The 208,618-nt window shown below is 49.7% G+C and overlaps 1 protein-coding gene across 1 annotated transcript; it reads left to right on the plus strand.

The window, feature by feature from the left end:
- The first annotated feature begins 24,045 nt into the window (after positions 1-24,045).
- PLB1 (phospholipase B1) lies at positions 24,046-136,999 on the plus strand. Its single transcript, XM_053667136.1, has 58 exons — positions 24,046-24,123; positions 39,754-39,815; positions 41,427-41,490; positions 43,858-43,916; positions 47,371-47,411; positions 47,945-47,988; positions 50,858-50,948; positions 51,287-51,338; positions 53,175-53,261; positions 57,348-57,410; positions 58,142-58,221; positions 59,082-59,157; positions 59,983-60,087; positions 61,122-61,178; positions 65,529-65,600; positions 66,411-66,485; positions 68,231-68,294; positions 75,491-75,549; positions 77,335-77,408; positions 78,336-78,379; positions 80,276-80,384; positions 83,073-83,127; positions 83,424-83,504; positions 86,331-86,396; positions 86,719-86,819; positions 88,851-88,932; positions 91,410-91,514; positions 91,638-91,733; positions 91,976-92,047; positions 93,187-93,225; positions 93,720-93,780; positions 94,819-94,877; positions 95,821-95,894; positions 99,083-99,126; positions 99,678-99,786; positions 100,873-100,924; positions 101,317-101,397; positions 101,939-102,004; positions 102,651-102,751; positions 103,701-103,782; positions 104,438-104,542; positions 105,604-105,699; positions 106,243-106,314; positions 112,297-112,362; positions 115,488-115,548; positions 116,082-116,140; positions 117,761-117,828; positions 118,080-118,123; positions 118,343-118,442; positions 122,101-122,152; positions 123,119-123,199; positions 124,661-124,723; positions 125,255-125,349; positions 126,692-126,773; positions 127,776-127,880; positions 128,354-128,449; positions 134,227-134,301; positions 135,778-136,999. Exons 1-58 carry the CDS (start codon positions 24,063-24,065, stop codon positions 135,967-135,969), a joined length of 4,377 nt encoding a protein of 1,458 aa, XP_053523111.1. The 5' UTR covers positions 24,046-24,062; the 3' UTR covers positions 135,970-136,999.
- The last annotated feature ends 71,619 nt before the right edge of the window (positions 137,000-208,618 follow it).

A 208,618-nucleotide genomic window follows, 5' to 3' on the forward strand; every position in this document is an offset into this window, starting at 1 on the left:
CCACAGGTTAAATAATTCAGGAATCTGAAGGGAGGGGGTATGGGCCCCACAGCTAATTTGAGGCACCTAGACAGTGTTGAGCAAAAGGCACCAAGGGGCTGGGCTGGAAGGATCTAGGGAACAGATCTGGTCGGGGGCAGACTCTAGAGGCGCAAAGGATGCAAAGCCTCGGGCTTAATCCTGGGGTGCGGGGAAAAGTGTGGTCAGTGTGGAGGCATCCAGATGGGGGCTGTCACGATGGAGAGGCGTGTCTGCAGGCAGCAGGACACTCAGGGGAATGACCTCGTTCGAGAAGATAGACAGCGTCTTTCTGAGGCAAGGCTGGGGTCTGCCTGCCCCTCCTGCGCAGCCTCTGCCACCCAGGAGTGGGGCCATCAGAGGGCTGGCCCTGGACACGGCTGGTACCTTGTTCCCGTCAGAACTGGGTTTGGTTGCTCGGAGTCCGACCAGGCAAAATTAGTCCGAAACGGGATTTGGCCCACAGAACAGGGGTGTGCCCACTGTGTTCCTAACCTTGCAGCTTTAGCTTTCAAACTTTTTTCACCAAGTTTACATCATAACTCAGTGCACACACATTTTACATGTATATACACACATATATGTATACACACGCATATGTATACACACCTCAGTGTGTTCATACCTCAGTGAAGCAAAACTTTAATGAACGTTTGTACTAATTACCTGTGATGCACTCTGATATTTTTTACTGTTTTTTTTAAACACTAGTTACAACCCACCAAATGATGTCAGAACTCACTCATGGGTTCTAGCCAGTAGTTTAGAAAACACCACTGTAACCATACAAGCCAGTCAGCTCTGGTTTGTCCATTTCTCACAAGGTGGCAAACCACATAAGAGTCCCAAGAAATCTCATACCGCATTGGTTATGTGGGCCTATCTTTCTGTTCCCATAGCTTTGCATATAGGAGCTTCAGAGCACATTTCTGTAAACGCACTCTTTGCTCCCTTTGACCTGACCTCATGCTCACCTCCCTGCACACTGAGAACCACAGGGCTGAGCTCACCCCTTCACTCCTCGTTTCTCTGATCTGCTGTGCCCAGAGCTCCGGCTTCCCCACTCCGTCCTTGTGGGAAGTCCCTGAGGTTAAAATATTTCAATCAAAGAATGTCAGGGATGAAAGAGACCTTCAGACACATTTAATAGAACCACCCTTTTGATGCATCACAGTCTCCAGTCTCTGCTTGCATGCCTCCAGAGACAGGGAGCTCACTGTTAATTGAGGCAGCCTCTTTCATCTTTGGACGATAATTAACCCAAAACTTGTCTTCCTAGGGCTTCCATTTCTTAGTTTTCATTTCAAAATCAGTGAGTCCATATGAATTCTTGGACACGTACCCAGCACCTGGTAAGCACTAGATAAGACCTTTCAGTAGTGTCGGTGGTAGTGCTTGTGTTGGTGCAATTAACAGTAGTAACTGTTTTCATCCTTTTCGCACATGGTGGCCCTTCGTATGTGTGAAGGAGGGCATCGCATTGCCTGGGTCTTCTCTTTTCTCCACGAAACACCCCCAGTTCCGTCAGTCCTTCCCAGCGCAGCGTGGCGTCCAGACCCTCCCTGCTCACCCAGCTCCCTGTCCTGGTGCAGGCGAGTCTGCGACAGATGCGTGCTTCTCCGGAAAGGCAAGCCTGCAGAATGGGACCCTGGACTCCTCCTTGTGCAGGGCACCAGGGCAGCAGAGACTCTCCCACCCCAACCCTAGTGACCTGAACACTGCCCAAGGTTATTGGTAACTGACATCAGAGCAGGGAGAGGCCTGCAAGCCCAAATGAAAGAGGACTGGGGGGAGGGGGGAATTAACAGGCTGGCGTCCTGGAAGGAATGGAGTCTGCAGGCGTGTTGTAGCCCACCCAGGAGGGGCTAAAAACCCAATGGCCACACCAGCTGTCTCACATTCCAATAACTACAGGGAGACCGGACCACGGGGCCGTGGGGGGCTGGCCGCACGCGCTCCACAGAAGGGAGGGAGCCTTCGCTCTGCTCAAGCCGGTTATTACTGCGCAGGCATGTGGGCCCTCATGTTTTGACATCATCCACATTTTCAAAAGGAGGAGCCAGGAATATGAAGTTTTAATTATGGAATGATCCCATTTTGAAATGTTAGCTAATTCAAAACTTTTTGAAAATGCGGTGTGAAGCCACAGTGTCCACAGGCTAAAGAAACCAAACCACCGTGACCCTCAGTTCTCTTGAGCCTCTGTTCTGGGGGTGGGGGGCTGGGGCGGGTGGAGCCTGGTGACAGGCCCACCCACCTTCTCACTCCAGTCTCTCCTTCCGAAGTCACTGCCGCTACCAGGGCCGAATCCAGGAGAATGCCTGTGTTCTCTGAGCAGCCAGGGGCTCGTCCGAGTCTCTCGAGCTCTCTGGGCTGGAGGTAGACAGCGATGGGCCCTGAGGTGCTGTGAGGAAGAAGGCTTTGGCTGGAATCCAGTCTCGCCCTGCCCCCTCAGGGGACACTAGTAAAGTGTCTGCCTGCTTGTTGGAGGAGAGAAAAACCAGCTTCCTTTGGCCTCTGGCTGCCTCCCTGTCTTTGGACTCCCCCAGTGCCAGTTCGCTAGTGTCTTAGCAAAGCAGTGAACCTGAAAACACTTTGCCTGTTTTTGGATATAAAACCTGCAGTGTTCATGCTAATCATAAGATTTTAGACTCACTCCAGATCCACCGTGATTCTAAAAGCCTAGAATCATAGACTTTTGGAGCAAGAAAGGGGCCTTTCAAACAGCTAGTCATTTGACTCAGGTAAACTGAGGCAGAGAGTAAGTGGCCTGAAGTCTTGCCACTGGGTCTCTGGCCCCTCTGTTACAGAAACCCTCCCAGTGCCTTGGAAAAACCAACCATAGCCGCCCCTCACCCCTCCCCATCCGCTCACATTCTTCACAGTGGGCCTGATCGACTCATCTCAGAGAGGTGTTTTATGCAAAATAGGCTATGTGCACAAAATATTAATAAGAATTTAAACATTTTAGTTTAAAATATTAATAAATTATTAGGAAAGCCCCCATAAAATGATATGAATGCCCAAAAGTTTGAAGAGTTCTTCACAAATTGCATACGTTGAAACTGGCAGGCTGGGCGACCTGTGAGCGTGTGTGCTCTTTCCCCCGAAGGGCGGAGCCTCAGCTGGTGAACGGAAACCGCTGCATTGCTCCCTCACGACTGGTTCTCACGTACGTGAGCTGTGCAACTTGCAGGTTTCCAAAACGCACAAGCAGCAAACGGCCTGGCCCTCCCCTGAACAGGTTTGGCTGTTCTCCCGACTGGGTGAAGCCTGCTCTGGCCTCCTGGGTTCTTGGTGCCAAGGGCTGGCTGCCTTCCCAGCAGCCACCGCTCCTTTCTCCTGTGTGAATGGAACCCCAGTTTTGTCCAGATATTTATCGACGACATGCCCGAGGAAGGCGGTGTCTGCCCCAGGAGGTGAGTCATCCCTGGTCTCATCACGGTGAACCCACCTCCTTTGCCAGCGATTGGTTTGAGAGCGGTGGTGGCCTGACCCAGTTCTGCCTAGCAGATGAGTCCACTGGAGACCTCTGGGAGAGATTTCCTCTGCCAAAAATGGAAAGATACCCATGAAAGTTGCATTTCCTTCTGTCTTTGTGTATCATTGTGTAAAAGTAGGGTGCTTGGGGACGTGGCAGCCATTTTGCAACCATGAAGAACAAGAGAGTCGTGGAGAACATCTACAGTACAAGGGGGACCCCCTCCCCCCCAAACCCCCAAAATTTATAAAAATTGTGTATTTATTCTTACATGTCTAAACTTCAGTCACCTTCAAAGCCCTCTCCATTTAATCCAATGCATCTGTCAAGGCTTTTTTCCGCTGCTCCAAACAGGTTTTGAACTCCTCGATTTTGATGCCTTTTAGTGCTTCTGCCATTTTTTGTTTCACCTCTTCCACATCAGCAAAACATTTCCCTTTGAGGACGTTTTTCATCTGGGGAAACAAAGATGTTGCCCGGGGTGAGATCAGGTGAATAGGGAGGGTGGGGCACAGGGGTTGTGCTGTTTTTAGTCAAAAACTGCAGAATGCTTGGCGTGGCGTGGGCAGGTGTGCTCATATTGGTCCCCCCTCGTGGGTCAGGCTGAGCCCTGTGTTTCGTGGTGACAATAAAGGGAAAAAGGGGACAAAGACATAGGCACAGAAAGGTGGAACACGCAGAGCTGGACCTCCGGGCAGGTCAGGACCAGGCCAGGATGGCGTCGGCCCCCGCCCCCCACTCAGCCCCCGAGCTCTTTCTCCTCCACTAGGGACGTGCACTTGGAGTGGGAGCAGAGGGCACCCAGATGTGTGGGGATGTGAGGGACCCAGAGTGTCCTGTGCACACTGAGGGGAGTGTGTAGGGCACACCCACCTGTGTCGTGGGCCACAGCAAGTGTGCCCCGGAGAAGACATGAGCAGTTCACTGTGCCCCGCAGATACGTGTGGAGTTGTGTGATAATGCGGGACGTCCCTTGGAAATTAAGCCATTCAGCAATCCACTCAATTTTTACTAAATAACAAAATGCTGACTTTGGGCCACACCTGCGTTGCTTCTAGGAAGAGCAATCATGCTCAGAAGTAATTAGGAGCCACCACAGGACAAATCAAATACCAGGTAAAGGGACCAGGTACCCAGGGCTTGGGGGTTCCGAGAAGGACATGGCCCCTGGGACTCAGGTGGTCAGGAAGGGCTTTGTGGAGGTGAAGGGCAAAAAGAGGGCATCAGGTGGTGGAGGTTTGGGGCCTGGAAGATAGAACAGAGCCTCTCAGATATGAAAAGGAGTCTTTACCTTGCTGCTTTCTTGCACCAATGGGAAGACTTAATGTCTAAGTCTTAATCTACCTTCTAATGCATGGTTTTGTTCATGTCAACACATTTTTATTGAGCAGCTACTATGCGGTCACATGTATGGGCAACTGGGGCTATAGAGAGGCAGATCCCTCAAGGAGCCCTGTGTCTGTGTTGAGACAGGCCTGTGATCAGCCAAAGACCAGGGACTAGTACTGTTACAGGAGGAGACCCAGGGTGCCACCAGGCTCGGTCAGAGGAGGGATGTCACAGAAGGTGGGGGAAACGGCAAGGCGGTTTTTCCGGGGCCAGATTAAAATCTATCTTGGGGTTCTAGAGATCCATCAGGCTGGGGGAGGCTGCTGGCCTGCTGATTAACTCACCGCCATTCAACTCTCTAGTAAAGTTCAGGCCCCTGGGAGGAAGTCACCCTTGTCTCTCTGTGTGGCTGACCCCCCAGGATTAGTCCAAGTGGTTCTGGTCTCTCACCCCAGAGGAAGGGGCTGAGTAAGAAGAGCCTTGGCTCCGCCACCCCAAACAGATTCTTTGCTTTGCTGTGTCATCTGTAGGAAGACACTTACTGTCCCGGGGTGAGGAAAGGTGTGACAGGACAGCGTCCTCCTTGCAGATTCCTTTGTAGGCAGAGTTTGAATATTGCTGGGAGGAGGTGTGCAGCTGTTTGGTGGCCCTGAGCTACTTCCGGAGTGTCCACTGCTCACTGGGGACTATCAACACTGACATCTCTGGTGGGTGGAAGTGGCTCCACCTGAGCTCAGCTGGTGGGAAAGGACACTGGGGGGTTGGGAAGGAAGCTCCCTGAGCGTGGCATTCAGTCTGCACAGGACAAAGAGATAAGGCCCTGCTGAGTGGCCAGACTGGGGAGGCAGGGTCCATCAGGGCACAGCTGCCTCTCTGGCCATTGTTGGGGGTCAGCCCGGCCTGTTCCTGCCCAACATCATTGTGCTGGAGGGACGGGAGGAGCCGGCACGGGGCCAGAGGGGTCTGAGGCGCTGTGCTGAGGTGGAGACTGGGCGGCGAGCTGGTCTGGGCATCGGAGAGCAGGCGCTGGGCTCTGTAGACTTTGGAGCATCTCCAGCCACAGGGGAGTGTTTGTTCTCCCTGAGATGGGTCATTACAGGTCTGCCAACACTTTCTATTTCCATTCAACAAACACCTTTCGTGTAACACCCAGAGGGGCAGGCAAGGAGATGCTGCTTTAGGGGAGTTCGCTGCCTGTAATGGACGGCCAGCTGGGGAGCTGACAGAGACCAGAAGTGCCCTAGAGCTTCAGAGAGGGCGAGGCCACAGCTGGTGGGACGGGACCCGAGACAGGCTCCAGGAGTGAGTGTCCCCGAGTCCCTGCCAGGGTCCCGGTGCCATGCCGAGTACTTCACACACCTGACTTCAGTGAACCCTCACCTCTCTAAGGTGTGGATCATCCTTTTCTTTTACAGACAGGGCAACAGCTTCAGAGGACACGGTGTGACTTGCCCGAGGGTACACAGCCACCAAGTGGCCAAGCAGAGGTTAAGGTCAGATGTCTCTGACTCCAAAGGGTGTACCCATGCCTTTTGTTTGGCCAGTGCAGGAGCCAGGTGGGGTTTGAGATGAATCTGGGGAGGAACTTGTCAGATGAAGGCGGGAGGAAGGCACCGCAGGCCGAAGGCACGGCCTGGGCCAAGATGGAGAGGCAGCGTGGAACCAGAAATGTGTGCTTCGCTCAGGGAATCTCAGGGTGAGGCCAGGAGGAAAGCATTTGGCGCGCCAGGAAAGGCCATGAGGGCCTGGTGCCCCTCACGGAGGCCTCAGGACTTGCCTGTGGGGGGAATGATGAAGAGATGACGGAGAGAAGGCGTGATGACAGCAGAGGGCAGAGCCGGCCGGAGGTGGGGGAAGAAGGGCGGGCTGGGGGTGTGGGCTGGACGCAGGAGGAGAAGGGGCGGAGCCGCCTCCCTCGTGTGGGCAGTGGAGCTTCTTAGAAAAGAGCCACCCAGAGATGCTTGTCCCGGGCTGAAGGAGCAGCAGGCTGCCCTCAGGGAGGAGCCCAGCAGCACCACCACCCCTGGGTGGAGAGCGAGGGGGAGAAAGGAGCTCGTGCATGGTCAAGGTGAGAAACGACCCTCCGTCGATTTGGTTGGGGGGACGAAGGAGGGGCAGTGCTGGTGAGAACCGCCACACCCTCGACACACAGATATTTCCCGCAGACCCAGCTTGGCTGTGCGGTGAATCGGCGTCACTAAGGGCTGAAGAGACTCCTGAGGGAACGGGCTTCTACGGGATGATGTCTGCGTTTGCTTGTCCCATGTGGCACAGGCCCAGTGTCCCCACAGGCCACCGGACCTGGGACACTGGCTGTGCACAGGGCCCGGGTTGGAGCCCCGGCCAGTCTGAGCCAGCCAGGCCCACAGCCGGCCAGACTCACCGGGCCAGCCCCTTCCCTGTGAGCCCTCGGCTGACCCCTGCGCCTCTGTTCTGACTCCTCCAATCAGCACATGCCACTTATTTTAAGAGCTGGTTCAAGGGCTGCCTCCCCCAGGCAGATTTCCTCAGGGCATCACCCCCCGCCCCCCCTGGGGCAGCTCTGTGTGTGCTGATGTGGTCTTTCCTGTACTTTGTCTCTAGATTTTATTTTTCATGCATGTTCATCTTATCTCCCCAAGGAGATGATAAGGCCTTTGAGGGCAGAGATGGTATCTTGTATCAGCTCCGACTGCCACATAATACCTCAAATTGGGTCACAGAGGCCCCGCACCACCAGAGCGTTGAAGGAGGGGGAGTTCCCTTCCACCCGCAGTGGGAGTGTGACCCCAGGACCTGCTCCGAGGAAGCGGAGAGATGCAGGCAGGGAGGAGGGCCCCGGAGGCGCTGAGCAGGCCTCCTCCGTGAGGATTCTCTGAAATGATACTCAGCTGGGAGGGACCTTGGTGAAGATCCCACCCTCTTAGTCCACTGAGGGGCAAAGAGAAGTCCCAGGTGGGGCGCAGGTGCCCAGGTGCACAGCTGAGCAGAGGCTCTGAGGGACGCCCCTAAGATGAGCGCTGACCCCCCTGGTTGAGACCCAGTGTCCAGGCCTCCCTCTGATCCGTAACTTCTTGGCAGCGTCCCCAGTTTGAAAAGGCTCTTCTTTTCTCTGTGACACAAACCCGCCGCTGTTGGCTTGTTCTCTACCCGTCCTCCTTCCGCGCTCCCTGGGCAGACTCGCCCAGCACGGCTGGGGTGGCTGCCACACCTGCTGTCCCATGGCTCGGGCACAGGATGCTCTTTTGCATGTCTGATCCTTCTGTCCTTGGCATCTCTCAAGCTCCTGTCCTAAATGCACCTCATGCTCAAAATCTCCAAACCTGAATGTGTGGCTTTCCTCCACATTCTTCCCAAGAGACCTCAACCCTGCCCCGTGGTCCCAACTCAGCCCAGGAACCGCGGCCCCAGGCCAGACCCCAAGGCTCCATCTTGTCTTCCCTCTTACACATAATCCACCCGTTTTACTCCCTAAATATCGGGTTGGCCAAAAGGCTTGTTTGGTGTTTTCCATACGATGGCTTTGGTAGCGCTTAGTTGTCTTTAACTTCATTCAAAACAATCTTGTTAGATTGAATTGTGACAGCTGTCATATCACCATGCATTGAAAATTTTTCAAAATTGGTGAATTTTTGTGCAGCCTTTTAAATATTAAAGATGGAAGAAGATACACAATATTTTGGTGCATTATGCTTTATCATTTCAAGAAATGTAAAAACTGAAACACAGAAAAAGATTGGTGCAGTGTATGGAAAAGGTGCTGTGACTGATCGAATGTGTCAAAGGTGGTTTGCAAAGTTTCTTGGTACTATGAACATTTTGGCCAAATAACTCTTTGCTGTGGGGCTGTCTTACACATTGGAAGATGGTTTACAGCACCTCTGGCGTCTACCCACTGGAAGCCAATAGCGGGAGATCCTGACATACTTAAAACATCCAAATCAAAAAGGTTATTGGTGAAAATAAAAAATGCGTCTTTTATTTTACAGAAAAATACCCAGATTTTGGCCAACCCGACATCTCTGCTCCCCCTCCTCTCCGTCTCCGCCGCCTCCCGACCGCCCCCCCAGCTTCCTTCCTGTCTCCCCACCGACCACTCCCTGCCACCCAGCTCCCGGGCATCTCTTTTAAGTGTGAAGCAGATCCTGTCACTTCCCCTCTTAAAACTCTTTATTGGCTTCTTGCTTCTCTTAGAATAAAGGCCCAGGCATTAGCAAGGTCCAGGAGACTTCGAACGCCCCTGCCTCCCTGTGCTGCCTCAGCCTCCCTCCCCTCTGCACACCAGCCTCGACGGCCTTTCCCTTTGTGGCATTCCCCAAGACCCTGCCATTGAAAGAAGCCTGGGACAGGGCCCCCAGCCACGCGTTTCCATATTGTCATTTTACATTCACTTGTGGAACTAACCAATTCATGTTTCTCTCTCTACTTGCCTAGAATATAAGTTCCACGAGGCCAGGGGCGTCCATGGCACATAAAAGTAGCTCAGGAAGTGTGCGCCCACACACAGGCCTCTCTCAGGGGTGACGCTGCTGGGGATTGGTCACCAAGCTCTGCGGCAACACGTGTTGTCCCCATACTGGGTCAGGTGTACGCACTTAGGCCTAGCCTTGGAGGCAGTGGGCAGGGGCCAAGAGGGCCTGGGGGTGATGGTCACAGGGAAAGAAGAAAGACAATGACCAAGGGACATGACCTTGAATTGGGGGAAGAACTGTTTTTGTTTTCTGGCAATAGGAGAATGGAGGGAGAGTTCACCTTAAGCCTTTATCGCAAGGTGGGTGGCCCTTATGTTCTCAGTCATTGTCACACACTGGAGACTCTGCCACATCTGCTGTCAAGACCCCTCCTTACTGGCAATTACAGGGAGCCTTGGAGCCTTCAGCAGGTGGGGTTTTACCTGCAAAAGATGTGAGGGGCTGAGGCTGAGAAGACTCCCCCTTTGGGCTGTGCTCGGATTGGCCGGGCCAGGGGTCTCTCTGAGCCCCCACGGGGGAAGCAGAGTGTTACTAGCTGCTGTTATTCCAGGAGCTGGCTGAGCTCCTAGGTGTGGCCCTTACTTACAACACTCAAGGGCTGGTACCTGGAAGATTTGGGGTACTTGTGAAGAACTTTTTGTGACATGTGAATTTTGAAATCTTCAAATGGGGCAGAAAAAATGTGCAAATCAGAGAAACCGAGCCGCAGTGTGAAATGAAAAGCAAAAAAGAAAGCCCAGGCTTGACAGCTGGTGGGGGCTCCGTGCCTGTGTGTGGAGGTGCAGCCAGGCTCCTGACCCAGGGAAGCAGGTCCGAACCCAGGTGGCCGCTTCACGGAGCGCTGGACACAGGGCATGGGCAGAACCACCTGTGCTCTCTCTGATCACCTGCACACCTTTCTTTGGGCCCACTCTTTCCTGCAGGGAAACCCTAGGCAGCTCCCATACTCCCCTGGTCCCTCTCATGTAATGAAATATCCGGCCCCATGGGATATCAAAGCCCCACGCCATTGGAAAGGTCTGCACTCAGTTAGGCTTGGGGAGGCTGCGGGGGCAGAGGAAAGTAACCCATTCTCTTCCTTCTCTCTCCACGTGCTTTTCCTGTTCTAGGAAAGCTAGGCTGCCTTGGGTGGAGGGGTGGGTGAGAAAGGGGAGGGAGGGAAGGGGAGGACCTGCGTGGCTTCACAGCTGTGTGTGGCCCTGTGCCCTCCGGTAAATAGACCAAAAAGCTAGATTCTCAGGAGGGAGAGTCTGGTCATACAGGGGCCTTCGAGGCTGTTTTATGTGGGTTCACTCACACAGACCGTGACTCTCGGGCCCCCGCGGGCTCCCCCGGGCTCCCCCGGTGCTCCCCTGGTCCTTCAGGGCCCTCTTCTGTGGCGTGGGGGTGGTCTGTCTGTCCCCATCCCTGCGCCACCAAATCCTGTGTGGTGTTGCGACTTAATATAAGAAATATACATCTGGTCTTTGTCCTGGTCCCAGGCACAGGGCTCTTAAAACCCGTTAAGTGATGGGAATGGTAAAGGTTCCTCTTGTTATGTTAATGGGACAATTTCTGGAAAGTCCCTAAGTGTCCAAAGGCTGCACCTAAGGTTGCCAGCCAGGAGGTCAGAGAGGTGGCACTTTCAGGCCTAGACCCACTCCTGTCCCATTGCCACCACGTCTGGGGAGCGGAAGGGGCTGGAGACGGAGCTAACCTTGCACCCGCTGGCCAGTGGTTTAGTCAGTCAGGCCTGTGTGGCGAAACCTGACTCCCGAAGGCCAGGCTCCAGGGAGCTCCCCACACACCTGGCCCTGAGCCTCTCTTCCCTCTGGCTGTCCCTGAGTTGGGCAGTCTTACAACAAACTGGTGAAGAGTAAGCGAGCTGTTTTCTGAGTTCTGGGGCCACCAGTATGAAGTCATGAGAGCCTCTGATTTCCAGCGGGCCGGTCAGAAGCACAGTGACAACCTGGACTTGCGACTGGTGCCTGAAGTGTGTGCGCTGTTGGGGTCGGGGGTGGGCTGGTCTTGTGGGACTCAGCTCCCAGCCTTTGGGGTCTGACTGTCTCCAGGCAGACCGCAGGGCAGCGGCTGGTGTCGCAGACTCGCTTCAAACCCCCACCTCTGGGGTCGGAAGCACTGGGTGACGGCAGCATGAGGGTAAGGGAGCCACGCAGGGAAAGTGAGGGTTTCCAGCACCCAGGAAGCTCAGGCCCTTCCAAGGCGCCCTGTGTTTTCCAGCTGCTCCTTCTCTTGACAAGGAGGCTTTTCAGGGGTCAGATGCCACCTCTTATGCTCCTCAAACTCCGGGGACACCTGTCAGATTCTGTGAGACCTCCTACCCTGGCAGGAGGGTGGGGGTGATACGCAGCCCACAGGTAACGAACGTCCCTTTGGAGAAAACCTGGTCGTGAGCCTCCCCAGTCTCCTGTGGAGCTGGAGGTGGGGCACGGGCTGGCGGGGGCACAGCAGATTTCTCAGACTCTGACTCAAACAGCAGAGGGGTGCTAGCACCCCGAATTCGGGTGTGGCATACTTGGCACCTACGGAATTGTTCTTGGCCTCTCGGGTTTCTGCCTAAATGCCACGAAGGAAGAGCCTCTTGTGTCCTCCTGTTCTGTGAACATCGGGAAAGGCAAGGATGTGTTACACAGCTGGGGCCGGAGAGTGAGGCCAGTCCAGGCGGCAGAGCCAGAGCGGGAGGCACTGGTAGAGGCTGGGAGGGGGAGAGACAGGGCCGGAGTGGTGGATGTGAACTTGACATAGGCACAGCAAGGGGCAGGTCCAGAGTCTCACGTTTCATTTGGCTGGTTCTTGCCTCAACCCTGGGGGAGGGTAATATTCCCATTTTAGACATGAGATGGGAAAATGGAAGCTTCCATAAGCAAGTGAATCAGGGCGGGAAGCAGAATCGGGTGCCAATCTAAATCCATCAGTATAGCACCTAGAAGGTGCTAGTTGTTTGCTCCCTTAGAAATAATGTCTAGTTGGGTCAGCAGTGTTAACATACACCCTCCACATGGAAAGATGGACAAAACTGAAGGATAAAGCTAACACCACCAAGCCGTAACTAATGGTGATTTCTTCTATGTCCCCACTCCCACACGTGCTCACACGTGCTCACACGTACACACGCATGTAGCTTTCCATAGGATAAAGGTAGTGTTATACCGGTTGATTTCCTGTTTGTTTCCTTATTCTTTTTTTATAGAAAAGATCTCTCATCACACGCACCTTTGGACTTTGTTTCTTCACTCAACATTATCCCCTGACAAGGGGGTGGTGTTGGTAGGTGCGATCTTGGTAGATGCGATCCACCCCATTCTTCTTTATTGCTCTGTAACGTGGCATTCTACCACACCTTGCTTGGCCGCTTCTCCGCCGATGGGTAATTAAAGAGTTTCTAATAGTTCAAATGACAGAGGCATAGTTTAAAAGAACTTCAGTGTTGCAGGAATCTGTGTTGGCAAGTCTCAAGACTCAGCAGGGACCAGGGAGGCTCCCTGGCTCACGAGGAGGGTCACAGGTTGGGGTGGGGAAAGCCTTGCGACAGCAGTAAGGGGCCGGGTTTGAGGCCACTTCCCTTCGCGGGGCTCCTGTGTCCCCTCCTCTGAAACAAAAGTGCTGGGACTCTGGTGGTTCTCAAGCCTGGTTACTCAACTAATTCGCCTGAGGACCTCTAAAAAAAAATGAACAGTAACAGCAACAATGCCAGGGCCTGTCTCCTACAGACTCCGATTCTATTGGTCCAGGACAGGGCTCTCTAACTCTGAGGTGCCCACAAAACCCCTGGCAACCTCCTTAAACTGTACTTCCTGATTCAGTCGGTCTGGGCCGAGCCTGGGATTCCACCTTTCCAGCAGGCTCCTAGGTGGCATCAATGCTGCTGTTTCTAGACTGTGTTTTGGGCAGAAGACTAGAGTCCCTGAGCTAACTTTCCATTCTCATGTCCTTTTTAACCACCTTATTTCTATACTGACCTTCAGCCAACCAGTGTTGGGCTGGGGTTGGTGGGTGGAGTGTGCCTGAGAACTCAAGTGTAAAACAGAGTGGTTCCAGGGACCAGGCAGGGCGGCTGGGGAGGCGGGGCTCATGCTCTGCCATGGGCGTGTCCGGCCCAGAAGACAGCAGGCAGAGGGCTGGCAAGGCTTGTGAGGCTCAGCTGGGTGCTGACGAGTCAGCCATGATGCAGGAAACAGTGGACCCAGGGACCTCCAAGAGGAGGTCACAGGTGCCAATCACGCTGTCTGAGCCAAGCTGCAAGGAATCCAGGGCAGTTCCGGGGAGGAGGCCTGCCTCTAGGAACTGCATCAGATACCAGAAGGGGGTTCCCCCGACCAGACATGGTAGCATTAGCACCGTCTCCCCACCTCCCACAGTCTCCCTTCTGTTTACAGTATTTATAGGCGTCTTCATCAATAATAAGGGCTTGGTGATGATGAACTCCTTTAACTTTACCTTATCTGAGAAGCACTTTATCTGCCCGTCCATTCTAAATGAAAGCTTTGCTGAATAGAGTAATCTTGGATGTAGGTCCTTGCCTTTCATGACTTGGAAAACTTCTTTCCAGCCCCTTCTTGCCTATAAGGTCTCTTTTGAAAAATCAGCTGACAGTCTGATGGGCACTCCTTTGCAGGTAACTGTCTCCTTTTCTCTTGCTGCATTTAAGATTCTCTCTGTCTTTAATCTTGGGTAACTTAATGATGATGTGCCTTGGTGTGTTCCCCCTTGGGTCCAACTTCTTTGGGACTCTCTGAGCTTCCTGGACTTCCCGGAAGTCTATTTCCTTTGCCAGATTGGGGAAGTTCTCCTTCATTTTTTTTTCAAGTAAGTTTTTAATTTCTTGCTCTTTCTTTTCTCCTTCTGGCACCCCTATGATTCAGATGTTGGAATGTTTAAAGATGTCCTAGAGGTTTCTAAGCCTCTCCTCATTTTTCTGAATTCTTATTTCTTCATTCTGTTCTGGTTGAATGTTTCTTTCTTCCTTCTGGTCCACATCACTGATTTGAGTCCTGGTTTCCTTCCCATTACTGTTGGTTCCCTGTACATTTTCCTTTATTTCACTTAACATAACCTTCATTTTTTTTTCTCTAATTTGTGACCATACTCAACCATTTCTGTGAGCACCCTGATTACCAGTGTTTTGAACTGTGCATCTGATATGTTGGCTATTTCTTTGTCCCTTAGTTGTATTTTTACTGGAGCTTTGATCTGTTCTTTCATTTGGGCCATGATTTTTTTTGTCTCCTTGGGCCTGTTACATAGTAAGGAGCAGAGCCTCAGGTGTTCACCAGGGCGGGGCAACCTGCGTTGCTGCCTTGTGATGCTGTGTGTGGGGGCGGGGTCTGAGAAGGAAGAAGGCCACTTGCTCTGCTCTCTGCCAGATTTCAGTCACTTGCCCTGCTATCCATAAGCAAATTGGGCTCTTCTGGTGCTGATTCCCAGGTGGGTGGGTTTGTGTACATTCTAGGACACTGTGGATCTACAACAAACTCTCCTGTGAGGCTGGGGGTTCCTCCTGCTGCTGTCTCAACCCCCACAGGCGATTTCAGTCAGAGGCTTTATTTCCCTCCTGGAACCCTGGGTTTCAAGGTCTCTCTGGATCCCCAGGTGTTCCTCCCGGTTTATCTGCATGCAGTTGTGGGATCACCCGCTCCACTAGCCGCCGCCTTGCTGGGAGTCCTCTCCACCAGGCTTCCTGTGTCTGCCCCTCCTACTGGTCTGGATCAATGTTTCTTCTTTAACTCTTTGGTCGTCGGACTTCCATACAGTTTGATTTTCTGCCAGTTTTGGTTGTTTTTTATTTTTAAATTGTTGTTGTTCTTCTTTTGGTTGTGTGAGGAGGCACAGTATGTCTACCTATATCTCCATCTTGATCAGAAGTCCCTGTGTGCAAGTTTAACATGGACATGTTTTCAGCTCTTTTGGGAAAATACCAAGGAGTGATTGGGGGATTGTACAGAGGAAGTATGTTTAGTTTCATGAAAAGCTTCCACGCTATTTTCCAAAACAGCTGCACATTTGCATTCCTGCCAGCAGTGAGTGAGAGTCCCCATTGCTCCTCATCCTCACTGGTACTTGGTGGTGTCGGTGTTTTGGAGTTTAGCCATTTTAATAGGTGAGTAGTGGTACCTTGTTGTTTTACTTTGTGGTTCCCTGGTAACACATGATGTGGAGCACCTTTCTGTAGGCTTATTTGCCACCCGTGTGTCATCTTGGGTGAGATGTCTGTTCAGGTCTCTTGCCCATTTTAAAAATCAGGTTGTGTGTTTTCTTCTGGTTGAGTTTTAAGAGTTCTTTGTATATTTTGAATAAAAGTTCTATATCAGATATCACTTCTGCAAATATTTTCTCCTTGTCTGTGGCTTGCCTTCTCATTCTCTTGATTCCAATAGTTTTGCAGGGAAGGTCCCAGAATTTACTTCTAGTAAATTTTTTATCTATTTTCTGGGTTCTCTTGAAGGCTGCCATTCTGCATGTATGCTGGAATCCCCGAAATCTGGCCCTGGGCTCGTCTTTTCTGCTGTTTTCACTGATAAGTTAGGATGATCCTATTGACATGTGGATTAGTTGGCAGACACCTGGAAGGCCTGGATTGCAGGCCCCTGGGAAAGTCTGAATTTTCTGGTAAAGACTCGAGAGTCTTGTCAGTTCGGAGCAATCTTAGAAACAGCCCTTATTTCTGCTGAGATCGGGGTTTACACTCTGTGGTTTGAGGCACACGTGATTCTCAGAAGAGGCATGTTTGTGAAGGAAACCGATGTTTTGGAGTGTAGTGGCCTTGTTAAGAAAAGGCAAGGGACCCAGGCAAGGGGAAGGATGAGGAAGGGGTGGAGGGATTGGGGTCTGATCCACGCACGAGGGGACGAGAAGGTACGGTGAGGAGGGGGTGCCGGAGGGTGGCCATTGAACAAGGGAGGTGGTTTTATCCCAGGTCATTTTCACACTTTAATCATGAAGTCTTCTGTTTAGACTTGACTAAAATATTCTTGGTAGCACTGGCATTTCAGAGTTGGAAGCATCAGGGTACCAATAAAAAGATGCTGCTTGTTGGGCCTGAGGAATTTTATTCTGTTTTGTTCTAAGGCACCTCTCAAACGAGCAGTTCTAGGTAAGTGTCCCCAGAGTGTCCTCCGAAGGTCCAGGTCATCTGTGGTGGAGTTCTGCCCTTAGAGAAGTCTGGGAGACACAGTGGCACTGGGGTCCCTGGAAAGGGCAGTGTTTCCCAGGAGGGGATGCAGGTTAGATGACGCTGATGCCCGAGTCCAGTCAGTTGACAGTGTGGTTGGTAGGAGGTGGTTGTACAACATCGTGTCTCCGGCTCTGACCTTGTGGTCAGTGACTTCTGAGCACAGACCCAGTGATCTGAGTGTCTGGCAGGCAGAATATATCAGAGGGAGGGAATATCTTCTCTCTGAGTCAAAACCAAGCTCTCAGGACAAATAGCCAGGATGGGGGGGAGGGCATCCCACCCGGTTATGTTAGTGATTCACAGCAGTTTGTCTTCAGAGGCTGCTGGTCTGGAGAGAACTGCCGGCTCTCCGGTTGGTCGACTCAAACAGTCAGCTTAGAGGGCCAGCAGCTTCATCCTACTCTGTGACCCTCCCTCTCATGATGAAGCAACACATAAGGACACCAGACAAAACAAAGAGAAAGGCAAAAGGCAACCGCCAGGGATGCAGCCCTAAAGGGGAACACTAACTGAACAAAGATACCCAGGATTTGGCAAGTGAATGAAGCAGCCAAGGAACTCAGTGCAAAGAGGGCGGAGCTGGGATCACTCGCAGAATCACTTGTCCACATGGGTGATGCTTCCCGGGCTGTGAGGCTCAAGGGGCCGTGGTGGGCTTCACACCCAGATAAGAGCAGAGCCAAGGTCCACAGTGACGAGCAGGTCAGGCTGCATCTGAGTCACAGCACCAAAGTCACAGTCAAAAATCAAACAAAACCAGACACAAAATTAGCCCAGGCTGTTTGCTTTTAAACAGGGAGCCACAATAGTTACTGTCATTTCAGCAGGGGTCAAAGGTATCTCAAAAAAAGAGTAAATTTTATAGGGGAAAAAAAGAAAATACTGACAGCCTACGATCGGCACGCATTCCGTTAGCGGGATTTTCGGAAACGGGAGACTTGAACTGACCTCCAAGCACATCAGTGGCAGTCCTCAGTTGGTTCACTACCCATAATTTACAAGATGGGGAAATTTTCAGGCTTCCCTGGGTGTTTTAGGAGGATTATTTTAAGAGATTTACTAACTGGGGGGGAAGTATGAGGCGATATCCAGGCTGGGCAGGGGCCGAGCCGGCTCCCCCTTTCTTGGTCCAAGGAGTGCAGTTCTTGGGACACAGGTAAGAGAGTTACAAAGGTGAACGAAGCATGGGCCACACCCTTTGTGGCCAAGAAGACAGCTCCAACTGAACAATTTTTTTTGTACCTGACAAGGTGAAGTGAGTGATGTAATGAAGCCACAGAGAGGGCAGGAGGGGTTAGCCTGCTGGCAGGGAGGACTCGGTCCTGTTCACCAGGGGCCCCGGCAGAGTGACCGGGGCGAAGCTGGGTATTTTCACCCATAGTGCCATTGCTGGAAACCTGCTGATGTCAGGCCCTATGCTAAGTGCTGGGGACACAGCCGTGAGCCCCTCGGTCCTCGCCCATGGTGGGACAGACAGGACAGACTTTGAACAAGCTGTTACAAGTACGTGCTAAATACCAGGAGAGAAGCCTGGAAGGCCAGGGGAGCATGGGACAGGACCTCCCCTTGGCCGGGCCAGAGAAAGCATCTCATAACTGTGAAATATTTCAGCTACGCCCGGGAGGAGAGTTAGTGAAGCTGAGATAAGAAGGGGCTTGGTGTGGCCAGAGAGTTCCAGGCAGAGGGAATACCATGTGTTGAGGCTCTGAGGTGGCAAAACAGAGGATGTGTTCGAGGAAGTGAAAGGAGCCCCGTGAGCCTGGGGTCAGAGGAAAAGGGGAGCATAGGGCTTGAGGCTGGAGGGACAGAGGGCACGCCAAACCTTCTAAACCAGGCTAAAATGCCTGGGCTCTGTCCACAGGCGGTGGGGAGCTGTCGGAGGGGTTTTTGTAAGGGTAAGTGTGCCATTGGGTTTCCACCTTGAAAAGGTTGCTCGGGCTGCCATGTGAGAAAGAAAAATGGATCGGAACAAGCAGGAGGAGACACAGTTCAGCCCTCCGGGGAAGCCCAGGTCGCAGCCGGGGCCCAGGTTGGGGCGGTGGAGAAGGAGAATGTCGAGCGGTATCATGAGGTGATTTAGGGTGTAGAATTCACGGGTGGTTCGTGCTCTGTTTAGGCTGAGGAGAGGGAGTTTTTGGGGTTGCTCCTGGGTCCATAACCATGGTTGCCATTTCCTTTAGGGGCGAGGATGAGTGGGGGGAGAGCCTCCCTTCAGTCCTTCACCCTTTGAGCGAGAGGTGCCCATGAGCATTGATGTAGAGATGTGGAGTCAGTGAATGCGTTTTGGGGGTGTCACAGCTTAAGGGTAGCACTGGCTGGAAACAGGAATACAGGAACTGTGGACACACAGATTTTAAGTGAAGCCGTGGAGGGCACCTTGAGGGACGGAGGGAAAGGAGGATCCAGGCCAGTGACCCGAGGAGGCCTGGCAGCAGATGTGAGCTGGCAAAGGAGGCTGAGAAGGAACAGCTGGGGAGAAGGAGCCAGGGAACCGGAAGAGGGAAGTCAGGGACGGAGCGTTCCAGGAGGAGGGGGAGAGGTCGCCTCCCGAGGGCCGCTGAGATGTCAGGTAAGGCGAGGTCTGAGGACCTTACGTCCAAATTGTTGCTCTTAGAGCATTTTCAGTTGAACAATGGGAGCAGAAGCCACACTGAGCAGGGGACAGATGGGAAAGGTCGCCCTCAGGATGGGTGAGGGTTGGGGCAGCCGGCCTGTGGGGGTTGGTACAGGAATCCAGATAGGAGATGATAAAACTCAAGAGCTGGGAGCCCCACTCTGGTTAGGAAAACATGATCTCAGCATCTGCAGAGGAGCAACTGGGAACTGGCCCGCGGTTACTCCCAGACATGAAGAAGGAGGTGAAAGGTAAGGCGAGGGAGCCATCTGGGACCCCAAAGAGTCCATGCCAAGGGCACGTGCCAGGGTGGCTGCTTTCTGGAGTGCTGGAAATGAAGGCAAGCGTCCCTGCTGCTCCTGGTCACACAAGCCCTTGGGGGGTGGGGGCTCTGAGGGTCCATTAAGGGACAAACTAAAGTGAACAGAAGTAAAGGAAGTATCATGTCTTGGGTTAAGAGAACCGGCCTTTGGAGCTGAAAACCCAGCATTAAAAATCCGCCTTCACCACCTGCTCTCTGTGTGACGTGGGGCAAGTTTCTGAACATTTCTGTGGATTATAAGATCGAGTCTGTCTTCAGAAATGTTGTGGTATGAATGAATGTGTGTGGATCCGAGTGGAGAAAGTACGGAATCTGCAAACCCCTGTTCCTGGGGTTTTCTCTGATGGTGCCAGGCCCCCAGTTATGGACAAGACCCTTCCTGAATCATGTGGAAAAATGGAGCAACGGGCTGGGCCGCCCCAGCCAGCAGTGCCCAGAGGAAGAGGCACACGGGCGCTCCCTGGGAGGCAGAGCTGAGGTGACAGTGCTCCTCAGTGCTGTGCCCCATCTGGCCTGGCTGTCCTGATGGCTGGAGGTCAGATCGGATCTGCCCTCTTGACCCAGCCCAGCCCAGCCCAGCCCAGCCGGCCCGTCTGCATCAGGGCCTTGGGACAGACAGCCCTCTCCCTCTCCCCACCCACGCTCCCAGCCCTCACCTTAGAGTGGGGCCATCAGAGTTAAATTGTAGGCCTGACCAGGAAGCTGGCAAAGCAAACACATCCGTGCATCATTATCGTTGCTAAAGCTAATACCATGTGCCGTGTGTGGGGGGAGAGGGGCAAACAGCCCAGCTGAGGACGCCATGCCACAGCTGTCCCCTGCCCCACAGCCAGAGGCCCTGGGCCCCATCCTAGAGCAGTAGCAAGGATGCAACGATGTCTCCAGCTGGTGGGAGGGAGGCTCCCTTCCTTCCCTGGACCCCTCATCCAGGAGAAGACTTCCTCCAGGGCAGGGGGTCTGCTCTGAACGCAGGCCAGGGAGGCACGCAGGGGTAGCATGCAATGACTGGGCTGCAGAGGCCAGCCACCTCCCAGCAGGGTCTGAAGCACATGAGACTCCCTGGGAGATTTGGTCATTACCTTGGCTTTGAAGAGCAGATCAGAGCTCTCACAGACAGGATGCGAAGAAAACTGAGAAGGGAAAGACTAGCCACAGCGTAGACCTTCCCTCGGGGTTTGCCTGGTGGGCAGAATGCCCTCATAGCTCATCTCTCCCCAGAGCACTCCATGCACCTGTCACATGGGATCTCAGGTCTGGAAGATCCAGGCAAGAGTTCCTCCCATGTGCCAGTGCCCACTGGCCACGCTGGCCGGCCAGTCTCCACAGGACCCCCCTTCCCAGGATGGAGATAAGGGCCTTTCGCTTTACCCTGGCGTCTGCTAATGCAGGGTCTGTGCCTCAGCAGCAGAGATGGGCCCTGGGCAGCCCTGCCTTCTCATCAGCACCTGCCAGGGAACTTGACGAAGGACCAGTGCCCAGGTCCCATCCAGAACTGGTTAATTCAGAATGTTGGAGGGTGAAGGCCAGACACAGGTATTTGTCTTCAAAGCCTATTGGAATCAGGAGATTCCGATATGCAGTCAGCACTGAGGACCGCTCCCTGGGCGGCCAATGGTGTTACTCTTGTTACTCTTTTCTTGGGGAAGAGCCATGAGCTGTGAGCCTTAGTGTTGCTTCTCCAAGGTTTTTTTCCCACCAGTTTTCTCTTTTTCCTTAGTTTTCTATCCTAACACATGATTTGTATTTCTTTTGTCTTGCTCTTCTGTTCTGTTGCACTGATCTTTTTTACAGTGGTCTTGGTCTCTTCCCTTTCGTGCGGTTATTGCTTTGCATCCACCCTTTCGTGACTGCCCGCTGCGACAGGCAGAGCGCTAGGTGCTGGGGGCCCAGCGAGAACCAGAAGGCCGGGTCTCGTGAAGTGTGTGTCTATGGCAGTTTGTCCTGTTCTTTCTTTTCTTTTTTCTGTGACATTTGAAAAAAATTTTATAGACATACATCAGTGGTGCCTTCTTCATTTTGTCTCTTTTCATCCCTTAATCAAACTCTTATCTTAGCACACTGATTGTAAACAAAGCCTCTGCTAAGGGAAGCTAAGTCAGCTCAGTTACATGCATTGCATGATGTTGTATGTGTCTGTGTGTGCACACACCTGTGTGGTGTTGTGTTGTGCGTACACAGGAGCATGGGCTTTTGGGGAGCATTTGAGTCTGGAGATTCCCAATCCACGCCTCCTCTTACTTCTGTGACTGGGAAGGGTCTTGGAGAACACAGGGTTGTCTCTTTGCCCCTGGACAATGCCCAAACCATGAAAGAAGATTACTGAAGGCCTTACATGTGCAGGAGACCGAGCTAGATGCTCTCTGGTGGGAGAGGGTCCTGGAGTGCCAAGGCGGCAGGAAGAGAAAGGTCCAGCCTCGCCCTTGGGAAGCCCCCCAGCGCAGGCAGGAGTGAGCCATATAAGGGGCCATGGTGAGGGCCAGTGGGGACTTCAGAAGAACCCAGGCTTGGGGCACAGAGTTCTCGGGGCTTTGCCGGCATCGGTGCATGCTGCTCTGATGGCACTGTGGCTCCATCACTCCATCATTCCATCACTCCATCACTCCCACAGCTCTTGTGGGTACCCTTCCTCTCCCAGCTGTGCATCTTCCCTAAAGTAGGCTCTGATGGGCACATGTCCTGGGTGATGGGCTACCGGCACGTTGGCCGAGGTCACCAGGGGGCCCAGATTAGGTTTCTCCTGTTGAAAGAAGAGGACAGTTTCACCTACTCTCTGCTCACAGCCCTTACACACTTCTATTTGCACTCTCCTCCCCGGGCCCAGAGCTCACTGCAGGCATTGCTTCTAGCTCCTGGCACAAGGGAGTTTGGTGCAGCTGCATGTTTTTACCAGAGGGAAACACAGACCTGTCTCCCATTTCTCAGAGTCTAGGGCTTTCTTTGCGGATCTGTTCTACCACTCTCTGCGGTGGCGGTTTTCAAAGTCTTGGCTTTTTTTTTTTTACTGTGATTTATATTAAGAAACACAGGTTGCATCAGCACACGTAGCTGAAACAGAAGTTTCCTCAAACATTACTTACCCTTACCGAATGCAGTGCCCTGGACTCTTTCACATTCTATTATATTCTTTTAAAGCAGGGCTTATCGTTCATCAAATGAAATCCATGGGGGTAATAGTGGCTCATAGATAACCCCCAGTTTGAAAATTGTCCACTCTAATCCACGTGCTTGGTCTAGCGCCTCCTTGTGGATTTCTGGACAACAGCAAGCCCTCAGACTGCCATGCCTAAAGGATTTGAATTCATGGACCTATGCTTTTCCCAGCAGAAACGTTTGCTGATTGTCGCTAAAAATGAACATGGAGCATCTTCCCTTCTCTAGGACATGTCTTTTTAGGATGTTTTAGTAGCAGACATCAAAGAACAAAAATTTACCGATAAGCGATGGAGCCTGTCTCTGGCTTTTGACCAGTGCTTGCCCCCTTATTTTCACAACTGCTGAGAGATCACATAATAAATAGGTGCCAATTAAACTAACGCCTGCAGGCAGCCCACAGCTGTGTCTGACAGCGAGCTGCCCAAGGACGTCCTCCCCCAGGGCCTCGCAGGCGATGAGGGTTTCCTGACGCACTGAGAGAACACAAAGGTTTCCTATATCTAAGAGCACATTTACAAATGTCTCCGGAGGTCAACAGTGTTTTTAAGTCATTTTTCTAAGCGTAAAAGAGGTTCAGTTGGTGTGTGTGTGCCAGCCAGGGAGGCCTGGGGAACATGCAGAGAAGCCGTTAAGAGACGAAGCAGATGCATGGCTTGTAGAGCGGGGCCATTTCTGCCCATTTCCCATCATGCCTCCCACCCCACTGGCCAAAGCCAGAGTGGGGACCTGCGAATGCTCATCCCATCCAAGTGCTGGAAAGTGCTGAGTGTGCCCAGCAAGTTCCACGACTCACCTCTGGGTGGTCTCTTGATTGAACACACAGACAACCAATATGCGGTATGCAGGTCAGGCCAACAACGCTCCTGGCCACCCCATGCTTTGGTGGGGGAGCGCAGGGGCGGCAACAGAAACAAACCTCTGCACCACGGAGACCAGGGTCCCCAGTTGTGCTGCTGAGGCACAGGGGGGGCCCATTTCACAGGGGGACTACGAGATTTCACACTTGGAAGTGGCTGCACGCTGTACAGCTGTTACAAAGTCGCCTCGCTCATGTCATGGCTTTATATCCAGAACTTAGAGCTGAGAAATTGTACAGAGCTTATAGCTGAGAACTTGACACACCCAAATTCTCACAGCTTTGGAAGAACTGAGATTCTAGTCCAGCACTCAGGGGTCTCCAGCCCCACGTGCCTCCAAGCAGGCCAGTCCTCAACAGTGGCAATTTCTGGGTCCCCTCCAACCTGGGAGGCCACACAAAGGATGCTGTGTAGGCCTGCTCTTTTGGTGCTTGAGTCTAGAACCTGCTGCCCATCTTTGACCCAACCACCTTGAGAAACCTTCTGCCTAAATGTTAATATTTATCATTTACAGTTGGCCACTGCCCCCTTTCAAAGGTGAACACAGTAAAATTTATGACAGGCACACTATCAGACTACAGAAGAGCATAAAAGGAGGAAGAGTGACAGGTCGTCCATCTGTAGAACCTGTTCATCCGAGGCCAGCGACACCTGCAGGATTTGAGCATGAAGCTGCAGCTGCACATTTTCCTCCTGGGGCTGCTGCCACTGCTCCTGGGGCAACAAGGTGAGTCTGCCAGGGCCCGCTTTGCTGGCGGCCCCTGCTGCTGGGCCATGGAGCTCGGGACAGGAACATGCATGCCCTCTGCGTGAGCACAAAATGCACGGTTCAGGCCTACGCAGGCTCCAGTGCTGCGGCCGAGTGCCCGAGGCTGTGGGGCCGGAGTGGGTCTTGGGATGAGTGAGGAGGCACAGGCAGCAGCTCCGTAGTGGGGAGCAAACGCTGCCAGTGTAGAGAGTCACCGGGATCTGGACTCCGGTTCTCCGTGCCGTGTGGCCTGGGCAAATGCTCCCTCTGTGGGCCTGTATTTTTTCCTCTCATTCTTAACATGGAAATACCCCTGCTAAAGAAAAGCACATTTGGGTTATTCTATTTATGCCTTGTTTTTGCTAAAAGGACAGAGGAAGGCAGATTTCAGGGTGATAAATTCTAAGGGATTGGCCGCCTTCTTTAGTGCTCTGGAACTTGATGTTACAGAGTGGGCCCCAGGAAGGGCTTGTGCTTGTCCCCACACTGAGGATCCTCCCTCTGTTTAGAAAGGCAGACTCTTTTACACTGAGCAGGGCCTTGAAGATACTGTAGCCTCTCCTGCAGCGAGGCCTGGGCCCAGAGGGAAAGGAGGGGGTTCGCAGCTGAAGCCTGGGCCCAGCCGGGTCCCAGTGCCGGTTCTGCGGCTCACCCTGGACAGATTAGCCACCCTCCGAGTCTGGGGTGTGTGACGGGAGGGGTGTGAGGTCGGGGGATGATGGCGCTGGCCACACCACTTACGGCACGGTGACTGCATTCTCCTAAGTGCTAATGAGGCTGAGGTGCTTTTTAAAAAAATGTTTGTTGACCACTTTAATTCGTTTTTCATGAAGTATCTGTTGAAGTGGTTTCCCATTTTTCTGTAGGTTGGTTCTCTTTTCATCAGCAGACAGCATATATTCTGATGCGTGTCTTTCCACTCTCTCTAAAGAGACATTAGATGAGCCAATTCCTTAATTTGGGGGAAAAACGTAGACCATCCAAATGGGAACAAATGGAGGCTATTTCCTCAGGGTTTGCTCGAGCAAGTGGGTCAACCACTATCATGCGTGTTGGGCAGAGTCGCTGAGGCAGGTGGGGGAGTGGGCGAGCCTGAGAGTGAAAAGGGGGAGGCTTCAGGTGTGCTGTGCTTGGAGGTGGTTGCCCTGGGGAAGCCGCAGGCTCCGTAACCAGAAGCGAGGTCTTCTTAAGTGATTTGCTGGGGGAACATGCCTGGCTTTCTGTGGCTGGTCCTGAGCCGGAAGCAGGGACAAGTATAGGGAAGCTTCAGGCACAGACTGAATCCTGAGCGTCTGGGCTGACTGCTGCAGCCGTGGTGGCTGGGCTTCCGGGGCAGCCAGCTGCAGGTGCGGGGGTGGCCAGAGTCTGTTCGTACGTTGTCTCTCGATTTCTAAAGATTTTCCATCTTTTCCCTAACGGCCTGTGCGCTTTGCATGTTATCCGAGAACCCCACTTCTCCCTTGCAGTCAGGAAGATATTATCCTGTATTTCCTCCTAAAAGTTTTACAAACTTGATTTTCCTTTTCAGGGTCTTTAAAACATCTGGGATTGACTTTTGTGATGCGCATGTTTGGTTCTTCTTTTTTTTAAAATTTTATATATTTATCTTTAGAAGAGAAGGGAAGGGAAGGAAAGGAGAGAGGAAGAGAAATATCAATGTATGGTTGCTTCTCGTGTGTCCCCTGCTGGGAACTGGCTCCTGCTGGAAACTAGCCTGCAACCCAGGCATGTGCCCTGACGGGGAATCAAGCCGCGATCTTTTGGTTCACAGGCCTGCGCTCAATCCACTGAGCTACACCAGCCAGGGCTTAGTTCTTTAATGCCTCTCAAAGTTTGATTGTTTTGTTTGTTGAGGTCTTGCGTATGTTTCATTATTCTCACGTATATGACTTTGTTGTATGGTGAATGGCTTTTCAACTTTTTATTTTGAAAATGTTACCGATATCTAGAAATAAAATTGACTTTACTATGTTGATTTCGAACCCAATTAAGTCCTCATAAATGTCACTGAGGTACATGTGTACTCTTTTGGGTCGCCTGTGTGCACAGTCCTGCCAGTGACAAGAGTTTGCTGCTCTCTGTGTGTGCGATCTGCGTGCACTTCCTGCTGCTGCCTCACAGTGCCGGCTGGCGCCTCTGGGACTGCCCCTCCCGAACATGGCTGTGGAGGTGTTCTTACCTCATTGCCAAGTTCAAGGAAAAGTGTTTAATGTGTGGTCAGAAAGTATGGTGTTTGCTACTGGCATTTCTCTGGATACTCTTTACAGAACTAAGAAAATTTGATTTTATTCCCAATTTTCTAAGAGGTTTTTTTTTTAAAGTCATAAGTGGATGTTGAATTTTATCTAATATTTTCTGCACTTATTGAGATGATTGTATGATTTTTCTCCTTTAATCTGCTAGTGTGGTGAAATAAATTAGTTGATTTGTTATTTTATATTTTTCAGTCATCGCTGGTTAGATTAACCAAAGATCACAGATGGCACTTACTTGTCCTGCCTCTTTAGTCTCTGGAACGATTCTTTAGAACACTGCTTCGCCTCTTTGTTTGTTTGTTTGTTTGTTTGTTTTCTACCTCAGCCATGCAGCCAGCCATTTCTTCAGTTGATAGGGGATGTTACTTAGAAACCAAGAGCTGGGTGCTAGGGGCTGCTGGGTGTCACTGTGTCTAAGCCCTCTCAGGGGACAGAGAGGAGAAATACCGTTTTCATTTCAAAAAATGTTTTCACACAGTCATCTCTAATTTCAGGTAGAAATAGTCTTTTGTCTCCTTCCGCCATTCCAGATCTGTATTGTCTTCCCACAGTGCAAACCGGCGTCATAAAATATCAGCAAATTTATCTACGTGCCAAACCCTACGACACGTGTACCATAATACCAGTCATCGCAGCAACAACATCATCAACAATGCGGTTCAAAATCTCGTTGCTGTTCTTTGTCTTTGGAGGACATCGCTCAGGGCGCATAATCCAAAGACTTTGTTCAAAATCAGTGGGTTCATTTTCTCTCCTGTTTTCTTTTTGTGGTTATGTTCTCTGACAGATCGTTAAGTTCATCGGTTTGTATTCAGTTACAAGGCTTCTCCTGCTCTTGTTGATTGTACTTTATTTTTGCAGATGTGACAGGTTAACATGGTTAAAAAATCGAAGCTCCGAGAAAAGGCATAGCTCTCCGAGCCATCCCAGCCCTTCCCGGGCCCGCCCACCTCTGTTGGTGCCTGATTTCAGTGTGTTCACATTCTTTCAGTGTTTCTTTTTACAAACATATATTCTTATTTTTTCCCTTTGCATAAAGGGAACCTACTATATACTTTTTGCATCTCGATTTCCCCACTGAACGCTACACCTGAAATGTTCGTTTGACTCCCTTACCTTGGACGCCACGTCTCTCAGGTTCCTGTCCAACTTGAGCATCTCTGTCCTTCCGTGCTGCCTTCCAACAAACCTGTGACGGCACGTGTTCTAGTTTGTTCTTTCAGTCATGTCCAATTTGCTGCTAAACCTGATGAGTTCAAGAGCACTGAAGATTTTGAAAATTGACTTGATTTTTTCAAATTTAATTTACATTTATTTACCAAATTTGTAAATGTTGCCTTTTAAAAAAAATCTTCAACTGAGGATATGCTTAGAAAGGGGAAGGGAGGGGGAGAGAGAGAAACACTGATGTGAGAGAGAAACATCGATTCGGCTGCCTCCTCGTTCGCACGCTGACTGGGGACCGAACCTGCAACCAGGTGTGTGCCCCACCTGGGAATCCAACCAGGGAGCCCCTGGTTCACAGGAGGACCCTCCAACCAACCGAGACACCCTGGCCACAGCCAAATGTTGCTTTTTAAAATGATTTGGGGTTCCTCTAAATATCTTCCAGTTTATCTTTTTTCAAACACAGTTTTATAATTTTTGTCTGATAATTTCAGTATTCAAAGTCTTTGATCTGGTTCTGCTCAATTTTTTATGCTAATTTTTGCTCCCTGATATCTTGTTTCTTTCTGTGCTTGGTTATTTTTATTATTGTGAGCTGCTCAGACCCCTTACAAATTATTTGTGAGATTCTTTGAGGCCCAGGATAAAAAAGTCTCTCTTCATAGACTGTATACATGTCATTGTGTGAGCACCGGAGACATTACCATTTGAGAATCACTTCAAATGAAGCTCATGGTGCGAGGTTCTCCAGAACAGCCAACCTCCATGTTAAACACTGTACATATATAACAGCTTCCCTTTAAGAGGGATGCTGTACTACTATCCTCATTTACAGATGAGAAAACTGAGTCTCAGAAATTAAATAACTTGTCCAAGGTCATCCAGCTAATAAATACAGGAGTCAGAATTCAGTCCTAAGTCTGAGTCCAGAGCCGGGACCTCTGGCCACCACCCTGCATTTCAATCCAGCCCAAGGGAGGGACAAGTCACCACAGGGCTTTACTTTAAGCTTGAACATGGACACACAACACATAGGAAAACAGATTTCAGCTCCGAAAGTTTATAAACTTTATAGAGTTTATAAAACTACAACTACAATCACGATCTCGAAACTGCCACTGGCAAAAGCAAGTTGGCGAGAAATTGCCATGTTTAAGAAAGTACAGTTTCACCTGAATTTCGTGTTCCTGGAATGGGTCAGAGGTCCTCCAGCGGGCAGCCGTGCCTCCCTCGGTAAGGCCCCTGTGCTGGGTGAACTCGCTGTGAGAGGAAAGGAGGCCCTCTTTTGTTATCAGAACAAGTGAAGCTGCTCAACGTTCCTTTCACAAGGGCTCAGAGTCCTTCCCAGAGGTCGCCTGCCCAGCCTTCTAGAAATACTGGCCTTTCAAATAAGAGTAGAAAGCAACCTTGGAGAACTTCTGGTGGCCCACACCCTTCCAGTCACTGATAAGAGAGGGGAGGGGACTTGCTTGAGTCATATCCATAGTTGGTGGCTCCCCACCCCCACTGCAGCCTACACACTTGCCTCCCGAGTCCTGCTGTGGCTGTGAGCCCAGGGATGGGATTTTCTCTGAAAGCTCAGAGTCCTGCCTTCCTGGGATGTCACCTGTACCTTGTAGATTTTTAGGCCTTCACTGTCAATCAAGTTCATCAAGTTGCATTTTCACTGCTGTCAGTCACTGTCTGAGCGCCCTTCTCAGACCTGGAGGGAGGCTGAGCCTGGCTGGTGGGTGATAAACCAAGGGTAAGGAACCCTCTGGGGAGACAGAACTGATCTGCATAAAATCGCTGGTGCAGAATTAAGTACCAAAACAGGGGCAAGGAGCCGTGATGAAAGCAATAGGATTCAGAGAACTGAGGTGCCTGTGGGCTGGGGAAGTTTCGTGGGGGAGGTAAAACTTGATTGAGTGCTGAAGGCTGAGTGGGACTCACATAAACACACACAGGGCAGGACGTGCCTGTGTGGGCAGCTGCACAGCCAACGGCAAAGTGAGGGCTTGGCGTGGTGGGCCGTGGGCATGAGGCACAGGGTGCGGGGTTGGTGCTGGGGAGCTGATGTGTTAGATAAAGTGGAGTTTTGAAATCCCATGACAAGGAGAACAATAGAGGTGATCACAGTGTCTTTTGGCTCTAAGAGACTGCTGAAACAATTTTATCCAAATCTTTTCCTATACATTTACAAAAACTGAACCCTACAGAGGTTAAGTGACTGGCCCAAGGCCATGCAGCTAGCTAGAATTTGAATTTGCTGGAGTGGGAGTGGGGGCTGTTAAAGGTTCTTCAGCGGGGAAGTAGCCTAGCACAAGTGGGCAAGGGTGGTCAGCTAGCTTCAGACATGAAGGGACACAAGTCAAAAGAGTGGACACCCCAGGGAACCAGTGTGCCTGGCTCCCAGAAAGAGGCCAGCAGGGCGTGTGCTGGGCTGGGAAGGACTTGTAGTTTTCTTCCACTTTAGGCAACCATTTCCTCTTGCATTCTCACATCTCCGGGAGAAATAGTGCTTCCTTCTCAGTAGAATGTTCCAGTGGTTTCTGGGAGCAGATCTTCCAGGTGGGGTCACCACATGGCCCCCACACAGTCCCCTGGGAGTCCCTTCTGTTTGGAGCCCACTAATCACCATCACACTCTCCAGCTTTGAGGGTCCCTGGTCCCCTTTAAAGTTCTGGGGGGCGGGTAGCTGGGGAAAAGCTGGGAGCAATCCCAGACAGAGTCAGGGCTTCAGCCTGTCACAAATGAGGACCCACTGGTCCACTGTCACTGGGGGACCCTCTTCTTGAGGTTGTCCCTCCTGTCTCTGGGTCTGCCTCAACTGCCCTCATGAGGATGTTGAGGACCATACAATCTCAAAGCAAAGCATGCCTTGCCTGAGGTCATGAAGTCATTCAGCAGCAAAACTCAAGTCAACTTCGAGTGTGTTCTCTCCTGTCAGGATGCTCCCCAGAGTTGCCTTCTCTGTCCGGGGGTGCGGGGTGTGGAAGCTGGGTCTCAGGTGCACACATGAGAGTGCACTGGTCTCTGGCTGGGAAGGAACCTGTAACAGGTGGTGGCGTCTCCCTGTGGTGGTCAGCCCAGGACGCTGAGCGGTTAGAGTGGTGGCCTGGGAGTTTCCACATTGTCTCCCATGTTTCTGATCATCTTGTCTGACTAGAGGCTGTGTCTGCTGAAAGGCTGTGACAGTGGCAATTGCATTTCATTCTTTGGCTTTCTGATGACAAATCTAGATGGACTGATAGGTAAGGGAGGCTGAGAACATCAGTCTGGTAGACATGGTGACAGAATAAATTTCCATACACTGGGAACTCGGGTTACAGAATGGTATACATACTAATAAGCCTTTTCATAACCTTCTTTTAAAACGCCCTTGCTCCCAAGGAAAGCATACCAGAGAAGGTTAAGGAGACTCGAGCTCCACACATGGCCCTTTTCCTAACTTACTGAACAGTCTTTGGTGAATCCGCTAACCTCTCCGAGTCGTAGTTTCCAGTGGTATTAACGAGATGACCTCAAAGACCCACCCACGCTGGCCATTCCAGAGTTCTAAGACAAACATTCAGAGGTCAGACTGGCTACCCAAGAAAGGTCCTCTAGCCCTCAGCGTCACCTTCCACTGACCATGGCGTGTGACCCCCCCAGCTAACATCCCGTGTCCCTCAGAGCACAGGGAATTCTAGTGTGGGAGCAGCAGCCAGGTGTGGCTGGCTCACTGCTCTGGCTCAGCATTCACAGGCAGACTTGTGCCAAGTTGGCTCACGGGTTGCCAGCAGCACCCACAGGCCCTAGTGTGAATGGGTGAGAGCGGAAGCCCAGCAGCTTGGAGTCCAAAACAGTCCAAAACGGAGACAAACATGAGCTGACCCGGAGCCTCCCCTTCCCAGACCACGGGCTGGCTCACCGCTCTGCGGATGCAGTGAGTGGGTGCGAGGCCTGCCCCTGCCCTTGGTCTGTGTCAGCTGGTGGGAGTCACCTACGTCTCTGAGCTTGTGAAAAAAGGCCACCAGGACCATAAATACTGCCTCTCACGGCTCTTTGTGGTTGCTGTTAGGACACTACACACCTTTCAAAGAGCCCACAGATGTAACGTACATGGAAGCATGGCGTTGATTCCCGTGTGTCGGCTGGGACAGTCCTCCCCACTGCCCAGGGCACGCACCTTCCCTTCACCTGGGAGATGACTCGGCCCTCGCAGTGTGTGTGGTCTGCTGCTGCTCACAGCGCTCCTGCCTCTTCTCTGGCCCTCACAGCCACCCCATGAGGGAGGCAGGGAAGCCAGTCTTCTCCCTGTTTTACAGGTGAGAAAGTCAAAGGTCAGACAGACTAGATCATGGTCACAAAGTGGCTGTGTTTCCTCAAGGCAGGGGTGGCTGGGGTGGGCCATTGTGCTCCTGGCTCAGTTTGAGTAGAAAAATATAAAGGTAATCTATAACTGACAAGGGCTCAAGCTATTTTAATTCTGTTCAAAGTCACCTTACCTGTCCCCTAGCCACCTGTTGGGCTAACACACTTTAGGTTTCTTTGAAGACCGGGGCCGTCAAACTCACAAGTCCCCGAACAGCACTCAAAGGGCTTTGAGCAGCTTGGTTCCTGGCACCCGCAGGCCAGTCAAATCTGCGTGGCTGAGCTATGAAAACGGCTGTTCCAGAGGCTCCCTCCCTAAGGGAGCGTCTGTGTGGTACCCATGTCCAGTGTGGACGGCTTGTCTTAGCCCAGCCTGCTTCTCAGAGTGCGCACAGGTATCTCTCTCTCTCACTCCCATCTGGGTGTGCTTTTCCCTTGCTGACCTTCTGGAGGTGGGGTTTTCTCAGGGAGCCCTAAGTCTTCCACGGATTGTGAGCTTGAGGCTAAAAGAACTGCTTGAAGGGGGGAAATCCCCTTGGGAGTCCATGATCAGGGTTTGAGCACGTCACAAGTGCTTGGGTGACTTTTTCCACAATGCCTTAGGCTGCGGCAGGAGCAGGTAAGAGATTTTCTTTCCCTTTACGTGGTGGAAAGCAAAAAATTGGAGTGTCACTCAGGGACTCAGTGGGAACAGGACCGAGGGGTCCCAAGTTTCCATGTGGGTCTTCAGGTCTGGACTTTTAACATTTATTGGGTTGGCCAAACAGTCTGTTTAGTTTTTTCCATAAAATAAAAGACACATTTTTCATTTTCACTGCTAACTTTATTGATTTGGATATTTTGAGCATGACAGCTGTCTCCCATGTGCTATAATGCTGATTGTTCTCAACGTCTCAAATTGGTTGCTATCAGCTTCCACTGGTCGACTCATGGTGGAGCATCGTCCTGAGAGAAATCTTCAACATGAAACTTTGCAAACCACTTTTGACAGGTTTGATCAGTCACACCACCTTCCCTATACTGCACAAATCTTTTTCTGCATTTCAGTTGTGTTTCTACCTTTCTTGAAATAATGAAGCATAATATGCTGAAAATGTTGTGTAGTTTCTTCCATCTTCAGTATTAAAATGGCTACATATAAATTCACCAATTTTGATGTTTTCTTTTAATGCACGCTGATATGACAGCTGTCACTATACAATCTAACAGGATTGTTTCGAATGACGTTAAAGACAACTAAGTGCTACTACAGCCATCTTATGGAAAAAACCCAAACGGACTTTTTGGCCCACCCAGTAGATTCCAGGCAGAACCCCTGTGTGCCACCCCAGGGCAGTCGGTTATCATGGATAATTCAGATCTTCAACTTGGAAATATGAACTCCATAGCTGTAAGAGGAAACCCCAGAATATGGAGCCTGGAAGGGCCTGAAAACTGGTCTATGCTAACCATCCTCACCGTCTCTCTGACACCGGAATTATCACAGTTATAACTGCCAATCACTGCGCCTTTACCGCGTGTCGGACAGCTGTGCTTTGTATTCACATGCATCGAGTCTGTCCAGCGGCTCCCCGAGGCTGGTGCGGTCAGCCTCGTCTTAGAGGTCAGGAAACAGAAGCACAGAGAGATTGACTAGACCACGGATGTCCAAGCTGGTAACCTCTGCTGGGGTGTGCCTGCCATGAGGTGGGGTCAGGCTGCCCTGACTCCACCCTCTGCTTGGACCCGCACCCTGGTGGCCTGTTCTCGTTCAGGTAGCTCTGACTATTCTAAGACACAATCTGTGTCTACTAGTCTGGTCCTGGTTTGGGGGGCATCACAAAGAACCATCAGGCCAGGCCCCTTGGCATCTGGCCCTTTAGATGCTGAAGGAAATTCTTACATACCTCCCCTCAGTGTCTCTTGACTGGTTTTCCCAAGTGTGTTTAAATGTGATATCTGACTATTTAACACTTTCAGTGTGCCCTACCTGCTCTATGATTTTATTTCTCCTTTCTTTCATTATTATTATTTTTGGCTTCAGTTCCACCACCCTGCCCAACATTAGCTTGAAGAGTATACATATTTTTTTTTGTTTTGGCTTTTAAAATTACAACATGCAGATGTTGCATATACTTGAAACCTCACCGTTTATAATTTTTATTATTTATATTGGTGTTGGCAAGCTTTTTCTATAAAGGGCCAAATGGTAAATATTTTAGGTTTTGTGGATCATATATGGTCTCCATTACATGTTCTTTTTTTCCCTAAAACATTTTAAATACATAAAAGCCACTTTTATCTAGAGAGCCGTACAAAAATAGGGTGTGAGCAGAGTTGACCTGCAGGCAACAATTTTCTGGCTTCTCTCTTTACAGTCATTTTTATTTTGGATTTACCTACATATTTATTCTTTCTGTACTTCATTCCTTCTTACATGACCATGCTTCCCTCTGGAACTGTTTTCCTCTTACTTAGCATTTTGAATGTGTCATTCCACTGTCTACTGGCCCCCATTGTTCCTGATGATGGGTCAGTTGTAATGCTGGTCTTGTGTATGTGAAAAGTTGTTTGTCTTCTATTTTCAAGACTTTTTTCTTGGCTTTAGAACTACACCTGGACACATTAGTTTTTATAGTTGATGTGTCTTGGTAAAATCCTCTTTGTGATTTTTTTCTATCTGAGGTGTTTTTTTTTTTTTTTTTTCCCCAGTTTCTTCTATCTGGCTCAGTATTTTTCATCTAATGTGAGAAGGTTTCAGTCATTATCTCCTCAAATATTTTCTGCTTCCTTCTCTCTCTGATTCTTCCAAAACTTGTTACCTGTATGTTTGTATGCTCGACAGCATGCACAGATCTCTGAGGCTCTGTTTATTTTTCTTAAGTCTTTTTTCCTCTGTATCTTTCAGAAATGTACTTTCTCTTGATCTATCTTTAAGTTTATGGATTCTTTTTTTCTGCCATCTTATGTCAGTTGCTGAGCCTGTCTAGGAAATCTTTCAGTTGCTGTACTTCTCAACTCTGGAATTTGTTATATTTATCATAAATATATTATAACTATACAAATGAATAGAAGATACATATCTCTTCTCTTTATTGAGTCTTAATCTATTTGTTTTTCTATAGTTCTCTGAACATAGTTTATTTAATTCTTTGAAAATTAATATATAACTATATAAATACAAAGTTTCAATACATAAAAATATATACTACTACATGATTCTTTGGAAAAAATATATATCAGCTGCTTTGAAGACTTAGCCTGTGAAATCCAGCATCCAAGCCCACTCAGAACCAGTTTCCTTTCGTTGCTCTTTTCCTGGACACAAGACCAACTTTCCAGGTTTGGGGCATGTCTAGTGACTTTTGGTTGATAGCCAAACATAGTTGATAAAACTGAGCAATTCTTGATTGTGCTTTATTTTTCTGAGAGTCAGTGGTTTATTTCTTAGTCACTTGCCTAGACTTAAAATGTGAAACCTATTTCCCTCACTATGTGCAGCCACTGGTGTCTGCTCAGTTTTTTATTTCTTTTGTTTCTTTCACCCAGAAGCCTAGGGGGCCATGCCCGAGTCTGCAGGTTTAGTGATCAGCCAGTGACTCGGAGAGAGGTCACGCTCAAAGGCTCTGTTTACTGGTCTGTGAGGAGGCTGGAAAAGAAACGCAAAGTTGCAGCCAACCCTCTAGTGTCTCCTTGCTTTAATTTTGCAGGTTTCCCCATTGTGCACACAGATTTCTAGTCAGCCCAAACTGTGTGAAGAGCATATCTCAGCCCTTCTCATTGCTGGGGTTTCCCCTTTAAATCACCTGATGGGCTCACCTCTATCCCAAACAGGGAACAGAACATCAGGCTAGCAAAGCTGCAGATACCACCCATTTATTTCTATATTAGTTCACCACCTTTTACTGTCCATTGTTTGTTTTGTTTTCTGTTTTTTCCCCTTATTTTCTATGCATTTTATGTTGCCTTCTGGTAATTATTTTTTAAATTAAATGACAGGCATCAATTATGAATAAATAGAAAGATAATATCATGTTTGGGGTGGTGCTGTCTTCTCCCATAAAGGCTTTACTTTTGCTTTCGGCCGGCAGGTAGAGGCAGATCACCTTAACCTAAGCTGGACTCAGACTCAAACCTGTGATAAATATACACGATGGAATAAAAAAGAGTGTGATGCAAAAGAATGAAAGCTTACCTCTTGTAACAGTATGGAAGGACCTAGAGGGTATTGTGCTCAGTGAAATAAGCCAGATGAAGACAAATACCATATGATTTCACTTACATGTGGAATCCAGAGAACAAAATTAACAAAATAGAAACAGACTCATAGATGCAGAGAACAGACTGACAGCTGACGGAGGGGTGGAGGGGTGGAGGGGGGAGCCTGGGTGAAAGAGGTGAAGGGATTAAGAAGTACAAATTGATAGTTACATGGAGATGTAAATTACAGCCCAGGGAATATATACACGATCAGTGATGTCGTAGTAACTATGTATGGGGCCAGGTGGGCACTTGCAATATCAGGGGGACCACTCAATAAAGGACACAATTTTGTAATTACTATGCTTACACCTGAAACTAATACAAATGTAAACTGTAATGGAAAACTTGAAAAAAACAAACCTAAAACAAAAAAGCCAGGCTTCAGTCTTTCTGGAGGCTGGTCTGTTTCAAGTTTATCCCTGCTCCAAGGGTCTAGCTCTTGGAAGTCCCAACTGGAATCCCTGGTCACTTTCCACAGACCCTCCTCCTTGATGGGCACTGAACGCCCGTGCCTTCCCCACCTCTGCGGCCCTGCTGTGGCCCTGCTCAGCACACTAGCCTCCCACCTTCTGGTCCTGTTGCCTGTGATGCAGCAAATGCTTTAGGAGTAAAAACAGCCTCAAGTGTTGGGCTTACTCTATGTCTCTTTGACTTTGGGCCCCTCAAATGCTCGCAGCACTTTCAACTCTCAACAGATAATCTTTCTGAAACTCTCTCTCTCCCCTCCTAACCCCCAACCTCTCCCCCTCTTACTCTCTGCCCTTCTCTGCCTCAATGTGGAAATGTCTAATGATAGAATGTCTACAGAGGAAAAAAAATAAGGTCCAGAATAGTCCAGAGCAATTACAGGAAAAATCATAGGAATCCATCGACTCTTCAGAAATAACCTCTTTGAGCCCCTTTAAGACTTTTTAGAACGAGGGTCAGCACATAGGATCTCTCAGAGAAATCCTGCCCCTCTAGAAAGAAGTGTTTAGCTTTCACTGCTATAAAATTATACCGATAGTGACATTTATCTCCCTGGATTGTTTTGATGGTAAAACAACAGCACCTCGTACCAAAACTAACATAGTTCAATAACTGGTTTGTGCAGGCACTGGGCTAGATAGTCTGCTCACATTATTGAATTTTTATAAAGTTCTGAGTATGTTCACGGTCATAAAAAATCTTTTTAAAAAAAGTTTTTATTTTTATCCTCACCTGAGGACATGCTTATTGACTTTAGAGAGAGGAGAAGGGAGAATGAGAGAGAGAGGGAGAGAAACATCAACATGAGGGAGAAACATCGATGCCTTGCCTCTTGCTTGCGCCCTGACTGGGGACCGAACGTGCAGTCTAGGCATGCGCTCTAGCCAGGCATCAAATGTGTGACCTTTTGGTTTATGGGCTGATGCTCCAACCAACTGAGCCACACCAGCCAGGGCTCAAAATCTTTTTCCCTTTCCTTTTTTTTTTTCCCTTTCTTTTAAAGAAAACTACTGTTTACATCAGGGGATCAATGACTTTCTCTGAGGAGCCTTTTTTTTTTTAACTTAGACTTGGGGTCTGGAAGACTGGAGGTGGTGAGTGGGTCATTTCTGAAAGGCCAGGAAGAGCTGGCTTCTGGTATCTGTGTCCCTCTGCCTGTGAAGGTCCCGGCTAGCCCAGCGAAGGGGCGTGGCAGCAGCAACCAGCCTGGTAATGTGGAGGTAGATCCCAGGTTTCCACCTAGGATCCTGGGCTAAGGCAACTGCTCATCAGAGAGCCACCCCCCATCCCAGCTTGATGCCCACTCTTCTGTGGCCGTCCAGGTCAGGCACTGGGGGGCAAGCCATGGCCCTTGGGCTAGAGCCAGCCTTCTGCTTGTTTTCGTAGGACTTGTGAGCGGAGAATGGCTTTTTCATGTTTTGATTCGTCTTTCCCACGTGGATATCTAGTAGTCCCAGCACCATTTGCTGAACAGACCATCTCTTCTCCATTGGATTGCCTTTGTTCTTCCGTCAAAGATCCGTTTGCTCTCTTCATGTGGGTTTCCTGGGCTCTGCGTTCGGGCCCATGGAGCTCTTCGTCTGTTCCTGTGCCAGTACCACGCCGTCTCGATTACTGCGGCTTTAGAACAAGTCTTGAAGTTTTGTGGTGTGAGCTCTCCGGCTTTGTTCTTCTCCTTCAATTTCTGGTTGGCTTTGAAACTTCAAAATCAGTTTGGTGATATTCACAAAGTCTTTTACTTTTTTAAGTAGTTGGGGGAGAAAAGTGTATTTCATGACACATGGAAATTTTATAAAATTCAAACTTTAGTCTCTGTAAATAAAGTTAATTTGTTTGCACAGCGTCTGAGGCTCCTTTTACGTGACAACATCAGAGCTGAGTAATCGTGAGAGAGACCAGATGGTCTGCAGAACCTAAACTACTGACTGCTTGACCCTTTGCAGACAAGTTTGCTGAACCCTGGTCTGGATGCTGGACTCTGACTTACTTTCTTGGTTGTGAGCACGGCCCACGAAGCCGGACTGCCCATGTTCAAATCCTTTCACCACCATCTGCTGTCACCTTTAAAATGCTGCTCAACCTTGCTGGGCCCTTATCAGTCAAGTGGGGACAACAGTAGCTCCTAGAGTTGTTAGCATTCAGTGACTTATCTTGTATAGGTGCTTGGAACAGTGCCTGGCACATAGAAGCTGCATGTAAGAGTTGGCTACCATGTCGATTTTTGTCCTGGCTTAAAAATATTAGCAAAATAGTCTCACATCTCTGCCCTGCTAATTTGTCTACCTCACTACTCCCAGAGTGATGAGCATCTTAAGATACGCCTTTGTACTCGTCCCTGCAGAGACCCGTCACGGCTCACCACTGCTCATGGAGTAGCCCTGGCATCTGCAGCCCTACTGTCTCTCTGTGAAACCCCACATACCCCGCCTTGCTGTCCCCTACCCCCAGTCACATGCCCTGTCCTCCAGCCTTTGGCAGTGCCCTGTGCTTGTCCACACCTTCCCATCACATGGCTCTTTCTGTCCAGGAGCTTTATTCTGGGAGTTTCGGAAGGGTTGCTGAAATCTGAGAGCAGGTGACAGCCACTGTTGCTGTTGTGGGCTTTAACGTAGAAATGAGTGTCTGATTGACCTCTCAGGGGGCATGGAATGGAAATATATTCTTGTTTCTCATCAAATTCTGGAAAAAGTCTTTTCAGGGTCAAAAAAGTAAAGCTGCAGAAGAAGACTGGGGTGGAAAGAAATTAAGCTCCCCCCCAAGACAGGCCCGCCCCTTTTGCATTGCTCCAGCCGGCAAGGTCGGCTACTTGTCCAGCATTACCTGTCTCAGGAGGTCTGCCTTTTGCTAAGGAACCAAGAAAGGCATCCACGGTGATGTGCATGCGTGTGGTGCGGGGTCATTGCTGACCCTCCGCAGGTAACACGTTCACTTTCAGCCTGGCAAGTCGACTGCACGGAAGTGCAGCGTTCCAAACAATGAAGGTGATAGTTGGAGAAGTGGAATCTAGATTTTCCCTAACTCGAAGGAGGTTAACAAGCTGGGCACGTAGCTATGGTGGGAGGAAGAGCAGGAAATGTACAAACCTGGATAGGAGTCAACTCCAGCTAAATAACCTGAACTATATATTTTTGCTTTATTTTAGAGAGCATCCAGGCCCATACCTCTCCTGGAGAGAATACACTGGAAGAGCAGCTGTGTCCAGAGGTGAGGGCTGTTTCCCCTTTGGAGGGCTGGCAGGGTCTCTTCCAGTGGGTAAATCCAAGTCTCAATGCAAGCTGGCAGGCTCCTTCCTTGAGGGAATGGGCTGGATGAACTGCTGCTCCCAGGGGCAGTCTGCCTGCCTAGCAAGACAGAGACAGCACAGGGTCTCTCTTGGGGTCTGGGGGCCCATCATTGCTGAATACTGAGGGGGTGGTTCCCAGAAGTGTGTAGAAAGAGCTATAAATGGGCTTGTTATCTTTGTGAACCTTGAAGCAGCTGCCCTGAGTTATCTGAAGGCAGCTGGGTAATGTCTTCCCAGAACATCCCAAGATAAGAGTGGAGAGTAAATGCTTTTATCTCTTCCTGCAATCAGTAACTGAAGAGGATTAACCTGTGATAGTGAGGTGTGGTCCAGGGACTCGGTTACTGCCTGTTTTCCCCAGTTGGAGAACAGTGAGTCCTCAATGTCATCTACAGGTTCTGGTAACCAGGGGGACCAACTTGTAATGAAACCACTTTTACCACAGGCTGGTTGGCATAAACAAGAGCTGAGCTGCTATGGCATCTCATCACCCTTACAAGTTGAACCAGATGACTTTAGTTAAGGACCTGCTGTATTTCCTCTTCCACTTTCAATTCTGGGGAGAAAACATCCCAACACCCTTCCCAAAGCCTGTCACGTGATTCACAGAAGCAGAGGCTGCTCTGGACCCCTGCGAGCACCTGAGGCGCCCGAGTGGCCCGGCGGTCCCGAGCACTGGTCCCCCAGCCCCTCCTCTGCTCTCCACAGCCCTCTGGGCTTGGCACAGGCCAGTCCGGGGGAGACACGGGTCTCTCGTTTCAAGTTCACCTGGTTTCTGGCAGCACACGAACATAATGCCTCAAATACCCACTTTTGCATAAATAATCAAAGGAGAGAAAAGAAGTAATACAAATCAATATAGCAGAGATGAATTTTTAAATATTTAATTATTTTTAGAGAGAAGAGAAGGGAGGGAGAAAAGGAGAGAAAACATTGATGCACGAGAGAAACATTGGTCGGTTGCCTCTTGCACATCTCCCAACTGGGGACCACACCTGCACCCCAGGTGTGTGTCCTGACCAGGAATCACACTAGCAACCACTCGGTTTGCGGGACGACACCCAACCCACTGAGCCACACCAGTCAGGGCATATAGATGAATTTTTGTAATCTTTTAGTCTACGGACTCTGGGTCTCTTCTTAAAGATTTTTTACTGTGGTAAAATGTACATAATATAAAATTTACCATTTTAATCATTTTTGAACGTATAATTCAGTGGCATTAAGTTTAGTACATTCACGTTGCGTGACCATCATTACTGTCCACCTCCAGGACTTTGCCATCATCCCAAGAGCTAATTTGTACTGTCCCTCCTTCTCCATCCCACCTGTTAAAATCATTGTCCGCAGACATGGGCCCTCTTGTCCTGGGTGAGCAGGGATCAGTGAGACCATGACTGTGGACAGTTGTTGCGTCTGGGTTTTGAGTCTCGATAGATCAACTACATGGTCATTTCCACACTGAGCTTTCCGGACCTGCAGCAGCTCCACACAGGGCAGCTCATGTTCCTGGTGTTCGGTTGTGTTTGCAGAACCAGAATTTTCAGTTCCTGTGCGACCTGAAGAAGTCAGGCTCCGACGCGCCTTCTAAGTCGGGTAGGTGACCCTGAGCCATGGCGTTGGTGTGGCCAGCAGAGGTCCTACTTCTCTTGTACCTTTTGGCCATTCAATTCCTCCCTCTTTTCCATCCTTAGTCCCTCAGCCCTTCTACTTTTCCCCTCGTTTGTTTCTATGGAGGGACGCAGACCAATGCACACCAGTCAGAGATAGAGCCAGCAAGGCCCGTGGTGCCTGGCCGGTGCGGGCAGCCTCTGGGAGTGCCCGCCTACAGGGGGCAGGCAGTGTCCTGGGAGCGGCGGGTTGGGGGCCAGTGCCTCATGTGCCTTCCCCAGTCCTGTGATGTAGCTACAATGGCTGCTGTTGCTGTTTTCCCCCTATAATGAGCTAGGCTTGTCTAACACCTGGATGCTCTGCATGTTGCTCTTAAACTGGTCATCTTCTCTGGCCTTAGGCTACTAAGAGGCCACATCATACACTGTTTACTGGCTTTACTTATGTTTGCATTGCACTGACTTTGCAGGGTCTGCGGTTAAACATGTCATTCTTTGCACTGTTTCATGAGGAAAGTAGGCAGAAGAAGACATCTGTGCACGTCTTAGGAAATGGCTTCTTTGGGAGCCCCTAACTTGACCAGGGAGCAAGTCAGAGGTTTCTGGGGAGACTGAATTCTAAAAGTGCTGGCCACCCAGGGGGGTCAAGGAGGCCTCCTGGGGGACCCTGTGCAGGCTGCTGGCATCCGATGTTTACGCGTGTTCACAGCGCTGAGTGTTGTTCTCTGGCAGCCTTCAAGCCAGTAGGACCCTTTGTGTACCCAGGTGGCTTGCATTTCAATGTTGCCCTCTTACTATTGGGGGTCCAGAAACACAGAGCCATGGAACAGATGAATGGGGAAAATGAGGGCCATGAGTGACCTTCCTGGGGACACGTTTGGGAGACCTTGACCTCAGTTCACAGTTGCCACGTCCTCTTCCAACCACGCTGTCTGACAAGGTCCAGGCATGGAGGATTAGAGTTCAAAGAATTCGTCTCCCCGGAAGAGAATGTGGCATCCAAAATGGGTTAACAATTGGCTGTTTTGTTTTAATTATTTTACTCTTGCTACTGAGTATGGACATTGTACTGTACTTACTTATTCCTGTGAAAATCACCAAATAGGAGGGAACAGTTTAGGGGAAAACATTAGTATTCCCCACGAAACTGCCTGAAAGGATGGACAAATCCCCACAGATTCCCCTCTCCCTTATACAGGGGAGTACGACAGCCAGGGTGATATAATTATTAACCATAAGGGAAAAACATGTCAAGTTGTATAAATTACCCTGGTTTGAGCAACTTAAGGTGATCAGGACTGCCATAGTGTACCAGAAATAAGAAAAACAAGTTACATGTTTGTTTGGGTGATCAAAAAGTAGTGGAATAGTTAGACATTTATATTTCAGGTTCGTTGATTCACATAATTCCAGTGAAGTTGTACAAAGTAATTTCTTGATCAGAGAACAAAGTTCCCTCTAATGAAATAGTCCCTGAATGTTTACAAGTTGTTGAAGTAACAGCCCCTCCTTTACCTTTAATAAGAATATATATCAATTGGACAGGCAAAGAAATTAAAAAAGGGCTGGTTAACTATTACAAGCTAAACACATAGAAACAGTTACTAGAGAGTCAGTTTATAGTACACAGAGAAACATTTTAGACAGAAAAGAATAAATAGCTAAGTTAGGCATCACAAAGGCCTTATAATAAATTTCCTAACCTCTGCTCAGTCTAGCGTACCTTTTGCCCCTTGCCAAATTCTAGACCTTTAATAAACAATAAGATATTCAAACTCTGTACATAGAGTTATTTCAAATTGTCTGATTAATGTTTCTCCTAGTCAAAACAATTTTTGTATAATATAATTGAAACTATGGAAATTCTTGTACTTTTCCTTGTTACCGAAACTATGGAAATTCTTGTACTTTTCCTGGTTACCTTTGTATTGACTTTTTCTGCTTAACAGATCATGCTATACACCTGCAAATGTTAATCACTACCAAAAATGAAAATATAAAAACCTGCTTGTACTTGCAATAACCGGAACAGAGCTTCACTGTCCTTTGAGGCGTGTTGTCATCTGTTACCCAGCGCCGACGCCTACCCTCACCTGTGGGACCCCTTGACCCGCTGTGGCCGGACCGCGGCACACAGTATGGTCTCCAGAGAGGAGTGAGCCTCTTCTGAGCAGATTCCTAGGCCCCCAGTGACCACCTGGTCTTCAGTTCCCCGTTCCCGTGGCCAAAAGACTCAGTCTTTGCCTCTGTCCCCTGACTGGGGGCCATGGGGCTGCACCTCCTGTTTGGTGTCCTTGCCCTCATTGTGGGTAATACAGACCTGACCTTCTTACCTGGGTTCTTGTCTTTGCAGTCCACTCCCTGAGACCTTCTGATATCAAATTCATGGCAGGCATTGGCGATGTGGAAACTGTGAGTATTTGAAGAAGGTGGAGGTGGAAGACAGGGTTTGGGATTGGTGACCCTCTGAATGAGCTCCTGGTCAGCAGGCAGGATGTTTTGTTTGGGGAGAGGAGCTTATTCTCTGAGTTGGAGAAATCCTATAATCTAGGGGGTTCTGAGTTTTGTTTTGTTTTGTTTTTCTTTGATCAAATCAATGCCTCCCTTTATGTTCAGGTTAGAAAACTTTTGGAGTGTCTCATTAATAAATTAAACCCACTGATTGATCAATTAAGTCAAAGATCACACAGAATTTTGAAAGTAATCTCTTAAACTTTCTATTTATAAGATAAAGAAAAAAACTGCTTGGTAAAGTTTTGAAAATACATGTATCCTTGCTAAAACATTTTAAGTGATATATTTCTCATGTCAGAAAGAGAAAGAAAAGTGATTAACAAAAAGAAAGATGGGGAGAGAGGAATGAGCACAAAGAGAGGCGTCTACAGACAAGAGGGCTGGACGGCAGAGTGCAGGCCAGTGTAACTGCCCGCCCTGGCTTTCCACAGTCCCCCCCTGCCCTGGGCTGAGTAAAAGCCACAGCCCTGCTGCCCACGGGGCCCCCCATTCCCAGAGCCCCCAAGCTGGACAGACCCCTTACCAGGTACCCTTTGCTCTGTCCCAGAGCCCTGCTGTATACCCCACACCCAAACCAAGACATTCCTCTTCTTCCAGTGTCATCTCCTCCCCAATGTCTCTCCCTGGTCCTGCTGCAGACGGTACTCCCTGTGACCTCAGCCCCTTCCTTCCCTTGGACCACCTTGCTGCAGGCCCCAGCACAGTGGCAGCTGTATGCAAAGTATGAGACTTCACCTGAGAAACCCCAGTGAAGCTGGCAGGCAGAACTCCCTAACCTTGTTTTCTCCTGGAGGTGCTGGCGGTGTTGAGGCTGCACGTGTGACTGTGTGTGTGTGTGCATACGCCTCAGGGTGAGGGTGGAGGTTTACTGCTGGGAGGGACGTGAAAGGCCAGAAAGGAGTAAGCGAGAAAAGAGGCTTCATGTCACGGACAGCACATTGACCTTGCCGAGCCGTGTGTCCCTGCACGCTGATGGCTACATTCCTGGGCCCAGACTGAGTGCCGCCCCAGGGGACTCGTATTCTTCCACTTCGGGCAGGAAGTTCACTGCAGGAAAACCTCCACCCAAGTCAGGCTTCCAGTTACGTTCAGCCCATCAGTGACTCCCACTCTTTGGCCCCAGCTCTGAAAGAGCTCCTAATTCATGAATTATTCAGACCTCCCAGCTCTGGCCTGTCAGTCATCCTTTCTCCTCCCGTGAGCCTGAGGCCCTGGGCGCCGAAATACAGCTTCAGCCCAGGACTGTTTCCTGGCCCCAGAATCATTACCGTGACACTGACAGGCACCTCAGCCTTCAGGACAAAGCCTGAGAGCCCAGCTCCCCTGAGGCCACCCCCTTCTGCCTGCCTGGTGTGTGTGTGTGGGGGGGGGCGACTCACCAGCTGTTGTGAGCCTAGCCCGGGACACATAAAAAGCCAGGCTTGGGAAAAATAAGACTGTGAATTTCAAGTGGAAAAAGCCCACAATTCAGGTGCTTTTGCTTTGAGTTCCTGGGGCCTCTGTAACCGAGGACAGACACTGGGCTGTCTGGCAGTGTCTGGCAGACACTGGTCACCTCTGACAGTGACCAGCACTTGCTTGTTGCATTGCTCCGCGCTCCCTTTTCCCCAGAGAACTAAAATATCAGATCCGTAAACGTTTGGGAAAAATGGTTTTCCAACTAACACTTGTGATTCGTGCTTAATATAAGCAAAAATCAACCACAGCTCACGAATATAGTATAAAATATTGAAGGCCCCGTTCACTGCTGCTACTCCTCTGCCTCAGTGCACGTGCGGGCACACACACACACACACACACACATTTGGGGAGGGAAGGGAGGCTGTGCTGTGTGTGTGTGTGTGTGACCTCAGAATGGTCACCCTGCAATATGCTGTCTGCAACTGTTTGGGGATTGACTGGGTGTTGGAGACATTTCCCCGTGCCAGGGACGTTCCTATCCACTCTCTCCAGCACCCTGAGGTCGGGGCCTGTGTCTGACTTCCCTTTGCACCCCCAGTGCCAGACCTGCCACTAGGCAGGCGTTCAGCCAGAGGAGGGTGGGGAGGAAGTGCTGGCTGCGGGCACGGTGGAGACCCAGGCGTGTGCTGGGTCTGCCCGCCTTACCTTTCTCCCCAGCTCTTCCACCCCCTCTGAGCCTTGTTCCTCTTGCTCTCCCCTCCCCTCCCCCTCCTCGCCTACCCTGTGCCCCACCCCCCACCATCGAGCTTGTCCTGAGCAAGAGCTCTGCTGGGGGTCAGACCCCTTGGGTCAGGTACAGCTGTCCCTGTGGCCTCAGCCCTGGGGCAGGGGTGGGGGCCGCTTCCCTCAGGACTCCACCTGCTGGCATCTTGGTCTGTGGTCCCTGGCTGGCCCTGTGGTGTGACTTGTATTTAACTGGTTGCCCTTCCCTGGAAACACTGCCTTTCACACTCCTCCTCACTGAGGGTGAGGGACTCCAGAGGAATTACATGGTCGGCCTGGCCTGCTGAGGGGCCCTCAGGCGTGGCCCAGTTTTATAGACTGGCTGTCATTTGTGCTGGGTAGGTGTGATGACAGTAGTAAAGGGAGCAGCGGCAGGCCGGTGTGGGCAGGTTGGGCACAGCTGTCACCACCGGACCCGGAGACACTGTCTTCTAGGAATTAACATCTCAGAAGATAATAACACTGACAAGAGCTCCTGTGCACTGAGCACTTTCTATGTCCAGGCAGGATTCCAAGTGTCCCTGGGACCTTGTGAAAGACCCTCTCCCCAGGGGGTGGGGGAGTCACCACAACCTCACCTCCAGCCCTATGACCTGGGCACATCTCTAATAGTGAGGGTCCTGTGCTGCCCAGCACTTTACCAAGAGGAAAATCAGAAACTTATTTCATTTAGTCAAACAGTATTTATTGCACCAATATTTACTGAGTACTTATGATGTGTCAGGTACTGTTCTAGGTCCAAGAAACATAGTCCGGAGCAAACCAGGCAGACTCCTGCCCTGGTGCTGCTACCCAGGCAATGAACCAAGTAAACTGTAGACAATGGACAGTCACCCACAATCTCTTTTGTTTCTAGTTAGAATATTCACACCGTTTTACCACGCATTTAAATCTACGCTCTCCAGCACCTGCTTTCTGTTCGAGGGAAATCCACCCCCCTCCCATTTCTCTGGGTTCTGACCTCTCCCCCCCCCCCCACCTTTGCTGCAGAGGAAGCCGGATTCTCTTCCCTCCCTGCAAAACGAGCATGGGCAACTGGACCTCTCTCCGCCGACCCATGGGCCCCCTGGGAATCAGCGAGAGGGCCTGACAGGCAGCCGGGGTCTCGGGGGGACAGACAGGCTCTGCCCCCTCCCCTGGCTGGATTAACGCCCCCCATCTCTTCCAGAGACCAGACCCGGGGACAGCCGATGCAGAGAAGCCGCCAAGGTAACTATGCTGGAATCACAGAGCAACAGAGCTGAGCAGAGCCCCTGAGGATCTGCTCTGCTTGCTTCGCTGATGGGGAAACCCCAGGCCCGGGGAGAAAAGGCCTTGCTCCAGGCTCCCTCAGGAACAGGTGTCCCTTAGGAGCAGGGACAGAACCCAGTCTCCTGCCTCCCGTGCTGTTGAATAACCCCAGGCTTCTCTGGGTAGACAGGAGGAAAAGCAGGAAACACGCGTGTGGGACTCTCACTTCCCACCAGCAGCCAGGCGCCCTGCTCTGCTCAGGGGGCAGCATGCGGGGTGGACCAGGGCCGGTCTCCTTCTCCGCCAGGGGCCGAAGCCCCTTCCAGCTCTGGGCCAGAGGGAGCTGTGCACCCCATCCGTTCATCTGGGCAGCTCCATGGCCATCTGAGCGGTGTCTCCAGTAAGGGTCACTGAAGAGGTGGAGCCAGGCTGAGCTGAAGCTTGTCAGGGAACAGGGTGGTGGGCGGGTGGCAAACACAGCCTGACCCGTGCCTGTTTGCTTCTAGCTGCAGGACTCAAACTGGGCCGCAGCAGGCGTGCATGGGAGTGGTGACAGGTGAGTTCCGGGCACTGTGGCCAGACTGCAGATGATCCCCATCTCTCCTGACATCGTCACCTGGTGCTAAATGAAGAGAATGGATCCCATGGGCCACTTAGTCACAGAGTCTAAAGAGAAAAGGGAAGGAGAGACAGGGAACCCGGTGTGAAAGGTCAACGTACCCTGAAAGGAGGGCATGGGAGCTGTGTCTGAGGGTCCCCAAGCGGAGAGGGGCCAGGAGGCTTTGGTAGGTTAGAGGACATGGGAGGGGTGTCAGGGGATGGCCAGGACAGGGTCCTAAGGCTCCTTCTCCCCCATGACCCCAGGGCTGGACAAGTAGTGCTTCACCTGGGGAACTGCCCCCCATTCCCTACTCCCCACCCCCGCCAGGAGCAGACCTTATTCATTTTATAATAATTCCCTCACTTACAACTATATCGATTGGATTCAGAAGAATGAAGGAATATGAAAGCCAACTGTATCCCACTATCTGGAGATCATCATTGTAACATTTTGGCCTTTTTACATAAGAATGTACTTATAATAGGCCACCTGTAACCAGTTTTTTCCCTTTTAACGTCAGAGCCCCCTGTGACTGTATTAGGTCGTCTTGAAGCCTCCAGCCCCTTAACGCCAGCTGAATTAGCCTAGCGGGATGTGAGAGCCAGCTGTGTGGTGCTCACGGTGAGGAAAGCACTCTCTCCGTTGGAGCGGGAAGGCTCAGACACAATGCGTGTGCCCTGCGGAGCGGACACTCCTGTGACAGCAGTGGCAGTGAGGGAGCTGGTGCCCTGCCGGCTCAGCCAGGGAGCTTCACCGGGGCCTGGGAATCGCGAGGCTCCCTGCAGAGGACAGGGGTGCATGAGACCCCAGGCTGCCTGCAGCCCTCCCCTTCTGGCAGGGGGGCTTGGGGCCTGGTGATCAGCCCCCCAGGATCCGATTGACAGGCGGGGGGATGTTGGTGGCCAAAGTGGTAGGACAGTCCCCTTGGATAGGATCGAAGTGTTCTGAAAGAGGAGAATCCCCCTGACCCCCCAACACTGACTGGATGGTTGTCACAGCTCTGCCTGGGTTTGGCCCTGTTTTCCCTTAAATGAAGGGAAAACAGAAATGAAATGGTGTACTTGTGGCGTCTGGGAGGACAGGATGCAGTTAAGACCCAGAAACCACAAATGCAGATGCTTTGCCTGATTTTGCAATTTGCCTCCTCTTTTTGTCCCTTACCCACCTGGTAACAAGTCCTGACTGCCCGTCTTTAAGCAAAGTGACCAGGAGTCCCATCTGTCCCGAGATGCTGCTGAAGGCAGGGCAGTGAGAGCAGAACTGGCACCTGGATGTCCTCAGAGGCAGGACTTGCCTGTAGCTGCCAGTGAATCCAGCCCACCTAACACAGGGGAAGCGGGTAGGACTGGAGCACAGGGCCCGGAAGCTCCGCTTGTGACTCGGCCGGCAGAGGAGCACCTGGTCTTCCCGGGGAGAGGCTCCAGGGACAGCCAGGCCCACGCAGGTGCGAGGGCCAGCCCGAGCTCGGCCCGCCTGTCCTTCAGCCCCAGGACCGCAGAGCTCTCCAAATCCGGCGTGCCCTTGCCCACCGCAGCCAGTGGGCAGATGGGATACTGAGTCGGGTGGGGAGGGACTTTCTCGGTGCAAGGCAGGATCCCTGTGAAGCAGGTGGTCCGGCCCCTCAGCCGAGAGCCAGAGAGAGGCAGACAGCACGGAGCAGGTGCACAGCAGGCGTGGAGCAGGGTGACAGGCAGGTTTGTGAGAAGAGAGCCGCAGTCCTGTTTGACCAGAGAAGCCACGTGGTACAGATGCCGTCAGTTAGAAAGCAGTTCTCTCAAAGACTTAGCACCGGGTAGGTCATTCACCCTCACAGACAATCCTGACGCCAGGGAGGAAAAGGTCCCTCCCGCACACTCACACTCACACTCACACTCACTCTCACAGTCATTCACACATTGTCTCACACTCACACACACACACACACACATACACACTTGGACACATGCACACACACTGTCCTGCAGTCTTCCACTGGCCTCAGAGCTTTCCACGTTCCCACCACGTGTGAGAGTGGGCTCCTTCCCGGGCTGGCCAGGGCTTATACAAGGAAGCTCATCGGTTCCGGCTGAGGATGAGGAAGACTGAGCCACACATACCTTTGGTGGCAGCCCGAGCTGACGATGCCGAGTGGCTGGCCTCCTGACACCCAGCCCAGCTCTCCTGCCCCCATGCCCTCCTGCCTGCTGCCCACAGTGTCAGCTCCTTCGAGGGGGCCTGTAGCGCCGCCTCCTGGATTCCGCTCCCCCAAAGCCCCCCCGGCACCCCGGGATGGGGCAGAAAGCGGGGACAACTGAGGGTGGGGCGGAGACACTTCCCTCCCGTGACACTTTCCCCCTCTGCCCTCTCCTCTCTTGGGAGCGAGGCACAACTTCACTGCTCCTGGCAGCACTATTTTTAGCGGTCCTCTGGCTGTCAGCTCTGGGACATGTTCCCTGTCGCTCCCCAGAGCTTTCCCAGCCTGCTGTCACTCTCAGGAGGAGAGGGGCTGGGAGGCAGCCTGCCTAGGCCCCTGTCTCAGCACAGTTTCCCTGCGGTTGGCCTGGAGACCGCGGGCAGGCTGTGTATCTTCTCCCAGCCTGTTCCCCTTCACAAATATAAGGTGCTCAGCACTGAACCTGGCCTAGCCCTTGAGAGATGGTCATTTTCAGCTCTGTTTACTTCCAGATGCCTGCTGTGAGGCTGACCTCACAGCTTAAGGCAGGTGTGAAGGGCAGGGTTTTGGAATAGGGGCAGCTAGTCTGGGCACTTTACCCCAGAGGGGTCGGTCTTTACAGGTGACCCCCAACCGTCAGGGCCACAACCCTCACACCAGCTCCCCCTTTAGTCCTTTCAGACATCATCAGACACTTCAATACATCTGTTCTGAGGCCTGTGTGCCCCCTGGGGGAGAGAGAGGTGCCCCACAGTGGTGCTGAGTAAGTCCCTTCGCTGCTTCTGTCCACGGCTATCCACTCCCATTGGTCTCGGCATCTGGGCGGGAGGATGGGGCTGGGGGCTGGACTAGTCAAAGAGGCTTAAAAATAGAGGTCTCTATTAAGCCAAGGCCAAAATGCCTCTCCTATGCTGACCTAAGTCTCTCTGATGGGCCTACTTCTAAAAATCAGGTCAAGGTGTGCCCTCCAGAAGCCAGGGCTGGTACAGTGCAGCTTTGAACTCAGAGACTGGCTCCTGGGCTGGGGCAGGGGTCAAGCTTCCAGCCCTGGGCAAAGTTGAATTTAACTGATCTTGTCTCTGCCCACCTCCTTCTGTGCAGAGACTTGTGGACTCAGGCAAAAGAACTGGTGAAGAGCATGCAAGAGAACCAGGTAGGAATCCGCCCAGCTCGGTGGCTGGGGCTTCCCATGCCTGCTGAGAGGCAGTCAGACCACAAGCACCAGGCCACCGTGGCCCCTCGGCCATTGTGCCCTGAACTCAGCCACCAGCATGGCCTGGGCACTCCAAACCTGCCCTTCCAGAGACCGTTGGAACACAGGCCATTTCTTAGGTGCACAGTGGTATTCTGTGTGGTAGCAGAGGGCCTGCGTGACTTCCCACTTAGGAAGGCGGGTAAGAACTTGGGTCCAGACAGAGAGCAGTTTAAATGGGAACCCTGAATTCTTCACCTGTTCGCTGTATAAAGTTGGTTAAGGCACTTAGCCTCTCTGAGCCTCAGTTTTCCCATTTGTGAAGTGGGCATAATGAGAGGCTGTAGCACAGGACTTAGGAAGTATTAAATGAGGTGGTGGATGTGCCTAGCACAGAGGCAATGCTCAATGAAGGCCTGTAGCTGTCATTGTCGTAGAAGTGGCGGTGGTGGTTATTAATTACCATGTTCATTTCAGTTCTCAGGCGGGGGCCTCTGTGACATACACGCCGGGGCCCTGGTACCCAGGTAGCTCTAACCAAGCGCTAAGCCTGGACCACTGGAACCAAGGGCAGTACTGTCCCCGTCAGCCATGAGCTCATTAAAGAGCTCAGGCGTTAAAGCCAGGTCGTTGCTGGTTATGCAGGGACAGGGACAAATGCAGGGGATATGCCATAGAGAGTTGGTTTCCTGCCCTGACCAGTGTAGCTCAGTGGGTTGGGCATCATCCAGCAAAGTGAAAAGTCGCTGCTTCGATTTGCATTCGGGGCACATGCCTGGGTTGCAAGGTTCGATCCCTGATTGGGGCATGTATGAGAGACAACCAATCAGTGTTTCTCTCTTTCTCTTTTTCCCTCCCTTCTCCTCTCCCTAAAAATAAATTTTAAAAAGTTTTAAAAAAAGGAATTGGTTTCCCCCAACAAGAGAATGCCAGAATTTCTGGAGTAATCACAACATTCTGGAACATACCTGGGGGTCTTGAATCCAACCCTGTGGTTTTATAGATGAGGGTACAGGTCCTGGGAATTCATGTGACCTGTGCAAGTTCGCGCAGTAGGTCAGAGCTAAAGCCAGTGTTTGGTTTGCAGCCTCGCTCTCAACTGCATCACGGTGCCTTTAAAACATCAAAATAAATGTTTATTTTTTTGTTTGTTTCCACAAGTGATGCGTGTTTATTACAGAAAAATAAGAAAACACTGGTAAACAAAAGGAATCTTACCCAGATAATTGCTGTTGACAACTCAGGGTATAACCCCTTCCATATTTTTTCCAAGCACATTTGTTCTAAACACATGTGTGTATTTTATAAAACAGGGCTGTTACTAGATGTAGATACTTTTTATAACCTGCTTTTCTAAACATGATATTTTTCCATGACAATATTACATTTTCCAACACCATTTTAATAGCTACAGTGTTTCATCTAATGAGTGTTTCACAGTTTCCACAGCAATTCCCTACTTCAGACATTTATGTTGTTTCCAGTTTTTTAATGTTAGAAACAAGGCTTCATTGATGTAGCTACACCTTTGGAGTATCCTTATTTCCTTAAAATACATTTTGAGAAATGGAATTGTTGGATCAAAGGGTATGCCCTTAAAATTTTTTAAAGTAGACTTTGCCAAATTGCCTCTGAGAGCAGTTATACACTTTGAGTTTCCCACCATATACTTAAAAAAATCCATAAATATGATTTTATGCATGTGGGTATATAAAACTGAAAAATAGTGAGAAGAGCGTTCTCTCGGAATCAGGTCTTACCACTATCTCTTTTTGACGCCGTTGCCTTTTTTCCCAGCAACTTGACTTCCAAAATGACTGGAAACTCATCAATGTGTTCTTCACTAACACAAACCAGTGTCACCTGTGTCTCTTCACCCAACAGGTAAGCCACAGGCTGGGCGCAGAGGGACAGCAGATGCCGTGGCGGGTACAGAGCCAATGAACTAAACCCGCTTGATCTAGACCTGGGCGGGGCCTCATGGCTTCTCCTGCAGAGTTTGGATGGATGGATGAATGGACGGATAGGAACCGTCTTTCCTATCAGATAAAGGGAACTGGGCTGCAGAGAAGCTCAGCCAATGATCACTCTACACTTGAGAAGGATCGGCCTCCTAGGGAAAACTCGTTGTGCCTCTTTCAACTCTGATTTCATTTGAGTGCTGAATTGAGGGAATGAAGCAGGACATGCAGTCTTGCCGTCACCTCTTGAACTGTAGTTCACCATGGACTCTGGTTGTGATGGGAAGCCTTCTGCTCACATATGTGGACCATCCTGCAGGCTCTTTAGTGTTCCTGGATGCAGGAAGTGATACACGTGGCTCCATCTGTTATTTCTGTTGGTGACTATCTAGGACTTAAATGCTTACGGATGATCATCCAGGTTAGGGTCCGTCGAGAGTGGAAGGGTGGGGGAGATACCTAGGCTCTGATGCTGTGAATGGCACACACATTCTTCTTCAAGGGCCTGCAGTGTGATTGACACCAAGCTGTCCTTGCCACTCACGGCAGACCAGGTACCTGCCGCCATCCTCTCAGCCACCTTAGGGCCTCTGCCAGGCCATGGCACAGGCAGAGGTGAAGTTTTTGGGGTGCCGCCTTCCTCTGACGTGTGCCCTTCTCCCAGGACATACACTCTGGCCTTCTCCCAAATGCCCTGTGTTCCCCCTGAGTGGGATTGAGCTCCCTCCACCCAACCCCTTCCTTTAGTGATGCTGGGCCCTGGGAAAATGTGGATGGAAGCCCACCTCACCAGAGCAGCTCGTTAAACAATAGCCCAACACATCTCCTGGGTCTGTGCCGTATAGATCTTGGAGGTTCATTGTTCTATTTCACCCTCTGTTTTCTCCCATGCCAAGTGAGGTTCACAAGCCCTGTTTATTCTATGCCCCTCTTTTTGGAGATAGTGCACACCAAAATTTCTTTATGGGTTTATGTATTCGTGCGAGCACTTAGTCTTTGCTGTACCCCTCTCGTCTACCTACCCACGCCTACGTTGTCTCTTCGTGCGTGAATTCGCTTTCCCTTTTTACAGGCAGGCACATGCTGTTGTATTGATGATGAGTTACATTCCTGCTGGCTTTTGTTTGATTTTTAAATGTTTGAACGCCTTCATGGATGTGGACACTCATTCATGATTTCTACCATATGCTTTTGTGTTCAGCATTGCTCTGAATTCTTGCTTTCTCTCGTGTATTCATGCCCGAAGCATTCTTGGCTACGTGGTGCATTCCTGTGCCTGCATGTACCCACCCAGTTCCTGTTACTAATCTTTAGTTAGATAACCAACGCACAAATGTTTTCTCCTTAAAAAACTAAAATATCACAGTTAAAGCTAAAATGCCACCTCCAATCCTCTCCCTCTTTTTATTTCTAAGCCTCTTACATATCTGTGAATCTTAGTATATAGTATTTTGTGTGTGTGTGCAAGAGAAAGAGCAATTTAACACAAATAATATTATATCATGAGCCATTTTTTCACTAACCAAGGATGTAGTCATGCTGATACACATAGATTGAGTTTATTCCTGTTACTTGCTAAATAGCATTCCACGGTGTAAACTTACTAAGTTGTGTTTCGTCATTTCCCCATTGATGTCCATACAGTTATTTCCAGTTTTGTTCATTTCCCGGAATGTGTGTGTTTTCCTAAATACAGTGATTTTCAGGTTGCAGATAGAAATATATTAGTGGGTCGAAATTAAGTTTAAAGACTGAAATCAAAATGCTAAAAATAGAAAAAGAATAAACTATAAGATGTTACAGTCAATTCCATGTTGTAAGGTGGGTGTTGATTCACGGGTTTTTTTGGCTTTGTTTTCTGTGTAGATGTGTGCATTGGATTGTAATGTGAAATATTTCTTACTCTGTGGGTCATGCTTGAGTAACTCGAAGAAAAGTACCTAGAATAGAGCCTTAAGCAGAATCGCTAGTCATCAGGTACCTGCTCTTTAAGGTGTAATAGAGACTGCCTGGTTACCTTGCAAAGCAGATGCACCCATTCTATTCCTCCAGTGTCCGAGGGTCTCATGCCCGACAACTGTCCCAGCACTTGTTATCAGACTTTCTGTCAATGCGTGACATTCCTCCAATATGTGGACATCTAATCAGGTCGACAGGTGCGGATTTATTCCCACCTCAGGACCTCAGCTGGGAGCCTCTGCTCCATCAATTTAGCTCATTGTGGCAATGCTTATATGCATCTGCTCGTGTTCCCTTTTCACTGCATTTTTTTTCTTTCATCTTGATTTTCCTTTTGCACAAAGACTGCCAAGTCTTTGGAGCCGGAAATAAGTCCCTCCTCCACGTCCGTTTCCCACACAGGACCCCATGGCTCCCAGGTCTGGCTCCCGGCCCGCTCACTGTAGTGAAATGAGTATGCTTGTAGGGTCTGGCCTCTTACCACTGTCCCCTAAAGTCTAGTTTGTTGTGAGTAAGATGAAAACGGCATTCAAAAGAAGAGACAGAATGAAGGAAAAACGCATAGCCAGGGGCACCACAAGAAAGTGATTCATTTATTCGTTGCAAATGCCTTAAGAAGCAGTGGAGGGCACACTGGTATCTTCTGACTGAACAATCCCGCTCTTGGAATTATCCCGAGGAAACGACTTATTGGGGAAAAGTTAAGTTTTGTCTGGGGCACACGTTTGATAGTAGAACATTCTTCTGACTGAAAGCAAAAGATATAAATAAAAATATGCAAATCCATTTGGGAAAATAAGCTTTTCCTGACTTTGGGTTCAAAGAGGAGTTTGTTGCATGTAAGCTTATAGACGAGGGATGTTTTGTAAGAGGGTAATATCTTCCACTAAGGACCAGGGACAGTTGGGGCCCAGGCAACAACCACTCAGTCCCTGGAGGGACTGGGTGGCCCCAGTTCACTCTGTAGCCATGAATACGCCCTGGACTGAGAGGTTTCTAAAGCGGGGTTTGCGGTCTGGACAGCAGCACCCAGAGAGATGACCTGAGTGTGAGCAACGAGGAGCTTTCTAGACGGAGTCCCCAAGGCTCTTCAGAAGGAAAATGGAGACGCTTGAGGCCCTGTTCAGAGAGAGACTCACTGAGACTGAAGAAAATGAGGCAACAGGCTTTACTGCGGGCTACAGCGACAGAGCAGGCTAAACTGGCTTCCAGCGGACAGCCTCCTACCGGAGGGGGGACTCCTGCGGGGCGGGGGTGGGAAGGGGGCTCCGGAGAGGGAGCCAGGGTCCACGCAGCCACAGCCTGAGTGATTGGCAGCTGTCTGCAGAATCAGCGCCTGTGTCCCCCCAGGAAACAGAACAGCTCCGGGCCTCTCTCGCCTTCCTGTCTGAGCCAAGTCCCCTCGGGGGACAGCTGGTTAGCAGGCAGCTGAGGAGTTTGTCTGGTGTAAAAGTTTATTTTTGTTTTGTGTGTTTGTTTCCCACCCCCCTCCCCCGCCCCCAAAAGGTAAGCCAGGGCCTACTTTTGAAGTACTCTATTTGCTCATTTATTTCCATTATCTGCTAGGCACTGGGTGGGAAGGGGTCCTCCCACACCTGGTGGCAGGGACAAGTCTGATGAAAGAGCGCCGTGTGGCAGTTTTAGGCCCATCTGGGTCCTGAAATCCAAGGGTAATCGGGTTCCCCCTTTGGACCTGATTTTCTTCAGACAGAAGTGACTCCATCAGCCTTTGGAATAAGTCCTCTCTCCCGTCCCTCAGTGTGAGCTGTGGAGTTTCCTCGACCTTGAGTTTGCCCTTCCCTGACATGGAATTTCTCATCTGGGGGAGTTTGATTTTAATCTAATGGATGATGGGTTGGGGAAATTGGAATGGACAAAAGCCCCGGGGAGCTCTGGGAAGGCTCTTCTTGTTGGAGGAGAACTGGGGTGTAGTAGGGCCTTTGTCACTAGCCTCTGGGGCGGGGTGGGGGAGGGGGAAGCACAGGCGAGCGCGAGCCCAGGCCCCACGCTCCCGTCTCCACCGACACTCAGCACGTTCCTCCTCTCGCAGCAGAGCAACGTGACAGGGGCCATGGACAAGCTGACCGCAACGCTGGACTACCTGCTGCAGGAGGTAAGGCTCGCAGCTGCCCCAGCCTGGGGGACCTCGCTCTGGGCACTTCCTCGTGGATGCCTTCCCCAGACGGGGAGGACTGCCCTTCAGAGAGCTGGCAGGGAAGGTTCCGGTTCCTCTCAAAGTGCCTCCCAGGGGTGAGAAAGTGGTGTCCTGGCAGGCATCCCACGAGGAAGGTCAAGACTAGGGAAGAGGTCTGGAGGAGCCGGTCTTTTCACCCTTTTCATGAAAACCTGGGTCAGCTGTAGAGCCCTTCTCTCTTGCAAAAGGTGCTTCTGACAGAGGCTTCTGGGCAGGAAGAAGGAGCAGAGCACACTTTGCCCTGGGGACTCACGACCCCACTCTTTGCTGCCCAGACTGGGGCAGTGATGACCTGGAGGGTCCCTGAGAGCTTTCAAGTCTTCCCCTCCTGGACTGACCAGGAGAGCGAGCCCCGCAGCTTCTGGGACTCCTGGGGGGCAGTTTCTGTGTCGGGCCCCTCGTGGCCCCCCCTTCTTGTTGTCACTGTGGTAGGGTGGTACCCTGCCCACCATAAGCAACAGTGAGGGACGCATTTTTGCATAACCAGCATGGAAGGTGGCTTTGGACCACCCCCGACCTAACTCCTCCCCAAGAGCATCTCCTGCTCAACCAGACCCTGCAGGGCCTCTAGCCAGGGAAGGGTCCCAGGGAGGACCCTGGGCAGCCATGGTGACTTTGCAAATGTTCTCCTTCCCCTTGTTTCCTCTTAGGTCCCTAAAGCATTTGTGAACCTGGTGGACCTCTCGGAGGTTGTGGGCGTCTCTCCCTGGCGTCAGGGGACCCAGCTCAGGTAAAAAGGGGAGTGGAGTGGAACCAGCAGTTCTTGAGAGGCTGCTGTGTGCCAGGCACTGGGTGGGGCACTTCGCACACATCAGTCCTGGGAGAGATTTAAAGGAGGGAGGACGAGAGAGATTAAGCCACCATGTGCGCGAGATCACACATCGTTCTGGACTGAGTCGAAGGATGAACTACTCAGTCGGGGTGATGTAAACAGATGGCCTGCTCCCAGCAGAATGACTTGAGAGTTTAAAAAGCAGGTTTGGCAGAATACCCACAAGCCAAGAAGTGATACTTCTAGAAATTGGAAACAAACAAACAAAAAATGTAGCTTATACGTATCTTACCTTCACCGAACTGAATCCCCATGTAGTTCTGAAACTGGTCATAGAATTTAAACTCCTTGAACCCAGATCCTAAGATTTCTGGCTTTGTACCCAGAAAAGAAGACCATGTGGCAACAGCCAGGGCAGGGACAGCTGGAGGTGCGGGCAACGGGAAGGAGAGGACAGAGCGGAGAGGGGAGAGGGTTCTGAAGAGAAAGGACACGCAGAGCAGGCGAGTTGGAGGTGGGCTTCTGGTGAGGAGGCAGCGGGGGACCGGTGTGGCAGGAGGCCGGGTGAGAGGGAGCGCATCTCCACATCCGTTCCGCACCCGATGGAGGGACCTCGGGGCAAGCAGATCACAATGTGCCTTTGCACTCTGTCCTCTTCCACATGGACTGGCTTCCTTTCCCCGCACCCTCTGAGATGTCCTGCTTCTCCCCACTCCCTGAACAACGCCAAGGTGCCCCAGCCCCCTATTTCTCTGTGGGGCGGCCCGCATAGCTCCACTGTAACCACGCTCTCTTTTCTGGCTTCTTTTAACCCGCAGCCCTGCAGCAGAGCCCTGTACATGCTCAGGAGACACCTCGAAGCTGTCCAAGCTTGTGGCACAGTGGGCCTACCAGGTGAGCCCACTCTGGGGGACTGGCAGCTTGCAGGGGCAGGGGGTCCTGGAGGAGAACAGGGGCGATAGGGACAATGAAGTTATAAGTCTGCGACTACAGGACTTCTCCAACGGAGTCGGGAACCAGAGAGCTGCCTTCAGTGCACTCCCCAGCGATGGCTTGATTTTTCGGTGCCTAAAGTGGGGACAGCAATCCTGGCAGGCCGGGGTGGGGGCAGGGGTGGTACTTTAGATAGTGAAGGACTTGGCAGATTTGTTTGGAAATGGTTTTGATCACCATCACTGCTTGTACCGCCGCATCTCTGACTACTGAGCTGATTCTGCCTAAACTGGGCCAAGCCCCAGACGACAGCCCAAGGGCACCTCAGAGGCCCCAGCACTGTGCTTCCTGATTCAGAGACAAGACCCCCAAGAGGGTGAGGTTGGCTCAGTGGGAGCCATCGTCCCTGTCAGCACACAGCTCAAAGCACAGTTCCTGTTGTCACATGTTGACACGATGACTCTTGTTTGAGAAGAAAGTTACATACGAAGCTGTGTGGCACTTCTCTCACTCCAGAGGTGACATGTTTTGTGCTGTTAGTGGCGCATCTGTTGCGGGCACACCCTCGGCCATGGACAGAGCGTGGGTGCCCAGCTGCGTGCCGCGCTGGTGTGTGCTACCTGAGCTCCCCGGGGACACGTGTCAGACCCACCCGGGTGCTGGTTCATGTCAGTGCGTGGTGGGCGGCTGTGACGGAGGGTGACCGGGAGCTCCCAGTCGGAGGACGGGGCAGGCTATGCCTTGCTTGAGCTCCTGGGTGCATCACACCTCTGCTCTCCCCTCCAGGAAAGCTGGGAGCATCTGCTGGCCTCCAGCAAGTACAACGAGCAGGAGTCCTTCGCGGTGGTGTTCCAGCCCTTCTTCTACGAGACAGCCCTGTCTCCACTCTCGGTGAGTGAGGTGACGCAGGAGCCTGGCCCACACCCTCTCCCCCTCCCACCCAGCCGGGACTCCCTGGGCCCACCGAGCGCACTCTCCGGGGGAAGATACTGCGGTATTCTCTGCGGTATTGAAGCGTGCTTCCCGGACGCTTCCGCACGGGGCGGGAGAGCCCCCTGAGGTGGGTTCTTAGAGGCAGAGTGGCCCAGCAGTCAGGAGCATGGGCTTGAGCCAGATGGCTGCTAGCTCTGAGATGGGACAGCTGTGTGACCTTGGGCAAGTTCTTGGAGCTCTCTGTGCCTTGGTTCCTTATCTGTGAAATCAGGGCCATTACTAATAGTCCCTCCCTCTCGGGTGAGGGTCAGATTGCATGAGTGAATGGGCATCAGGGACTTGGGAAGTCCTCAGTGCCTCTTAGCTGTTGTGACTGTTCAGGATAGAATTTTAGCAGGGGCATGTCACCCTCCTTCAGCTATCGGCTCTCTATAGTCTTCCCTTCTGGAAGGGAGGGTTGACTTGCCCCCTCCCCCCAGGTCCCTGGGCCAATGCCCTTTGCCCAGACCACGAACACGGCGGCCGGTCAACACATGCTCTGTGGGGTCTCTGATGCCACTGAGCCTTCAGCATTGTGTGTCTGGGCAAAGGGCATTGCCCAGGTCCCTCCAGGCCCCTGTCTCTGGCATGTTGGAGTCACCATGCCCTCTCCAGGATGTAGGAGATATTTAACAGTGGTTTAGAAGGAGGAGGAGGAAAATTAGTTCCCCTCCCCCTCCACTCTGACCATACATGAGTCACTTCCCCCGTCACTGCTGCTTCTGTTTAGTTCAGTTAGGGAGAACCCTGTGATAATGGGGGGTCCGACCTGCTCCTGCAAGCCCTGACCCCAGACAGTGGTCCTGTATCATTGCTGAGTGGAAAGAGGCTGGGAGAAAAGAGTCTGGATGGATCAGGACCACTTCGTCTCTGCCAGGGACACCCTCAAAGTGCGTGGCAGGTCCGCCCCCTGTTTGGGGGCACGCAGGGGTTCTAATCTGGTTCTCTTTCAGGAGGAGTGGCCACTCCAGGATGCCACCACACTCGCCTTGAATCTCTGGAACAGCATGGTGAGTTGCAGGTGACCCTGGGAGGCTGCAGTGTCAGCCTGGGGACCTGGCCCACAGGAGGGGAGGGGCTGACCACACCCCTCTGCTCCCTGCTCTGATGGAGGGGCTGCGGGGCTCCAGCAGGATCCCTGGACAATGGCACCAGGCATCGTCCCCACATCTGGGGCCAGCCCAGCTCTGACCACCTGGGAGTCTCACCCCCTTGTCTCAGAACTGCAACGCAGCCCCGGTGGTGTACAGGGGTCCCTGGGCTTCAGTCCCGCTCTCCCCAGAGTCAGGGGTGTGGCCTCAGAGTCCACAGGGGAGACTACACTTGGAGGGGGGCCCTGGGAACAGATCACGTGGCAACTCCAGGCCAGCTGTCCCTCATGTCCTACTTGAGCGCCATCATGTGGTTTCAAGGCCCGGTCTGGTCCCTGGGATGAACATGGGCTTTCAAGCGACGAAGACCTGGGTTCAGATGTGAATCCTGGCTCTCACAAATCATGCGAATTTAGGGACCCCACAAAGCCCAGCTGTAACACCTGGCCCGAGCACTGGCAGGTGTGTGGCTCACTCCAGGCCCAGAGTCGGCCCTTCTTCCTGTCACTGTGACAGGTCTGGCCCACACCTCCAAGGCCCCCCAGGGCTTCCTGTGACCAGTCAGTGGATGGAGTGGAATGTTAAAACTTTGAGCTTTTCCAGGGCACCGGACAGACACCTGATCTTACCATTCATTTTTCCCCATCCAAGCCGCCCTGTTTTTAGACAGCCAGTGACAGACACTTGGTCCTCTTCTTCCTTGGCTTAGAAAGTTTTTCCTGCATCTTTTCAAATCAGTGCTCCGCGGAGAACAAGGGGCAGCTGTGTTTCAGCATGGGTTAGCCAGAGGGCAGGACAGGGTGGGGGGCAGGGACTGGCCTCAGGGGGCCCTAGTCAAAGGAATCACACTCTCCTTTAAGGCCCCCAGGTGGGATATTTCCCCCAGGAAACCACTTTGCTGCCGATCAAGGGCAGAAGACAGGCACTCAACCCCTCCAGCCAGGGCTGCCCTCCTCTCACCTTCCTGCCGGGGGGAGAAGGGCTGAGTGTTCCAGCTCAGCCGAACCCATCTCCTTCCCCTCCTCTGTCACCCTCCCCCAGGCAATGGAAGGGAGCCTGCAGTGTGCCCTGTGCTGGGTCTGAGGAAGGTATAAACGCGCCCCAAGTGGCCTTTGCTTTCACTGAGCTTAGGGTAGAGCTGGAAGGATCAGGCGACTCAGAGGAACAAGAGTGAACTTGAACTCAGCCGGCAGCAATTTGCTGGACTGTGCACCCAAATGCAATACGGGCAAGAGGTCAGGACAGCCCCGCAGTGGTGGGATTTGCATTGGCTTTGTAGGGTGTGCCAGACAGGGTCAGGGTGGGCATTCCTAGGTAAGAGACCTCTGTGAGTGAAGAGCCTGGAGGCAAAGAGGCCAAATGCATTGTTATCAGGAGGCAGCAGAAGCTGGTCTGAGAAGGCAGGGCCAGGAGGCCCCGAGAGCAAAGGGAGCCCTTTGAGAGCCGGACAGAAGCCGCAGGGCAAAGAGGGAGACAGGGCCCCGCTGCCCGTCTTTGCCCCTTCATCTTGCTGTTGAGCATCGCCAGTGGTGGTGGCAGCAGTGACAGCTGCCTTCATTGAGCCCAGGTGATGTCCTGTCCGTTCAAACCAGCACTGCAATGTCCTCTAACCCACTTGAGAGTGAGGACGAGGGTGAGCACGTGCGCAGCGGGGGACAGGAGTTCTCAGGCTAAAGAGCTGGGACACAGTAGGTGTCACAGGGGCTCTGAGGAGGCGGAGGCGGCTTTTCTGGACGGGCAGTCCCCCCTTTCTCCCCAGACGTGTCTCCCCACCACCGGGCATTTCCCGGTGAGAGTTCCCTCGGTTTCTGCAGCCAGGGCAGCAAAGAGGGAGGGCCCGTCCCTGGTGTGTCTTTTGGGGTTCTTTTTGTTTGTTTTTTGAGGTGAGTCACATGGCCTTTTCAGGTGTCCATCTTGCCTACTTGCCTAAGGGTGTCATAACCCTCAGTCGGTCTCTGAGGGCCTTGGGAGTGGTTCAGGCTTGGGTTCACCCTGGCTCCTCCCAGGGACCCGGGGAGGCCAGGAGTCTGCCTTCGCCCCTGGAGCCCCTGCTGTGTCGGGCTTCACAGAGAGCACGGAGCTAACAGTCGGCGTGTTCACCCGTGCCCACGCTCACAGACGCACACAGCCCCACCTGAGCGGGCAGTGGAGCGGGACCCGGAGAACCGCCGTGACCACAGGCGCCCAGGTTCTGTGCCCCTCTCCTCCCCCTGGGCCCAGGACTCCGGGGAGCAGAGTGGCTACATAGGGCGACACCAGTGTCTGCTCCCTCCCAGCCCCCACTGCCAAGCCCCAGCACGTGCATAAGCTCTGAGGGCCAGTGACCGGTGACAGGAACCCCACACACCTGGAGTCGTCCCAGCAGAACGCACCCCCAGACTGAAGCTGAGCCCCTGGCACAGAGCTGAGGCGGGTCTTGTGTTGGGGACATAAGTTATTCCTTAGGCCATTTCTGCCTCAGTACTTTCTGATAAGGTTTAGATCCCCCACAGTGGTTTTAAGGAAATCACCTTTGGGGGAGCTCAATTCCCAGGTCCTTCCAGCCATCACTGACCCCCACCTTGCACCAAGCCCTGGGCAAGGGGCTGGAGCCTCAGGGCAAGGTGGGAACTTGCAGCAACCGCTCACAGTCACGTGCAAATTTTCCTTGGAGAGAATGTTTGAGGTCGCCCTGCTCTGCCACACTCCAGGTCACGTCAGGGTGGCCTTGAAGCTGTGCCGAGGGGACATGAGCCACGAAAGATACCAGCGCCGGGTGTGCCTGGTGCAGGCATGCATTCGTGTGCCCGCAGGGGGCGGGAGGAGCAGGGACACAATGGTGGTCACTCTCCCCTTGAGGACGAGGGCCAGAGCGGGTGGAAAGGAAGTGAGTGGAAGCAGGAAGGGTAATGCAGGTGACTGAGAGTGATGTTCAGGACAAGGTTCTTCAGGGCTTGTTGGGAAAACTTCTGAATTTCCCTTCTTTGAGGTCTGTAACAAACAGGCTTGCTATGTCCATTCTACCAGAACCACGAAGATGTGGCTCTTTCCAGATCCTGTTACTGATTACATATTTGAAAGATTGGAGAGAAGGAAGCAGGCCAGATTGACATCTGGCCACCGGCCCAGGCCCACTCGACACTCCCTTTGCCAGCAGGTCTGGCCACTCTGGGTGGCCCTCCCCTCCCATTTCTAGGAGTGTCCACCATCAGAATAAAACTGAAAAGGGGGCCTTAGCTCCTCCTCCAGCCCTTGAGCTAAAGGGTTGCCACTCCTCTAAGGGTAAAGTTCTTTTCCTGCTTCTTGCTTTGTGGGCAAAGATTCTGGGATAAGATGTTGCCCAAGACTCTCGAATTCTCCCGGAGGGTGGCAGAGCCCGCAACGGAGCCACACACAGTACTGCACCCTGGAGCCTCCTGTCTCTCGTGTCCCCTGTCAAGGTCCTTGGGATGACAAGGGACAAAAGTACTGTAGGAGCCTGGATGCCGCAGGGGGAGGTAGCACTGACGGCAGTTGTGAGCCTTTCCGCCTTCTCCTCGATAGTTTCTGATAATTTCTAACCACCCCCTGCACAAAAGTGTTAAACGATCCTCCAGTGGTGGAAGCTCAATGTGCAGAAGAAAACCCGTGACGTCTCAAGGCCGCTGCCTTTTTCTTTTAAGTGTTTACACACATAGAACGGGCGTGTAGAAATAACAGAAGGCACTTTTAAAAACTTGCTTCCACATCTAGTTCTTCACCACCCTTGCTTCCCCTCCCCGCCCCGGTGCTTCCGCCTGTGGCTTCACCGTGAACTTTTTGTCCAGGCTGTTAGATGGGCTTTGGTTATCATTTCAGCGGCTGCCCGGGGCAGAGCTGGTGCCACCGCCAGTCATTCCTGAATCGATAGACACAGGAAGCCGTGCACCCACTGAGAGACGTGTGGTTGCAGTAAGACCCGATGTCCTAGTCCCAGCATGGCCTCCCTGGTGTTCAGTGTTTCCTGTGACATCAGGGGACGTGGGCTAGGAATCCATGATTCCTCGCGCGCCCTGAGCCTCAGCTCGAGCGTGCACCAGATTGCCGGGAAGGGCCTGTTGAAATGCCGACAGCCGGACCGCACCCCACGGTTCCCGACTCAGGTTGGGATGGGAGCTGGGAGTCTGCCTTGCTGATGCATTCCCAGGTGACTCTGGGGCTGCTGGTCCATGGTCAAACTCGGAGAGACATTGGACCATGAGTCTTTCTTGGCAGCACCTGGATTGCTGCCACCCGTGCACAACGTGTTCTAGAGATCACTTTCTTTTATAGATGCAGCCAGCAGGACAGAAAGATGAGCCATTCCACGCAAATGAGAGAAGGCTGATGAAATGTCCCTCTCAGGTAGGCCAGGCCAGGCGAGGGGAGGGCGTCTACCACTGAATTGGGAGAGAAATGGGGTCACCAAGAGGGCTTTGCGGTGAAGTGAGGGCTTATCTGGCTGAGACATGAGCCACCATAGAATCCTGGGTCTGTTTTTCTGGGTCTGGTCCCAGCTTTGCATACTCGGTACACCTAAGCCTTATAAAATTTAACTGTTGTAGCAGAATTGAGCCGTTTTAGTAGCATTATGGCTCCTTCCACACCTATGGAGGCATAGGAGGGACAAGACGGTATCTCACCTAGCACCAACTGTCCCAAATGTGCAGGTGGATTTCTTAAGTAAGTGCCAAATATGTAATAGGGATATAATTAAAGTTGCTGAATAAGCAAATGAGAAAATAACATAAATGAGTAGAATTCCTTTCACCACTTAATGGTAGTCAACGTTTTGGCTTTATCGATGAGTCGTAAGTTTTTTGTTACTAGGCTGTAAGAACTATATCATTCACCCTGTTTCTGCCTTCACTTTGGCTGCCAGGAAGCTTACAATTAAGTTCTTCTTTCATGGAAATATATGTACCTTGCTGCCCACCTCCAGGTAGAGAGCAAGAGATGATGACTGTCGCACCTGGGAAATTTGAAAGCATTAGTGGGCTCCTTCAGGGAACCCCTGAGTGGGACAGAGAAGCGAAGCCAGAGAGTGGCTTTCACCTGAATGACGGTGTGAACTTTCCACACTGGCCAAAGCTTCATTCTGGATGACGAAGCCCGAGGATGAAAGGGCACAGATTTCTGGGTCATGGTTACAACACCTTACTTTTTTCTCTGCAGGAAAACCCCTATCTGTTCACCTACAGAAACAGCAACTACCTGCCCACGCTGACGAATCTCCGTGAGAAGTCAGAGGTACGGAGAGGTTTTCTGTTGTCGGTGCATGCGGGAGTGAACCAGGGGGCCATACACCTTGCTGAGTCCGTGGAAGCTTCCATGTGGTTCTTTATGTCCAGGAACCCCATGGGCAGGCTGGGACGGGTGACAGAGCAGGTGTGTGGCCGTCTGCTCGGTACTTGAAGCAGGTCTTCCCTATGGCTCTGTCTCGAGACCAGCCTGGCAACCGTTCCCCACCGCTTCATGGAGAGTGCTGGGCGCTCGGCTCTGCCTGCTGCCTGTCTACTCTGCTAGAAGGCAGGGTTTTTCGGGCCCTTCCCAAACCTTGGACAAGTCCTTTTAAACTTGGCCGAGGCCTTAATCTGAAGGGAAAGTCAAGAAGAAGCCAAGAAATATGGTGAAACCAGACAGTGTAGAGAACAAAAGTCCCCAGAAATTGGCCCACACCTCAGGGGCCACCTTACACTTACGTCTTGCTTCTTGCTTTTCTCATGACTCTTTCTGAGACTTCCTGCTAAGATTAGACAGGGTGCCTTGCACTGCTCCAAGAGAGACACTCGCAGGTTGGTGTCCTTGTTCTCCAAGGATTGGGGACTGACATGGGTTATGACAAATTTGGCCTAGCGCCATCCGTGCCGCCTTGTTGTATGAAAGAGGGTGAGTGTTACTGCAGGTGGAGGCAGCGCCGGTGACCTGGGCCTGCCACACACAGCCCAGGAAATGCAGTGCGGAACCCACTCTCCTTCACCAGCTGGCCTCACTCTTCCTGATACCACAGCAGTGAGGACACACCGGAGGGGCAGCATGGCACCAGGAGGGGAGAGGACTGGCTCTGGGTTCAAATCCATGCTCTCCCGCTCACTGGCCACTGTGCCTTGTTGATTTTCCATGGGCAGTGCCGAGAGTCACGGTCCTGCCTCACGGAGCTGTTATAAATCATGGTAAATAACAAGCAGGTAGCACCTGCAGCAGTGTCTGGCGTGCTGTGAGTTCTGTTATGAGTGTTGCTATTACTATCGTCTGGTCACAGGGAGCGATACATTCCTGCGGGTACAGCAGTTGATGACCTACCTGCTCTGTGTCGCTGGGACTCAAGGCCAGTGAGGGCGGGCACTCGGAGCAACTACCTGGTCATTATTTGTTGAGTGACTAGATAGCTGGGTGGGTGAGTGGATGAATGGATACCAGGCATGGGAGGTAAAAACGTCAATAAAATACTTGCTTGTCCTCAGGAACTCAGTCTAGTGGAGTCAACCAGCAATTGCTGTGCAGCAGAATAAGTTCTGTAATTCAGGTTCCCATGGGGTGTTCAGGGGGCACAAAGTCAGAGCATCTAACTCTGGGGGAACAGCCAGTACCCCAAACAGACAAACAGCCCTGCTTTCCCTGAGAAGTTGAGCAGAGCAGTGACATAGTGCCATTGTATTGGGAGAGAGAGGCCCCTCTGGGTGGACTAGAAGCTGGGGAGGAAGCCCAGGGGACTGAAGGTGGTGTTGCTGCGAATGCCGCCATATTCTGGGCAGGAAGCACCGGAGGCCTGGGCGGAGGTGGAGGCGGAGGTGGAGGGACCAGAGAAGGGGGCAGGGCTGGGAGCGCTTGGAGACGATGCCGTGGACACCCAAGTGCGAGCGTTGCAGGAGAGGGAGAAATGGTAAAAGACACTCGGGTTGCTATATTACGTGACATTTTCCAAAGTAGAGACCCCACTTCTCACCCAGTTTCACGTTCCATTTCTCCTTATCTCTCTGTGCATCTCATTCCAGGTGAGAGACGGAACGGAAATCAGGTGCCGTGACAAGGATCCCTCCGACACCATTCCCACCTCAGGTACAGGGCTTGAGTCAAGGGATTTTAAAACTCTTTTGAGACCTGAACTCACCAAAGTCAAAGCAACCACAGCATGATGAGGGCTTTCCACACAATCCAAGGTTCACTGAGAGGGATTGCGACGGGCAGGAGAACCAGTTCTGTGTGCACAGGCCTTGTTCTACTGTGCTTCACAAACGTTGCTTTTTTTTTTTTTTTTTTAACAAATCAAAGGCAATACCCTCCTCTAGCAAAAAAGGTTATGAGTCACTTTATTGTGACACTCTGTTGTCATGGTCTGGAACCAAACCTGCTGTATCTGAGGTATGCCTGTACATCTGTAAGTTCATGCCTGTGTTTGGGTATTCTATAACAAATAGGAGATGACATGGTATGCTGCGATATGATACATAAGATAGGATAACGTTACCAGCAAGAATTTATTAAAGCATTAACTGGGTGCCAGGCCATGCTCTGCAAAGAGACAGCTCATGTCATTGTCCCTGCCTTTAAGCCTTGATGAGGTGAATTTGTTCTCAAAAAGCAAGACTGTCTTGAAGCCGGAAGCAAATATAACCAGTCCACACGCCCTGTCAGAGACCTTTGCAGGGCACCCTGAAACCCCATGTGGACAGGAGGGCACGCTGTCTTAGAAATGTGCTGTTTCTACTGTTGCTCAGTGTTTCCAAAGTCCATGGTGTTGGACCCTGAAGAGGAGAGGCATGGAATGTTCTAGGTGGAGACCATGTCAGAAGGGGGCTGCCTGTGGGCTGAGCCTCTTCCTCCAGGCCAGCTGGTCTGGGAGGCATGGCGGTGCGCCTCGCTCACAGGCGGGGTGGGGGCCGGGCACTCGTGCGTGGGGACTCACAGGCAGCCGGGAGCATTTCCGCAGCAGTGAGGTGGGGTCCTGGAGGGAGGCTCGTTCGCTCAGTGATTTGTTCACTTGTGCGTTCATTGACCGGTGCTTGCTGAGTGCCTCCCACGGGCCTTCCAGGATTGAAAATTAGATGCGGCAGTGCCCAGCAGGAATCTTCAGCGATGCAGACCCTTGTCCTCAGATTGCTCCCTTTTGCTGAGGGTTAGCAGAGCACACAAACGCCCTGGCCATTAGCCTGTCCCTCAGCCATGTCTCAGCCCTACACACCCTCATTAAGCCAAATGAGTGGGGAGCTAAAAATCTCCCCCAGACTTTGGTGTATAACTGGCCCTTGTCCTAAACTGCAGATTAAAGGAATATATCATTGAGAGCTTACACACACACACACTTGAACACTTTTAGTCTTCAACTCTCCCCCACACACACATACTTGGCGACACCCACTCCTATTGGTTAGTTTACTAGGAGGATTTTATCAGCACAGATCAATTATTAGCTTCATACACAGGCCCTCCTATAGCAAAAATGCAAAGGTATATGTAATATATGTATGTGTCCATGTATAGAGAAAGAAGAGCAGAGGGAAAATGTCTGTGTTTTAATAGCTGTAGTCTTTGCAGTAAAATAGCACCCAGCCTCTTTTTAATCTTATCTTCCTGGGAGAGTGATCTATAAAGCATTTCGCAACCTGTCTAGATTACGCTCCTGCTGTAGCAATGACGGCCAGCCAGTCCACGAGAGCATATCTCAGCATCTGAAAGCCAAATAAAATATGAACCTCTTCTTCATCCCCTGACCCCGAAGATTGTTGCTTATTGGCACGTGAACATGGAAGTGCCAGAAATCTCACGGCCTTGAGATCTGAGATACTCTGGAGATAAGGAGCTGTTTGAATGTGCAGATGGGTAGATTTAGGCCTGCCCGATCTACCCTGTGTGTACACGGGGCCCGCACCCTCTCTCTCCAGCTGTGCGGCCACACTCACTGAATGGCCTGGGCCTGCATGTCTGAGTCCCACCTGGGAAGTGTCATTTGGACAAGTGGCCACCACTAAGGACAGTAGTGAGAAACACTGTGCATGATCTATGATTGACATTTTAAACATACTTGTGACCGTGGCCGTGGGGGCAGGGAAAAGGACTTAGAACAGGCCACAGCACAGGGTACATTGTTATTTGCTCGTGATAATGATCGCATTTCTGGTGAGGTCGTTGACTCGTCTGGAGATCATGTTTGCAATTCCTGGTGGAGATGCAGACATCAGATATGTACTTAACAGATTATCTTATCTTTATATCCCCAGTGACTCAGCACCTGCTCAGGGCCTATACCTGTTTGCTGAACTAATCTGAATCCTCAAATATTTCTGACTCAGCAAATCAACCATTTTTATGGTCGAAAAGACTTTCAAAGCCACTTAGACCAAAGTGTCTTCTGTCAAACCATTTTTCTTATAAATAACTGTTTTGCCTTCAGAGTTACTTCCAGAAACCTTCGTTAGCCCCCTTTACTAGTGTTTCTCCGAAACCAGTGCACAGACATGTGACTAGCCAACCAAAGTGGTGTTTCCAAACAAGATGCTGCCTTCCTCCACAGGCCAGGGATGCTGGTGGCCAGGCTGCCTCCGAACTCTCCTTCTATTGGAGCTCACAGGTGATAAACCACTGATCCGTGGGGCTTTGGTGAGAGATACAGGGTTGGTAATTTTAACCAATTGGGCATTTGGTAGCCAGTGAATGAATACAAGCCTCTACTTTTCCCCTCCAGTTCACACAGTGCAGTGTGCCAGGCACTTTCTCCCGTGGCCTTTATAACTCCATAAATACTTGTATCATTCTATATCACCCCATGGCCCTATCCCTAACATAACTGGGATAACTTAAAAAAATTGGGGGGGCCTAGCAGCTGACTTAATGCCTTCCCAGTGAGGAAAGGAGCAGCACTTTGCAAGCAAGAGTGGGAATAATCTGAAGCCAGAGGGCACATGGTTCATCGGCTGTCTATTGAAGCTGGTTGTCTTAGTATTCGAACATAGGGATCCCATAAGCTAATTATTATAATTATAATTATACTATCTGCTACTGTAACCGAGAGTGTGAATCAGAACAGTGCATTCATTTAAGCCATTGATTCCTCAGTCCCTGAAATCATTTATTTTGCCCATTTGGCTGAAATGAAGCACTCAGATGCTGATATGAAAATGCACCCAGTTACAGCCCTGCGTGATCCCCGAGGGCTTCACGTCATCATGAGCCAGCAGTGTGACGGGCACTGAACTGTTTCTATAGATACCCGTGCTCATGGGTCTGGCAGCTCGACCTAGCCTGTGACTAGGAAGTACGATGCCCCACAGGACGGAACAGCCTGCCTGTCCCTAGGTGGACCAGCCTGCTAAGCAAGTTCAAACTCACCCCAGGATGTCTGGGTGAATTCAGTGTTTCCCTTCCCTGCAGTTTCCATCCCTTTGGGCTTGGAAAGCCGTCAGGTCTCTCACTTAGCCCGTCATTTACTTCAACACATTTCTTGAGTTCCCACTGTGCAAGGCACATGCGTTTTGTATAAACTCACACCAAGAGCACTCCAAAGGCGGAAACAAGAAAGCCTCGGGCCAGCAGTTCACCACCCTTAAAGACATCTTTTCCTAGGTCCCTAAAACCAGACAGCTTATGGGTTGGGCATCCCTAGCTAGCAATCAAGAGAAAGCTGGGGTTCAGATTATGGACCCAAGTAGTTTAAGTTGCTAGATTACACAAGACAAAACTCCAAAGTGCCAAGTCTTTCTCTTGGGCACCTCTCTTCATGTGCAGAGAGCTGTTTCCCCAGTTCTCTACATTTGTCTCCCCTTTGCGTGGTGTTGCATCATCATTTAGGTGGCCTTCTGATAAGAGGTCCCCTCTGAAGAAATCTTGATGATTTAATGATATGTTTATCAATTTCTTTCAAGGTAGTGCACAGCTTGTACCAGATAATGTTTAGCTAATCAGCACACGCAAATTTAATCTTATCTCTAAATAGTTCTTTCCCCAAGGAGAGCAATTGCTAAAGTGCTCTGCTGTGTTTCCAAGCTGTGACTTTGTCATATAGGGTGATATTAACAAGGCTCAAATCAAGGTCTATAGATGTAAAACTGATGATATGTGCTGGGTGCTATCTTCATAAAATTCCAGATAAGTCAAACTCCTCCTATCTAGTCTTGGCTCATTTGGTTTATTATCTCCTGCAGGAAACCCCTTAGAATGACCAACAGGAGAAACCCCCTCCCCGGCCCCACATCACCCAGTCTCTCTACACATATGCACATATATAGATACATGCATGCCCGTGTGTGTTTTCTGTCTGCTACAAATTTTGGGGACAGGAATAGCTAGTTGCAGCTGCCTCTTGATTAAAACATAATGTGCTTTTGATGCAAATATATCCAATCATTCCACATTTGTCAACCCCAAAGACTTCCACTAACCTTTACACCCTAGAGCGGTCACAGAATTCACTGCAGTATACATCATGGCAACAAGAATATGGTGATTGATTGTCATCACCAGGAGCTAAAATGAACCCTCTAGAGTTGGGGGGAGGTGATCTTGGTAGCCTTTTCCCCCCCTTTTCTTTAACAGAAAGAAAAGTCTTTCTGATAGAAAAGACTCTCTGAAAAGACTTTCTGAAAAGTCTTTCTGAAAGAAAAGACAGTCTGATTTCTTTTAGAAGGGGTCATTTTAAAGTTCTTGGGCTCAGCCTTGTGGATGTGTGCTAATGTGTACAGCTGGCTTTGTGACTAGAAATTGTTCTAACCACGTGTCCTTGGGCCCACTGCAGACCGACTAAATCCCAAGTTCTGAGGGTGGGGACCAGCCACCTGTGACTTAACCAGCTCTCCAGATGATCCTGATGTGTGCTCAAATCTGAGGACCACAGACCTACATATTTTGCATGTGCTCATTCACACCCCTGTATGTGTTAGTTTGCACACTGTGGTAGGAAGGGGCAGGGACTTTCACTTTTCCAATGAGAGCAATTCCTCAGGGGGCAGTGGTTCCCCATCTGCAAACAGCGTGGAAGTCAGGTAGACAAGGTGTCTCCATGGAGGGAAACAAGACACGGTCCGCCCTCCGTGCCAATCCAGCTCCCTCCACAGGCATAATTATACAAGCCCGATTTGGAGGTTGAGGAGTAGAGCGGGCTATAGGGAGTCAAGACATGTCGAAAGCCTCTTGGCCTCTGTGTGTCACTGCGTGTTTATGGAGGGAGTTGGCGAACAAGTGGGGCCGAGAAAGCCTCCTCGCACCCAAGTTTCAGTTTCTCCATCTTCGGCAAAGGCCGACTGAAAGGGTGGGCTTCTTTCCTCTGGGAGTGGGCCGCTCCCTGGTACAAATGATGCGTTCGACTCCTCCCAAGGCCTGGAAACTAGTGCACAGTCCAGTTCAGCATTGCAGCCCTGGAGACAGGGGCACATGAGGCAGAAAGTGGAGCTATGGGGAGACGGGGTGACTGCAGCAGCAAGGCACTGGGAGGGAGGGGGAGGGGTGGGGGAGGGAGACGTGGGCCTGTGATGTGAGGGGCAGAGCCACACACGGCAGAAAGACTCTGAGGTGTGGTCCCCAAAATGCACTCAGGTAGATAAATACAGTGTAGCCGTATACACACACACACACACACACACACACACACATATATATCATACACACACACATACAGGGTGGGCCAAAAGTAGGTTTACAGTGGGGAGTACACAAAACACAGAATTTATTCTTATGTGATTCATTATTGTATTATTCTCCATACCAGCAACCGTAAACCTACTTTTGCCCCACCCTGCATAGCAATATTCATGTTCGCCAGGCACAAGAGACCTGTGGCCCCAACCTACTTTTCAACGTTATTTTTGTTAGTCTCCTTCATTACCCGTCCCTGAAGCTGAACCGTACAACGGTCTGCTCCTCACAGATGTCAGACGCTTTGCTACCCGCATCTGACCTTGACGCTCTCCCTCCCACCACCTGTACCTCAGAGTGTCCTGAGGCTGAGTTCAAACTCCGCCTCTTCCATGAAGCCTGGTCTGACCCACCCCCACCACAGTCCTAGGGGAGACCAGCCCCCAGCCCCAGAACTGCACACCACTTCACACTTCCCAGAGTCTGTATTATAACTTAGGGATGTTTCCCACGGCCTCCTTAGCCCGCGAGGTCCTCGGGGGCATTTGACACTTCCGGTCACCGAGCAGCCCCTGCACCCCGCCACTGCCTGGGGTGGAATGTGTTTGTCCTGTGAGTGGACAGCTGCTCGGCCACACCACAGCGTGTGCGTAACTGGAGAGAGAAAGCACAGAGTCGGGCTGTGGGGAACAGTCCGCGGCTCCTCAAAACGCTAAACGTGGGATTATCAGAGGACCCCCCCCCTTTCACTCCTAGGTGTATCCCCAGATAACGGAACACAGGCATGGGAATAAACACCCACGTTCCGTACATGAACGTTCAGAGCAGAACTATTCAGAACAGCCGAAGGTGGACACCCAAGTGTCCCTCAGTGTCGCAAATCTGTGTGACTAAATGCCACTCGGCCATAAATGGCAGGATGCACTGATGCACGCCAAAGCACAGGCAAATCTTGAAAATACTGCACACGGGGAAGAAGCCAGACACGAAGGGTCATACATTGTACTGACAGGGTCTGTGTGAAATGTCCAGAATAGGTAAATCCATGGCCAGGAGCAGATTGGCGGTTGCCAGGGACTGGGGGACAGGAAGAAATGAGGAGTAGCTGTGTGTGTGGGGGGGCCTGTCTCATCTGAGGGTAGAGGAAATGTCTCCAAACTAACAGAGGTGGCGGCCGCAAATTCAGCACTAAATGCCACAGGGCTGTTGGCTCTAAAACGGTTCGTTTTATGTCTAATGAATTTCACCTGGATTTTGAAAAATAGTGATATGAAGGCGTTTCCCTTTGCACTGTAGAGAAGCTGAGCTAATTTTTGCAGTAGGACGAGACACTGTATCCCAAATACGACCAGATCCTGGGGGAAATCAGGCACTGGCAGTGGGCTGTGTCACGCCCTGAGGAGGACTGCGCGCCCTGCGGCATCAGGGTCACTGAAAGCCCGCAGGCTCCCCTCAGAAAGCTGGTCACCCGCCAGCCCTGAGCCCCGGGCGCAGGCCTCCCGTGGAGGAGACCGGCAGTCAGGCTCCAGGGCCGCTGCTCTGAGCCTTGTGACGAGGACGGGCTCTTACTGTCGTCGTCCTCACTGAGTTGCTGTTAGTGACTCAGATAATGGTCGATCTGGGAGATCGAGCTTCACGTTTTCAGAGGACATAGGTGCCTTGCTCTTCCATTCACTCCTTCTGGTTCTCAGTTCACAGGCTGAAGGCCGCAGACATCAAGGTGATCGGCGCCCTGGGGGACTCTCTCACGGTGAGTCACCCTGACTGTACAAGGAGGGGCAGGGGAGGGGCTCCTCTGGATTCACGCTAGAGCCTGGGGAGAGGGAACTTCGTGCCTGGCTCTTAAGTGTTGCCATCTTGGGCCCTGATCTTCCTTCACTGTCCACCCCCCACCCACCTTGGGGTCTGGCATTCCTTGTGCATCTTACCTTCACTCTAAACTCGTCATTCCTCTTCCAGTGCTGGAATAAATGAGAAGCAGGAAGTGGGGGGTTCCAATGGGAGCCCCATGATGGAAGTGACCCAGTGCAAATCACGCAGCGTAGCTAGATTAGACCTAATCTCCCACCCACATGGGTCTCCCACCCACGGAGCAGTTCCCTCTCAAAATCCTGGTGCTGTGTTTGTCTATGTGGGAAAGTTGAGGGAGAGGCAAACAGATGATGAGACAGGAGCACCTGCGGGTGGGGATGTGAGAAAACGGGTCCTGGGAGCGTTAAAGCTCCTAAAAATGACCCCAGTCCATCTCTGCAGCCTCTCCCTGGTGACACCTCAGACCTACAAAGAACTCTGTCCTACAAAGAGCCATCTGTGAAAAGCCCCATCAGGCCTCAGAGGGCCTGGCTGGGGTGTCCCAGAGGGTCCCAAACAGAAACTTGTGTTGGACAGCAGCTCCTTGCAGGCAAGTCCTGCTGCCAGAAGTAGCCCCCGGGGCCTTCAGCTGAACGTCCCCCAAGACCAGCAGACACCCTTCATGTCTTCGGCCTGTTCGCACTGATGTTATTATCTCACTCAATGTCCTCAACAAAGCCCCCTGAAGTCTGACACTCCTTAAACTTAACCAATAAAGAAGGTGATGCTGAGTGACAAAAAGTCATTGTCCACGGCCACACGGTTTGTAAGTGCTGGGCCAGGACCAGAACTCACGGGTCCTGCCTCCCAGTCCAGAATTCTGTCCCTGTGCTGCAGCTGGTCTCCTCCCGAGCCCTCAGGGACTCTTTACTCCAAAGGCCCCGCTACTCCCAACCCCCAGGGAGGGACAGGCAAGCTGGTTCTTAGCACTGCCTGCCCCAAGCACTGCCTGCCAGGTATGGCCCAATATCCTCACCTCCACGATATCCCCCCAACTCCTCTGCCCCACTTGGCTCTTTGAAGATGCTCTGGGAATAAGAAGTCAGCAAGAATCAGCACAGCTGTTGAGCATTTCCTGGGAAGGCAGCGCATTGAGTGTGGTGAACGTGGCAGGTGGCAGAGGACCTGGGCGCCAGAGCAGGGATCACACCCTGGGGGCTGGCTCTCGTGCCCTTCGGCATGGCCCTGCCCAGAAATAACACGCTTTCAGCCAGGGCTGTGCACCCGCAGGGCTCGCCCAGAGTGTGGATTAAAGACCCCACTCTTTCGTCAGCTGCGGGATAGCTGCGTGGCCTGTCATTTGCTGGCTGCCCTTTACATTGCCCATGTGTGAGACAGAGTGATGCAAAAGGATTGTGCTACGCTTGCCTTTATGAGAGATTTCACAGCTTTTTACAAGTGAAGGAAACTGGGCCCTGAAATGTGCCCTCTGGAGAATGGACCCGGCAGCCTAATCTTCACAGCACTCTCTCTAGACCGGCGTCACCTGAGCTGGGTCTGAGCAGGGTTTCTCAGGCTGAGCCAAACAGTGGCCAGGCCAGGATTCCCAGCAGGAGCTGTCACCCATCTCTGAAAAGGGTGCCATCTGGACTCTGGAGAGCGCCCCGGCGACCCCGGCCAGAACAAGGTGCGGCCCCCCTGGCCGGCGGGCAGGGAAACTCACTGCCTTGTTGCTCTCTCTCAGGCAGGCAATGGGGCCGGGTCCAAGCCTGGGGACATCTTGGACGTCTACACTCAGTATCGAGGTCTGTCCTGGAGGTGAGTGACGGTGTGGCCCCAAAGGAGACCCATGCATGGCAGGGCTGGGAGGACCCCTGGGCATCGTCACAAACCATTCCTGCAGCAGAGGGATGAGCCACCCAGTACTTGTCATGAGAAACTTCTAGGTTTAATATGAGGACGGTATTAATCAGCTTCCCCAAACCACTTCACACCTCTAGGTTCGGGGCTTCCTCAGCCTAGATTCCAGCATCTCTGGCGCCAGCCGAGTGTTGAATCCCTGGCATCTCCCCTCCTGATGCTGCACAGGGTTAAACCCCAAATACTTTGAGAACCTTGAAAATGTTCCCAGACATATTTGGCAGAGAATGAAGGAATATGGAAAATCAAGGGATTCAATAAACTCTGGAATGTTATATGTTTTCATGCCTAGAAACCCATCCAACTTTGATTTCCTTGGAGTTTTAGAAGTGGCTTGGAAGATGGGTTGCTCTCAAAAAAATACCCTTGCAAAATTGGTCTGGCCAAGGGGAAGAGGAAAAGAGCGATGGGGGCCTCCCGTTTCACTGTGTTGTCAGTGATAACAGCAACGCACAGCTGCGGTGGCTGGTGGGCGAGAGGGGGCTCTGACTGCAAGGAAGGCCTCTTTCCCCTTGGAGGCTGGGAAGAAGAGGGCCCGCTGTGCAATTCACCCCTGCCCCAAGGTCACCACTCAAAGTTATAAATCAACAAAGTCAGCCATGACCACTTCTTGTTTGGATGTTTGGGTGTGTGGGGAGAGAGGAGAGGAATTGCTGTATTCTGGTTTGTTTTTCAAGGGTGTTACTGAAATCCTAAGTCGAAGTCAGTCTCCAAGCCCCCAGGGTGTTTCTCAGAAACAGAAACGTCTGTCTTGGTAGTGTCTGAGATATTTCGGAGTCGCTGGCATTTTCAACCTTCCTTTTCTTTTTTGTTCCCACCACCCAGCGTCGGCGGAGATGGGAACCTCAGCACCACCACCACCCTGGCCAGTGAGTCCCCACGCTCTTACTTGGGCTTCAGGGCGGGCTCCCAGTGACCCTGAGCGTTTCTGCATCGCCCCCTGGTGGCAGCCTTGGGCTTAGCAGGGAACCAATGGTAGGAGACAGCCGCATTCGGCAGGGGGCGCTGCTTCCCTGATGTGATCGCACTGCGATAAAAGCCTGGGAGATTTTTTTTTTTTTTTTTTTAATTTTGAAGTTGTATTTAGAGATCTCAGGTCAAATCTTAGTACAAGTCATTATTAAGACGTGATTCAAGAAAGAAGGGAAAGGAAACCCTTCTTTGCTATTTATGCCTGTCATTCTGAGCAGAGCACCTTTCCCTAACTGAGAGGCATTGAGCGAGGTTTGAGCTGCATTAGGCAGCACTGCAGGCAAAGACATTAAATTCCTCTGTGCAGCTTTAGGAAGCGCTGCTGTTGCAGCAGTGAAGATGAAGTTACCTCGCCCGAGTGACTGCTTGGAATGATTTTTTAAAGCTGTCTTATTCACCTTTTTCTTCTCCGTGCACACACGTCACTGTGCTTGTTCTTAACGACACATGCAATAAATGTTAAAAGTGCTTTCTTCCCCCTTACAATCTTATGGCTAATAGTTACACCTGAGAGGAACTCCATCGGTCCCATTCTCAATTATTCTTGTTGTAATTATTCCTTTGTAGTATATCTTTAGAAGCTAGGAGGTTATTGGAGCTTTAACTCACTAAGAATCTGGTGATAGAGACTGCTTAATCTCCACGCAGGCAGAGCTGATTGGACTTCATGCTTATTATCTGTTTTTGCTCTTTGCAAATCCTGTTGAATTTAAGTAGGTACAGTTCTGGGGTGCTAGTACTCCCCGTCTTCTTTGTTTCTAGGTCTACACACAAGAGCTATTAATAAACTCCCCTATTGCTCAGAGATGGTTTGGGTTGATTTTGTAAGTGTGATGGACTGGTTGTGAGCTGGCCCAGCCTGTACAATACCATGGGCTCTCTGATTACCATGCTATTATCATGGATAACATAACTGAAAATCAACGGGCTCATGATCTTTCACCAAAGTCACTTACAAAGGATTGAGACAAAGTCACTCCTCAGGGGGACTCTTCCAACACACGTAGCCCATGTGGAGACTATCCAATGGGGAAAGAATCATATTTTCAGTAAATGGTTCTCGGGCAACTGGATAGCTACATACACAGAGTGGAGCCGGGCCCCTACCTCACACCGTGCACAAAAATTAACTCTAAATGAGACATAGACCTAACTGTGAGAGCTGAAACAAACTCCTAGAAGAAAACAGAGGGGCAAATCTTTGTGACCCTAGGTTAAAGAAAGCCTTCTTAGATAGGATGCAAAAAGCACAAGTGACAAAAGGAAAAATAGATATATTGGACAACATTAAACACTTTGGTGTTTCAAAGGAAAAAGACAACCAAGAGAAAGTAAAAGACAACCCAAACAGAGGGAGAAAATATTTGCAAATTATATATTTGATAAGGAATTTGTATCTAGAAAATATAAAGGTTTCTTATAACTTAGCAATAAAAAGACAACCTGATTAAAAATGGGCAAAGGCAACATTATGAATATATTTAATACCACTGAACTGTACCCTTAAAAATGGTTAAGATGGTAAGTTTTACTATGTGTATTTTACTATAATTTTTTAATGGACAAAGGATTTGAATCCACATTTCTCAAAAAAAAAAAAGATGCACAAGCGGCCAGTAAGCCCCTGGGACGGCACTCAGTGTCAGTAACTGTGACAGTGTTTCTGTGCTGAGCCAACAGCTCCGGGAAGGGCTGTGGGTGGGGCTCTGCTTGGTCCTGAGCATCCACCGGTGTGTAGGGAGTCTGAACATTGCTCTGGGGGATACTAAACACTGTCTTCCCTGTATTTGCAGACATCCTCCGGGAATTCAACCCTTCCCTTAAGGGCTTCTCTGTCGGCACCGGGAAGGAAAGCAGTCCCGGAGCCTTCCTGAACCAGGCTGTGGCGGGAAACGTGGCTGGGTGAGCAGCACAGTCCTTCTGGGGACCTGTGTAAGGGCTTGGTCTGGATTGGGATTTATGGCTGACAGCTGGGGGATGGTCTTGGGTAGGGGCAAAGGGTCAAAGACTGGACTAGAAGGGCCCCCTTGGGGGTATCTCTGCCTGTGGGACACAGAAAGCCGCTAGCCCACCCCCAATGCCACCCCAGGGCCTAGTCACAGCTGACTCGGATGCCAGGTGTATGCTTTGAGCGACCTACATCTTCTTGTCTCTGAATCTCACGTCCATGTGAGACAGTGACCGGAACAGGGCCCACTGTGGGACAGTTTTCATTGTTTTGCCAATCTATTTCTCCTTTCCTCTTCACCTTCCCTTCCTCAGACACGCTTTTTGAGCAGCTTTTTCGGGCTCTAGATCTCGCCTCCTTCCTGGATCATGGAAAGAGAGTGGGTCCCCTGAGTCTGAGTCCTGGCTTCCCTGTCACCCCTTCACCCCCAACCTGGCCTCATGAAGCCTTAGCCTGAGGGAAGGGCTGGCAGTGAACCTTCCCAGGGTGGTCGTGGGACTCAATGCCACATTGAATTGTAGAAGTTCTAGCAAGCTGTAAATAGCTCTTACCTCTCGGGTCAGGATGGTGGTCCCGGCAGCAGGGCAGCAGGGATGCAAGACCCACCCGGGGAACCTGTTAGTGAACAAGCAAACCCCCATGCCATGGTCATGGGCACTGAATGAACAGGGTTGGCTTTCCTGGGTCCTGTTAGCTCCACTTCCCTCCAAGGTCCACTGGGAGCCTTGAGCTCCACTGGGTTTGCTGCCTGGGCAATGAGTGAGCTCTGCTCCCCAACGAGGGACAACGAAGGGAAGATCCTGTTCTGTATCCCATTCTTCCTCCATGATAATCACAAGCTTCACTTTAGCACGTAGTTCCTAGGGATTCCTGCCCTTTGGCTCCTAGATTCCCTAACTCCGTCCTCCCAGTTCTCAACACAGCCCTGTTCTAGGAGCCACCCAGGTAACTCTCAGGTGTTCAGGATAGGAAAGGTGACGAACTGCCCAGAGCAGAGGCCCTGCGAAACCTAATGTGGCTTAGAATGTATTCAGTGGCTCCATTGTCCTTGTGGTGGGGGCAGCGTGCAAGGCTACCACTCTACTGCTTTCCATTTTTGGCTTACCTTAGTACTAGTGTAATTCGCTTCTTTCCAAGCACACGCCAGCTGGTGGTGTGAGAGGAGAGGCAGTTCTAAGCATGACTGGGTCAGGAAGGCGTCCTAGAGGGAAACCTGAGTCATAAAAGCAACCAAAAAAAAGCGTGATTCATATCACCCTGGATCTCTTCCTTGCTTTCCCAGAGCCCTTGAGGCTCTTTCATTCAAGTAACCCATTTGTCCAGCACATCCCGAGCTGTAGGGCAGAGTTAGACACTGTCATTCCCATATCACAGATACTGTAGCACAAAGAGGCAAAGGGGCCTGAACAGATGCTTCAGCCCAACCTCGTGGTCTGCTAGCTTTGTGCCCCGCAGGCTCTGCCCCAGGTGTGATGGTAAGTCCTCAGACAGACACAGCAGTGTGCGGGTCACAAAGTGCCTTTGTGTCCCCTGCCCCTCGTGTTCCCCACAGGGCCTGTGCGGTGCACAAAGCAGAGGGCCAGGTGCCCATGCTTTCTTAATGGCAACGCTGATGATACAGAGAGGTCAGCAAACCACCCCAAAACTCAGGTCCGCAGACAGAGCAGCTTCTCTGATAACCTCAGATGTCCAGATGAGGAAACCGAGGCTCAACAAGCTCACCTGGCTTACCCAGAATTCCCACCCAGGTTAACTGATACCTACTGTACTGTGACTAAGACCAGGCCAGTTGGGCTGACAGTTAAGAGAGGAAGAGGATGATGGCTATTCCTGCCAGCGGCTGTACCAGAGACCTCATTGATGACAATGCTGATGATGGTGGCACAAATAATTCACTGGTTGAGTTATCATGTGGATGCTGACCACGTGCTGTTCTAAGTTCTCTGTGGCACCTTATTTAATCTGCCCAGCAACTCCATGAAGAAGCTGTGCTGACCATCCCCATCTTACACAGGAAAAAACAGAGGGCTGGCCAGGTCGAGTACTTTGCTAAGGTCTCAGAGCTGGTCAGGGGCGGAGCAAGGATTCAGACCCATGCTGTCTGGCATCAGTGAGGGCTCTCGCTCCCCAGGGCTGCTTTGCCCATCTCACTTGCCGCTCCCACTAACCCTCTAAGACTAGGGGTTTTCTCCATGTTCGTAGTCTTTTTGACCTGGGAACTTAAATCATATTCCCACAGTCAGGAAGCGGTAACTCAATGGCAAACTCAAGTATGTCTGACAACTATGTCACCTGGAGGGTGAGGTTCCCTTGAGGCCAAGGTCATGGCATGAGCCATGCAGGACATGGAACACATGCTGCTTTCTGTCTGCCCAGAACGAGCCTGGCGTGGGAGAAAAAGCAAAGCAGGTGATCAAATGTGCCCATCAGGACACAGTCCCCCCAGCAGTCGGACATGCGGAGTGTTCTGTTCTTCCCACCCCCCAGGCCTGACTCCCTCCCCCAGCTCTTGACAGGAGCCTGGCCTTCAGTCCAGCTTTCCTGCCACAGATTTCAGTCCTGTTCTCTCTGCTAAGTCCCCTCCCAGCCCCAGCCTCACAGTCCCTGCTCCTCACGTGACCTCTTCCTGTGTCTGCCCACAGGCATTTACCTCTTCAGGCCAGGAGGCTGATAGATCTGATGAAAAATAGCACTCTGGTAAGTCTGGGCGAGGTGCCACCTGGGACCACCTGTGGTGGGAATTTCCAGGACAGGGACAAGGCAGCAGAAATCCATGAAGACAGAGAGAGGCAGCTTTGGGGGAAGACCAGGCCACCTGGAAGTCCAGAGAGTTCATCTTAAAAAAAACAAAAAACAATAATAACATCCTCTAAACCTGGGCGGGGGGAGAGGGAGGTGTGAGGACCCATTCCTGCCAGTGTTCAGCACTGTGTGTCATCCTTGACATGACCCTGGGGTAAGACATTTACTTGTTCATTTTCTATCTATTTCAGAAGATAAATTTTCAAGAAGACTGGAAGATAATAACCATGTTTATAGGAGGCAATGACCTCTGTGATTTCTGCAAGGACCCGGTAGGTCCCAGGGGACGATTTCCGCCCCAGGTCCCTGAGCAGTTTGTCGGGCTGGGACTTGGGGCTTGTGGTCCGGCCTGGGTCCAGCCTGGGCTTAACCTCGAGACCCAGGTGGCACCCTCCTCCCGGAAGAGCGTCGACAGGCCCAGCAGCAATGCTGATGAGATGAATCCTGATTAGGTTTTCTGTCAAGGGAGCCTGAGCATAGCATTCTAGAAACCAAGATGACATTCCACTGATCTCCAGAAGCCTGGCCTATCTCCAGAGCTCACTGTAGGTCAGCTCCTTTCTCCCATACCCGACTGCCTCCCCAGCTCCGCCTTCGTGCTGTGACTTGTATGGGAAAGTTGAGTTCCTAACACAGGCCCTCTGCTGAGGTCAGAGCCCAGTCCCTCTGGGCTGGTGGGAGACCCCAGGGCCAGGCTGCCGCCCCGAGGGAGCTGGGAGCAGTGCTTCTTCCTGGAATCCCAGGAGCTCCGAGCAGGAAGAAACCGCACCAGCTCTCTCCACCAGCCTCCACCCGCAGCAAAGGTGCTTTCCATAGACTCCAGCTGTGGAACATGGCCAGGGATGGGCAGCTCTTTAATTTGCAAGGTGGCCCAGGCCAGTGAGCTGAGTAGCTGTACATTGTTTTGTGGTGGTTCTTTGTGTTAAGCCTAGACTCCAGCCTCTGCTGGCACGCCTCTTCTACACTCAATTTTTTTAATGTTTTTTTAAAATCGTGCAAGTGACTTTTTTTTAATGTTTTTTTAAAATCGTGCAAGTAATACACACAGGAAACATATCAAAGTGCAGAGAAAAAATATTCTCAGTAACCAAACCACAACATCCAGCAATACCATTGTTAACGCTTTAATAAATGTTTCTAGCATTTTCTGTGAATGTGGAGAAAATACTTTATTATTTTCTAACAATGATATCATTCCAAAAATATTGTTTGGTAATCCACTCTTTTTCAATAGGTACATGTTGGGAAGATATTCCTATATCAGTATTTATTTTTCTATCAAATAATTCTTAAAGGCTATATAGCAGTACATAATGTAGATTGCCCATACTTTACTTCACTGTTCTTAATTATTGGGTACTTAACTTACATTACTCGTAAGTGTGCCTATTATAAATGAACACCAGGATAAACAACCATCTTTATCTACATCCACAATTGTTTCCTGGTACGTACTGTAGGTAGTAAGCTTTACAAGTAGACACATATGTCTACTCCCCCAATGCTATATTTCCAAACATACTGAGGTGCTGAAACACGTGTGTGGCAAGTGTCCGTGTGACCACTGCCTAGATTTTACACGTGTTAATATTGTGCTATATTAACACATATCTGTCCATCCATCTCATTTTTGGAGACTCTGCACATTTTTAATGCTTTGGATATACATGACCAAGTTACTGCCAGTGTGCGTATACCAATTATGCCTCTCTCCCCACCTTCCAACTGGCAATGTGCATTATTTAATAGCTGCTAATCTGATAAATGAGAAAAATTGAATCTTGTTTTCAAATTTTGCATTTTTTTGACTTCCTACATAGGAATGAACTTTTATTTCCCTTGTTTGAATCTCTCCTTTGGGTAAATTCTGTACTATGCCTATTGGCTGTTTGCAGGTATTTATCTTTTTATCGTTGATTAGTAGAAACCCTTCATCATAGGTGCTGCCCACTTATTGTCTTCCATTTAGTTTGGAAGGGATGCAGGGCTTTCTGATAAACAAGACACTTTTTATTTCTAGTATTGTTTGCTGGGTGCGTGTTACAGGCCAGGCACTGCCCTGGGGGCCAAGCAGGCGAGTGAGACACAGGCTCTGCTCTCAAGATGCTCAGCCCATGGCAGGGGGCGGAGCGGGCACAGTCAGTTCACCGTAACCTGGTGAGGAAAGACCATGCCGCGGTTCCGGGTGTGCACACACATGTCTGAAGGCAGAGTTCCTGTGTTGGGAGTTTACACAGAGCAGGGGGCACTTGCCAGCTGGGACCCGAAGTCCAGGACCTTTGTCAGGCAGAAAAGGGACCAGCTGAGTGAAACTTATGAAGTGGCAAGTCTTGCCGTGGCCTGGGAGCCCCTGGCCTGAGGGGTGAGCCTGCTCCCCAGACCCCTCCTTCCCTGGCATCGAAGTCACCAGGGTGTGGGGGTCTCAAGCTGTGAGGGGCCCCCGAGGGAGCCCTGGGGCTGCTGGGTGGGGGAGGCAGGACCATGGGCCCTCCCCACTTCCCTGTAGTTTTGCTTCACTTGCTAGAGCAGGGTTCTTCGTTGGAGTTCATTCAGAAAGGGTTCCACTGTTTCTTAAAAAGTTTAAGAACCACAAGTACCAAAATCAAGAGAAATAACCATTAAAATGTGTTAGTGTGTGGGAGAGGGGTTTCCTGGGGCCCCATCACCCTCCTTAAGTGGTATGGCTGGGCCGTGGGCACTGGAGGTCTAAGCAGAAGGCATTAGAGCACAGGACTAGGGCATGTTCGAGCTGCAGGAGGCCTCAGCGGTCCTCTGCTCCAACACCCCGTCTTGGAGGGGCCCAGAGTGGGATGCGCCTTAGCTAGGGCCCTGCATCCAGTTGATAGGAAGTGGATGTGGAGCTTTTCATGGCTCCATGCAGGAGAAAGGGCATCTCCTCCACAGGAGACGGGGTCACAACCATGATGAGCCTGAGGATTGTGGGGGTGGTGTGGAGGCTGGGGGTCCCAAGGCAAACCTGTGTTTCAGGGTCTCCCATTCTGGCGGAAACACAGGAAAGAGGGGACACACACCTCTGTGGCCCTGGTCTGCACAGAAGTTGGGTGACAAATGGTGTTGGATGTTTCCTCTTCCTGCAGGCCCACTATTCTCCCCAGAACTTCACGGACAACATTCGGAAGGCCCTGGACATCCTGCACGCTGAGGTATGGGGGCTGGTGCTCGTGGCCTCTGAGCAGCCCAACCGTGGTTCTTCTTGGGCCTCAGACCTAACCTGGAGGCGGCTCTGGCTTCTGGCTGAGACCTCCTTGTCAGGTGCCCTTTACCTGGAGACCAGCACGACCGTGCTGTCAGTCCTGCTTCAGCAGCCCGAACACATAGGTGCTGATGGGGGGCGGAGGGGTGGTGGAGGGGGAGGCAGGGATGCAGGAAGTGGACGGGGCCAGACGGAAGGCCATAGACCTGACCCCCAGCAGGAGCAACTGCCCAGCCCCTATCCTGTCAGTGACCGACTTTGACTTTGCTCAGGTTCCCCGGGCGTTTGTGAACCTGGTAAAGGTGTTGGAGATCATCAACCTGAGGGAGCTGTACAATGAGAAGAAAGTCAGCTGCCCAAGGCTGATCCTCAGGTAAGCCTCTCCCTGTTCCCCAAGGGGCCACAGGACCCTTAGCAGAAAGTGACTCTGAGGAGTTAGAAAACCCAAGCAAAGAAGCTGGAGGAGCGTGGAGACCACTTCATTTTTTAAGCTGACGAGGTCTAATGGAGGAGACTTCTGGACCTGGAGGAGACCTCGGCTCCACCTGGAGTACGCACCTGCAGCCCACACACGCTTCTGTTGCCATGGCCGCTCAGGATACCCTTCAGTCCCCCAGGGAGGGAAGAGTCAAGCACGAGGAACGGAGGGGGCCTGGGTGGGCCAGGCTCACTGGTGGCTGCTAGGGCCGACTTTTCAGAGTGTTCGGCTCCTTCCCCACCCCCAGGGACTCCAGTCCAGGACCCAGGGAGCCTCTGTTTGGCATGGTGCCCCAGGCTGGGCATTCACAAATATAGGGCTATGTTTGCTTGATAGAGGAGAGCGTGGTCAAATCAGAACCAGGAGGGTCTAGAGGACAGGGTCTTCCCCCGGGGAACAGAGAGCCCTGGTCTGGGGTGCCCCCCCCCCTCGGGAGGCTTTCTTCATCCTCAGTCTCCACAGCTGAAGGAAGGTGGCTCCCTCTCTAGTATTACTCGTCTCCGCAACCCTCAGGAATAAGACGTCCTTCTAACCAAACAGGAACATTTCACGCAGCATTGCTCCCTGCTGGGCCTCCTCCGGACCATCCGCTGAGGTCATCGTGGCTGTGCCCATCCCCCTCCACCCCCCAGCTCTGTATCACACCCCCGCACACCATCGCCCAGAGCACATCACATGATGATTATTCATGTGCCTCTCCCGGGCCCTGAACCTCGTGTCTGAGTCACTGCTAGCACAACACAGGGGCTCAGTGGCTGTTGGCTGAATGGCTGAATGAATAATTCACAAGGGCCAGATTTGCTCTTTGAAATGAAAAGGTATCTTGGCTGCTCCCTCGAAGATCCATGCCAAACCTCACCTGGGGGCCCAGACTGCACAGGGCCCCTCGGGAGGCCCGCGGGTGCTGAGAGCATGAGGACGGCTGCTGGATGACACGCGCCTATGAACGCAGCTGGTGTCAGGCATCCTATTTTCAGCTGCTGACTCATCCCCTGGCTCCCGCGGTCTCCAGTCTCTGTTTTCGTTCTGCTGCAGAGCAGCTCACCCAAAACTCTCTTGCTGCCCATCACCGCAGGCTTGTTAGATGATCAGAGCTAAAGGCTCAGGGTAGGCATCTGCCAGGGTGGCTCTCAGCTCTGAAGCAGCCGAGTCGCTAACTGTGGGTCAGGCAGGCTCAGGGTCACCTTAGACCACAATTTCTGCAGCACGCTGCCCTCCCTGCCTCTCTGCTGTTCATTTCCTTGGTGGCGCTGAGTCTACCCAGAGCCATCCACAATGTTATTTCCTTATCTCTCAGACCAAACGCCTGGATTTGCAAGCTGGCCGTCCAGATCAGAGCTACAGACTGGACAGAAGCCATTTAACCAGGGATCAAGGGCTCAGGTTCATCCCAGGCAGACTTGAGTTCAAGCTCTGGCTCCTACTCTTAGCATCTGTGTGACCTTGAGAAGATGACCACACTGGGCCTCAGTTTTCTCAACTATAAAGTGGGGATAATGATAATACAAGAATGGCTAAAGGGGATTAAACAGGTTAATACCCATAAACCCCTTGGCACAGCAAGTATTCACCATCTGTTAGCCATTCTCATTATCACCGTTGTCACTACTGTCATTTAGAAGGAGGCCTGCCTGACCTCCACCTTTTGCCTCAGACAGTCCCAGAGTAGCTGAGCTCCATGAAAGGCACCTGCTGTAGACGTCGGGAGGAGTTAACTATTTCATTTTCACAAGCAAATCCAGGTCTGGGAAATTTCCTTCGGCTTCATCGGTACCGTTGACAGGGTAGCCTGACAGGGCCCCCGTTAGCACTGACCCCTGATACCGCCACGTTAGGGGGTTCCGGATCTCCAGGTACTGTTTCTGCATCGTGCACTCAGACGGAGATTTGGGGCGGGGTGGGGCGTCTCTTTTGTTTGGTCTGCAGGAATCTGTGTCCCTGCGTCCTGAGGTCGGAGGAAAACTCAACGGAGCTTGCCGCCCTCATCGAAGTGAATAAGAAGTATCAGGTGAGGCGGGCATGGGCTGCACGGGAACCGCTGGGTGATGTGGTTGGAAAATGAGCACATGCTTATGTTTTTTTCGGTCCTCGACTGGATGTGAGGTTACCTCTGACCAGTTTGCAGATTTCAAGACACCCTGCAAGGTGGCAGGGGCTGTGGTTCCATTTATTTGAATCAAGCTCTAAAGCCAAGTCACTGAACATACTTCACCAAGTCACTGAACATACTTCACCTTAAACTAAACCAAGTGTTTCCCGTTGTCCACGGGGAATGTATGTGAGCCCCACGCCCGGTGGGAAGCCTTTTCCACCCAAGAGAAGCTGGGTGATTCTGAGAGGTGACTTGCATTCCCTCTCCCCTCCCCTCCCAGGGGAAGGGGCGTTACCGGGGAGCAGGAGGAGAAAGAAAGCCGGCAGGCACTCCCTGAACACCCTGTGGGTTGTGCGTTCCAAGCTTTCCCGTCACAGCTTGGACCAGAGCAGCTGACTCCCTTGACTCAATCTTGAGTTTCCCCCCAAATAATTGTCCAGTCACTCAAGAAGACAGTAGTAGCTCCCTGGTCCTTCTGGGATGGACTGCAAAATGCTTCCAGGGTGGATTCATCCTTCAAGTCCATGGACTCCTTAGAACAGAACCACTTCTCGGGGGACTCTTTGGGGGGCAGCCATCTCTGCCAGGGGTATCAGGACCCAGGAGAATGAGCCTCTCTCTCTCATGCTGTGACGCGACTGCCCGGCCCTGTGGACACCTCCCTGGCTGCACTGCCTTCTCTGTGCGCAGCCCCTGTGTCCCCATGGCTGCGCCAGGACAGGGAAAACCTCTGGGGCCATGAGAGCAAACCTGTTCCAGGTGGGCGTCTCAGGTGCACGCAACAAAGGAGGCCTATGCAGTTCTGGCTTATTTAAGCAGGTTTATTATTTAAGCACAATATCTGGAAGAGCTAGAAAGCTAGAGTCAGAGGCCAAGCCACCAGAATCATGGAATTCTAGGGGCCAAGCCATAACAGTCCAAATTAGACCAAAGAACTAGCCCAGGGTGCAGCTGCCACCCTCAGCAGAATGGAGTCTGTGCTGTCCCTCCATCTTCTTTGGGGTAGTTTCCGCCCCCAAGTGGGAGCATTCGCTGGAGACCCTCAGCACATGCCCACACCCTTGTTGTGAGGGGCGTTGAGAAAGCCAGAGCTCGCCTTTCTCACCTGCTGCTGCGAGAGGCAGGCTGCTCTTCATACAGTGCAGTTTCTCAAACACAGGAAGTGGGTTCAGATGCTGGGCAGACAAAAAGAGGAACTATGTACCAAAACTGCCTTCACCGACCTTTCGAGATGGGCCGGTTGGTTCAGCCGGGTCTGATCTGGTTCAGCCTGAGACCCTAACGTAGTGTCCTGGAGAAGCTCACAGCTTAGCCACCTGAACCCATCATGCCCTCTCTCCGAATCCTCTCACTCCCCACTTCCTGCCAAAGCTACGGTTCCCCTCATTCTCCCTGGAGATGATCACCGCTGTTAGTGCCACCCTGTGCCAGGCATTCTAGACACTATTTCTTTCATGTCACCAGAGATGCACAGTACCCCTGTGAGCCGGTATGGCTGGTCCATGGAGTAACCAGTGGCATTGGATTTTGGCAAGAGCTCTTGCCAAACAGAGCTCCAGAGCGGGAAAGCATCTTGTCACACAGCTAGTTTGTGGCATCGCACCTTCTGCTTCACGGCTCTGCCTATGAACAGGAGACTTCCTGGGAGAGCAAAATTGAGGTGTCTCCACTGTAGGGGCTCTGTTTCGGGCTGACTCTGTGCAAAGAAAGTGCTCGGTATCTTCTGAAGTGGCCACACTCATGTTCTCAGGTTTGCAGACCTGACTTCCCTCTCCAGCCAGGGTTTTGGCCCCAAGTGGCATGAACCTGGCAAGCCATGGGATGGCCGTCTGGCACCCGTGGGAGCCAGAACTGGGTTAATCGGTCCTCCTGGAACTGAGGCCAAGTAGAAGCTGTGAGAGTGACAGCTTCATTACTCTCCCAGACAGATCCGAGAGTCTCGGGAGCGTGCAGGCCCAGGAGCCCACGCACTCACACACGCCACAGGGACACACCACAGGGACACGCCACATTAGGCAGCAAAGGTCACTGGTGATTCACCTTTGATTTTCTGAATAAATGTAGGACAGAAAGTAAGTTGCCCCGTCCCGCAAGTTTTAATCAGGAGCTTTAAAGGGGATCAAGCTGGTGGCCTCAGGGTTTTCCTTACGTTCCTTTTTTCACGGCCTAGGTCAAGTGTGCGATGGCAGCAGAGGTTGGGGCCGGGGGGAAACAGGGGGGATGGAGGCTAATTTAAAAGGTCACTAGCTGGCTCCTGATCAGTGGAGACTTGGCTACAGAGTGACTTCACGGCAAGGCCAGACTCCGTCAAATTCTCTGGCCGTGAAGGAGACCGCACAGAGACCAAGCAGACACGGAGAGCACCTGACCCTCGTCCCCTCTGCCTCCCGCAGGAGGCGACTCACCAGCTGGTTGAGAGTGGGCGATATGACACGAGGGAAGATTTTACGGTGGTCGTGCAGCCGTTCTTTGAAAAAGTGGACATGCCGAAGACCTCAGTAAGTGAAGCAATGTGGACAAGTGGGGGTGGGGGGATACGGACAGCGTCCAGCTGTTTCTGAGTGTCACCTGCATGACCGGACGTCTCCTGACTCGGCCTCTCTTGTCTGCCCCGTGACCAGGAGGGGTTGCCCGACAGCTCTTTCTTTGCTCCCGACTGTTTCCACTTCAGCAGAAAGTCCCACGCCCACGCAGCCAGCGGTCTCTGGACCAATATGGTAAGGTGACCTAGGCGGGTGACGAAGGCGGGAAGAATGTTCCTCCCTCTGATAAGAAAAGGACTCCAGAAAGCTTTCGCTGGAGCTCTGAGGCCCCTCGTCCAGGCGGTGGGAGCCCCACACAGCAACGATAACCAACCCATTTCCTTTGTCCTCTGCCCTCCCCCAGCCCGGACCCGTGGCCTGGGCTACCACTCTTGCTGCCTCTTTCTCACTCCCCATCTTCCTGCTTCTTGGTTTAGCTGGAGCCCGTTGGCCAGAAGACAACACGCCATGATTTTGAAAGCGAGATCGATATCGTGTGTCCAAACGAGGTAGAGTGAAAAGCCCATCCCTGCAACGGCTCCACCTAAGCATCTCTTCCAGCCTTTTAAAGTCTTGTTATCACTTCTCAGTCCATTGCCTACCAGGATCTCACCCTCATCCCCAACTCTGTTCACCTGCTCACTCATTCCAGACTCCGGGGAGCCATCCACAGTGTCCCATCCGGGTGGACTGGGATGGATGACAGTCCCTGGTGGCCAGAGGCCATGGGTGCTCCTCTGTTTTTTTTCTGTCACAGAGAGCCCTAGCACAAGTCTGGGCTACACACAGCTCTTTCCAGTCCAAAAGAGGAGCCCAGTGTTACCATCTAGCTCTCACTGGGAAGGCTAGTGGTGGGGACAGCATCAAGGGCAGAAAGGGACAGAGAGACACTCCATGTAGCTGTCTCCATGGCACAATGGGAGGGGCGAGGAGCAGAGAGCCAGAATAATATCTGCTGGGATGGAGGTTTTGGGGGTGTCATTTGGAAGCTGGAGCTGGGAAAGCAGACATTAACCAGGAAGACAAAACCAATCAAAGCCCCCCGTTCACCCACGTGGGGTTGAAAGATTCTTGGATCTCTGCAGCTGCTCCCTCACCTCTGTGAGCCCCTCTGTGTTCCCAGTGGGGTCCCCCTGGCCTGGGCTTGCATGAGGCAGGACCTCAGAGAGCCTGATTTTCTTGCCTGGGCAGGAAGGAACCCAGGCTGCTACAGGGCAGGAGTGGCATGGAGTGGCAAGGGGGGTCTCGGGGGTAGGGACACGGGCTTGTGCCGGCAGAAAGTGATGCTTTGCTGGCAGGGGCCAGGGTCGAGAAAGAGGTGACACAGCCACCCCAGTGAGCCACATAGAAGGTGAAGAGCAGACCTGGTCATTCCCGGGAGCCAATGCAAGGTTTATTCTAATGCTCCTGTGGGTTCAGATTGGGTCCTGGGTGGGTCTGGGCTGCAGAGAAGGCCCCAGTGCACCCTGGGAAGGAGCCCCCAGGGTCACCCTGGCAAGGAGGGGGCTTGTGACATGGAGCGGGGAGGCTGACTGTGTTTCAAGCATTTACACCCAGGCCAGCACCTCTTGAGGGTGGGGGAACAGAGAACAATGCAGAAAACAAGCCAAATTTACTACGGTTGCTCACCCTGCCCCCCCCTTTACAGGACTGGCCATTCCTGAGGACCTACAAGAACAGTGTCCAGGTATCTGCCTATTGCTTTCTTTCCTCTCACCAGCCTATGCAGGGGCAGCCCTTGAACTGGGATTTGCCCCACAGGGTGGGTGAGACCAAGGGGTTCACATTCTTTTATAAAGTCCATCCACACACACCTCAGACAGGGTGGAGGGCAGAGTAACAGTCCGGAATGGGCCCAGCCAGTCACGCCTCAGCCTCAGCAAGGGCGTAGATGGAGACCCCATCCTCCCCATAAAGCTGCTATGGGTCGGGGGGTGGGGGTTTTGTTGATGCCCCAATTCTTGCATTAGTTGGTGGAGGGGTCTGAACGACATTAGCACATCTCAGGGGGGCTGGTGTTCAGAATTGCCTAGGGAACCCTCTTTAAATGCCCTTCTGGGCTCTTCCCTTGTTGGGGTGGGGCGTATGCAGGAGTCTGTGTTTGTTAAGGTCTCTGCGTGTCTGACACTCAGCAAGTCTCTTTGGTCCCTTCCACCCCTGAGATCCACTCTCTGCCCTTAGGGTCATGGGAGCCACCTGCTATGCCAGGACAGAGCCCCTTCTGCCTCACCGCCCACCTCAGGTGAGCCCTGTGGGACACACCGGGACACAGGACCTCTCCACAAGGACTCAGAAGCCCAAGAATGTTCTGACAAAATTTCCACATGTAACTTAGTGATGCAGTTATGGCCAGTGCTTGCTTGCGGTCTGGGTGGTCACCTGGGACAAGTCCCTGATTTGTCCCTTTCTTCCCTGTAGAGATGCCTTATCTAGCAGGCCTCCAGGTGGCCAGGCCAGGAATTGTTTGTCCCTTAAAGGTAGCACAGTGAAGGAGCCACAGGAGCTCCCCATCCAGTGACCTAGCCCTGTGGTGTGACCTCACGAGGCCAGAGGTGGGGGCCAGGTGCCCAGGGAGCCCCAAGTGGCAGCCAGCTCTCAGGTGGTCCTGGGGTTCCTGGCTCTGCCATCACTGCCAGCGCCTGCAGGGCGGGAGAGTTCCTGGCATCTTGGGAGGCACTTGAGAGCCCAGAAAGACCTGGTATGATTGTGTCCCAGGTTCTTGATGGAGACACATAACTCAGCTCTAAATGGGCTGTGCATCAGGCCCTGAACCTCATCTCAGATGGTCCAGTGCCCATCTGGTTGTCCACGCAGGTCACAGCTGGTATTCCACAGGACTGCTGGCACTGCAATGGTGGGATCCCACCATGCTGTCCTTCCCCTTCCTCCCTCCCTCCCTCCCTCCCTCCCTCCCTCCCTCCCTCCCTCCCTCCCTCCCTCCCTCCCTCCCTTCCCTTCCTTCCCTCCCTCCCTCCCTCCTTCCTCCCTCTCTCTTCCTTCTTTTCCTTCCTTCCCTCCTTCACACCCATTTACCCATCCCCTTTCCTTCTCCCTCTCTCTCAGCACCCTTTTCTCTCCATAGGTCCAGGATTCCTTTATTAAGTCTCTTATAGGAAAGCCTGTCTTAATGTAACCTCTGCCTCCAGGGCGCCATGGACACTTGAGTCCTGTGTGGCCCAGAGCACAGGCAAGTGGGGTTTCTGATCTTGCTTAAAGAAGCAGTAGACTCTGACTGCAGCTTCCTTTCCATGGACTCAAGTGTGTGCCTCTGTCTCTCCAGTGCACTCCCTGAGACCTGCAGACATCCAGGTCGTGGCTGCTCTGGGGGACTCTCTGATCGTAAGGACAATAAGGGTCCCTGGGGTGGGGTGGGGGTGGCTGTGTCAGTTCAGGTCCCAGTCCGCCTCCCTCCAGGGCCTGCACTTCTGAGCCCTGCATTATGCTCCCCCCACGCCCAGCCATCTCCAGGCCCTGTCAGTCCAAGCACACGGCGACAGCTTGTTTCGCAGCCACTTTCTCACTCAGGTGCGCAAAGGGAAGTCTTTTCAGGAATGAACTGAATTATCTCAGGCAGTGGAGGTACGCTAACAACACATGTTTAACAATCACAAAAACATGTCATTTTGACTCAGAAAGTCTTCTACGCCTACCTGTAGAAGGATGGCGTAGATGCCGTTCATTTGGATGACGCTTTCCAAGCAGCTCAGACCTGCCACCTGCTTCCTCTTTGCATCTGCACAGGACGCAGCAAAGACACCCCAGCTGTGGCTAAAGCTCCGCTTCTAAGTTCTGAGGAATGGGGCTCTTCGCCACCCCAGAGGACCACTCCATGGCAGCACCCCTAAAGCCATGAGAGTGCCCTACAGACTGTCCCAGCGAGAAAGAACAGAAATGTGAAGTTCTCGAGGAATCTGCCCCCGGCAGTCCACTCAAATCTGTGAGCTCGTTCTTCGTTGCTCATGAACTGAGCATGAGGCCAATAGTGATGTTACAACAGCATCTCAGGCTCACAAAGCACGTTAGAGTCTTCCACACCCTTTCACAACCCCAATCCAATTCAGTCATTGAAAGAACCCTGTGGGGTAGGCAAGGCACATCCTTAGCGCAGTCGGGAGCCAGCTGCCATTCGCAGGAGGCCAGTGCAAGTCCTCTGACCCCGGCCCAGTGTTCTGCTTGTGTGTGGCGTGGGGTGTTGGGACCACCTGCAGACACCCTGCACATCGACAGCCTTCATTTCCTTTGACTTGCTGATTTTCCTCTGGATTTTGGTATGTTTTCAAAGGCTGGCAATGGAATTGGCTCCAAACCAGGCGACCTTGCTGATGTCACCACTCAGTATCGGGGGCTGTCATATAGGTAATGATAACCCTTGACCCCTGGCCACCCTGGGTTCACCCCCAGAGACTGGGGATCTTTGTCCCCTGTGAATTCACAAATAACAAAGAGCAAGGACAGGTCTGGAAAGGGCTTCCGGAAGGAAAACCTGTGTTACGCCTGCAAAGTGGGAGTGTGGTGAGTGGAGAGGGTCTTTTACTCTTGATGACCTTTTTCTTTTTCTTTTTTTAAATTGTGCAGAAAAAGCAAACCAGGGTTCTTAGCAGGCTCCTGGGTCAGCAAATCCAACATGAAATGCACCCGAAAAGCACCAAATCTCTGAGTCTTCACCTGCCCGTTTGCGTGTATACGTCTCTGTGTCCTGTCTCTATGCGTTTGTTCATGTCAGTCTGTGGTCACACCTCCACCTTTACATGTATGTACACGTCTGCACAGAAAACTCCACAATGCGACACACTTCAGGAGGAAGTAACCACGACAAAATCACAGCAGCAGATGCTGATCGAGGGGCATGTATGGGAAGCGCAGGCAAAGGCCCGTGCTCTCTGTGCAAACCACTCCCTGGCAGGAAAAGGCGCCTGGGTGCCGCTGGGAGTGGAAGGGGAACACCCAGCCCTGGCTTCCCAGAGGAGGTGGTAGCCCCGTCGTGTCCTGACACAGTAGCAGTTAGGTCACAGAATGGGTGAGAAAGAACATTCCATATACAAGGTGTCAGGTGAGCAGCTGGATGTGGGCATTCTTAAGTTTCTTTCCCAATAAAGCTCAGATTTGCGTCTGCTTTACCGTGACTGGCAATTAGCTCCTACTTCCCAACAACCAGAGCAAAACCGGCCACCAGAGGGCAGAGTGTTAATGAGAAACTGCGCGGCCAACAGTGCGCTTGCCTCCTCTCCCCAGGGTGCATTCAAAGGAAATGTTCCTTCTGAGAAAGTGAGAGGGAGTGCTGATGGTTAGGATTGTGACAGTTTTCTGGTCAGCCCTGAGGACAGCTCAGAGAGAAAGGTTTTCCTGGGTGAGAGAGGTGTCCTCACTCAGCCTGCAGCCACCCACAAAGAGGGTCCAGGGCGTGGGAAGCATGACAACATCACCCCCTGAGAGCTGGGGTGCATGCCGCGGAGCCCCTGATGGCCCCTAGGTTTCCACATACCTCACCCAGTTGGTTGAACAGGCTCCCAGAGCCTCCCCTCCTGACCACTTGGCCCCAGGTGTTCCTGAGGCTGCAAGAAGCAGAAGAGCCAGAGGGAGACAGAGAGAGCAGAGCGTATCCCAGCCCGGGAAAAGGATGGGGTTGTGGCAGCTGCGTTCAGTCTTAGCTGGCCAGTCTTAGCTGGCCGAGGCAGTGGCCACCCATCACAGTGAGGAAAGATAGAAAAGAGATGGACCAGCCACTGGGTGGTGGAGAAGCTGTGCCCGGTGGTGCGGTCTGGGGAAGGGAGGCCATCTGCCCAACTTTACCCACAGGCCCACAGGACAGGCCCTGAGAGTCCGACTCAGGCAGGTGACCTTCGGTTAAAGGTTTCTCTTGGCTGCAGTGGAAACACCCAGCCATCGCTCTGTCTCTTCCTCCAAGTGAAGTCCAGTGAGGCCTAATGTTTCAGCCTCTGTATTCAATGGCTCATATACACAGCCCTTATATTCAAAGGCTGCTATCCCTTTGAACCCTTTGCTTGTTCTAAATGTTTCACATGCCTGCCCCCAGATCCCCATGTGTTAAAAACGGAAGCTCTGGGTCAGAGTAGGGGAGACAGTTCGACACGCGGTGGAACATACAGACTAATGTTTCCCAAAGTTCGTTCTGTGGAACACTAGCCCCAGCCGCGGTGCTGAAGAAGGCAAAAGTCTTTGTATTTTTGGAAACATTATCTACTGTGTCCTTCCTCCGGGGCATCACATGCATCTTAGCTTATGAGAGGCTCTGAGATTACCTGCAATGGAAAAAGTTTTTAAAAATTGTATCTGTTTGATCACGTGCTTCCCTCAATCCCAGAATGCTTTCTTTGTTCGTATACCTGTTCGCATCCCCTGGGAACTGTCCACATGCCAGGGCAGTGACCTTCCACCGGTGCACAGCAGGAACTTTGAAAACAAACTGCACCTGGCTGTCCAGTTGGGGCACTGACTGCCTTTCCCTTAGATTGTCAATTTAAAACACAACTGTCAGCACGACAGTATCCATTCAGTGTGAATGAGTCAATATTATACCTATTTTTTTTGTCAAATCATCAAAAATATAATGTATTTCTTGGTGTGCTACAGAATGCTAATTAGTGTGTGACTGTACCACGAGGTGAAACAAGGTTGAAAAATCGCTGTACCGGGCTAGTCTGAGGAAAGCAATTCTCTGAAGTCATTAAAGCTTCTCGATGAGAAACGCTCAGCAATGAACGATTCTAAATAAATTGGAAATGTGATTTGAGCCTCTTCCTCCAGAAAAGACGAAGTGGAGAGAGGGGACCTCGCTGGGTGGGAGGCGGGCGGCTGTGAGCAGGGGCCTGCAGAGGGAGGGCCCGTGGCCGGTGACAGTCACAAAGCTCACCCGTCTTCGGGCATTGCCTTTCCTCAGCCGAAATAAACTGTCTTGTCGGGCACTGTTCAAAGTACTGAAATAAAATTTACTTACCTCCCAAATGCACTTCTTTGTCTGGTTAATTGGGAGTTGAGCTTGGCATTACTGAAAGTCCTTGAACAAATATTATGAAGCATCCACTCTGTGTTTCTCTAAAGCCCAGCCATTGAGCTCATGGAGTAATTAACACGAATTACGTTAATTGGCAGGTCTCCTGTAGATTAGCTATTTGATGTGGATCTGTTTTCTTTCATGTTGCACGTAAATCTGGTCAAAATGAGGCCTTAACTTTTTGCCTCGTATTTATGTGTATAATTCTCTTTTTTCTCCTAGAGCTATTCACTCTAAAATGGGCTCAGAGAGAGATTTCCGCCACGCATCAGTCTAGGTCTCTGTAGAGAGTGCTGTTCCTGGCTGGGCACCCAGTGTATCCCGGCTAAGCACTCTCCCTCCTGATTTGGTGGAGATAAGAAACAGCTCTCTTTTGCCTGGGTTATGGGGGAACCGACCCACTGTGGGATTCATATTTTCTCAGACTCTCTCAAACACAGAGATGGGTCTGGAACCACTTACAGGTGCTGATGGTGTGGGAGCTAAGAAAAGCCTATGTACTGATTCAATCTCACTGACTTACCCTCTACAGTGCAGGAGGAGACGGCTCCCTGGAGACCGTGACCACCTTACCGAGTAAGTAACCTGCGGGCCTGGGGCTTGAGGGCGCCTCTCAGCAAAGAAAGGAGGAAACAGCATCTTCCTTCCAACTACCATTGAAATGGGAGGAGAGGCCCGTGGATGGGTGGCTTAGGGGGTGGAATAAATGCTGTATTTGGAGCCCAGGGACCTGGGGTCAAGCCCTGGCCCCTCGATGTGCTTGCTAGGTGACCTAGGGCAAGTCACCAAACATCCTGAACCTCAGGTTTCTTCCGCTGGCCCAGAGCATGCAGAGAGAATCCAATGAGGTAGTGAGGATTCTCTGCACAATTCTCTGTGAATTGCGTGTATGTGTGTGAGAGAGAGAGAGTGAGAGAGCTGAGACTCTTGCTGCCCTGGCCCACCCTGTCATCCAGTCATTTCAACTCAGAGGGGCCCCAACTCCCGCTGGGCATGCCCTGTACTGCCTCTCCCTGGGCTGCCTGAGAATGGTAACATAGCCCCCCCTGTGGGGACCCCAGACCAGAAAAGGTCCCTGGCCTTCTGTCCTAAGCCCTTCGTGTCCTGTTCGCCCCCTTCTCTTCCAGATATCCTTCGGAAGTTTAACAGCTATCTCACAGGCTACGCACTGGGCACCGGTAGTGCCAACAGCACAAATGCGTCCCTCAATCAGGCTGTTCCTGGAGCAAAGGCTGAGTACGGCATTTGGGGGGTCAAGGGGGGCTATAGGAGGCACTCCCCTTTAAGGTTGCGGTACTGTTCTCCATGTGCAAAGGGCACATTCATCCATTTGCACCGATGATTTGAGAGGTTCCCCACCACTCGCTTCCCTGGCCGCCCCTGTCGCTAAGGCAGAGAGGCTGGAAGTTGGACAGGACAGTGACCCTAAAGGCTGAACTCCTGACCTCACTTTCATGTGCACCATGTTCTGATCATTCGAATAGCTGACCAGTCTCATCCAGTTTTTAAAACTTACCATGGTGTGATGGAGCTAGAGAGATCACCCTCTTCAAAGCCCTACAAGCGGCAATTCCCCCAAAAGGTCAGAGTGTGCCAAACAAATGGATGGGCAAGCCAGAACCTCCCTCCGTAGAGGCCGCTGGGGCAGCAAGTCACTGTGCTGTGCATCCATCCCACCCAGGCCTGAAACAGGGCCCTGGACCATTGGGGAGCTCAGGGTGCCTGAATCTAGTCCTTCTGTGAATTACAAACCCTGGCACATGGACAGAGTATGTTTATTCACCATCTCTTTCTGCAAGAAGCATTTAGATAAGTTTATTTCAAAAATAACACAATTAGCCCATACTTAAGAAAAAAATCACAGCCACTGCGGGGAAAGAGAGGAAGCGACTCATCAGTCTGAGCATTTTTATCGTTATTGTGCCTGAGCATCAAACTCTCAGCTTCCCAGCAGCCAAGGTGAAAAGAAGAAGCATGCTAAAGCCTTCATAGATCTAACTTCAGGGGCTAAACCAGTCCCTCAGAGATGGAATCCTCAAAGACACTTCGCACGTGTCGTTCTAGAAAGGAGATTACAAGCGACAAATACCATTGGCTGTACCTTTGATTACAGTTTTAGGACAAACACACAATTGGCTTTTCAGAGAATTATTTGTTGTAATAACTCTCCAGGATGGGGAAGTAACTCCTTGTCCCTTGGCCTCAGGGTCTCCACCAGTTCATGCAGTCAGGTTAATGCTATGGAAGCCTCTAGTTCAGACCTTTTAGGGGAAAAAGGCCAGGCACTGTTCCTGAACAGGACTGATTTTCCCTCCTTTTCAGGGAACTTGCAGGCCAAGTCCAGACTCTGGTACAGAGGATGAAAGATGACCAGGTGAGTCGGATTTATGGTTACTCTTAAACATGAATTTTCTAACCCACAAAAGTCCCCAAATGAATAAGTCTACCATGAAACCAGTGAGTCCCCTGTCACGAGAGGCATTCAAGTGGCAGTAGGGTAGCCCTTGTTGGAGGCCTTCTGGAGGAGATTGTGTCAACGGGAAGACATTTGTTGCTGATCACAATGACCTTGAAAGTCCCTTCTGGTGCTAAGATTCTGTGGTCTATAAATAAACCTCTAAAATTCTTTCAGCTCTGAGATTCTGATTCTATGATTTCGAGTGGGGAAGGAAGTCTGAGAGGGTTAAATGGATTTCCTAGAGCTGGCGTTTTTTATTTGCTTGCTTGTTTGTGGAGATCATCAAGCATCCTCCTCCTCCTGTGCAGGGAGTAAATTTCCACGAGGACTGGAAGGTCATCACGGTGCAGATTGGAGGCAGTGACTTATGTGACTACTGCACAGATTCGGTAATAGGGGCGGGGCGGGCCTGTTGGTTGCCCCTGACTTTGACCTGTAGGCAGGCCTTGGAGATCCTCATTGAAAACAGTCCTTAAAGTCCGCCCTAGAATTGTACAACTACACCTCTGTGTGTGCGTGCACACACTTCTTACCCACTCCCCTCAGGTCTCTGGCTCTATCTCGACGTCCCGGTAGTGCGAGGTGGCAGGTACCAGACCAGTGGTGCTTCTGCCTCCCTCTCTTAGCATCCCCGAGCACTCAGAAATAAAAAACATCGTGAACGTCGGGCAGGAAGAAGGAGGACTTTCTACTTTCTGCTCCTGAACTACAGCTCTGGCTGAAAGTGCCAGTCTTCTGGCTGGCCCATCTTTTATAACAGTGGGTGGTCAACTGTTCATCTCAGATTCTGGCATGATGAGCTAGGGACAGCTGGAGGCCAGAGGGAGAACAAGGCCTCGGGGCCGGAGCCAGGGGTCGGGGGAGGGACCTGTAACTGCCCCCGGTCCCCCCCCTTAACCAGCTCCTCCTCTCCCTTCGGTCTCTTCCCAGAATCTCTATTCTGCAGCCAACTTTTTTGCCCATCTCCGCAATGCCCTGGACATCCTGCATAGAGAGGTGCGTGGTAGCAGCTCACTGCATTTGGAACCAGCCCAGAAGGATCTCAGGCTTGAAGAAGAGAAGCAGTGTGGGCTCTAATTGTCCTTACACCACCACTACCTGGGACATTCTCTGGTGGCAGCAGCTGGCAATGTACTCTGGGCCACACAGTGTGTCTAGAGCAAGCCCTTCTCTGATCCAGTGCCCAGCAATGGGCTCTGTCCCCACCCTCGGCATAGGCGAGCCACTGCTGTCCTCTGACCACCGGGTGGTTCTCTGGAGGGCTGCATCCCCAGGCCTGCTCTGCACTGTTAGTCAAGGGCTAGTGTCCTGCCAAAGTGGGCATCTGTCCCACTAAATTTAAAGCTGGCAGACTTGGGTTCACTAACCAATGGCTGAATGGGGCTGAGCTCTCAGCATTCAGACTTGGGTCTGCCATGCGGTCCCATTCCAGGAGGTGCCATTCACATGGCAGCCCCGGGGTGCATACGGCCCACAGGGTCCTAGGGTGGCCCAGTGTGGACGCCTCCCCATAACTCCACTCGGGCACGTCTGTGCAGACATTCCACGGGGACCCTGGAACCTGTTCCCACCTCCCAGGGCCCTGAGACAGCTGGAGGGAGGAGCCCCCGGAGCCCGCTCTCACCTGCAATCTTGCCCTCAGGTGCCCAGAGCCCTGGTCAACCTTGTGGACTTCATGAGCCCCAGTGTCATGCGGCAGGTGTTCCTGGGGAGCCCAGACAAGTGCCCGGTGCAGCAGGCCAGGTAGGCCGTGCTGGCTGCCCTCCATCCTGGTCTAGCTTGTGCAGCCATGGCTCCTCGGGGTCTTTGTGACTTGGTCTGTCCATGTGCCCAAGTCTGTAAAGGGGTCCTTGAGCCAGGACCACCTCTGCCTAGGTGGTTGGAGCCGTGCCCCACCCCTTATTTAACGTCAGGGTGTCAGCAGGAACCTGCGTGTTACGGGGGAGCCCAGAGGGAGAGGCCAGGGCTGGGGCAAAGGCCAGTACTTGAGAGACAGTGTCACCCAGCCTGTGCAGGGACGACATGGCGGGGGCGTCAAACCGAAGCAGAGGTGAGGAAGGAATCCGTGCAATCTAGTCACAGCAGCAGTGAATTAGGGAACTTCAGGCTCGGATTTTGTTTCTTAAGCTGGGTGAGCAGTTATGTGGGTATATGTTATATTATTCTTAGTACCTTATATGTACATTTGCTTACTGAGCAAACACTTGTACAGAACTCACTGAGCCAGACACTGTCCCGAGTGCTTTAGAGATAAAGTCTCTTTTAACACGAAGTATATTTCATGAGCATGAAGTAATTCCTAAGCAAAGCAAAGATGCCATGGGGCACTAGTGTCAACTAAGGAGCTGTCTGGGGACATGAGCCACTGGAGGCCCCAAATCCCAGCTCCAGTACCAGAGGGGGCATTTCTATTTCATGTAAGAAAATTGAACATGGCATTTTCACTCGTTCAGCATGCCGTGCTTTGGGCCCAGGCCTGCAGGCCAGCACTGGTCCTCTGTTGCTGTGACAGGGCCCCCTTGGGGATTTGCCAGTCCCCGTGTCAGGGGGGAAACCCGCCCGGGGCATGCGCATCAGAGCCTCACAGCACATGTGCCCCTAAAGCCTAGGCTCAGATGAGCCGCCCTGTGCAGCAGAACCAGCCCCTGACCGGAGCCTTGGCTGGGCCCCCTGCCTCCCTCTCTTTGCACAGTGTCTTCTGTAACTGTGTGCTGACCCCTCGGGAGAACTCCCAAGAGCTGGCCAGATTGGAGGCCATCACCAGAGCCTACCAGGTGAGGCCAAGAAGGGCACCATTCGGTGCACTCCCCCCTCAGTGAACACACCAGCCCCGAGCCCCTGAGGGGAGGCACACAGGGGAAAGAAGAGTCATTCAGGGTTTGAGGGGGAACTTCACCACCTAGGCCCCTTCCTCTGCCCCACCTGGCTGAGGTGTCTCAGGTAACTGGCTGGTTGGCATCATTCCAAAGGAATAGAGGTGGCAAAGCCCCCATGGCCCAGCCACCCATGGTGGCTTAACCCTAACTCTTGACCTGAGGACAGTAGCCTTGGGTGCCCCATGGGAGCCCCTGTTCTGCACCCTGCAGGTCCAGCTGCCCCTACCCCACCGACCCCTCCCCTCCCCAACAGGCAGGCCTGGGGGGCCTCTGGAGACTCCTTCCAGGTTTTTATTCCTTGTGGGACTTCCCGCCTGGCCCTTCAGAGCTTGCAGTTCACAGAAAAGCAAAAACAAAAGGTGACCCAACCTGTTCCCAATTCTCCGGAAAGAGCTTTGCAACCAAGCGTGTCTGCCTGCCCAAGGGAAGGGCCGAGCCAGCACCCGCTCCATTTCCCAGGGAGATGGGGCTCGGCCCACACTCCCACCCTGCCCCACTGCGCTCGTGGGCCACCTAGGGCCTGTGCTGAAAGCACCCGTTGGTGTGTCCCCAGAGCAGCCTGCGCGAGCTGGTGGAGTCAGGCCGCTACGACACGCGGGAGGACTTCTCCGTGGTGCTGCAGCCCTTCTTCCACAACATCCGTCTCCCCCTCCTGGAGGTATGTCCCTGACCTCTCCGATGGGGCTTCCAGAGAGGACAGGAGGCTCAGGGCAGAGAGGCCACGTGCTTCCATCGGAGTCTGAGGAAATGGGAGAGAGAAGGGCGGCTCCCCAGGTGCTGGTCCGAGCTGCCTTCCCGGAGGCAGCGGGGTGGGGGCAAGCAGCCTCCGCTGTGTTGAGCATCTACCATGTGCCAGGCACTGTGCTCACCAGACATAAAATCTGTACAGCTACCTTTGGAGGAGAGTTTTATCATCACCGTATAGCGCAGGTTCAGAGGTGTCAACAGTCTTCCTACAGTCACACAGGAAATATGGGATGGAGAGGGCAGATGTGAATGTTTCCAGCCCCAGAAAGTCACTTTCTGCCACATGTACACAACCCCATAGTCATAAAGGAGGGCTCGGGTGCTCAGTCTGTACCCTGGCTGTGCCCTGCGCCTGGCACTCCAACCCGGAGCAGAAGAGCGCTGTGAGTGGGCCGGGTGGGTACTCGGTTCTGTCTGGCCGGGCCTCCATGCCAAGGGCTCCACCTAACTGGAGGGAGCTTCGAGCACCCCTGAGTGCCTCGAGGAAGAGGAGGCTGGCCCACTGCCCTGTAGTGGCTTTGTCCAGGCCTGCCCCGAGCCTCGGCCCCATTCTCCCCACCAAGACCACCAGTTCTATCGGGCCAACGGCTGGGAAGTAGCTTTTCCCAGGTGGCTGGCCAAGACTCCTTAGGGATTGGATCTCATTCCCTCAACCATGGCATGGGCCAGGGCTTCACATCAATGCGCCTAAAAGCAAATATGGCACTTTTTTTTATTCAATAGGGGGAACTGTGGGGCCAAAAAGGAGGATGGGGGCTGCGGGGAGTTGGGGGTGTCACCCAAGGCTTTGACTCTGTGGGATTGCTCTGATCTGCTCCTTGAGGTAAGCAGGCACGGCAGAAGTCCAACAGCTCAGAGCCCCCCAGGGAAGGAGGGTGTCAAGGGGTCAAGTCCAGGCTCAGGCCATGATCATGGCTCCCCCTCTGCCCTCCGCACCAACAGGATTTGAGGAAATCTATTTCTCTCCTCCAGGATGGGCGCCCAGATACGTCTCTCTTCGCCCCGGACTGCATCCACCCCGGTCAGAAATTCCACTCCCAGCTCGCCAGAGCCCTTTGGGTCAATATGGTAAGTTAAGTGGGGTGCCCCTGGGGTCCTAATCTACAGCAAAGCACCAGTTCCCATAGAACAGAATGTTCTCGGCCTCCCTTTGCCAGCAAGGTACAGACGAGCAGTGGCCGGCTGGCTCTCACATCTGTAGACACCTGTAGAATTGAAAATACAACCCTAAGACCCCACGGTTAGCTAGGCCCTCTCCTCTGTGCCTTGAACCCTGCTGAGGGTTCTACATGAGTGCAAGGCAGACTCTTCACATAGTCAGCAATTCCTATGTGGCAGCCTCTGTGTCAGGCGGCTTAAGCCACGTTACCTCATGGAAACTTCCCAACAGCCCTGCTGTGCTGTGAGTTTATGAGCAAGCTGAGTCCTAGAGAGGCTCAGGGACTCACCCAAGATCTCACAGCTGGCATCTGGCAGCTGGCAGAGCCAGGAATGGAGGCCAAGGCCCCTGAAACGGTGTTTGGAGCTTTCCCACGGCAGGATGCTGCCCCGGGAAGTTCATGTCCATGGAAACAAATGAGTACACCTGTGTCTTTGTGTTTCCCCAATCAGCTTGAACCACTAGGAAAGAAAACTGATACCCTGGACCTGACAGCAGATGTAGCCCTCTCCTGCCCCACTCAGGTAATTAAGCAGGGCCTGCTTTATTCCTCCCCAGGAACCCAGAGCTCTGACCTCGCCCTACCCCCCTGCAGCCTCCCCCGCAGCTTCCTCCTTGCCCATCTTGCCCCTCATCTGGAAGCAGATGGACTTTGGAGGGTGGAAGGAAGTCAGTGAGAACAGAAAGGGGAGAAGCAGGTGGGAGAGGAGGCCTGGGCCCAAGCAGAGGTTGAGGGTCAGGGTGAGACAGGTGGATTCCTGAGCAGAGTCAGAAAGCCAGAAGGATGAGGAGGAGGCTCGTCTTAGGGGGGGTACTTTTCCCACCTGGGCAGGTGGGAAAGTCAGATTGCAGGTGGAGGCCCAGGGAGAAGCCTGTAGGTCCGAAGTTGTGGTTCGTGGTGGTAGAGCCTGAATCGGGAGTTTCCAGCAGGGACAGGGTCACAGAGGACAGCCTGGGAACTGTGTGGAGGAGGGGCAAGCCTGAGCGGCCTTGGTGAGAACTCAGCTCCTTTTAAGGAGGAAAATGTAAGTGGTTGTTCAGCTTGATTTCAGGCCTAGGGTGGGGGCAGGTTCATGTTCTGCCTGCCTTCAGCTCCCTCTTCTAGAACCTGTCTTATGGTTTTTTAACCAAATAAGGCCAAGGCCCAAAAGCCCTCGGTGGCAATAAAAGCAGAAGGTTCTGACCCAATCTGGGAGGCTGGGTTTCTCTCCAGGGTCAGCTGCGTCAACTGAGCGGGAGTGGCCGCCCACCCCCACCCCCCACCCCCACCACGTGTCTTCCAGGGCTCCAGAGAGAGCACTAGCCCTTCCGGGCCCCCCATGCGCCATGTCTGCTACCTTCCCCACCCCTGTCTGCAGCCCAGGCTCAGACTGTGTGCCATCAGCCTCGTCAGGAGAGCCAGAGTGGTGGGGAAGAAGGGCTGAGGAAGTGAGGGCCTGGACTGCAGGGGGCTCAGCTGCTGGGTCTGGTGCATGGAGCAAAGGAGATATAGTCCAGTGGTGGAACAGCCGGGGCACCGCGGATGCCTCCACTCCAAAGGCCAGGTGCTGGCCAAAGGGCTGAGGCACAGGCCTAGAGGACTCTGCTGTGCCAGGAGTAAATGGTTTAACTGTTATACCCTAAGCATGTCTAAGGAGTTCTAGGGGAGGAACTAGACCATCTCTGCAGTGGGAGCGTTTGGGGACTCGGAGCAGAGGCTGTAAACCATACTGGAGGTGTGTCAACATTTTTACAACTCCTATGTCCCTTCTGAACATTAGCCATGGAAAACCCTCTCCAACCCGCCCATTCAACCTTCCATTAAATAGTAAAAGAAATAACAACCCATTCCGGGGAGCTGTCATTGCTCTCCCTGCCCTGCCCCCAAACAATTATTAAGTACCAGGTTAGAGCTGAGGCACTGGGTCAGGGAAAGCCCGTCACCAGGGGCCTCGAGGTGACCTGTGCCACTCTCTGCCCCAGGCTAGGCAAGGAGCCCCGACAGGGTGCTGCTCCACCAACCGTCAGGTCACAGTGGGCTCTGCTCCTCCTCCTGGACAGAGCCTGACTGAGCCACTGGTGAGCAGAGGAGAGAAAACCCAGCCTCCTGGAAGCCCAGCCTGGAAGAAGCTGTTGCCAGGCAACCCCAGAGCCCATTCCCAAAGGCTCTATCTGTTGGCCAGCCCAATTTCACCACACCAGGCAATGTAGCCTTCTGTGTTCCCCAGGTCCCATCTGCTTCCTCCCGTGTGCCTCAGAGCTATATAAAAGTCCACCGGCATCTCAGTGTGAGCTGACAGGGGCCAGGCAGCACGTATTTTAGTGCTAGCTGTGTCTAAACATAGACGCAACAGGCAGGACCCACTGGGGAGGAGGGGGCCAAGCGGATGCGAGCACTTGGGAGCTTTCTCAGCTTCCTCCCTGCTCCTCCCCCACCCCAGTCAACTGCAAGTGCATCCCGCCTGGCCAGGTTGGGCTCTTAACAACACTCCATGGATTTCTGGTGGATTTCCAGGATGGACAAATGATTTTATAGCCAGCTTGTGAATAGCCACCCTGTGGACTGTGGCTGCCGTCCCCTCCTGCCTTCATCACCTCTCTGCCCACTGCTTCCCTAGCCCAGGGCAGCTGGCAGCAGCTCCTCGGGCTTTGAGGAAAGCAGCAGAAAGACCAGCACAGTTCTTTTTAAGCTCTTATTCATCGGGCCCTCTCTAAGCATTTGACAAAGTTAACTCCCTCCTCTGTGAGTTTTCTGGGTGCAGAAGCACCTCGTTGTCCTGTTTTCCTAGTTGCTGCCCCTTCTTGTCTCTTTTAACAACCCTCTTTCCTTCTTCCAGCCTAAAAAATGTGGACACTGTCCAGCTGTCATGTCTCAGCGCTCTTCTCTCTTCTCTGTCCCCCGTCCCTTCCCCCTGAGATTTGTCCATCTCCAAGAGATCCTCTTAAATTCTTTGTATGAGACTCCCCAACCTGTGTCATTATTTCTTGTTCCTTTCCCAAACCCCACCTCTGTGCTTCTAACCCTTAAAAGCTGCTTTGCCCTACATAGTGTAAGGTTACCCAGATAGCATCTTACAGGAATGGCCCAGGTATCAACAAAGCAGGGGAATCAGAAAGATGCAGAGAGAGAGGGAGAGACAGAGAGGCCGAGAAAGAGAGAAACCAAAATATTTTCAAGTGGTACTACAGTCTTTCATTTTGGAGAAGGCAGAGGTGTGCTGGATTCCATCATACGTATTGTTTTGGGGTGTTTGTATTTCGAATTACATACGGGGGACCACTATTATCTTTTGAGTGCTTTAGACTTCTGAATCTCCTACAATCCTGCCCTGGCCTCACCATCACCTCCAACTCAACGAACTGTCATTCAGAAAGTAATGCTTGAGTACGGAGTGTTAAAATAGGAGCTATACATCTGCCTTCCCCGACTCTCTGGTCCGCAGGACCTTCCTGTTTCTGTCAGTGTTACAGTGGTGCCCACCTCTCTGCAGCCACGGAAGCTGGGGCAGGAGCCCTGTGCACTAGGACTCTTCCCGGAGCCCCTCTGGCCGCCGCTGCCTCCCGCTCCCGAGGTCACCCCTCCCCCCTTCAGGTCTTTGGCACGTGTATGCTAAAGGTTATCTGTTCCGACCTTCCATCATAAAACAAGAGGATTATATAACCTTAGACTCTCAGCAGGGAGGACCTGGGAGTCTTGTTGATGTAGTTCCCATAGAATAAATGGATTATTTTACCACATTCCTCCCCAGGCATTACTATAGCCTCTACTTAAACTTCTGTACTCTCAAGGCAGTGCCTTTCAAACTGCCCAGTGGCAAACCACTAACAGGTTGTGAAATCAGCCTGGTCAGTCACGCACCAGCGTTTGGAGTGGCACAGCCCGTTCCGTCCTCCTCCCTCCTACCCTCCGCACCACCCTCCCCCGGGTCTTCTCCTGGGTTTCCCCCATCATTCGTCACAGACAGGGTTTCCAAACCCTGTCTCACGTGGTAGGTGTGCGTCCTTGGAACACGGCCCCTCTTTAGGCGGTGCCCAGACCTGCCCGTGCACTCTCTTTGGTTTGGTCCGAGCAGCACAGAACGGAAAACAAAAAGAACCACCACTCCTTCGCTGTGGAACTTTAAACCTAGTGACACAGCCAAGTGAACATGACCTTTTCCCGAAGCCTCTGGCTCACGTTGCTGACTCACCTCAGGTGGCTGTCCTGGCCCTGCCCCACCCCCGCCCGGGGAAGGCCACACTGTCTTTGCACAGACTTCCTTGTCCCGCAATTTAATGGGCTTCACCTTTCACTCACTGGTGTTACAAGCAGAGCCTAAGAGAGCCGGTCGGACCAAGCGATGGAATCCCTCCTCCAGCCGTCTGCTCACCTCCAGGCCTTTAAACCGCTCTGACTCATGCACACACCACGCAGGTCCATAAAACAAGCCCTGGGCAGCCCAGGCCACCTGTCTGCTGCTGGCCTGGACCTGTTCTTACTAGTCCTGCTCTGGCCTCCCCCCCCACCTAATTCCAGTGTCTCCCTCATCCCTCACCCCTTTGACTCAGTCAGTCTCTCTGGCCCCTCCCCCAGCCCTTGGGTCATGCAGTGGGTTAGACTCTCCAGTTTGCCTTTCAGCACTTCTGTAAAGTCAGGGTGCTTCTCTGTCCTCTTGTTTTTCCTGTGCCGGCCACTCTGGGACTGGCTCCAGCCCCTAGGCCCTAGGCCCAGGCAAGGCTCCCTTGAAGTGGGGGGAGCATATTCATTAGCAGTGCACCCCCCCACTAATTCTGGTCTGTGAGGACCACATATTCCCAGGTCTTACCGAAGGCCATTCCTCATCAGCCATTGCACTTAAGGCCACAGCATTCTTTGATGCTTCGCTGCCACCTCCTAGCTTCTCGCCTTCTCTGCCTGATTGGGTCGTAAGCCTCTTCGTGTCCTCCCCTCACCCCAGCACTCAGAACAGTGCTCTGAACACACTGGGGCTTGGCAGCCGCGGCTCAGTTCGGTGTAGGGAACTCCCAGGTTGCCCTCGTGTGATGGTGGATGCTCAGGGGAAGTTAAATGACATCTGCCGGAGACAAGCCTAGTTAGCTGTGGTGACATGCCATGGTAAGGCCTTTCTTGCCTTGCACTGTTGCAGACAGTCCTGGGCACACTTCCTGCCCTTGGCATTGAGTACTCCTCTGGCCCACGTGTCAGCTGGGAACAGAGACTCAAGAGGAAGGTGAGACACACATGGTGTTCCAGAGGACGGGGGCTGGGGGCTGGGAGATTTGTGTGTGTAGATTTGGTCCTCCAAGGTGACTCCTGAGTCCCTCTTCCCCTTCCTCTCTGACCACACAGGGCCCGACACCAGTGTGGGGAACGGAACCAGGCCGTTCCTGGTCAGGAAAGCCCGTCAAGTCAGGCCAGGCCCTGTGCTCACCTCATTAATTGCTCTCTACCTGGAACAGGTCCCTTCCGCACGCTGGACCTCAGTTGCTCCTCATCTATAAAATGGGGACTCTCAGGGGCTGCAAACTCACATCTGAGCCAGGCAGGAACACGACCTCATGGATGGGATTGGGCATGTGCCAAGAGGAAGTGGCAGGGCCAGAACCGAAGAGCGCACATTTCTTCTGAGAGCACTCTGGTTCTGTCTCCTCACTCCTCTCCCTCTGTTAACACCGTTCAGGCCAAAAAATAAAGCGGAATAAATCGAAGCATCGCCTGGGTGGGCTCAGCCCATGAGCAGTCAGTTTCCAACCCCCGGAACTGATCTCCAATATTCTGGTTCTCTCTCCTTATTCCCAAACTGCAGACCATGGCCCTTCTACCCCACTCTGCACACCCTGTGAAAGAGCTGACAGCCCTGGGCCTTCTGGTGCTTCCTGATCTCAGTCCTGTTCCCTGGCCCTTGCTTCTCCATCGTGTCTACTTGTTCTCATTCCCTTGCTTTTCCCATTTCTCCTTCACTTCCATTCATCCTTCTTGATGAACCAATCGCCTGAAACTAAATAGACTTGGATTCTTGACTGGGCTTGGGTGAGAACCAGTCGTGAACTAAATAGACAAGCAGGGAATGAAGAGAGAATGTCCATGAGAAAAGGCAGGGGCAGACTGTATGGTGTGTGGGACAGCAACCCAAAGGGGGTAAGACACAGTTCAAAAGAGGAGGGGAGCAGATATTAAAAATAAATTGATAATCATAACGCTCTAATATGAAGCTCTTGCCAAAGAAATTACAAAGGAGAGAAAACAGATCATTGCGATGACCAGGGGGATGTTCAGGTGCTGGGGTGGAAATGGAAGCATAGAACCCCAAATAAAACATACATGGAACCCTTTTCAGGCCCTTCATTATGTATCCCTTGCCAAAGCTGATGTGCAAAACCCTCTAGGGAATGAACAAAATTATGTTCATACAGCTCTTCTTATTTGAGTGCAGAAAAATCATGTTAAATAAATCTAGAAGGCAGGATTATTAGTTCTTATTTTTCCTAAGCAACCTTTGGTATGGTCAGATAACCAACCTCCCTCCATGGTTTCTGTTCTCTCTTAGAACGAGCCTTTCCTGCGAACGCTCCGGAACAGTAACTATACTTATCCCACCAAGCCAACCATTGAGGTAACTCCAGACTCACATCTGCCTCTCTCGGGGACAAACAATGGTGACTCAGAAAGTGAGGCAGGTTTCAGAGGATTAGCTTAAGCAGAAATTCACCCTTCTTACAAACTGGAAATTGGAATGTTAAAAAAAATGTTCTGAACCACAAAGTTCCGGGACTGTCCTAGCATGTTCTCATCAGCAATCAACAGGTAGAAGTGGCCCTGGACCCATTTTCTTTGACCTGTGTACAAACATCATCTCTGATTAGGCAACTCTGCCTTCCAAGAAAGGATGACAGGGAGGCAGTGGGTGTGATGTGCCGTGGACTTGCGGAAAGGCGGAGGCTGAGTGGAAAGTACCTTCACTCCAGAGGGCGGGCCTGGTGGAGAGCTGATGCATGTCCAGGGGACCCTCCTCGGTGGGTCTCCAAGGCTGGCTTGGTTCAAGTCAATCATACTGGCTCTGAGGAACCCCAGAGGAGACAGGGCTGTAAGGACTACTACTCTGAAGATGGCCTGGAGGGTCCTGGACCACACCAGGCCTTGCAGGACAGGGCTGGTCCAGGTCAGGTCTGTCAGCCACCAGGACAGGAGCTCAACCACAGTTTCAGTGGAGCATCTATGGTATATCCAGTCTTGTGTTAGAGGTTGGAGGGACTTTAGGGATGTATCTATCAGACATGATCCTGACCTGGGGGAGTTACGTAGAGGTCATTTCCATAGTGAGCACCTACTGTGTGTCAGGCACTTTCAGGGAGATAGTGCAGAAGAACAGACAGATGGGTCTTATCTCTCATGGGGCTTACAGTCTATATTGTTAAAAGAGTCACTCAATAATAGCCAAACACAATCACTTCAGGAAGTGATGGCCACTCAGGAGAGAAGCACGGCAGGGTAAGGGAGGGGTGGCGAGTTCTGATGAGTCGGGCAGGCCAGGCCTCTCCGAGGAGAAAGGATCTGAGCTGGGACATGCGGGATGAAAAGACACCGGCTATCTGGAGAGCCAGAGTCCCAGGCAGGACCAGGGAACACAAAGGTTCAGAAATGGGGCTGAGTTGGGAGTGTTCGAGGAGGAGAAGGAAGATCAGAGTGGCTGTGGGCATGTGAATTAGGTGAGAGTGGGGGGGGGTGAGATCAGAGGAGTTTTCAGGGGCCGGGTCATCCACAGTCTGAATCCCTAAGGAGGAAGGTTGGACTCTCGGTGGAGAGATGTGGGGAGCCACTGGAGGGTCCCAGAGAGGGTGACGTATTCTGGTTCACCTTTGAAAAGGTGTCCCTGACTAGTGTGGAGAGTGGACTGGGGAGCAGGAGCACCGGCTGAGGAAGGGCCTTCTGTAAGTCAGCTGACGCACTGAGACTGACTTAGAGAAAAGTATTGAAGAACCATTGGATTCTAAGTTCTGGGGTCCCGGCCATGACAGCTTCATGGCCGGGGTAATGCCAAACACCCAGCCTCTCTGCATTCTTTCAGGCTCACATTAGCCCAACGGAGCCTTGACCCAGGCCAACTAGGGACCAAAGCACATTATAATTGAAATGTCAGGGGCATCTTGTCCATCAGGTATTTCATTATTTAACATTTATTTATTGGATGCCTGAATGAAGCAGGCACTGTGCTAAGTGCTGAGTACATAAGGTGAGCCAAGTGGGCCTGGGCCTGCCCTCTTGGATCTAATAGTCTGTGTGCCTTCGCTTCTGCTACTACAAGAGCTAGAAACCCAGGCCTAGAATATGTGTGTGTGTGTGTGTGCGTGTGTGTGTTTAATACCTTGCTGTTTTAGCCACAGACAGATGACATCAACATTACCTGGAAACTGGTTAGAAATGCAGAGTCCTGGGCACCACCCCAGTCCTACTGAATCAGAGTCTGCCTTTAACAGGACACCCAGGGTGTTTGGGCAACTGCAGTGCGTGGCTCTCCCCTGTGACAGAGGCACGCCCACATTCCCACCTGCATCTGTTGATCTGCACAGCGCCTGGTTGGCCCTGGCTCACCAGCCAGCTGAGATAGTTCTAAAGTACTCATAGCTATAAAACTTTTTTTTAATGGAATTTTTTTCTGACATTCGTCATTGGCACACAGCACATCCTTGACTTCAGTAGAACATCCACACAGTAGAAGGAATCCATTGGTGTGATGAATTGAGCAGTTCCTTGGAATAAACTAAATTATATCAAATTAAGCACATGCTATTTAAAAGAAGTTTCATTTTTGCTCCCTCATAAGAGGAGTGTTGTAACAAGGCTTGTGTTCATCATCATCTGACTAAAACGGAAGAGATGAGCTTCCAAAGCCTCGGCAGAGAATCGGCCAACCAGTGAGCCCCGCCCGTGGAGCTCTACCGTGTATGCGTCCCTGGGCTTGTCTCTCCAGCCATCTCGGGGACGTGTGGGTGTGTGGGGCTCTGGGGAAGAGATGTGATTCCTCCCCCAGCTTGCCGGCGTTGGCCGTTTCTATGCCCTCTGCTTCTCACCCCATCCCTTCCTCCAGCACCTGGAAAAGTTGCTCTGTATTTTAGCTACCAAGAAATTTGACTAAAGGTATCCAGGTTACAGACATTAATTTTTACACATACAAAGAATTGGTTGGCTATGAAGTTAAACGTCCAAAAAGATATACACATGTACAGATATACACATTACACAGAAACCAGGAACTTTGCAATTATAAATATTTCGTGTTCTTTTCCTAAAAATGTTCTAATTATTGTTTCAGCCCTAGCATGGCGATCAATGTCCATTAGCTTCCTGTTCAACAACAATCCCAATCTACCTGTGGTCTCTTATCAGGCATCTGAGTCTGTGGTCCCCTGGGACACCACTGCACTGTTTCTCCCCTGCTTTGGTGTAGGACTGCAGCTCCATGTAAGAGTGTAGGTAGTGGAGATGGAAAATGCTGTGTGTGTGTGCACGTGTGTGCCCACCATGGTGTGCTTTGTGCATAGGGAGAGGCAGACACTCATTTTCTCCTCTCTCACATCCCTCACAGTCCATCTACCACCAAGGGGTCTTACCCTCACAGGATTCCCCCACAATAATGTAGTTCTAGCTTCTATGAGTAATTTCTTAGCTAATTCTTGGGCTGAAGCTAACTTCCCTGCACAATGGGTGTTGGGCGTTGTATCTTTCTTCCTGTTGATTTAGAACTGGGGCAGTGACTTCCTGTGTACGGGATGGAGCCCTTCCAGCAGTGTTCCCGCCTCGGGTGAGTGAAGACGTCATTCCCCACTTCACTTAGAGGCCTCGATGAATGTGCAGGTGGTGGGGGACCCTACGAACATGCCTTGGAGCCGTGAGCAGGCCTTGCTGACTCCTGGGCAGTGCAGCCCACGACCAGCTGGCCTGCAACCCTTGCTGGGCCCCCAGGCCTCTCCACAAATCCCACTTCTCATGTCCACTTAGTCCCATTGGCGGCCCTCAGGCCTCCGTCCAGTGAGGAGGGGACAGTCAGGGACTGGGGGTCCTCTCTGCCTGTGCCCACGATGCCCACAACCAGAACTTTATGGACCACTCCATTGTGAATGGGCTCTCTCAGGATGGACGATATCCATCCATGCCATTACCTTCGGTGCCTGGGTTGCTCTAGATGGATGCAGGAGTCAGCGCTGCTAACGCCCCCAGCTGGAAATAAGTGTAATAGGAACCTGCAGGACTACAGCAGGATCTCAGACTTCTGGTCAAGTTTATGGTGTAAAAGACTGCCCCCTGACCATCCATCTTGTTGCCTGTCTATCCTAGTCCACAAGCTCCGACCTGCAGACATCAAAGTGGTGGCCGCCCTGGGTGATGCGCTGACGGTGAGTGCTGAACGGTGCCCAGCATGGGCACCAGCCGAGCCCCATGCACAATCCGCTCTTCCTCAGAGCCGGCTCTGCACTTAGCTGACATGAAAGAGGGCCCACCTGGGTCAGGCACTGAGCCACAGCCATACAGCCACAAGACATCCCCAGGCAATGCAGAATGCCCCACTCTCCACCCTTCCACAGTCCAGCTCAAGCACCACCTCCACCCCTGGGTAGAAGCTGCCTCCCCACTATCCCCTCTGTCCCCGAGCATTGCCTCTGTGTGCTGTGGTACTCACCCAAGTCCGCCTGCCTTTACAGGAAACTCATTTCCATCCACCGGACTCACAGAATGGGGGGTCCTACAACACATTGCCCAGCACCCCTCACCCCACTCAAAGATGTGTTCTTTGGGGCAGAGGGAGCCCAATTCACAGAGGGAGCACTCAGAACTCACAATTTCACTAAATGAATCATATTAGCCAACTACGTAGCTACTGCTGCGTGCAAGACCCTCTGCCAGCAGTTCTGAGGGGAAAGAAGTAGGAGACACAGTCGTGACCCTGAAGAAGTTTGTTCAGCTGGGAAAACGAGAGGCTTATACAGAAAAAGGTACATAATAACGTAGATAACACACAGGACTTTGAAAACCAGGTACTCATTTCTGCAGAAACAACCAACTTCCCCGTAGATGTGTGAATGCGTTTTAATTTTGGTATGAACATGGAGAAAGCCATAAAAGGATATGTACACACACACACCCACACCCACACCCACCCCAGGCTCATCACCACTGATCAGCTTCAATGGTGTGTATGTGTGGGTTAGGGGTGAGGTGGGGATGGGGCAAGATTACTGAATCATTTCTCTAGCTATGGTGCACAGGTATTATTTTTATAAGTTTCAAAGAAGAATTTGTTTTTTTAAGGTAGAGCATTGAAAGAAAGCTTTGTAGGGGAGCTAGAACCCAACAAAGGCATTCGAGAATGAATTAGACATTTCCAGCCAGACGGGGGGAACCCAGCACGCCTGGGAGGGACAGAGTGGGTGGCATGGGGCAGGCTGGTCCAAGGCCCTCAGCCTTCAGATTGGTTCGCTGAGACCCGGAGGTTTGTGTGGACAGGAAAGGAGTGAGTGAACGAGGGAAGGAAGGTGGAAACCGGGTTATGGTGAACTCAGGAAGTTGGTGAAGGGCTTTGGCTTTGGCCCTGTGGGTGAGGGAGCCCCGCTGAAAGGTCAGCATCAGGGGAAGTGTGGCGGAGTGGGGTGATCAGAGGAGCAGACGGACAGACAGCCTGGTGGGAAAGGAACGGATGCTGGGGGACTGTGGGGTCAGGTAGGAGGTCGGAGGGTGGTCCATGGCAAGAAGACGGCAGTCTCACCCCAGAATGTGGCAAAGGGAACAAAAAGAAGAAGATGGGATCTGGAGAGGCTGGGAAGGAGGAAGCCCGCTTCTCGTAGCACTTGGGTACTGGTTGCACATAGTTGACTGGGGGTCAGGACAAGTCAGAGACTAAGTGTCCTAGAAGGAAGCTGGTACTGTCTTCAGAAAAGGTAAGTCCAGGTCCCGGCAGTTGCAGGGGGCCCAGGGGCCCCTCCCAGGTCTGCAGGCTGCTTGCTCTTCACCTTTCACAGACGGCAGTGGGAGCCCGCCCCAGCAACTCCAGTGACCTGCTCGTGTCCTGGCGGGGGCTGTCCTGGAGGTGAGGATTTCTCCACTATTTTCTATGGGTAACACTGCCCCAAAGGGGTGTGAGGGGTGTGTCCCTATCAGCCCTCCAGAGACGGGGCCAGGCTCAGCTCCGAGATGCCAGGAGAGGCCCAAGTGCTCACGTTAGTCCCAAGGGTGATGGGCATCCCCCACCAGGGCGGACTCTCTGGTTCTGACTCGGCAATATGAGGACCTGTGGAGCAGCAGGTCAGGGATTTGAATAGATGTGTTTCTCTTCCCCAGCGTTGGAGGGGACGAGGCCTTGGAGACCCACACCACACTGCCCAGTAAGTAGCCCCACGAAGAAGCACCATCACTGTGGCCACAACAGCCCCCCGTGGAAGCCAGGGCCTTCCCTCCAAGAAACAGCAGAGAAGGTTATCTGCAAGGAGGGAAGTCAGCCAGCCCCGAAAAGACCCAAAACTGCCCTGCTCCCTACCTGTACCCCAATACTGCATGTCCATCCCCCACTCACCTGTGCTGTCTGCTTTCTCCCTCTTTAAAAGATATTCTGAAGAAGTTCAATCCTCAAATATTCGGGTTCTCCACCGGTACACAAGAGGAGACGGCGGGACTGAATGTGGCTATGGAAGGGGCCAGAGCTCGGTGAGTGTACGTGGGCACAGGAGAGAGAGCGGAGGGCAGGCTGGGAGACTGGGGGGGACATGGAAAGGCAGGTAGGAAGGCATCTGGGGCCCAGGCCCGGGCCCAGGGGAGCAATAATCACTGCCACACATGGAGCTCCTCCGTGAGCCTGGCTCTGGGCTGGCCCCACATGTGGATGGTCTCATGTAATCCTCACACCCTTCAGGACATCAGGGCTTAGAAAGTTTCCTGAATGGTCCAAGCTTATCGGGAAAAGTCATCAGAGATGCCAGGATCCGACCAGGCTGCTCCGCCCCACTATGCTCTTACTGCCTCTGGCGGTGCGTGGGGGCAGGAGGAAGCACACTGCCCCACCCCACTCCACTCCCCCATCCCCTGGGTGCTGTCCTGCTGACCTCCTGAACCTCTCAGAAACTTGGGAACTTAGTGCGTGGCCCTGTGGGCAGCCACTCTTCCTCTCTGCCCCTTTGGCTCGGAACCTCCAGTGCTCAATTCTGAAAGAGCTGTTACTTTGGCATTAGGGAGTCAGCTGTTCAGGCCCCTGGAACAGCATGGTAGTTGTTTGTTCTCACTCAGATTTCTGTTGTTGACAACAACCCAGATAATTGCAGCCGAAATGCCCTGCAGAGTTCACTGACTTCCTGCACAGGCCGCGCTGGTTATGTGCTTTGTGGCAGCGGTCCACACTCAGATCACCAAGGAAACGGCATTGTCTCCGCTCGGTGCATTTACAGGGAGTGCTCTGCTCAGACCCTGTCCGGGCCCCACGCTCTGATGGGTCTCTGAGCCACAGGAAGCGATGTCAGTTCCTCAACGTCATAAGCAGGAAGAACTTCTTTTTCTGCGAAAAACTGGGCTTCATGGGGTCATAATGTCGACATCTAAATGCTGCTATGACTATTGCAATTATTGCTATCATTGTCATCATCATTATTATTCCACAGCCCCGGCTGCATTAACCAGGAGGTGATTCCTCCGTCTGTGGACATTTAAGCCCCTTCCTCACTTCACTCCTCTCGCTGCCTTTTCTGCTTTCCTGCCGCTCAGTGCCTCCACCAGTGCAAGCCAACGGCAGGGGAAGTAGCCCAGACACACAGATTCTCTGCTGTCCCAGGTTCGGGGAAAGGAGAGTAGGCCACTGAGTTAAGTGAGCAAGGATGGAGCACTGCTCTCTCTCTCCTGTAGCCGTGCTCTGTGTTTTGTTTGGTGTAGTTAACGATAAGCTCACCTAAATAGAAAGGTAAATACCACAGCTGAACAACTAAGATAATAGGACCTGGGGTCAGACCAAGTGTGTGTCCAGCTGTCTGCTCTCAGACTTGCTAGCTGTGTGACTTTGGGTAAGTCACTTAGCCTCTCTGAGTCTTAGTTTCATCATCTATTAATAGGGATAGTAGTAGTACCCACTTCGCAGGGTTGTAGTGAGGATTAAGCAAGACAGTCATCCATGGGAAGCACTCACTACACTATACAATATGTATGCCGAAAAAAGTTTGCCATTATTAGGGTATTTAGTTTCAAGGTTTTATTAAACACCTAACCTCCTTTCAATCGATCAATAAGCAAGAATTCATTGGACACCTGCCAGGGGCTGAGCCCCGAGGTGGTTACTAAAAGATGCAAAACAGTCAAAGGGTGAACGTTCTCCCTACGGAGAGCTTGCTGTCTAGTTAAGGAGGCTAAATGAGAAACTGGGGGGAAAGCTGTTGCGTGTGGCACCATTGCGGACTGAAATGATTTTGCACTTGGGAGCACACCCAAGAGAACGGAGAAGCGTAGCCTGAGGACTAGGCACTCCAAATAGAGAGGCAGACCCAGAGGGAGCCCAGAAGTCATCCTGTCCAACCCCGTCTTTTCAAAGGAGAGGAAAATTCAGCCCTGGCTGGTCTGGGTAACGTGGGTGAACTCACAGAGCCAGTCAGTAGCAGAGCTGAAAGGAGAGCTCCAAGAGCAGGCCTCTTTGCACAGGGACAGAAAAGGAAACGAAGGAGGTGTGGATAAAGGAGCTCAGAGAGAAGGCTGGGGGGGGGGGGCAGGGCGAGGCTTGCTCTTGAGCCTGAAGAACCTGGCTGGGAAGAGAGGGGGAAGTTCACATTCCCGCCTTCCCCCCTAGTGCTCTTGTGGGCTTATCCCCACCCCCCCCCCACCATGAATTCCCTCTAGGCACACCTTAAACTCATTGAAAGGTTATAGGTTACCTTTAACCAGGGCAAGCTTGCTTTATAGCTTTCTAATGTTACCCGGCAATAGCAATAGTGCAGGGGTGTGATCCTGGGTGAGTAAATGAGAAACAAAGGCAGGGAGCGTGCCTGGTGTGCTTGGCCACGCGCTTGGCTCATCGTGGGCACGCAGAAATTTTAACTGGCCATCCTGTGCCAGCAACTGCTTCTGTGACTCCTTCTAAAGAAGCTCTAGTGCACAGGTGCCAAACACAAGGCCCGCGGGCCAAATCCAGCCCTCTACCTTGTTTTATCTGACCCGGCACCTTGTTTCTACCCGGCAGCAGCGCCGAGCTCTGGCTTAACTGTTAAGGAGTAGTTACAGTCGCACAGTCCTAAAGTCACATTCGGCCCTTTGAAGGCAACCTCAAGGCTGATGTGGCCCCCGGTGAAAATGAGTTTGACACCCCTGCTTATTGGCTGTATCTCTTTGCTGACATACTTCTCATACACATGCCATATACTGTCTTTAAAAGTCTACAATCTGGTAAGTTTTATATATGCACATCCTTGTGAAACCATCAGCAATCAAGGTGATAAACACACCCATCACCCCCCAAAGTTTCTTTGTGCCCCTTTGTAATCTCTCCCTCTTGCCCCTTTCAGTCCCTATCCTACCCCACTGACCTGCTTTCTGTCACTAGAGATTAGTCTTAATTTTCTAAAGTTTTATGTAAATGAAGTTGTAGACTACGTATTCTCGTCTAACCTCTTTAATCCAGCAAGTTTCTGTGCAGGTGCGTCCCTGTTGTATTTATCAGTGGTCTGTCTATTGCTGAGTGGTACCCACTGACGTAGAGACTCCCAACCAGAAGCATCCATTTCCCTCTTCGTGGCAGACCCAGGAGATGAAGGGAGAACTTACCCTGCCCAGTGGTGTCTCCCCCATCCTGTTTTGTCGGGAGGGGTAAAAGTGAAGAGACAGAATGGTTTAGAAATCCAAAACAATTACAGAGAAGAAAAACAAAAGGATTAAAGGCACGGAGAGCGGGACTCAGAAGTAAAGATTAAAGGAGTCGAGGGATAATTTAGGGCTATGACTTTTTTCAAATACACAAAAGGTTATTTTTAAAACAGGCAGCCAGATAAGAAGTGAACAGATTCAGTGTCCAATGAAAGAGCGGGATGAACTAAAGGGGAGCAACCCTGATGGTGAGGTTGAGCAGAGGCTGCCTCGAGTGGCCCCAGAGGGCGGGCCTGCAGAGATCAGGCATGCAGATTAGCCCTGGGCAGGGGCTGGGCCGTAGGGCTTGGAGGTCCACGCAGATCTCTGATTATCACTCAGTGGAGAATTCTTGAGAATCAAGCCTCTCAGTACATTCTGAAGGAATAAACTTAACATCAGTCCTCCTGAAACACATCCTTGTCAGGCCAAACTCCTACAGCCTGAGCTCTTGCTCCTGAGCCAGCTCTCACATCCCTTGTCTCCTCCTGCCCAGGGACATGCCAGCCCAGGCCCGGGACCTGGTGGAGCGAATGAAGAACAGCTCTGTGAGTACGAGCCCCCTGAGCCCCCTGAAAGTCACCAGGTCTCCAGTGCGGGCGGGTACAGCAGTTCTGAAAGAGCCCCGAAGCCCCACTGCAGCTCCTACTCCAGGTTTGCCTAAAAGAGGGGCCAAATGAGCCACAAGAAGCAGGCCTTACCACAAAGGCACCCTCTTTGCTGCACCCCCTGACTCTGGCACCCCGACCCCTAAGGCTGGCAGCAGAAGGGAGAGATAGAGCAGAGTTGGAGACCAATGGCCTTGGCCTCTGGCAGCTTCCCACTTCACCCAGAGTCAGCTTCACAGAGCCCTATTATGTAAATGCTGGCTTCTAAAAATAGGCTTCTCATTCCAGTCCTCCCTGCTTCCCGCTTCCCCTGGCCCCTCTCAACCTTCTCACCAGTAAGTTTTTTTTAATGCTCTGTGTTTATGCCTTGGAATTCAGCTCCTGGCAGGACTCCTATTATGGTGGTGGCTGAGGGGAAAGCAGGCTCCTGAAGGGCCTCCCAGCCTCCACCCCACCTCTCTGTCCACACAGGGCTCCCCCTCCTGTCCCTTCCCCTCTCCCACACCTGAAGAACTCTCCCAGGAGGGAGCGCTAGGTGTCTGCTTCTAGCTGCGTCTTTTGCCCTTGGCCCCTTGGAAGGCCTTTAGAGCATGTTTTCAGGGGTGGGTTCATCCACTCCTCTTCACAGGGGACTTCAGCTCTCTGAAGAGGATTTCAAAGGGAGAACAGTCCCCTGCACTCTGTGAGCAGACGCACCCACATGCACACACAAAGGCACACACGCACACACACTTTGAGGAACTCCTGTGCAGCACCAAGGTCACGGTTAGGGACGCTCCACTCAGCATCTTCTCTCCACTGTGATACAGACAGAGTGAGAGATACGTGGGAGGCTGTCTGGCCTGGGAAATACCCCCTGAATGTGCCCCCACCAAGCCCTAAACCTAGGATCTTCTGTCCCCTCAGGAAATCAACCTGGAGGAAGACTGGAAGCTGATCACACTCTTCATTGGGGGCAACGACTTGTGTCATTACTGCGAGAACCCGGTAGGCCCTGACAGGCCCCGACAGGCCCCCTTTAGGACCTGAGGCGGAAGTGGCTGACCAGTGGCATTCTCTGTGCCCAGGGCCCTGAGCTGCCTCAGGGGAGTCGCACTGACCTGCTTGCCCCGGCACCTGTCTGCCCTGGCTCACACATGCTCCGGGAGGCCTGGCCTTTCCTGCTGCTGAGAGGCCCCTCAGAGACCAGCTTCACTGGTTTTCTGACTCCAGAAGTGTCTAGAGCACCCACACTTCAGGCACTGCTGATGGGGGCACTGCTGATGCGTGCTCTAGTGCACGCACATACTGTTTTCTGGTGTCCAGTGCGTAACTAGCGAGGTCCACCCCACACCTGCTTGCAGTCTCTGCCCTGCATGTTGGTGTCTTTTTGTGGGGAGGGGAGCTGAAACGACACCCTAGGGGTTGGATAAAACTGAGTTGGTCCCCATGGAGGGCTTGTCACACTTCAGGGATGTCACGAGATGACCAGCCTCAGATGACCGGCCTGGGAACCCAACCCTCTTCCTAACTTTTCTGTGGGGAAACGTCCAGACTTAATGAACCTTGGGAAGCTGTGACTTTTAGAATACATCTTGTTCTAAGTTGAGCATGTCCTGTATTTTATGTGGCCAGAAAAAGATCACTGCCATTACTCAGAGATCGTAGTAAAATGTTTGACAGTCAAAGGTGGGGGAGAAGGCCCTTATCGCTCCTGGTGGCGCAGAGGGACAGCCGCGGAGGCTTGATGAGGATTTCTTCTCCTCTGCGGGCTGCCTTGCAGCACAGGCTCTGGGGGCAAAAGTGACACAACCCCAAGGGGATCCCCATGCCATTGCAGCTTGGACTCCAACGGGGTCCAGGAAGCCAGAAGCCACCCCAGAGCCACCTGTGGACACTTGGTACCTGTCCAAGCTTCAGAGTACCTGTCCCTTGTGTAAACAGGTTCACACCCCAGAGAACATCTTTGTGCAAAGGGCCTGACCACCGCCCCACAGGACTAACTAGGAAGCGGTAAAGTCAGCCTCCGGTCAGCAGATGGGCCGGGGAGGAGACCCCCTGAGCTGAGTCACCAGGGACAGAAGGAGCTAGGGGGAGGCAGTGGGACCAGCATGGCCAGCACCTGGAAGAAAGAGAGCATGGCCATCAGGGGCACCGTCCTGACTGGAGACACTTGAGCCTGGTGACGGGTGGGACTGAAGAAGGGGCAGGGCCCAGCACCACTAGGGTCTGAGGTTCCAAAAGCGGGGTGAGGTGGGGATGGTTTGTGGTCTGGGGTCTGGGGATGATTTCTTCCAAGAGATTCTGTCCACCAGCAGCGAGGGCTGGGCTTCCCAGCCCATCCAGTGCCATCAAAGCTCCCCTGCACCCACTCTGCCACCACCCCAGCCCTCTACTTGGCATCAGGTCACTCTCCCCCTCCCCTGAGTAAAACCCAGGGGCTGAGGCGAACCCCTTCTTTCTTCACAGGAGGCCTACTCGGCCGGGGAGTACGTTCGGCACATCCAGCAGGCCCTGGACATCCTCTACGAGGTAGGAAGGAGCAATGGCACACGCCCAGGTCCAAGTTCCTGCCAGTAACCTGCTTGTCTTCTTGCTCACTGGGGCTGCTCCCAGGATGCATCTGGGCAAGCTGTGTTCTGTGAGCTGCACACTGAGCAGGGCCCCACTGTGAGCGGGCAGCGGGACCGGGGAGGAGCCAACTCCTCTGCGGGGAAATTCTAACTCAGTCAGACTGTATTGCTGGTAGCAAGGAGCTTTCCTCTGGAGCCAGCTGGCCTTGGTTGCAGCCAGGTGCTGGGTCTTACCAGCAATGTGACTTGGGGCAACTGACTTCTCTGTGCCTTGCTTTCTCCATGTAGAAAGTGGGGCCGATAAAGGAGATTCAGTGAGGATAATACAAGTCATGTTCCCTCTCTGGGTCTCAATTTTTTAATTGGTAAAATTGGGGAGGGGGAAGTTGGCTTACAGGTGATCCCTTGGCCTCATGCCAGCAGTAGTCAGTGCCCTGACTCCCCGCAACTGCCTAGGGACTCACAAACCCCACCCCTCTGCTCCCCACAGCTTCCCAGAGCTTTCGTCAATGTGGTGCAGGTCATGGAGCTGGCTGGCCTGGACCAGGGCCAGGACGGGAAATGCGACACGCCATTGGCAGCTCAGTGAGTACACGGCCACAGTCCCAGGGTGAGGGCGTCTGGGGAGGCTTTGGCTCACAAATGCCAGTGGTGAGACCGTTACAGGCAGAGCAGACAGTTCTGTCTGGAAGACAACTAGCCAGGAACTGGCAAAATCTTTTGGACATGCCTATACATTGTGGAATGCCTCCTGTATACAGGTCACTTCACTTCTCAGGACCCCTGTTTGCTTTTCTGTAAAGTCAGGCAGGCCAACCAAAGAATCCTCCTGACACTGTCCACGATCCCAAACTCCAACTCCAGTGGGTTGGCCCATGTTTGAGCGGCAGCAGAGGGCTCACAACCACTGTGTCTGGCCTTGGACCTGGGCTCGGTGGACTCTGCGACTGCACCCAAACCACCTAACTCTCTCTGGCCCTTTTACTCCTCACCTGTAAAATTTCCTTGTAAAGTAGTCGGGAGGTCTAGAGGAAACACATGTAAAGTCCTTGGTCCTTGGGGGGCGGGATCTCAGGAAAGCGTGGGTTTTATAATGTCCTTGACGCAACTGCCCTTGCAAACCAGCATAAGACGAGACTTTTGCTGGGAGCTAGAATTTCTTTAAAGCTCAGCTGCACCCTGGGAGGAAGTTGCCAGCCTCTGAGGCCAGAGGATTCCCAGAGTTTTGCCATCGGGGGAGGAGATTCTGTAGGGGGTCAAAAGGTCCTACCTGGGGTCAGATGGATTTGCTGGGAAGGTGACGAGCTAGTTTCTGTTCTTGCCAGGAAGCTAGGCCCCCGGTGGAGCAGCCAGTGCCTGGGGGTATGACAGGCTCCTCCAGCCTCCACCGCCCTTACATTCTGCCTCGGCCAGGTGCCCCAGGGCACTGACCTGTCCTAGTGTCTCAGGAGTCTCCCTGCTCTGGAGCCCTGACGGAGAGTCCCAGGCAGCCAGAGGTGGAAAAGGGAGGCATCAGGAACATGAAGAAAGACTGGGTGCCGTGCAGTCTTCCCCAAACTCCAGCCCCACCTGGCCCTTCCCTGGAGAAGCCCCTGAAGCCACAAGCTTGGGATGGCACAGTCAGGTGGCATGGGGAGTGGGCAGTCTGTCCACGTGGAGGCCCAGGCATCAGGTGCCAACTCTTCCACCTTCTCTCTCCACAAGTACCTGCTGAGTTCTGTGACCTGGGCCCACGAGGGAGCGAGGCTGTATTGTGGGGGCACTGGTGTCACACCTGCCCCTGTGAGGCAGTGCAGGGTCCAGGCCCCTGTGCGTAGCAGCCTCCTTTGCGTGTATGTGTGTGTGGGGGGGGCAGGCAGTCAGCCTCTCTGAGGCCCAGAGCCAGGCTGCTCCCAGGAGCTTCTCCATAAGACTCCTTGTCTTACAGGAGCAATTGCACTTGCTTCAGACGCTCCCAGGAGAACATGTTGGAGATGCAAGAATTGAAGCAAGTGAACTGGAACTTTCAGGTAACCTGCACCCCCTCTCTTCCTGCCCCAGATAGGAGGCACGGTTTGCTCCAGAACAAGGGTTCCAAAGTCTTGTGTCCAGCAGGGCTTTCCTGAGAGCCAGGCTGCTCCCTAAGGCAGATCACAGTCTTGGGACTATGTGTGCAGGTGACTTGAACACCAAGGCCGGGGAAGGGAAGGGCGTGAGAAATCTCAGCAGCGAACTCCCCCTCCAGCCACGGGTCAGCCCTGAGCAGGTGGGCAGCACTCTGCTCCGCTGCCTGGGCGCCTGTCCTGTGACGGCCTCCACCCCCACCCAGGCAGGGAAGGTGGCATTCACCACCCCTTGATCGCTCTCCCTCCTTAGTCCCACCCACTCGCTGTCCCCTCCCTGACATGCCCACTCTGAGCCTTCCTGCTGCTGACCCATCCTGCACACGGGGTGGATCTTCTTTCTTCTTCCTGGCACATCCCTGACCGACTTCCCCCACACACACCTCTGAGCATCAGCCTGCCATTCCACTGACCCTACTTTGTTCTCACGGGGTTTTCTTACATCTTGTCTCACTTTTCCAAATGGATTATAAGCTCCACATCTTGTCTCACTTTTCCAAATGGATTATAAGCTCCTTAAGAATAAGCACACATGGTCTATCTCTTTTAGAGCCCACACTTTGGCACCTAAATCCAAACACAGTGGACACCCATCCCCTTAAGCTCATGTACCTTTGGAAGAGCTGGCATGGAAGTGTGCCCCACTTGAGCAGGACCTGAACCGGGGCCCGTGTCCTAAGTCTCCTTTGTGCCATGAGAACTGGGAGGCCTTTGGCCCAAGCAGGCCGTTCAGCAGCTGAGACCCAGCCCTGTGGAGACATCAGAGTGGAATCGGACGCTACTCCTGCAGGCACCTTTAAGTCAGCTTTGTCTGGCGGGTGGGCCCCCATCAGGACTGACCCCAGGCAGCAGGACTACAGCCTGCCCGTCCTTGCCAGGAGGGTCAGCAGCCTCTCCCCCCACCCACAGAGTGGCATCTCCTGGTTCTCCTACTGGCACCAGTACCGGCAGCGTGAGGACTTCACGGTGGTCGTGCAGCCTTTCCTCCAAAACACCCTCGTCCCCCTGAACGAGGTCAGTGGTGGGCGGGTCTGGGATGTGTGTGTAGAAGCTGTATCTTAGGTGATGAATTTTCTCCTCTGTGTGGGGTGGTTTTTTTTTTTGCTTCTCCTGCATGCATTTTTGGAGTATGATTGCGACCTAACTGCACTAGTAAAGAAAAGGAGAAAACCAACGTTTGACCAAGATTCTGAGGCATGGCTCTGCTCTTTGCTAGATTAGGATAGAATATGGATCCTCCTAAAAATATTATTCTTTTTCTACCATGAGGTCAGAGATGCTGAAGGAAAAGGATGGACTGTGGGTAGCTATGATTCATGTCTATTTAAAAATAAAAATCTGAAAACTGGGGAATTTCTCCAACAGTATCCGAGCCAGCTGCCAGCAAGATTGGAAGGAGAGATGCCCAGGGTGCCTGCAAGGTGGGGGGCGGGGGCAGGCCGCAGTGCCCTTGTCCCAGGAAGGTAATCCCCTGCCTTTGGTCACAGAGAGGAGGAGCTGACCTCACCTTCTTCTCTGAAGACTGTTTACACTTCTCGGAACGTGGCCACGCCGAGATGGCCATCGCACTGTGGAACAACATGGTGAGTGCCCGCGGGCCACCCCAGGGTGTTGCCATCAACTACCTCCTGGCGACAAAGCGCCTTTCTCCCCAGAGCTCAATAGGGCAGCACGACGTATCTGCCCTGACAGACCTGAGTCCCTCCGTAATGCCCCAGTACTGTGGGGGGCACCTGTGCAGTCAGAGAGACTGCGTGAAGGAAACGACGTCGGCCCCTGACCGTGTGATCTGGGGCAAACGATCCTCTCTCTGGCCATCTGTGTCAACATCTGTAAAAACAATGAAGGCAACACAGATCTCAGAAATGTGAGATAATGTGTGGACAGCACCCAGCACAATAATTAACATTCGACAAATGTCAGCCCCCTCATTCCAGTCTCAACACATCTCAACTAGCGTTCCTTTAAACGGCAAAGAGGAGAGAGCCTTCCAGCCTGTTTGGCCAGGCTGCCACCTATTCTCATCCTTTCTTAAGGTGGTAAAGGGGACCCGTGCAATGAACACAGAGCCCCAGGGCCACAGGAACACCTGGCCTTGCCCCTGCCCTTTATGGCTGGCTACTCACGGCTGGACAGTGAGCCATGTTTGCCCAGAGCTGGACCAGTACCCCCAGCAGCTATGTCCTCTTGCCCAGAGCAAGGAAATGCCTTTCCAATCCACAGGTGTCTTTTAAGTCTCAGTGGGTAGCCCAATCCCCCCCACATGTGCATGTCCCCTCATTTCTCCCATGGGGACTAAACACTCTGCACTCCTGCCCATTTCACTGCAGTTGAGACCTGCCACCCACACTGTGCAAATGTTCCAGCGCCTGTCAGCTCACACAGGTGGTCCAGGGTCTCACTCAGCAGACGCACAGCACGGCTTTCTCCTGAGCTGCACCCTTCCTGCTCTCTAGCAGCCTCCCCTGCTCAGAACAGAAGGCACACACGGCCACACGGCCGCAGTGACAATGCTACAGGACGGCCCCTGTCCCAGCCATACTTTAAATGTTAAAAACAACAAAAACAAAGCAAAACTGGTCTGAAACCATCAGAAAATGCCTTCTCCTATGCTATATGATTGGGGGGAATAGTTACAGAGTCTAGTATTTTCATCCAAAATCATCTCAGATATAAAGCTATTGCACCCTGCCAACTCTTCAGATTCTTTTCTTACTGGAATTTCACCCCTATGGGAATAAATAAGAGGTTCATTGAAACTAAAAGGGCTCTCAGAAGTTATCTAGCCAGAATACTCAAACACAGACACATAAAGCAATTTGCTCAGGATCACACAGCCAGTTAGTGGCAGAACAGGGAACAGAACCCCGGTCTAACTGCCCAGTGCTCCGGACACAGCACCACCTGGCCTTCCCACTCCCAACAGATAAGCACATACGCAGCCGGTGAATTCATGTCTCATAATTAGAGCCCGGTGACATAGTGTCTGCAGGCTTTGGCCGATGCTCCCAGCGTCCCCTACTGTGGCAATAAACACACTTTAAACTTCTCTTTCCTGTTCCTCCTCTCTTAACAGATTGTGCTTCTTCCAGAGACTTTTGCAAAGCCAGAAATATCAGCAGGAAATACCTTTCTCTTTCTTTTTATCCTTTTGTCCTCTTATCAAGTTTTTCTTTTTCCTCCTTTTTTCCTGATGCTTATTCCTTCACCGCTGGCTGCTTCCTCCTGTCAAATCCCATTCTCAGCTACTCACCGCATCTGCCCAGGCGCTGGGAGACAGCCTCGCCTCCTGACTGCCGTCCCTGTCTCCGGGCTGAGCCCTCACCCTCACAACAGTGTTCTCAGCTCTGGCTGTATAGTAGCATCATCTGGAGACGTCTAGAAACAATGTCTGCCTACACCCACTTGGGAAACTCTTGGGCATATCTACGAAATCCGAACGTATAGATCCCCTGTGACCCAGAGATTCCCCTCCTGGGTATTTCCCCATCAGAAAGGAACACACAGTTTCACCAAGAGATGCAAGACAGCGTTTGCACGGCAGCACCACTCAGAGTCCCCAGATGGGAAACTCCCCAAGTGTCCACCAATGGGAGGGTGGATCAAAAAAAGTGTGGCAAGCCCTGGCCCAGTGGCTCAGTTGGTTGGAGCATCGTCCTGTACACAAAAGGTGGTGGGTTTGGTTCCCGCTCAGGGCGTGTACAGGAGGCAACACATTGATATTTCTTTCTTTCTAAAATTAGTATACATATCCTCACATGAGGATTAAAAAAAACTGACACGTTCATACAATGGACTGCCTTACAATGAGAAGAAAACAACACATAGAGTATATAGATATATAGAAAGATATATAGAAATATGGATATAGAGATACATATATTTCAAAAACAAGCGAATTAACATACGGCCTCACTGAGGGTGACTCGCACCTGGAGAGGGTGGCGGGGCTCTAGGCGCTGACGACGTTCTGCTCCTTGACCTGGAGGCGTGTTACAGGCTGTGTTCGCTTCGTCACAAGTCATCAGCTGCTCACTGATGGGGAAGGGGAATGATTTGTACTTGTTTCTGTATGTGCGTTAGTTTATTTAAAAGTTGACTTAAAATAAGAATTTCCTGGGCCTTATCCCCAGAAACTCTTCACCTGGGATGGCACCTGGGTTTAGTATGCTTTAAAAGCTCCCCATGCGACATGATCAGAGAGGCTTTGCAGAGGATTGTCTTAGACCTATTCGCACAGAGCAACCACAGTGGTCTGCAAAAATGACAATATGACCAAGTCGCACTCTGCTTTCCAATCCACAAGGCTAACTCCTCCCCCGGGGAGAAAGGCAAGACCCCCCCCCCCCCGCACAGCACACCAGGCCCCTGGGACCTGACCCTGGCTACCCTGCCTGGCAGCTGCTCTGCCACCCTGATTTGCACTTGGCAATCTAATAAGGAATGAAGTTTCCTGCGCTGCCCGTGCTGACTCTGCCTGTGGGTGCCTGCTGTCACTCAGCCCTTGCCTGGACCGCCCTTCCACCCTGCTCCTCCTGACTCTTCCCACCTCACCACTCAACTCCGATGCCAGCTCCCGTAGAAAGCCTTCTCTGAATACCCAGAGTGTGGCCTAGAGGCCCCCACTGCACCCTGACCCAGGCCTTCTTGGCCATTCATTGCATGTCTGGCTTCAGAAAGGTGGGCTCTAGAGAAAACAGCCCTGGGCCTCCTGCCCCCGAGCTGCTCCCCACAGGGCTCTGCGGCTCCTCTTTGTCCATCCACTCACTCAGCAACCACAGTGATGCATCACTGTGTGCTGGGAATGCAGCAGTGAAAAAGATGTCCCTCTTCTCATGGTACTTACAGTCTAGCTGGAATGAGCCAGGTAAACAAGTAAATGAACTAGATCATTTCTGACCACATTTGAAGCTTAAAAAAAAAAAAGGCAGGTAATACGACAGAGGGTAATGGTGGGAGAGAAGGAGGCAACACAGGAGAAGCAACATGAACTGGACAGGCTGCCGGGCGTGTGGGGTCAGGTCCAGAGTCAGGGATGAACTTGAGGCGTCTGAGGAACACACAGGCCAGTGTGACTGCTGGGGAGTGAGCAAGGTCAGAGACAGGAGCAGAGCCTGGTTTGAGGGCTTTCAAGCCAAGTGAGCCGGTTTACTCTCTGGCTGTTGAGCAGCGATGGACTGGAAGGAAGCCGGAGTGGACTCGGAGAGGCCATCAGGAGGCTGCTGAAGTCCAGGGGCACGGTGAAGGTGGCCCAGACCGAGGGATGGCGTGGAGGAGAGAGTGGTCAGATGTGGGAGATGTTTTAGACTGACCATGAGGTGAAAGAGGCATAAAAGATGACTCCTCAGTTTGGGGTTGAGGTGGTAGAGAGGAGGAGGCTTGGGAGGGAAAGTGCCGGTTCTGTGTTGGGTGTGGTGAGACGTGCCTTCCAGGTACCCACCGGGTGTTATCAGGTGAGCTGTTAAACATAGGAGCGTAGCGCTCATGGAGTCGGTCGGGGATGGAGAGCTGGGAAAAAACATGGGGGTCAGTGTGGGGGTGGCGTTCACACTGGGTTTGACTGAGAGCACCTGGGGAAGGAACAGGCAGAGGAAAGGAGTGCAGGACCAACTGCCTGGCCCCAGGACCTTCATCCCAACTCTGACACCAGCAACAGAGGAGGGTGAGAGAGGGGGAAAGGAGGAGGGGAGCGAGGAGAGCGCCATGTCCAGGGAGCCAAGAGAAGTGAGTGGTTGGAAAGGGAGGCATCAACTTTGACAAATGCTGCTGAAAAGTCAAATAAGATGAAGACAAAACACTAAAAAAGTGACCATTGTCTTTGGCAAAATAGAGGACATACTCAACTCCGACCAGAGACTTAGTTAAGTGAGGAGATTGGTCAGAAGGGGTGTTAGAGCGGAGGGGAGGTCTGGAAGTATGGCCAGTGACTGCACACGACTCTTCCCAGGGTCACGAGAAGCAAGGGCAAAGGCTGCTGGAGGGGATGTGGGATCAAGGAGGAGCAGGTAAAGGCTGGGACACAGAGCAGTGGGTTGTGCTCTGATGGCGAGGAACCAGTAGAAAGGAGAGACTCATGCAATCATCAAACCCATCCGGTCATTGCCTCCCTCTGCTCCACTTAGTTTCTGGGTTCCTGGAATATCGTTGGGAATCACCCAACCTGGCCTTTAGCATCTACGAGGTGCTTCTGCTACAATAGTGCTAAGTGGAAATAATAATGTCTCGCACGTGCAAACCGCCTCCTGCTCACATGGGCTTTCTTGGCATCTTCTCATTTGATGCTCATGACAACTCAGTGTGGAGCAGTCAGGACAGGGTTTAATGCCCTGCAGCTAACCTTCGGGCAGTCCAGGAGCCTGTCTAGAAACTTACAGTCAGTGTCCACAGAGCCAGGACCCCAGCTGCTGGGCCCTCTGTGCTCTTCCCAGGCACCATGCTGTCTCTCCCAGAGCCAGAGCAGCCCTTCCTCCTCTGTGCTACTCAGGAACGGGTAGAAAGGCTTTAAAACAACAAAAAAGCAAGATCATAAGCCAGGTGTGATGATTAGCTGGCAGAGCACTTTCACTTACCTCATAGGCAGTACTGAGGGGTCAGGCACCGAGGGGTCAGGCACAGGCAGGGACGCAGATTAGAAGGTAGTAGAGGCCAGATGTTCAGACAGTTGAATAGGTGAGAGTGCCAGGTGTCCATCTTTCTTGGGACTGGCCACATGTCAGGGGACAGGCCACTGGCTGAAGGTGCTGGGACGAGAGGGTACAGCAGCTTGCAGCTCCTCCTCAGAGGATACAAGGATCAACACTACTAGGCAGAACCTCTGTGGACCACAGTTGCTCTGAGTAAATATTTTAGTCTATGGGAAAAACACACAAAGATGCTCAGGTGAGAAAACCAGATTTCTGAGCATTGACAAACGAAGTGTGGTAACGGTGTCATGGTAACCAATGTGTTTTCAAAGTTTCCCTGAGATTGACTAGCCCCACACACTTCAAGAAGCTGGTAAACAGGATTATCACCATCCTATAAATTAAACATGTCCAGCGTCTGCAATCACAGCCACCTCAAGGAAAACAGGAAATGAAGGTCTGGGCCCCTCGTTCCACTGACTGTGGCCCCTAGACTGGTCAGTCTGTCCTGGGCTTCAGTACACCAGGACACGGACTGGGGGACCAGTCCTGATTCTGGTGGACTCTGCCCTGTCGCTCTGTGAGCGAGAGTAGGTCCAGCTCTGGCCCCAGGGCTGCTGGTATCTGTCCAGGGTCTTGACTCTTTGCTGGTTTCAATCTTGCAAAGGGAGAGGGTTTGGGGTGAGACACTCTTCCCAGCTTTGAAGGGAATCAGGGTTTCCTTTTTCTCTCATCAGCTGGAACCAGTGGGCCATAAGACGACCTCCAACAACTTCACTTACAGCCGAACCAAACTCAAGTGTCCCTCCCCTGTGAGTAAACGTCCTGCCTGTCCAGTGTGGACCAGACGCCTGTGGAGGGTGTAGGGGGGCCAATAAATCCACCTGGGGACAACAGGAGCCCCCTGGGAAGCTTTGGCATTGTGTACCTTCATTCACTGCCACCATTCTCAAATCTCACCTCTCCTCATCGCCCTGGCCACGTCTCAGCTCCTCAGAGTGTGCGTCCAAGGGTGAGAGGAGGGAGAAAGCCACAGACTGAAGCAGGAAGAGACACTCAGGGGAGGCATCAGCATACAGTGCTGGCCAGAACCTGAGTCACCCTCTACCCTGAGGGGTCTGAGTCATGCTCTGTCTTAAACAAGGCTGAGGAGCTCTCCCAGGCCAGGCACGCCACTCGGGGAGGAGGGGAGTGAGGTGGGGCGGGGTTGGGAGGGGGAGGAAGGGAGGCAAAGAGGAATGAGACACCGTTGTCTGTTCTGGGAGGCTGCCACTCTCTTCCTCCCTCTCCTCCGATGCTGTGTTCCAGGCCTGCACTGCCTTCACGCAGGCCGTCCACAAAGTCCCTCACTTGCTCCCCAGCTCCGCTCTCTCTCTGCACCCACAAAATCATTGCTGGACATGGAGCAACATCCCTGGAAGTGACTCCAGTGTTGTTGAGACTGCTTCAAACCCTCCCTGTTTCCCTCTGCCCATTGAAGAGAGGCACCTGAGACCCTCTCTGTTTGGTTGCCTTGGACACTCTGCTCCTGAAGCTGCAGCAGCTTCCCAGATGAGCCCCTTCTGCTTCTCCTGGAGGCTCAGCTCCCTGCTCCGCCTATGGAAAATTTTCACATCCTTCAGGCCTTGTCTGGCTACTGTTCCACCTTATCTCACTCTATGGTTCCACCCCAGGTACACACACCTGCCTCGGCCTCTCTTTTCTGTTTATACCTGTTAAGACACTGACAAACTCCTTTTATCTCTTGGTCACATCTTAGCCCTCAGGTGCTCTCCCGGCTCCCAGCACAGGGTTCCACGAGCAGGTGTTGAGTGAGTGCTCCCTGGGAGGAGGTGTCCAGGGAGGCAGGCCCGCACGCCGCCTCCCCCACCTCTCCCATTTTCCGTTCTCCAATCTACTACAGAGCCAGCTGCCCTTCCACACAGAGCTTCTCTGCTCCCCAGGCACCCCCGGATGGGAGGATGGGGTCAGTCGTCCAAGGGGGCCTAGGAGAAACAGAGTTGGGGGCTCTGCCAGCAACTCATTGGTCACTTGTCTCCTCCCAGTCTTTCAAAATTGGGTCAAAAGGAAAGGAGATGCAGTGAGACGTTCCAAAGAGGTTACGGCGGGCTGTTGCCCACTCAGGACACCCCCCCTCCTCCAGAAGGGGCACGGTGTAGATGAGGGAGCTTTACGCACAGAGGTGCTGTGGAAATGCGCAGTGTCTCCAGGACGGGGATTGGCGGGCCTAAGGTGGGCGATGGGTGTTTTCAGAGGCCCTGCACCCCTGACCCTCTCCTCCCCCACAGGAGCGCCCTTACCTCCACACCCTGAGGAACAGCCGGCTGCCCCAAGACCAGGCTGCAGCTGACCCTGCGGTGCTCTCCTGGGTTGTACCAGTGGCGGCAGCAGGAGGGGGCCTTGTTGTCGGCGTCGGCACAGTGATGGCCTGGAGAGCCGTGAGAAGGTGCTGGAGGGAACATCTTTCAACGAGCTGCTAGGCCCGCCAGCGCTATGGGGGCTGCTCACCCAAGGTGCCCCCGCCACACCATTTCTCACCAGCCCTCTTCTACCTCAGCCACTCCCGGCCACCACAGAGAGCCTGGCTTCAACACCTGGTGACGCAGGACCCCGAGAGGACCACCGCAACTCATTGAAGCCCGGGGCCTACGCTCCTAGAATTGGCAAATTTAAATAACGGCCAAAGCCCTTCCTTCCTTGGGTTAACTTGCTCGAAGCTCTCGCCCTCCACCTGCTCAGGGAGGCAGTCGTGGGAGCTGCCCAAGTGTCAGCCGACCAGAGCCTGGCCAGTCCCTGCCCGGATCCAGCCCAGCACCAGAGGGACAGCTCCTCAGTCGCCAAACCCACTATTTCAAAACAGGGACAATATTGGTCACCAGGTGGTGGCTGAAGCTTGGGAGCTGGCAGGCCACCATCCGGTACACTCCAACACACACCTGTCACACACCTGTTTTGTGTCCAGGACAACACAGACACTGCAGTTCCTCTGAGGCTGCGAGGTACCTGACCAAGAAGACAACCCCCTTCGACAGACAAGAAACTTGGTGACTGTGTGAAATCCAGCCGTGGGACGTGGATGGGTGAAGGTGTCCGATTGCTCTCAGACTGGGAGCGGCTGGTTCCGGGGACAAGTTCCCCGTGAGAGGACATTTCTGAAATGTCATTTTTAAAAAGCAAGAGGACTGGAACATGCATAATTCACATATCCTCAACCCGATTTCCTCAAGGAGCTAAGTTTAGGAAAGACTTCCTCCTTCCACATTACCAGGTTGCTGAGGGAGAGCTGGAGTGTCTCAAGATCCAGGCCCCCGCTAGGAGCGAGGCCCTGAGCTGGATGGGCGTCTCGCCAGACCGGTCCTTTCGTCCTGCACAGAATCCCAGGGAGTGGAGAGGGAAAGAGTTTTGAAAGTGTAAGTGGTGGTTGTGCGGCATTGTGAATGTTCTAGATGGCACTGCCTTTTCGCTTTAAAATGGCTGATTGTAAGTCCTGTGAATTTCACCTCAATAAAAAGCAAACAAAAACAATCCAGTACCACCTGCATTGTAAGTGACTCTCTGATCCCACAGCCCAGGATGACAAAGAATGAGAGTTCAAACCCCAGATGTTCCTCTTGAATGTGTGGCCTTTCGAGCAAACCCCATCAGCAGCCTGAGCCCCAGTTTCTCAGACCCCCCTCTGTCAAAGTGGACTCAGAGCACCCATGTTGCCTCACGGCACTGCTGGCAAACGAGAAACACAGACAAACGTGCTCTGTGACCACATTCTGCACGTGGAAAGGACTTATGTTCTCCTCTGTGCAGGGTGGAGATAGGGTCCAGGCCGTCAGGGAAGTGGGGAGGTCCAGAGATGGGTGTGGCAACTGGGCGATAGTATGTGAATGAAGACTACCTTCCTCTTGTGAAGGTTCGCCATCTTCCCTCCTCTGCAAAACAGGATAGAGTCCCCAGAAGACCTGGTTCCCCTCCCAGTGTTCTGTTGGCTTCAGTTTGTTTCTGTGCAATGGGGAGAGCACACCTGCTCCACTTCTTCCTATGGACCAAAACACATAGTTTAGGACAGAATCACACGGCCTAAAGAACTGTCACATCGCAGCTTGTGCTCCAAAGCTGACCACGGTGTGACGACAAAGAGAACCCATTAAATCCAAAAGTTCCTCCCCCCCATGACCCCTTCCCTCAAGTTTCCATTCTTCCAATAGCACCTGCTTCAAAAAAGCCTGGGTCCCCTCCCTTGGGTTGGAGTTGGAATTTACATGAGTAATCCTTGAGCCCTCAGTCTGAAAAATGAACAGTAACAGCAAAAGAGTGATCCCAGGCTCATAATCAAGGAACAGTTGTCACAAAGAGCTGTCCTTTCTAGGACACAAGTCAGGCTCCCACATCCCCACCAAATATATACTAAAAAGCCAAAATTTAAAGATACATAAGAGTACCTACTTGGAACTGGTGGGAGTTCACCTAGGTTGGCTGCGTGCCATGCCCTTCACCTGTGGGAAAATGTTCCATCTCATTAGGACAACACCCAGGGCCTCACCGTGAACAAAGCCACTGCATCCTGGGAAAGCTACATTCCACGTTCCTCTTCACAGGGGCTTTTTACACTCCAGAGCAATTAGTATGGATTGAATTTGGTCAAAAGCTTCATAAAGGACATTGAACTTCAACTGTGCTCTGAAGGATGGAGAGATGATTTGGTTAGAGGCCAAAAAGAAAGGGGTTTGCCAAGAAAGCAAACTCTATTCAGTGGAAAGATGAATGAGCCTGGTGTATAGAGAGGGCAGCAAGAAAGGCAGAGAAAATGAGGATGGATGGATGGGCCGGATACACTGGCGTTAGTGGGACACTCTGGGAAAGGTAAGGAGTCACTGGTGATCATGTTGTTATAGCGGTTGTGATGTCAGGCTGCATTTGATTTAAGTCTATAAACGTTATTGGGAAAGGTTAGTGCAAAGAGATACAACACCAAAAAGAGCTGACCGAGGGTTTACACTATGACAGACACCGTGGTGCACAATAGTGAAAACGTCTGCATCCCTCTTATCATCCGTTTACAGAGGAGAAAACCAAGACTCAGAGAGGAGGAAGCTGGCCCAGAGTCGTACTTCCGTTACATAATGGGACGTTCATCAAAATGAGACTTGTGTCCGGGGTAGGGGGGAACCCCAAAACATAAAACAGATCATTCCTATGGTGAATTAGGCCCAACTGCAGATAAACGTGGTGGAAAAGGAAAATCCTAAAAGGAGGATATTGTCCTCACAAGGCTAGGATGGCACCATGGACTCCTCTGCTTCCAGCTGGTCCAAAGAACTCTCATGAATAAGCTATGATTTTTTTCATTACTGAAAGGGACTATGATATTTTACAAGGAGTGTGTGTGGAGCGGACACACTCCTTTAGGAGCAGACAAATGCTTGAATGAAGACACGATCCCTGTGGGCATCAGCAGACACAACAAAAAGCAGGATTAGCCCTATATCTTACATAACAGTCTTGTAACAGTACTGAAGACAGACTGTAAGTTTTAGAAAGATGAAAGACCAAAGGACTTTAAACATGAGATGACAATAAAATATTCTCCTTTTTAATAAAGGCAGAATTATGAAAGAACTAAGAACCAAACAGAACTTCTAGAAATCAAATATATGGGTCTTGAAGAAAAACACACTTCTGGAGATAGAACAGATTAAATACTGGGTAAACCAGTGTTACTTCCTGTGTACTTACCGTAGAGCAGGCATTGCTCTGGTGGTGAGTCTGCACTAGTCGTCGATCCCCACAGCAGCCCACTGAGGTCCAGACTGCCACTGCCTTGATCTCCCAGACGGGGGCAACTAAAGCAGACGCTGTGTCTCTCCACCCTTTCTGTAAGAATTAAATGAGATAAAAACTACAGTTTAAAAGACAGGCATTCAATAATTAACTTCCTGCCCACATCAGTGCTCATTCCAATAGATTATTCAAGGGACTTTGTAAAATTAATATGATAATGAAAAGATATTTGGCACCACGTCCTTTCAAGTGCTGTCATCCTGGGTGGGCCCTAAACGTGGGGACCGTTTCCCGGTCCAGGACACAAGGTGGGACAGGCTCTCACCACCTGACCCCCAAATCAGCTGGGAGGCAGCTGCTCTCTCTGCCCACTCTGCCAGGGGACTATCACACACGAAGGTCTGGTTTTAGGTTAAGTTTATTTCTAAACTTGATGTCAAAGGTTGAAATGGGCCTGGGGTCGACACAAGAGCTGGAACTAGTTCCCCAGGCCAGCCCTCCCCAAGACGGCCCCATCCTGGCCTGGGAGAAGGGCTGGCTCTTCTATTTGTGGGGTCCAGTGCAAAATTAAAATACATGACTTCTTTGTAGAAAAATTATGAAGAACATTAAGACAGCAACTGCAGCCATGGCTGGTATAGCTCAGTGGATTGAGCATGGGCTGGGATCCAGAGGGTCACCAGTTCGATTCCCAGTCAGGGCACATGCCTGGGTTGCAGGCCAGATCCCCAGTAGGGGGCACATGCGAGGCAACCACACATTGATATTCCTCTCCCTCTCTTTCTCCTTTCCTTCCCTTCTCTCTAAAACTAAATAAGTAAAAGCTTTAAAAAAAAGACAGCAACAACAGAGCATTAAACCATGTGCAGGGCTTTTCCGAGCCCCTCACAGACCACGTACCCACAAAGCTGGCCCACCTCGACCATTTAGTCCTCTGTGCTCTCAAAGCCAGAGCAACGGAACCCACATCACTGTCTGTGGGGAGCAGACAGGGGCAGGCCAAGGGCTCAATCCCCTAGAGAAGCCGGCACCCTGGGCCCTGTGGCAGAGCCTGGGAGGCTCTGCCCAAGGGAGGCCTGTGGGGCAGCTTGGTTTTTTTTCCACTTACTGGAAAAATAGCTCAGAGCACATCTCCTGTGACCAGTAGATCGATGATAAAGTCATTATATGTGGAGGTTCAATTTCGACCTTTCTTTTCCATTTCTATCTTTGTGACTCATTTTTCCCAGCAAGAGGACATGATCGGGATCTCTGGGTCTGAAATCCCCTGGGGAGACAGGAAACATAAGCAGTTTCCAGAGCTGTCCTGGGGCCACCGTCCTTCCAGAAGAGGCGGCACAGGTACCTGGGAAAGCAGAACAGACACCGGTTGGTTTCTCATAAGGCTGTTGTGAGAATGCAGGGAGGGACTGGGTGCAAAGCCCAGAGCGCCAGGCAGGGCGGACACAATGCATTTAGCTCCTATGAGTGGTATTCAGACAAGCACTCCAAGTGAGGAAACTGGGGACCCTTTTGGTGCTCTGCCAAATGTCTATTTATTTATTGGTTTCCCCCCCTGAGTTGGTATCTCTATTGTTTCTATGACATAACACTTCGACCAGTAGGTGTCTTCATTCAGCCCATCAGCCTACAGGGCCAAGTCTCATGATCACGTGTCCTGCGTGAGCCGCCAGCAAACATTGATGAGGGGGGTGCAGGTCACCTCCAAAGGTTTTACTATCTGCCATTGGGATCACCCTGCTTTTTAAATGGTGTACCTACACCAGCAAAACACTCTAGCACGTAGATCCCAACGTGGAGATATTTATTTGTAAGTTATATATACAGGGTCCGTCAGAAGTACCGCCTGCTTGAGTGTGGTGGTTAGGGTAATAATATGGTTGTAATAATTTATAGTTTTAAATTTGAACATTTCACCTAAAATGTTATATGGTGTGCTTGAGTGTGGTATTGTTACGTTACAGAATTGCACACTTGCGATTTTAATAAAAAGGGGTGTTATCTGTGCCAGACCCTGTGTGTGTATAACTGTGCTAGTATATAAATCACAGAACATTCACAGAAATGGAGGTAAAAGACAAAACAAAGCTGAAATGAAGTTTTGCTCTTGTTAAAATAATAGTAATATTTGGGGGGAGGAACACATTTTGGTTTGAATGTGTTTCTGTAGTTTGAAAATCTTGACTTAAAGCTTCACGACACAGTGATTCATTGGTCTGGGTTCCTGGTAACTGTGTTTGTAAACTTGCTTTCAAAGCTTGTCATAGATGAAAATAAATTCCTCACTAACACAGGCAACTCCAAACAGAAGCGGTGCCTTGTTGGTTGTGTTAATTGGCATTCAGCTGCACAGAGATTTTTTACTGTCACTAATCAAAAACCCTTCTCCCTGGTTTCGATCTTTCCTTTTTATGTTTTAGCAGATTAATTGGGAGAGGTCCCATTTATTTGCAAATGAGTTCAAACCCCACTGGTGCTCTTTCTTTTGACATTTTCGAACCAGGTTTTAACATTTACTTCTTAGTGGGTTTTTAATTTGCAGATATGAGAGTCTACAGGATGAGCTCATCACTCTCAGTGACAGAATCAAAGAAGAGCAGCAACATCTGAAACAGCTGTTTTCCAAATCACTCCCCTCCCTCACCTTTGTTTTTCAAATGTACCTTCCCACATTGCATGACACAAGTTACTTTTGAAAAAGTTGCTTCTTTTCCATGAAATGAGGTTCTTTTTTTCCCTAAAATATTTACTAGGTGACATATTACTGACAACCAGCTATCATACTGAAAAAGGCAAGTTTGAAACTGTTGTCTATTGATATAACAAAAAAAAGTGTAATTTGTCTTCAAGTTTAATGGCTCTTCAAAGCACGTTGCCAAAATACTTTCGTGCTAACTCTGTCTCTCGTTATAGAAATGTTGTAAGCATCAATTATACTGAAAGGCTTGTTTTTGTACCAGTTACTACATTGACGACATCGCGTTTTGTGTACTCCCTACTTTGAAGCAATAGCTCGCCAACAAACGTTTCAGGGAAAGAATGTCATGGACGGTGCTAGGTCTGTGCTCTTACCAAGGAAGCTTTTCACCCAAGCCTTCAATTAGTGAGGACCCATCCACAGATTTTCCAAAGAATTGTTGTTATTAAAGAAAAAATTTGTTGAGAATTTATCTGCACTGGTACATTTTTCTTTTAATGGTGTACACACACAGAAACTGTATGTGTAGTTTATAACTGAAACAGTCCAACAAATACCACAGGCTAAAACATGCTGGGTTTTTTAAATCCATATTATATCCAAATGACCAACACTTCATCATTTGTTCTAACGCTCAGTGACGTTTTCTCCACATTGTCCAGCAGTGTGCACAGACCAGCACCCATTCTCCTGGCGCTGTGTGATTTCCCTTATTTTTTTTCATCTTTATGGCATGTGATTCTTTGCCTCTGCTAGTAAAACAACTTAAAAAAACAGAAAAAGCCTTTAAACATTCATCATTAAGTTTAGAGAATTTTGTGAGGTGTTGAATTGAGAATGCTGTGATTTCAAACATTGCTTTTAAAGAGCGCAGGGGTTTACCGACATGCACCAAATGTCTTGTTAACCCATGTAGCTTTGCATCATTTGCTATTTATGAATGCAACAGACGCCCTTAGGGAGGGGTGCATCTAAATCTGTATCTAATACGGACTTCATAATTTCAATGTCTTCCCATCAGGTCTGATTAGATCATCATTGTTTTCATTTCATGATGTGGCTGTGAAGACCCCGACTGTCAGCTCTGGCTTGCATCGGTCTGACAGCTTGTTGTCACATTTCAATTCTGATTCTATCACTGGCTAACTCCATGACCTCAGAGGACAGTTGTTACAGCATGTTGAAAGTAAATGAGTGAAGGGCCATTTTTAAGCTCTCTGTTGGGTCTGCCCTGCCACTCTTGGGAACCCACCCATACGGTATGTGACATGTGACACTTGAGAGTGCCAGGGTCAACCCACAAATAAAACGCTAGGGAGGAAACTTATGACAGGACCCAGCAATACATTCCTGTATTTGCAAAAAAGAGAAAAACATATACCTACATGAAGAGTCACACAAAAGTTCTGATAGCAGTTTCGTTTGTAATAATGCAACACTGAAAACTATAGAACTTCAACAAGAGGTGAGAGGGATAAACAAATTGCAATGTGTCCATACCATAGTATTCAACACAGTTATAAGACAGAATGAACTATTAATCCCTAAAACAACCTGGATGGATCTCAAAACATTAAAGAAGCCAGCCTTCAAAGAATGTACTATTTGCTCTTTTTTTGTGACGTTCTAGAAGAGGTAAAACATCTATAGTGACAGAAAGCAGATAAGCATATTTTGTGGCCTGGGACAGGGGACCTGAGGGCAAAAGGGCATGAAGTGGGGAATTCTTGGGTGATGGGACTGTTTTATATCTCAATTGAGGTGGGGTTACATTTTTCAAAACACAATTTCTACACTGAAAATGGGTACATTGTATCAAACATGTTATATGGAGGAATAGAGTGGATTTAAAAAAATCTTGTGCTCTTTCCACTAAATCACACTGCCTCTTTCCCTAGCTCTACTCTAAATCACACACTCCACAGGCGGAGGGGATGGTAAGCCGACACTCTCCCAGTGAGAAGAGGGAGCCAGCAATACAAGTGAGGTCAAGCAGAGCAGCCAGAGGTCAAGGAGGACAGAGGAGCCATGTGGTAGATCAAGCTACTTAACCTTCTGAGCCTCATTTTTCCAGCTGTAGAATGAAGATTAGAAAACAGGGTCGCAGTCCCTAACTCTTGCTCATGTACCACTACAGGTGTGTTTACCAGTACTTCATATAAAGGGAATCATAGAGTAGGTACTCTTTGATGTCTGACTTTTTTTATTCACCCATGTTGTGATTCATTTTCATTGCTGAGTGGTATTCCAGTGTAAGGATATACTGCCATTTATTTACCCCATTCACCTGTTGGACATTTCAGTAGTTTTCCAACTGGGACTATTTAGTAATTTCCAGTGAACAGAACTGCTGTCAACATTGTATGCACATCTTTGTGTGTATCTGCTTCTTTTCTATTGGGTAAATACCCAGGACTGAGATGACTGGGCCATATGATGAGGGTACTTTATTTATATTTTTAACTGATTTTTTTTGAGAGAGAGAAGGAGGGAAACATTGATGTGAGAGAGAAACATCCATTGGATGCTTCTCATACACTCCTCAACCTGGGACCAAACCTACAACCCAGGCATGTGCTCTGACCAGGAATCGAACCAGTGAGCTTTCACTCTGCAGGATGACGTCCAACCAATTGAACTACACTGGTCAGGGCAAGGGTACTTTTATTTAGCTTTTGGGGAATCTGCCAAGCTGCTTTCCAAAATGATCGGACCACTTAGTATGCCCAGCAGGATTGTGGGAGGGTTTCCTTTTTTCCGCATCCTCCCCAGCACTTGTTAATGTTCATCTTTTTCATGTCAAGAACACAGGTTTCAAAGCCAGGCAGACTTCAAATTCTAGTTCTGTCATTTCTAACCCCATAAACTTGGATAGGTCATCTGATCTCATTGAGTGTAGTTCCCTGTTTTTTAAAAGAATAATACTTATAGAATGGAGTTTTTTATGTGGCAAGCAGAAATAAAGACTGTTCAATTCGATCGCTATGTTTAGCATATCTAATTACACCCACATTATGTTCGCTCGCTTATTCTCAATTCTGAGGGATAGGTTGTCTGAAATTCTCATTGAAGAGCCCTATCAAGATGCCTCTGTATAAAAATTATCTGAAATCAGGTGCAGCCTGATACCAAGGGCTCTCGACAATGGGAGGTAGCCCGGATTAGGTAGGGCCATTAGTTCTGCCCGTATTCCTACCCCCAGGTGGAGAGGATCACCAAATCAGGGTGTTTACACTTGCCCAGAGCTTTCTCTGCAGCTCTGGGCAACGGGGAAGTATGGGACCTGAAGCCATCAGCAAATTTCTTAAACCTGAGCCACAGTATCTTCATATATAAATTGGGGCTAATGATACTTACTCCATAGATTTATTGTTGAAGACAAACACTTGACAGTAATATGCAAATGATAGTTTTACTTTCACTAGAGGGGGAGAAAGTATATGCCCGGAGAGAGACCTTCCTAAAGCTAATCAAACAGCAAATGTAAGTCTGTCTTTTCAATTGTCCTGGCCACATTGGAGGCGACAAGTTTCTGTGGCAATGGAAGTTGGGGAAGCTGGCTGCAGGAGTGGCCACCATCCCATGAAAACCTATTTGGCACTAGAGGGAGGAAAACAGGCCATCAGAGGCCGGGCCAGGAGGAGGCCACCGAGACAGAGACCACTGGCAATCCACTCCGGTGGGGTGGAGGCAAGTACCAGAATCTCCATGTTACCAGGCTTCCCTGCGGATTCTGAGACCCAGGTTTGGGAACTACAGACCAGCAAGTCTCAAAATAGGGTCCTCTGGCCAACAGCGTCAGCATCACCAGGGTCTGTCACTGAAATGCAACCTCCCAGGTTCCATCTCGGAACTATCCAATCAGAAATCCCAGGGATGGGACCCAGCAATCAACATCTCTAAAAAGCCTTTCAGGTAATTCTGATGAATATCCAGCTTGGAGAACCGCTGTGGTAGACCACGGACCATGGAAGACTTCCCAACAGAGAGGGCCTGAGGCCAGAGTTGGGAGAAACGGGAAGAGAGCAGATTCCAATCAGAAAAACAGCAAGGGGTGTCGCCAGGTCCAGCCCAAATGGCTGTGGTCACAGTGATTGATGCTAGGGAACAACAGGGTCTGGCTGCCCCTACTCTACCCTGCCCCTTGGCTCCTGTCCTGGTGGTCAGAGAAAGGCTGGGATCCTCGGGCTTTGTTGATCTTCTGTTCTGAATTGCAGTATAGTTTGGCTGCCAACCCCAGTAAACAAGACCTCAAACACTAGTCTTAAATATATTAGACTAAGATATGTGAGCTTTCAAAAGGCATAGGAAAAAAAAACTAGAAGGAAACATGCTAATCAAATTAGAAATGGAAAAGTAGGCAAATCTTAAAATCACAGTGCTGTCTTGTTCCCGCTTCTAACTGTTCTTTCAGCTCTGGATGAGGGGACCGACCAGGCCCCGGGTGTGGCAAGTGGAAACTGTCCCAGGTATGTCCACTGGCCCAGCCAAGGGAGGGCTGGACTGAGTTTCCTACACTGTGCTCCAGGAGATGTAAACATGTGTGCCAAGGCCAAAAACGGGGTGGGGGGAGGAGGAGAGGGGAGTGGGAAGGGAAGAGACTCAAAAAGTTTGGACAACTTTGCTTTGAAAGAGCCCTCACCTGAAAATTCACATGGCGTATTTGCATATTAAAGGCGCTGAGAACTCCAATAGTAAAGAAGCTCGTTTAACTCCATTTGGCCCAGTATTTCCCATCCTTGCTGAGCACACACCCTCCTTCCTGCCACACTCAGGAGCATGGGACAGACAGCGCTCTGAGCACTGTCTGCTTGGGAAATACAGCTGCGCAAACCTTGTCTGCCAGGGACTCCTTGCTCTTCACATCCTGGCTCTCCCCCTATGGTCCACTGGCCTGCTGGCCTCCCGCCGTGGCTTCTGACCAACCTAAACACTTGCACCTAGTTCTGTCTTGGACAGGAAGTCTAAAAACAGCCTCTGCTTTATGCAGCCTGACTTAGTGTCAGCCTCCATTCTTGGTATTCTTGGTCTCTTGCCTAGACACCATTTTTTTTTTTTTGCCAGACTATTGGGTTGCAGACTTGAATCCTTAACAATTCTTCTCCAGAATTCTGGGTCTGGGTTCTTAAAACCCAGACTCTGGCTCTTCCAGACCTGAATTGGCCTGCCAGGGAGCGGGGACAAACCCCTGCCCACTGCTCCCCACATTAGCTGTCTGTGGGTGTGATCTTGGATGTACTGGTTTCCAGTACCTGTACCCTTCCCTCTGGAAGCGTTCCCGCCCCACCCCTGGGTGTTCCGGGTGTTCCATGTCCTGTTCTCACTCAATGCCAAGTTGGCCCTCGGAGCATTTTGTTGGTTAGTCTTCAGATGTTTTCCTAAGAGTTGCATTTTTGTAATAAAATAAGAAATGACAGTTGCTAGTAATAAATCTGCCAGGGCTTGGATACAGTGACCCGTGTGTCCCAGACAGGGGACCACTGCAGCTTGTGCATGTGACAAAAAGAGCACCATAACTGGGGGCAGACAATTATGCTTTCTGGACGTAGATCTGAGACCTTGAGCAAGTCCCTGGACCTCTTTGAGCCTCTGTTTTCCCATGTATAAAATACGAATAATAACACCTGTCCTGCTTGCCTTAAAAGGAGGCATTAGGAGGATTAAGATGAAAAAGTACCATGGACCCTTTGAACATGTGCATTGCTATAACAATGCAGGGCATTATTATCTGTATTTTATGACTTAGCGTCTCTTTACCCACAACACAGGCTTAAGATGGGGCCAGAGTCGGGGTGGGGAGGGATTGTTGCTTTTTTTTTTTTGAGAAACAAATGTCTTTCGTAGTTTGTTGACTCTACAAATGTAAGTTCTGAAGTGACAGTGAATCACCAATTCATCCACCCCACTGAATTAAGAGTTTGGGTGAAGTGATCCATTCAGCCTGCTGCTTTGGCACAAAACCGTGACCATGTACACAATGGGGTTGGCCCCTGGACCCGGGAAGATCTGGGTTCCCTCTCCACCCGGGCAAGCACCGTGTCCAGGGTCGGGTGAACCTGCACCACACTGTACAGGGCAGGTAAAAGCCACAGGCTTACTGCTAAGTCTGGAGGGGAAGAGGCATATAGGGCCCCTCAAAGGAGTCACTGGACAGTAGGGAACAACACTTGCTCTGGAATCAGATGTTTAGTCCCAGCCATGCCACTCACTAGCACTGAGACCTCAGGCGGAGGACTCAGTTTCTCTTTCCCCTAAACTTCTAAATGGCCATAATGCTGCTTAATCCACAGGATGATGCGTGACGATGCTGTATGTGTGTGAGCCAGAGGCGGCAGAGGTGGAGACACTGGAGAGGTGGCAGGAGAAATGATAGAGGTGGCGGTAATTTGGGTGGAGACAGAGGTACTGGAAGGAGGCCATGGTAGCTGAATGGAGCTGGATTGGATTCCATAGAATAATGGGGTATGCCCCCAAATCACCAGAAATAATATTCAAACTAAAAAGAGAATTTTGAACCTCAAAGGGCCTAGACCATAGCAAAGACCCCTAACAAAATGGTTCATGGCCTCTCCTGCCCATGAGAGCTTAGTGACCACCTTCTTGGCATCTCGGAAGGTTTTGGTCACAAGGGTGCTCAGTGAGGCTGCAGTCACAAGCCTCTCTCCTGGAGGGGAGAGCCAGGATGCCAGAGCGGAAAGGATAGAAATGCTTCCTTTCTCTTCTGTCTAGTCCCGGGTCACCAGGCAATGGAGTTGAACAGGCTGCAGAAATTCTTTTTGAGTTCCAACGGCAAACTTCCACTTCCCAGTGAAGTAGCCTTCAGGCTTCCTCACACCGGGTCAGTGAGGACGCCCTGCTTCTGATCTCAGAAGGCTACTTGGTCAAGTCAGTAGACAATGACTGGCCAGCTCCTAGCAAAGATGAAGATTCTGCTGCTCAGAGTGGCCCAAATCTCAGCATCATCTGGGAGGTTTTAGAAGTGCAGTCTTGGGTGCCAGCCCAGACCTACTGAATCAGAATCTGCATTTTGCTTTCTAACGAGATTCTCGGGAGGTTAATATGCACCGTGCGTGTGAGCAAAGCTGCAGTCATTCTCAGGGCTCTAGGGGGAGAAGCCCCTTCCTGGCCTTTTCCAGCTTGTGGAGATCACCTATACTCCTTGGCTCTAAGCCTCTCCCTCCATCTTCAAAGGCAGCAGCACATTCAAAATAAATTTAAGAGGCACTAGTACGGTGGGCCATGTCTGGGCTAACAGTCTTCTGGTGTTGTTTTTCATAGTATGAAATGAAGTATTCATTCCTCTTCATTCAACGGACGTTTGCTATGCACCTACCTCGTGCCAAGCACTGTGCTCAACCCTGGAGACAGGGCAGTAAACAACACTGGCTTAGTCTAAGTCTTAAAAGAGCTTACAGTGATGCCTTCCAATGGGACGGGAAAGGCCATGTTCACAGCCAGCCTTTTCAGGCAGATGCCTCCCTGGCTGTACCTGGGAAATTGCCCACAGCACTGGACATTCCCTGTGACACCTTTCCCCTGTACATACCTCGCCTTGCTGTTGACAGCAGGGCTCAGTGAGCTGTATGACTGCAGGTGCTGAAATCACTACATCACACACACTAGGGACATACTGTGCATACTTAGAACTGAATTGCTCAACTGTGGCAAACAGACACTCCTTCCTCCCGCCCATTTCCCTCCTCCCTTCTCTTCTTCCTTGTCTTCTCCTCCAAAATTGTCCCAAAGCAGCCTCCCTTGTTATTTCCTACCATTTTCCCCCAAATTTCCATGTACATGTCACCACCCTGTATAGCAAAAACAACTGGAAATCCAGCAGCTCTCAGATGATCACACACCCCTGACACACAACACTTAGGGATAACTACGGCTTTGTAACGTGATTCTTCTCTCTGAAGACTCTTTAGCTGAAAAGCATAGTTGGGGCAAGCCAATCACCTACCCACAGGCGCCAGGACTGGGAGCCGCCAGCCTCCAGGAAGATTGAATGCAGCTGTAATGCTGTGAGTGCCAGGCGGCCCTAAAGGTGAATGACACTTTGAAGGTCCAATGGGCCTCCCCTTTTCTGCTAACAGCAGCGAACACAGTTCAAACTCCAGGGGGGACAGGGGACCACAGTGCAAGCAGGGTTGTTTGAAGTAGCATGATCCAAATTCACTTCCTGGCTATGAGGCAGGAATTCTAGAAATTCGTTCCTACAGAAGGGAATAAAGCATTGGCTTGTTCCAACCTGGTGACACAGAGCAGATGGCCTGTTCCAGCGCCTGAGCCCACAGCCCACCCTGGTTCTCCCCAACCTGCAACCAGCTAGATGTCAGGGCCTCAGTGTTGTGGATGAGGCCCCGCCTCCAGCCTTCCCTTTAACTGCGGTGGATATTGTGTGACTCCAGGCCCGGAGGACTGAACTTGATCTCTAGGATAGAATATCCACCATCGGTTCTCCCTTACTGAAAGGAAAGAAAGAAAATTGCCTCTGGCTTTCCAAGTGAAAGAAATATAGAACTCCCTTCTCCCCAATCCCCTATTTGCAACAAAAGTTGATGTAAATAGGCTAATGTGTGTTTACCCAAAGCATTTGGTTTTTCAAAATACAGAGGGACCCAAGTCATCTGTCCGGCATGCGGGCTGGGAGCCGGGAGGACTCGAGGAAAGTAACGTTGACCCGGAACCTCCTCCAGGATGAAAAAGTGCTTGGCCTCCTCCATCCCCATGACTGTAATAACATTTGTGAAGAAGGCATGACGCATCCCATTTCAGAGGAGGAGACCAAAGCTCAGCAAGATGAAGAGGAACTCTTGAAATACCCAGATTCACAGAACAAAACCAGAATTCAGAACCCCATTGTCTTGACTGCAAAGTACTTTCCTTTACAGCCTGCTGTGCTCAGGAAGCAACCAAGCTCCAAAAACGGCCACCAGGGAGGGCAGAGGCAGGGCTGTACATGTGGAAGGTCGACCTTGTATGCAATTAAAGCTTGGAAAGTCCATGACATCCTTGGAAACTATCTAACCGATAACTCATGTCCTTTCCTGGCTGTGCGGTCGGGCTCCGGCATTGACAGTCCTGTCTTCTGCAGGCCCTGGCACTTTTTGTCATTGGAAGCAGGTCCCGGCAGGTATGTAGCTTCTCACCCTTTTGGCCACACATCTGTTGCAACAGACACCCATGTATCCACCAGCCTTCTTTAAGCCGCCCAGCCACCGCCCTATTTCAGAGGTGGCGCCAGTTTCTAGCCTGTAGCCCGTGTTTATTTGGCTGGTTGTCGCTACAAAGCCCTGTCTTTGACCCACCCAGCTCCAAACCTGATGCAGTTTCAGGTGGCTACCCACCTACACCGAGAGACCCCCCCCCCCACACCGTCCCTCACTTGGACCCTAGCAAACCCTCATCATTCTCATTTGTCAAGCCCAGTTACTGATGCGGACACAGGACATTTTGGCCACATCCCTCAGAATCCAACTCCACACACAGGTCACCCCTCCTCCCCACCTCCACTGCTAAGATCCCGGCGTGCCTTCCAGCTCAGCCTTGACTGCTCACGGGTGCAGACACAGCTACGGTGTCGGGACTGCGAGCACTGCTATGTTGTTAGCCTCGGGTAAAGCACGCAAACTAGAACTTTCTCTGCCTGACAGTAAACGTGAAGGATTTAATCACTGCCTGGGACAATTAATAGGTTTTCACCAACAACTTTTCATAAAGTGATGTATGGATTTTAACATGAGACATCTGACTCAGCACGCCAGTCCCTGAGCACATGTAATATTGATATCCCGTCCGTCTTCTCATTCCCGAGATGACAGAACACGGCGCGGCTGAGATGTGAAACAAACGCCTGAAATGCCACTTGGGTTGATGCTGCCTGTTGCAAAACACGCTACTGCACCCCTCTGAGGGAGGCAACGTCCCCCACCACCATGGCAAGGAGCTGGGGGCAGGTGGGTGATGAGCAGTGAGATGTGGAGAGCTCCAACTGCTCATCAACAGTGTTTGCTCATGCGAGGCGGCCATGAAGGGCGTGACCAGGAAGGGCAGGAACCCACTGACGGTCGGGTGGCCCAGACTCTTTGGCCCGCACACAGCGTACAGGAGAAGGCCGGCTGAGAGACCAATCCGCTCTGGTCTGGCCTCACATTGGCCACCAGCCTCACCAGCCCTGCCGGGCCCAGCTGGCTGCTCCAGCCTCCCCCTCAGTTTCCTTACCTGTTGTCCCTTGCTGACCACGGCTCCTCCCCCTGGCTGGGACTCCTGCTCCCAGGAAACAACCTGCACTATTGAAATGCCTTACTGCCTCCTCAAAGCCAACACCCCAAGCAGGCCAGGATATACCTGAACAGCCTCCCCATGACTCTCACCTCCTGCCCTTGCTCACCACCCTTTTCAACTTTCACCTGGGCGTACCTGCTAGAAACGTGTTTCTCAGATTCACCCGAAGAGCTTGTTAGGCGATCCACCTAATATAGTAGGCCTGGCGGGAGTCTAAGAATTTGCATTTCTAACAATACCCAGGTGATGTTGATCCTTCTTTGGAGAACCACGGGCTAGTGATTGCCTGAGAGAGCTCTGAGTTAGCATAAGGCCCAGCCAGTGCTTCACCTCTCTACAAAACTGTTCTCAGCCCGAGACAGAACTAGACAAGAAAAGCACATAAGCAGCCCTCCTGTCCCATCCAATATATGACATTGTTTACCTGGACAGAGTCCTGGCTCTGGTAATATCCTTGAGTTCCTGCTTTGGGACAATCGACAATAAATGAGACTTTTATGGTACTTTAATAACACACCATGTGGGATGGGCCTCTTACTGAAATCTAGGCAGCTGCAGATTCCAGGTTCATGGCCTCCCATGTGTTTACAAGGCTGGCAATTGACAGGGGCCAGGCGAAGGTCGGTCCATGAGGGGCATCCCTTTCCCCCTAGGCCGGCTCTCAAGTTCCCCTTTGGGGCTCTCCTGGATTTGCCACTTTTTCCTGAAACAGGACTCCAGGACTTCAGGACTTCACTCATTTACAAAGCAAAGGAATACGAGGCCTGGTGCACTGGAGGTAAGGTGATTCCGCAGTCTGCTCCGGCCGCCGGCTTTCTAGGTAAGAGAGCCCGGGCTCAGAGTGCAGGAAGGCAGGCTCCAGGCCTGCTCAGCACTCACCGGATGTGTGACCATAAGCAGTGTCTCAACATCAGTGATTCTGTTTCTTCTGTCAAGGGGCAAAAAACATCTGTCACGTATTTTCCATCCACCCAAGCAACTAGATGTGACCAGGTGACTAATCTGGCCAATGAGATGTAATTTGGAATGGTGTAGGTATACTTCTAGGAAACCTCCTTAAATGGCAATTGGCATGTGCCCTTTTTCCCTTATTCCTTTCTCCATCCTGTTGCCTGGAATGCAGGTGTGATGGCTGGAGCTCCATCTTCATATTAAACCACGAGGCTAGGGATGTTCTTGATATAATACAGCAGTAAACTAGAAGGAATGGGTTGGGATCCCTAACAGCTTTGTGCACCAGTCCTTGTTTGTCTATCCCCAGAATTTATTGACATGAGATAAAGTATACTTTTATCTCATTTTTTAAGTCACTGTTATTTTGGATTTTCTGATATACGCAACTGAGCCTAATCTCAACTAACTCAAGACCAGATTATATGAGCAACCTGAGGACTTTGGACTTTATTATATTAGGTGATAAAGAACTATAAACTCTTTATAAGCTGTGGAGTAACTTAATATGGAAAGATAAAGGAAGAAGGAATAGAAATGACCCAAGATGCCAAGAGCCTGGGGAAGCTTATTTTGTTGATAGAAATGAGGAACTCTGATTTGGAGGGAAGGGTGATGAGTGTGGTTTTAGACTCGTGGACTTTGAGTGACTGCAATGATTCCATGCTAAGACATTCAGGAGGAAGCTGGAGGTATATAAGTGAATCTTGAGAGAGGGAAGGACTTGGAGCCACAGGTCTTAGAATCATTCATGTGCGAGTACTAATTGACATGCTACAACATGGATGAACCTTGAGGACATTATGCTGAGATAGGCTGGTCACTAAAAGACAAATATTGTTTGATTCCACTTTCAGAAAGTAGAATGCTGGTTGCCAGGGGCTGGGAGATGGGGATGGGGGAGTTAGTGTTTAATGGGTACAGAGCTCCAGTCTGGGAAGATGAAAAAGTTTTGGAGATCATGGTGACGGTTGTGAACATTGTGAATGTGCCTAATGCCACTGAACTACACACTTAAAAATCGCTGAGATGGTTAAAAATACATACATACTTGAATAAATAAAGGAAATCTCTGGTAATGTTTTAAAAATGTAACTTATTGTGCTATTACAGTTGTCCCATTTTTCTCCCCTTTATGCCCCCCCACTTTCCTCCCCTCCCACTCACATGACTCCCCTTAGTTCATGTCCATGGGTCATACATACAAGTTCTTTGGCTTCTCCATTTCCCATACTATTCTTAACCTCCCCTGTCTATTTTCTACGTACCATTTATGCTTCTTATTTCCTGTACCTTTTTCTCCATTCTCCCACTTCCCCTCCCCACTGATAACCCTCCATGTAGTCCGCATTCCTGTGATTCTGTTCCTGTTCTAGGTGTTCGCTTAATTTGTTTTTTGTTGTTTTTTTTAGGTTAGGTTGTTGATAATTGTGAGCTTGTTCTCATTTTACTGTTCATAGTTTTTGATCTTCTTTTCCTTAGATAAGTTCCTTTCACATTTCCTATAATAAGGGCTTGGTGATGATGAACTTCTTTAACTTGACCTTATTCGGGAAGCACTTTATCTGCCCCTCCATTCTAAATGATAGCTTTGCTGGATAGAGTCATCTTGAATGTAGGTTCTTGCCTTTCTTTCATGACTTCTAATACTTCTTTCCAGGCCCTTCTTGCCTGCCTGGTTTCTTTTGATTAATCAGCTGATAGTCTTATGGGAACGCCTTTGTAGGTAACTTTCTCCTTTTCTCTTGCTTTTAAGGTCCTCTATCTTTAATCATGGGTAATATAATTATGATGTGCCTTGGTGTGTGCTTCCTTGGGCCCAACTTCTTCTTCTCTGAGCTTCCTGGACTTCCTGGAAGTCTATTTCCTTTGCCAGATTAAGGAAGTTCTCCTTCGTTATGTTTTCAAATAAGCTTTCAATATCTTGCTCTACCTCTTCTCCTTCTGGCACCCTTATGATTCAGATGTTAGAATATTTAAAGTTGTCCCAGAGGTTCCTAAGCCTCTCCTCATTTTTTTCAATTCTTGTTTCTTCAATCTGTTCTGGTTAAATGTTTATTTCTTCCTTTTGGTCCAAATCATTGATTTGAGTCCCAGTTTCCTTCCCATCACTGTTGGTTCCCTGTGCATTTTCCTTTGTTTCATTTTTTATAGCCTTCACTCTTTCTTCTATTTTGCAACCACACTCTACCATTTCTGTGAGCATCCTGATTACCAGCGTTTTGAATTCTGCATCTGATAGGTTGGCTACCTCTTCATTGCTTAGTTGTATTTTTTCTGGAACTTTGATTTGTTCTTTCATTTGGGCCATTTTTCTGTCTTGGCACACCTGTTACATAGTAGGGGGTGGAGCCTTAGGTGTTTACCAGGGTGGGGCAACCCTCCACGCCGTATATGGAGAAGGGGTCCCAGAAGGAAAAATGCTACTTACTGATCTCTTAGTCGGCTGCCAGATTTCAGTCCCTTCTGCTGCTTCCCCCAAGCAAACTGGGCCCTTCTGGTGCTAGTTCCATGGTGGGCGGGCTTGTGTACATTCTAGGACCCTGTGGGTCTCTCCCACAAACTCTCCTGTGAGGCTGGGAATCTCTCCTGCTGCCTCAACCCCCACAGGTGTTTTCAGTCAGAGGTTTGAGGCTTTATTTCCCCGAACTGGGGCCCTGGGTTGTGCGGTCTGTCTCGCTCCCCAGCTGTTTCTCCCGGTTTGTCTGCACTTGAATGTGGGACTGCCCGCTCTACCAGCTGCTGCCTCACCCCTCCTCTCAGCCAGGCTCCCCGACTCCACCCGTCCCACCGGTCTGGATGAATGTTTCTTCTTTAACTCCTTCATTGTCAGACTCTCATACAGTTCAATTTTCTGGCAGTTCTGGTTTTTAAAAAAAATTTGTTGTTGTCCTTCTTTTGGTTGTGCGAGGAGGCACAGTGTGTCTACCTACCCCTCCATCTTGGCCGGAAGTTCCTGTAGTAACTTTTTAAAAAGTAATAGCTGAAACCACAACAGTAGATGAGGTTTCCCAGGAAGAAGAAAAAGTGGGCCGGCAGGACTCGGCTTTGAAGAAAAGAAGAAGGAAAGCTGATCTACAGAAAAGACCGTTGGTCTGAGAGGAAGAGAGACATTATGTCACAAAACCCAAAGAGGGAGAGAATTTGTGACATGTTTAGGGAACTTTTGGAAAGTAGCAATGAGAGAGAGCAAGAGAGAGAGAAAGGTTATTCAGCAAAGTCTAGCCAAATTGTTTTGAAAACAAAGGAGTGTCTGAGTTAGCATTGAGTGCAAGCTTAAAACCGTAGGTGGTGACCATCTAAACTGGATTTTTCAAAGGTGCTCAAGGAAAATGTCATTACAGCAAGAGTGGGCCTGCATGAAGAACAGGCCCGGCGCCCTTTCCACTGTAATCCTGTTCGCAGTAAGAGGCTGCCTGCAGGAAGTACAATGGAGAATCCATGAAATCAAAAATCAGTTTCTGAGCGGTGGTAGAAACTGAGAAATGCAGAATAAAAAGTGCCTGCAGTGCACCAAGGGAAATGCCAAGGAAGAGTGAGACAGAAGGAATTCTGGAAAAGAGCCTTCACTGTCTTAGAACTGAACACTCCACTTTGACTCAATCTGGGGAGGTGGCCTTAAACACCTAATCCATCTGTAGTCACTAAGAAGTAATGAAGGCATGTGAAAAACAAAAACAAAAACAAAGAAACCCCTTAGCTTAGTATCCAGAAACAGAATTCCTCTTAGGGAGGAAGCTGTTTTCCCCCAGGAAAATGCCTTTATAAAACTTGAAAGAAAAAACAAACAAACTTGAGATGGCCAGTATGACTGGATGGGTAAGTTGGCAGGAGGGAAGCTGAGAAAAGAGAAAGTCAAACAGCTGTATCCATGGAGGGGGAGAGCAGGGGGAGGGCCAGCAGGACTGCAGCGTCTCTCCGAGGAACTGGCTGTTTGTGACTCCGAAATGAAAACACGCTGCCTTTGTTTCATCAAACTTGATTAGAGTAGGGGGGTTGGGGCAAAGACGGAGGAATAAAAGGTGAATTCCGTGTTGGCAAACCTCAGGGTAGCAATGAAGGGACAGACTCAGAGAACAAGAACTCTTCGGAGACAGAAAGCTGGGACCCAAGGTGACCATGAGCATGAGGATGGGGCCACCCCAACACCTGGGGTAAATTACCTTAAAGGACTGGCTTGATACACAGCTGGGCTGGGCTGGGGTTGTTGTGATAGGCAGTCAGTCTTTTTAGCAGTCTACCACCTGCGTCCTTATTCTGTCCCAGTCTGTTTCCTTCAATCCTTCACAATGAGTTGTGAGGATGAGGGTGGCTCACAGCAGTCAAGTAAAACAGATCAAAGAAAAGGAGAACTGGCGATTGCAGAGGGGAGGGCGGTAAAAGGGGGTGAAAGGGTAATGGAAAAAAATACAATAAAACTACCCTTTCAGATTCAAAAAAAGGAAAAAAAGAACAGAAAAGGAGAACTAAGGAAAGATCATCAGATGTGCAAAACCACCAGATCATTAACGATGTTGGAAGGGGAATTTTCTGCAGGACCAGGGCCATGGTCGCTGCACAAAAACAGGCCATCCAGAAGGCACTGCCCCATCCCAGTGATCACAGAGTGAATGTGCGTGACAGTTTTCCAGCCAAAGGGAGACAAATGTCTTGAGGAATGGGTCCCTTTTCTTAATTGGCATGAGGGCACCTTATGGGCTAGCAGCAGCCTTGGTGGGGACAGAAGGCGGATGAATAAGTGGCTAGTGAAGAAATGAAAGGCATGCATTTGGAACTCCTCTGTGGCGTGTGTGTTGTTTATCTACTGCTGCATAACAAGTCACTCCAAAACTTAGTAGCTTAAAAGAACAAACGTTAATTTATCTGGGTTTTGTGAGTCGGGAATCAGGGACCATTCCACTGAGTGATTCTTGTTCAGGGGCTCTCTTAATGCGGCAGTTACACTGTCAGCTGGAGCTGCAGCCATTTCAAGACTCAGCTGGGGCTGAAGGATCCACTGGTGAGCCCACTCACGGAGAAGATGGGAGGCTTCAGTGCCTCATGGGCTATTGGACTGAGTTGGGCTCAGTTTCTTGACATGCCAGGTGGGTCTCTTCATAGAGTTGCCCACAGCATGGTAGTTTGCTTCCCCCAGTATGAATTACAGAGAAACAGTGGGGAGGGGAAGGGAGGGAAGGAGAGACAAGTGAAGTTCCAATGCAGAAGCCACAATGTCTTTATAATCTAATTGATTACAAAATAAGGGTGAATCCTGGGAGGTGTGGATCACTAGAGCCATCTCAGAGGCTGCCTATCGGATGGAAAGTCTCAACCAGCTCTTTCAGAACAACATCTTGCACTCACCCTGGGGGTGAGATCATTAAGAGACAAACAGAATTTGGGGGAAGTCCTAAGCTCACCTTAAAGCAGGGACAAGATTGTGCTCCAGTGAGTGACCGGGTGACTGAGTTTTGCCAGATGGCAGGTGTAATTGCCATGGGTGGTCCCCTAAGCAGGTGCCTGGTCATCTGCTCACAGGGCTTTAGCTTTGTTGCTCGAGCACGCTGTCCACAATGGACCTTATGTGGGTGTGAAGGAAAGTTCATGAGTGCCAGCAAAGGTTTCCAATCCAGAGTAACAGCCCCTGCAGAAGTCCAAAGAGGCATTCAAGGAAAACAAAACGCCTTGCAGGCCAGCTTTGTTCCTGCTTTCTGTGTGGAAAGACCTGTTGTGCAGAAGTGTGGAGGAAAGAAAGTCTCACCAGATCAGCCAGTACCAGGGAGCACCTATTTCCACCATCTGAGGCTGTGCAGGCCCCCCTCACGGCTGGGCCTGAAGCTGTCAGCTACCCTAGATGCACAAGTCCTGTGTCCTTGGTCTCACCCGACTCCCACCCACCACGAGACGCGCTATGCCTGCCTCTGAAGTCCTGGCGCACAGAGGTACACCGGGATGCAAGAGAGGAATTCTCCATTCCAGCCAGGCATCACAGCTATTCTCATTCTGCACCACTGGACTGAGCCAAGGCTTCTACGTTCTTTTAGAGGATCCTGAAATTTTTATTTTTTAAAGGTTTTATTTATTTTTAGAGAGGGAGTGAAGGAGAAAGAGAAAGATCAATGTGTGATTGCCTCTCACGTGCCCCTTACTGGGGACCCGGACCACAACCCAGGCATGTGCCCTCACTGGGAATCGAACCAGCAACCCTTTGCTTTGCGGTGTGGTGCTCAATACATTGAGCCATACCAGCCAGGGCTCCTGAAATTTTTAAACCACTCAAGCTGATTCAGTTTATAAGTATTTATGAAGGGTCTGTTATGATAATGAGTCAGCTCCAGGACACAGTTGCCTGAGATGAAGTGGGTCGGGAAGGGACAGATCCAGGAGGCAGGTCATTCTGGGGGGCATGGTGGCAGGAAGTTGTCATGCCAGAGATTACGGCTGAGGGTCAGCTCTTTGGGAAGGAGATGTGCAGTTACCATCAATCCAAATGTCAGTCACAGGCAAAGACTGACATGAGATCAAAGGGAAGACACACGTAAGACTCAGAATCTACGTAAGAGAGCCAAGGCTCACGCTAAGCAGTTCCAAGTGAACAGGGAAAACGTGCATAGCCCTGGCCGGAGCCAGCATCCATTCCTGAAAGTAGGAGCCTGCCTGACTTGCTTATCTTCCTAACCCTGATATCAGTCACAGTGATAAATTCAGGAGCTCAGACCATGCAGGAGAACACACAGGGGTGTTCATCCACGTGGACACCCACAAAGCAAGGTTTGGGGGTCCAAGATGGGCGTCAAGAAACAAGCAGGGAATAGTGTTCAGACCCAGAGGCTAGAAAAGGCAGCTCAGCATCTACACCAGGTGGGTGGGGCCACTTCACAGCCTGAGTTACGAATGCTGATTCCAGGGGGAAGCTGGTAAAACTTTTACTCATACGGTGAATGGGTCTGGGGATCTAATAGGTAACGTAGCGACTGTAGTTGATAGCACTGTATCGCACAATTGAAATTTGTTAAGAGAATAGAACTTAAAGGTTCTCGGAAAAAATAATAATAAATGTGAGGTGATAGATGAGTTCATTAACTCAGTGGGGGATATCCTTTTGCAATGTGTGTGTGTATATATATAATCATTATATTGTATACTGTAAATATCTTACTATTTTATTTCTCAATTTTGTCAATTTTACTTCAGAAAAGGTGAAAAAAAAAACCAGAACAAAAAACCATTTCCTCCCCTGAAAAAATGAAGGCATTAGACTAGACAGAAGATTCTGTGGTTCCTTTCTTTCCTAATATTCTGAGATTTAATATTTCTGGTCCCTTTTTTAAAAGATTTTATTTATTTACTTTTAGAGAGAGGGAAAGGGAGGGAAAAAAGGGACAGAAACATTGGTTGGTTACCTCTCACACACCCCCAACCAGAGACCCGGCCTACAACCCAGGCGTGTGCCCTGACCAGGAATCGAACCGATGGCCTTTCCCGTTTGCAGGATGGCACTCAACCCACTGAGCCACACCGGTTGGGGCTCTGGTCTCTTTGGAAGAGGATGCAGAATGGGACTGCTGAGAAAATAAGCAGTGGCTCATCGGCTTCTAAGGAGAATTGGAGTGGGCCTAGAAGAAGCGCTCCGTGCACACCCTCTCTGTTCTGTTTCCATGGAGTCTGGTTCTCCTGGAACACTGTGTCTGTGGAGGAAGGGGAAGCATATTTCCTGTAGGCAGTTGCTGATGTCTGCTGAGCCCTCTGGGAAAGAGGCAGCATGACAAAGCCGGAAGCTTGTGGACCTAAAAACAAGCAGGCCTGGACACTGCTCCCAAACCAGGCATGTGGGCTTGACAGCTCACAGGTGCATCCCCTTCAGGTCTCCATTCGCTTATCTGTAATGAGTGGAATGCCCTGCCAGCCTCACGGGATTGTTGGGGAAAGGCCTCTCTAAGATATTGTGCTAAACAGACGGTCATATTGTTAGAAGAATCTAGTCAAAATGGCTGGTAGGAATGAGAGAATGTGTAGGGCAGGTGGTCCATAGTTTGGAGGCCCAAAGGACTGCTTAAAGATCTGTAGATTCTAGAAAATTAAGGTGAAAGCTGGGCCTTGTGGGTCTGTCTGCTAAGAGGCAGCGTGGAGCGGCTGCTGAACCGGACAGCAGAAGGGTCGCAGTTCCAGCTTTGCCACTTACTAGTTGGGAGACGGTGCACACAGCACTTCTCCTCCCTTGAGTCTCAGTTTTCTCACCAATAAAGTGGGCATAATCTTGTCCTGACTGCTTCCCCAAACTGCCGCCAGATCCAGGGAAGTCATGTTTCTAAAAATATGTCCCACTATAAAGGCACACACACCGGCATCAGTGCTCCTGGGAGTGTGGGGCGTTAGCAGGGGTTCTAAGTAACAAACCCTGAGGAGCCAGGGGGATACAGCCCAGCCTACAGCACCAGCAGTTAGAGTAGATGGAATAGACAGACACCCACAGGTGGTTTGGGGTAGCTATGAGGCTTTGTCTGCCCCCAAACCTTCCCTCCCTGCCCAACCTGGAATTTTTCCCACTGGAATTACGTCTGAGGGGCAAGATGAGAGGTTGCTCAGAGCACCAGGGTATCTGGGCCAGGGCCAAGCAAGGGCTGGAGCCCAACCCAAACCCCACCCACGAGGATCCGTGCCTGTGCAGAGGGAGGAGTGCCTATTTACTGATTCTTATGAATGACCTGCCAAACGGTCTTGTCCTGGAGGTTAGAAACAAGTGATCCTGGTTTAAAAAACAAATCTTCCCTGGAATGGGAGGGTCACTCTCCCTCTGCCTCCCGTTAGCAACTAGAACCCTGGGGAAATAAAATGCCAACAGTGGACTGTGTGTGTAGACAGAGTAGTATGATAGGATCCATCCAGGAAGCCCAGTGATGGCCCTGGGGAGCTGTGAGACATAGGTAAACACTGGATGAGAGACCAGGGCAAAAAAATGCCCACCTGGATTCTAGGGGAAGAGGTAATGGAGGGTTGCTTGATGAACACAGACTTGCTTGATCTTGGAATCTTGCTGAAGGTCCGTCCTTCCAGCATAGGCCCTAAGGGAACAACTAGAGAGTATGGTATTATAAGGGGTCACAGGGCTCCCCCCTTCTGTCCTCTAAGACGAGGCCTCAGCCTTACTCCAAAGCACTTGCTAGAGCACTTCCCACCCCGTCCTCATTTGGGCAACACACTTAGACCCTGAGCATCACCGGCAGGCTTCAGTGAGAGGGGAACAAGCAGCCATGGCCTCCCAAGGTCACTGCATCCACGTGGATTCTGGTCCTGTGACCTTCCCTTCTCTTCACATGAGACATCTCACTATCTGAGGCTGTGAATCCTCTGGGGAGTTCTGGAGACAGGATGCTGGGTACGACAATAAACACAGATGGCAGAATGTGCCATCATGGGAGGGAAAGAGATCTCCTTCAGGGAGGGCAGCACAATAGCCAAGGGTGTGGCTTCCTCTAAGTCTTGGCAGTTCAGCCTCACAGCCAAGGGCAGGCTCACCTCACAGCAGGAGGGCGGGTGTGTAACCAGGCAGCGCCTCCAGCCTTCTAGACAAGCAGAAGGCCCCAGAAAAGGGCTTTCCTTCTGGTAGAATGAAGGGTCCGACCTCACCCTTGATCGTGGGATCCATCCCTTCACCTCTGGCACCTGAGAAACGTATCCATGGAGAGAGGGAAAGGGGAAAAGTCATATACCTGTACCAGGGAGAACTGCACACCCTCCCCAGACCTCCAGTTTTAAGGAGTGAGGAATAAATGGGTACCTACTACACAGGGTCTTTTTGGTCTGGATAAAGGCCCAAAAGCAGAACTCTTCAAAGCATTTGTGAAAGTTTCTTCAATTTTAATGCAAAGTTGATCTGAAGGCCAGAGTCAGCTCCGTACAAAAATGGATTGTATGTTAACACAACAGTGCAATTGATTCTTTCAGCCTTCCTTTCCGGCCCGTCCACATTTCCCTTGGCTGCACCTTTTGAGATCTTTGACCACCCATCCTTAGAAAAAGGAACACTCAGCCATGCTCTCTTCATAGTGCAGTGAGTGATTCCCCATCTTTTCAGTCAGCAGGGGTCCCCTGGGGGTTCTCATGAATGCAGGCCACACCCAACATTCATGAGGCCCAGCACAAGTACAGACAGAGCCGCATTTATGTAGGTTTAATATTTAAAAGTTATTGATCAAGCTAACAAGCAAACAAAATATATCATTCTAAGTTGATGAACAAATATTCACAATGACTTAGAAGGCCAGGTCTGGACTTGGAACTTTCACCCTCCTTGGAACTTGGCAAGAACCCTCTCCCAGACGCACAGCCATGAGCTCCTGGACTTCTCTTCCCGTCCCCCACTCCATTTACCCACAGGCCCAATCTCCGTCCACATACCCCACTAACAGTGCCCCTTTTGCCATCCTTTGCACAGACTGGCCATACTGCCTGTGACCTTGGCCTTTGATAGAAAGAACCTGGAAAAGAGGCCTGAAGTAGGCTGAAAATGGAATTCTAAGTAACCTAGAGAGTCTCTAAGTACTCAGAGAATGTCCTAGAGTTCTCTAGTTATCCAGAGAATGTTCTGGAAGAGGTTCATGGACTCCAGGAGTCACATCAACTTGGCCCTGCAGGCTCCTTACCCACAGGGAGAGGCGTGGCTACAGGAGGGTCACAGTGGGAGTCCTATAAAGTCCCAAGGTAGGAGAGGGCATCTAAGGCATTACTGTTACATAAAATCTGAACCTGGAAACTCAGTGCTCACCCAGATCGCTCCCACGGAGTGTGACTTTGGGTAACCGTATTTCAACTCTCTCGGCCCAATTTCTTCGACCATAAAATGTGGGGTTTGAGCCAAGAATTTTTAAGTGCCTTTATAGAACTAAAATCCACCCTGAATTATGTCCCAGTGGCATGTATAGAGTGCCTGCCATGGGCCAGGCACTGTGGTAAGTGCTTTTGCAGACACGGTCTTGTTTAACCTGGGACTCCATCACTCTCCACCCCCTTCCCAGCCAGGCAAGTTTAAGGCATTGTGTTCAGGCTGGAGGTTCCATAGACTTCCAGGGATGGACACTAAAAATGATGCAATGCTAAGACCAAGGGCCTCCAAGAGGGAACATGCAAGATTCAATGGACCCCACAGTCCACCTGCAGTAGCAATGAAGGGGAGCAGGCCGACAGGTGGACCCTTCCTTACAGACCCAGGGGAGAATGGGTACCTCCTGCCTAGTCTACCAGGTGGGGAGGGGACTGCTTATGGCTGTAGCTTGGACGCTGTTATGGTCACACATACACACAAAAAACAATGGAAAACTCTTGTTTCATTATATTTGCTCTTAAAGGGCCAGGCAAAGAGAGCAGTAGTGGAAAAGGGAAGCTAAAATTGAAGAAGACATGAAAGTTAACCCCATGATTCTTGTGTTAAGACTGAGGCAGGCCTGCAGGCTTTTGGGAACAAGCCTTCCCAATCTTTTTCTGTTTTGCTAAGAATCTCTGGAATTTCACAGTCCTCAGACTTGAGGTCAAGTTGACCCATGTACCTCTTATCACTGGTGAGTTGGCCTCTCTGGGTTTTGACTTGGTATTTGCACACATGTCTTAATTCTCCAGGTCTCAGTGTTCTCAACTGTAAAATGAGCCTTCTGAAGACCAAAAGAGATAACGCCTGTTAGGTGCTGGCACAGAATAAGCAGTCAGGAATTCGTAAGTGTTAGTAGTATTTGCCTCTCACAAGCAATAAAAAGAGAATAGCCAATGTGGAGCTACATCGGCCCTACTCTCTTCTCCAAAGGACAGTGCCACTCCTTCCCTGAGGACATCGATCTCTAGCATGTCACATGAGGCACAGGACAGCCTTTAGTCACCCAGTGGAGTCGGTCAGCCAACCACACAGCACCCCCCAGCCTTCATCAAATATTGATACAGCATCTAATGTCTTCCGAACACAATACCCTGCTTCTCAGGCTGGAGCCTGGCCTTCGCTGACCCCCAGGGAGAGGGGTGGTTTTCCATGTCCCTTAAGCAGCTGCACATCTAGTCAATCTTGCCCTCATCAGGGGCAAAACCCATGTGCCACCCCTTTCAGGGCAGGATGAAAACTCCAGGTGCCGGCTTTTAGATTTTTCCTGGTAATCCAGCTCCCCGAGAGGGAAGGCAAAGACGTGAAACCAGAGTCGGCAGCCCCTCCTCCCTGCTGAGGGCTGGGCATGGGGCTGGGCCTGCGTGATCTCCACAGAAACCCCAGAACGTGGGTGGTCCTGGCTATAGTTTATGGAGGAGGACACTGGCTGTAAGGGGATTAACTAGGCAACTCAAACAAAGTCACAACATCTGTCCAGGGTGAAGTTCAGGTTTAGAGCCACATCTAAAAGCAGCAAGCTTGTGCCGAAATGGGAACCGAGCACTGTGGGAAATCCCCACGACCCCAGCAGATCTGTTCCTGGGACCCCTGCCCGCGGTCAGGCCCATTTATCTGCGCCCCTGTCCTTGAAGGCCAGTCACGGAGTTGAGCAGAATCAAAACTGAAAATTCTGTTGGCCCCTGCCAGGCAGTCCCTGACCAGATGATGTCACCTGCCCTCCAGAACCAAACCTTGTTTCTGGTGTAAGTCGAATTACATCTATTCCTTAAGAATTTCCACTAATAACAGAGGTGTACTGAGCTGTCCCTGTGATGGGGCCCTGAGCCAGGCCGGGGTAGGATGGGACATAGGTGTGGCACATCCAATTCTTAGCACAGCTTAAAACCAGGGTCACCCTGGACTTGTTTATAACCTACTGAATCCTCATCATGATCAATGTTACGTATAAAACGCATTAGAATTTAGCAATTAACTCCACATCAGGGCATCATCAAAGGAAGGTTGCACGTCTTGTGTGGTCTTCAGGACAACTCTGTGAGGCCAAGTGAAGGTTATTATGAGGACACTTGGTCACTAATTCGTTCAGTGACTGTCCCAAAGCCACGCAGCTATTTAGTAACTGATGAAGTACTAGAACCTAGGTCTGTCTTGCAACTGATATAAATCACCATTTTAGAGCCAGCTACTTAAAAGATTAAAAAAAACCAAACTAGGACACAGAAAAATAAAGCGGGGTGGCTTGCCCAAGGTCACACAGCTGGGGGATAGGACCCCAAGCGGTCTGGCTCCGGAGCCTGAGAGCCTCACCACACACTCTTCCTCTGTGAGAACTGACTTCCTGTGCCCACTCCCCCACACTGGGGAAGCAGAGGCCTAAGTTCTGTCGCTCGTGATTCCCCTTCCCTTATCTCTGAAGTGCAAGTTCAGGCGCCTTGCAAAGTGCCAAAGGGCCTCTCATCCTTGGGTAGGTCTGGGGTTCCCTGACCCTGTTAGGCCTCAGTCGCCATGCCTCACGTGGTTGCCCTAATTGTTCTTTGTTCCTCTCCTCCAGCAGGGTGCCCATGCTCAGGGTGAGGGACTCAGTCCCCTGTTCTGTGTTACTCTGGGCCACTCTGGACCTAGGAAGTTCTGTGAGGCTGGCCAAGGCCTCCTTGGCCAAGGTCACCACGTGGCCGCCCCCTCTGGAGGGGATCGCCTCCTGCCTGGGCTCTGCTGCAGGAATTAGAGTGCAGGCCCCTTGCTCTGGGCCAGCGGCCTCTCGGCTGCCCCTCTCACCACCCAGCTCAGGTCTTTTGTTCTTACCCAGGTGTGTCCCCTCAACCCTCCGTCTGTGTGCAGAGTCCCCTCTGGTCCCCTAAAGACTGTGGTGCCCCAAAGATAGGAAGGCACCTTTGCTTCTTCCTTTGCCCCGTTGCATCCTTCCCCTGAGGTGACAGGTTCAGAAAGGCCTGGCTTCTTAAAGGGGGGTGGACGTTATGGCCAGGGAGTAAAACACTTGGAGAGAAGGAGAAAACATATCTTGATTTATGTAAAAAAAAAAAAAAACCCATACAATTGTTTACATATGCGCCCATACATATTGAGGGAGATCTGAGAGAAAAGTGAATTTAGTTAAGGCTCCACGGAGTAAATGCATTTGAAGGAGGTCTTATAGCAAGTAAACATTGATCAACCCAGAGGAAAGGATAAATAGTTCCACCCAGCAAGCCAAGGGGTAATGACAGCACCCCTCACAGAGCCAGAGACATTAAGGGCAGAGAGCAAACTGTTTCCCTTACGCTCAAGTTGAATGTGAGACAACTAACGTCATTCAGCCTTGAGCACCTACTATGTGCCTGGTACTGGGGATTCAGCCAAGAACAAAACCCAGAGCTGTGCAGCTGGTCCAGGACTGGTAAAGGCCAAGAGGACCAACATCAGAGGTGGATGCCACAAGCAGATGCCCTCGAGAGCCACCAGCCTCCGGAGTGAAAATTAGACATGAGGTCTCATCTGGAGAGCTATTGGCAGAGGGTCTGCTCACAGCGAGACTTCTGCACACAGTAGCTGCTGTACTGATTACCATCATTTTGAGTCTTCCCCACTCAGGGGACCACATCACAGTCTGGACTCACGTGGGTACCTGCACTGTAGATATAGGCCGGGCAGAGGAAGTCACACACTATACATCCTGCTCAGTGGCTGCAGGGGACCTATGTCTCCCGGTTTCAGTGGGGCTGTGCAGCCCCAGACATTAGCCTTGGCTCAGGCCTAGAGAGAAACCTGCTTCCCAGCATGACTCCCACATTCCTTCTGGGTGGAATGCCTTTATATGGCCAAGTCCAAGGCCTGTGGGCAGGGACTTAATTAACTCTTTACATATCTTGACAAACCCCTACGTGGGAGAACAGTTTCTCCTCTATCGAGGGAAGCAGGATGCCGCGGGAATGTTTTTATTTGGTTGTTGTCCCCTCTCCTCTTGATGAGATCTTGTAGTTCCAGTGAAACCAGGGCAGGATCTGTCTCAGCACCTTGGGACGGGACTGCATAAGTCTTGGGGGAAAGGGAGAGTTTGTTCAGCTGGGTTTGAGTTGGACAGACACATTGCATGCCTGCTATGTGCAAAGTGTCCTGTGAGGTATACAAATATGGGATTTTTGATTTCGAGATAGTCCCTAATACAAGAGAGTAAGCAAATAGTGATGAGTAAAAAGGAACAGCAATCGGAAAGGAGAGTGACCCCTGGCCCATCGAGTGCTTATAAAACACCCGAGTTTTGAAGCAGAGCTTCGACTGGAAAGGGAAGAGCCAGGTACAGCTACCTGATCCTCTCCCACCCCACCCCCATCTCCACCCAAGGTGACTAGGTAAGGTCAGGGCATGAGAGAGGATCCTCGCTTATCTGGGACACAGCCACAGAGCTGTGGTCGCCACCAGACTAACCCATGCAACCCAGCTGCCTTCTCTGTCTGGCGCAGTGTGTGAGGGTCAGCGCGGTGGTTCCAGGTCCCCATCAGGAAAATGAAAAACCTCAGGCCACCACTAGACTGTGGCCAGGGCCTTTTAGAAGGTCTCCTGGTGCTAGGCATAGCCTACTTCAGTTCATAGTACCTGGGACTTTCATTTGAACTGTCTAAAAGCCAGTTGGAATCATGTCACTAGCAACCTGTCCCTGCCCTTAAACTTCAATTGTTGCTTCCCATCGCCAAGCTCCTATTTAAACTCCTCAGCCCAGTGTCCAGTGCCCTTCACCACCTGACTGCAGTTTACCCTTCCAGCTTCACCCCGGTACTATGCTGCTCTCCCACCTATGACAGCTGGCTCTACTTCTTGAAATCCTGCCCTCCCTTTCAGGGCAGCTTCAAATGGCCCTTCTCTCCTAGGGGCTTCCCCAGTCCACCCATAACCTCCTCCTTCCTGCCCACTCCATTCCATCCTGAGATAGCCCTGCAATTTATACCTGCCTGGTGTCACCTATCACACTCCACCCTGGGGCAGGGCTGCCCTTACTCCATTAACTTGGAAGTTCCCTGAGGTCAGTCCCTGTCCTATTGCTCTCCACCTCCCTTCCTCAGAGTCCCACACACTAACGGAGCTGGCTGTGCTTGGTCCCCCCTGTGCCTCTGGCTGTCCTTGTTCCCTTCCACGATCCACACCTGCTCCCTCTCATGAGGCAAGGGGTCAGGGCCCCATAAAGCCCACTGGGGAGACGTACGGCATTGTTGTTGCTGAGCTTCAGCATTCATGTAAAATGAAATTGCTATATCAGGTCTGAATGGACTCCTCTCTCCCTTCCTTATCTTGAAAAGCTTGGGTTGTCATTTGGTATAAAGTGAATTAACCAGGAGCCTGCACAGACATCCCTTCAATACTGATGTTTTATTCAGACCTTTTTCCAGGAAAGAGGCTCACTCTTGAACCCAGTGAGCCTGGATCGCTGGGTTTCTGTGCAAACTGCCGCCTCTGGTCCGCATCCCACCTCTCTGATTACATCCCTGGGACTTCTCTGCCAGATCCCCTTCCTTCAGCCTCTCCTCGCCTTTGGTCCCTCACCCCCGATTTCCTTCTTGATGTTTCCCCTCTGAGGATGGGCTCACTGCTACTGCTCCAACCATCTGTTTAAAGTTGTTGACCCCAAATTCCAAAACTGAAGTTTCTATCCCCCGACAGCCCTCTGAGCACTGGTGCTTAGAAAGTTGGCATCGCAGATCCAGCATGCCCTCATCCCCAAAATACCTTCATTCCTATTCACATCCAAAAGTGAAACTATATTCTCCTCCCTGTTTCTGCCAACAGCACTGCTCCCGATAAGGGGGCCTTCAAAACTGCACCCATGACTCCCAAGTACTCAGAGTCATTCTCAGAATTTATTTCCGAACCAGCCTATCCCCCACGCGTGCCTGTTTCCCCACTGGCCTTGCTCTTGTCACCGTCCCTTTCCCAGACCAAACTCTCCAGCACCACGCACAGATGGACCTCCCCTGGCGGTCAACCTTCCTGCCACTCCCCAGCCTCAGACGGGGGTTCCTTCCTTTGCCGAGTATGTCAACAGGTTGAAGATGGAGTAACAGACCCCTGTGCAGCCAGGTCCTGTGTCCTCACCCTGTTCCCTGCTCATGGCAGCCCTGACCAGGCTCAGGTCCCTCTGGAAAGCCCAGCATCAGCTTTGGCTCCTTCCGGTGCCCCAGGGCACACAGCCGTTTTCTCTCCTGGTAAAAACTGTGATTTTGGAAAAGTCCCTGAAGCAGTGGTCAGAAAGATGAGGAAACCAGTGAGGATGCTGTTGTCATAGGTGAACTATTGGAAAGCCCTGGAGCAAGGTGACAGAAGAGGGCATGGAGACAAAGGTCCTCTTGCGCTTTGCCAATACTGCCCGTGCTTCCCACCTCTTCTGCTTCCTCTATTCTTTCATTTCTTCAGCAAATAGCAGTTGAGGCCTACTGCATACAGACACTATGTTGAATACAGATCCATCCTTTCCACTCTCCCTTACCCATCTTTCCATTTTCTTTTCCTTGCTTCTTCATGCTTCTCAGTCTCTCCCTTCACTGGCTCCTTGTTTCCCTGACATCCTCCTTTATGTTACTTTTCCAATAGGAACTCAGGGGCTGAGGCCCAACCCTCATTTTCTTCCAGGGGCAGGAGGCTGGGACAGGGGCCGGGCAGAGTCACGGAGTCCTGGGCCCTGTTGCCCACGCAGAACCTGCACAGAGGCCCCAGAGCCTGAACTCAGCAGCGGCGTGGCCTGGCCGACCGAACCAATGTACCCAACTCTCCCCACCTGGTTTAAACTCACACACCACACAACCTTAACCCATAATTTGCTAGAAAAAGACAAAAAGAAATACAACACCTCCTCCAAGGTAAACACCAGTGGCCTTACCCCCTACAGTGAGATCACTAAACTAAAGTGGTATATCAGGGTCCAACCAGAAAAACACAAACCACTCTGAATATTTACAACAAGGGGGTTTAATGCAGGGAATTGGTCACATGAGTGACAGGGGAGCTAGGAAATCTACCTGGGATGATGAAATGACTCAGAACAGTTGGAAGCAATTGTCATCCCTCCCCCTCCCCCAAGGGCTAGAAGGACACGGAGGAGGAGAGGCAGAGTTACCTGAGCTCAGGGGTCAGGGTCACCTGCCTATGGCTGAATAGTAGCAGGCCTATCGGGCAGAAACCAAAAACCAAAAAAATAGTCACTGTCAGAAACGCCACTAGCTGCTGAGAGAGATGGGAAAATACCCTCACTTTTCCCAACAGGTTGAAGATGGAGTAACAGACCCCTGTGCAGCCAGGTCAGCAGGTTCCCACCAAGACCTCCCATTGGTCAAATCCAGCCAGGAGCCCTGACACAAAGGAAGCTGTCAGAGCCTCCCTGAGCAGACACAGGGAGCCAGGCAAGGAACAGGTCTGTGAGCAAATGAGCTCAGGGCGCAGCTGTTTGGGCTTTATCTTTCCTCCAGGCGTGTACCTGAGCCAGGCCTCCAGGGCCTATGGTGCTGTCTTTGATCCTCCAGGTTGGGGCTTGAGAATCAAAGAGAAGCCACTTTCATCCTGGCGGCCAGATGTCATTCTTGACCTCATTCCTCAGCCCGCTGGATGATGGTTTCTGGATGTTCATACTTACTTGTTTCCATTACACAGTCTTCCCTCCCTCCCTTCCTCCTTCCCCACCTTCTTTTCTTCCTTTTCTTTCCTCCAGGATTCCTCACTCAATCATTTAATCATGTACAGATCACTCTCTCTGTCAGACACTGTGCCGGGCACTAGGGACATGGAGAATGAGACCACTTATGTGACAATCCCATATAAACAGATATTTACAGTGCAGGTTCTTAGATGACCCACAGTAGTAGTGGAAGGGATGGCCAGTTCCTCCTGGAGATGGTCAGGAAGGCTCCCATGGGGGCTGATGTTTAAGCTGAATCCTGAAGAACATTTCACCTCTAAGTAAACAGAAGTAGGGCTTCCCGAGCAGAGGGAGCAGCAGATGCAAAGACATGGAGGCAACAAAGAGAATCGTAATCTGGTGGGGCAGAGGGTGTGGCAGTGTGGTGACAACAGAGTGACATCCCATGGATAGGCAGGGCTGGTTGTTGAAGGGCTTGTCAGAGTATTTCTCTTGGGACTACTGAAGGGCTTAAAGAGAGAATGCTTAGCAGAACTGAGCTGTAGAAAGATCACTGTGGATGCAGCTGGAAGGGGCACTGACGTGGAAGACCAGGAGGAAGGCCGATGTCCAAAGTCCACACAAGTAGAGGAAGGTGAGATCCGCATCCCGGGGAGGGACTCACAAGGACCTCGTTATATAGGCAAAACTCAGAGATCTTGTGGGTTTGGTTGCAGACCACTGCAATAAAGCAAGTCATAGTGTTTTTGTTAGTAGATGGTCTTGCCTTCAGTTTGTAAAAAAAAAAAAAAACAAAACAATATCTGTGAAGCTTAATAAAGCAAAGCACAATAAAATAAGGTATGCCTGTAGTGAAGGTTTGATTATTTGGAGGGAGAGAAGGAAGGAAGGAAGGAAAGAAGGGGAAGGAGGAAAATGAAAACGTGTTTGGAGAAAGTCAAGCTTTTTTTCAGTAAGTCAGTCGTCAGGGGCTCAGGTTGCTAAGCTACAGGGAAAGTGGAACAGCCCAGTGCTAAAAGGAGCTTTGGGGGAGGTGGGTGTAATTGGGCAGGTTGCTGCCTCCTCCAGACCCAAAGTTTCAAGCCTCACCCACCCACCTTTCCAGGGCTGCTGCGGGGAGGCGGGTACGGGGGCTGCTCCTCCTCCAGGGAGGGCCCGTGGGGTCCAGATGGCAGCAGCACAGCAGAGAGGAGGCATCAGGGCCTTGGCCGTGCCTGAGGTGACCAGCTGGGCAGCACCTTGTCCTTTACTCACCAGGACACCTGTGCAACACACTCCCAGATCAGCTAGCACAGTACTATCCAACTGTGTAGGGTCACAAGTTCCATTCACCCTTTTAACCTGTTCTTAGGCCAGGGAGGCGTGGCCTTTTCTGGATCTCTCCTGGTCCAGGTTTGCCCTGTGCAACCAAGTGGATTTTTCTTATAATTTCATCATCAAATGACTTGACTACCAACACCTGTAGCTTTTTGAACACATTTGGAGAGTGAGGGTAGAGAGAGTTGCATTGTAGCAGGAAGTCTGGCAGTGGGGGCTCAGTTTACCTTCCAAGGCCTTGAATTGACAGCTTGACCCTGGAATTCAAACTTGAAGCCACATGGCCAAATGGGGTCTGGAGACTGCACGTGACCAGGAGCTCCAGACGCACCTGCCTTTGACTGCTGCCCCTTTGACCAGGCCCAGCACAGGCCACTCTACGTTCGCTTTAGGAGCGTTGCTCTGAGACAGAACACCCTTGCAGGTCCACCCCATCCGACTTCCCTCCTACTCGGACATGCAGCTGCCCCACAGGGCTGAGTGCTCCTGGAGCTGAGGCCAGTGTGAGTGACCTCCCAGAAGCAGACTCTGAGAGGCAAGGACAGGGAAGTGATGGGGTGCCCAGAAATAGAGAAGCCAGAGAAGCAAAAGGTAGGAAATGGGGAGTCGGGTGGGGGAAGAAACTAGGGAGGGAGGATGGAGTCAAGATCTGATCAAACCTTCAGAGAGCCTGGCAAGAGTCACCAGGGCGACAGCCAAAAAACAGCAAAGAGGAAATCTAGACCAGCGACAGAAAGAGAAGGCTCTGGGGACAACAACCAAGTCAGCGAGGATCTAGAAGAAACTGATTATTGTCAACATTACCTCTGGAGCTCCCTCCTGGGCAGAGACCGGGCTGAGTAGGTATGACAGGAGACCACCACTTCCCCACTCCTTGCAGATCCCCACACCTCACTCCCAGAGGGTTGTCTGTGCCTTTCCTACAGAATGTAATGCTCCCCCTTACTTCCTATGGGACCTCGTGAAGCTTAACCTCTCTGTGCATCGGTTTCCTCATCTGTTAAATGAGGTTAAAGATCATCGCAATCTAGCAGAGTTGTAAGGACCAAAGAACTTACTATGTGGGAGGTGCTTAGACCAGTGTTTGGCACTCTCAGTCAGCATGAAATATGATGATTTTCATCATCACCATCATCTGCATTTTATTCTCAGTGTGAGATGAATGACTTCTGCGGGGTGGGAACTCTGCCCTCTCTATACCGAGGGAAAACCAGGCTGAGGAGGTCAAACGTTTGCTAAGGCCACGCAACAAATGAGTGTTGGAGCCGAGATGCAAACACAGTTCTGCTGGTGCTTCAGCTCCCATTATTTTCCACTGTGTTTGTTCACCTCTCTTGGTTCCTTGGATTCTCAATAATGACAAATGCTGGAAGCAGCCATGGGCCGGTGGCAAGATCAAAGCCATGGAGTAGGAAGGAACACTTGGAGCCCAGGTCCTACCTGCTAACTGGGGACCTGGGCACATCCCTTCTCTCTGGACCACAGCTTCCCCATGTGCAGTGGAAAACAATACCACTCGGGAGGGGTGTTGTGAGATAAGTAAAGCCGTCTGTCACTGTGAAAACACCAACACAGAACCTTCTCCAGCAAAACACATTAGATGGTGCCCGATCTTCTTCTCACTTCTTGTGGAGTTCTTGTTGTTACTTTTCTGGCTCCCTATTTTCATCCCCTGCTCTGGGAAATCATTTCAGCCTCAATTTCTGAAATACCTTTCTGCCCTTTGCTCAGTCTTTGTGCTTATGTTTTCTTTCCCTAGAAGTTTCCATCTATTTCTGGAGGCTCCAATCCCCATTCGCAGTTAGTGCCTAAATATGGGTCTGTTCCCGGGCATTTAGCTGGAGACTTAAAATACTGTCTTAATCCAAGAAGCAACCCCAAGCGAAATGTGGGACTGGGTACAGCTCTGCCTGCCACTGCCTCTCTCCTCCCTCCGCCCAGGCCCTTGCACCTGAGGTCCTGGCTTTTCTCTCTCTCTAATCAGAACTGGTCTCTGGACAGGAGCTGAAATTCCTTTCCACTCTGGTAAAAGTAGCAGATGTTTGAATGAGGGTGAGAACTTTCTGCCCAAGCACTGAAACCTGTCTGCAGCGTTTCCCTGTGGTACATCTTCAAGGGGGATGTGGGTGGACTCAAGCAAGGGAAATAGACCATGCAGCCCATGGGGACCCACCCAGGCATCAGCCAGGCCCTGGCATAGTCTCTGGAATGTTTCCTTGCTGTAGGTACAGCATTACAGTCATACTTGTCACACCTATGACATCTGTTATCTTTCAACCTTAAAGAGCTCTGGGAATGTTAATGAATGCAGGACAGTCTAAAAAAGCAGACTGTCAGGCGTCTGCCTCCAACTACAACTGAGGTTTCTTCTGTACTTGCAGGCCTCCTTCCAGAAATTCAAGGTTTCTAAAGCCCATGTCAGCTCTTGTTCTAGCAAACAGGTAATAGGCCTTCAGTGTTTTGGACCAGAGTTTTTGTTCTGTTCCCAGCTGATTTCTAAAAAGCATTTCATCATTATCATTCCATGTGTATTAGGCACCACATCAGCATATGGATTCAAATTCAAACTCCTAATCCCAACTACAGGGATTTGGGCAAGTGTTGTGGGCTTTTGGTCTCAATTTCATCGTCTACAAAAGGAAATAATACTACCTGACTCTGGGATGATTGTGAGCCTTAAAGGAGATAAGATCTGCAAAGTATCTACCTCGATGCCTTAGCCCCCATGAAAGTACATTTCCTGCTCCCCCTCCCCACCCCCACATACATTCCCACTCTTTTGCTACGCGTAGCACTGAAGAGAACTAAACAGAAGGATAGATTTAAAGCTCCCCAGTACCCTGTGTTCTAAAAAGAGATACATTTAATTATTTAAAAACTCAGGCACACATTCCTTTTGTTTAATGACTTCAAATGATCACTTTCACCCTTTCCTACCCTTCACTGGGAAAGAAGAAAAAAAGCTAAAGATGAGTGGGAGAGTTGTGTATGCTGGTCATTGTGTTCGACACAACAAAACAAACAGATTGCTTTGTGCTAAGAGATTATCTGGAGTCGACAGAGTGAAATTATTAACCTTGCCTAAACTGCAATGTATACAAAAGGAACCAGCCAAGTACTCCCTCCTTTGCAAGCGCCAGGATAATTTAACTGTGGGTGCAGCTGGCATTCATTTCAAGCTCTCAGCAGCATAGGTATCTTGTCCAGGTCATTATGGCCTCCTCACACCTGCTCTGGGTGTCCCCACTGTCCTAGGCCCAGGGCGGTGGGGGAGGTCAATAATTACTAATACATTACTAACCATCTTTTGGATTCGGAGCAGAACCAGGAGAGCAAGAGGAGTGGCTAAGTCCAAAGATCTATCTCACTAAGAACACCCAAACCTGTAAAGAATCTTTACAAGGTTTTATTTCAGCCAAGCAGAGGATACACCTGGAAGCAAGATCTCAAAAGACTAAGAAAAATGCTTCAGAAGATAACAGTTTGCAGCTTCTTTTATGAATCTAGAATGAAGGAGACAATGTAAGGAAGGTTACACAAGGGAGATGGGAGGCAGCGAGGTGGGGATTGGATTACAGGGTAGTTAAGATTATGTGCATTTCTGAGGGTAGTTAGGCTTCAGAGGTCTAAAAGGAGAATTACTCTGGCATTTCAGGGGTGTGTTAACTTAGATGGAAAGGGCTTGCTTATGGCAAAGATAAAGGTTTTCTAAATAAGTTGTATGTCTGGGGTGTGGCTACCCTCTGTGACCTGCCCAGTTAGGCATTTATGATTGGATGACCTGGGAGGTCACTTCCCGTCATTGGACTTGTTGGTTTTATTATAGAACCGCTTTTTCACCCACGGCAGGAATGTGAAGCTACATGGGGAAGTAAAGCAGGGCATTACGAGACTAGGCCAGAAAAGAGGATCACCTGCTGTGGACGGGCCCACGATGGGGTGCTGGCTGGCCGGAGCAGTCCGCGTCAGCCGACCCAAAAGTGCCAGGCGTGGCCAGGCATAGAGCAGGAGCCAAGTGCCAGGCCTGGAAAGGGAAAGGGGCTGAGGAAAGATGAGCAGGGACCGGGAAATAGCCAAAGCTACAAACAAGTAGGCCGAAAATAGCTTAAGGTCACAACTCCGAGTCTGCTGCCTTCCTGTCAAATCTGCGAGCGAGTGACAACAAGAACAGAGTTCAAGATGCCAGCTGAGGGCTGGTGCTGCTCCACTGGGCAGGGACTTTGTGAGGGCACAGGTGTCACCCTAGATCCCAGTGCAGCAGGCCCGTTATTGGAACTAAGTAAATACTCACTTTCCTGGGCACTGTAAAAACTGGCAGGAGCCCATGCAGGGGTGAGGTGAGGGGAACCAGGAAAGAGGCTCCACAGCAACACCACACCTGAAAGTGGCCCTGCTGGGGCACTCCACCTGCCTCACAGTCCCTTTAGTGAGTGACCTCCTCCTCCCTCCTTTCCACACCCTGGCTTATTTACCGATGGTTATTGTGACAAATCATGACAAACCTGATGATTCGAAACAACAGAAATGTGTTCTATCACAGTTCTAGAGGCAAGAAGGTGAAAGTCGGTATCTCAGGGTTGACATCAAGGTGTCAGCAGGACCGAGCTCCCTCCAGAGGCTCCAGGAGAGAATCCTTGCCCCTTGCAGCTTCTGGTGGCCACCGGTGTTCCTTGGTTCGTGGCTGTGTCTCTCCAATCTTTCTCTATGGCTTTACAGGACCTTCTCCTGTGTGTGTGCACGCGCATGCGTGTATACATGTGTGTACGTGTATGCATGTAATCTTCTACTTCTCGATTGAGATAGCATTTAGGACCTAACTGAACACCCAGGATAATCTCTTTATTTCAAGGTCCTTAATTTAATCACATCTGCCCTTTTTTTTTCAGACAGTAACATTTGCAGGTTCAAGGGGTCAGGACCTCAATTCTGCAGGGAGGTAGGTGCCACCCTGCCCACCACAGGTCCTAGCGCAGCAGCGGTTGGGAGAGGAGCCCCTCTGGCCTTTCCCTGGAGTGGTGTGGCAGGGGCAGGGGTGCAATGGGGAGGGGAGGAGAGCTGTCACCAGGGCAGAAGCAAGACAAAGCAGGGCAGAGCAGGGGTGCGGGGGAGACTGGTGGGGGCCACGTGGTGATAGGTAGGACGACATCAGTGAAGCCATTTGGGCTGAGGCAGGTTAATATTAAGTTTGTGTGAATTTGTTATGGCAGCTGCAGGAAACTAAAAAGGGTGCCAAAGGGACTGACCTTGCTTTCCTAGCTCCTTCCCAACCCCCTATAGTTTGACAATTGTCTTGTCTGCCTCACTCCTCACTCCAGCCACTTTCTCTGAGAACCTGGCATAATAGCCACCATTTACTGAGTACCTACCACATGGGAGGCACGAAGCCAGGGCCTTCACGTGGGCTACATCACTAATCCATGCAACAACCCAGTGGGATGGGTGTTAAGGCTGAAAGAAGTGGAGTAACTGGCCGGGGCTTGCACAGCTAGGCAACACTAGAGCTGGGAGCTAAACCCAGCTGAGGCTGATTTCCAAGCCTGTGGCTCTGGCCTTAGTGTTTCCCTGTTTGAATGGACACCCTCTCTGGTTGACTCTCAGTCTCCAGAAGCCTATTATATGAGAGCCTATCGGCAACTCATACAAATAACTGCTTATCATCAAAACAACTCCACGAGGTAGGAGCTATTATATCCATTTTTACAGACAAGGGAGAAATAGTGGTAGAAATAGCCTTGGACGTTGAGTCCAATCCCCAATGGGGATTCTTGAGTCCCAGGCCAATGTCATTACCTCTGATTCTCTCTACCCCCCACTTGCACCAGCACGCTGGGCTGTAATTTGCCTTGGATGTAGTTCAGATTTCTGAAAGGCTTCTGTGTTGTCCAGAGTCTGGGGGGCTTCCATCAAGTGCATGTGTGGAGCTTGCTTGTCAGTTTCCAGAGAGTTCAAAACACCCACCAAGCTGTAAAAATACTCTGCTGCCCAGACATTGACAAATGCCCTGCCCACATTTTCCAGAATCTCTCTACCTAGTCCTATCCACACCCTCCTCCTCCCGCTCCTCCTCATTAGAAAGCTTGAGAGATTTACACTGCAAAACTGATATATTTTAAAAATCCACAAAATCTAAATTATTATAACATTGGTCATTACAACGATAATATAAAAACTGGGAAAGCAAAAAAATGTTGAAGAATTCTCCAAACTATGTATCCCAAGTAAATCTTTCAAAAAAAAAAAAAAGAAGTATCTTAATAAAAGTGAATAGAGGAAAGAATGCCAGGAAAGAGAGAGAAAAACGAAAGGGAAAGGAAAATTGTCTACATTTATAAACTCTGAATGCCTAAATGGATGTATCTGGAATCAGCGGTAATTAGCACGCTTTCGCATGAAGTGTCGAAAGGCTTAACTGAAATAGCACAACGTGGAGCATGGCCAACAGACAGCAAACTGCCTTTGCAAGTAAACGAAGATTTCCTGGATCTTCTTGGCTCTTTGGGGGGTTTGGAAAGGAAGACAAGTCCAGTGAAAGAGAGAATTCTCCATGGTTGTCAACAGAGGCAGCGTCATGAAGAGAGGACAGGACCAGAAGCTGCGTATTTGGGTTCCAGTCTTGGCCCTCCCACCCGTTTGCTGCGTGACCCTGGACAAGGCATTTATTTCCCTTCCCTGCACTTCGGGGGCTTTCCATCTGCAGATGATGGCTGTGGGGCCTTCAGATTCTGTAGGATATTTTTAACCAATACAGAATCACAACCACAGTTTCTGTTTTGCTTTTGCTTTTCTTCTTCAAAGAGAACGAGGCAAGGAGGTAGGATTGCTGCTCAACACGCATCTATCCAGGGGGCAAAACCACACAGACATTTGGTTAAAAGTCTGACCAGAGCCTGTCTCACACCCAAATCCCAAGCTCAGTCGAACTGCCCTCCCCTTGTGGGGCTGGGGCAGCCTTGCCAGGGAGGAGGTCTGTGGAGGCCTCTGTCTGAACCCCTCTCGTTGCAGCACTCCCAGAGAACCAGCCCTGTCATTAGGCCTGCAGTGTAAACACGGCGCTCGCTCAGCAGAAGCCCAAGCTTGCAGGCACCTAGAGCAAAGCTGGCTCTTTTCAAGGGAGCTCTTTCACCATTCATCCCTGCACCAGTCCCGGCTTTAAAACCTGAAACAAACACGGGGCTCCCCTAGGAAATCACTGGCCTTTCTTCCAAAATCCCCGAAGCAGCCTGTGGGCACAATTCGGAATTTTGTTTCACTGGCTGGTGCAGGCCCCAGTTTGTATGAGGAGAGAAACATCCACAGAGGGGTCAGAGAGGCAGGGTCCTGGGAGTGGGGGTAAGAAAAGGGCTTCTCTGCTGCAGTTGCCACAGAGCTCCAGAAGGTATTAACACATTCAGAACATTTTGCCCAGAGTCCAGCATTTAGACTTAACCAGTAAGTATTTCTTGCTCTGAATATTTATCATAAGTATATTGAGTTTTTAGTGTGTCATTTTGTTCTTGTTAATTAAGAGGCCACTTCGATGTGTTAAAACTGCATCTTGTGTGTATGTTCTCAAGCCCCACCTAGCTAGCAAATTCTCCAAAGGCAGAGGAAATGCCAGTTGTTTGGTTTCCAAGCCCAGCAAGGTGCCGAGTGCAGAAGTGAGCCAAGACAGGCAGGCTGCCTTCGCCAGGAAGTAAGTCAACAGCAGCTCTCCGATGTGCCCAAGGCCCCTCTCCCACCAGTCCATCCCCACCCATTTCTGTGACCCACAAAGCACTGATTCTTCCCCATGTCTGAGAAAAGCGAGGACAGCATTGAGAAAAGTGTTATCAGGTGCTTCTATATAGCCCAGACTAGTATATACCCCATCATGTACTTTCTGAATAGTGGTGATAACATTTATTGAGTAGTTACTATATTCAGGCATTGCTAAGTGCTTTATCTTACAACACAACCTTCATACCACCCATCTTGCAGGTGAAAAAACTGAGACTTGGGTACGTAGCTAAGGAACATTAGACTGGGACTCAGAGCAGGACTGGCTGGCTTGAATCCTGTGGTTTAACATCTAAGACAGTGACTTCCAACTGGTGGGCCACAAGAATTTTTAAAACTTGCAATACCTGACTGTTTAATCAGGGGCACTGACCTCTTTTCCTGTAGACTGTCAAATAAAAAAAATGACAACAGCCATCACAACAATAGCATCTGGTGTGAATGGATCAAAATGATACCTATTTTTTGTCAGATCAGCAAAAATATATATTTTCTGGTGTGCTGCAGAATTTTAGTAATTAGTTTATGTGCGCCATGAGATAAAAAAGGTTGAAAATCGCTGATCTAAGATATACTGCTTCCTGGACTAGCTTGTGAACAGAGACCCTGTCTTTCTTTTTTCTTTTCTTTTCTTTTTTTTTTTTTTTTTTTTGTACTCCTGCAGAGCCCAGAGGGATCCCCAGTGGTAGCAGGCTCTAGGCATCTGCCTGTTAGCTGACCGATGGATGGGAGGTCCCTGCCCAGGACAGTCAGATACCAGAGACCAGAGTGACACCAGGAGAGAGAGGGACACTGCAAAGAGTTTGGAGAGCTGCTTACAACCAGGCTGATTTGGGGATGGGGGAGGGATGCAGGCACAGAGACCCCCGCTAGGCAATACTCAGGAACTTCCACAGAGACCTGAGAAGGTAGGAGGGCTTTTCTCCTCCAAGGAAGACTCTTCAAGGAATAGTGAGGCATCCAGATACTGCAAGGGCGCAGGGGAGGCTCTGGGGCCAAGTTTAACTCCATGTCCCCATCTCCGATTATCACTAGGGAAGCCAGTGTGGCCCTTTGCAAGAAACTGCTCATCCGTCGCCCTGGCTGACTTCCAGTTTAGAAAAAGGTGCAGTACTCAACTGTTCCCATGCTTTGGGCAGTCTGTGGAATTCCCTTTCCTTTCCCTGCACTAAAGGTGTGAAAGGTTGCAGCCCCGTTTTCCTAATGGCTTATGTTTCAATATTTAATTTGTAAATCAGTTATTTGGAACTGAGAATACATTTCCCAAAAGGAAACATGTTCTCTTAAGAAGTTATGATCTCAGGTAGGCCCTAAAGGCCTTATTTTACCCATAGGTAATAGCCTTGAGTCCAATGGTAAATATCACCTGCAAATAATCACGTGTTTGCAGAGGAAAATGCATTCCCAATTCAAACTCAGCATGCCAGAACATGATTCCCCCTGGACGTTGAAGTAAGGATTCCTGAGAATGGGAAGGCTGACAACTCTGTGGTGCCTGCTAGCTCCCCAGCTGGGTGGGAGGGGGAGATCGGGTGTGAGGGGGAAAGCTCACGCTAGCTGGTCAAGGAGGCCACATCTGCTGAAACAGAGTCTACCAACACCGCTGCTGTCTGCTGGCTCAGGATGGCACACAGGAGGGTGGAAGTCGCACTCCTCACCTCCACCTTCAGACAAAGGGATTTCCACTGTTCCCAGCCTGCTGACTCCCCAAAGCCAAGAGATCAATACTCACCTCATTCCAGCTCCATCCCAAGACCTTATCCTATACATATCAATCCATAGATTAATTGGTATTAATTAAGGAACAGGGGTTGAACAAGTGCCTTTAAGAAGCTCCTTATTTATTTTTTAAACCATTATAAAAGCTACTACTTTTATTTAGTACTAACTTTATGCCAAAGACCTTTTAATTTACTGTGTTTTCATTTGGTATATTCTCACCATAACCCTAGTGTGTATTTATCGTTAGTCTTATGCAGATTGAGAAAACCGAAGTTTGGGATGATTACATAACTTAGACCACATGGCTAATGCATGGAAGAATCAGCATTCAAACCTCGGTCTGTCTCAAACCTTGGATTCCAGGATGTTGACTGCTATCTTGTACTTGTTTTTACAGAAAAGAAATTTAAAAAAAATCTATCACAAAGCAAAGTTTGCCATAATATGTTTAAAATATTTATTTTTATTTAGATGATAATCTTAAAATTGATATACGCGCAACCTGGGTCACGGGGTAGTCCAAACATAATGGCATCCTGTTGAGCAGTTTAACGGCTCCTTTTTGCGTTTTCTTATGATTGATTTCCAGCCGAGAGGAGGCCAAATACCATTACGGCACATTAAATAAATGAGGGTTTTGCAGTAGACTGAGCAGAGACAAACCCTGGGAGAATTGCTTGTTCATGCGGTCACACAGCACATAGTGTTATGGGTGTGCCAAGTTCACAAGGATTTGCCCCTCAGGTACCAACTTCACATTAGAAGCAGACACATTACAAAGATCCCATCTTTCTATACCCAGCATTGCACACAAGTGGACTCATCATTCTGAAATCAGCTACTTGGTTGGTAACCTGCTTAGTCCATATGAGAATTGTTAAGAAATAAAGTTTTTCTCCAAATCTCCTCTTAACTATCTTTCTTTCTCAGTGATGCAATGGGTAGTTATACATATTCTCTAGAAACTTCTCGTTTGCCTAGTTAAAAGAAACAGGAAGACAGAAATGTACTAGTTCAATCCTCCCATATGAATAAGCACATCAAACTTGTTTATGAAAAAGGAAGAATCAGCCCTGGCTGGTGTAGCTCAGTGGACTGAGCACGGGCCTGCGAACCACACGATCGCAGTTCGATTCCCAGTCAGGGCACATGCCTGGGTTGCAGGCCAGTTCCCTGCAGGCCAGTTCCCAACAGGGGATGCACAAAAGGCAACCATACATTGATGTTTCTCTCCCTCTCTCCTTCCCCCTTCCCCTCTAAAGATAAATAAATAAAATAATAAAAAAAAAGGAAGAATCACAAAGTTTCAGTTTGTTGCAACATTAGAAAAAGTGGGAGAGGAGGAAGCAGAGTAAAAGGCAGTATATAGGAAGCTCCATGAGACTATAGAAAGAAATCCAAATATCAGTAATCACAATAAATGTAAATGGATTAAACTGGCCTGCTAAAAAATACAGAAATATTAGATTGAAAAAATCTATTTTCCAGATATACTTTTTATAAGAGAGTTGCTAAACTGTAAGATTGCAGGAAGACAGAAAATAGAAGTATAAAAATATGTAGAACTGACAAGTAGTAACCAAGAAAAAGCGAATGTGGCTACTATTAATATCAGACAAGTGTGCTTGGGATAAAGCAAGTCATTGCATTTTGATAATAGTTTTCCTCTGGGAGATATAACGACTCTAAATGTACATGTCCTTAAAATTCACACAGGAGGGAGGAGTCGTTTGAAATGGTCTTACATGCTGAACAGTCCACCAGATAGAAAAGAAGAGAGGGTCGGGGAGAAAGGTGTGCCGGACCGAGGAAACTCCACACACCGCACACCAGACAGGTGAGGAAACCTAGCCTGTGCAGAGCTCTAAAGCATTGGGAAATGATACCAAGAAGGAGAGACTAAAACGTGCTAAGTGGTAGTGAGTTCACCTTCATGAAGGCTTAGTTTCTATGACAGTTTTCTGTACCAGAAAAAAGAACTAGACCAAGTTCCTCTTGAGCATAAAACCAAAGTCCCTAGAAAAAGAATACTACTTACTTGCATAGGGGATGGGAGGAGCAAAAAGAGCTAATGCTTTCATTATTCTTGGCAAATCCTTCATTGCAGACTTCAAAGTCCCAGAATAATTCACTCCGGTGATGTCATTCCAGCCTCGGGTGATTGAGTGTCCTGAGCAATCATGTGACTAACACCCTCTGGCTGTCACCGAGAGGTCCAAACAAGACCAACAGCATTACTCAGCCCCTGAGCCTTAGCAAGCTGCCTTAGTTGCTCACTTTCATAATTACAGTCTGATTCATTACATGTGATAGACAGAGGGTAAGGAAGGAGACAGAAAAACAAGTGTGGAAACTATTTCATATTCATGACATGACCTAACGCATTCATTTGATTTCAGTTGGCAAAGGAAGCAGAAGATCCAGTTTGACAAAAAAAGATCAAGAATAGTTGCACAATAGGCTTCTGAGTTGGGAACATCTTTTATATATTGTTAGTTTCTACCATGACAGGTAATTCCCTCAGTCTTGAACAAAACACCTTAGAGAGGAGCCAAAAACCCTTAGGAAATAATGAACTGTTTTTTATAATGTCAGGCAGTCTGTGCTCCTTGAATTGGACTCATTTTCGCTGATAAGTTTAACTAAGGAATTCCCCAATATTCCATGGGAATTGGCATTTATTCCCCCATTTTTTGTGTTGGTGGTGAAAACTGGAAACTGAGAAAAGAGGCTAGAGGGATGAGGGATTGTCTCTTTTTACAGTCTCTTCAAAAATGTCTTCTTCTGAGAGTGAAGCACAGATTTTGCTTCAATCATCACAGAAAGCATTTCCCACATGACAGGAAGTGGAGTACAGGCTTTGAACCCCATGCTCCTGTTTTCTCTTAGGGATCCATGTTTGCCTCTGCCCTGAGAGGGGCTCTCTGTGCCTCCCCTCTTCTTTGCCCCTCCTTTCTTTGTTCATCACTCAGTTCCTTTCTTGCCCAACAGAGCACAGCAGGACACATGCGACCTAGTACTTTTTGTAGAAGCTGCTTTAGTCTAATAACTCTATACGTATCTATGGAGTGCGTGCCATGTGCCAGCACTGTTCTAGGCGCTGAGAATACTGCGTGAACAAAGAAGACAGAGGTCCCACCTGTCGCTGAGCTCCATTTGAGGGTTGTCAGCAAAGGCATCTCAGAGGCAGGGCTCTCTGAGCTGAACTCTCACTATGCCCAGGGGGGAACACCCGGGAGAGTGTTCCAAGCAGGGGGAACAGCCCCGTGCAAAGGCTTTGAGAAGAGCATCAGTCCCATGCATTCCAGGAAAAGGAACGAATGTGGTGAGTCATTCCTGGGTCCCAGTCACCCACACACGAAGGCCGCTTGTAGCTGCTAGGTCACTAGGCAGGAGCCATGACAAGAAAGAAAGAAATGTCCTCTGCCAAAGATTCAGATAAGAAAGGCCCTCTAATTCCATTCTAAGCCAGGGGTGCTGGGGCGGCTGTGTTTTCAGAAAATCAATATGGCAGCCTGTGGCAATGGCCCTGAATAGAAAGAGACTGGAACCTGAGGACCAGTGAGGGGAGACTCCAAAGGTGGTGACAGAAAGCAGGAGAAAGATGAGGTCTCTGTATGAAAGGGAGAATGGAGCATGCTGCCTTTAGGAGAAAATCGTCAGTGTGGGTGAGGAAGAATGGGGGACTAAACACAAGAAATGAGAGAAATTAGTTTAGGGCATTTTGCCCACAGAGGGCCAGAGTCTGAGTAGAAGCCAGAGAGAGTCCTCTTTGGGGGTCTGAGAACTGGAGGCAGGTGAATCAGAGGAGGATCTGGTTTGCGAAGCAGATGGGGAAGGCGGACAGGCCCAGACAGGCACGTGCCTCTCACACAGCCACGCACGCACGCAGTGAGGCCAGGTGCCTCTTCAAAAACGTGCCAGGGTGAGTGAAAGGAGCTACATGTATCCCTTTTTATATTTATACAGGAAGCAGGATGGCCAAGCCTCTGTTTTCACAGACTGCATTTTCAACACCTTTTTAACCTTTGTTCCCTTTCAGTGAAAATAAAACTCACATGCCCTTTTTAAAAAGTCATTTGACATTTTAAAACAATTCTAGTAACTAAAAGCAAAGCCAGGTGATCTCAGAATATTTTTTTTCTTATCTTATGTTTTCTGTGTGTTACTGTGTGTTTTCATCGCTAATGTCCCCTCGGCCCAGGTTTTGGTCTGTCCCCTTTGTTCTCTCTGACCTACCGGAATTTCCATGCGAATCCCTGCTGAGCTGCCTGCTGCATGGAAGTGTGACCAGATCAGCGTAGCAGCCTCAGGCTACTGTTCATTAACTCAGAAGCAAATGGAACAAGGCTGACAACTAGGTCTGCCAGAGTTTGTCTTTAAAAATCTGTAGATGGATTTAGTCAAGTGAAGGAGGAGATTGCTGGGGGAAGAGACAGCTTGTCTGGCTTCCAAGAGCCAAGCTAGACCCAGTGGTGTAGTGGGACCTGGGCATAGAAGAAACATTAATCCCAGAGAGCAATTGGAATTACAATTTCTTAATCATTTTGTTGTTGCCAAAGATTTTTATATGCATAGTTAAATGAAAATTCATCTCTTGCAATTCAATAAAAGTTATACTGTATGAAGATTTTAAGATAATCTATAAAAGAGCCTTTATTAAACTAACAGCACATGTTAAAATAAATAAAATGTGTATATATTTTAAAATTGCTATGAAATCAGGATAAAATTTCTAGACTCTTGTAATTTTAAAAAAAGTTTCAAATTAAAAAAAAAAATCTCAGAACTTTCGGAACTTTCTGACGGCAGAAGTAGTAAACACCCAGCCCTGCAGGTGAGCTTCGTTGTAAATCATGAGCCTGCCCTGGGTCTGGGGTCTCTTCCCACGCTTCTGTTTCATGACTTGGTTCCTATGTAAACACCATGAGCTCCACACTGAGTGAGGGCAGCTTACAAAGATGTTCGTTCTCTCTCTCATCAGAAATAGCCAGTTAAAAAGAACTATCAACACCATTAGTCATTAGAAAAATACAAAGCAAATCACAACAATATACCACTTCTCACCTGTTAGGACAGCTGTAATAAAAAAGATAAGACAATAACAAATGTTGACAAGGATATGGAGAAATTGGAAGTTTTATACATTGCTGGTGGGAATGTATAGGGTGCAGCTTCTTTGGAAAGCAGCCTGACAGTTTCTTAAAAGTTAAACATAGAAATATTGTAACATATGACACAGCAATTTCAATCCTAGCTATATGCCCAAGAGCAATGAAAACATATGTCCACACCAACACTTGCATATGACTGTTCATAGCATCATTATTCTTAACAGCCAAGAAATGGAAACAATTCAAATGTCCATTAGCTGATGAGTAGATAAAATGTGTATGTCCCTACAATGGAATATCATTCTGCAACAAAAAGAAATAAGTCCTGACACATGCTGCAACATGGGTGAGCCCTGAACACATCGTGAGTGAAAGAAACCACATATTGTACAATGCCAGTTATATGAAAGGCCCATAATAGGCAAATCTATAGAGACAGAAAGTAGATTAGTGGTTGTCTGGGGCCAGGAAGGGGAGGGAGCAGGAGGGGAAAGAAGTTTGAGGGGAAATAAGGAGTGTCTACTGATGGCTATGTAATTTCCTTTTGGAGCAGTGAAAATGTTCTTAAAGTTGATTGTGGTGATGGTAACAAAACTCTGAAAATCTACAAAAAAATTGATACATACACTTAAAATGAGTAAAGTGCACAGTATATAAATTATATCCTGATAAGACTGTTAACCCAAAGAAAAAAGAAAGAATTTGGGCACTAAATTCAGAATACAAATGGACTAATAGATTCCAGACCAGTTTAGATTTGTGCTGGCAATACACATGGGGAATTGAGGGGAGAGTTGAGAAAGAGAGAGAGAGAAAACAATAGCAAAATGGGAAGCAAAATTTTAACATGAACAGTTATTTGTAATTCACTAATTAAAGTGGGGTTTCTACCATGTAAATATCTGCTTCTAAATTCTGACACCAGAGGTTTTTTTTAAGGATGAATTTTCCTAAACTTCCAGATCGTACCACCCTGAGACCCAGGAAGCCCCTACCCCTGACCTGTCTCCTATGTCTATCACACACACACCAAACTGATTAAAAAATGTATGGGTGCCTCTGGCCCTAGGGATCCGCATTCCATGCTCACCCAGTGCAACCATGACCTAAACCTTTCTTCTTGAGATAACATCATCCAGGACTCAACAGACACACTTCATGCCTCTCTTGCCCTCTGTCTTCAAAACAAAAGTTTTGTGGGTTACATTGCTGCCGATATTAGAAACAAAAACTGCTTTGAAAAGATTTAAGTGGTGGAAGCTCCTAGATAAGAAAAGACAAACTAATTAAGTTGTCAAATCCTTCCTCTTCAAAGTATATGAATGCAAAACATTCTTGCATAAGAGAGTATCATTATCCAGGAGCGCTGAGCATCCCTTTTCTGGCTTCTCATTGTGTTCCATCTCATATTCCTGGAGGTACCTGAGAATTAGATGGCATTTGCAATACTTGCACACAGTGATGGAGGATATTTTGCAATAGCCAATAATTGCATGTTAACTTTTAAAATGTAAATATGTAGAGGTAGCTGCAGTATGCATGAGGCATAATATTGATTCTTTATGCTGACAACTAGATGGATATTAAATGCTAGAATTGCAATAATTTAATTTTTACAAATATATTTAATAAGATTTAATCAAATATTTAAAAGTCTAGCTATATTTAAATAATTTTATTTAAAATGTTGGTGCAGGACTTCCAGTTAAGATGGTGGCATAGGCAGACATGGCTCACCTCTTTGCACAACCACATCAAAATTACAACTAAAATACAGAACAACCATTACTTAGAACCATCAGAAATCGAGTTGAATGAAAGTCTGACAACTATAGAATTAAAGAAACTATATCTATCCAGACTGAACCACAGAGCCAGCAGGCTGGGGCCAAATCTGAGACTTCCATCAGCCTAGCTAACACTGTTTTATTGCCTTGCAGATCCTCAGAAACACTGTCCCACCCAACTCATGGGCCCACCCAAGCTGCTTTTCTGTATGAATGGTCTTGGCTCATCCTTCACAACTTCCTAAATCTTCTCAAATAAGCGACAGCTGTCCTCAGTGAGCCCCATTCCTGGAACTAGCAGCCTAGATTCACAGTTTAGCTTCCCCTGGAACTCTCCAAGCCCAACAAAATTAGCAGCCACCTCAGATTGCTTTATAATTCAGGCAGGCTGGTCCCAGGCAAAACACAGGTTGGGGCTGATCTTGGTCTGCACCACCTAGGGAACCCCAGGGGCCAGTATACCCAGTGGACAGCTACAGACCACATCAGAGCACCACCTCTCTGCCCCTGCACAGCTGATCCTCCACAGAGGGTAGAGATTGGTGGTAAGTGGTCATAGCCAATCCTTTCAGCTGACTGGCCTGGGTAAATCCCTCCCATTGATCTGCCAACAGCAACCAAGACTCAACTACAAAAGGAGGGCAGACAGCCCACACAAAGGGTGCACCTTGAATACCCAGCTTGGGTGATAGGGGAGGCTGTGCCACTGGACCCTAAAGGACACCCATGACATTAGGCCAAACTACCAAGACATGGAGTCAAAGCAGCTCTACCTAATACACAGAAACAAACACAGGAGGCTGCCAAAACAAGGAGACAAAGGAACATAGCCCACATGAAAGAACAGATCAAAACTCAAGAAAAAGAACTAAGCAAAATGGAGATAATCAATTTATCAAATACACTAGCTCAAAACACTGTTTATTAGGATACTCAAGGAACTTAGTGAGGACCTCAACAGCATAAAAAAACATCCATTCAGAAATGAGGGATATACTAATTGAAATAAAGAACAATTTACAGGGAAACAACAGTTGAGTAGATGAAGCTGAGAATCAAATCAATGATTTAGAACATAAGGAAGCAAAAAACTACTAATTAGGGCAATAAGAAGAAAAGAGAGTCCAAAAAAAAGGAGGGTAATGTAAGCAGCCTCTGGAACAACTTTAAGCAATCCAACATTTGCTTCGTAGGGGTGTCAGAAGGAGAAAAGAAAGAGCAAGAAATTGGAAATCTGTTTAAAAAAATAGTGAAAGAAAACTTCCTTGATTTGGAAATGGACATGCAAGTGCAGGAAGCACAGAGAGTCCCAAATGAGATGGATGCAAAGAGGCCCACTCCAAGACATATCATAATTAAAGTGCCAAAGGTTAACGATAAAGATAGAATCTAAGAAGCAAAGGAAAATAAGCTACTTACAGGGGAGTTCCCATAAGACTGTCAGCTGATTTCTCTAAAGAAATTTTGCAGGCTAGAAGGGATTGGCTAAAGGAATTGGCAAGAAATATTCAAAGTCATGAAAAACAGGGACCTACAGTGAAGATTGCTCTACCCAGCAAAGCTATTATTTAGAACCTAAGGGCAGATAAAGAGGTTCCCAGACAAGAACAAACTAAAGGAGCTCATCATCACCAAACCATTATGATATGAAATGTTAAAAGAACTTATTTAAGAAAGAGAAGATCTAAACTATGCACAATAAAATAATACATATCTATCAACATTGATCTAAAAAACAAACTAAGCAAACAAGAAGAACAGAGACAGAATTATGGATATGGAGAGCATTTGGATGGTTGCTGGGTGGGAGGGGGTATAGGGGAATAGGTGAAGAGGTGAGGGGATTAAGAAGTACAAATAGGAAGTTACAGAGTAGCCACGGGGATGTAAAGTACAGTAAAGGGAATGGAGGAGCCAAAGAACTTATACACTTGACCCATGCACATGAACATTGGTGCGTGGATTGCCTGAGGGAGTGAGTGGTGCTGGGTGGAGGCATGGCAAAGGGGGAAAACTAAGGAGAACTGTAATAGCATAATCAATAAAATGTATGTAAAACTTAAAAAAATACTGAATATGTAAGGGATTTGAATTACAACATAAAAAACAGAAGTCAGGGTAAGCTTTAGGCACCTAAGGCAAATGTTTTTATAATCTTGTTATGTCTGTGAACCCCAACTTCCATTTTAGTAATAACAGATAGGATAACACTTTCTTGCTTACTTCACAAGGTTGTTATAAGAATTACTGGTATAATGTCTTTGAAAGCATTTAGAAGATGGAAAAGAACCACAGAAATGTAAAATGATATATTATAGCATTAAGAATAATACACATTCCATCTACTTTAATGAAAAAGAAATTGTATTTGTTTTGGAGTGCAAATAAAAAAAACACTTTGACCTAGAAAAACAAGTAAGTAAATAAATAAAATGTTGGTATATTTGTGTATTATTATTTATTTTGTCTTTTAATTATAATAGATAATGTAAATATTTGTTTATACAGAGTGATCTTAATTGCAAATTCATATTTGCTTTAACTTTCATTTTTATAAAAATATACTCAAATATTAAACATCCTGAATATAATTGTATTTTATTTTTAATTTTTTGGTATTACTGTTGGTTGAACACAAATTACATGAAAATCTTTATTTAAAAAAACATAATTAGTGTTTTACTGAAATCAAGAAAACAAAATATTGTGGAATAAAAGAGTAATTTCCAAATTATTTTTTTTTGTTACTCATACAAAATGTCACTAGCTCATCCAGACATGGGCAAAGATAATTAAATTCAACTATCTTTGCTATTTTGTTAACTTTCATTATATAAAGACCATAGCCTTATCAGTATTTTTGGATTTTTCTCATTGAATTGTTAATATACAAGGAGAAAACATATTTCTTTGACATTTAAAAACTTTTTTTGCAAGATTTAAACATGTGGACTAGGGTATGTGGGTGTCCTTTTGGGCCCTTGCCTGGCCTGCTTCCAGTAGGGTCCAGGTTATCCCAGTAAATCTAAGGGATGAGCTGGGAAGACTGAGGGAAGGCCCAAATCTTTGCCTTCTCCCCCAAAATAAAAATAAAAATTCCAGGAATTCCTGTGGGTAGCCCTAGTTCTTGGAGCACATTTAAAATTCACCTAAGAGGGAAAAAAGCCCCTAAAACCTTAGAGTTAGAGCCATTTGATGAGCCTCTTTCTTTGGAGTGAAGGGGTCAAGCGGAGGAAAGAGGAGAGAAGGGAGATGCAATAATAAGCCCAAGTCTCCAACCCAGTTCTGCAAAGCAAAGCGGAAAAGGGTGCCACACACTGCTGCTTCCCAGTGGGGGTGAAGGGAGCAGTTCAGAGCCTCCCACCCTGCCCCGCCAAGGTCCCTGCAAAGCTGAGAGATGGCCTCCCCCTCAGAATCAACCCAGGGAGATGCTGCTCTTCCATGCTTATTCCGGGTGACCATCACCCTGGCTGGAGCACTGCAAGCCCCGGGACAGGCAGGTCAGGAAGGTAGCGACAGGAGTAGGGTCAGAAGCTCTCTCCAGAACATCTGAAGTCTTAGGCTTGGGCCTTGCTAGCTCCTCAGAACTTTATGCAAGTAAGAAAACCACATCCCCTTTAAAGAGATGAAACAAAAGGTTCCCTTTTCTCCTTGCAAAGGCAGCCCTGGGCCAGGGACCTCGGTGTGGCAAGAGGAGCCAGGTCTGGGTTTTAGCCCCCCAGTGGCCTCATTAGCTGGGCACAAGAAAAGCACACAACTTGCACCACCATGCATGTGGCTCTAGCCTGGGCAGTGGCAGCCACACCAGAGCAGGAAAGGTGGCCCAACTTCTGGGGGTGGCACGACGGAGCAGAGGTTACAAAACTCCATTTGGTGTACCCCTACATTCCATCCAGGTGCCTCTGTCCCAGCTCCGAAAGACACATCAACCACAGCAGGTCCCTGTCGCCTGATGAGTGGCATAGTTTGGGGGGTTTGTCTGGAAGAGGGGATAGCACAACTTAAAAAAAAATTTTTTAACTCCAGATCTAGTCCAGCTACATCACTGTCTCTGGGTACAATGGAAGGAAGGGGCCAGCCAGGCACAAAGGGGTGTGCTTTTCAGGGACATCACCAGGCACTGTCTTTAGTTTCCATAACAATAGGTGTGCTCTTCTCCTTGACCCCACCAGGTCCTGCCCTTTACAGCTACTCAGAATTTTTCGGGACCTTGGATGGGGAGTCTCTTTGTAAATCTTAATCACTGGGCTCTATCAAACCTTTCACAAACCAAAGACAAACAATATATCTACATTTTAAACATCCATGTTTGAAAAATCCTTCTAGGTGTCATCCACTGTAACGTATAGCCAGCCAAGCAACCACGGCATTCTCTCCTTTTCTTGACTAAATTTAGAAGCAAACGTTTTCAGAATATGAAACTAAAAAACAAAGGTCACAGGACAATGAATAATATGTCATGTGTGGTTAATTATGCTTGGTTCTAAAAAAAGTCATCCCAGCTTCTATATAAAAATTGTGTGTGTGGTTATTTCACTTTGAAATGTCAAAGGGTTACTGGTTTCAGAAAGAAAGTGGAAGTGCTCAGAGATATTTATGTAATACTGAAAGAAGATACTTCTTAAGAGAATGTAATGTTTAATTCTTTATTGCTTCCCTTTGTCCTGTGGCTGGCTTATAAATATGCAATCCACAATTCTTTTGTACCATTGAAATTCAGGGTTCAGATTATTTTTAGTCTTTTCAAGGGGAAAAAAGCAAATAATTTAGATGCAGAAAAGATATGGTTGTTTCTCAACAGCTACTAAATCTGATGAACCACTATAATCATAAGGTAGATAGAATTACATTTAACCTTTTTCCATGAGGCAATAACCTCTACTTTTAGCTTCAAAATTCAGCTGTTTTTAATCTACCCTTATTACTTCAAACTTCAAAAATGAAGCGGTTCTGAAATACTTGATTGAAAGCCACCCGTCTGCCTAAGTTTTATTTCAGCTGTAATTCAAGCAGGGGATGGAATTGTGAGTGAGTTCTTTTTAATACTCCAATCAGATTAAAATAAGCAAGCCATGCTGTTAATAGCGATGATGGGAGTGATAGCTCTCGGGCAGTCTAGCAAATATTTACTTGTGACTTAGGGTGATCATGGGAAAAAAGATACATGAGGTCAAGCTCACTTCTGCTTTTTGAGATAATGTTGCCCCGCCATGCCCCGAGAGGTCACAGAAATTTTTCCTCTAAATCTTTTTCTTGTTGCCCTAGGATTTACACTCTTGCTTCTCCTGCCTATTGTAACAAACACACCTGGGCACTCACTACATGTCCGACGCTGTGCGTGGTGTTAGGAACGCAGGAACTAGGCATGCAGTCTCGGCGGCGGTGCAGCTCAGGCCGGAGGCTGCAGACGATGCACGTGCATTCTGCGTGACCCGGTGGGGAGGTCTTAACCAGGTGCTTGCTCCAGGCCAGCCCGTGGATTTTGAGTCCAGAGCAGGGGTTCAGTTTCTTTGTCGGTACTTCACATTATTTTTCTAGGGTCCAGTCAAGCTCTAAAATGTACATGTTTCTGGTTATTTCAGATAAGGTATTTTACAGCTACACCGGTATGTCTACAGTACTTCTATAATGCAGATGCTACAAGTAGTCTGAGTCTCCTCCAGACTCCTCTTAGTGTTTTCCTGATGTTATTTAAGCCAGCGGCCCCACCCCTTTTTGGCACCAGGAACTGGTTTCATGGAAGACAAGTTTTCACTGATGGGGTGGCGTGGAAGACTTGGGATCATTCAAGCACATTACATTCAAGTTCAACTCCTGTTGCGTGGTGAATTCCTAATTGGTACTGGCCTGGATTGGAATTGGTCTGTGGCCCAGAGGTTGGGGACCCCTGCTTTATCCTACCTAAAGCCTCCGCTTACATTTTGTCTGTTGGGGAGAAGGGGTGTTGGTGGGGGTATATTTTGAGAGTGCAATGCCCATTTAATCAACACTCATTTGGTGCAGAATGGCTGTTTTGTCATCTTTCTCCAGTTACTTGCCACGGATTCAAATTCTGAAAGAGTTTATTGTCTTCAATCCTTTAGAAATGAATACAAATCTGAGACACATTCCTCTCTTCTAGTTTAGAAAAGACAGGCCTTCAAATGGTTCTATCTAGTGATTTATTGGTTGGCTTCTTGCCAGTCTCTTGATTTGCATCATCCAAACTCATGGAATTTGCTGATTCAGAAATCATTCTGCACTTTCTAGCTCTTCAGCTGGCCACTTCTAAACAAGTAGAATCATTCTCCAGCTTCTGTTGTAAAACTTGTTGTTTGTTGGTTTTATTTTGTTTAAAGAGGTCTCAAGATGACTCAGAGCAAAACGAGATGAATTGTAGATCAGTGAACTTCAACTGGGGGTAAAGAGGGACAAGAGCTTTTTTCAGGGATGTCCTTCCACCCATCCCTGTCCACTGCGGCCCCTGAGGATCACTGCAGGCAGACGGGTAGTGGATTAGAACCTGCAGCCCAAGCTCCACTTACGTCTCTGTCACCAGCTCCCCAACTGCTCTGCGATCCCGGCTCACCTTCTGGTCAGTCACACTAATCTGCTCATCTTCATATTTTGAGTTTAGTAAATAAAAATTTAAAGTGATTTCAATTCCAAAGAATAAAATATACAATAAAAAAACCTATCATGGAAAACATATATTTAGACTTTCCGCTATACACTTACCCCCCGAACAAATAGCAAAGTTTTGTTTAACTAGGTTCTTTCAGTACGTCTCATTGCCCCCTCGAGGAAACAGACATTCATTTGTAGCCGGAGGGTCCAGTTTCAAAATGATGCCCATTCACTCACTGGGGTACAATTTGGATGTGTTATCCTAACTCCTGGGGAAGATCCCTTAACCTAGAGGATGGTACAGAGCTGGCGGGGCCCATTGGAGCCGGGCAGTTACAGACCCACAGAGAAGTGCGTGTGTAGCTTGGAGACACTTGTGAGAGATCTCGGAGAGCCCTGGGGTTTGGTGCTTTCCACCACTTACCTGAGCTCCTCTCACCCTGGCCAAGGAGGTTTTCTCCTCAGCTTTCTCTAGGAGGTCTCATCTTGCCCTTGCCCCCTCTCCCCTTGTTCTCCCGTGTTCTAATAGGTAACAGCTCTTGTCCAGCCCCACTGATCTCTCTGTTCCCCTATCTCCTTTGCTAGCAAAGCCTAGTAATGTATTTATTGTCTGGAAATTTGCAGAAAAACTTTCTTAACCTATAACTAGAGTACCCATGGCCTCTTAGTTGGGGCCTCGTGGGTCCTTGAGGCTGCGTCCAGCTAGAATACACTGCTGGTGTCTCGTCTTTCCCTCACTCAGTATCCCCTCAGGGAGTCACGTGAGGTACGTGATTGGTGAGTCTGAGAGAAGACACCGAGCTTGAGCAGCCCTTGTCTTCTCAGAGCCAGCCTGTCTCAGGCAGTACAAATTCTGGTCCACTGTCTGCCATGCACAAGTCACTCTGCCCTAGAACTTCATCTCAGAGGTAGAGACACGCTAACGCAAGCTCACAAAGGTTGCTGTACAGCCAGAATTCAAGTTTATTCCATTTTAATGATAAATTCAGCCAGCAAGCCAACGGGCCTTTATATCAGTAGACCAAGGCATGTGCTCCCTGTGGACAGGGAGTGAAGTGATTTACACTCTATATTTAGAGTGTGAAGCCTGAGTAAGGAGAGGTAGGTAGATGATTTATCCAAGTATACATTTGCCACGGAGACCTGAGAGCTCAAGTCCTTGGGCCCAGGCCCCTTTTCCTCTGAACAATATTTGGAAGGTGCTACCAACCTCTGGCTCCTTTGGCTTAGGTTTTCCAAGCTATGGGCTGACAGCACCTCTGCCTACCTCCTCGGTTCATCCAAACAATTCATTGGTTTTGCACTTGTTAAATCAAGAGTCTCATTCTGGTGCTTACCATCCTGAGATTACCTGCAAGTCACCTTGGTTGAAGTTACAGGTGTTTCTGAAATCTTACCTCTCATATTTATCAGCATATCAGTTGACTATTGGTTTAGTCCTTCAGTCAGTTTATTGTGTGTGTGTCTTACTGATTTAACTCTAAGAAGGCAACCTCATTTTCTGTTTCCAGGTTTCTTTGGAAGATACTTTACTATTGCCCCACTTACTGCCAACAAGGTATTTTTTTAGCTCTTTGTGGAAAAAGATCTTTAGCATAACTGTTTTTATCATACTTTGCAACTTAAATGCCTGAATTCAAGGACTTAAGCAGTTTTTCCTGATTTTATATTGTAATAATTTACGAGACTAAGCTAATGAAGAAAAATGTTCAGTGAGGACTTCCAGTTTAACTCACCTTTTTTTTAAAAAACCACTATCAAATAGTCTTATGCAATAAACTCAACACATCTCTAAAATCTCTGATCTATTTTCAGAGGAGGTGGATAAAAATATTTTTAAAGCAAAGAAATACCCTGTTGGAGGCCTCCAACAATAGAATCAGCCGCAGATCAGAAATGTCTTTCCCTCACTGTCACCCTTTATTTCCTCCCCAAATCTCTCTCCGGTGTCAGGCACGGCTTTGGGCGCCGTAGACACAACAGTGAACATATGATGTGATAGAAGATTCTTGCCCTACTGGGGCTGACATTCTAGTTGAGGGAGACAGGCTGTAGAAAACAAACAAATAAATAAGAAAACCACCAGCAATTGTTAAGTGCTATACAGAGAATATAACTGAATAATAAAATAGTGACTAGTTTAGATGGGATTATCAGTGAAGGTTGATGTTTAAGCTGAGACAGGAGTGATAAGAAGAAGCCAATTATAAGAAAAGGAGGGTGAAGAACGGTGTAAGGAGAGAAGGCCAGAGACAAAGGCCAGAAAGGATGAGCAGGCTTGGTGAGTGCATGAAGAGAAAGAAGATTTATGGAGTGCAACTGGCAAGGAGGAAAGTGGCCATGAGAAAAAGTCTTCCAGAGCATAGGATGTAGAAGGCATGCAGGGGTGAATACCTTGAAATTTTTCTCATTTAGAGGGACCATGGAAACTGACTGCTTTACCCTGACTCATGTTTTATGCTCTGTTTTTAAGATATCTCATAAGGAAAAAGGGGTGTATAATGTGGGTTGGTTTAGTTTCCATACCACTGTTTCTGGCCCAGCTCATTTGTGTGTCTTTTCCGGGTTTACCAGGTGATACTGTGTTCCAAATCAGACAAATGACATTTAAGAGGAACAAAAGGGTGAAGCTGTTAAAAATTCATCACTGTGCCCCTCAATAATTTCAGAGGTTGCAGGTGAGCAACCCAGGTAGGCGACTTTATAAACTTTTATTAAACTTGACAAATTTACCCTTTTTTGAGGAATGGGGGTGTCAGGATTCTGGGTCTTAAAGGAAAGAGTAAATCAGGCCTCAAAATGTATGTTGGCCTGAGGTTCGCAGGTTCATAAACTCTTCATTCTCAGTTCATTCAAGAGAGAGCTGGCTTCAGGGAACTGATTCACATTAATCAGAGTTATAGTAGACTGACTAATAAAGTACAATGCCATGTTATTCATTACCTGTGAGAGCTGGAACTCCTAGCTGAAATTCATATCTGTGGATCAGCACACACTTTTCCTGATAGGAAAATCTATTTAAGAAATCACATTAAAGTCAGAAGGTTAAATATGCAAGCTGAACAAATCAAGTTGGATGTTTTGAAGGGCTATTTTCATTAAGCAATGGCAGGCTGTTCAGTCTTTTTTTCACTATGGGGTCATACAGTCCCAAATGGGGAAAAATGTTCTACTTACTCAGCTGGACAGAGAAGGCTAGCCCTGGAGAAATGGTGGCAAATTTTCACTCCCAGTCTTTCCTGCTTCTAGGTCTGGTCCACTCTTTCTCAAAAGAGTGATCTAAATTCTACCTGCAGGAAATTTGCTTTGGGTATTTATTAAAAATCTATTTTTCTAGGCCTCATCCCATACTTCTGAGTCAGAATCTCTGGTATTCAGCTGGGAATATTAATTTTACCTAGTTTTCTGGGGGACTGTAAGCACACTAAGGTTGTGAAAAAACAGTGCTAGTGGTTAAGCCATATAACTTCAGGCAAGTTAGTTATTTAACTTCTCCAAGCCTCAGTTTATTTGTCTGTAAAAGAGGGATAATAATAGGATCAAATGAGTCCAGACGTATAAAGCCCTTAGAACACTGTCTGGCACCAAGTAAGCCCTCAGTACATGCTTGCTGTTGCTGTTACCACCATTAACGTCATTCATCATCTCCATTGTCATCATTCATCCCGCCACAGTCCTATTTACTCACAGATTTTTTTTTAATGAAATAAAGCCAAGTTTATTGGTTCCTATAGTAAGGGAGACCACACCCTTGACAGAGTCTTAATAGTATCTCGAAGACTGTTTTTCATTGGGGATATTTCAGGATTTTTGCTTGTTAAGGATGGAAAAGAGAGTATCCTGAGCTGTTTCCAAATCATGCAACAGGATGGATTTATTTTTCGGGAGGTTTCTAATGGCATCCACAGCATTTGACTTAAAAGTTTACCTTTGATCCCAGCGTTTGGCACGTTATTGCCCTTGTACTGAAAGTTGGGTTGCATCTCACTCTGGGGTCTCAAAGTTCTCTGTCTACTGACAATGGCAACATACAACTTGTTTAAACTCTTCTCCCTAAATGTTGTCATTTGTCATGAATTGCTCTCATACTTACACTTCCTTTTAAGAATGAACAAATGTACACAGAGTCCTCTCAACTTAGTATTGGCTGGGTGATAGCGATTCTGATGAAATCTTGGAGGTACCATGCTAGTACATTTGGAAGTAGAGTCTGTAAGTACAGTAGAACTTAGAATGGCACATTCCCGTCAACTTTCTCTCCACTGAATTCTTCAGATTGGGTGGGTTATAAGCATTAATTAAGCCTCCAAATATCCCGTGACACAGATAATTACACTACTCATTCCTGTATTTTAGGTGGGCACATTAAAGAAGGAAGAAGTCAAATGAAGTTAACTCTTTTTAAATGTAACCTTTATTATATATTTTTTCCATTACCATTTGGTCCCCATATAGCTACCTCCCCCCAGCAATCACTACTCGAAGTTAACTCTTCCAGTTAGGCTGAATCAGCAGCAAAACCACTCAAGGAACTTTTCATCCTTGTAATGTAACTAGTTCTGCAACTGGTTTCCATAAGCTTCACATTGAAAATTGGGTCGTTGAAAGTAAATATATTTTTGCAAAGCCAAAAATTAAGTCTAACCTGCTGAAGAAAAAAAAAGGAGTTATATCCTGGGCTCAGCTAGGCCTTAGCTACTCTGACTTCCTCTATGTCCAATCTGCTTCCCTAGTGCTGGACCTATTTCCCTTCTACCAAATACGAATTCTTGTTCCTCCCTCTCATTTCCACTTACCAGTAAGCTGTGCGTTCACCCGCTGCTGTTGATCTGCAGTAGGGGAAACAGTCTGAGTTACTCATAACAAGTACAGCTTACACGGCCTACTGAGAGAGCCAGGCCACCTGGGTCCACCCATTTCACTCACCTTCTGGTTTCTGCTAAATGGAGCCCAGCCCCCAGGCCATCATCAGTGGCAAGGCTCTGAGCTATTATTTAGCTGGGTCCAGGACTCGGCTGGATAGGTAGCTGAGATTCAGCTCTAGCTTTGAAAAAGAATAACTTCTATTTTTTTTCTTGTTATAATGAACTATGTCTTCATTTTACTCTTTTTGGAAAATATAGCTGAGCAAAAGGTGACAACTAAAACACATAGCAAAAAGAAGAAAATTAAAACATCCTGTAATACTCCTTATTGATGTATAATACATATAGTAAAGCATACTAAACTTAAATATATTTTAATATGTTATACAGGTATAATGTATACTTATTTAATTAACTAAAACCTAGGTCAACATGAAGAACACTCTAACACTACAGAAAGTTCTTACTTACCCCTTCCCAGTCAATATCCCTATACCCTAGAGGTAAATTCTATTTTGATTAGTTTTATCCACTTTTGAATTTCACATAAGGGGAATCGTATGGCATATGCTTTTTATGTCTTCCTTTTCCCACTCATAATGTCTGTGAGATTCATCCATGTGTTACTTGTAGTGGTAAATTGGCTTTTTGTTTGTTTGTTTTTGCTGTGTAAAATTCCACTGTGCAAATATACTACAGTTTATCAATTCCTCTGTTGAGGGATATTTAGCTTGTTTCTAAATTTTGGTTATTAAAAATAAACCTGCCATAAACATTTCGTCTGTGTCGTTTAGTGGTCATACACGTTCATTCCTGCTGGGTATACAAGTGGGAGCAGAATTGCTAAGTCACAGGGGAATCTTGGAGCTGGCTTTCTGAGATGTGACAGTGTTCCAAGCTGGTTGCATTCCTATACATTCCCATCAGCAATGCGTAAAAGTGTCATTACAGGGTGGGGCAAAAATGGGTTTACAGTTGTTTAGATGGAACATAATGCATAATTAACACATAATAACATAAGAATAAACTCTGTGTTTTGTGTACTCACAAGTGTAAACCTACTTTTTTCTCAACCCTATTATATATCCTGCCCAACACTTAATATTTTCATTCTTTTCAGTTTTAGCCATTCTGTAGAGTGTGAGTTAGTATCTCATTGTGGTTTTCATTTGCATTTCCCTGGTGACTAAAGATGTTGAACACTTTTTCAAACACATATTGGGCATTGGGCATCTTTTTTTTTTTTTTTTTTTGTAAAAGGCTTGTTCAAATCTTTGCCCACTTTTCATTTGGGCTGTTTGCCTTTTTCTTATTGGTTTATAGGATTCTAGTTCTTGTTAGATATATAAGGTCTGTCCGGAAAAAGCCCAGCCATTGTTAATATAACAAGAATGGTCGTAAGACATCGATGTAACCCAGCAGCCAAGGAGAGTGGCCTGGGATGTGCATGTGAACAATGACGACTTCACTGTACTAGTCAATGGGGGCAACGGATACCACTGAGTGAGCATGTGTACTGTGTGGTTGTCACATACAAAATGACTGAGCGAGTAGAAAAACAAATCTGCATCAAATTTTGCATTGAGCTTGAACATTCCTTCACAAAACTATTCGGATGATTCAGAAGGCCTCACCTATGGGCAACTGGTGACTGGCAGCTTCATCACAACAATGCACCCATTCATGAACCTGTCTTGTGCAGAGTTATTTTGTGAAACATCAAATAACCCAGGTCACTCACCCCTACTATAGTCCAGATTTGGAGTCCTGCAACTTCTGCCTCTTCCCAAACTAAAATCACCTTTGAAAGGGAAGCGATTTCAGACCACCAATGAGATTCAGAAAAATATGACAGGGCAGCTGATGACATTGGGAGAACAGTGTGAGGTCCCAAGGTGCCTACTTTGAAGGGGACTGAGGCATCATTGTCCTATGTACAATGTTTCTTGTATCTTATATCTTCTTCAATAAATGTCTCTATTTTTCATAGTACATGGCTGGATACCTTCTGGACAGACCTCATATACTCTTACATATTCTTCTCTCAGTCTGAGACTTGTCCCTTCATAAAACTTCTTAATTTTAATAAAGTCCAATTTATCAATCTTTCCTTTATGCTTAACTTTCTGTGTCTGTTTGTCTCTCTTTTGCTTTCTATTTTCCTGCTCTTAAACATTCATCAAACACACACACACACCAATACATAGTCAGCAGAAGGTGTTAAACAAATGTTTTTTATCATGCTCTGAGTAGTTTAAACATTGCATTTACATGTCTCATGGCTTAAGCAAATCCCATTCTATACAGTGATATCTGAAATATTTTTAAAACCCAGAAAACATTCTGGTCACCCAAGCTATAGGAGAAATTTTTCTTTAGCTACTAAAAATGACAATTCTGTGGCATTAAGTAAGTCAGATTCCTCATTTTAGACCCTCAGAGTCCTTACGTAAAAATGATAAAGACTGTAACACCAAAGTTCCTCCAAGCTCTAACTTGCTACCATTTTACTGAATGGATACCATCTGTAGAGATAGAGTAGATAAATTCAAATATACACTAGAACATAAAATACATATTTAAGTAAAAACACAGAATGAAGGAAGATACATATGCTAAATATAAGCCATAATATCTTTCATTCTAAAATATATTGATAGAAATTGATACAAATGTATAGATTCAAATATGTATGGTTAAGATTCAATTATAGTGAATAAGTAATCAAGGAAAATGAACCAAAAGTTTGCACATTTGACTATAAATGTAGTAAATCACCATCTGAAAAAAGGAAGAGGCTCGTTAAAAATACAAATAAAAATGACATTAATGCAGTAATTTTCAACTCGTGTGCCACAGCACACTGGTGTGCCCCAAGAATTTTCTGAATGTACAGTACCTGACTATTTAGTCAAGGGCACTGACCTCTTTTCTCTTAGATTGTTGAATTAAAAAAAAATAAATAAAGGGACTTACCTAAGAAAAAGAAGATAAAAAAGATGAACAGTGAAAGGATAGCAAACTCACAGTTATTAAGAACCACACCTAAAACAAAAGCAAAAGCAAACTAAGAGGACAGCTAGATCAGGAGCAGAACCATAGAAATGAAGATCACATGGAGGGTTAGCAACAGGGGAGTGGGAGGAGGAGAAGAGGGGAGAAGGTACAGAAAATAAGTAGCATAGACAGTAGGTAGAAAATAGATAGGGGGAGGGCAAGAATAGCATGGGAAATATAGAATCTAAAGGACTTGAGACACGTGGACATAAACTAAAGGGGGGGAATGGTGAGGGAGGGGATTTTCAGGATGGAGGGGACTGAAGAGGGGGAAATGGGACAACTGTAATGGCATAATCAATGAAATATATTTTAAAAATAAAACTAAATAAAAAAATTGACAATAGGCAACCCAACAACAACCATCTAGTATGAATGAATCAAAATTGTATGGTTTTTTGTCAGATGGGCAAATAATATATTTTTTGGTGTGCCACAGAATACAGTAATTAGTAATTTAGTTTATGTGTGCCATGAGATGAAAAAGGTTGAAAATTGCTGCACTAGTGTATCACTATCCACCTTCCCCTGGGTGTGGCCAAGAATGACTTCTCCTTCCCTCTCTCTCATTCCTAAAGACCCTGCTCCACTGTTCTCAGTGGAGAAGGGAAATCACCCACCCCTTTGAGTTAACTATTCCTGCCATCAAAGCAGACTATAGCCACTGACCAAGCCTGCAGCCCATCTCCTCACTTCTCACTTCCTCTCACGATGGTGTCCCAGAGCTGGTCCACCTAACTAGCCCTACCTTCTAAGTCACATTGCCTGGTGTTCCAGCCAGGGCTGAAACTGGAATCAGACTGACTCAGTGACTAGAGGCAAGTCAAAGCCTCCGAGCTTTCATTCCCACAGCTATGAAACTAAAAAATCCTTATGTCACCAGATTTTCAGGGGCGTTAAATGTGACATCAGTAAAAGTTCCCAGTACATGGTCACTTAGGAAACTCCAGCCAGAAGCCTTCTTTCTGACAAGGGAGTAACGCTCACCTCTTGGCCATGGAAACACTAGCCTTCCCAGCCAGTATGGATTGTAACAGAAGCGCCACTATTAGAAGTACCCCAATGTTAGTAAAGTTGGCATTCACTTTCATTTTCTGGATGGTTTGTTCAAACCTGGACTGAAATACGAGGGGCCCGTGCAATGTTTTTTTTTTTTTTTTTTTAGCAACCAGAAAATTGCTTTTGGAGCCAAACGGGAAACTGTTGTGCTGATGGTTGACCAGGCTGTCCTGGAAGACTAGAGGATAAAAAGTAGGATGAGGCTAGGCATTGAGGATGCAGGGTTCTAAAGGATTCTTGCACAGGAAGGAGATGAAAAAAGTAGGTTCTTACACAGTGTGATAGCTTTCAAGTAAAAATCAGTGAGAGAAAGAGACAGATATGAATAGATACCTGGGCTAAGAATCATTAAGTTTCAGGATCAAGCACTAGTTTTGCTATTAAGTCAATGCAATTTAACCTTCCTGGATCTCAATTTCTTCAACTGCAGAATGAATGAGATTTAAAGTAATTGTATTTTTTTTAAAGTGTCCAGCACATATGCTCACTCTCTTTTTTTTCCTTCTGGCCTTACATTCCCTATCTTTTGGTTTGGAAATAATTCCTTCCTAGCAACCAAAACCCCAAACACCATGAACTGTCCTCAGTACACCCCCCATTGGATCAGGGATATCAGAGCCTCCCTCACTTTCTAAGCTGCCGCCCAGCCTTTGTTTCTCACTTAGAGCCCAAGACTGCCTGTGAATTAGAACTAGAACTGTATTCATGCCTATTACTTAGGGTGGTGGAAAACACCAGTAGATATTTTCTGCATGCCAAATTAGAACCCTTTATGGCTTTTTCCCATAAAGCTCTGTTGTAATTGGTGGTTAGAGTCCATATTACCATGGAGACTCTTTTACAGTTACATTAAGAATTACATTGATTTTGCAGACTGATCTGAGAATTTAACCACCATTTGTACCACAATCTCTGTGGGAAAATATATTCTGTGTTCCAAACAATTGACCTTTTGGAGTTGATCCAGTTCCTAAGTTGGGGACGGCATGTACAATATTACGTTACATTTTGAGTTTCATTGGTGTGTTCCAGAATCAAAGGCTTCTTAGAGCTGGAAGAAACTTTGGAGATGATTTATTAATGGAGTAATTTTGTAGGTAATGGAGCCAAGGTTCAGAAAGACAGAGATTTCGTCTCCTACCTCCAAACCAATGCTTTTCCCAAAATCAAAATCATTCTGTGCTCATTCCTTCACATAATCATTAAGCCACTTAAAAGTTGGGAAGATCATATCTTCCTCAGCACAGAATCAAACATACTAAATGTTTCATAAATACTTAATTGGTTCATTATTCACTTTGCTTTCAAGGTCTATTCACTGTAAGATTTCCTTCAATAACAAGTACCATTAGGGCACTTCAATTAAGAATTTGGTTATAATAGAGTGAATTTGGTTTAAATCAAGACTTGCATGATAATTCATAAATATTCTATTTAACCAGCATTTCCTCTGTAAAAGAACCTGGCAGAGCTGGATGTCATTCCAGTAAGTATTTTTCACATCTCAGACACATTCGGGCTTAGTTTAGAAGGTACATGCCATTAATTTTAATGTGGTCTTAGATGAGAGCTGCTCATTTTATAACTACATTAGAAGACTTAATAATGCTTTGTTTTATTTACCAAAACCAACTGAAACAGAGACTTATGAAACCACTCAGAAGTAAACCTCCCATTGAAAAGGTGCCTCGAGCATAATCTGTATCTGCCTTACGAGAAGAGCAAACACCATTACAAATAAGTTACTTAAATTGTTTTATTTGAAACAAATTTTCATATATTGTACACCTTTCTTCACTAATACACACATTTAGTTACTTCCTCAAATCCTGTTTGAGCAGAGTGGGAAGGCACTAAAGAGAAACAGTCTCATATATGTAGATGACGCAGTTTTACATAAAGACAGCTGGCGCTGTAATCTAATTACAAGGGAAAGAAGGGCCACCCACCAACTCTTCAAAAATTAAATAGTCCTCCTTTGTAGTGGCTGCCCATCCAACCTTAATTATCTTAGAGTTCATTCTTTCAATTACTAGGCACTTATTTTTCGATCATTTTATCTTGAAGGATAGAGAGTTAGCCTAAGAGACAAGACTCCACTGAGAGTTTGTATGGGTGTATTGGGAGATGGGGGTGGAGGTGCAGGGGAGGGTGCTGTTTATTGGGCAAGGGTAGGGGAAGAGGCTTTTGGTAATACCTGGCTTTATAACTTTTTTGGACTAAAATAACTGAGAAAATGCCTTATGACGTAGCTGGTAACTTTGTTGCTTAATTTTTCTCTCATATGGGTATTGAAATGAAACTAAAGCCAAGTCTTAAGGGAAAACCTTGGCCCCACCCAGGTGAACCTCCTAGGCTTGGCTCTGTATGGAAAAGGGTGGCCTCCTACTGATGCACGTGTCCTTTGTCTGGTGTCTCAACATCCTTGACATGAGCTGACTACAAAAGCTGAAGACATTTGATATACAGGATGCCTGCCCTCAAGGTATATCTAGTAAAATTTAGAACTTACTGCTACTTAAGACTTATTAAAGACTTGATTAACAGGAGTCATATTTACAGAAAGACAGCCCAATAAATATCCATTCATTCATCTATAAGCTATCTTGAATTAGTCAGGGCAGCAAAAAGCTGTGTATCGCTACCACAACCTCCACGTTTTGCTATCTAAACCTACTCACTTTCACACTATATTGGCCACTGGCCAATATTGAGAGGTATATAAAATATTCCTATGAAAGTCTGTGCCATGTTTACTATGAGAAATGAGGCTGCTGTTCACTGTGTTCCACAGTGCCTTCTCTGAGGACACTCCATAGGGTTGTTTCAGTACAGTGATGGCTGGGCTTCTCTGAGTACTGCTCTGCCTTTATCTGAAGGGCACTGACCCGTCCCAGGTATTTCCTGTAAGTACGAATAAGATCATGATTTTATTAAGACCCCAAATCATGATTACCAAAGCCCCTTCAATCAGGAAGTGCAATTTTCCTCCAGACATTTCTGGAATTAACCAAAGATTCGACATACATGACGCAAGTCTCCCTAAGCCCAGTGATGTGCTGGTAAATATTTAACAACCAGTCCTCCTATGGAAAAAGCAATAGATTTGTATCATTTGCTAATTTCCTTGTTGTAAAAACTCCTACCATGTTAAATATGATGTCACTAAACATGGAGTTGAAAAAAGATCCATAGCAGCGTATCATTATGTGGTATTTCCATCACACAGATATAGCAAATGTAAACAACCTCTCAACTATACATAATAATAAAATGTAGCAACATAAATAGGATGTGATAAATTTTGAGTAATCATTAGCTTTGCTTTTAGTACTGTATAATTTGCTTGTAAGTCTATATAATTTAATTTTTAAATAATCGCTCTGTTTAACAACTGGTTTGCAAAATTCCTGAAAGTTTAGCAGTTGGCTCTCATGAGCCAGTGTAAACTGGCTCCAGCATAGCACTCTCTTAAACTCCACTGGGTTGGGAGTCCCAGCTAATAGTTTGCCCTTTGGTTTGTCGGATTAACAATTCTAGTCTAACAAACAAGGAGCAGGGATCTTAGCCTGATCCCTTTTCTAAGGGATGTCCACATTTCCAAAAAGAATGGGAGGCAGTTTCCTTCATGTAATCAGAACTACTACCTGAGTCCCCTGCTCCAAAGTCTGCCAGTCTCCAGGC

Source organism: Artibeus jamaicensis, unplaced genomic scaffold (assembly GCF_021234435.1).
Source record: "Artibeus jamaicensis isolate MK-2021 breed Jamaican fruit bat unplaced genomic scaffold, CSHL_Jam_final contig_465, whole genome shotgun sequence".
In the NCBI taxonomy this organism is placed as follows: Eukaryota; Metazoa; Chordata; class Mammalia; order Chiroptera; family Phyllostomidae; genus Artibeus; species Artibeus jamaicensis.

What these genes read in the sequence shown, in the direction of transcription:
- PLB1 (XM_053667136.1), top strand. Translation starts at nt 24,063, where the DNA reads ATGAAGCTGCAGCTGCACATTTTCCTCCTGGGGCTGCTGCCACTGCTC. An exon ending in GCGGTCTCTGGACCAATATG is followed by an intron (nt 91,734 to 91,975) that starts GTAAGGTGACCT and finishes TTCTTGGTTTAG; the next exon opens with CTGGAGCCCGTTGGCCAGAA. An exon ending in ATATCGTGTGTCCAAACGAG is followed by an intron (nt 92,048 to 93,186) that starts GTAGAGTGAAAA and finishes CCCCCTTTACAG; the next exon opens with GACTGGCCATTCCTGAGGAC.